This window comes from Phaethon aethereus (genome assembly GCF_964289735.1).
Source record: "Phaethon aethereus genome assembly, chromosome: 3".
Classification (NCBI taxonomy): domain Eukaryota; kingdom Metazoa; phylum Chordata; class Aves; order Phaethontiformes; family Phaethontidae; genus Phaethon; species Phaethon aethereus.
In genome coordinates, this window is record NC_138576.1 from 57758388 (window position 1) to 58046745 (window position 288358).

Sequence of the window (288358 nt, forward strand, 5' to 3'; positions counted from 1 at the left end):
CTTTTATTTCAGAATAAGGCAACAAAGTCTTTGCAGACTTAACCCTTCAGCAGAGAATTGCCAACACACAAATAGAACTTGATTGTAAAGAAAAAAAACCCTATTTAAGTCCCGATTTAGAAGTAAATTTAAATATGGGCCTACTACATTGTCTGAGACTTTTCAAAAACCAGTTTGCTGGCACATAAGTAGAACTTTTGTGAGGCTAATATATCTTTCCAAGCTCATTTTCACCCATTACATAGTGACTCAGTAAAAAATATAAGTATAGGTCTAATTTTAAATGTATGTTTACATTCAGTTAAACTAATGACTTTGATTACCTGGATGAATTGAGGCTAAATGAAGAGCTCCTATTTTCCTTAAAATCATATGTTTAACTTCTAGGACAAATTGAGTGCTTTATACCAACATCAATTTTGCAGCCAGGTGCCCATTTTCATGTTTGTTACATAACTTCTTTTGACTCAACCTCCTTTGGCTGCATTTGGCCTCTTGAACATTGTTTTTGTTTGTAAGGGGAAGGGAAAGTCAAGTGATTTATTGACTGAACCATAGTTTATAAAACCCTGATCCTCCTAATACAGTAGAACTGGGTGACAGAAAGTAGTTTCCTTGCTTAATAATCCAAGCCTTTTTCTTTTTCGTTCTTTTTTTCTCTCTCTCTGTCTCTTTTTCAGTGTGCTTTCTGTTAAAAAATCCCCTTATTTTTGTTTCTGCACCCCATAACTGCATCTCTGCCTGTCAGACCTCCTGCCACCCTCTGTGTTTATGCGTCTTGTAGGCTTCGGTTGTGTCGTGACAGCTTCTATCTGATCTCTGAATGTGCAGTATGTCCACAGTGAGTATGCCTGTGTCTTCCTCCACACAGCTCAGCGCTGTGCAGTGCCATGTGTAGCTGGCTTCATGGGCAGCAGCAGCCACTGCTTCCGCTCATTTTGAGAGATTTAATGGCCTCTCGCATTTCTCCCCAATAACCCCTAATCTTTCCAAGAACAGGGGTATATGATCCATCCCTAGGTTTAACAGTTACATATCTTCAACGTTACAATGTGAAAGCTTTGTACCCAAACTGTAAAATGATATAATCATGGTAAATATGGCTGGGAGGGTCCCTGAGAGGTCCTATGGTCCATCCTTCTCTTGCGGCAGATTCAGTTATACTGAGAGCCTTTCTCATAGATGCTTGCGTACTCTGTTCTTAAAAGCATCCCAGTCAAGTGGGTCTATCACCTTCCTAAGTGCTCCTCAATTCTATTGCCTAATTAACCTTGTAACTATAAGATTTTTTCCCCCTCATGTTTACCTTATATCTTTTTTTTTTAATTTAAACCCATTACTTATTTTGTGATCACAAAGAACTCTTTACTCCTTTCTCTTTTAAATATCTGAAAATTGTTATAATGTCTTTTTTAATCCTTGATTCGGTAAACTGAACTTCAGGTTTTCCAATTTTTCTTCAGAGGTTTATTTTCTTCACCTTTGATTTTTCTCCCCCCACCCCATTTTGTTTTACTGTTCTCCTTGGACACTTTCGGGTTACTTTCTTTCTTGAAGATTAGTACTCAAAAGGACACAATGTGTTGGCTGAGCTTTAGCCTTTCTGAGGTGTGTGAGAGGCTTGCATGAAAGAAGTTCCATTTTATAAATAAGTGGTCTGACAGGGTAGTGAAATGATAATATTTTCTCTGGGCAGTTCCTGAGCCTTTTGATTCTGTGGGCTCTTTTGGGTGGTATTTCTGTTTAGATGGCCATTCTCTATTTCACAATTATGTACCTGATTGTTACTATGTAAGAGTAACAGTTATAAGTTTTTACTCCAGTGACTTTTAGTGACTTAACATTTGAAAGTGTTTACAGTTCTCCATTCCTCATTATTTTTCTACCCAAGTATGTCAACTCAAAAGCCCAGGAAGAATTCATAATTGAGCAAGAAGCTTGAAAGAGTCTAAGTTTTATATGAGATGAGTCTATTAAATTACCAATGTAGAGTCATAATTTCCTTGGAATGACTTACACTGGATATTGGAAAAAAAGTTGGTTTGGGCAAGTATTCAACTAGATGCACATCAGAATCTTATTCAGCACAGTAAAGGCACGTGGCCATTAGTCAGGGATGGAATGAATCATGATTTACTGTATCAGGTGAGTTTCATAATCTCACAGAAACTCATCTTTCAGTGCTGTCCCTTGCCTAAATTCATAGGTCTTCACCTCTAAGGAAGCAGAGCCACCTCTCAATGTCCCTCCCTGGCTTCTTTTCCTCTGACATGGCAGTAAAGTCACATCTTCCAGCGAGGTGGAGCTGTAAGTACAGCTTTTCTGGTAGGTGTTTCACTTGGGAGTTTGGGTGTCATTGGCTATTTTGACACAAACCACCCTTCGCTACCTAGCAGATGTTATTGTGCTTTTCAGAAACTTGTTACTGCGCATGCCAGCATCACCAGCCTGCGATCAGAATCTGGCCTTTAATCTCTGTTTACTGGGCAGCTGCAGTGTCGTTTTGTTTTCTAGGACTAGTTCATGTCAGTTCTTTGTTCAACCCTACTGTTATGAAGTGGAAAATTCCGTCTTGGGGCTGTCAGTGGTACAGAATAATTAATAAAAGGCTTAGTTTCCATGCGATCAGTGGGAAAGTATCTTATTATTTTGGCTATGGATTTCATGTGTGGCTAGAAAACAGCTTTTATCCCATTTCCGTCTACTGGAGGATTTTCCCTGTGTATTTCAACTCCTGTTCTGGACACAAAGCTTCTAGTAGTTCCTATAGGGGTACCTGCAGTTTTCAGAGATCACTTTCAGTGATGACAGGTACATTTAAACATCTGTGGAGTCTTGGAATCTCAGCTGCTGTGTGTTTTGCTTCCAGAATTTGGCTTTTTTATTAGCAAAAAAAGCCAGACCTGGCAGAGATCAAAGTTCTTGAGTCAATTTACTAGAACAGGTTTAGAAACAAATGCAGTAAATCTTGAGTTTTCTACTTTGCTATGCAAGGTGATCATGTGTTTCAGCATAAAAATTGTCCTTGTTCTTGAAGGCTGAAGGAACTGGTTATAAAACAAAACCCAAAACAGCTTACTGTAACAACAAAAAAGCTTACTGTAACAACAAAAGAGCTTAGTGTAACAACATAAAGCAAACCAAACCAGGAAAACCTTGCTTCTTTCTGGGGGTTCAATGTAGATGCTGACACCTCAGTCCTGAAAGAGGGATCATAATGAATTGAACTTATCTATTGCAAATCAGATACTGCTGATCAGATTCTCTTTTCAATGCCTACACAGCATTACTCTGTATGTGTATCATGAGTGTGTAACTTATATCTCTGCATAGTACCTGTCTGATTGACAGGACTTTGTGTATTTATACTATGCTATATTTTAAGATCAACAATGCCAGAGTGGAAGATGTTTCCCCTGGAGCAGCATCGCTACTTCCACTGCTCACAACAAGTAACATCGAGCGCCTGGAGACAACTTTACATCTCTTCTAATAAATAAAAAGTTTGAATCTGAAGTTGGATAACATTTTGCCTTGAAGCCTTTTCATAGGTGGATTGTTCTTCCTGCTTAAAAGACAAGTCAGTAAAGATTTATTATAACTTCTCTCGAGAGATCTCCTACTTCTGTAACTTGCCTCCTTAAAGAGATAGTCACAGGAATAAAAGCTGTATTCTGCACAGGAGGTTTGGAAAACGATTGCCAATTTCTGAATTATTACTGTACACTGGATTTGAAAGTATATTTAGACACTAACCCCTTTATTGCCACATTATTTTTTATGCCAGAGGTCACCTCTAACGTTTTCAGTAAGCTAATGATTTTGTCTTAAGTAAAAGCTTTGGGGGGTTTTATAGTCACTTTCTAAATTCAATTGCTCATAGCAGTGCATTTATGTAAAACAGAGATTTAGTAGGAGATGATAACAAGGCATACGGAAGGAGAAGGCTATAAGAATTTTGTAGGTATATGATTAAATGGGGACTTGTTAGAGTGAACAGAACCACATTTCTGATACGTGAAGCCCAGGATGCCCTGTCAGGCAGAGCCTGGTAAAATGACAGAAAGACCTGGCTGCTCCCAGCTATGGAGCAATGAACAGATGCTGCCTTATTCAACCTTTTTATTTGAGCAAGATGCTTGAATATACTGACAGGTTTAATCTTTTCTGTCCTTAGTTTTCTGCAAGAAACACACAAGTTGTTACCTGCAAGGAGAAGAGCTGCATCCCCATCCTCTCTGTGTTGTAGAAAGAGCATGAAGACACTCCTCATGCATTGCATGAAGGATTGCACTCCATCTATGTGTCCTGACTTTTCTCAGCATGGTTTACAGTATATAAGAGTTTCTACAGCACAGTCTCAGTGCCAGGGTCAGTGCAGTGGCTGCCTCTGGGTCAAAGTCCAAGTGAAAGAAATCATCCTGTGTTCCTTCTCCTCTTTGGGCACCTTCTGCATTCAAACCTCCTTGTCATAGATAGCTCATCTTGGATCTTTTTTGTTCTTACTTCACCCTGTGTTCTTCCAGTCTTTAATAGCCTCTATCTGCATGATTGCATCTTTAGACTGAAGAATTCAATCTTATTTTTTTTAGGTGGGGACAACAGTGGTTTTATTGTCATGAATTACAACGACGTAACTGAACAGAAACCTGCTTTAAATTCAATTAATATTCTCCTCCCTTCTGTTTTCTATTGCTTAGTCTTTATTCTTAGACTTCTGGCTTCAACCCAGAATTATTCATGCTCCTCTCTTGTGACTACTCCTCTCTTGCCCTTTGCCATATCCAAGGTTCACAAGAAACCTCTGAGGAGCTGCATGCCATCCATAGGGACTCTAACTGGCATCTTCAGAGGAAAGGCTGCCGGTGGTTTACTTTTCCTTCTGTCTGTTCCCCAGGTTAGTATGGGCAGGAAAATGTCATGCTCTGCTGAGCAGCCAAGAGCCAGGTACAGGAGCTGGTAAGGCACCGTGGGGGATGTGGAGTCCCAGCAGTTTATTTTAAAAGAGCATTCAACAGGGACTTGTATCCGGGTGGCTAGGGCGTCAGTGTCTCCTTGTACACTGGGAAATGGGAAGGGCTACTGGCCATAATAATGAAGGTGAGAATTGGCGCTGAAGATGGTTGCCAGATTTTCTTAGCTATTAATGAAATTGATTAAGATACCCTTGCTTAACTGATAGTTCACATTTCTATAAATTATATTTATCCTAAAGGTTGTTGGCTTTCATGGTCTCTTTCTTTCTGTAGTTTGTCTGTGTATGTAATATATATATTTACAGACTGTGTTCATAGTTAACGGGCTTTTCTAGAGGACATAAGCATGACACATTCACAAGTAATTGCAAAATATTCATAGCCAGCCCTAAATGTGCTTAACACTGGCTCTGGTGAATAATTATGGTCACCTCCAACCCTGTTACTTGAAAGATACAAAGCGAGGAAAGAGCATCTTGAGCAAACCACACACCATGCCATGGCAGCATGACCCAGAGCTGACATGCTGAGCAAGGTGGGGAGGGGAAAAGGTTTTCTTAAGCCGAAGCTGTGTTGCAGCCTTATTGGGTATTCACTTATGTCTCCTTCTGACTTACCTCCTACTCACCCTGTGCTGCCAGCCATGAAGTTTGGCTTGCAGGCAGTGTTGGCACCATCTCTGGCCTGGAGATTGTACTGGTGTCTTGTATGAAGAGACTGACTCTAAGACACATGCACCCATAAAGAGGTCATCTGGGAGCAAGGAGTCTGTCTTGTTCCAAATTGCTCCTAAGAAGTGTGTAAGGCTCCCTAAGGAGTGGTACAGTTGCCAACATATGGGTTGCAAAGAAGAAAAGAACCTCATCTAGACTGACAGCTGTCCTCTAGGCACATACCTATGAAAGATACCTATGTGTGTTCTGCTTCCTAATATCTAAGTGATGGCATTATCTTTACTGTCTTTATCCTTCCGAAAGCCTTTTAGAATACTGGTGTCTTGCAGTCCCCAGGGGATGGGAGGGCTACAGCTCAGAGATGATTTATCAAATGCTGCAGAAGGTATGTCTATGCAGCAAAGTGCAATGCTCTGTAGAAAGAAACACACCCAGCTCTGATATGTCTTTGGCTTCCATCCCCACAGTAGGACTATTGAGCTTGAAAGTGACAGGTGTCCTCTGTGTGTAGGGTTCTTTCCAACGGTGCCAGCAGATGTTCCTAGTGGCCATGGCTCTGCAAAGCTTCCTAGCATGGATGTCCACAACCTCTTGAGTCCATTGAACTGAAAGTGTTTAAATTGGTGTTGAGGTGCACTGCCTGTTTTTGCATTTTCCAAACAAGTTCCTGCTACCTGGTGTGATTACTGTTTTGTTCTGTCCTTCCTGTACCAGTCTGCACTGTTTTCCTACCTCCCACTGTTGCAGTGGAAAAAACTAGCCTTCAAGACCTTTTGCTACATTTATATATTCATTTAGTTAAAAGAAACCTTTTACTATTGTATCTGTTGATGTTTGACTGTAGCACACCCAGCATTGGCAGAAATGCTATCCAGTTGAGTAAATAATGTTTTACCCTTTACAGCTGGCTGCTGTTTCCAAGCCTCTTTGTGCCTTGTGCAGAAACTGCTTTCTAGTCAGCTGTACTTGAGGTTTGCTTCTGACATTTCTTAAACAAGTAGGAATGAAACGGGCCAGCAGTAGATAATTTCTATATGCCCAGCAATGGATATGCTTACCATGTGAATAATGGAATATTACTCAGAGAGAAGGATATTGTTCATCGCAAACGTTCACTGAGAAATGTGTTGACTGATGGGCTGAGTGATGAATGTGCTGGAAGTATTGTATGTGGGCAGATCTTATGACAGTGGCTTCCATCAGGGAAAATATGGCGTGGTGTAGCATAACCTAAGTCTTGGAATCCAGCATTATGGATTGGTTCCAAAATAGCTGACTCATTCCTTGCGCCTCTGGCAGATTCATGCTGCTTGACTGTGTGTACCTATTGCTCATGAGGCAGTATTCAGTCTGTGGGCTGGTGAGTAAAAATTACAGCATTTCCAGAAACCTGAAACTGAGGAATTTTGCACATCTTATCAACAGCAACCATTTGCTAAAGCTACAAAACCAGTGCATTGCAGATGTTTCTCAGTCTCACCTGATAAACCTGGCAAACTGCAGAAATATTTGTGCCTGTGTACCAAAAGAGCAAACAGAGTCGGTCTTGCAAGCTTATAGGATATTCTGGAGTGTAAAATGAAGTTGGATCACTGCACAGTAATATCACTTTAATTACAAAAGTCATGTTACTTTAGAGCCTATAAAATCATTGCTAAGTTTTATAATATCTACTTTCACCTAACCCCAGGCAGTTGATATTAAGTGAGGGTTACAATAAAGGTTAAGGCTACTGGATTTCCCTCATCACTTTAACTTTAAAACAACACTCAGCTAAATTGGTAGAGCATTCTCCTGGGACATAAGTAACGCAGTATTCGACTGCTAGCAAGATAGCTTAAAAAAAAAAACCCCAGTCACTGAAGGGTTCATTCTCAGATCAGCAGAGGCATGCACAAAGCCTATTTGAGCTAATAGATTTGCAGACACAAACCTGATTCCTTACACTGAATAGTGTCTAAGCACGATCAGATTTCTTCATGCTGAATATCCGTGACTTTTCTCAAAGTCAGTAGAAGGTGTATTTTACATGCATGGTACATATTACACATATATATGCATACATTCAGGAAGAATCAGGTGCTGTGGCTGCCTCCCAGAGGTGCTGAATACCCATACCCTTTGTCTGCAATGGAAACTGAGGGTGCTGGGGTTTTAGCTAAATGGAGTTAATAAGCAATGAAAGGAGATATTTTTAGCTCTGTGAGCTTTGCTCATTAAATGCAGAGATGGGTACCACGAATTGAGGTATAAAATCTTAACCTTGCAGAAAGTGAATTGCCTTGGACTTTACACACATAATTTAATACAAGATGATAATTTGAAGAGAGAATATGTATATATCTGTCTCTATATACATATATAGATATAGAGAAAAAATTATATCCCTGTATATACAGTGAGAAATAATTCTCATTTAAATTGTTTTTTTTTCATGAGCAACTTATATAGCTATCATTTTTTTTTTCCTTTTTATTGCCTATTATTTGTACTGTAGATTCCAGATTCCATTAATAGGTAGCTTTCTTGCACTGGTAGGTTCTCAAATGTATAGTAAGAGACCATTTCTGTCTTCCAGAAGCTTACTGTGTGTGCATCCTGCTGAATTCTCCAGGATTTACTGCAGGGAAGTGAGTTGTGTTTGTTTTTAGAGAAACTAGTTTGATAAAAATCTAAGTCTCTGTTGAGGCAGCAACTGTTTTATGATATAATAAAGCACCAAATTCAGAGCAACAGAAATTAGTGCTTTCTTGTAGTACTTGTTAATTCTGTGCTGACTAATTGTGGTTCAAATCCTTTTTCCTCGTCAAAAGTAACCCAGGTATACTGTACTGAAGTATACAATACGTGCTAGATGAGCCAGTTGTCATTATATGGACTGGAATATGTAGCATTATCTTCCTGGCCTGCAACCAATGATGCATATAAGTAAATTTACATTCCTGAGTAGCTCTATTAATTTTACACATGAATGTGTATTTCCAGCAAATTCTATGGCATACTCTTGTGTATAGAATTATTCATACACACAGATTTCTACAAAGGTACTAATGTTTGTTACACCAGGGCTATGGATCACAGCTCTTCTAAAGAGTAAGTGCATCAATTCCTAGTAAAATTTTTAGGTCACATCTAGTCTAAATAATAAAGAATAATTCTTAATTTCATCTTTTGCTGATTCATATTTAGATCCATAAACTTGTTGCTACATGGTGTGTAGCGCTTTTTTCATTTTTCAGGGGAAGAAAATTGATTTTGGGGCTGAAAGGGCCTAAGAAAAAATTAGTAGAACTTAGAAAAGCAGTAGTCAAATATGCAATAGAAGCCAATAAAAATTTAATTGGCACAGAACAGCTATCAGAACTGTTTCTTCCAGCACAGCACAGATTGAGTATCAAACAGATACAAAAAAAGAATTTAAGAAGCAGTTTTTCAAGTTGAGAATAACAAAAGTACGAAATATCACACCAGGCACTAGGCTCAAGCAAAACCATTGGGATCATCCAAAGGAGTGATAGATACCTTCCTGTGTCACAAAGTGGCACAAAAAGAATAGGCCCCAGCAGATTGTGGACACCTTGTGTATTGCCTTGAAAGTCTCCATTTTGCAGCCATTGTGATTTATATCAGGATATGATGATTTCTTTAAGTAATTATATTTTTAGATGCAAGACATGGTGATCTTTTTTTCTTTTCAGAGAATAAATATGAAGGTTCATAATGGTCCAGCTCCTATAAAAATGACAATTTTCACAAGCAGTTAAAGCATCATCCAAAACCAGAGTCTGAGCATAAATATAAAGTGTCTCATATGGGGATCACTGAGCATATGTTTTTATGAGCAATTAAGTATTAGCTTGGGATTAAAAGTTTTCTGAAAACACCTTCAATCATTCAAAGCAGAAGGAGTCCTTACAATTATCTTGTCTCAACTTTAGAAAACAGTTCCTTCAAAGCATGCTATTTCTCCACAACTCCTGCAGCTGAAACTTTTGCAGTTGCTTTAATGTCTCCTATATGTGTTACTGGCTGAGACAAACCAAGGAATGATGAGCATCCTAACAAGTAAAAGGCCCTTTCAACTTAAGACTTGTGCAGGCCCTTTCAATGAGGTGGACTCTAAGACAGTGCTATCAGAATTTTTTAGTACCCAGGGATTTCTGTCTTCATTGAGGAGCGACTTGGGGTCAGTGGTAGGAATGGCTCTAAAATGCATCCTGCTTTTGGAAGAACCCTGAACAAAGGTGATTTGAGTGTTTGGTAGGAATAGCTTTAGCCCATATGCAGGCAACCTTAATCACAAAAGGTTTCTCTCCTGGTGTGGGTTCTGCACTCTGGCTTTTCTCACCTCTCCACTTTTCCTGCTTATCAGCTTTCCCTGTGTCTAGATATAGTGGGTGAGAGGCAGCCAGTCAGAAGCAGCAGCTTGGAAATTGCCTAATAGGAAAGCTATGTGTGTTTTGCTAAGGATTATTTCCTAACCATTTATTATTCTTGATGTAATTATTGATATTGTGTAATAGGGTAATACATTAGAATAGTATATATTACATATTTTAGTATACTAATATTATATTATATATTATAGTGTAATATTGTAAATATTGTTACTGTGTAATAACATTAAGCCAGTACTCATGCATTTCTGAACGTGGGCCATTTGACTCTCAAACTGGAAAGCAGACATCATTTAAGTACAGGAGCACTTCTGAGGAATTGTGTTCTCAGAAATGTTTTTCCTGGGATCACACATGATTTGTGAGTTATTCAGCTAATCAAAATAGTTTTTCTAAGACTGTAACTGTTTGTATCCAGCAATGCTAATTTGTTCTTCCCCAGTTGATTGGATCTGTAGTCCTACAGTGCTTGCGCTGACCCTCATTCATTCATTCTGCATTATAAGCCTGTTTCTGAAGGATGCTGAGTACCTGTGGTTTGACTGAAAGTTATTGCATCTCTCAGGAGTAAATTTAATTTGAGTGATACCCCCTATAATCCAGTGTGATATGATGAATTAGAAAATAAAACAATAACGGAGTATCTACAAGCTAGTCTTTCAATCTTACTTGAGGAAAAGAAATCTTAGCAGAGAAAGCCATAGAAATAAACTGGTTTTTAGTCTTTAATACAAAATTTCCTTGAATTTGGGGGCGGGGGGGGAAAGAAAAGAAAAGAATGAGGCACTGGTCATAAAGAGCCTTCTGTCAGCTGTTAACAACTGGGATTGGTGGTTTGGTACCAACATTATTTCAGGTAAATGAGAGGCAGAGTTGTAAACAAAGGAAAATGTTCGATCCCCCAAGTGAAACGTGGGCTGATGCCTAGTATTTATAGCTTAGTACACCCTCATTAATCCATTCCATTAATATTTTTTTTTCTTTAACACTGACTAAGAAAGAATACTAATGCAACATTTCTCTGTTGTTTCTAAGTGTTCTGTTATATTTGAGAGCTTACTTGCTAACATATATTTTTCCTTGCAAAGAGCTCATGCTGTTTTTACTTGGATCATGCCATCGAAAAGAATCACTGCATTTCTTAAACTATTAACAAATACTTTAAATGATGAAAACCTACTGAAGCCAGCAGGAAACACAATCCAGCAATTACACAGCAGCAGCAACCTAGATTTTTTTTCTGATTTGGAAATCACCTAGATTTTTTTCTGATGTGGAAGAGTGGTTATTGTAACTATGTCTTTAAAGAAATACTTAATAATTGCCTGTTTCTGACATACCTAAACAATTGTCCGTAGAGTTAATCACCTGATGCTAAAAAAAACCCTGTGTACACTAATCTATTTTATTCTCAACAGCAGATTCATATCAAAGCATTTTTAATGATATACTAGTATTGTTTTGGCCACAGAGTCTGTAGCAAGCAAGTCATATTAGCATGAAAAGAGAACTATTTAGAGCTTAGTGTAAAGATGCAGTGGAAAGACAACGGAGTCCACAATTTTTGGGGACCTATGACTCAACTCAGTCAAGTTGAAACACTGACAGAAATTCCTTTGTTCTCAAAATGATCCAGCCCATGTGCCTCTTTTTCCGTTTATGTCTGGACTGGTAAAAAAATTATTATTAGGACATTTTACTTATAAAGCTGTTGTATACATGATGTTTACTGCAAAATCTGAGTCTTCTAAGACAATGCGATTTAAAAGGTTCAAAGCTAGGTTTTCCACTGTTGCTTCAGGGTCATATTTTCAAGGTCAAAAGTCAACACTGCAGAATTTGTGTGGAAATAAGGCCTCAGTTTGGTACGCTGAGGTCTTTGGTATCCTGATCTAACTGGACTGAGGGCCAACAGTAATGAGATCTGTTAGGTAGGTTGTATCATGAACAATGATGTGTTCTGCCACCTACTGAAAGAGCTGAGTTTAATACTTCATTTACAGTTAGCACATATATAATGACTGTCTAAAATTTTGGATGAGGTGTTGCTGAAAATAACTTATTTTGTAGCCATTTCTCTTCTGAGAAATTGTAATGAACTGGTTTGGCCACATAACTGATATATTTAGACACTTTAACTTGCACATAGCTTTTTGTTCAGGTGATCTCAGCATTGATCTGTGTTTGGTTCAATGCTATAAAAGCTGCATTTCAGGACCTTCAAGCTTTTGCTTCCTTCTCAGAGCCCTGTTCCATCAGAAGACTGCATTTATTATGACTGGTCTCCTTTACTGGCCATCACCACACACTGGGGGAGTCGCACAGCTGATGAAGGTAGCCGACAGACAAGCACCAGTTAGAGCAGATCTGTCTGCTGGGTGGACGTATCCAGCACCACAGTTGTTCACCAGGGTATGCTTAACACTGAACTGAACCTTAATGAAACACTGCAGAGAGGTTTTCTTAGAATTTTTTGGGAACAGGGACAACTTTAAAAAACTTCGTCTTTTGAGGAGGGTCACAAAAATGACCAGAGGGATGGAACAGCTCTCCTATGAGGAAAAGCTGAGAGAGCTGGGGTTATTCAGCCTGGAGAAGAGAAGGCTCCAGGAAGACCTTCTTGCAGCCTTCCAGTACTTCAAGGGGGCCCATAAGAAAGATGGGGACAGACTTTTTAGCAGGGCCTGTTGTGATAGGACAAAGGGTAATGGTTTTAAACTCAAAGAGGGCAGATTTCGACTAGATATAAGGAAGAAATTCTTCACAATGAGGGTGATGAAACACTGGCACAGGTTGCCCAGAGAGGTGGTAGATGCCCCATCCCTGGAAACGTTCCAGGTCAGGTTGGACGGGGCTCTGAGCAACCGGATCTACTTGAAGATGTCCCTGCTCATTGCAGGGAGGGGTTGGACTAGATGACCTTTAAAGGTCCCTTCCAACCCAAAGTTTCCATGACTCTATGATTCTGTGATTATCAGGACTATGTGATGTTGCATCTAAAGGTGCATTACTTAAAAGCATGTTATGTAATTGCTGATGGTTAGTAAAAGGAGTTATCTTCTGCCTCACATAATAACAGCAACAACAACAATAATAATAACAATAGCTATTATGAGTATTATTAATATTAATTTGGGGAAGGTTGAGCCAGTAACCAGAAAAGAACAGCCCTCCCAAAACTCAGAAGGTTTCAGAAAATGTAGACGGTTGATTTTTGTGCTGTGGTATGGCTATATCAAAAATACATGATAAATTACAGGAGTTTGAAAGATAATCTTTGTTTCGGGTTTCTCAGTCAAGATACATAGATAGCTGTAACTGTTAATGTAAGTTTTGCTATGAGGTTTTTTCTTTTTTTAATTGCTAACAACCAGCAAAGTTGAAATAAGGCCGCAGAAAGCACTTTCTAATTTGGATTCACTTATATTAGCTTGCAAAACCTTCTATTTCTGTTAGCTATACCAGGAAAACAAATGAGACTCGAAGCCTAATCCAGATAAACAAAGATGAGAATGCCAAAGCTGATTTCAGGGAAGGGTCTGCTTCTTCTCTTCCCCAGTTCAGGACTTGGTCTGGAGTAATGGTTAAAATAAAATTCCCTGGCAATACCTATTACTTCTGCATCTGGTGAGGAGTTTTACTGATATTTTTAGGTTCATGGACCCCATCTGTATATTACACTGAAATACTTAAAATATTTCCCCTTAGGTTAGGACACATCGATGTTGAAGGTAAGGATGCTAAAATTCTGGCTGCAGTCTTTGCAGACCAATAAAGGAACACAGCCTTTCTAAAATGTAGTCTGTTATTTTCTTAGTAAATATTAATGGTCTACCTGTTATCATTGCTCATAAACCACATTCTGAGAAGGCTCTCAGTGCCATACAAAGTGAACGCTCTTCACAAGTGGGAAAACGCAAACAGAAAGCTGGGCTCAGTTCCTGAGAAGGTGAACATGACCTGCGGAGTTGGCGTGAAAAGGTCAGTTTTTGCCTGCCTACAGAAAAGATTGCTGAAGAGTTACTGGAGTCATTTAAAATGACTAGTAACAAAAATCCAGAAACATGGCTCTCAATTGTGTCTGTGAGCTACAAACTGTAATGCCACTCATTAGCTACCTTCTGTGATGATGAAGGGACTCAAATGAAAAGTACTGAGAAACAGCAGAACAAAGAGCGATTGCACAGAAATGCTCAGCATGATCAGGCTATCTGTTCCATAAGGAAAACTTAGAAGTTTAAAGAGCTTTAAAGTATGTATTTTTTAAAAAGATAATTTGGAAGACCAACAAGAGAGAAAAGTGGCAAACGTTAAAACCCCATGCTTTCTGTACAGACTGCATTCTTGGTGTCATCTGCATTATTGCTACGAGGCATGACAAAATTTTGAATGAAGCTTGTTCTCCTGGAAACTTTATGGTCTTCAAGTTCTGCCTAAATTCTGCTTGAAATTATTGGATGAGTTAGAGAGAACCCCAAAGAGACCTAATATAGGGAAATGTGGCTGGCTTTAAGGAGAGGAAGAAAAAAAGAGGATCATTAGAATTTATGCCAAGAAATTTACTATTACATTCCTTTTTTTTTTTTCTTTTCCCTTTTCCACAGTTTCCCTTATTTTGGTAAGCAGCCTTAGTTAGCTGTCTGTTTCACAGTTCAGTATGTGATATTTCCTTTTGCTTTGAATACAGATGTCCCTGAGAATTACCGTCCATGCTCTAATTGTCCATTTAGCAACTGCATATGGCCTTTTAATATGGAGGCTCTGATCACAGCTCTGAGAGGTAAATTTGTTGCTGGATCTTCTTTTAACAATATCTTTGCAGTCGTACCATTGTTCGAGTTAAATATTCAGTAGCAAGCTTCATTTGTCTATATTTTATTTTTCGTGTTTCTGAAAGCTTCATTTCCCTGTAAGAGTTTCAAAACTTTTATTCCCCTTACGCTTGCAGCCACACTATCTTTCGCAGGCTCAAGATGTTACATGTAATTGGTAGCAGGCAGCCTGAGTAAAATACGAGAGAGTGGCCTGAAATACGCCTCTGGGAGCGGAGAGAGCAATCGCCTCGTCGCTGCGTAGGAGGAGTTTGGGCTGTGACCGGGAAGGGCTCCAGGGCGGGCAGCAGCGCTGGAGAGTGCGGTTGGCACTGCTGTCTCCTTCGGTTCCTTCGGCCCCAGCTGCTCGGCTCTTTTTGCTGGCCCATCTCCTTTCGGTAGCGTAAGACTTCAACAAAAGCAGCGGCGCAAGCCAGGAGCCGGAATTGCCTGCTGGAGCCGCTGGCGCTCTGCGGTTCTGCAAGTGCCCCCGAGCGCGCGGCAGGTTACGGGGATTTGGCAAGGGACGTGCAGCTCGGGTGTTCAGTACTTTCCTTTTCCAAGGCCTCGTGCTCCTTCCAAGCGGGAGGGTGAGCAAGTGAGGAGACACGGAGGTGTCTGTAGCTGGCAGCTCTAGCAGGGACTTCGTGATGGCTGCTCATGCTGTGAGCAGGACAGGAGTCTGTATTGCGGTGCTGACTGACGTAATACACGGAGAGTGGTGGCGGGGAACAGGGCTACGAGAGATTAAGGTAACTGGGTTATGCTCGGTGTGCCAGAAAAGGAGGGAGGATAGAAGAAGACAAGGGTGATAAGACTGGAGAGTTCAAACGATGTAGTCCTGTAGGTAAGATTGGACGGAAGATTGTTGCCATGGTTGAAGCAGAAGAGGTTATATTTTTAGCAGTGTAAAATGAAATTTGAAAAACAGAGGTTAGATACATTTATGCAGAAAACTGGTACTTACGCAGAGCTGGGAGCTGGAGAGACATATTCAAACATTGTTAGAGGTGAAAACCTCGTGGGATACCAGGGTCTTGAGGTGCAAGATTTCATGACAGGCTGGATGCATTATACCCTGCACAGAAAAAGGAGATGGTGGGGGTAGCTTGGGGAAAGATTATTTTATCCATATTAAGCTTGGGTTATGATGTTAATTTAGGTTGAATGTCTGTGTTCAGTTCAGATGGCCTAAAGCTGAGCACCATTATTGCTAATTTCCCCTAGAACCTACACTTCCTTGCCAAAACACAAATCCAGATGTGCTGACACAGCAAGTTTCTGTGTGTTGGGCTGGAGCCACCCGATACAGTACGTTTGGTGCCTGCAAGGAGAGCCAATTTGTCACTGGCGGGTAACAGTTTTCAAATTTCCACAGGGTTTCACAGAAGACCATCTAGCAGAAACAGCTTGGAAACGGCACTCTCTGTTTCCCTTGCACCAGGGCTTTTGCACAGCAGCCTGACTCTCCCATGAAGGAAAGGGATTGAAGGCTGCCTGTTCCAGCAGGCTTTCTATTGCTACAGCTAATCATCTGAGCCAAGAGTGCCTCCATCACACACCAGACCAGCTTTGAGGGCAGAGCATGCTCTATCACCAGGAGACTTTACATATTGAATTTTGCGCAGGCTCAGACTGCCTGCTGGGCAGAAAAGCGTGTGATTTTCCCCATTGCCTTTTGGTGCTCTGCTGTGCTGCGTGCCCTGCTCGCTCGTTGTCCTGCCTGTTGAACAACAGGATGAGGCGGAAAGCCGAATGCTGGGCTGCGGGCAGTGACACGGGAGGTAGATCTGGCTGGCTCACGAAGTGCTGTGAACACTGCCAGGCACCTAAAAAATATATTAAAAGCGGACTCATACTGCAGCTGCATAGTTCGCTGCTGGATTTCAAAGCGCGTTGGTCCTTTCTGCCTACCTGAGGGAATGGCAGACATAAACCACGGGAAGGGAAGGTTAACAACAGCTCTAAGAGGCTGCAGTGCTTTCGGCAGGGTCGTGATCCCTTTCGCTGCGGCGCGGTGCCATTTGGCGTGACGTACAGCAGCAGCCCGACGGCGGCCCTTCAGAACGGGAAAGCCGCTCAGGGCTGTGGTGGAGCCCGGCCCTGCCAGAGCTGCCCCTCAGCCACACGAGGGTCAGGCTGGCGCCTGAACCGCACGACACGTTGCTGAGGGAGGGTGGGACGTCACCGTGCCCGCCGGTAACCCTGCCTGCGGGTGATGCAGGCAGCTGGAGAGATCTGCTGCGGGATGTGCCCCACAGAGCCTTCCTCACGCTCGACTGTTTCCCCTCAAACTCTGGCTTTGAGCGGCTTTTTAGGCTGGCAGGTGCGGCCATTGCTGACAAGCCTGAGCTCCCCCCACGGGGAAACACATGGAGGCTGGCAGTCACTAAAACGAGCAAATACTCGCGCTGTGCAGCCGATGAAAGGGCTCCCAGTAGCAGCAGGGCACGACAGGAGACCTGGGGCACTCATAATATGCACTTCACAGTGTGCTGCATGGAAAACAAAACCAAATCAGCAGTGACCACAAAGCCGACCAACAGCTGTCTTCTGCAGTGAGCTGCTTCTCACTTGGCTTCTGAAGATTATTTCATTTTGGTTAAGTTAGTAACTGAGAGCCTCTGACAACTGTACGGAAGAAGAGAAGAGCCTTGTTTTTGGGACATAAGTGGCATAAAAAAAACCCCTTGCACCAAGTTTTTCTTTTTCTCTGTTCTCCTGTTTTGTTTGCTGTGAGTATGACACAGTAGTGTTTTAAGTATCTCTTCACACAAAGAACTAGGTCTGACTGTTTCCATTGCCCATGCTGTTTACATATCATGACCCACAGTCATCTCCTGTTCTTTTAAGGAGAACTGCTTTGCCTGGTAGGATAATTCTGGATGTTAGATTGTGATGGGTTGTAGGAGCTGGCGGAGCACGACGGGGCTCCAACACCTCTCAGCGTAGTCAGGCTTTCTGTATCTGAAATACTGGTGGCACCTTTAGCACAGCACTGCCTTACAGCACCAGTCTGTAAGGTGTGAGAGCATCATCTCTCAGGGGTTACTTAGGCCACTCCGTGTATGGCAATTAAAAGGGCAAGCAGGGGAATGCTTGTAGACATTATCTGCTCAATTGCTGCAGTGCACATACCTCTTAATGGCCTCTGTAGACGAATGACTGGGATATATGTTGTGGGAGGTGATGCTGTGTTGTCCTGTTCGCCGTCAGCCGAGGACTGAATTCAGTAATTTGAAGGCGACAGCTCTCTCGCTCCAGCCCAGCCCTGGTGCCCACAGAGATCCAGAGTTGAATTCTGGGTTGGTCATGGTTTGGAAGTGTTGCGGCACCAGACTTTGGGCTTTCATCCTCATGCTTCTCACTAGTTTACTGTTCCCTTGCTTCCTGTCCTTGAATTCTAGTTAATCTCACCCTGCCTTTCACTTAACTAAAAAATAACTCTTTCTTTCACATGCTACTTTTCATATGGTATTTATCCCCAAAACCTAATTCCCAAGTCAATATGCTTCATGCAGACAGGGAAGCATTCTGTACCTAAATTGCTGCAATCATGGGCAAATAACACAGAGGTAAATGTCTCAAAAAGTATCAGTGTATATGTACTGTAGCTGCATGAGTGTTGACAGGCTAATAAACAGGAAAGGCTGTGGACTGAGCTTTATACATAAACGTGAAGGTGGTATTCATCATGCCCTGCTCTTAGGACGTACACGTGTATTCCCATTCTGCCTTTTACAGTACTGATAGTTCATCTTTAATAAATCGAAAGCAGCTTTTTCTTGCTTGCACGCTCTCTGAAGGAGAGGATATCAAGTCATACCCTAAACAGTTTTGACACACAGATAATGTCCAGTGAGAAGCGCTAATGGTAGTCTTTTATTTACAGATGTGTTGAAAAATAGACAAGGTAATGAGTTTATCTTCCCTCTTCCTCACAGGAGGAGAATAAGGTGAGGGGCACGTTTTCCTTTCGTCCTCTAGTTCCAAAGGAGGCTGGTTTCCTGTCATCCCTTGAAAAAACTCCTTTACACTTGTCTAGCCAGGACAGTTTCTAACATGCCTCTTTTGTTACGCCCGGGCACCCCGGTGACTCGGCTGACATTGGTGTGAGTGTTTCTCCTCCCAGCCCACCCCTGCACGCCCGCGGTACGGGCTGACGCCCGCCAGCTGCCCGGCGCGCTGCTGCTGGAGCACCTCCCGGGTCAGCGGCTCCTCGTCATGCAGCGGGGGCTCAGCGAGGGCTCTGGGCTCTTGGCACACTCCTGGTCTTGGTCTGAAATGAATTGCCACAACTTAAATCTTTGGAGGTGGTGCTAGGAGGAATAACAGAAGACCTGTGAGAGAGCAATGAGCAAACATGATGTAATAATTGTCTGCTGGCATTCTTCAAATGGAGAGGTTTGATTCATCTTTTACAACTTGGCTGCTTCACCTTGCAGCCATACAAGCTTCCACTTACAGCTTTTGAGACTTGCTGGTGTCTCAACAGCTCCACGGGTTTCTTTAGCCAGGAGAGATTCGGTACCATGTGTCGTGATTAAAGGCTCTTTGTACTGCTGTGGAGCCTTGTGTGTAAGACTGGCAAAACAGCATTGTCACATTTGTGAAAACTACTGATACTCGTGCAGGGTTTTGGAAAAGGAGCAAAAGAGGAGTTTTTTTTCTGAATTAGGTCAGTGGGTCTAATTTCTTTGAAGGAAACTTCATAATTGTAGTATTTCATAAATACTGTACCTTTTGTAAGGGTATACTTGTGTAAGGTGCCCTCATCTACAAGATTGTAACTTGTTTCAGACATCAAAATAATTCATATGTCTGTTTTACCTCCCCTTTTCGTATCTGAAACCAGTTCTATATAGCTCCTTTTTCTTGCTCATGGTGCTGGCTTCTGCAGGTCACACAACTAAAGTACTCTAAATTGTTCCAAAAATCTCTGGGTTTTTCTGTTCGGTGCCTCACTGAAAGCTTTACAAATGAAGACAGCTAAAGACATAAATAGTGTCTAAAGAGTGCATATCTGAGATTTGCATATGTTCAGAAATTTACCAGTCTTGTTTTCAAGAAAAGTGGGGATAAATCACCTTCCAGAAGGGCCTTTTTTTCTCTGTGGACCGTAGAGGAACTTTAGCTGTAGGTAGCATTCATCTGACCCAAGAAAGAAAAATCCTCTTTTAAAGGAGAGATCAAGCTGCTACTCAAACACAGAGTAATGGGAAAGTGAAATGTGCAGATTCGTGAAGCGCAGAGGTAGGGACTAAGAGCCACCACACCAAGCAGTACAGTAACAGTTCACAGGGATATGAAGCCAGTCAACTGGCAAGAGGATGATGTCTTTTTCATCACAGGTGATGTTTGAAAGTAGAAGTGATGGGTTATATCTCTTAATCAAGAGCATAATTGATGCTTTGTTCCCTACAGACCATGTCTATGCAGGCAGGTGCAGAGAGCTATCTGGTAGCTTTGCCCATTTTCTGGGCATCTGGGACTCTCTGCCCAACTGATATGTGTGCCAGCTCTGGTCCAGAAGCCATTTAAACTCATTTACACAACTCTGACAAGGTCAGAATGCAGCATGCAGCTGTCTGCACTTCATAGACTGACAGAGCAGTCTAAGTTGTAAGAGACTTCCGGCGATCATCTAGTCAAACCCCTGTGCAAAGCAGGGCCAGCTAAATCAGTTTGCCCATGTTTGTGTCCAGTCAAGTTCTGAATATCTTTAGGGATGGAGATTCCTTAATTTCTCTGAGCAGCAAGTTCCAGTGTTTGATCATCCTCAGTGGTGGTGAAGAATAGAAATATTCTGATACCTAGTTTTAATTTCCTTGTTCCAACCGTGTCTATTGCCTCTCATCCTATTGCTGTGCACCTTCCAGAGGAGTCTGAGTTTGTCTTGTCTACATTTTCCTATTAGGTAATTGTAGACAGCGATAAGATCCCTCCCTGAAGCCTTCTCCTCTAAATGCTGGACAAGCCCATCTCCCCCAGCCTCTCTTTGCTGTCCTGTGTCCCAGCTCCCTGAACCAGCTTGGTGGCCTTTGCTGGACTTGCCCTGGTTTACTGATGTCTGTCTTGTACTGGTGAACTGAAAACTAGACACAACAGTCCAAAAGTAGTCTCACATGTACTGAATAGAAGGGAAAGATGGCTTCCTTGGACCTGCTGGCTAACGGAACCCAGTATGTAGCAAGCTTTTGCTGCAAGGATACCCTGTTGACTTGTTTCAGTTGCGAATGTTCTCCCTGTAGATCTGCCCTCTATTCACCTAGTTAGAATAGAAGAAACATATGGAAAAGACCTACCAATGTACATGCTGAGTTGGAATTATACACAGTCCTAATGAACAAATCTCTGGTGAAACACAGCTACACTATATTAAAAAGTCTAAGCAGGGTTGCCATCAAACAATTTGCAGTTCTCAGGTCTTATTTAGAAGCACCTTTTCCATGGGAAGCTTTGGAAAGGAATTTCTCATTGACCCTTTCAACCCAAAGATTCTATGATTCCATGTCCATTCCAAATTCACCACAAATAAAGATGGAGCACTAGAATAGGCAGCCCAGAGAGGTTGCGGAGCCTCCTTCTCTGGAGGCCTTCAAAACCCGCCTGGACATGTTCCTGGGCAACCTGCCCTGAGTGGTCCTGCCTTGGCAAGGGGGTTGGACCAGATGATCTTCAGAGGTCCCTTCCAATCCTTACCATTCTGTGATTCTGTGGTAGGTGACTGTTTGAACAGCATCCCTTACTTATGAGTGCTAGAAACATAGTAGGAGGCATTAGTGTCTTTACCTCTAGCTGACACTGTTTATATTTGCAAACAGCAATGTAAATAGCATTCATCACACAAAAGGTCCATTGCTTAGAAGAGAGATGGTACTAAAAAGGCATAGGATAACTTTTATTCAGTTTGTCCTTTATAGTTTTTATACATGTTCTCTACCTGTAGAAGACCTCAGCCCCTAAGCAAGCTTTTTGGAAATGCCAGTACACAGTGCAAAGGGAAAATGTATTACTTTCATAGATAACTGCTTAGTAATGAAAGAGCTCTAATTTTGTTCAAAAAAATAGTATATGAAGTGGCAAAAGCTAAAGATTCCCAGGGCACTTTTAAATGATGCCCACAGAGAATGATGAGAAACATTAATTTATGATTTAAGTATTTAAACAATTTCTCTAGTGTCTTCAAGAAAATGAAGCTATTCTTATCCCTGTTCCAGTTGCACATATATAATGGAATATATATAATAGAACAACCTGTTCTATTAGGAGAGTGTTGTGCATTAAGATTTTGACTAGCCTGCTTGCAAGGCATTTCATAACAGTTCCAGGTTTGCAAGAGAGGCAATATCTTTCCATTATTAATAATAAAGTGGTAATGATAAGTTGGCTATAATAGCTATAGGTCTGGCCAAAACTTTTGATTTACTGAGGCATAATCACATTATATATGGTGGTAAAAATATCGAATTAGGGACTATTCTTATAGAAAAAATTCCTGCTCTGTATCAGAATTATTCTCATTTAGAAACCAAACTGGAATTGACAGTGACAATTTCTCTGTTTTATAATAGTTTTATATAGGGCTATCCATAAGTCCAGATTTCATTTAATATCATCTTCTATCTTTTCCTTTGTTAATTAAGGAATGAAATAATCAACTTCATAATAATTGTTGGGCAAATAATAGCTTCATTTTTTGTGAATACATCTGCTATCAGCAGGAATTATTATCCTGGTATGATAAAAAATGTAGAGTTGCAGAAATAGTTTTGTTCTTGTAGCAGGTTTAAAGTAAACACAAAGAATATACATAAACGTTATCCTGTATAAAATATATTGTTATTCTAAATGATTACTGAAAAATTAAGTGAAGTGAAACTGGTAATATAAGGAAGGTTAATTTGAAATATATTTGGGAGTCCAAATTGATTCTTGGAAGAGTATAATATATTTGTCACCTTTAATTAAACTAATCTGATGGTTCAATAAACTAAACAAAGCAGCAATTAAAGCACCAGAAATAGAAAGTTCGTAATGCTTATCCTCTTTCTGGATTATTTTACAGTTTAAGACACTTTGTGTCTATTGGTACCTATGATGTCATACAGATTATCTTGCAAGAAAAACACCAAAACATCATTCATCTGTGACAATGGACCTCTGACAAGCTACTGTATTCTGAATTTATAATAGGGATCCTTTGTCCACTCATAGTTAGAAATAAGAAGATATGCAGTTTCAAGGTGTTAAAACCTCTGCCATTTATGTTGGTGAGAACTCACTGCAACAAATCATCTGAAGTGTTTTTCTTATCCTTCAAATTTCACCCAAAGACAAACATAGAAGATGGTCCTTCTGTCAGTGTCAAGGGATAGGAATAAATAATTTAAGAAAAACAGTGATAGAATATCATGCCTAACTCCACCCCCCCAGTCTTTCTTTAGACTACCATAATTTATTTCAGTTTTTCAGATAAAGTTGTTTTCATAGGGACAACCTGATGTTTTTTAAGTTATTTTTTAACTTAGTCTTGCAGGTGAAAATACTCTCCACGTCTGTGGTCAGAGCCACAAACCAGAAAATATCAAAATACAGGGGCACTCTAGGGTATGAGAAAGATTCAAAGTAAGTGGATGAAGGTTGTTTTGAAACTGTCCAAGGACTGGGGGACTTTAGAGGAAATGAGAAGGCAGTTTTTATGTTACAGGAAGGTGGGATAATGGCATCAGTAATATGGAGAAGAGCCATTGTTTGAAGGTGGAATGCTTCAGTTAAAGATGGAACAGAAGAGAAGCATCTCTTTTTGTAACTCTTCCTCTTCTTCAGTTCTGTTACTGAGTTGTGCAAAAGATGGACAGATGGCAGTTGTACAGTTATGGTTTTTCCTGGTCTCATGGTGGATCTTTTGTTTTAGAGAATATGAGGGAAGACAGGACTTTAATAAGTAGGAAACATCAGGTCTTATGCTTACACAGAATAATCCAAAGGAATTAAAAAGAATGTGTAAGAAGGTATAATTTATAGGGCTTTGTGAAGGGCTTTGGAGGTTAATCATTGTATTTGATTCTGCCTGAGTCTGGCTCCATCCTTTCTGTAACACCCCTTATAGGCAGAGGAAGAACTCCAGTATATGTACCAGGCATGACTTCCTTTTACAAAAAGTATGCCTCTCTTGGATTTTCATGGCAGCTTCTTAAAGATCACAATTGTTGATCTGGAGCATTGTCTGAATAATACAGCACTCAGAGCTGTGGCCAAGGTGTTGACCAAACCCAGAAAAGTCTGGGCTAATCCTGTTGTTCAGGCAGGGATTTTGGCTTTTGCATTCGTTTGCTTTATGGTATTACATGGGCACAGCGTTGTTGTATCTTGTTCCTTTCAATGTGTGTTTGCACGTAACTTCTTGCCTGTGGGAATATATCTTATGTTTACTTAGCACTTCTAACCCCATGTTACACAAGCAATAGGCCTCAGGGTCTTAACACGTAAGGGATGTGTCAGCCTAATTCTTGAGACGTTTTTACCTCTCATACAGGGCTTTTAGCTCCACATACAGACTATGGGTGGTTGAAAAGGCATTAAGGTCTCCGCAAACATTTTAGATGCTTAAGTTTTATTGTTTTCTCTTGGAATTGAGCATGCAAAAAAATCAGTGAATTTGTTGCTCTAAGGTTCCCAAGGATCTTGGCCAAAATGATCCACCACAGCAAATTACCAGCAGAGGTGGAGTCCCCACTGCTCAATCTCACTAGGCTTGTGAATCCTAGCTATCCGCAGGCCCTCCAAAATACTCTCAGGTGTTCAGTTTAAGAAAACATGGACAACTTTCCTTCCCGGTCCCTTGAAAACCTTGCATGTATTTGATATGAGATGAGGAGATGCATAAGGACAGGTCCAGGGGCTGATGAGCAGTGTCCTTCCACAATCTCCCTTGGCCGCTGTTGTTCTAGGGTTTCTTGGACATATCAGCTACCACAATGAGGAGGTAAGACTGTCTAAACAAACCTATACTAAGCAAATCCCCTTTATAACATTTAGTAATAACTGAGTCTTCCTTTATGCCAATGAGAGTGATTATTTATCGTGTTTTAGTACTCATTATTCATGCATTTCTCTGACTAAAGGCAACATTTTCTTTAAGTAGACTGTGAATTTCCTGATAAAACCAGCTAGACTTAGTTCTTCATTATTCCTGCACCTCTTTGTAGCTGGTCCTATCTCTTTTGGCTCAGAAAGCATGATTAATTATTCTACTTGATCTTCACTTATCATGGGAGTACTATGTAAATTATTTCAAAAATGTCCTGGTTTAGATTTCATTATTTATCTTCAATATAACCTGGGTATTATGAAATATGAGAAGTGTGTGCCTTTCTAGCACACTTCTTAAATTTGAAAATGTAATGTGTATTTTTGTTACAAGTCTTGTGACCTGTTGTTTACCTCGTCTGTTAGCTATATACTTCTGCACCTTCTAAATTAATTATCCTGGCTCCTAACAAGCAGCTTACTATCGTTAGTGTCTGAAAATGTATTCCTTAGCAATTCAAAACATGCATATTCCTTAGCAATTTAAAACATGCATTTGGAATTCAACAGGCAGGAATAACAAAGATCCTTTCTATCTCGTACATAGTATGTATGTACTTGTTTGTTTTTCCAAGTACGGAGCAAAATTCTTCTCTTTGATGAAATCTGTGGGCCACATGTATTTGTTTAAGTCTTATTTGTGAGACACTTCAGTGACGTGAATAGAATTTTGGCTCACAGAAAGGAGCATAGGGCATAGTGGAGAGCTCTAGTATACCTTGGAGGGGCAAGGCTTTGCTGCTGAAAGCTCATGTCAAGCAGCCTCTGATGTTTTCCTAACTTTTCGTCTGTTAATGCGCACTAGCCTGTTCTGTTCCCTAGAGGGCTGTTTCAAGTCGGTCACATTGCACCCCTTTAATATAATGCCTTCTGTCATTGCTGTACTAATGGTATGGATTACTCTTTGCAGACAGTTGCATTTTCTTTTTTTTCCCCCCAATAAAGAACTTAAGCATAAAATATTAATTTATTTATTTATCAAGTTGAAGATACAGGAATTAAATCAGAGAATTTAAAAGATATTTGCATTGCCTTACCTTTCAACTTGAAGTATTACAAAATTATGCATTTCAGTGAAGATTGGTAGTAGCTGAATAGCAAGCCTACTAAAAATGTTTAGTTTTCTAAATTTTCTTACCGTTATTTTTTAAAGATGTTTGTTAAATTTCATTACAGAACATTTCTGAAAAATGCTTGTCTCAGTAGTATACACCTTTTGTTTTCTGTACTTGTTTTACTTTATTAAAGAATGTTTCTCAGCAAAATAAATATACTGCCTGTTGTTTGTTCCTTCATAGAAGAAGATCTGAATTCACAATGAATGCACATTTAGAACTGTTACTTTTACTACTTCCTTCATTATCTAATGCTGTAGAAGTTATGAGAGTAATTCTGTGTTTAGCACCTTTTCGTCTGTTTTCTTATGAAAGTTTATGCATTTTAAATTACATATGCACTGGATAAAATCAAGAAATATTCTGGAAGAGAGCCAGGAGACCTGGTCTGTCCTCTCCAACTCATAAATCCTCCATTGAATTTGTTCATTATCTGGTTCTGTGAATCTTGTATTCCTGACCACTCAACGATTATGTTTCAAAACCTCCCTCTTCAGTATCCTTCTCACCTGGGAAGTGTTGCTGTGTGATTAGATCTCCCATTTGTTTGACAGGTGGTTTAACCATTAGGCTACCACACAGAAGATAACAAAAACCTCTTCTTTTGACAGTATCTCTGTATGAAGACATCCAAGCGGCATGACTTAGGGATGCTCTAAATACACTTTCCATATCTAACCTATTCTGAACATAGGTCATAGGTTGGAGCTTACCTTTAGCTAATATAAGGCCTTCAGGTTCCCCAAGGTACAATAGGGTAGGCTATCATGGACACAGGCAATTTGAGAAAGATCAGAAATTTCTCCTGGATGACTAGATAGGTCCATGATCAAAGACCAAGAATATTCTCCTAGTCTCTTGAGACAGCCAAGTCTAAATAACTATGATCCTTCTCCTGCCATCCAAAACCTTTTTGCAGAATACAGGATCTCAGGTTTTCCCCTTAGCAGGATTTTGCTTTTTTGTAACTTTATATTTGTTTAAATAAGGTTTCCTGCCATGAGATAATTACGCTGTCACAGTACCCATTAGTCAGAAATTTAGTTTGTCTTCCCTGATGTGGCAGTTGTCTGAGCATTTGAAGAGGCAGGCAAGAGTCTGAGCATAGCATGATGAGAAGATCTGGAAGGAAGAAGCCTCATTGCTCATAAGATGGAAGAATTCAACACAAGTGTCAGAACACCTGGCACGCCAGTGTGGGCAAGGGAAAATGATGGCACCCAACAAACTTGTTTGTATCACTTCAAAAGCAGAATATAAACTGAAGTCTGATTTGAAGTTTGAGCAAGTGAAAAAAGAATGTTTAAATGGTAAATGGGAACTTTATGCCACAAATGTTTTACACTATAGGTCATATCTCTTGGTGCTGTAGTGAACAGTGTATGGGGAGGCCCCGCTTGTATTCAGAGATACAGGTCTGTCTGTCTCTTCTGTAGGTTGGAGTACATCTGAACTACGGTCTGAGAAAACTCCTCTCCTGTTTGTATCTTTCTTTTAGAGTAATGTTTTTCTTTATGTACCACATTAAAAAAAAAAAAGTAAGTTAGCTATATTTTCCTGCATTGCTCTAGAGAAAAAAAAAAAAAAAACCACAAACCAAAACATTTTGGATGGGCTCTTTACCCTGTGGACTTGAGAATCGACACCCCACAACCATTGGCTGCCTCTGAAACACCGTTTTGAGTCACTTTCTTTTTCTACAGTCACGTTTTGCAAAACCTTCTATGTGCAAAAGGGGCATGGATCAGGAAGCATCTTTAAAAGAAGTGATTGTGACTTCACAAAAGATTAGACATGAGGCAAGATTTCTTGACTTTCTTCAGGGGAGAAAAGTTGAATGAATAAACAGAAGAATGAAGGAAGGGAATGGCAGATTGATAAAGGTAAAGCAACTTGACCCAGTAATTTCTTAGGTCTGAAGAGGATAATAAGAGAAAACAATGTCAAGCAACCACTAAAATAACAGAAAAATAAATCTGGTGAGTGCTTCTATGCTTTGAAAAGTAAGAGCTGGTGACTTTCTTCTCTTTCTCTCTTGTTAAACACCTTGGCTAAGAAAACTTGTGGATCTTTTTTTCTCTTTACACTGTCATCTAATCTACGTGTTAATTTCTGGGAAATTCTAGGAAATCTTCTTTCAATGTGTTCATAACTGGGACAGATGATAGGCACAGGTGGCTGCAAATTCAGCTTTTCAGGCCGACTTTCCTGCTTGAGTGAAAGAGCCTGCAGATAATGTTCATGGTGGTCTTCTAACTTCCTCTCCGAGAGGAGGACAAATATTGCTGAGACATCAGCGGAAGTGAGAAGCTCTTTGGCAGTAGGGAGGAGCATGCAAGCACTCTAGCTGCTATGAAAATGATTCCCTGCTGGCATCCCGTTGCTGGAGCGTGTCTGAAGAAAGGCAATGAAGCTGGTGGGGGGTCTGGAGAACAAGTCTTATGAGGAGCAGCTGAGGGAACTGGGGTTGTTCAGTCTGCAGAAGAGGAGGCTGAGGGAAGACCTCTATAACTACCTGAAAGGGGGCTGTGGTGAGGTGGGTGTTGGTCTCTTCTCCCAAGTAACTGGGAGTGATACGACGAGAGGAAATGGCCTCAAGTTGCACCAGGGGAGGTTTAGACTGGATATTAGGAAAAAATTTCTTTACTGAGTGAGTGGTCAAACATTGGAACAGGCTGCCGAGGGAGGTGGTGGAGTCACCATCACTGGAAGTGTTCAAAAAACATGTGGATATGGGACTTCAGGACATGCTTTAGTGGGCATGGTGGTGTTTGGTTAATGGTTGGACTTGATCTTAAAGGTCTTTTCCAACCTTAATGATTCTGTGATCTGAGGGACAGGGTAGAAAATCCATGACTTCGTTATTGTGTTCGAACTTGTGGTGTTTCCTACACGTTCTCCATGCTGTAAGATTGTGCAGTTGCAATACTACACTAAAGTACAACACAGTAATTGCACAGGGGGAGCAGAACAAAGTCTGTTTCAGATGTTGGAATCCAAACGTATCTTTGGGGTAACATGGGTGCATGTTGCAAAAAATATGACCTTCAATCACTGTGATGTAAACAGGGATCTGGTGGAGGGAGAATCATATTGCTTTCTACAGACAGCCCAGGTTTATGTGACTTGGTGCAGCATCAAATCTATCCAGTAAAACTTCAAGGACCGAAGACATCTAAGTGTCTGACCTGGTATAAGCCTTAAAAATCAGCCCCCACTTTTTATTTAAAGGTGGCAGTCATCAGGGAAAAGCTGAGACATCAATATAATTAAGAAAACAACATGATTAGTGTGCAAACTTTTACTGTTTAATTCAAAGAAATGGAAGAATGAACAACCTAACAACAGCAGGAAAAAGAGAGAGTGGTCCACCCCAGAAAGCTGTCAGCTAATTTAGAAGGGAAATTAAGGAACTGAAACAAGAGACAGCCTCATCATTTGCTAAGCTTCTGAATTCAATCCCAGAAATAAAGCAAATCTTAATAAAAACAGATGAGGGGCCAGAATAACTGGAGCAGCAAATGGGAGAGAGAGAATGGAAAGGTGTATTGATTCTTTTTCATTGAAGTAAGAGAGACAATTGTGCATAAAAAGTTCTAACTTCTGAAGCTGATGAAGAATGAATAATATAAAGATTTATGAGTAATCAGAAGCAGAAAATTATTAAATGCTAGAATTTATACCTTTATTTTGAAATGAAGTACTAGAAGTAAATGAGAAGTTTGATTGCATGCCAGCACAAACCCAGAGGGCACTCATCTCAAGGAGACAGTCTTTTTCAGGTGTTGTGTGGGTGGCAAAACTTGTGAAATGAGTTTAGTCTCAATTAAAATGGTGAATTTCCTAGACGTTTCCTTTGATCTTCTACTTCATTTTATACACTAAAAAATGTTTAGTTATCTGTAAGTGAAAAATGGAACACGTTTCTTCACCATACTGCAGGGCTACCTGTGGAACGCAGCCTATGTGGAGGAAAGGGGAAAGAGGCCTGGACAGATTGTAATTTGTGCTATAATTGAATAAATGTTGTTTGTCTGGGAATGTACATTGTTAATATGCCTACAAGAATTGTTTTGGCACATTTTAAGATAGATGTAATAAAACTGAAATTTATGTTTGTGATGTACAGTATACTTTCACAAGCTTTCTAGAAAAAAAATCAATTGAAATAATACATTGATTCTTATGCATATCCCAGGGTCCTGCTGTTAGTCATTTATTGCTGAACAGAGGTCAGGTTCGGTTCTGAATATTCTTTTTCCTAATATGTATAAGGTTGGTACTTGTGTTTTTATAGCTCTAACCAGTAATATTGAAAGTATTACCAGCAGATGTAAAAACCCATATTGCTGTTCCTTAATTCAATTTACAGAAAATATTGTGATTTTGTAGTTCAACTGGCTATTCTTGGCTAGCTGTTTTATCTAAATGTTATTTCTTCTAACTGATTTTTTCTTGAGTTAAGCATTTTCAAGATGCCTCAAAATATTTAAAAAGTACTCCAGAGGTATATACCTTATAATTTGTGTTCTTTCGTTGTGTCCTAGTCTTTTTCTGTTTTCTTTTTGTTTTTAGATGTGAAGAGTGATTGTACAAACACAATAGCAAAGGAATCTTAGAAGCAAAAGGAGGAGGTTTCCTGGTATTCTCACTCACCTACAGTGCACATGTAGGAAAACACTAGGATACTGATGGGCACGCGATATTAGTGAAATCGCGTTAAAAAGAAACCAAAGGAACATATGCGCCTTCTCATCAAGGTCTCGGGAATCTCCTGGAGAAATGTTCAGGAATTAATGTATCCTTCTTAGGCAATGCATTCAAGGAATTTTTTCCCATGTGTTTAACACTCCTTTTAAATTGTTGTCTTGGGATTTTGTCCAGTCTTCTAATTTTTTCTCTCCCCTTTTAAAATGATCTTAAGGGACTCAGACACATTTAAAACATGCAGAATAGTTGTAATAAATATTGTGCCTAGTGAAGGTGAGATGTTTAGCTTCCTTTTCTTTGGAGACCCCAAGGCAGCAAAACACTATAAAACATCTATGGAAGTGACTTTGTTAGGGTTACAAAAGAAAACCACAAATTTTAATTGGCAGGAACAAGCAGGCTTTTCACTTGATTCTTGCTGCAGGCAGCAGGGATTTGGCTGTGGTATTCTTCTCCAGTGTTGCAAGCCTTTTACAATAAGGACATTTGTTTCTGTTTCCAGCTCTGTCTCTGTTGTGGTTTAACCCCAGCCAGCAACTAAGCCCCACACAGCTGCTCGCTCTCTCCCCCCAAGTAGGATGAGGGAGAGAATTGGAAAAGAGAGAAAACTTGTGGGTTGAGATAAAGACAATTTAACAGGTAAAGAAAAAGCCGTGCACACAAGCAAAACAAAACAAGGAATCCATTCACCACTCCCCATGGGCAGGTAGATGTTCAGCCATCTCCAGGAAAGCAGGGCTCCATCTACTTGGGAAGAAAAATGCCATCACTTCGAATGTCCTCCCCTTCCCTCTTCTTCCCCCAGCTTTATATGCTGACCATGACGTCATATGGTATGGAATATCCCTTTGGTCAGTTGGGGTCAGCTGTCCCGGCTGTGTCCACTCCCAACTTCTTGCCCACCCCCAGCCTACTCGCTGGTGGGGTGGTGTGAGCAACAGAAAAGGCCTTGACTCTGTGTAAGCACCGCTCAGCAGTAATGAAAACATCCCTGTGTTATCAGCACTTTTTTCAGCACAAATCCACACAGTCCCCTACTAGCTACTATGTAGAATATTAACTCTATCCCAGCCAAACCCAGCACAGTCTCTCTCAAACATTTTCTTCCCAGAGTGAAGGATGGTTTGAAATGAAGGTAGATTCCCCATCTCTTTGGGAAAAGGATTTTTTTTTGTTTTCTAACTTTTTCTGTCCAAACTCGTATTGTTTGTTTCCTGCATGTTTTCAGTTTCTATCAGATGTTAAGTGCTCCCCATTCAAGCTCAATAGCTAAAATAGCTGTCCTGGTTTCAGCCAGGATAAAGCTGGTTTTCTTCACAGAAGCTGGTGTGAGGCTGTGTTTTGGATTTGGGATGAGAAAATGTTGATAACGTGCTGATGTTTTGAGTTGTTGCTACGTAGTCAAGGACAGACCAGCTTCTCCTGCTGGCTTGCCAGCGAGCAGGCTGGGGGTGCACGGGGAGCTGGGAGGGGACATGGCCAGGACAGCTGACCCAGGCTGGCCAAAGGGGTATTCCCTACCATACGATGTCATGCCCAGCACATAAACTGGAGTTGGCCGGGGGGCGGGAATCGCTGCTCGGGGACGGGCTGTCGATCACTGGGTGGTGAGCAATCACTGTATTGGGCATCACTCGTTCTTGTACATTCCTCTGTCGGTATTATCATTGTTGTTTCCTTCTTTCTTTCTGTCCTATTAAACCGTGTTTATCTCAACTCATGAAGTTTTTTTTCTAATTCTCTCCCCCGTTCCACTGTGGGAGAGGGAGTGAGTGAGCGGCTGTGTGGTGCCTAGTTGCCGGCTGGGGCTAAACCACGACAGCTGTGATTTGTGCTACTCCACAAAGAGTAAAGTTCTCAAATGTATCTCCTCTTTTTATTGGTCTAGAAATGAAAATGTTTAACACCAGTAATAGAAAGAGCCCTTCATTGCTGTCCTAATTGGGGCAAAAAAACATTACTGTTAAAAAAAAGATTAATGTGAACACAACTTGGCAGGATCCAATGGAATGTAATTGGATCATCATGGCTAATTTGCCAGTTGCAGTAAGTAGGACCACAAGGTCAAACTTTTGGAAATGTCCATTGTTTTGTAAGTATAATCATCTCCCCCATTACTACTTCTCTCAAAATTTTTTGTAGCTCCTTTGTTACATGTAAGAACCAAAATTAGAAAGGTAAAGCAAAGGGAAAGGCATTTCTGCTGTTAGATCCATAAGAAATAACGTAGTTAATGCAGTGGAAATCCTTGGGGAGGGGGAAGTCAGTTATTGACACAGCAATGTTGATTTCTGGAAGTGATTGTGCACTGCTATTCCTCTACTGAATCTGGAATTGTGTTTATTTGTATATGCAGATTGGGGAATTTTCAGCCAATCATGCAAGCAAGCATCACTTTCTGGAGGTAACTGATTTGCACGAGAAATTTTGGCAATTAGACACACCAATTTTGAAAACCAGGCCCAGTGTGCATGGGCCTTTGTGCAGGACAGTCTTATGCTTCACTACTTCTAGGGCTTGATCAAATTAAGAAACACAACTTGTACAGCCAGAGTGGGCTCTGTAAATTATTAGTGTCTTCAGAAGTGACTGTCAGTGGCCACTTTCCTAGGTCTTTTTCTTGAATATCTCTTTGCTCCTCCCAAGAGTTTTGAATTCTTTCTGTTCACTGGAAGCATGAGGAGAAGCACAGAATTTCTTTCATGCCTCGATTATGCATTACACCATTGCTTCATAAGCAACTTAAGCCAGAATATTCTGGTCTTGTCATCAAAATAAGACATACTTCCTTTTCATGCATCATGTTATTTCAAGTTACCTACTGCTAGTCCAGCACTTTTCTCCTCCTCCAATCTATCTGGGCAGTGGGTAGAAGCATTTGTGCAACGATGCTGGCAAAAATACTACCCTAGAGACTATGTTTAGCTTACCTCAACAGTCAGGATGGATTTGACTACTTAAGTGACGGAGTTGATGTATGAACTGGGGAGAAGGAGAGAAAAAAGGACCTGGGAGCATGGAGGAGGACAGACTGCCCATTTTTTGCAGCAGAGCTGATTTGTGTCAGCTGAAACTTCTTCTGAAACTGGTGTGAGAAAGCTTTGGAAGCATTGGGAAACTGCTGAACAGCAGGTTCTGAACAGAAGCTATGGCTGGCTGAGTACTGAGTGGGTTGGTGGTAATTGCTTTATCCAATGTGGTTCAGTGACTTTAGCATACGAATGGTGTTTGCTTATCATTTGAGGAAATGTTTATCAGTGGTTATCAAATTATTAATTAAAAAGTCAACAGAACTTGTGACATGGTCAAAAGACTGAAAAAAAGCAGTACAGTGTGTACTGCTTTTAACAGATACTTGTCTGGATGCCATGAAGAACAAAGAACTGGAGTGAAACAGAGAAGTAATGCAGAGTAAGATGCTAACATAATAATGTAATAAAATCATAGATATGTTGTATTTGCTATCCTTTGATACTACATTAGGAAAAGGAAAGGTGGAATCTAGAAAATACTTCTCAAGCAAACTTTGATAGAAAGTGACTGCATCTCCTGTTCTACGTGACTAGAGACTCTGTTTTCATGTATGATGGAGTTGCATCTTCAGTCAGACTTAGCAATACTGTTTCTCAGCAGGTTTCTAGTTTTTTAAAATGTTTTATTATAAATGCTATATTTATTAAAGTGTATGTTTGATAAAATGCACAGCTGCAGCCAGGCAGGTGGTGAGAAAAAAAATGTATGAATCTTTCCAGTTTGGCTCTACTGGGAACAGCAGTAGTCACTGGAAAGTACACCTTGTTCTGGAGGTGTTCCAAAATAGTGGAAGTTTTGTCTCCGTGCCACAGGGGCAGGGATTACCTTTTCCAGTTGTTTCCAACTATATGTGCGTGTGTTTCTATGAAAATTGCTGCTTTATCTTCCTATTGTTACCCTGGCACAGAAAAACCTTGCTACCTCGGTTTCCTGTTGTCATCTTAATGTAGCTGCCTGTGATCTTTGCCGCTTTCTCCATATGAGAAAGTAACTGATGGGGTTTTTTTGAGTTATAGGAAGGCTAAAGTTGAGACGGCTGCCTTTATTTTTCCTTCTAACTCATGACAGGGTGCAAACCAAGCTCTGCTGGTATGCAAACCTAATGAATCAATCCACTGTGTTACTTTATTGAGCTTTGTTCCCTGTTTATTTAGCCTGTGGCTGATTGTTGAAATGTGCTCTATGCCACTTCTTTTAATGTTATTTACTGCTAAAGGAAAGTCTAAATTTTCCATTTTGTTTCTTTCCATGAGTTAAACATCATGTTTTTTCTGCTCACGATAATAATTCAGATTGTAGAGGGACATGTTTTGACAGGAACATCATACATAATTTTAAAATTAAGGGTTGCAGAACTCATGTCTTACATAGTATGACAGTTTTAGGCCTTGTTGTTCCTAAAAGGCTGGTAATGTGAACAAGAGATTCCCTTTAATTAGCTTTATTTACTGTTCCTTATAGTGAAACATGCAAAGGACCTTAGCCTGCGATTTTACAGGGCTGAGGGAGAGTATCACAGGCTGTTCCTTCTGAGATAGTGTTGGTATCGCAGGATGCTGTAGTATTACACCATTGCCATCCCTGGGAAATGTGACAGCAACTAAACTCGCCTGTTTTGTCAAAGTTCTGCCATTACTTCTAATATTTTTGATTGGTCCTTTTTTTACTTAGGTTAGTACAGCCATTTTCAAGGTGATAAAGTGGCAAGCAGCACTTGAAAACTTCATCTGTTTGCTTCATAATATCAGGTGAGGATATTAATTGTGTACACTGCTTGGTTTTCTGTTTATGTAATCTGGTAATCATGCATATTTTCCAGCATTAAACCTCTGTAAATATTAATAACAAACTTCATAATAATTCACAAATAGAAAGCTTCAGAAATGAAACCAAAGTGAAGAAAATAAATAAAGAAAATAAGAAAGTTATGAAAATGCTGATCAGGAAAATGTTTAAAGAACAAATAATTCAAAGACAGTCTAAGATCTGACATAACAAAGAGTTAAAGTGCATACATGGGGGGGAAAAAACCCTTCCCCAGGGGAAAACCAATAGGTGGCCTCCTTAGCAAACCTGTAACAAGACATTTCCAAGTTAAATGCCAAGAAATTTGGAACTGATCTAATACTAAATAGCATTAAAAAAACCCCCAAAACTCCCTCTTGAGAAGTGATCTTGGAATAAAATGAATCTTGTTTGTGAGCTGCCAGAAGAATTTATTCAAATACTTCAGTATTTCAGGCACTAAGTCTTGATCTTCAGATTCCTCAGTCAGAAATCAGCAGTGCCAGCTGCTACATATATTTTCTTCTGGGAAATAATTATGGCCTTTTTGGTCTGTAAAGGGCTTTTAAACTGGGAATGAAATTCCTGAAGGGATTGGAGAAATGTAGAAATTTAACAACCTGGACCTATTTGGCAAGCCCCTCCTTACTGATTAAGGTATAATCAGAGAGAGGCGTAGAAAGAAAATCATCATTAGTAATACAGAAGCCCAAGGGAAAAAGAGGAAGGGAATTGATTAAGCAAAACAAGGACCCTATTTTACCAAGGATGGATGTAAATACAGCAGAAAAAACCCTTAGACATTGTAAAAATTAAAATTGCTCTTGAGTTCCAAAGTCCCACTGTGTGTGACGAGAGGAGTTCTTATGCTGGCACTGTTGATGCTGTTGTGTGCAGGTATTGTTGCTCTTGCTTCTCTGATGTAAAGGTTTCTGCATCGTTGTACATCATATTAACAAAGAAAATTAAACTCATAAATAACTAAAGGTTCATAATGTAATCAGTTCTAATCTCCTAACAGAGAGACAAAGACTCTCCCAAGACCAGTATTTATTTGTTTCCTCTACTTTTTTCTACCATGATTGTCATGGTATGGGGTATTGAGTTTAAGTTTCCCAGACACCATGAAAGTGTCATATGGTCCTGCTTATTTGGCTTCCTTCTTTTCTCTTTTGTATTGTTAATTAAATATTCATTTAGTGCTTCCCTCTTGTCCCACTCTGACAGTGACCTTAGGGTCAAGCTTTTTTATTTCCTCCACATCTTTCCATTGTTATTTAATAAAAATCCAAGAAGGATTCAGGCTTATTCCAAAGCACAATGATTGCCTGTAATGGAAAGGAACAGATCTCTATTTTTTTAATAAGAAAAAGCTTACAAAGTGTCTCTTCAAGAGAGAGTTATGCTGGTGCTCTCTGAGCAGGGATACATGACATCCTCCTATTTGCAGTTAGGCTAATATATCTACTGGGTCTGAGGCTTCATATATAACACCTTAAAAACCAATTTCTGTTGGATAAACAAAAGTTCCTTTTTCATAAGACCATGGGCTGGCTTTACTGAGTCTATCTTAGTTTCCTGTCTCTGATGGTCACCAATGATACTGTCACTGAAATGTAGGGAAAAGTACAAGAGACACACAACCCTATAGTGATATTTTGTCCAAATACCTTCTAAGCAACCACTGATCTGTAATTTTTGTAGCTCCCAAGTCAGAAACGCTCCCTTATATTCAGTGCTCCTAAATAGATATTTTTTTCATCCAAGAATTTTTTTCCGTCCTCTTTTGAACCCAGGTAATCTTTCTTGTATCCATAACGCAGATGAACTGCATGTGTGAGGAACTATCTCCATCTGGTTTGAATCTCTCACTTACTATTGTCACTCATTGCCCTTTAATTCTTACATTAGAAAAGAAAATGAAAGACTGAATGTTTCTCCATTGCACTCATTGTTTATACACAGCCATCATATTTCTCCTGATTTGTGGCATCTCTTGGATGATCCTGGTTGCCCCTCTCTAGGCCTTTCCTTATCCTGTTACAGTCTTCTGTCACTTTTTGCGGTGGGAATCATTTGGGTTTTATCACTGCGCACAACTGTCCCTTTGAGAAGAGCGTGGTGGAAGGAGCGTCTGCAGCGAGAGGTGGCTGTCCCCGCCTGGGGACCTCGCTCAGGTAAGGACAGGAGCCATAGCAGCCATAGCTGGGGCTGGGGGTCTGATCTCTGAGGGAGGAGCAAGGGCTAGAGGGCACGTATAGACCTTCTGGACAGGGATTTCCTGGGGATCAGGCAGAGTGGGCAGAGTTACGTGCAACCTAGACAATCCTAAACTTTGTATGAAAGCAAGGACTTGCGTGCCGGGGAATGGTGGGCAAGCAAAGCATTGCATATAAACTGCTCTTATTTCTGTTTTGCCTCACATTCTTGTTTTTTTCTTTTTAATTTTTTAAAAAAGGTAATTATGCTAATTTGCACGCAAATTAAGTATGCCATTTTAGTCATCTTTGTTGAATTCACTGTAGAGGAAGGTGTCTCTTTCAAAGCTGTGACTGTGTTGAGATCCTGCCATCCTTTTCAAAACTAAAGGATCCTGTCCCATTTTCAAGAGCCTGGCTCCCTCCTGGAAGCACCTGGACAGCCCAGCTGTGACAGGAGGAGGCTCCACTGGCAGCAGGGCTACCTGGAGTTGTAAATGTTTACTGCTGAAAATTGCTGTGACTACATCTGTGTAAATCTGGCCCGTTGCCTTTGTCATGTGACTGTCATGACCTGCATCCTTTATGCTGAAGAACCATCTCAATCACAGCAATTTTGGTCAGGCACAGGACCACCCTCTCATTGCAATCTGTGACTACGAGCGCTGCTTTGACATTGTGATGTGCCATCCAGCTTCCTCTGCATTAAGAGAGACAGTTTTGCTGCAATATCTCATAGCTGTGAATTTATTGTTGTGACACTGATGAAAGTAGTTCAAACCTTAGTGGCAACACAAAAGTGAAAATCAGCAATGTTCAGATGAATACACTGCAAGCATAAATTAGGTATTCCGCAGGGCTCAGTAATGAGGTCAATTCTGTTTAATATCTTTATCAATGATCTGGACGAGGGGATCAAGTGCACCCTCAGTAAGTTTGCAGATGACACCATGTTGGGCGGGAATGGTGATCTGCTCGAGGGCAGGAAGGTTGCACAGAGGTATCTGGACAAGCTGGATCAATGGGCTGAGGGCTAACTGTATGAGGTTCAACAGGGCCAAGTGCCGGGTCCTGCACTTGGGTCACAGCAACCCCATGCAACGCTACAGGCTTGGGGAGGAGTGGCTGGAGAGCTGCCTGGTGGAAAGGGACCTGGGGGTGCTGGTTGACAGTCGGCTGAACATGAGCCGGCAGTGTGCCCAGGTGGCCAAGAAGGCCAACAGCGTCCTGGCCTGTATCAGAACCAGTGTGGCCAGCAGGAGCAGGGAAGTGATTGTGCCCCTGTACTCGGCACTGGTGAGGCCGCACCTCGAATCCTGTGTTCAGCTTTGGGCACCTCGCTACAGGAAGGGCATTTATCTACAGAAGATAAATGTGTACAAGAAAGAGTTTCTGTATCGTCTGCAAAGGGCAACAAAGCTGGTGAGGGGGCTGGAGCACAAGTCTTATGAGGAGTGGCTGAGGGAACTGGGATTGTTCAGTCTGGAGTGAGCGAGCAGCTGTGTGGTGCTTAATTGCTGGCTGGGGCTAAACCATGACACGAGGCTGAGGGGAGACCTTATCACTGTCTACAACCACCTGAAAGGAGGTTGTATCAAAGTGGGTGTTGATATCTTCTCCCAAGTAACAAGCGATAAGACAAGAGGAAATGGCCTCATGTTCTGCCAGGTAAGGTTTAAATTGGATATTTGGAAAAATTTCTTCACTGGAAGGGTTGTCAAACATTGGAACAGGCTGCCCAGGGAAGTGGTGGAGTCACTATCCCTCGAGGTATTTAAAGGACGTGTAGATGTGGTCAATTTAGGGACATGGTTTAGTGGTGGATTTGGCAGTTCTAGGTTAACTTTTGGACTTGATCTTAAAAGTCTTTTCCAACCTAAACAATTCTATGAGTCTATGATCTTTCTCTAAGTCACCTCCTCCCAAGCTTTGCCTGCAACAAAGAAGAGTTTGTTACTTCTATCATCCTTTTTGTGTCTTCCCACACTATTGACAGGTAACCACTTTCCCCCTCACTCTTTAGTTGGTGCCCTAGTGACTTTGCTCTTTCACCCCCCAGAAACTCCAGCAGAAAGACAGACATATATATCGTGTACGAGGAGTACTGCTGGGTACCATTTGTCTTAGTTATGTTGTCTTTCTTGACACACCCACTGCTATTTATAAGCATGTTCAAATTCCACAAAAATTATTCTTCTGCCCTCACAGTGCAGACAGATTACGGGTAGATATGCCTGCAGAGTACTGCATTGTTCCAGTGGATTTTGTGGTGATGCAATTTAGAAAAGTTTTAATTGGGCTTGTTTTTAATTTGTGACACACGTCGTATTCTTCCTGAAACAAATAATACTAATGCAGTCTCAAATTGCAAAAGTGACCTCCAATTGCACAAGAAACCCTTTCAGATATTATGAGGTGTTACAAGCAGAATTACCACTTTGTTATAGGTGTAAAGGTGCTAAAGTGTGTTTTCTGTAAAGCTGAGCTTAAAACTTATATGATCTTTCTCTAGAAATTTTTTTTTGAGAGAAATTTGGTATTATATGTAGCTTGGCTTGTGCCTGTTTATAAGCAGAACTATGGTTTGAAAGGTGCAATTAGCTGAAGTCTGCATAGTAATTTTTGTACAAACTTGCAGAATCTTTGTTATGTAATAAAGCTCTGAAATTAGATATATTTTAATTAGGTGATAATAGTGATAATACAGAGCTTTGTTTATTAAGTAGTCAGAAGGTTCTAATGAGCTGTGAATTTCGAAGAAGTCTTTGGCAGGAGATGAAAAACATGATAGCATAGTTCAGAATTCCTTTTAGTCTGGATGTAATCTCATGAGAGCTATGCAAAAGTTCAAAATAAAAGAAGGCCTGGAGATTCTGTAGATGTTTACATTTGACATTTCTATTTTGGGAATGTCTTAAAAAAATAAGTACTTGTGTTTTTTAAAACAGACTTTGAACTCAGTAAAAACATCCAGTTGGGGAGGCATGTAAAGGGCTAGGAACCAGGAAGGAACAAATGTGTTGCTTTTTTGCTAATCACTATGGAGACATCATGCTTGAGTACACTACATTTTCATCAGTTTATTTGGCCCCAAATCTTGAATACATAAGTGATCTAGAAAGGCTTCTATATCCCTTTTACTGTCTCACTATTGTTGCACGTCTCCTTCTCTCTTATCGCTGCATGTCTGCTTCTCTCTTATATGATGTTAAGTTTGTATCTCTGGAGTTTCTAGAGAGAAATAGTTGTACCTAAGGAGGGATAAATACCTATGAAGTATTTAAATTACCTGTTAAATTACCAGGACAACCCCTTCTTCCTCTAAAATATGCTCAATGACAAAATGAATGACTAGAATCCCCCAGGTCTTGTGTTCAGTGGCAAAGAGAGTAATAGGTAAAAGCAAATAATCCAAGAGGAAGACCTGTCTGTCCTGTGGCAGCCTGCCTGCACGTTTGTAGCTGCCTTCCTCTTCCTACTCTTCAGACTATTCGGTCCCTGTCCCTCCCTTCCTAGCTCAGGAATGTTTGCAACTCTGATTTCCTCACCTTGCTCCTCAGGTTTCCTGCAGGCTGTATGAAGATTTGCATTAGCCCATGATTGCTTTTCAAACATGTGGTCTTCTGCATAGATGCGAGCTATCTGAAATACAGTTTAAAGGCATGAAAATACAGTAGTTGCATATTTCCAGCCAGTCAGCAATGAGTTTTATGGCCTTTCCTAAGAAATGACAGACTTGCAATGGTAATTTGCTTTGTAATATTTTCTTGCCTGGGACACGGTTCAAGGGCAATGAGATGGCACTATTAGTAAGATTGAGAGAGAAACAACCTTATTTAGAAAAATTAGTACTTTTCCAAAATTAGCTATTACTCCTCAGAAAATAGATCCTGGAATCGCCAGGGGTAAGTCCATCAACTGTCAGCTTGGTGCTCAGCTGTGGAATGGCAGGGAATATGTAAGAAAGGAATGGAGATCACATAAAAGTCAATAATATGGAGCTGGATACATCCAGGATGCACCTATGGCTGTTGAGAATTGGTGTTCACTCTTTCACTGTAAAAGGATCGGGGGGAATCAAACAGCAGTCTGTTTGCAGCAAAGAAAACACCTACTGAAGCAGCTTAAAAGTCACTGAATAAATTAACGGAATAATAATAAAAAATCCATCATAAGTTATTAAACTCAAAGATGTGAACAGTGACTTATTAAGACCTTAAGCCATAGATTTCAGGAAGCTAAAAGTATTAATGTTTATTGCTCTCTTGTTTCTGACACGTGTTACTGTCCACTTCCAGATAGGATGCTGGATAAAGTTGACTTCGTTCTGAGCAATATAGTCATTCTTACTTTTTTTTTATGTGGAAGAGGAATATAAAAAATATCTGCCTGTCCTCTTGTTTCCCTGCCTCCAGGCATTCGTAGCCTGACAGTTGTCAGTTGTTTACACTACTTTATATCAGAAATAAAAATGCTGAAATAATTTGAAACAAGTCTAAGAGAAGGCAGTGTGAATAAAGAGATCCTTTCAGTTTATTTACTTTGGGGACAAGTTTTTCTCTCTAGCACGTATTTGCACCCTCTTTTTGCATATACAAAACTCGGGGTCTGTGTGTCCCCCGCTTTTTTTTTCCCTGATTGCATTAATACAAACAAGTGATCCCTAGGTAGCTCTCCAATGCAAGTGTGCACTTGCTAAACACAGGTTAACACTTTTGCAGCTACAAATCAGTGTTTTTTTCAAGTGTCCTGGAAGGAAAATAATGAGATTAATTACAACCACTATAGGCAGCAAATAATTCAGAAGCCATGTAGAAAAAGTGTCTGTTCTGAGCCAGTGTCTAGTAAACAACTAATAAATAATTTGGAGCTCTCTGAGAAGTGTAAGCATGATTGACTCACAGAAAAGATGGATAAGAATGAACCTCATGCCCTCCAAAGGCATCACAAGAACAATTACCCAAGCAATGGGAGGTCCAAACTGTCCATCTTTAACCTGGTCTTTTCTCTATGAATGAGGACATTTGTAGTGACCCTGTGTCCTCTCTACTTTTGGGTTTATATTTGCAATATGCATTTTTGAATAGTTTGCTATGAAACCTTTCTGTTTTGTGCAAAATTTAATGTCGGCTACTTTCCCTTCTTCCTAGATGACTTTAACACATCCCCAAATGTGCTTTCTGCATCCCTTAGATTAAAATATTTACTAAATACCAGTAAAACTGCAAAAAGATGGGGATTGAATAAATGCTCCTTTGAAGCTAGTCCCATCTGGCAAATAACAGAATAGACATGTCAGCAAGGCAAGTTTAACTTAGGTAAAAAAGAAAAAGTGTGCAGCTACCAAAACCAAACAAAACCAGAAACTTCAAGCCTGATTTAAATGAGGAATAATGAAACGAAGAAGAAAATTGCTCACAGAATATGGAAGCCAGGTTTCCGTGCTTGGTTAATTTTTCTGTTACAGCTCTGCGGTTATCTCTAATGTAGCCTGGGGGTGATTTGTTCCCTGGTCTACTACAAAGCCACAGGTCAAAGAGGTGTCAGCCTTCAACCTGGAAGCCAACAGTAGCGTGCAGTATGTGTGCTTGGAAGACTATTTGTAGGTAAGAGAGGAGGAACATAATTTTTCCTCATACATATGCCTGGGCATACTAATCCTTGCTGCTTATCAGAGCCACTTTTCTGGGGGCTGTCTTCTGCATACCTTTTCCCTTTCTTCTGACTGATGTGTCCATTTTGATGGCAACTTTAAAAATCCTGATGTTATTCCTGGAGAATAAGAAACCACTTCTGCTGTTTTCAAGCCAGATCTCTGTTTCCTGTGTCTCTGTGTTTCTAACTTGTGACAAGTTCTGGGAAGCTGATAACTTCAGAGCTTGATGTGTTTTGGTTGTTCCCCAAAGCCACTTTGGTGTAATTTCAAGGCTTTAGTCAAAGAGAGAGAAGAAATCATAACACCATATGAAAGTATCATGTTTATTAAACAATGGGGCTCCTACAACCAGCTTCTTGGTTGCTGTGTGATAAATCAAGTTTTCCTAATAAGGCATAAGTAACACTGTTTCAGGTACAATCTTTCTCTTATTGTCAAGATTAGGACAATTACAAAATCTATATGGAGCTCCAAATTAGAGATTTACTTTGCTTACAATTATTACATTCAAAATTCTAATCCAAGTTTAGTTGTAAATGTGTATACTTTTTTCTAAACAACACAGCAAAAAAAGCCTTTTTACAGAAATCATTAAGCCCTGGAAGGAAAGGTCTTACCTGTTTCTGTGCACCACACTAAAAATATATACTTTTACAACTTTCATAAAAATAAATTCTGTTACGTTTTATATGGGTGAGAGACTTCTCAGATATTGCTTGAAACCAATCATCCATAAGTGTGTATCTCACTTGCCACTTCCTTTTCAGCGACAGGACGTTTAGATTGCTCTTCTTCACCTTACAGCTTAAACACTAATAATTGTGAAGAGGGATATTGGTCACTGGGCATATTATATACATATCCATCCTTTTTTCTGTCCTTAAATATAACTTTTCTTATTGCTGTCTGTGTACCAACCTAGTTGAAATTCAGCTATAGCAATATCTGTGCTGCCAAATCTAGACTGTTAACCCACAGGGGACTTCATTAGTAGATATCTTTTTTTCAGTTCAAAGATTGCACTTGAGAGTTTTAAAACTCTCTAGTTTACTAATTAGCTTACCTCCAAGGACTGTGTTTAACAGTGTACAAACCTTTTTTATTGATGTGGGCATTTGCACACAACTCCATTCAACTTAGAGCATCAGCATCCCCTGTTGCATTCAAGGACAAATGCTTTTAAACTTTGAGTGTGATAGAAAGGCTTTCCTGGTTTATCAGCTCTACTTTTGCAGAATGCCTCTTTTCTACTTATGTACATGAGGATAAATAATCCAGTTTTAAAAAAATTAGTGTCATGTATTGAATGTGTTAAGAATGAGAGTTACTGTGGCAGTGCAAGGGATTTCCCACATGACTGCATTTTTTCAAAGTCCGTGTGTAAGTTAATTCTTATAATTGGAATACTCAAATCAACCCCTAACAGAATATTAATCACAAGCCTTGACAGAAGACCTCATTCACAAGACGTTATTCTGTGGATTGCACAGTTTCCAGACTGGGTAACTGTGCTGATCAGGTCTGCATAATCAATTCCGGTCTGCAGCAACCCTAACTGTAAGGAAATGCAAAAGATTTCTTTCATCCTATCAGGACTTATTATATGGTGGTCCCAGGCTGCCTTTCCATTACAGTGTTCCAGCTTCTCAATGTCTCCTGCGCAGGCTCTGGGTAGGTTCCTATATTCCTAGCTCTGTCACCTCACTCAATTTTCCTATTTAGCAATGGGACAGACTCCATTAGTCAAGCAGTGCTGGAGGACAATGTTTGTATTTTTGGTGGGATGCTCTGAACAAGCTGAGTTCCTCAAGAGTCACCAATCTTCCTGCAGGTTGGTATTATGCAGTCAGTAATGTTTGAATTTTTGAATCCTTTGCTTCAAGTTTTGAAGAAAAGAGAGAGTCCTGGAGAACTGTGGCCTTACATTGAAAATATAAGTTGTTGGTATATGGAATTACACACACAATAAACCAGTCTATACATGTTAATTGGAAGGCGGCTTACTGTATTGTCGTTCTACAAGGTTGTTCTAGCTTTTGATCCTGTGAACGTAGAACCAATCTTTAGCTCATGTCTATACGTCTCTGCTATCCACTTCCAGCTCACTTGACCTATAGAGTTTTCATCATTTTTTTCTCAAAAGCTATTCATAGCTCAAGAAGCACATCTGCATGTCCAACTTCTTAGTCCCTGTACTACATCCCAATATTCATCCTTGCACTGCCTGGGTAACATGTACTTAGGTGGAACTGTCAGATACAACCCAATGCAAATGCTATCTAAAAATAACATTTCTTCATGCATTGCTTTTTCTTTGTAGAGATGGGGGAGGGAGTAGGTCTTTTCTGCTTTTTAGATTGGGTAAGCACTAGTGATCTTACTTCAGTAAAATAGACTATTATGTCTTAGTTGCCCATCTGTTTTTCTCACAGATTGCATCTGGGAGAGCTGGTATCTTTAAATACTCTGAATTTTGGATTCAGAGCAGTGGCTAAAATATTTTTATTAATTTCCAGCATTAAGAGTAATTTTACTACAAATCTCCCATTCTCTGCTCCTCACTCCTGTATTTAATTCTTTATATGTACGCGAACCTTTAAGCTTGCCTTACTTCACAGGTGCTGTGCCATCTGGCTCTATGTCCTGAGTGTGAAATAGCAGTTTTCAATAGTGAACATAATGCACAAAGTTTTATGATATTCATTGTTTGATGTGCTTTGAAACCTGTGTGGATTTTCTGTAATATGTGTACCAAATGCTTAAGGGTTACACAATATTTTATATTTTTATAAATATAAATATATATATAAATAAAATGAGCATACATATTATACTCAGATTTCCTATAGGTGGTCCTCCCTCAAAAAACAGAATAAACTAAAAATCTAAGAGGGTCTGAAACTTGAAATTCAGAAGTAGTATTCACATTGCTTCTCAGTACTTTTCTCCCACCTGTTAGACTAATATTATGTCCCAGTGATTCAATAGGGGTGTGTATGAAAAACTAACACACACATGGGGAATTTGGCTTGTTACAATGAGCACAATGTTCTGAGTGCTTTGATTTGAATTTCCTTTGCTCCTGTTTTGCATCACATGTGAAGTTCTTTACTTGGAAAACCTTTTGCATTAGGAGAGAGACTTGTCCCCATGAAAGAAATATAAATCAAAGAGGTCATTTTTGAAAAATGCAAGGGTGTTTTCTTCTGCTACCAATGGTTTGGGATCTCCTGAGGTAGGATTGCAGATTAAGGCTGGATTTGACAAACCTTGACTCCAGAAATTAAACTGGAAACCTATGTATTTCTGAACACTTTTTCCCCTTTCCACATTGTTTCTTTATGAGTAGCTCCTTTCTGTTGTTATCTTCATGCTTTCTGTCACATTGCCCTTTGATCAAACAGATGGGACATTTTTCTCCTCTTGGACAGCAACTGAAAGTCTTCATTTCACTAAAGTCACTCATAAACATATATTTCTTCGTTCACATCAGACTAGTTTATCTACTAGAATTTATCACTGGAATACTGCAACCAGCCATCTTCCTCTCACATTTTTTCATCTCTTCGGTATAATTTTCATCTCTCCTAGAAGTCAGTGCCTGGGCAGGCACAGTACAAAGACCTAAATAGGAGGAAAAAAAGTATTCCAGCATCCGTCCCTGTTACACCTGTTGCATTAATTATTGAACGTCCAAAAGAGTAATTCACCTAATGGAATCTCTTTAGCATGTGAAAGTACCTTCTTTTGTCTTTTTTTCATAACATAGTAATGCAGGAAAGTGCATTAGGAATTTATTAATATCGGGCACTCAGTAGACAATCTGCCTTTGCAATTTTTTCTGTTGCTTGGAGAATTTTTTCTTTATTGTGGTCAGTTTTACTTATGTGTGCTCCTGTTTTCTTGTTCTAAATCATGGCTTTTGTTGTGGGGTATGTATTGAATCTTAGTCGATTGTATGACACCCCATTCAGACTTGGTGTCCTCCCCCTAGGTAGGCTCTAGAAGGTAAGGCCTAGTGGCTTGAGAATCACTACATTTGATGTTGGATCTATCCATGAAAAGTAAGGGTCTCTTTTGTGGGTGTTTTCCCTCTTCTTTTTCCAGGATATAAATGATATAAGAAAATTCATTTGTCATTGTTCTACAGATGCCTAAGATCCAAGGCCAAATTTAGTGAGCTGTGCCCTTCATGCATTTTATAGTGCTATAATTTCTTCTGCTCTTGAAGAGGAATGCTTTAAGAGCTAGAAAAAAGGTGCAAGGTAAAATGAACACTTTTTCACTGAAGTGTTCTACTTACACTTTAATCTGATATGATTTTCTAAACCTGAGCAGAAAACCAACATAAATCAGTAGGATTTATTTCAAGCCTGCTGTTAAGAAAAGACCATGTTGACCTCTAGTTTTGATCACAAGTACTATGGCATGGTCTCTTGTTGTCTTATTAAGAAAAACAGGGAACACAAGGAAAATTAGCTCAGGAAAAACACAGAGACGGAGAAGGTAATACCATGTTATGCACAGTTACTTTTTTATGCAATATTTTAAAAGTTTCCTTGAAGGTATTCTTTATTTGTACTATTCTATGAGCAGATTTTAAAACTAGTTTTCATTTATGATTGTAGAACAGACTTTGCAATTCACTTTCCACTGAACTTGTAGATAAAGCCTTGCTACTCAGGAGTGTATAGAAAGGAAATACAGGTGGTAGTGTGAATTACTTAAAGAATTTAAACAAATATTTGAGTGAAATGCTTTATGTTATTTGAGTAGTATTAATTGTATTAGACCTGGGTAAATCACCACTGCTTACTGAAGAATTATTTTCTTTGGATTTGTTCTTATTTGTGGATTTACTTTCATTAAGTGATTCAGCTGTCTCCTAATTTAATCTCTACTGAAATAGAACTGAAAGGCAGCACTTTAGAGGATTTCTGATTAGACATCTCAAACAACATTAACTACCACTTTAATCCATTTCTGGTTACTGAATTGTGCAAACTCATCATGTTTTTGTGAGTATATTAATTACTAGAAGGCATTCCCTAAAGTAGGTTGGATAAACAATCTTTAGAATGGGAATAATCTGAGAAGTGTTTTTAATCTGTAGCTCAGATTTCCTCCTGCATGCCTACCCTTGCTAGAACATGTCAGCATGGGGAATTAACAAACAGTTGTCATGAATTGCTATGTATTTGTAGGAAATTTTTAATGTGAATCAGAAAAGTACCGTCTGAAAATCTCTTTTAATTTGTGAAAATACTAGTGGAAAATATTAGCCATGGCAATTCTTTTATCTTGTAGAAAAGTATCCCTAGTCAGCTGTCCTATTTGAACTAAATAAAAGAGCAACAACTATAGTAAGGATTGACAAGTTTCTCCTACTCCTGTTAGAACCAATCTCTATTCATATAAAAACGTACAGTTTCTGTCCCAGACATGCAGTCCTGATGCAGGTATATGGTAGTCTGTTCTATAAATCCTTTCTGGTACGATCTTCCATGATGCCGCATTGCTACATATAGGAAAACAGATGGTGTCTTAACCTGTTTTCCCTACCTGCTTGCCAAATGTTCTCGTTGGAAACAGTAAGGCTTTTCTTCAATGGGATGTTATCACACAGATGTTGAAAACTAACTTTATGTTCAATATCCTGGAAGATGTGAATCTTCTTCGTAGTTGCCCTGGGCCACCAAAGTCAAACTCAGTGTGTGACCCTGTCAATTACTAATGTGCCTGAGGGGTATTTCTAGGGAGCAACTACTGCAAAATCTAAAAGAAGTCTAAATTTGTTATATGAAATATAAGTTCCTACATTCTGAATATTACTGTGCTGTGAGGATGCCATTCCATTGTCTAGAAGTTGCCTGTGCCTGTTACATGATCTTTGCTGTCATTTACACCTGTTTTCCAAGCAACGATGAAGGACGAAAGCAAATGTGAAATGATGTTTCTAGGTGTTTTTTATGTATTACACTCTATGCCTTAATCTTCACTGAATTACTCAGCTATGGTTCTGTATATTCTGTATATTCCTCTGAGCCACTTTGTACATTAAGTTTGCAAGATTAGCCATGAATGTTCTTCTTGAGCATTTCTTTTTGTGTTTCTGTTACTCAGACGACCCTGTTTCCTACAATCAATGAGAATGGTCAACTGATAGCTTCCTTTACTTTCCTGGCAAATATATTCAAACAGCTTTGATCAAGTATAAGGAGGCATCTGGTGCCAATGCTTGACTGCTGGTACAGATGAGAGGCACCCTGCAGCAGAAAAGGCATTTTCAGTATTGTGCAGGCTGCTCATCTAAACCCGTTACTGCTTGCCACGTGTACCCTAGAGCAACCATCTGACTGACTTGTGGGCAGATTCCATGCCATCTGAACAGATGAGCATGAGTGTAAGCTGACAAGGGAGCCCATATGTTCCTAAACTGTGAATGTTGAGGAGGGGATTCTTAGCCAAGAATGTGCAGATGACCGTCCAAGTCTTACGTGATTGTCATTAAGAAGAGACTGCCAAGCAGATCTTACTCCTCGGAGTTGACTTTTGCAACAGTGCATGCACAGCATTGTGGTGTGAATTTCTGGACAGCCTTTTATCCTGGGTGAACATCAGGTATCCTCAGACTTGACTCCTGCTTAGAGAGCCTTGTGGATTTTACACAACACTTTCAAATCTGGCCTTTGCTTGTGAACAGTCAGGAAAGTACAAACATCTGTTCTTCGCCCATATTTTTTTTCCCCAGAGGAGAGAGGATATGACAGTTAGGATACGAAGTTAGGCTGAGAGATATCTCAAGGTTTATTTTCTGTCATATGATCCTCAAGTGTTCATGACATATATAATTCATGACAGTATAATTCATTAAGTCAAAGTAGACATTTGAGTACTTGGAAACAGTTAATATTTGTAATAACTCTAATCTGATTATGGATGACAAATTTTACCATGCTTGACTGTAAAATCAGTAATCAAAGGAACAAGAAGTAGAAAAAAAAATCTTCACAAATTCTGTCATATCTGATAAAAAAAAATAGCTCCACTGGGAGGTAGGTAACTATAATCTGTAAAATGTAGTAGAGATGATAAGGAAAGAGTGACTAACAAGGAGTAAGTTTTTTGAGGAAGAATTTCTCAACTTTTATGAGAAATAATATGGCTTAGTTTAATAACAGATATTATTCTTCTTTTAAAGTTGCATGAACTGAAATAATTTATGCACATCTAAAAAGAATGTTTATTTAACTGCACATAATTTTGCCTGCTGCCATAGTAACTTATAACAATAAGCTAAAACTGCATGAAAACGGATTTCCATTTTGATAACTTCAGTATTTTCAGTCAAATTAACAATGGTGGTGCTCTTACAATTTAATGTTTTTATTGCTCAACTGCAAAGAGAAAAAATATGTAAAATGAGACCACTATAACAAGAGTTGTTACAGAATGTAGAACTAGTCTGTGAGAAAAATGTAAAAATATTGTACATGACAGCAAATCTTCTGCAAGTTTCCTGTCAACAGAAGATAAACTAGTATGTCTTTTTGTCAATACATTTGGGAAAAAACCCCACCTCACTTGTGAGGAATAAAACCTTCACTTTGGGAAAAAAAAGTGGTAAGTTGAGCTACAGTTGAGTGACTTGGCAATTAATCAGTAGTGGCAGAAATCTTTGATACATTTGCATACAAATATCATGTATGAGCACCGGTACAGGGCACTGCATTTCTTCGAAAAATCATGTTTTGATTTCGTGATTGGCCAAGTACCATCTGGTGTCTTGGCAATGCCAGTAGGGTCCCATGTAAATCAGCACATTCCCAAGTTCCTTGATTGGAGCTATAGTAAAGCTAATGGTAATCTCCCAGGCTGAATGTCTGCATTTGAAAAAGCATTTCTTTCCCTGACTTGTAGTTTGTCATTAATAGCGTGTACCGGGAGCTGAAACTGAAGTTCTGAAGGCTTCACCAAGATGCCTGTGCCTGCTCAGATCTAACACTGATGTGTGAGTAATTGTTAGCAGCATGAGCATTTCCAGGCTGCTGCCACTGAGAGGTTGACAACTGACAAGTTTCGCTCCCATGCCATAATAACCCACAATGAAATGCAAAGCAGACAGCAGAGATTGCAACTTAAAAAAAGACCAAAGAAACCTTAGCAAATCTTTACTCTGTGCTACTGGAACATCATTATTTTAGTTTAAGGAAGATGATTATGGGCAAGAGGGAGACTGCTGCTAAAATAAGCACAGGCATGCCTACAAAGTACAGCTTTGTTGATGCTTCGTTTGATGAATACTTTTGTATTGCAAGAGGGTTGGAGGATTTCACGTTGTTTCTTTTTACAACCTTAGTAGAAATACAGCACCTTATGCAGAGTTTGTTTTAATAACTTGATAAAAGTTAATGTAGTGGATAATAGACTTTAGACAGTTTTAAATCTGTCATTCTTCATTCACTTTCCCAGTAAGTTTTTGTGGATGAAAGGAGGGAAGAAACAAATGTTTTCTGAAGGGGATTAGCATCCTTCTTGCCAAATACAAGACTTGTTCCCATTTTACTGAACCAGGTGGTTCCAGATCCTATGTCCCAGAAAGGCACCTTGCCAGGTACTGCACTGCCACAGCATAGTAAATACATTTCAGCTTGCTTTGTTTTAATAGTAAAACAATAAATCTGTAACCTCTGTCTCCTTAGAGGATTCACCACATCTGTCTTCAGAGTTCCTTAGTGAGTGCCCATGTTCTCTACCCGCTCCCCGGTCTGCACTGCAACAAAATTCAACTGAACTGAATTTCTTTGGGAGGCCATTAACACATTTCCTAGATCACTCAGAATTACTGTAGTGTTATGCTTCTTCCCCTAAGAAGACTATCACTTCCATGATTGTCAGCCCAGGGAGAAAGAAATAGCTACCTAATTTTTTTATCCTTCTCTTCTTTTTATATTTGGAATATAGACAAACTTTCATGTTTTAGCTTGAAATTGCTGTGTTTTTTTAAAAAATCAACCAAAATTGGTTACAACAATTCATTTGCACTGCAAAGCCGTTGTTTTTCTGTCTTGCAAGAAATAGATTAATTCAAATCAGTTGAATTAATTTCACATCAGTTGATTCATTTCAAATCAGTCATTCAAAAAAAACCCTGCAACGTTTTAAGTTTCTCACTGAATTTGAATATCTTGCAGAATGGTTGTTGAGGAATACTCTTAGACTGTTGTTTTTCTGGAGACACATATGAAAATAAATGTCTTTTTTCTAATGGGGGCAAGGTGACCATGAGAGTCTAATGGGATGTTGACTTATCAAAAATACTATGGCTATTCACACTATACTAGGGTGCCTGAGTTGTTGCAGGGCTCAGTAACCCACTTAAAATGAAGACATTTGCATTTATAGTTCCAGACTAAATAATGTATCTTTTAAAACCTACTGTTCTTTCAGTTTTGTATGTTGTTGTTTTGTTGTTGGTTTTTTTTTCCTCACAGGGGAGAACACATGTTATTTGGAGGTCTTACCTGTTTGGTTTCTGCATTTTGCTACACCAGCGCCAGTGCTCTTGCTGAGGCATGCTAGTGGTGTGATTATTTGTGACCATAACTTTGGGAAGAAAGGGCTCCCTCTAACTCCTCGGATTCGTCCCAGGATTCTCAAACTGCTCTAGACTGCTTTATTTCATGGCATAGTTTTGCAATCTTTTTCTTCACCAGTGAGGACGGCTACTGGAGCTCCTGCTGCCCCTTAGTTCTCATTCCTACCTGTGTGCTGCTCCTCGTTTGTGCTAGTGCTGCTGTTTTGAGGACCATCAGCTAAACGACGTTACTAACCAGACCTGCCTCCCGTCACCAAAGACAAGAGTTATTTGGAGTGATATGGGTGGGGAACGGGATGGGTCCTGGTAAGCACCCAATTAATCTTATTGTGCAAGGAAAATGTAGGAAGGTGTGCCATCTCTCTTCTCTCCTTGTGCTCAGAGCAGCTAGATACAAGTCTTGGGCTGATTTCTAGAGCTTGTTTCAGAGGTAAGAATTGCTTAGGAGTTGCACTAATGCATCCGCAGCGTGGCTGGGCCATGAGTTGCCCAGGACGTTGAAATGAAGATGCTTATATAATCTCCTAGAGAGAACATCTCCCAAAAGACCAGCAGATTTAAACCACAGCTTCCCCCACTCCCATATGATCTGATTGAAAAGCTAAAAATGTAACTATATTTTAAACACATAAAATGCAAATTGGCTAGAGAAAGAAGTACAGAAGGAAACAAAACTTATTATAGCTCTCTGCCTGACCACTTTCTCTTTGCAGGTGACCCTTTGCTTCTATGCTTGGCCTCACCTATCTCAGCAACTTTGCATTGCAGCTCCACTACTCAGGGTCTACACGTAGGGCAGCCTGCCTAGCTGCTCCCAGCTCCTCCTTGCTGTCCAGTTTTGCACAAGCTGTGTTTTTTCCCCTGTGCCACCTCCCGTGCCTTTGGAACTTCTCTCAGTATCTGCCCCAGGGGAGGAACATCAGCCCTCTCCTTCTAATGGGCCTGTGTGATCTCTTCGCAGAGAAATACCCTGTTGTAACCGAGGACTAGCAAAGCTCAGCATGTGCATCTGTCTGCTGCACGTACAAAAAGGTGTGCTCCTCGGGGCAGCCATGGTAATGGCTGCTGCCTGATAATGCAAATTGTAGCTTTGTTTAGTTTTGATTCTGCCTTTCAAGCTTTAGTATAGATTGTTATTTCACTTCTTATAGCTTGATTTTCTTTTTCTTTAACTCACTCACTTCTGTTATCTTTCCATTTTCTTATATAGAACATAGTAACCACACAGATTTATTTTCACATGTTATGTAATACATAAAGGCCTTTGTTTGGGTATTTTTCCTGGTTTCAGAAGAATTCTTTATGTTCTCCTATGTAATACATAAGAGCAATTGAAGCAAAGCTCATTTGCAGCTTTAGAATGATTGCAATGTATTGAAGATGGCTCAGGGTGGACTATTTGTAAGGTCACTAATTCAAAGATCTAGTTAGTGTTTTTGGAATATCTCTAAGCTGCTATGGTAAGGTTTCCCTTGATTCATATCACAACAGTCAGTTTTTCATAACATCTTGCTGCCTAATTGTGCTAGGATCTTGAAAATTCAAAAATTTAGGGATAAATGTATCTACAATAACTTTCATTCTTTCTCCATAATCTCATACATTTTAGAACTGAGGCATGAATTCCCTTCTGAGACAAGCTGATGTTGTATCACAAAAAAGGTATTATTACTAAAAAAAGTTAAGGCTTCCAAAATTTAGTGTTGTTTTGAAAGGTGAAATCAATACAACTACCAGATTGGTAGGACTTGGTTATGAAGGAATGTGCTGAGTTATTACATCTTTGAAAGTAATCTTTCAGCTTGTATCAAAGATATAATTTACCTGTAAAGCTCGGTGTTATTTCATTCAAGCTCCAAAACGGAAAGTTTAAATAGGTGTAGCTGAGATGTGAGACTATTTGGATCATGATAATTACAGTGGGAATAGTGATATGGCTTGCAGAGTAATCTTTATTTTTCCAGGATGTGTTAGTTCCAACTATAGATTACAAAAGGAGAAATGACAATGTAGAAGAGGGTTCCTAAAAAGGATACAGAGGTCATAGACTATGAAGGAAATCAAAATGAGCTTGTCCTTCACGATACAGCAGAGAGGGACAAACATGCAAGTGTGTATAGCAAGAGCAGTGAGGTGACTTGACTACCATATGCAGTCCTGGTGAAGTATATGCTAAAATGCTGGGGAAAAACCTGAGTTTGAATATCAACTTGAATTGATTTAACTGAAATTCAGCCTTCTGAAAGCTGAGTGTACAGTCCAGCCAGGTGGCCTAGATTTCTGCTGTAGTCTGTGGAGTGAGTTACATCCAAACCATCATTATCTGATCCTGAGAGAGGTGTCTAAGAGGGAACCTGCAGACTTGACTAGGCTAGATGCCCAGCTTGTAGACAGCTAAAATGAGATGAGATAAATTAATATTTAAAGAAGCATGCTGAAAGATCGAGAATACAGAAGAAATCAACAGAAATAGTATAAGGGCCGAGCATAATGTCAGAATGAAAGACACAGAGCGCAATATGGTTTATTTTCTCCAAAAGATGATTTGCATGTAATGTGATCAATATGGATAAGTGTTTTCAAGGGAAGAAGTTACTGCATACTACAGAGCTCTTTAATCTAGCAGGCAGCTGCATAACAAGAACCAACAGCTGGAAGCCAAATCTAGACACATTCCATCTGAAAATAAAGTGAAAATCATTCAGAGTAAGGATGATTAAACTCTGAAATATGGTCTTGGGAAGTGTTGGATTGTCTGTTCTGCATGCTTTAAGTCAAGATTGGCACTAAAATGTTTAAACTATAACTGACATTTTACTTGTAGTATAAACTACTAGGTGTAAGATATCTGGTTTATAAAACCAGCAGGTCAGATTAGGCCTTACACACTTTCAATGTAATGAGTAATCGCACCTCTTTCTTTGTCATATCTCGGTTTGATATAACATGTAGCAGAACTCTTTACCGTGTTGTTCTTTGGCTATTGTGATTTGTTCTTGGTTTGGTTGTTCAAACAAGCTCTGATGCAGGATTTCATTAGTGTTCATGATCTCTCTTTTCATTCCTACAGAGATATAGATAGAAACTCATAAGAGTATGTTTCCTGTATCCTGCCAGCTAATACTGATATACTTGCTTCATAAAAAGCTTCCATTCTTGATTTTAGGAGTAATACAAAGAAACTTTTCAAAGCCAGAATGACTTTGTCCTAGGCTTGTGAGTTAGAAAATTCCACCAGTCTAAGAAAGTCAGTTAAGCAATATGAAGTTAAGCACAAGTGTAACATATGGCTTTGTTTTTTCTGTTTCAACCTGGATGCCAGCTCAGATCCTGTGAAGATCAAAAAGACTCTGCTGTATTTTGAACTTTGGTTTGTGTGCTCGTCAAATAAGTAAACATTATTCTTCTTGTTAGGGGTTCCCTGGGTGTCTGAGCTATTAAGCATTAAAAATATATAAAATATATTTTGTCATCAACCCTAACAATGACACTTGCGCTAACAATTTCTTTAAGAAGGCAGCATAGAGGCCTTTTATTACTGTCTCCTGCCTTCACAGCCTCACAAATGTCTTTCAGTATGTCAGTTACTATTGCTATCCTGACCTTCCAGTCGGTATAACCCCATTACAGAAGTCGTCCTAGTTAGATCTAAAATGTCAGTCCATAGGGCTTCTATTGTATTGTAGGTACAGATCTTTTGTTAACTTGTACTTCATATTAAGGCTTTAATAATGTAAATTATAAAGGCTTATAATGTATAATTACACTTACTTACCCAGTAGTTTTTCCCCATACTTCACATCCTAATGGAACAATGTTCCACGGATTGTTTTTCCTCTGTTTCCAATGTGACTACTGTCTCAGGCTAGGTATTCTGGCTCTACCGTTGTGTTTCTTACTTTATCTGTGCAGAAGCATGTGTAAATTTATTGTAGCTTTTTTTTTTTTTTAATGATCTAGCTATTCACCAACATTTCCTATTTAAGTTTTCCCAGTTTTTCTTTTATTATTTTCTTAACGATATAGAGCTCTTGTGACTCTATCTGAGAAGATGCAACACCACAAACTATGTGCTCTTCGATCATTCCCTGATTGACAAGGCCTTGTAATCTTTCACATTTCAGCTTAGCTAAAGCTCTTTCCTCATGGAAATCTTTAATTGCAGATGTTTCCTCAGGTCCTAAAGAATCCAACCTCTCTACAAAGTTTCCACGTATAGCTATTGTACCTCTGGCCCTGCAAGTGATATCAGTCTTGCAACTGGTCCTGCTATCAGGGGGTCCTAGTCTTCATTTTACTCTTCAGTGGTCTGAATTCTGCCCAGAGAGCATCTCTCCTTGCTTTTCCCTGTTACCCATATGGACTACTTTGTAATTCTGGTGGACTACTGCTAGCAGCTTTTGCATGTCTGTTCAGACTCCCAGGAGTATCAAACCACTGTTGCATCTGGTAAGTAAACAACTGCTTGGTCCACTCTGATATTGCTAAACCATGTTCACACTGCAATAAAAACCCCCTTTCGCACTTCTTCACACAGATAAGAATCTTTTTCTGTTCTTTCCCTTAGCTTTTCGTAAGAATGCCTGGATTTGTTTTTCAGCCAGAACCTTTACTTGATTGATTAATTGTACAGTTAAGTCCTTTTAATTTTTTTCACCCTCTTTGAATCATGGATTATGTTTTATCCTGATCAACCCTTCCTGTTTCTCTACTACCTGCTGAGTCTTATGGGATTTGCTTGCATGTTCTTCATCAAATTCTAGTGCCTCCATTTGCTTTAATGTGTAGGCTTGAGGCACTTATGTCTCTCCTCTCCTGACTTTATGTCTTCCTTTTCTAATTATATCGTATTAACTACTTTACCTTCCTGACTCTACCACTTCCTTCAGTGCATGTCTTTTTCTCTTGCCTGTTTTTTCCCCTTATTCTGCTCCCAGGCATTAATTCATCCATGGTGTTTCCATATCTATTCCGCTTTCTTCTTCTTATGTGTTGACAGACAGCATGGATTTCAGAGGTCTCTCTTAAAAGTTCTTCTCCCCAGTTTATTTACTTTAAATGACATGAAACTTGATCCTGGCATGTAAGTTAGCCAGGTATTGCGGTTGATGAGGAAATCCCTGTGTCAAGAGATTGTTTCCCATTAATTCCTCCTAGGGATTACAAATCTGAAGTCTTCCTCAGATGCAAATAACTTATTCCATGAATTCATCTGTTAATCCTCACTTTCTTGTTGATCCCATGCTTTGCCCCCCATTGGGGACAGAAATAGTTATCATATAGGTCATCTTGCCTTGAGCCTCATTTCTAGTGGGCAGAGCTCTTCTGGATTTTATTTCAACAGGAGTCTGGCAGGATCATTTGTTCCAATGTGAAGGGCAACTAGGGGAGTTTTTTCTGTGCTTTCCTCATCCCCGCTTCCTATCAGTATTCATTCTTGCCTCAGGCACACCTCTCATACCTTTTGCTCATGGCAGATATCATACATCTTCCTCGGCTGCAACAGTTCGAGTGACAGAATTGTCAATTCTTACAATGAAGCCTGTAGTCACTACCTTTTCCTAGTTCTGGTGTAAATCTCAGGCTTTCTTTCTGCTGTCAGTAGATCATTCTGTTCTCCTTCAGAGCCTAGCAACAAGGCATCCTTATCCCTCTTGGGTTATGGTCCCTCGTGGTCTCAGTCTTCCTCCTCTCTTTTCCTTGTCATTTCTGTGTTCCCTTATTGCTTGCCTGTTGCAGCATGTCTCAGTTTTTCTTTCTCAGGTGTGCAATGTGTATTTGACACCTAAAGGGATATAAAAAGTCTCACTTTGCACTCTCCTTACTATCAAATTTTAAATGTAGATGGGCAAAAATTGTCCAGACTCATGCACAAACATACTTTGTTCTTTGCATTTATCACTGACTGCTGGTGTTTTTGCCGAGGTCAATCTTTTCTCCTTGTTAAAACTTGGTGGTTCTCAGCGTGTGGAAGTGATCAAAACAAGGAGATGAGCTACAGCACTCACTTGGGAGACATGTCCCCCAGTCCCTTTCTGGTTACCACAAACACTACACCAAATGATCAAGTAGCTGCTCCTTCCTCATCAAGGAGTTAAGTTTTTGTACTGTTGCTGCCTGAATCATTTATGAAGAGAACAGCAATTCTTCTGAGGACGTAGCTGAATGAGTAGCAGTTAATCTGCAAGATTGATACCATTGCTGAGAGGGAGAATGGCACAGAATCACATCCAGAGAATGTACGTATTTTGTGAAATTTCTTCTCAAGACGTATCGTTTTGGAATCTGCAAACCTGCACCAGTGTGTGTAGACTGCAATTGCAAAGTCTCTCAATTTTGGTATTTTCTAGGAGTTTCTTTTCTACTATTATTTCTCCCCCACAAAATGGCAATAAAGAAGAAAGAATTAAGTTTGAAAGAGCAACCACTGAAAAGTCCAGGAATGCCAGAAGTAAAATTACGAGCCTGGCTCATCCTATTTGGGTGTTCACACTGTGCAGGAATCTTTACCTACATGCCTTTTTCTCCCCCACACCCTGAACGTTGTATTGTCAGTGCACAGGTGCAGTGCACACCCTTAAATGATATGTTCTGCTGTCACTGATCAATGAGTGACCATAAACCTTATTTACCAATCGTCAGCTGTTTCCAGAGAAGAGTCATGACCTCAGGTGAAGTTGTGCCAGGATAAGTGGGATTATCAGCCTAACTCTTCCCGCTGTTACAGTACACAGGCTTCACAGCCTGACAGAAGAGGAACAACTAGAAATGGGGTCACAGCCATAAGACAAAAATGAGGTGTTTATACTTTGCAATATTCAAATACAGTTTGAACTTCTGAATACACATACAGAGCCTGGCACAGTGGGGAGATTTCATCTCCCTGCCCTGCACTTAGTCAGCTTGAAGACAGGCCTGGGAAAGCTTGCTCTGCTGAGTGGGACCGTGTCATGGTCCCTGCTGGTCAGCCTTTGGAGGGTTGCTACAGACAGACATGGAAACAGGCAGAGCTGAACAGGCTGCAGCTCCTCTTCTATACCAGTAGAAGTAACTATAGCTGCAAGAATGCTAGGTCTGTCACTTGTGCCTAAGCACCTCTGTCTGGAACCAACAGCCATCATAACAGCAGGGATGGACTGCCTCTCAGCTTTCTACCTCAGCAACTGGTGGGAGTGGAGGGCACTGGAGATCTCATAAAGGTCTCCTGATTTCCATAATAAGCCTTTCAACCTTATCAGCTGAGCTGATGAATTCTGACAATGCTGACATAATCTTTGAGGGTGGAGTGTACACCACTGCCTTATACATCCTTGTTAAGTGTAGAATCTCTATTACCGATGTATTGTGCTTGGTCTCTGCAAGAAGACAATGGAGTATTAACAACAGCTGATGGTCTATACCTTTTATATATTTTTTTCCTGTTGTAAAGGAATTTTATTATAAAGAACATTACCTTGTCTAGCTATCCATCCATCTAGTCAACTTACTTCCTAGTCAGAACAGGGGGAAAAAATGGGAAATTGGCAGCCTAATGAACTATGATCATGCAAAAGGTGATGCTGTCCCCAGTGAGCCTAGACTGAAAGTTGTTTCTGTGTCCATAGGCTCAAGGAGGTCTAGTTTTTCTCCTACGGAAGGCTAGATGGGAAAAGCAGCCAGACTTGCAAGAAAGGCTTCAAAACTTTAAAAAGGAAGTCTTGAATATGCATTTTTGGGGGGTATGAATTGGGTTCAGCTATGTATAGTAGCACTTGAAAGACAGAATGTGAGTAGGTGGTGGAGAGACATCTTAGATTGCCTCATGGGGAGTTACCTGGCTAGCTAAGGAGGAATTGCGTTGGTCAAGTTTAACCCAAGAACTGCACTGTACTAGTTCTTAGCTTTTGCCATCTGTTTCCAACTTCGTAATCCAGATCTCAATCTTTTCCTTTGATAGAATATATCTGCAGTATTTTTCACTCTCAGGTGGCCCTGTTAGAGTCAAGTCCAAAAGAAGATGATCAATTCGTTGTACAAGCTTCTTCCAAGCAGACAAATCTAATCTAACTGATGAATGCAGATGGCCACATGGAATCATGTATAACGATTTACTGGAACATATTGAGAGGATTTAAAAGTTAGAGGATGCCTCTTGCCTTGTTATAAAGGATATTGTGGCTGACTCCTTGATTGCCTCAGATCTTTTCTTGCGGAGGGAAAGGATCTCAAGGCAGAAAAAAACATACAGCTCCCTGAATTATCATACAGACCCTGGGTCATTTGGACACTATTCAGTAAAGAGAGAGGAGGAAGAGTGGTTTTTTTCCACTCAAAAACTGTGAGAAGGGCCATCTAAGTAAAGGAAGACCTTAGCTTAAACTCCTTTGGGATAAGGAGAAGCACTAGCCACTATAGTATATATGTGAATGTATCTCAGGGTCTAGTTTAATTTGTTCTTTTAAATTATATCACCAGAATGAATGACTAAATAAAAGTCTGTTGTTCACAGGCGTGGAGTGCAGCTTGCTGAATAATCTCTAGCACTTCTTTTGCCAATAACCAGCATGGCAGATTAGCATAAAAAAGGCCAAGCCACAGATATGTGGTGAGTCCTCTAGGAACAACGACAAACACATGTACACCCACTGATGAGCAACCAACTTCTGACTCCTTAGAAAAAACACCAGTCAAATTTAAAGGTCAGAAATTCAAATACATTCACATATAAATATGCAAAAATATGCAAAACCTACAGGATAGACTATTTACAATGTAGTAACTCCTGTACAAATACATTTGGGTTTTTGGATTTCCTCAGATGAGCTGTAGTTGTAAATCTGTCTTTATGCTTCCTGGGGACAAACTTTTCACCATGCTTTTAAAAAAATAAAAAGATATTTGGGCCCCCTCATTTCTGTTGCTGTTGTTAACTGTGCCACATCTTACTGAAATTATGTTTTCTGCACTGTTTTTCCCAATTTCCTCTACAGGTTTTCACACCTCACCATTTTTGGGTTTCTTTCCAAAACAGTTGGCTCAGAAGATAAAAGAGGAAAGAGTCTTTTTTGTTTGCCTCTTAAGAAGAAAAAGCTTTTTTCTTCCCTCTGTTTCCTCGTTCTCTTTCTTCCCTCTTCTCCTCAACTTACCTCCACCTTAGAGCTATGCACTAAGCTATATTCAGCTGGATGACACTGTGGAAGTTAAATGAAGCTGTCTTTAGTGACTGCTTTCGAGAAGGACAAAATGTATGCAAAAATTGAACAGACCCTTCAGAGGCAGTTGAACCTAGGCAGCTAAATTTTCACTCATCAAAATTCACATGTAGCTTTGGACAAGTCAAAACAAGGAAACAACTCTCCCACACACCCACCAAGGCCTCCCTGTTCTTCAGCTGTTACGTGCTTCTCCCTGCTCTCATGACTAACACTAACAGAAGTGAGCAATGGTGTTGGAAATTGCATGGTTTAATATTTTTTTATACCAAGTGATGGCAATACCAGGGATAATATTGTTTTCAGGTAGGTGAGCTAAACTTTAGGCATGGAAATCTGGTAAATGGACCCCAGTTCTGGTAAAAAAAAAAAAAACTTGGGGAAAATAATTGAATATTTTTCAGTGATGATGAAAAAATTATGTTGAAGTCCTTGCCAATGCTGTCAGAATGGATGATGACAATTTACATCTGTGCCTGAAGTCACCTGAAAGTCACACTTTACTTGAGATAGCTGGAAGTGTAGGGACCCGTCTTTGCCTGTTAGTTATCAGAATCTGTTTGTATTTTCCTTGCTTCTTGGACTGGACTATTAGGAGCCTGCACCTAGACGATGAAAGTTGGAATGAACACAGTGGAAATCAAAGTTACTCGCCTGCAATTACAGGTCACTAACTTCTTGTTGGCGGAAGTATTTCCACTGCATTGGTCCTCAAGGGAGAATATATGATAGGTAATAGGGTTCATTCTAGATGTCTATTTTTAAAGGATGATCCTGCTGTGTTGCCCAGAGGCAGGTGTCTGGGAAACTTCACTTTGATGTGCTTGTGGACTGCAGCACAGATCATCACACCATCAGAAGAGTAAAACTAGTTGACATTCAAAAATCTGTTGCAGGAGATGTTGCATATTCTTCTGTGGGAGAAATCATCCTCTTTCTCTGATCTTCTTGAGGAATAATTTAATGCTACGTGTAGAGTAGGAAAGCAGAACTGAATTATTCTGGATATAGAGATTTGTTTTACTTGGATAATTGCCCAGGGTGGTCATTTTGTTGCTGCCTGTGGCCGACAAATGTGATTTTTGCCCTCCAGCTGCAAAGAAAAAATAGGCACAAGTGCCTATTGTGGACTTTCTGTGAGGTGGTGATATTTCAGGTAAGTGCAGATACACGTTGCTGTTTGCACAAGCAGGAGCCGTAGCATGAGACCTTAGGAGAGTGTAAAGGAATCTCTGCTACGGTGATGACGTTCCACTTCTCCTTGGCTTCTAATTTATTTAAATTGCCTTCCTTTCCTCCTCCTCTGAGGTATGCATTGCGGATATCCCACAGTAACTGCCCTTGGCCTTCCGAGTTCAAGAAGATTATTACTATTTTGAAGATATTTGCATTGGCTGTGGTTTGGGTAAGGTTGAGCTGGTAGATGAATGCTGTGAAGTTAGGTATGAAAAAATGTGTATGCATGAGAAAGCTAAAACATACTGAGTTCCCAAAATGAAATAGTGATGATTTTTGGGCAGATTTCTGGATTAATGTTATTTGGAAAGCAACATGTCTTTGCATTTTCTAATGCAAAATTTTGTTGCCTTTATGCCTTTATGCTGTGGAATTTTCTTTGCTTTTTCCAAAGTAAATTTCCACAAGATGATTTAACTTGTGGGTGTGGTGTAGATTTTTTTGGTGTTTTGTTTTGTTCTTTTTCTTTCTTTCTCTTTCTCTTTCTTTTTTTTCTTTTTTTTAATTGTGTTGTCACCATCTGATGTTTTACTGGCTGCTTGCAAAGATACCATAATTTTCCCAGTTTTGTCATCAGTTAGTCTTTTTTATGAATAACTATGGAAAAAATTTCCTATATTTCTGGAGAATGTTGAAGGAAAATTATAGAGATTGTGTTGATGGATCTTACTTACAGATGGTATACATTTATAAACCTCGGTGCACATACTGTAAGCTTTGTCAGATAGTGTTATAATAATTCTTTTTAAGTAATTTGTTGCATCACCAAATTCAACATTTTTTTGTCTGTTATCACTTCAACTTTGTATCTCAAGATTACCACACAGCTGGCAAAGCAGTTCCCCTTTTTTGTCCTTCTCACACAGAAGGTAAGCATCACGATCTACTCAGCTTTCAGACTGATTAATCTTAATAAATTGTCCAACTTCTGTTGATTTTTCTATGGTCTGGCTGATACTTTGAAACCTATTGTCCACCATTCTATTTCTTTTGGCAGCTCTTATCCACAGTTTTTGCCAGCTATCTCGAACCCTCCGGGAGGCCCTGTCTGCTGAAGCAATGACACTTTTCTGCCAGCATATTTTCAGATGAATGGGAAACAAATTCCATAGCTGTTGTTTTTGCTTACTATATAGTCAACTCTGTTGCTCTGTTGAAGAAGGCTAGTTCTGACATAGACTCAAAGGAAACAATAAGGAATATTACTGTTTATAGGAAAGGAAGGCGCTGCAAAATCACCATCTTACCTTAGTCACATCCGTGTGCTGGACCTGAATCATGCTGCCTCTTTTGGCCACTGTTTGTTACAGGTCTCTGCCATGAAAGAATCACACAGAAAATAAACTCACCTTTGTCGTACGGTTTTAGAATTTGCTGCATATACTTTCTTCTCAAAGACATGTCTCCAATAGCATGAACATGCGCAGTGTTAGAGTTAAACCAATTGTGACACCACTTTCATCCTGGGAGTCCCCCAGAGAATGCTAGTAATTGAACATTGATAGCCTGGCAACTTCTGGTATTGCTTTACAAGGCTGGGAAAAGAAGCCTACAAAGTGTGCATGTGTGATTATCAAGAGTTCTCTGTGAAATTTGGAATGCAATTTTGCAATTGAATGCAAAAAACTCCTGTTAGCCTTTTGTATGTTCTGCCACTAGAGTTATACAAAAGTATACAAAGATGGGTGTGGATTTGTTGATTTATTTATTGTGAACATAAACCTAGCTTATCTTTGTCACTTTATCTTTGCAGAATACCAGGGATGCCACATACAGCGAAAATTAATCACCCCACATGAGTGTTATTCAGCATGATAGACTGTGGTTTTAGTGCATCAACAGCCTAGTGAAACATCAAAGGAAAGATGTTAGGAACAATCTGGAGGAGAATAATTAAGTTTCTTGAATGGTTCAGTAAATTTTTCCTAAGAAGGGAATGCATAATAGGAAAAAAAAAAGTATGTTTGAAAATGAAAGTTATCCAATTGGCTGATTGGAGTTAACTTCTTGAAACTGAATATGAGATAATTGTGAGGATTGAACTAAGTTGTGAAGAGCCTGTGGAGAGAGAGTAAATACCTGATGTACAATGCAGTAGATGGCAGAGCTGAGAAAGTGATTCAGAGAGATGTGAGAATCAGGAGAAATGATCACCAAGCATGATTAATAACTAGGTATAGGATAAAAGCTACAGGAAATGTCAGCTGTATTTGAACTTTGCTGGGAGCTTGGAGATGGAAGTGTTGCCTCTCCGTAGTTAAATATGTTATGCAGAGAAAAGCTGCAACATTTAGTAATGATGTCGATGTCAGAACTGAAGAGGTTCACTTTGAAGATGATGCTCTATTTATACCAAACGTAAGATAGAGTAGGATGACAGTACCCGTGGCTGTTGAGTAATAATGTAGTGATGAAGGTTTGCAGAAAAATGTTGATAGAACTTTTATAGCCGTGTTAAGCTTGATATGAAACTGGTTATTAGATCAGACAGACAAGATTATATTTAGAATTACATAAGATATTTCTACAGAATTAAGGTAGATCTTTGAACAGTGTGCAGGAGGATGATAGTTACATTTGTGATTGTAGATAAGTCATATCTAAGGGAAAAGCGAAAATGGAAGAGAATCCTCAAAATCTGGAAAAGACAGAGATGAGGTCTTTCTAAAGGAAATAATATGAGGGACATAACACTATGAATAAATGACTTTTGGCGTCTCTGAGAGAATAAAAAAAGGAATATGACTTCTCATGTGTTCAAAAAGAAAAGTTTTCAGTTTTTCTGGTGAAATAGACTTACTTTTTACACTTTGTGTCTGTTCCTTGTGATCAAAAATAGTATTTTTTTTTTATACCTTTTTGACAGTTCAAAAAATGAAATATGTTTACAAATGGAACTGGTTCAATGTGAAAAACTGACTGTTTCATGCTGAAATTATTTTAATAAATGATGTTGACTCTTTCCAGAAAATATTAGCCAAAAAAAACTTGATACAAACTTACAAATATTTTTCCCTGCTCTAACTGAAGGCAAATCAAGGAAAACAGGGTCATATTAGGAGACCATATACTGTGTGAGGCTGTGGCACCAGGGAAGATGAAGCTATAGTACCGGTGCTGTAAATTTCTTCTCTTTACTAGTAGGTGCATATATGAAAACATTCACACAAACACCTGGTTATCAGCGAATATATTGCTCCTTTGATGCTGTGAGGATTAACCATATTGACTAGTTAGAGACAGGCAAGGGTTTTTCAAAGGGAAGTTAGTCTTTTGTTGCCAGAAAGAACTGTTTAATTAAGAATGATTTTTGTTTGAAAGCGCCTACCATGTTTGACAAAACCATTATATTCTGGTTGGAATTTCTACTTGAACCGTTAATGAACCGACCTCCAAATTATTGTCTGCTTCATGGTCCAAGCCGTGATCTGGAACATGTGTAGCCCAAATTAAAATTCTTTCTCACACTTAAAAAAAGGGGGGGAGAGGTATAGTGGTGGGATTGGAACCTCCTTTCCCAAAAGAGAACGTCTTCACTGCCAAGCTGTCTGCATTCTTTTGGGGTCTTAATGTCTAATTTCTGTTTTTAAAAAGGTCTTTATTTCTATGACAGTTGATTTTAATCCATTTTAACCTAAAAGCTGTTTCTGCCCAACTTGATATATAGTGTTAAACCTGCAAGCTGCAGAGCACAGGAAGCTAAGTACCTTAGGTATTAATAGGATAGGACGTATTATTTACACGGTTTTGTACACTAAGTATAATCTACTTCACAATTCTACTGTAAAAAACATGATGAGAAAGACACTGGAAGGAGGAGGTCTTCGAATACAAACTAATGACTGCATCTGAAAATTTATCAGCTTATATCAGCATACTGTATATTTTGGAAGAAAACCAGCTGTATGCAAATTCCTGGGTCGTTTCCATTTTCTTGTTCAAACTGGCTTGTGAACTTTGGTATTATTTGTGGTGTTCATGGAAGAATGTAAACGTTGCAGTACTACAAGGATCCAGTGGCATAGTGTCCAACCAGTAACTGCTATGGTGATTGTGCCAACATGCTTTCTACCCATCTGTTTCCACGTATTGTACAAAGAATGTGTTATTTCTACTTTATAGATGAAGGAACTGAACGGTAGAGAGGTTAAGGGATTCTGAAATCTCAGAGCGAGTCAGAGTCACAGGCTGAGGGCCTAGGTTTTGTTATTTCTTGTTTACCCCTTTATTCACTGGACCACAGTCTTTGCAAGTAACTGATGAGGTGGCTGGTTTGTTGGTTTAGACAGCTGGCTGGCATGCGTTATTTGAGTGAAACTGCATTTTCCATACTCAGATAGTTAATAATGTAACATGTCTTACTGGGTGGACATTTAAAGTTTCTATAACCAACAAAAATGAGAAGAAAGCCAAGAAAACAGCTAAATCCTTACACTGAGATAATGAAAATTCCAATTCTTAATAGCTCTCCCACAAATCCTTTTTTAATATAACTTTTATTGAAATATTTCAATAGGAGAGATTAAAAACTCACAGGGGAAATAATTAATGGAAACAAAAAAGTACACCCCCCCATAAGAAAGGAATAACGTTAGAAGAATTTATACCTAGCTCCTGTGTTCACCCCCTCTCTTGTGAAAGTGCATCCTATATACATTAATTTAACCTGTTGGAAACTGCTTTCGTTAACTTGTTTCAGCCTCGTTCTCTGGACAGCCAATGGTTTAAGAATCTTTAAAATGAGTTAATCCAACATGTTTGGCTAAGACATGAATGGTGAATCTCTGTTTAGTCATGCTAAAATTCCTTTGATTTACTGGCAGTGTCCCTGCTCATAAATTGAAAAGGGTACAGATCTGGGCATGAGACTTACCTGTAAAACTGCAAGATGGTCCCTTGCAGCTTTTCCCCCTGGCTGAGCACCACTAGTCAGACCAGCTCCAGGGCAGAGCTCTCACTCAGTGCTTTCAACACTCCTACAGGTTTGGAAACTGCAAATTTAATAATATTGACTTTGGCAGTCTGGGCTTTTGGTCCCTGGGGCCAGGGACTGAGCCCTGGCACTGCTTGGTTTGCTAGTATCTGTGTAGCCATATATTGCACTACCCTCAGGACAGCCAGAGCTCAACAAGGATGCAGATGAGATAGCTAGCCAGGAAAGAGCCTGGGGGAAATCATACAGAAAGCCACCATCTTTGAGGAATTTGAATTTTGATTGTTTAATGAATTATTGATAATGTCTAAACAAAAAAAAACCAGTCAGTTTTGAACACTAAACTTTCAGTAAGAAGCAGTGATTTCTCTGAAGATAGTCAATTGGTTAACCCAAGCTTTGAAGGAAGTGAAAGACAAAACCCTGTTGCCAAGGAAAAGTTTATGTGGTAACTCACAACTCTTGATGGGAAATATGTTATCAGTGTAATCTGTTTATGTATTGTCTTTCACAAGAAGTGCAGCAGGCCAAACACCTAGAGATGATTTTATTGATAATACATGTAGTGACATCAACAGAAGATTCGGAAAGGCAGAGTCTTCAGACTCAGCATCACAAAATGTTGCAAAACTGCTGCCTTCACAGTTTTCACAGTAAAACAGGAAATAAATGAATTTAAAACTACGTGACAAGCAGAAAATAAGTTTGAAAATAAAGGGATTATGTATGATGCAGAAAGATATAGAATGTTGCTTTAGAGGCAGGAGATGGAGGGGACCAGCTCTTCAGCCTAGTTGTGAGATGGTTTACAGACTGGAGAATGCTCTGAGGAAGTGGTCCCTAGAGAAGCTGGTCACATAATAATGAAAATTCATGGACATTTTTGAAAATCAGGCTTCTTTTCAATTTGTGTTCAGAATTTCTTAATAATAAAAATGAGCATACTTATATAAATTATATTAAAACTATGTGGTATGCAGTTAGGTACCAAAGGTCATATATTAGCATTCTTGGAGTATGAAAACTTGGGACATAAAGGTCCATTTACTTTTTTATTGTCTTTTTATCTTCATTTCCTTCAAGCCTGGAAGAATTAGTATTCCTGGAATTTACACTTAAAACACCTCCAAATGACATAATTACTAGCAAAGTCTTTTTCCTATTTTGGGCCAAATGGTGTGTCTCAACACCACTGATGTCAGCTTTCTGTACAAGCTGCTGATAACAAATAATTGATTAATAAGGAACAGAGACTTCAGAAGTGACTTCTAGGGACATTAAACCCTAGCCACCTCAATTACAGGCACTTTCAGTGTAGAAATTTGGTCCAAAGAGCTCCCCAGAATGTTTGCTCTGCACATCTCACTCTGCTAAACAACTCTCTCTTCTCAAATTGGAAACCTGGCATTCATAGCAAAATGCTCAGTGTTTGAGAGATGTCAAAGGGAGAAATGAAGGCCATAGTCAGCATTGTAGGATGCTTTGATATCAAGAGATTTGGAAGGTGAAATTTCCAGCTGTTCGCAGAAAGCAGGTCACACCCTTCAGTGCTAAGTTGGCTCTCCCTTTTCCAGAAGGAATGTCTTTTGCTCACCTTTCCAAAGAAAGATTAACTTTGTAGGTGACTAGGGTCTGGACCTTTTTAACTCCTTCCCTTAACCTTCACCCTCTAAAGACACCCTGCCCCAAAAGAGAAAACATATCAGTTTTTGAAAGTTAGTAATGAGACCTGAACTTTTTTGCAGAAATATCAGGCACCTTCCCTTAACCTTCACCCTCTAAAGACACCCTGCCCCAAAAGAGAAAACATATCAGTTTTTGAAAGTTAGTAATGAGACCTGAACTTTTTTGCAGAAATATCAGGCACTGTTATTCTGTGTTACACCAGTGTCCATCTTGCTGCATCACTGTAATATTGTTTTCACTATTCCCACTTATCCTTTTAGTCAAGGTGAAACTACAGAACTGATAGCTGACCTTCTTTAAAAGCAAAGCAAATGCCTAAACCAAGCCAGTGAAACATTTCAAACTGCTGCTGGAGCCTCTGAAGGAAAATGTGCTTCATGCCTTGAAATGAACATGCCTGAGCTCCGATCCTGACAGATCATTTTGTAATTTTTGTCCCCATCTGTGTATATTCACAAAATCAGTGGCTCTTGTTTTTCTTTTACAAATAATGGTAAAACAAATCTGAAAGCCATCCCTTTTCAGAGTAGGCTCACCCTTCTAAATCCTTCAGAAAGGATATATTTGGTGTATATTCTTGCTTTTTACTCACTTCAAAACTGAAGTTAAGGATATACCTTTCCCACTGAACTCTTGTTATCTCCAGATGTCTTATTTAAATCTGGCTTTCTAATTAGATATTTAAATAGCCCCTGGTTACCTAAGGATTATCAGCGATTCATTGATTTGGAACATGTTTTAACCAACCTCAGCAGTGCAGAATTTAAAAATAAAAACATGAATTCAAATGAAAGAGTGGATTATTGACCAGCTGCACATTCATCCTGCAAGGCTGAATCAAACAGGAATCACTTATCACTTCCGTTTGAAGAGTTTAGCCATGTTTTTAGATGACAGTACAAAAAATAACTCCAAGAGATAAAACTTTACAGTCCCTCAGAAATGCCACCCATTGGATTAGTCTGGGAATTAACCTGCAGCTTAATCTGGGCATACCTGAATGATAGTAATTGCCTAGATTTTGTAGTTTGCATCATGATTTCTTTTGAAGGCAAAGTTGTTACTGCTCTCATAGGAGTGAAAAAGTGTTGGAGGTTTACCTTAATTCTTGTATACCTTATGTGCAAATATCTACAAATATTCTCAGTTTCTATTCTGAAAAAAGGGGATGTAGAACAGAAGGGACTGTGTCATTTAATCTAATTTCATGCCATTACTGGACAAATCTATTGAGCTCCATCTTACGCTTAATTAAGGTCTCTGCTCTCACTGAAAGAGCCTTCCAAAGCCCTGTTCCTTTGATGTTTAGAAACCTGCTTCTCACCTCAGGTTGAAATTTATTCATGATCACTTTATAACCATTTGATTTTGCGTCAACATTGTCTCTAAGTTTGAATAGCCCTTTTCCCTCCATTCTATTTACCTTTGGATGTATTAATAGAGAGATTTAATATCTACTTTCAGCCTTCATTTCTCTAGGTGTATGGACTAGCCTTCTTTTAGTCTTTACTAAAATCAGCTCTCCTCTTCCTTGATCATCTTAGAAATCCTTCCCTGTATCTGTTCCAGATTGAGTTAATTTTTACTGCCATTGGAAGATGAAGGTTGTACACAGTATTGGGAATAAGGTTTTAGTGGGGCCTTATAAAGGAGGATGACACTTAAAAATATTTCTGTTACTGCTTTATCTACCTCTGTCTAGTTAATGTCCTCTTTTCAAATATGAATGTATTGGCTGATACTACTTTTCAAAAATGTGAGCCCAAATACAATATATGTGTGTGTCTCTGGTGGTTAGAGGGGCAGGAGGTATTTAAATAATCTTTTATTAAAAAAAGTCAGTGAGCTCCTCTTTAGTCATTTGGTTTCATGGGTGCAAGAATATATTTTACAACATGAATATATTCTGGATACATGGAAAAATCTGTAAGTGAAATTCAGATTCTGGCTTTTTGTCATTACAGAGCCTGTTGTAATAAGAAAAGCACCCACAATCCAGGCTGCTGAGTTCTGGACTATTAGTTTTAGTTTAATATATGGCAGGAAAAGAAAGAAAACAAAAACTCTTGAGTTTGCCAAATTGCAGTGGCATCTGTCTCAGTAGAAAGTAGTAATGCATAAATGAATGAATACTATCAGCATATGGTGACAGCTCCTGGATCTGTTTTGGCACAGGAGTTAAAGAAGATGAAGAAATATTCAAGCTAATGGAAAATTCTGGTTCAAACAAGCTCAGCAGGTAATCACTTTCAGGGTTTGTTCCATGACTTTCTGAGGTTTGTGGAAGCCATTTTCCTTGTATCTAGAGTGAGGACCATCAGGTGAGGCTCCTGGTTATTATTATCATCCTATTTCCTCTCCACTCTTATGAAAAATGTTTTCCTTGTATAGGAGAGAGTGGGCTGTGACCTACCTCTCTTGCAGGCTACACCCCCCCCCCCCCCCACCTTCCTCCCCACCCTGTGGGAAGCAGTTAAAATATATTTTGGAAAGGTTTAATTCATCTGCCCCTAAATCTGAGCACTCCTTGGTTAGAGCTAAGGCTTTCTCTGCAAAGAGGATTTCCCAGGCAGTTCAGCAGAACCCCTTTCCAGCAACGTTCAGGGCATGGAAATAAAGATTAAAAACCAGCTTTTCCCAACTGAATGAAATCCCTGCAAGGCTCTGGGTCAGGAGAGTATACATAAGTAGCTCATTTTTTACAACAGGGCCATTACGTATATGCCAGATATTGCCTTTCTCTTGGAGATCTTCTGGTTCTGTGTTGATAGCATCCCTCTGAGACCTATTTTTAGCCCATAGCCTGCCAGGCACTGATTTATAGTCTGACGCTGGAAAAAGTCCTGGCATCAATGATGCTGCCTGAAGTCTTGATGAACCTTGTTTAAACAAATGCTTTGATCCCTTTTCATGTTTCATCCCTTCAGACTTCCTTTTGGGTCTGCCTTTCCAGAGCAGGCCCTCCTTCCTCCGGGCAGCACGAGCAGTACGCAATCCTTGCCTGTGGCTGGTTTTTGTGCTGTCACCCCATTATGTGCTGTCTTCCAGCAGCAGGCACATGCAGGCGCATCTGACCTTCTGCTTCCTTCTTGCCTCACCTACCTCCTGGCTCCGAAGTGGAGCCGCCTCTTTGTCAATGGTTAGCTGGCTTAGCTGGCTTTTGTTTTCACGACAGATCTGGTGAACGCTGAACAGAGGCCAAAATTTTGTAAGTTTTCTTTCCTTTCTACCCTCAAAATGACTAGGCTGAAATCTATAAAGACCCTGTAACTGGGTGTCAAAGGTCCTCTTTGAATCTTTTTTGAGGTTCCAAAGGCAATTCTGAGATTAAGCAAAAATTAACCAACTCTTATGGCAGTTCACATTTAAAGAACCGCTGCCTACGTTCCCCTTAGTAATTCATCATTTCGAACAAGAGTTGGGGTATTTTTAGGCTCCTAGTGCCTCAGGGTAGGAGCTTATCTGGTGGGAGATTTTTCAAGATGGTCAGGTACTAATAATTTTTATAGGAAATCCTAGGTCTTAAGCTGGCCCAGCTGCCTTGCAGTGCTTCCTTGCTGAGGTGTTTTATTCCTTCTGTTAAGGGAATAATGCATTTCTGAGAAATGAAAAATCAAAAGTGCCCTAAGACAACATGGTGGGAGGAGAAAGGGAAACAAATTCATGCTACCAAACTTCAGAAATTGAAATGAGGTGCTGGAGTTAAGTTCATTATACCAGGCTTCCTGTACTGTCCATGCAGAGTAGAGGTGCTAACCTGTCTCCTCTGAATGTAGTGGTGTTGAAAATTAGACTCCCCAGTTCGGCACCTAAAATTAGGATGGCTCCTTTACATCCCTTCCCCTCTTACCAGGCAGATATAGTTTCCAGAGGCAGGGGCTTTGCCTTCGGAGCTTCGTCTGAGAGAGGGTGACCACAATGGGAAGCAAGTTTAAAGCTGTATGGATCACAGTTGGAGCAGAGGAGTTATTTTAGTGAAAACTGCAATATATGTTGTTTAGTAGGCCAGCCAACTTAAGGGTAAAGATTGTAAGTGTCACCATAGGTAGGAGGTACCTGTTTATACATGGACAAAAAAAGCAATAAATAAAAAGATACACAACTGTAAACTTGGTACACATTACAAAAGGAAAAATTATGTAGTTTTTCTTGTTCTATTGTTTTTCAGTTTGGTTTATGCATTCAGTTGTAGCACACACAAGATATGCTCTCTTAGAAGTTTCTCCAGGTCACTCATAATGCTTAGGGCTGAATCATGCTCGTGGTTTAAACACAGACCTTTGAATTAGGTGCCCAGATCCCTTTGATGCTTGAGATGTAGGTAGTGCATCCTTCTCCAAGGCTTCGATGCTTTTTATAGCCACTTATGCTTGTACAAAATAGGTGTAGCAGACAAGATCGTAATGATTGTTTGCACTCATTTTACTCTGATGCAGATGACTAATGTGAGGTGTGAGGCAGCAGGGAAAAATCAAAGCAGCAGCATGCTAACCGTAGGGTCAGAGGTCTGTTACAGAGGTGGTGAGGCATGAGCATCCTGAGAATCTCCTATAAATGGATCTCTAGCTTCTGAAAGACTTTCAAGGTTTATTCTTCCCTTGTGCACTGACTGGCAGGTTGCATTTCAGGTGAGGAAGCAGTCATGCACTTCAGGAACCATTCTGAAATATTTACCTTGCTGTTTTCAAGATTACTGTAACTCATAATAGTTTGCAAGACAGCTTGAAATTCATTGCTGAGCTGGAGGTAGCTAGATGCATTGCTTGAGGGCAGTAGAATTTAAGGTCTTATTAACAAAGCTGTTAATGTCACAGACCTGTATAATGCAGAGAAATAACTTATCCTAAAACTCTAACGAGACTTGTGTATTACCATTGTCACCTACAAAATATGCACTTTTCATTATGTATGAATGTGATAAAGATGTCATGGATAGCCACCTAAAACCATGAAAACTAAGAAAAAAATGGGATATTTTACAAAGCAGTAGTTAAGTGAGTCTACCATCTGACGTGTAACCAGGGTAGGGAGCTCCTCTAGAGAATTCACTGTTAGACCATACTTTTTTTAAAAATTTTATTGTTGTCCCTTTGTATTGTACCTTTTGAAAGACTAGCTTCTACTGCTGTTTGTCTAGATTTGTTCCGCAGTTCCCATGGTGTATAAAGCACCTGTCTGGCTTAATTTACTCAAAAAAAGAAGTGTAAAATACTTAGATTTATACTCTGGCATCTGTCACAAGAGAAGGAAAACAAATGTTATTTTTATTAGCAGGCAGCTCTCTCTTCCAGTGCAGCAGTTCATGCTTTCTGGTGTGGCTGCTGGGTGCTGTCAACCCTCCCAGCAGTGATTCAGGACATCTTAGTCACAGAGCAAGGGCAGGCTGGGGATGACTGCTGGCTGGTTCATCGGAGACGAAGGTTTATAATTGGCTATGGCCAAATCACTTTGAAATATCAGGAATGTAGGATGATGAAGGAAAGCTGAGCAGTGAACTGGCATTAATCAGAATTCAGAAGCAAAAATGGGAGATATATGTATGCTGTCCATAGTGTTTCAGTCAAAACCTTGCACCAGATGTGTAAGCCTGGGCAAAGTTTGACCTACTATGTTGTCAAAGCAGTATTTTCTTCTAGCTCATAAACAAACAAACAAAAAAATCTTTGATTTTAAAAATATTGTAACTTTGTTACTGTATAATGCATCTGGATGGTGAGGACAGTGTTAAACAAACAAACAAAAAAATCTCATTGCTACTTAGCTGTGCGCTAGAATGATTTGGAGATGAAGAACTGATCTTTCATTCAGCCTCAGTAAATCTCCAGTGAGAATTTGTCTAGTGGGTCTTATCTTCTCTTAGGGAGAGATTTTAGCAGCTTGGGAGAAAATGGAGAGAAATGCCTCCTATTTTAAATACTTGTTATGTGAATGAAAGAGATAGAAAGGCTTTTACAACTACCAAGACGTTATGCTGCACAGTATGAAAAGAACATAAATTCTGTGAAAAAAACCCTGGAGAAAATCAAGGTCCATGGGGCCCAATTTGTTTCCAAACTCAAGCAATGTTTAAGAAAACCAAAAGTTCTGGCAATAGGAAAAGTCTGAAGGAAATGTATAAGTTTGGTTACTTGTGCCTATATACTTACAGAGAATTGGAAAGCCTCTCCTTTCAGCTGAGTGATTTATAGGATTAAAGGTATAGTGAGATGACCATCAAATTATTAAAACTTCAGTATGTTAATCTCACCTATGTCCAGAAAAAAGGCTTCACATTCTTGAAGTTTAAGAATGAGGTTAAAAAAACACACCAAAATGCCAAAGGAACCTCTAGAAACAGCATCAGCCTTAATAGTGATTTCCTATTTCGCTTTGCTTGTGCAGCTGTATCAGAAAGTAATGTTTTCTAGTGTTGCTTCAATAGTAATTTGGGTTTTGTAATAAGTGCAATAGAGCTGTAGGTGGATGCTTTGCAACCTTTAACAGGTATTCGACAAGAGAGTTCCTTGGAAAGAAATGGATTGAAACACGTGTTAGAGCATTATTGAAATATCTGTTAGTACCATGATCTTAAGCCCGAGATGAATCCTATGATTTCCATTATCTTGCTTTCAAGAATTTAAAATACGATTGTGTCAAATATTTAACCAACCTTAGCTCCTTTAAAAATAAAACTAATACTTAGTGGAAGATCCGTAGGATATCTTATCTCTAGTGAATTATTTTAATCATATTTTTATCATCCTTGTTATCTATTTTTTTTTCCTTCTTTCTGCATTTATAAAGTAAAGTATAAAGGAGAGCAAAAAATGTTTTCAAAATACTGAATTTGTATTTTGAGGGTTTCTAGGTTTCAGCAATCAGGAATAGGAGAAAACAGCACCACAGCACAGAAAGAAAACCTGCGAGGTGTTTGTGTACAGATTTTATTTATATGCTCAGAGAAAGCTAATTAACGTGCTCACCATAAAAAAGAAGGCAAATAGGTTGGATGTTTTTTTAAAGACTGTCACGGGTCTTCTAAATGAACTAATATTTTAAGTTTTCTCCTTCTAACTTTTAGCTAGTTAGCCTCCTACCCATAAATCCCAACCTAAGAATGTTTTAAGGTGTCTTCCCTGATCAGACCAAAATGTCCACACTGGCTGAATCTGGAGCCAACAGCTGCAGGGGTGTAATGAGACAGAGAAATATACCTTTAATTATACAGGCCTAGGAGTATTTTACTGTCATCATTAACAAAGTTACGTAAATATTGCTTGAGAAATAGTCTATGTAAAATAAAGAATGAACTCCCACGCATCTTGCTTAAGTTTGTATATGACATTTCAAAAATGCATGCAGTATCATGGAAGTTCTTAATGACCTCTAGTGCTATCGCTATGACATTTTGACTATCTCACTGCTAATCCCTCTGCATTGTCTGCAGATAATGACCTGACTGTAATCTTGCAATCATTATTTCAGTTTTTCTTCTTATGATTTATCCTGTAGCACTAAGGAACTAAGCCTGTTTACTCTAACTATATTTTTATTATCCTTGTCTATGATGACTTTATGATTATGAGTTTCCCTGGCATCTGCTGGAAGTTCTTTGTTGCTCACATTCAACAGTTACAAGGTCCCACAACATGCAGGTGAATATATTGCTATGTAAACTGTATGCAAATTTATTTATTTTCCTCACTAGTATTTAACTTGACATTTCTCCTGTAGAGGTTGATTCAGTGAAACAGAGCTAGATCGAGTAGATGGTGGGGGGAAAAAATGTGTTAAAACTGGTTGGTATAATATTGATCCACAGTTGTCTGTATCAGAAAAGAATCCATTTCCTTCACTTATTTCCTACGAGTTAGTATGAAGATGTACTTGACTGATATCTCAACATTTAATACACAGTGTTGCTAAACTTACATTTTATACTTCAAAGTTCTGTAATTTCCTTGCCTTTATTATGAATGATTTATGGAGCATTCTGTTAAAGTAAACATTGATAGCATCAGGTAGTCCTTTCAGAACAAAAGAAAATGATATTATTTCTGTTAAAAGTAGATGGAAATAATAAGAAGACAATATTTGCACCAAATGAAAACTAAATTTTGTTCTTTATGCACAAAGTTTATTTATGTCGAGAATATATTGAAATATAAATACTGTACAGATAGAAATGATACTATGTTTGAAGTTATGGACTTTTTGCCTATATTTCTAGAAGGCAATATATCTTACGGATGCAGTTAGTATGCATCAGCTAGCATTTTTAATAACACTTTTATGGGGAATCTGGAAGGGTGTTACCATGAAATAACTATAACCTCAGAAAAGGATGTCATCTCAGAATTACAGAGATATTCATTACACTTCTCAATTACAAGTGGCCTCCTGGAATCTTCAAAGCAAATAAATTAATCAGTGTCAGTGAACGGAGTATTAAAATAGGAGAATGCCGAATTTCAGTTTTAAGTCTGCTTTTAGAAGATGAAAATGGCCACGGGTATGATTGTAGGCTCTGCTTGGAGCTTACATAATTTGTACATGATGCTCTTATGAGAATACAGATGGCAGACAGAAAAGGTTCTTCATATACATATAGAAGTTACAAAACTAAATACTGAAATAATTAGGTGAATACTTTTTGTGAATAGAGAGAAATATACTCTGGAAAATACACTCCTGAAAACCTGGTACCCCTGCCCCCCAATCCACTACCCAAGTGCAAGATCAGTACAGTACACTGAGAAGGTTTCTCTTTCTGAAACCGATGAATGCTGAACATGGCCTAGTTTTCAAAGGAAATAAAACATCTCTATTTTTATGTATATTTATATATATGGATGTACTTACACACACATGTCTCTGTGTGTCTGTACACAAGCATGTCTGTTATTTTCTTTAAAATTTTTAAACCCACTGGCTAATGTCATTCACTTTTGCCACAGGAGAGCCAAAGACATCTTTATCCCTGCAGCTTCTGTGACAGTAGGTGACCAGGGAGAAGCAAGACATTATAAACGTTCTGAGAGAGGGCAAGGCTCCTTAAAAGCACCTTAGATTTTTAAAGAAGGTTTTTGTAATGTAGCTAGTAGGAACAATAATTCAGTATGGTGTTTCTTTTTTTATCTTTTAGTGAAAGGAATGCCATCTTAAAACTTCTTAAAAATGGAGGTCTGTGTTCAACTTACTGCCTGCCAAGGTCATACAGATCACACATACATGTAAACGTAACACAAATACACTCATGTCCTCTTCATCAGTGACAGATCATTTGTATTCCTTCAGACTAACTCTGACCTTGGTTTACTAAATTCTAAATTAATTCTTGTCAGCTGATTAAATTATGTGTTTTGGGCATTCCTGATATGGGCATCAAGGTTTGAGTAAAATCATCAAGGTTTGCATATAATCTAGTACTTGTGGAAGAGCAGTTTTGATTCACTGTTTTTCCCTTAGTCTCTATGGTAATGTATGGTGACAACAGATTTTTTTACAGCTTATCCTTTAACAGTTCATTTCTTAGATTTCATATCCTTTTCTAGCATAGTTGTTGTAAGATACATAATTCTAATGTAAATATTGTCCAATTTTCCCATCTCATTTTCACTAACTTTCTGTTTATGTAACTTATTTCAGATACTTTTTCAGATATTCTCTATTGCCAACTGACCGGTAATGAAATTCAATATTCAGAGAGTTCAGAGCTCTCACTCCTGATCCAATTTTGGATGACTCCTGTGAGAAAGTGTGTGGCATGGGATCGTGTCAATGTGGTGGAATTTGGAAACCTCTGTGAGTCTGTGACAATTAAGTTATGGATGCTGCTGTCACAATTGTTTCTTTTTTTCAAATTCCGCTTAAACAGCAGGTAGTTGATAGCAAGAAATGCAGTTTGGAATAGCAATTTGAGGGTTTCTTGGCATAAAAACTAATAATAAAGTAAATAAAACAGTAGTAATAAAATAACTACTTATAAAATAAACTACTGCAAAGTGTAAACTACATAACAGTGTCCCCTGATCTGCAAAGTACTTAGAACAAAAAGCCCACCTTTGCCTTTTATTCAGAAGCCTTCTCCTTGTGAGACCCTTCCCTTTCACCTTCATCTCCCAGTTAATTACTTATTTTTGCTTCTGTGGTCCTCAGGTATATGAAGGACCTTTACAACTATGATTGCTTAACTTGCGTTTCTGCCAGAGTAGATCCACTCTGAAATGAGTATCTTCCCTTCAGAAATATTTGTGTGTAATACTTGAATATATAAGACATATGGTAATATTTCACTGAAAAAGATTCTAAGATACATTTTTACACCATATGGAAAGTGCTGAGAAATCTATTATTTAATTCAGGCTACTTTAGACATGTGAGTTGGGGATCACGCAAAGGGCTAAAATCAGGAACTAGACTTTCCCAGATCAAGCATCTAAATAGGTGCTTAAAATAGTTAAATTACCACTAATTAGTTAGTAATGCTGTGCAAAAATATCATCTGGGGACCATAAGCCGAAGAGGAGTTAATATCCTGCCATTGCCAGACTTGGACATGGTGAGCTAAAATATATATATATATATGTATATGAATATATCCTCAGAGTGAGCTATGTAATCCTTTTAACTCTGGTCTGCAACTGTAAGGAATTACATAGCATACAGCACGTATTCGGGTACTGAAAGATGTGTACCAGCTAGAGAGAAACTGATGGAGGGAGAGAGAGTGGTCAGAGGTCAAAGGAACATGATTTTGGAGGAAAGAGTGAAAGAGAGCACTGCTTGACTTGAAGAGAAGACTAAGGAGACTAAGGTCACAAACGAAGACCTATAAGAGCAAAAGAATAAATTCCTTTCTGTATTCCTGATGGATTGTAATAATAGTGAGCTTACGCTGTAACACTGGAAAATTCGTTTCCTTAATATAATTGAATTACATTGCCTTTGGGGCTGTGTGGTCTCTATTAGTGCACATCTCTTCTAATCAATCTATAAAACAAAAATAGGTCAGGATTGGCATAAGTAGTTTGGGCAGGGAACTAAACAGATGACTTCTTGAGTGCTAGTCCTAGCCTATGTATCTCTGAAAGCCACCCCTTTGTTTAAACAAAACTAAGAAATACTGAGTTATACCCAAAGACCATATGTGTGACGGAATGATTCTTCTTCGCTGTGTTCCTCGCTCTTTTACTTTTTACTTTTGCTTTAGAAAATTTGTTTATTTGGCTACTACTCTTGCAGTTTTCCAGCAAGGACTGGAAAATGGCACTTGGGTCAAGAGCAGAGGAAGTTGGAACAAAATGTCTTTCACAGGTTGTTTACCTGAAACTTTGAAGTTAGTGGTTCCTAGTTCTTCACAGTGAGCTGCTTTTGTGGTACCACATGTGTAGCAACACTTCTGTAATCTTAAAATAGGGAAAAGTCACTGGAACAAGCTACAGGATTAACGTGCTCATGGGGAAAGTAAAATAAAAGTCAAGAATATTAAAAAGGGTTTATTTCTGCAGCACTACAGAAGTATTTTGTGCATTTGAGATGTTAGCACAGACTAGGCACAACACAGAGGCAATCAGACACAGTCATAGATTATTTTCTAACCTGTCCTCTTTCTCACTAAGCACTTACAATGGACCAGGTTCTGCAGTTGTAGTGAATTTTGGATTACTTCTGAATATAGGCAGCTTTAAAAATATGTTGCTATGGCATAAAATACACTAATTCTTGACTTGCAAAAATGCTTTCCAGCAACTCTGATTACTTGTGCTACTCTTCTTGTCTATACAAATATTCAGGTGTTCCTGAATGCTTCTAAATTCTTGCGTCCATAAATTATTGTGTAAATTATTTTCAAAATGTTAGATTGTAAAAAAAAAATTAAATTGGTTTTGAATTAGCTTCATTTTTATTTTATTGGATATCCTAATTTACTGTGAGAGAAAGCGCTAAACTACCTTCCCCATATAATAAACTATCTTCGTCATTATAATAAATATTACTGTTTCCTTGTCCTAGAGTAGAGGCCTACCAGTGTTTTTGGTCTCTCTTCATCAGGTTGTGTCCAGGTGGGTAATTTTTACTATCCTTCCTTGAATCCCACCTAATTCTGCATTGCCCTGTTTAGAATAAGCTACATGTTAATCCAGATAAAATTACATTTCTGATTTATAGAAAAAGTATTGTAACATTTCCAAAGGTGGTTTTCCCTAGTCCTTATACAACATCTTGTTTCCCTGATTTGACTATAAGTGCACATTTACTAAAGAGCTTAGCTTTACGTAGTGACAGAAAAGTCCACTTTCTAGACTAATTCTGATAATTCAGAATCTTTACAGTTTGTGTGAGTGTGAACAAATTTAAAATGAATTGTCTTTCTGAATAGCCAAGTTAGACCTTGACTTCTTAAAAAAAAAAAAAAAGGTCCTAAATTCTACCATTATTGTTGTATAAATCTTGCAATACTCTAGTGGATACATTGTACAGCTATGCAAAATTCTATTATTTTGTTAGCTTCTTTTTTTTATTTTACAATTCAAGAATTTAACTGCACACGGAGTGGTATGAGCTCTGCATTTCTGAAAATAGCACCATTTTTCTTGGGAACACATTTCCGATAGCTTGGAAATACACTAGAAATTGAGCTTCCCTTCCAGCCAGCGCTCACTGACACTGATATTAGAAGAGTGTTTTGAAAATTCTACCAGCCAGAATTTTTTGTCCAGAAACATAAAGAGCCACGAGAATAACCAGATTTTTTGCTCCCCCTTGTGTAATGTAGGGCATTCTAACACACAAAAACCCCCAAACTTTTAACCATTTATAATTCTTCTGAAAAGCTGAGTTTGAAGGACAGATCTGGATCTTGCCTGGCTTGTCATTTAATCTGACTGAATCTGGTTCTCTGACTAGATAGGCATAATTCAGGCATGTAAAAAACAAGATGTAACTGCCTGTGAAATAATGTCCCTGAAAGTGACTGTAAGGGCCCTTATTTTTATTTTAAACCCACATGAACACATGGGGACATTAGTGCATCGTTAACAATGGCAAGAAAGTGAGGACAATCATCTGTTATTTCATGTTTCTCTAAATGTGCTCCTTTGGGAATCTTCCCAGGTTTCTGATTTTCCCTTGTTCCCATAGCAATTGTATTAACACCCTAGAAACAATGCACTAGGTTGCAAAGATGACCTTCCCAAACTTTATCATCTCTTTTTTTGAAAGGAGTTAGAAATAGCACATCAAGATCCTAATCTGCTGGATTTTCTTTTAAAAGGCTACCACCGTAGTAACTTCAAAGGACTGATTCAACATCATTATTATAGGAAATTAAAGAATGACTAATACAACCCTTTATTTTTTTTCCATTTTTCTTCTCCTTAATATCTTTTTTGACATTTGCCTTTTTTAATATTCACTGTGGAGGCCCAGTAATACCCACTAGTGGAAGCAAGAATGAAAAGCATATGCTTGCTGGGGAAACATCAACGTGTTTGCCCAACAGTGGGATGGGCAATTATGTGGGCTCAGGGTCATTTAAAAAAAAAAAAAAATCTATTTGTGGGTTTTTTTGGAGGACGGACTGTTTGTGTCTTAAAGCAGTATTAATAGCATCTTTTCTGGAAAGTGTCATAAAACATGAAACCTGTTATTAATTTATTTAAAGAATGTGAAAGCTGAAGAGGTGACACTGTGAACTTAATTTAAAGACAATTCCATGTCTGCCCTGGACATTTGTATCTGCTGTATGGTTGTGCCTTATCTGTGCTCCCTGCTGGGGGATGTGACCATGCAGCTGCAGGGACATGGCCTGGAGTGACTGGAGATGTCCCGCTGCAGCTGGGAGGGATGAGAGGAGGCAGGGGCACAGGTCTCAGCAGTGCATTAGTGGAGGGTGGGAATCCTCCAGGATTTCAGAGGGCACAGGTAACATGGTATAAATTATAAGAACAACTTCAACCCAGTTATAAGATATAATAAAATTCTCCTGAAACCTTCCAATTCATGTTGTCTCTGCGTAAGTGCTTTATATTGTCTTGAGCCCACGCAAGTTACCCTGTATTTGCAGGGTCTGCAGCTATTAGAAGTGGCAGTGGTTGCCATTTGTTACCAAATGGTCTGTAAAAATATGAAGGAGTTTTACTGAATAGAGGATAAGATGCAGAATTCAGATAGAAGCCTTGCAGGTGCTGTGGCGTTGCTTCCTTCCATGCCCTCTCCTACCTCTTCTCTTGAGTTAATTCAGGAATGATTCAGGGCTCCTTAAGTGCTAAGCTTTATTAAAAGAACAAGTGAGTAAAAAAAAAAAATAATAGGTGGAGGAGAAGAGAATGAGAAAATGGAAAAGTCCAGGGATGGGGAAGATTAAAACAGAACTAGAAGAAAGGAAATAGGGGCATAAAAGACAAATGTGGCTTTAGCTGTTGCAGAATAGATGATCCCTTTCCACTTCTAGAAGAAGGAAAAGAAGCAAAGTTGGTAAAAGACTTTTCCTTCAGCTGTATAACCTGCTTGTTTTTTAAAAACTATTTTTTTAAAGTGTATGAGTAAGTTTTAAAGAAAAAATGTTGAGGAAGCTGTGTATGTCTCATTATATTTCCTTTTTGATTCGTAAAATAAAGCAACTAACACCAAGAATGTAATAAAACTCTTATTTTAGCAGTTAGTTTTATATAAAATACATAATCACTTTGAATTATTACTTAAAGATTTTTCACAGTTTCAAAATTTAAGTTAATTGTTAATTATTTGTATTCTATAATTAGTTTCTTTCATGTGAGGTTCATGAATAACTGCAGTTGTACTATAAATTTAGATTAAAATAAAGCTAAATGGCTCTGAATAGTTAATTTGCTTGAATAACATATTTATTATTGAATAATTTATTCTTGAATTTGCTTTGAATTTAGCAGAAATTTCTATCTAGTGGTGCTTTCCTTTTTGCATAGTAGATTAGGGGTTTGAATCCTCCTCTCTGAGAATTTTCCAAGCGTCGTGTTACGTACTACACATGACTGAAGGGGTGAGTGCATTTATTTTATATTGGTGTTGTCTTGTTTCATTTCAGACATTCAAATATTCATTCAGCTAATGAGATATGCTATAGTTGAACCACTTTATAGGGAAATGAGGGGTCTTGTTTTGAATTCGCATTTGCAGTTGCTGCTCCGGACCACATCCTCAGCTCCGTCTTGTAGCGCGTTGATGGATGAGCAGCTCTTGGTAGTCTGTTGACGCTGTTCTGCTTCATAGTGTGCTTCATACTGATGGGGCAGGGACTGGGAACAAGAGTGTACTGCATTGCTGCAGCCGCTAGATTATAATCCCATTTGTTTCTATGGCTCAGTGAATATTTAAGTACATTGTACAAAGGTGGAACATACTCAGCAGGAGACATTGGGAACTGCCCCTCTCCTGCACTTGATGACATGGGTCAAAATCTTTTGGGGACGGGAAGAAGTACAAACTGTTGTCCATCACCAGCTCATGTAATTTTGTGTACAGTACCCATGTCCTCCCTGTTTCTGTTGCTTTCTTTTGCTATAGATGCCTCAAGCAGTACATAATCAAGTTTTGCTCCACATTTTGTCTGCCCGCTTCCTATTTAGGACGCTAAAGAAAAAAATGAAGCATTTGCTGTGCTGTACTCTTGACCAAGTACTTGCTACTGATGGTGTGGTTATTACAATTATTGTTATTATTGTTTGGGGAAAAAATATGAATTACCTAAAGCTCTGATGTACTGGTTTTCTACGAGTACATAAATATGGTCAGGAATGCTGTAATGAGGAAGCTAATTTGTAAGGAAGTGAGTTTTAAATTTAAGTGCAGTTGAAGCAAATGGAGGTCAGGTGAACTGGAGGCTGTGAATAAAATGAGATAAAAGGAGTGAGCTGGCTTATTTATTTATTTATGGTTATTTATTTATGCAAATTGCAGTTCTGCTATTTTGTACAGTACCTGGATCTGCTTATTATTTCCTGTGGCAGAGACTAAGGTTGTCTTTCTTTCCTTCTGTTCTCAATCCCATCTTCTCCCTCTCTTCTTTGTATTTTGCTTATAACGTTTTATATGCTCATAGTATGATAGGCTTTTGTATAATTCTGTTTACTTGTTCTGAAATAGGTTTTTGTGACCTTATTTGAAAAGCCAGTTCCTTTTGTAACTACAATAGCATAGCAATAATCTTCTTTAGGTGGAATTTAAGGTATTCAAATACTCTTGTAATTTTTTTAACCAGCCTTTATAACCAGATTATAAGAGAATTTCTGCTAATGGCTTTGTATTAGCTGTTGAACTTTTTTCAGCTGTACTTCTGTAATTGCAGCCTTTCTTTTATAACCTCATTCTTTTGTATCTTTGTCCTTGTGATAGTCTTACTCTTCTCTTGAATTTCTGAAATATTAATGACTGCTGTTTGTCTAAAGCAATTTGTTCAGGATGTCATGTTGTCACAGTTGTCACAAGGCTTTACTAGATTTTAAATTCATTCATGCCATTGGTATTATATATGATCTAAACAATAGACTTAGGTTCTGCTTCTGCTAGTTAGTAGGTGTGCCTGCACCATACTCATTTGAAGTTACCTCCAGTAGCCCGCACTCAAGAGAATAGTAATTGAGGCCTTTCACTTCATTTTAGCTGCTTTGAGTTTTGGCCAGGTTGGTAGGTAGTGGCTGAATATTCCCCTCTGACAGCAAGTCTGTCATCTCATTATATGCTGAAGTGTTTATCTAACACATTTTTTGTTAATGAAGGTGTTTCTAGAGAAATTCACCTGATACAGAAACCCAAAAAGAACAAGAATGTGTGAATGGTTCAAGAATGAATTTGAGGAGACTTAAAAAACTGTATTCAGCCTACCAATGAATTTTTATTCAGTGTCTATTGGTTTCCACTAAGTTTTGTCTTTGCAAATTAAGTTCTGTTACCAGATCTAGTTTCTTATATCTCTTTATATGGAACATGTCAATACATGCATTACTACAAGAGGTCTTAATCTCAATTCCACTGCATTCAAAAGTGGCTTGTTTGCTACATTGGGCAAGAGCTGCATCTGAGTTTCTTTTTAGTTTGCAAAATATAGATGCTAGCATGTAGTTTATGTAGTATATATGGGCAGTGTAACACAGCATGTAACACATGGTTCATATCTTTCTACTTGTCCTGGAAAACATCCAAAATGTTTTTGGGAATTGTAAAAATAATAGTCTTAAATTTTACACCTGATATGGGTTAAGTTTAGCATCATCAGCAGATCCACCATCTATTTCATCAAGGTCTGGTTGTTTTCATAAGTAGCTGCTTCTCACTTGATGTCACAGACTTCTGCTATTCTATGCTATTTTATTCTACACAGATTTTTCACTACCTTCATCATCTTAGAGGATGAGTACCTAGCATCTGTTATTTTTCATACTTTCTTCCACTATTTTTTCATGGGGTGAATAGCATGTGAGGTATAATGTATTCCTTGGGTAAGGTTTTATTAATATATACATATTTATTTATAGATACACACATGTATACATACAGAAATTGTATAGTTGATTTTTCCTCCTTTGTTCATGGTAGCGCTGACAGCTTATTCTTGAAACAACTGAGGGATCGCACCCTCAAAGCTCCCTACCATTAGGAGAAGGAAGACAGAAAAATTCTAAAAGGAGGATAAGATGGAGCTTTTTGCTGCCCATCAAAACTTTTGCTGTGTTCAAAATGTCTTCTTTACATATGACTGGGTTTTTCAGTTTTGAAAAATGAAATTCAAGCTGTTTTATCCCCTAAAGTATATTCAACAATGAAGACTATGCATGAATCAGAGCTTTGAGAATTTTAGCAATGCTGTTTGAAGGTCACCCCTGGCTCACTTATAGTGTTGCATCAGTCAGGATGGAGACAGTACTGACGTGACTGTTTGCACTGAATCACCAGATCTGTTGTCCCCCACTACTTCAAAGTCTTTAGGATACTGAAGTGATTGAGACCTTAAACCTTGCAGAGGATGCTGCAAAATCATTCTCCTGCTACCAAGGCTGGTGAGGGACCTTTGTGGGGTCACACACTTGGCTCATGCCTCTGTCCCTCTGCCTTTAGGACCATCTTCTCTTCAGTGTAAATAGGAGGAAAAAATGGCTATTGTACAACAGGCGGTTAATTTTTTGCATTCTGTTTGCAGTTCTTAAATAATATGAACTCTTTTCCCAGGAAAAACCTATATCAATAGATATATTTATATCTGCTGCTGTTGCCCAGAGAGGTGGTAGATGCTCCGTCCCTGGAAACATTCAAGGTCAGGTTGGACTGGGCTCTGAGCAACCTGATCTAGTTGGAGATGTCCCTGCTTGTTGCGGGGTGGGATGGACTGAGTGACATTTAAAGGTCCTTTCCAACCCAAACTCTTCTATGATTCTATGATGATTCTATGATTCTAAGATTCTGAGGCTTTTGAATTGACAGTTTTCAACAAGAAGGGCATTAAACAAATCTGATTCCCTTTGTTTGGGTCTTTCTACTCCCTGGGGCATGCACGACCATCAGGATGCTATTTACCACTCTCACTGTTATTGACCATGATAGATAAAGCAGGCGCAGCAGCAGGGTGGGGAAGATACAGATTTCAAAATGGGGAGAATGACAGGTTAGTAGGGATAGTAGGGCAGAAATCAAGCATGCAACAATATGTGCACAAAGTACTTGGAGCTGGTGCTGTATGACAGCAATCTCCTTTGGACAAGCAAATTGTTATCAAAGTCGTAGCAGTAGTAATCTTCACGCTTTCACATGCAGAATGGCTTTTTCCCATGACTGAGCTGCTGTTTTAGCGCATATAATGAGAAGAGGGCAACCAGCAAGGATCTGTCTATATAACAGATTTCAATTAGTTCCCAGCGTCAGGCTATCTGTAAGTCCATGAAGGCTATAATTAGTATTTATAAAAAAGATTAATTTTGTGTTTTTGTTTTCTTTGGGATGTTTTGGACTGACATTTTGGCTCCATTTCCTCCACTGCATTTTATGCAGATCTACACATTCTGAGACAATGACACAGATAGCCACTGTGAGACTCCGCAATGTGTACATTGGTGATATATGTTCCCATGGTAAATCATTAGTTGTTACAATAGGTTGCAATTTTCTGCAGTGGGAATTAAGAATTAAACCATGCCATTGCTCTTCTGAGAATCAGACTGGGTTATCAGTGCCAATTGCTGTATCAAACCAACTAGCCAAGTGTTAGCAAATTATCCTAGGAAGTTATTTATACTATCACTTTGTCAAGCCTGACAGAGAATTCATTTATTTAGCTATGAGTATGATAGCAACTTCTGTTTAATTTTCTTCCTGTGCTATGCAGACCTCTTACAATCTAAATTCTCTGGTGATGTTCTCTAAAATGTGCAAAGTAGCACAGAGTTTTGATTAGATTCCACTGGCCTAAGGACAAAAAGAACCTATTGCTTTTCCCTGTAGCATGTTTCTCTCTTTATTCATGCATGGCTTTTGCTATTCCAGCAACCTTTGGGACATTAAATGTATTGCCACCATCTTGGCATTTCTTATTTCAAAATAAGGTGTAGGTGTAGGATGTTTTTTATTTGTGGTTATTTACTGTGAATCTTTTTGTGGGGTGATTAAATATATATTCTTCTCTCTCAAATAAGCAGTCAAGTGAGTGTGGCATGCCTGCAAAGCCCATCAACAAACTGATAAAATTACTGTGGGTTTTGGTATAGCAACAATGGTATTGATTGGTAGGCAGTATATAATTTTGCAGATGTAATTGCCCCAGCATGCGTTTGCTAGGGTAGAACGTGGAGTAGCAGAGCAGGGAATGGGGACTTCCTCTGTAATATTGTTAGCACTCAGAGACCACATTCCTAGATGGATGTTATTTGATAGTGTGTTTAATGAGCCTCTAGTTAAGTATGAGCATCTGCCTAAAGTAATATTAAAAGCCATCTGTAAGGCTTTTATCATCAGTTTGCAGGACTTTCAGTTAAACCTATTCCTTGCTAGCAGATTCCTTGAGTAGTGGTCTCTGGTCGCCATGTCAGAATTACCCCTTCCACGTAAGTGTGTCCTATTTGTGTTGTGCAATTTGTTGATGGCATTTCTTTGTGGAATGCTGACAGCTTACATATGACACAACAATATATGTTTGTTTTAAAAGTGGTTCATTAACTCGGCTTTTCATCCTTCCTTCCTTGCCTATTTTAGAGAGGGTTTTAGCAGATGCGAGAGAGAGGTCAAGTTCTCCTTCACTACTGTCTCAGTAAGTTGTCATAGGATCTGAACGATACAACTGTTTTATTTGTTGAATGTTTTCTAGAATAATTTGAGTAAAATTGATGCAACAATTGCGTTATGTGCTATATATTAAAAAGCCTAAGAAAAATAACTGAGCTGTTTTGCACCAGGGACATTGTCTTTTGCTTAGCTTTTTAAAGTATTTTAGAGCCTCTTCCCCCCTACAGCTATCTGTTTGTAAATAGATGCTTGGACAGCTTAATTCATTATGATAAAAAACGGTATTTCATTTTGCTTGTTTAGCTATGGTGAACTAAAAAATAAACACTTAGTACCCGTTGATTAAGAGGAGAAATCTTAGTAAAAGATAATCTTTCTTTTGTTTGCTGCCAAATATTTGCTAGTTTCCATTGGGATGCTTGCTTACATTTCTCAACTGTGTTAACAAATGGGACATTGGGACTTTAAGACCCAGACCCTCAAAGATATTAAGTACCAGCTTGCCATTTGTTTTCACAGGAAAATGAGAATCTAAATAAGTGTGAGGATCTAGTACTCCATCACTGAATGCTGTACTAGAGAGGGATAAAATTAAGCAGGCGGGGATGGTGGAAGAAATGTTGACAAGAAAACTTGAAGGAAGTGGTACTGATTGATTCTCTCTAGATTAAATGAGACAATTTATAATGTAGTCTTTTGCTACCAGGTTAACTCACCGATTCCTTCTTTCTGGATCCTGCTCTCACTAAAAGGAAAAAGCTGAAAGGCAGTTCTGGTTGTTGACATTTGCATGGCTCCAAAGAAATTCTGCTATCTGAAAATTCCCTCTGTTGCATGTAGTAGGGGCTCTGTGCCTGCAATCGTATGAAACCCTATGCACATGAGCAGTTTAGTTTTGTGGAAAATTTTAGGTTTAGTTTAGCAGTTTTAGATCTGTGGATACTCTGACATTTTACTAGACATAGGTTTGATTGGTAAGGGAAGGAGAGGGTAGCAAAGGATAACACTTGGGGGTCTGCAAGAGGCTGTAAAATTCACCTTGGGATTCTCCTGGTCACCTGGCTTGGAGGTGCAGATTGCACCTGATTTGGTGCTATACTTTCAGGGAGTTGGGTACAAGCTGTAGATACAGGGAGCTGTTAGCAGAATGGCAATGAAGAATTTATGTGAAAAGCTAACCCATTCAGCTGATTACTGTTTTCCAAGACAGGCTTGCTGTGTCCCCAGGTCATTTGTTGAGCTGTAAGAAGAGAAGGAAAAATAAGTGTCTTCAAAAAGTATAGATAACTATAGATTAACATAATAAATTTCAATTTATAGATAACATAACTCGATTTCAATTTCCCATGGAAAGAAATTTAAGCATCCCTCTAGATGGGAATTTCAGCTCAAGTTTTTGCTTCATTTAGAAGAAACCTTAGACAACCTGATAGACCCATCCCTTGCCACTTGTTATGATTGCCAGTGCCCCAGTACAGCCAAAAGTGTATGTTGATGAGAACTCTTCATTACAGGAACCTACTGTGAAGGCAGATTTTCCCTGAACTCTGGAATGGGCACAAGCACAGTGTACCTTATTCTGAATGTAGGTGCCAATTTAAAAATAAGGGTTGGTGAAAAGTGACACTTCTGGTTCTATATTCAGTCCCAGGTCCTTCACTGACTAAATTCCAATGTTTTACTTACCTCCCTTCCTTTCAGATGTAGAAACTGGTGGCTGTCTTAGTGTGAAATGTAAGTTTCTTTGTGATATTTTTTCCGCAGCAGTTACTAACAGAGCCTCAGCAGCATGTCTCCATATCCCTTAGCATACTCCCACAAAGGATACAATGCCATCAGAGCAGCATCTTATTAAGACACTCTGGCTAAATACTATTTCTATTGAATTTATACTAACATTGCCTGCAAGACTGAGTTTTCCTGAGGAAGAACAACCCCATGCACCAGTATATGTGGGGGGCCACCCATCTGGCCCTACTTCAGCAGGGTGTTTGGACTGGATGACTTCCAGAGGTCTCGTCCAACCTCAACAATTCTCTGATTCTGTGATTCTGTGATTCATATCTTCAGAAGAGCTGACCTTTGTGTGCCATCTTACTTTCTGTTCAGACTGCAAGCGTAGTGCCAGAAGCCTCCCCGTTTCAGTTAATATAAAATGTGCATAATAGCTATTTTTGGTCATTAAAACATCTACTGCCTAGAGGTTGCAGCTGTTAAAATTGTACAGAAGTGTTAATTTTGCTTCAAGGTTTTGTCAGGAACAGCTGGTATTTTTATATGTTTTTGAATGGATTTATTACCAAGAAACACTTTGCCACTGAAATTTTTATTTTTTGAAAATGGCAAGCTAATTTGCCAAACTTCATAGAAAACGCACTAGGATAATATTTTATTTCCATTTTTTAAATTTATTTTTTTTATATGTTAGTATTTAAATAAATAAAAAGTTAACTGTATCAGCCAATGGCAAAACAAAGCTCCAGGATGTATGAATGTTCGGTTTAGTACTGGGAGCAGAAGAATATTCTGCCTCTGTTCAGGGGTGTGCCCTAAAATCCACCAGAGTTTTGGGGGCGTTCTGATAAATGAAATAAAGCAATGAAGTTTATTCGCTTGTTTATGTGAAAAAGTGGTTCTTTTTCAATCCAATCTTCCTATATGCTCTAGTGGGCAAATTCTCAAAACACTTTTCTCCTGGAGGTAAAGACATGACTCGGTGTGTTGAACAAGTAGTATTTTTCATTTTATGAAAAATTCAATGTGTGCCAGCATGCTTTTCTTCTTTCCTACTGATTTTGCCAGCAATCAGAATTCTTTTGTAAAATCCTACCATCAACTGGGATAATTTTGACATATTCTCTTTCCTTTCTAACATAAACACAATGCATTGCTCTCATTGGGATTTGTTCAGTTTTGCTTGTTAATTTTTATTGCAGTATTCTTTCACTCTTTCATAGATTAAGATGTTATATAAATGTATATCAAAATATTAGAAGAGTTGACCCAAGGCTTGTCAGCTTTGCAGGCAAAATAAAGTGACAGGAAAGCAATAAATGGATAGTTTTGAAATTTTTGCTAGGGAGGTAAGGGGTGGCTGGTGAAAAAAAACCTTCTCATTCCTTTTTTCTTTATGCCATGTCATCACTATCTTACAGTTCTTTGTTGCAAAGGATGGGTTCATACAGGGGCAGGTACCTCCTGTGACTCCCTCTTACAATTCTCTTAGTTCAACACTTAGACAGGACAACACCCACACAAAGATTACAGCAAAGTCTATTGCTTTCAGTACAAGGCAACCGCCTATTTGGCTTATGCCCAAAGCTGGTGGTGCTTGTCAGCAGTTGTTTCTCTAGGTGGCTGGTGATGGTGTTGTAGGAAGAGATGAGCAGAACACCTAGGGATTACTCCCTCGTCCCTAACCATAATAAAGTCATAAAGTTGCAAACAAATGGGCTACTTACAGCTAATGTTGTTAAATCAACTGAAAAGGCAGAGGATAGCATCAGTATTGCCAGTATTGGAAGTACCCAAGAGCTGTCAAAATCCTGACATTTTTGAAACCATGATTTTTGGTTTGGTTTTATTTTTAAAAAGTCTTTTTAAAGTTGGAGCCTATAAAGTTTACTTTATGAACCATTTCTGTGACTGTGTAAGCTAAAAAAAAAAAAAAAGATCCTTGAACTAGGTTTTTAAGTAAGGCACATAAAATATTAAGACACTATAGAGCTGAAGCAATCACTTAGAGTTAGATGGGGACATGGGCACCCTCTTTTCATAGTTAGGAAAGCAGCCTGGGATCTGTTGCCCTTTAAACTACAGTTTTACTGTCCGAGGGTATTGGGAAATATTGTTCTGGATTGAAGTGTGACTTTTCTGTTGTGACATGGTTACCCAGCGTCTCCTGTCAGTCATGGCTTAAGTGAAAATCTATGTTGTAACATGATTTTTCTGTGTACAAGCACGCTTGTTGACTCTTGTTTTTAAGTCCATAATGTGCATGAGACTTTTCATTCATCCATCCATTGTCAGTTTAGCCTACTGAAGCAGTCAGGCAGCTCTTCTCATTGAGATTTTAAAATCGGAAGGGCTTTAGCAAGCATTGCTTAACTGAAGCAATAAGATAAACATTAAATCCTTCCCTATGGTTGAACCATGAAGCTTTTGTAGGTGCAGCAGTGTTGCTTTTGCTTTTAAAGGAGAGTGATACAAGGCTTGTGCCTGCCCTCCCTCTAATGGGCACAAAACTTGAGACAAGGAGATAAAATATCCCCCTCGCCCTCAAAACCAAGCAGCTTGACCTTGCCCCCTCATTCCCCCTGGTTTAACTGTATTTCGTTTCTCCTGGCTGCAGAACAACTAATGACCCATGAAGAGTCCAAGTCCCCTTTGCCTGGTCCTCATGAAGCTCTGCTAATATAAACAGCGGACTTTGCTTGTCTCAGTTATAGAGGGAGAAGTACTCAAGCCTTCAGAAGGTTTCATCTTCAGATGAAAGGCAAGATAAACTAAGGACTGGAAATGCTGGAATGGATATTCACGAGATCTGGACTGTGTCAGCACTGGGAATAGGATGCAAATTCTGTTTTAGAAGAAGGGGAGGATGTCAGGGGGAGCAAGAGTAATAAAATAGCAATAAAGGGAAAGGGATACTCGCGTCTGAAATGGGCAAAGGAAGAGGTGGAAGATTTGTTGCAAGATGGAAGATTTAGTCTTTTCTTCTTTGCAGTGGAATAACATTTCTTGTTTTAACATGTTGCCTTCAACGCTGTTGAATACCAATTGCTCTGCAGGTTTGGAAGAAGTTGTTCTTCAGTGATCCCATGTCCACTGCTGGTGTCCTCACACCAGATTGCTGTAGACTGTATCTCTGCTTCCCAGGGGGTTTGACAGATCTAGGGCTTAAAAGAAAGTGTCATGGTTTAACCTCAGCTGGCAACTCAGCCCCACGCAGCCGCTTGCTCACTCCCCCATAGTGGGATGTGGGAGAGAATCAGAAGAGCAAAAGTGAGACAACTCATGGTTTGAGATAAAGACAGTTTAACAAGTGAAGCAAAAGCCGCACACACAAACAAAGCAGAACAAGGGATTCATTCACCACTCCCCATGGGCAGGCGGGTGTTCAGCCATCTCCAGGGAAGCAGGGCTCCATCACACGTAATGGTTTCTTGGGAATACAGACACCATAACTCTGAACGTCCTTCCCCCTCTTCCTCCTTCTTCGCCACAGCTTTATATACTGAGCATGACATCATATGGTATGGAATATCCCTTTGGCCAGTCTGGGTCAGCTGTCCTGGCTGTGTCCCCTCCCAGCTCCCCGTGCACCCCCAGCCTGCTCGCTGCAGGCCGGCACGAGAAGCTGGACTGTCCTTGACTGCTCAGCAACAACTGAAATCATCAGCACGTTATCAACAGTTTCTCATCCCAAATTCAAAATACAGTCTCATACTAGCTTCTATTAAGAAAATTAACTCTATCCCAGCTGTAACCAGGACAGAGTCACATGGCAAATAAGCTATATTGTAACATAATTTCTGATGTATGAATTGAGACTTACAGCATGAAAATTAAGATGAAATATAGGTAGGATCTGAGCTGTGCAAAATATGCTGAGGAACCTGACTTTGTCACAGGGAGTGAGAATTCATCATAGTTCACATAAAAGATAAGGAATGACAGCACCTGGGAAGACCTGAAAGATGAGGACTGAAAATCAGCCACGGGAAAATGAATAATAGCTGTAGAGGTAGATGACTTCACAATTATATTTTCTTAATGGGAAAATGGAAAATCTAATGGAAAAAATGAGGCAGAGAAGTGGGTGGCTTGACAAAGATGCCACCACAAGCTAGCTTCAGAAGTAAAATCATTTTCATATTGTGAAGATCAAGGAGATAAAACAGAGGTCTTATTTCAGTCTGGAGATGTTTAGTTAAGGTAAATGGTTCAAAATTATACTTGGAACATGAGAGTTTAGTCCAGTGCTTAGGATGTCTACTCTCATGAACGTTTGTCAGCACTCAGAACATGCCAATTGGAATAGTTGTCCTCTTTCTGTTACTTTGTTTGGCTGGAAAGCAGAAAAAGGATTGGGGCAGTGGAACAGTTTTTTTAACACGTATAAGCAAAATTCCACTTGCATGTTCATCCAAACCAAGTAGCTGTTTTGGTAAGTCAAAAATTTAAATATTTTCCTCAATTATAAGAGGAAGCACAGGCAAAGAGCTTTTGTACAGAATATTCATGACAATTTTATGCCAGCTTAATTCTTCTGCTTGAATGCAGTTATTTTGCTGTCCTTGAAATAATAGGAGATTTTGTCGATCCTTTTGGATAAGAGGCCAAGAAAGTGAAGTTCCTAGAACTGCAAGGGTAGAAACTTTTTTTTTTTCTTTTAATTCTGAGCAAGCTGATTTCAGCACCTGGGTCTTAGTTAAGCCAAAAAAACTCCCAACTCTGCAACCCAACAACAGTCCACTGACTATGTGAGATGAAAACCACTCTGTTTTCTGTAGCCGTTGGCTAGTTATCGTTTGACTAAAGATAACTAAGGATAAAGCTTATGAATATCAGTTGCTGCAAGGCTCATGGAAGAGTGTTTTTGGCAAACAGCCTGTAAAGGCTGCATTTCTGCGCAGTAGAAGACATGTTACTTCTGTTGACAAGTGAGATATCGATTGGGAGCCGAGTGGTATAATGGTGCTAGCGTGTGTGATATATGGTGATTTTTCTTATGGCTTTTTCTATATACGATTACATATCATATTTATTTTTCCTATGCAACATTAGTTCTCTCACTGTCCTGGTTTTGGAGAAAAGCTTGCAACCCTGTAGCCAGAGATCAGGTTAAGAATCGGAATTTTGGGAGTGTGGATGAGAGATGATGCGTCCCTAGTACAGGGTGAAAGTGCATCTCTTTCTGTTTTGTTTCTTCTAGACCTGGACAGAAGGCCAGGAGAATGATATTTTCTCTCCATGAAATAATTTCTTTAGAAAAGGCAGTATAGGAAAGAATGTTTTTTCTTCATTTTTCTGGTGATACCAAGGTTGTTACCAGTAATTTTGTAGTTAATTTAAGATGAAAGAATGTTTAAAATAAAATATGTTTTCACAATTTGTGTTGCATTTTATGGTTGATCTGGTTGGAATATATACATAAATATATTATTACTGTTGTTGTTATTATTGTTATTACTACTACAAGTTGGTTTTAGCCCAACCTTCAACTGACTGGCCCTGTGGTCAGACGGTCACTAGTGACTAATCAAAAGAAGGAGGTGGAAATATCCATCAGGAAATGAAAGGACAGGCAAAACATAACTTGGATTGGAAGAAGCTTTAGACCTGCAATTTAAGGCAGGGGAACAAATTCTGTATTTATTGTTTCCAAATATGTAAAAAAGAGAATAGGTATTTATTCAAGCTTTTTTCACTGGTTCGATAGTGCTTTCTTCTGCAAACATGATTCTGAACCGTGAAAGTCTGGTCCAGATTTCATAGTTCAGTGACAGACATAAAGAACAGAAAACATGCAAGGAGAGACAATTAAAATTGAATTAGTTAATCATGAGTTTCATATAAACTTGGTGAAAACACAGGGTTTTTTTCCCTTTTGCTTCTCCAGTTATAATAAGCTGCTTTTATGTTGAAGATGCCAATGTAAGAAAAATATATTGCTCAACAGTAAACTTTATCTGTTTACTAGATAATTGGCTGGAAAAAGATTGTATGCAAAAATTTGATTGATTATCAAGAGCTTATGTTCTATCTTTTAAATAAATACTTGCCAAGAATCTGTCAATCTCTGTTGAGAGATATACATGACTGAGCTTCTTCAGAGTTCTGTGATGCACAGCAGGAATTCCTTCTTGCTGTCATCTCTTAGATATTATGTGAAGGACTGGTCAAGTCCTTAACAAAATGCAAATGGACAGATTTAAAGAATAGAACATGATTTTATTTTAGTACTTTTCATTTCTCCATTGCATAAAAACACTTTTGAAAGCAAAGAGCTAAACTCTAGTTGTTGAGGCACTATGTGTCTTGAAATGAAACATCATTTTGCACTCAGCAATACACTGAAGGGAAACTTGAGTACAAGAATAGAATTAGGGACAGAGAATCAGTCAGGAATTTAAACAGCTTTCTTCACTCTGTCTTATCTGTAGGTGTTCTTGCAAAAATGGCCCAATTTCCAGATGTGATACAGACTTTATGGAGGTTATGAAATGTTTCAATGCATTTTCACTTTCTCATTTTTATAGCCTTTGAATTTTTGGGAGCTGGCCAACACCGGAAGTGCCAAGATAACTTGAGAGATGTTGCTGTTGAGAAGTTTCCAGCTGGAATCAGAAGTGTTGGGAATCTTGAAAGACGGGCAGTTCTTGTATTGTATCTTCTCCCATTTTACAGGCTTCAGAGGTCTGAATCTCATTTATTCCAACCTAAGCCAGAAGTAGTGCTACTGAATTCAGTAGGTGTGATACAAGGTCAAATCAGTGTGAGATCTAAATGCAGCCTTCAAAGGGTTGGATAAATTTTTGTAAAGATTATTTGAAATTCAGTGTGCTTATCTAAACTGAAAATAAATGCAAAACTTTCTGAAGTTTTCCGGTTAGCTAGAGAGTTCTGTTCCACAAGAGGGAAGAAAGCTGGCAGAAGTATAAATGTTATCCACAATAATTTTAAAAATAACTTGAGGAAATTATATTCTTTCTTTGATTTTTGAGTTGTCATTTCCACCTGGAGGAGTACAAAGTTGCTGAGACAAATTAATCTAATTTGTTCTTGGTTGTGTGAATAGATTTTACAGCAATTTTACGAAGGTGAATATGGACTCTGACCACTGTTAGGAAATACTCTGTGTGTTTTCTTCTTAGCAAAGCAACACAGAAATTACAACAGCTGCAGTGCATCTATGAGCTTGCAGGTGGTGTTACCCCCCTGTACAGGCACCGGACATTGAGTAGTGTAGGTGTTAAGGATGATGTATATCTCACTTATCTTAGTTGCCAGTCAAAGCTGGCTGGGAAAATTCTAATAGTCAGTGGAAAGAGTGGCACTTTCACGCGGTGATTCATCCCAGCCTATGTTCAGATGGGGCAGATCAGCTTTGGATATGTCTGTCTCTCCACCCAGATGACAGAGGGAACATTCACACTTTATTTATAAGCAACAAAACTCCTTCCCAGGAAACCAATCATCCAATAAGAAAACACGTCTTGTAAGGGAAGCTTTGGCCACAAAAAGAAAGGAAAGAAATAGAGATAATGGAGACTCTTAGGGTCTTAATAAAGCTACTGAATTTGCATTGGTGGGTCCTCACACCCGTGTGAGAATGTTAGTGTTACAATGTAGTAGATTTAAACATATGAATGTATGATGTGTCATTTTTTCATAGATAATTTTAGGAAAGAGACAAACATGATCTCAAAGACAATGTTTCACTGTTGGAGAGTAAAGGCGGTAAGGCGGGTATGAATGAGACTGAAAAGGATAAGAATTATGTTCTCTGTACCAAAATTCCAATTAGGTTACATTATGTTCTTTTATGGTTTAATGGTTTTACTGATGCAGAAAAATTCCAACAAATTAGTCTGGTTGTACTGCCATTAGTATAGTTTTTTTTATGGGTGATTTTTCTTAAATACCTAGAAAATTATATATTTGGTATAAACTAAAATTTAACTCTGCATATAGCAAAAAGTAGAAATTATTCAGCTTTCCAGAAATTATGTTTCTCATCCATGAAAATTCTCAGATTATTGTTTTTTTTGATTAATCAATGAATTGTTTAGACTGCCCTTGCACAATATTTATCTTCCAGCCTTTTTCCTCTGCCCTCACATTCAGAAAGCAGAACACACTCAGAACACAGCTACTAATAGCATATGTGACTTGGAAATATATCTTCTAAATAGTCTAAATCCAAGGATTTTTTTCTTTCTTGTAATGTCCCTGTTTTTCTATTTTTGAAGTATTTTTGGGTTATATCAAACATTGGGCCTGTTTTTTATTTGACCTGATAGAAGGATTTTCTGTTTTAAGAGGTAGGTTTTGTCAGAATCAATATATATATCTTGCAGGGGAGAGAAGTGAATGGCTTCTCCCAGCAGATAACAAATATAAAAAGACTGTCTAGACTTCCAGCATCTTGGATTTCTCACTTTTAGAAGCTTTCCCATCTCTCCCTAATGTTTTAAGTGGTGATTTTTTCATCATATTTGAATAAACTTGTAACCTATTGTTGCCTATTTTTAACTTGTAATTTCCCATCACAGTATATAAGGTACAATTATATACTTTGGTAATTATATTTTTGTTAATGTACATGGTAGTATGTGTTACACTGGGTTTTATTGAAGTTGCATGGAAAAAGTCAATCAAAGCTTTGTCAAAACAAGGCAGTTATATCACTACAAAATGCCATTTTGGTCTTTTTCTCTAAACAAAATACATCAATCTGATTTGCTAAAAGGTGAAGTAAACCGGAATTTTAGTTTTAATAGGACTGGAATTTCACATTTTAGTAAGATCTTCCTCCAAAGCATAATACTTCAGAACTGCTTAATCCTTCCTCTGTGACTTCCTGTCACCACATGTACTCAAATTCTTCGTGAGGATAGGAATCTTCATGCTTTCTTTTAAAGTTTCTTTTGAGAGTGAATAATGCATGAAGCAGAAAGGTATGTAGGAAAAGGGACAAGCACTGTGTGAAAGTTTGACAGTACAGGAACTGGGCTTGCTTTTGTGTTGCATGTTATGCAAAGAAGAGTCAGTATATTGACATACTTTTCAAAATATAAGAGGAAGTAGTTGTAATGTTTTTGGGTTTTGGCAGTACAATTTCTCCCTGCTGGAAGACACACAAGACCTAGCAAATAGTGCACAAGATTGGGCTCACAGTTGGCCAGTGCCCTGTTACTACTCCCTACTCTGTAAATTTGTCCTAAGAAAGGATATCTGATACTTTTAGGATGGGTATATACAAAAGAATCTGGAACTTAACAAACGAAGTAACAGGTCATTTGGGAAACTTCAAGCTGTGTTGCCTTTCAGTTTGATTTCTGATCTATATTGCCTCTAGGTATTAGACAGACCTTTCCTGCAGTATTCTTCCTTCATTGGGGTAACCTCTACACCAGTGTGGCAATTTGAATTGGTAAGGAGATACGCAGTGTTAGTAACAGAAGCATCAGCCTGGCTATAGAGAACAAGACATTGAAGGTGCTGTTTCTGGAAATGTTCTGTCACCAGCAGAATGGACACCAGTGAGTATCTCGGTTGCACAAGGACATTTCAGAAGAATATTTGCTGATATTGGTGAAGAATTACTCTTTTTGCATTAATAACATATAATCCTTTGCTGGGATCACCCTGCATGGCTCGACCTTAAGGAGAAGGAGCTGTGGCGTTGATCTGCACGGCTCGACCTTAAGGAGAAGGAGCTGTGGCATTGAGAAGCTGGTAAACAGCTGGATATCTGCACGGCTCAGCCTTGAGGAGAAGGAGCTGTGGTAAACAACTAAGAGGAAGCAAAGGAGTGCAGGAACACCTGCAAGCAGCGAATCCTGACTGTGTGAGAGGCGCGTGGACAGTGCGTGATATTTTGTATATAGCCAACTGCAATAATGTGTGTAACAAGCTGTAGCCAATCATGAGTGTGTGCGCGGTGACTAAACAAAGGTTATGATATACATTGGAGTCAGACAAGACAATAAACGGCTTTGGAATATAACTCTCATAGAGTTGTGAAGTCCATCCTTCTCCTGAAACTGGTGACCCCGACGTGATACGATCTCTGGGATCTCATCGTTGAACACTGGTCGAGCGCAGAGGACGCCGCGGGAGAAGTCCGGTTGGAAGAATTGCAGTCAGTGGGACTGACGCAAGGAAAAAGAAAAAGAAATACGTTGCAATGGAGAAGCACCCAGCGAGGTGAGGTGAGCAACCGGGGCAGCATGGGGCAGAACACATCGCATGAAGAAGGGGCGATAGTCAGACTCCTGCTGTACATGCTCTCTAAGAGAGGACTGAAATATGATGAATATACACTTAGAAGCCTTCTAACTTGGAGCCGAAAGAAAGGGTACCCCCCTGATCCATCTGTGGTGTTTAAGGCAGAGACGTGGGAGGAGATAGGAAAAATGTTATGGAAGCGTATTGAAAAAAACCGCCGCAGAGTTAGTGACGGCGTGGAAGTTGATATCAACCACATTAAAAGCCTTAAAGGCAGAGAGAAAATCTGCAGCTGATATGGAGGAGGCTGTTAAACCACCTTCAACCAATCCCTTTTTAACTGAGTCAAAGGGTCCAGGACCTTCAGTGACTCCGACTGCACCTCCTGAGGTGCCAGATGCACCGGGTGAACTGGCCACATTAGATAAATCAGAGAAACAGATCTACAATGATATATGTGAGGGCAAGACGGGACAAAGCTGCCCAGAACAATGTACTCAATGTCCCCTGTGTGCCCGTGTGAAAGATTGGTGGGGTGGGCTTCACCACCCCCGAAACCACCCAAACTTAACCGATCAAAAGCCGTAGTTTTGAAGCCCTCAGCCGAGCCCCTGCCACCTTTACGGCCCCCGTTGTCTGATAGCAGCGACGAAGAAGAAGAGCCTGTTGTAGAGACTATAGGGAGGCAAGAGCCAAGAATGAAAGACGACCCTAGGGAGTGGTGGAAAGACCTTTTTTTAGGAGCAATGAAAGACGAGGAAACGGAGTTACTGATGGCATTTCCCGTTAGTGTACAGCCTCACGGGCCCAATCGCTGGGATCCATTTCATTGGGACTTGATTAAGAAAGTGCGGAAGGCAGTGCAAAATTATGGCTTGCAATCACCTTTCATGCAAGCTCTATTAGATAACATATTCACGGGAATGGTTCTTAACACCATGGGATTGTCGGCAGATGATAGATATGTTGTTGACACCAACCCAAAGGTTATTGTGGGCAGACAGATGGTATAAACTCTGTATGCAAGAAGCCCTGAGAAACCTGGAGCGTCAAGACGGCGATCCACTTCAGAACATTACTGTGGAACAAATGACAGGCCAGGGACCGTTTGGATGTTAGATTGGAAACTCGTCTGCCTTTAGAAGCCTTGCAATTAGTTGGGCGACTAGCGTTGAATGCGTTGCAAACAGTCCCTGAGGAGGGAAAGAGGCAACCATCTTATACTCAAATTAGACAAGGGAGAGATGAACCATGTATGTCTTTTGTTGATCATCTGAGAGATGCTTTGAATAAGGTGTATACCAATGAAGACGCAAAATTATCAGTGTTGTTGAATTTAGCGGTAGAAAATGCCAATATAGATTGTAAAAGAATTTTGTTAGCTTTGCCAAAAGAAGCAACATTAGTACAAATGGTAGAAGCCTGCAACAGAGTAGGCTCTGCCACACATCAGGCAGAGACACTCACAAGTGCCTTTGCAGCAGCAACTAAGCCATTTATAAATGGAAAAGGGGAGAAAAAATGTTTTAATTGTGAAAAAACAGGCCATTTTAGAGCTCAGCGCAAGGCCACAAGGAAAGGACCTAGGCAGATTGAGACAGGTCATAAATCCTTCCAACAAGGACCCTTTCAGCAAGGAATAGGCCCAGCAGGAACACCATGTGGTCGATGTCAAAAATTTGGTCATCAAACCTCAGAATGTTGTTCAAAGTATCATTGGGATGATATGAAATTGGGAAACGGGCGACCGAGCGCGAAGGCACCCCGCACGATGACACAAATGGGGAAGCACCACCAGGCTGCTTGGCAAGCCTCAGCGCCCAAACCAGAGGGAGCCCCAGAATGGACGTGGAAACAACAGTAGAAGTTATCATATGGGACATGTCGGTTTATGATGTCCCGACTAATGCGAATGGACCATTAGGATATGGATTGAGTGCTTTGTTATTAGGACGATCTTCAGCAACAAAGCAGGGACTTTTTGTTCTCCCTGGAGTCATTGACGCTGATTATATGGGAACCATCAAAGTAATGTTGTGGACTCCATCTCGTCCTGTTGCGATTCCTGCAGGCACACGTATTGCACAATTGGTGCCTTTTACTGCTTCTGTACCTCAGGCAGCGCAATCAGTGAGGGGAAATAGAGGGTTTGGCTCAACAGGAAGACCACAAATCTTTCTAACATTAGATATCAGCAGAAGAAAACCAACTTTGAAAATGAAGTTTAGGCATCCTGACCCCACCATGCGACAGCGACAATGGACCATCGATATGTTAGTGGATACAGGAGCTGATGTGACCATAATCAGTCAGTGAGAGTGGCCACCAGGCTGGCTAGCTCAGTCTCCAGCTCACGGACTTGTAGGGGTTGGTGGGTTTTCTGCAACACAACAGAGCATAACAACTCTAACCTGTGAAAATCCAGACGGGCTAGTGTGTTCAGTGCGACCCTATGTAGCCGTATTACCATTAAGTCTGCCTGGGTGGGATGTACTGAGTCAAATGAATGTATCACTCTCCAGCGATCCGCAGGGTTTTCGGTAGTGGCCATTGAAACGTGACCTGTGCTCAAACTGCAATGGAAAACCGATGATCCAGTGTGGGTAAATCAATGGCTGCTGACCGCAGAAAAGCTCGCCCACCTGGAAGATTTGGCAAAAGAACAGCTAGAAAAAGGCCATATTGTGCCAATCACTAGTCCTTAGAACACACCTGTTTTTGTGATTCCAAAGAAAAGTGGAAAATGGAGACTATTACATGACTTGCGAGAAGTCAATAAGGTTATAGTGGACATGGGAGCCTTGCAACCAGGGCTACCATCTCCCTGTATGATACCGAAGTATTGGAAGTTTTTGATTATAGATCTCAAAGATTGCTTTTTTACAATCCCTCTGCATGAAGACAATGCCAAACATTTTGCATTCTCAGTCCCAAGTACAAACAAGGCGCAACCCATGCAAAGATATCATTGGACAGTATTGCCACAAGGCATGACAAATTTGCCCACGATGTGTCAAATTTATGTAAATTGGGCTTTACAGCCAATCAGAAAAAGGTGGCCTCAATATCTCATCTATCATTATATGAATGACATATTGTTGGCCGGTGATCAATTAAATCCGGAAGAAATGATCGGGGAGCTCGTTGAGCTTTTAAGACAAAGTGGGCTGCAAGTGGCGCTGGAAAAGATACAAACTGAAGCACCTTGGAAGTACTTGGGGTGAATGATCACTGAAACGTCAGTGATCCCCTAGAAGGTTGAATTCAGAATTCAGATTAAAACATTAAATGATATACAAAAATTGGTAGGAGACGTTAATTGGATTCGACCTATTTGTGGGATCACAAACCAAGATATGGAGCCTTTGGTTCAGCTCTTGCGAGGGGATAGCAGGTTAAACTCTCCTCGGTAATTGACCAAGGAAGCCTGGGAAGCAGTAGCAAACATTTCTGAAAAGGTGACTCAAGCATTTAGTTCTCAGGTAGACCCCTCGATAGGGATCCCTTTGGCAGTAATCAATCACGAGCGACATCCCTATGCACTTATAATACAGTGGATAACAAAGCTATAATCAAAAGCGGACCCATTGAGAATTTTAGAGTGGGTCTTTTTGCCTCAGCAGCAGAGAAAAACCATCACCACGAAAGCAGAGTGTTTTGCAAATTTGATTATGAAAAGGCGCAACAGAATTATTGATACATCAGCAAAGGACCCAAAAACGATTTTAATACCATTACAACAAGAATATTTGACTTGGGCTTTGCAGCACTCTGTTCCCTTGCAAACTGCATTAGCAGGATTTGAAGGTGACATTCAGATTCATTATCCATCACACAAAATGTTTACCTTTTTAAAAAAAAAACATGAAGTAGAAGAAAAATCAAAGTGTAGTCAATATCCAGTTCAAGGTGCTACAGTATTTACGGATGGTGGTGGGAAGACAGGCAAGGCAGCAATAGTATGGCGAGAGCACAGAGAATGGAAAGAATGGGTACTTGTCGTGCCAGGATCAGTTCAAAAGGTAGAACTACAGGCAGTAATTGAAGCCTTTAAATTATGGTCTGAAGAACCTGTGAATATAATTACTGATTCTTTATATGTCGTTGTAGTACTCCAAAGATTGGAAGGTTCAATCCTCAGACAAGTACAGCAGGAACAGCTATATCAACAATTTAGAACGCTTTGGTTTTTATTGCAGAAAAGATGACAACCTTATTACGTTATGCATATACGCAGCCATACCAACCTTCCAGGGGAATTGGTGGAAGGAAATGCAAGAGCTGATCAGCTGACTGCCGCAGTATGGGCTGGACCTGCTCCGGACCGTTTAGGTCAAGCACAAGCCTCTCACGCCTTTTTCCATCAGTCTGCCAAAGTTTTAGCGAGACAATTTAATCTAAGTGCAGGTGACGCTAGAGCTATTATACAGACTTGTGCTGATTGTCAACAAATAGGCCCAGGAATCCCGATTACAGTAAATCCCCGGGGACTGCATTCGCTACAACTATGGCAGATGGATGTGACACATGTCGCTGACTTTGGAAGATTTAAATATGTTCATGTTTCAATTGATTGATATTCTGCAGTAATTTGGGCCACTGCACAAACAGGAGAAACTAGTAGGCATGTACAAAAGCATTTGTGAGCTGCATGCGCAGCACATGGTATACCCCTACAAATTAAAACTGGTAATGGTCATTGTTATGTAGCCCAGTCAACCCAACGATTTTTTGCTCAATGGGGAGTGATACATGTTACTGGAATACCGCATTCCCCAACCGGACAAGCTATTGTTGAACGAATGAATCATTCCCTGAAGTGTTTATTGCAAAAACAAAAAGGGGGAGAGGCTACCACACCACCCCACGAACGTTTGAATAAAGCCTTATATGTGTTAAATTCTTTGCGTCTAGCAGAAGGAGAAACACTACCTCCCATAATAAAACATGTAAAAGGAATGACAGGAAGTCTGTTTGAGTTAACACAAAATGTGCAAGTAAAAGTTAAAAATTTGGAAAAGAATATGTGGGAAGGACCTTTTCAACTGCTAACCTGGGGACGAGGTTATGCTTGTGTCATTACAGATTCTGGAACTCGTTGGGTACCCGCAAAATGGGTAAAACCATGGGTGAAACAGTCACCATCGTCGTCATTGGACACATCTTGACACTATCAGGTGTCATCACAATCTGGATGACACCTCAGCCAAAAGAAAATATATGGGTAAATCACACTGAATTTAGCGGTATCATGAGAGGAACATGGAAAGATTTTAAGGCAAAGTGCTCTACAACTACAAATCCTTTGGTAAGATATAATATTGGTTTTCATAGCTTTGTGCAGGCGCTTTTTCCATCGCTAGGAGTAGTTTCCATCGCTAGGAGTAGTACAGCTAGAATTGTTTGCCTTGTAACATTCTTCTATTGGCTTAAGCATAGTTGATATGTGACTGCTGGATTATGGTAAGATGCCGTGTGAACAAAGCCTATGAACCAATAGACGGGGTGGCTGTGGCACGTGCAGCACGTCTGGCCAGCAGGCGCATGCACCATAGGCTCCCTGTGTTAAAAGGTGACAACCGAGGTGATTTCCGACACTCGCTGGCCACGTGCGTCGAAACTAGTTCCTCGGCAAATGTGTAATACCGGGATTTCCTGAAGAGCAGTGGGCCGGTGTACGGCAAGGCCACCGTTGCCTCCGTGGGGACGTCCACGTAAAGCTGGCACCTACCGACTGCTGGGCTGAGTTCGCGGCACAGGACAATACAAGAATGTACAGATGGTCCATCTTCCTCACAGTCCTCGGGTTGCAAATGATCCATCAGGTTTTGTTTATAGATAAACAAAAAGGGGGAGATGTTGGGATCACCCTGCACGGCTCGACCTTAAGGAGAAGGAGCTGTGGCATTGAGAAGCTGGTAAACAGCTGGATATCTGCACGGCTCAGCCTTGAGGAGGTAAACAACTAAGAAGAAGCAAAGGAGCACAGGAACACCTGCAAGCAGCGAATCCTGACTGTGTGAGAGGTGCATGGACAGCGCGTGATATTTTGTATATAGCCAATTGCAATAATGTGTGTAACAAGCTGTAACCAATCATGAGTGTGTGCGCGGTGACTAAACACAGATTATGATATATATTGGAGTCAGACAAGACAATAAACAGCTTTGGAATATAACTCTCATAGAGTTGTGAAATCCATCTTTCTCCCGCAATCCTTGGCACCAAAGGGGTCTGAACACGATGGTCTATATCTTAAACTATTTATCTAAATAGCTACCCCACTTGTCCATCTCCACCAACAAACTTTCATGGTCCATAGAAGATTACAAGAGAGTAACACTAATGAAAACATAAGAGACACATTAAGAAATTAAAAAAAAATAAATTGTAAAAGCTATTCTTATGTTACATTGTTATATTATTTACTTTCTACTTATTTATTTCCAAATTGAACAGTATAGAGCATATGATTATTGATGTACAAATAAGAAACTTTACTTTTATCCAATCAAAAAGGAAAGAAAAAAAGCCAAGTTTTGCTTCAATTCATACATTACTCCTTTTATAAGGCTTTTTTTTGATGATAAGCAACCTTTCACAGCCAACATTATCCTCTTTCTCAATTGCCAAATTCAAGAATCTGATGCAGATGTTGATGTCAGTTCAAGTGGACGGACTTGTTGTGGGTAGTTCTAGATTGCCTGGGCACTACTCAGAAAGCGGGTTAGGACACTGATTTGTTCAAGTGATGTTGCACTGATATAAATATTCCATTGTTGCCAACTGCATCTCCCTTTGATGGTTTAAATATTTCTATCTTTCAGTCTAAAATACTGATCTAATCTTGTCTATGTGAGCACTGAGGCTGAGCTATCTATCACAAATTGACACATTTCCTTTTATCATTCTTATTTATCATGGTCTTTTATCTATTTTTAATTCAGATGACGTTATCTCTATCCAAGTCCATATGATTCAACTTTTCAAGAGATTGAAATAGATCAAATGCTCACTAGCTTCAAAACACATTGTTTCTTGTATGATTTCTCCAGTAACTTCTTTTGCACATCCTAAGGCAATCATGTGCATCTGCAAAAACTATTCTTTGAGCCTATGCTCTTTATTTTTTTAACCTATCTGAATTTAATGATTCTTTTCAATGAAGTGTTACTACATGATTTCAGGATGGATAAAATTTCCACTTATGCCCTTTTGGAGGTAAGAATTGTAAATTAGTGCCTGAGTGCAGTAGCCAAATAGCTGTATGACTGTGTAGTACTCGTTGCCTGCTCACTGAACCCGTTTCAGTTTGTCAGTGCTCCACATCACTTTAACAAGTTCAGATATACCATATTGCCATTTAGGAATTCCTAAGTCAGTGATTATATTTCTAAATACAGTTTCAGTGTTCTGCATGTGATCCTGTGTTCTACTTCTTCCAAGGTCTTTCTGAATACCTCATCTGAATACTGGATTTGATGCTAGGAGAGTGTAAAAAAAGAAAATATTCAGAGTTTACAAGATTTTCATGCTTTTAACTTTATGTCACTATTATTTTTTTCTATTGTTTGCAAGTGGATCATGAGGGTGTTGTAAATTCTTCGTATTGAATTACAATATTCACATTTACATGCTTTTTCCCTGATGGATGCTTAGAAGTCCTTAATGCAGGTAAAGGTGTCCTTTGTCCAGGGTCTTTTTGTTTTGTACTTTGCAGGGTTATTCTATTTCTGAATGTGCAATGAAGCAGCAATGATCTTCCAGCATTCTTGTTTCTCTTTTGTAAGCACAAGGACTGATAGAAACCTTCTACGCTAAACCTCTGATGTGTCAAAAGGCTGTGTCTTAAAATGCCTTTCATAGGGAATTATATTGACAAGCTGCATCTATGCAGTCTATCTGCATATCTGCAATCTATTCTATGACCAGGTGACCCGCCTAGTGGATGAGGGAAAGGCTGTGGACGTTGTCTACCTGGACTTTAGTAAAGCCTTTGACACATCTCCCACAGCATTCTCCTGGAGAAACTGGCAGCTCGTGGCTTAGACAGGTTTACTCTTCGCTGGGTAAAGAACTGGCTAGATGGTCAAGCCCAGAGAGTTGTGGTGAATGGCGTTAAATCCAGCTGGCAACCGGTCACAAGCGGTGTTCCCCAGGGCTCGGTTCTGGGGCCAATCTTGTTCAATATCTTTACTGATGATCTAGATGAGGGGATCGAGTGCTCCCTCAGTAAGTTTGCAGATGACACCAAGTTGGGTGGGAGTGTTGATCTGCTGGAGGGTAGGAGGGCTCTGCAGAGGGATCTGGACAGGCTGGATCGATGGGCTGAGGTCAACTGTATGAGGTTTAATAAGGCCAAGTGCCGGGTCCTGCACTTCAGCTACAACAACGCCATGCAACGCTACAGGCTTGGGGAGGAGTGGCTGGAGAGCAGCCTGATGGAAAAGGACCTGGGGGTGCTGGTTGACAGCTGGCTGAACATGAGCCAGCAGTGTGCCCAGGTGGCCAAGAAAGCCAACAGCATCCTGGCCTCTATCAGAAATAGGGTGGCCAGCAGGAGTAGGGAAGTGATTGTGCCCCTGTACTCGGCACTGGTGAGGCCACAGCTTGAATCCTGTGTTCCGTGTTGGGCCCCTCACTACAAGAAGGATGCTGAGGTGCTGGAGCATGTCCAGAGAAGGGCAATGAAGCTGATGAGGGGTCTGGAGCACAAGTCTTATGAGGAGCGGCTGAGGGAACTGGGGTTGTTTAGTCTGGAGAAGAGGAGGCTGAGGGGAGACCTTATCGCTCTCTACAACTACCTGAAAGGGGATTGTGGTGACGAGGGTGTTGGCCTCTTCTCCCAAGTAACTAGTGATAGGTTAAGACGAAATGACCTCAAGTTGCACCAGGGGAGGTTTAGATTGGAGGTTTAGACTGCCCAGGGAGGTGGTGGAGTCGCCATCTCTGGAAGTGTTCAAAAAACGTGTGGATGTGGCACTTCAGGACATGGTTTAGGGGACATGGTGGCACTGGATTAATGGTTGGACTTGATGATCTTGAAGGTCCTTTCCAACCTTAATGATTCTGTGATTCTGTGATCTTAAACCTCGCTGCTGTAATTCTTTCTGCATGCCACAGATGCAACTTTCTAACTGAGTAAAATTAATTCACTCTAATAACTGCTGCTGTACCACTGCTTCTGTTTCTGTCATCACTAGTGGTGACCCTAGGTGGCAGTGGCAAAAATTGCTATAATGACTTCAGTGTATAAGACAAACTTTAACATATGAGAACACTTTCAGGAAGAATGTGTATATTCTTGAGTATTGTGCAGCAATGATCCTATTGCTCTAGCTTTGCAGAAATATGTAAAGAAGAGTGTAGACTTAAAAAGTTTGCTTACTTTAATTATATCGTAGCTATGTTGATACACAGATGTTAACCCACTCACCTGAATGAGGAGTGATCTGGTTTACTGAGTAAAAAGGAAAATAAGCCATAATGATTTAGGTTTTTTGCTCAGGTTGCTTTTCAGTAATAATGAAGTAGAATATTGAAATGTAATAATAATGCAAGCATAGTAATATGATAGTAAGCATTGATATAAGGATGAGAAAAGATATATGTGTAGCTAAGAAAAAATATATCTCAATGTTAATTAATATGGCTAAGAGATGACAATAACAAGTAGATAAAATACAGATGGGAAGGATGTTTCTTTAAAACTGTCTCCCAGGTAATGTCTGTTGTTGCAAGCGGGACTAATTTGAACAGACCAGGCTGCTAGTACAAGAAAAAAGCTCTTAATTTAAGTAAACAAGGAGAAGTTACCATGCAGAGCCTGAGTTATAGTGATATTCAGATCTCACTGTGCGTGCAGACCAATTTCCATTGATCCCTCTGAGCTGTGTGGTGAAGCAGAGTTTCTCCATACACATCCCATAACTCTGGGAGCCATTATATGAGTAAATACTAACTCAACACTCAAGCTGGGATGAGCTCCTCTTTTGCTTGCTCCCTTGCTTCCATAAATGGCTATCTGCTTTTCATTAGCTCTCCACACATAATCTCATTTTTTGAGGTCTCCAGGTTTTTAATAACTATAGGTGGGAAGACACATTTGAATCGCTGCACATGAAAATACACTTGCTATGAGCAATTTTACTTTATATAAATGGCATCAAACCATTTGCCTTAGAGGAGGAGACCACCTGGAGGTTGAAATGTCAAAGGTAAGTTCTAGTGCTACTCCATGGACTCATGCCATCCTGCTTCTGCCAGGCTGACTAATGGTAAACAAGAAAACAATGACTTCTACCAATAAAGTAAACTTCCTCTTGATTTCTGTAAGCCCAGAGCTTTCTATAATTTAGTAATAGTAATACAAGTTAATTGAATTTAACTTAATCAAAACTGAAGGATGATAAGCATATGATGGATGAGAAGCCTCTAAAAAGACTGTTCCAGATTTCACTACCTGACAGGCTAGAAACTAGAATTTTTCTGATCTCTTAATAACAGTTTACATACTATTACATGTTTTTTACACTCTACATTAAAGCATTCTTTTTCCTCTATTGCTTACCTTAGACTTACAGATAACAAATTCCTCCTGGTCTTAACTTTACTTGGCTGAAAACAAGCCAATTTCGTCTAACCTCACTTCATATAATGGGCTGATCACTGCTCAGAGCATACCAGTACTTATTATCTGCATTTGTTCTAGTCGGAGCTCCTTGTCTCTAAATATGTGTGGCGAAAGCTGTACTTTAAATTAGGCATCATGTCGTGACGCACACATGACATTAATATTTACCTAGTTCAAGTAGAAACAGCCTGAACTAAGACACCTTTTAATCATATTTTTCACAACTGCTTCTCTATGCTGGTCATTGGTCTTGCTGTGATTAGCTAAGGTACCTATGTTTCTCTCCTTCTCCTTCAGTTCTAGCTGATATACTTACAACTTCTCATAGAAATTCCTGTTATTTCTTCAGTTCAGGACCTTGTAATTTTTTTTACCGCTACATTTCTGTTTCTTCATGTTTCAATGTCATCTGGTTCTTCCCAGGTGTTATTCCAGTTCTCTCTTGAACGGATTATCCTACTGGCTTTGTGATGTTGGCCAGTTTCTTAACTTGGTCACAGTTCTTGTGTTAAAGAAATTAATGAAAACAATTAAATAAAACGAATTCTAAAATATGGATCAAAACTAGTCAGTAACCAAATTTCTAGAAGGCTGCTTTTTCAAGGCAATGTCATGTAATGTCTCCTCAATACCTTTCCATTCTTTTGACTCTCTTCCCACTGGCTATTCTGTCTGTAGTCCTACCTTCTGCATCACTGTCACTTCAGAAAATGGGCAAAGCAATCTGCTCTGTAGCACAGTGGCTGAACTTCTTTCTCGTTGATCTTTCTGAAAAATACCTCTGACAGGATATTAAGAGTTATATTTCAGATTTGTAACTTCAGCCTCCATTTCAATAAAATAGAATGTTTTCCAAGAGAACCTAGCTTTAGTTATTTCTTAACTTGATGGGCTACTTTTAGAACAGCAACCAGATCTTTCATTTTTATTTAATGCAGAAAAATTCAATTAGTTAGTAACACTTAATGTCTTTCCAGTTTCATCCCATGACTAAATTCTGTCCTGAACTTGTCTTAGCTAATTCTGATGTTTTCACGCTGAACAATTTTGTTCTTTTTTGCTTAATGTTTTGTTAAATCATATATCTCAGCAGGCAGTTCCTGGGTTGAAGTGGTTTTATTCTACCATCTTCTGGGTAATACAGACACTGTCAGTCAGAATGAAATCAGCATAATTCTCTGTGTTGCCATGCAAATTCTGTATCTACTCAACTGGCTTTTCTCTTTTCTTATCATTAAAGACCAAACAAAATGTATTAAATGCATGATTTGTTACAGGCCCCTCAATAGGCCAGTTCAACCATCAGGTATACATTTGGAAGGTGATTCTGCTCTTACCTGAACATAGATTATAGTTTAGCTTGAAGATGAAAGATTGATGCAACATATCAGCTAGACATTATGCTTATATTTTATCATGTTGTGGAGAGGATTTTAGTTTTTTTAGAGAAGATTATTTCCTGATAATGACAAGACATTTACACACATTTTGAGGTATTTCTATGCCTTGCAAGTTAGCACTATATTGAATTGGTTCTTTAAGAGTAATGATATATTTCTTAATATCAACAATAATGATTTTTGGTAAGATTAACATCTTAGTAGTTTCTATACACCTCGGCATTTTCTCTTATTTTTTTCAATTTCTTTCAAGGAAACAGCACTTTTAATTTTCTTGTTTGAAGCCATATGGTATCTGGTATGTGGGTAGCTGCATAAGGTAGGAAGATCAGAAGAAGCCTCTGTTACCTATGCTACACCTCTGTAGCACAATCAGTTAAAACTCAGCTTCCTAAAGAAAGTTTTCATTGTCTATATCTGTGTTGTCCTATCCCTTCTCCCTTTCGGTGTTGAATGCTGAGTGAGAGAGATGGCAGAGCCCTTCTCTGCCTTCAGCCTCAGCTGGCAATGGAACTGGCTGGCTGCAGAGGCAGAAATTGAAAAGGAGCTTAGTGCATCCTGGGTTCAATATGATTTGCGACAAATATACTCTGTTGTTATTAGATCTTGATGTTACTGGGCTGAGGTTTTTTTGAGTGCTAGCTCAAAACAAATAAATAGATACAAACAGCCTCATTTTTTCATTATTTTATACCTGGATCATTGCTAGTAGTTTCAGTTATTTGATTTTTTGAGTTCCTGAAAAACATATTACTTAATAGCATTTATATTTAATTAAATTTGCTTTGAAAACCGTTATCACTGACTCATTTCCCAGTAAATATATCTGAGTTTTGGATGTTGACAATGAGTAACAAAATCACACTAAGCTTTATGATGTGAGCAAAAAGTACAGAAGACATGAGTAGGAGTCTGCTTCCTGCTTCCTGTTAATAGAAATCAGAGGATGCTTCCATAATTTAGAAGTGAAACATTAGTTTATTTTAAAACATCATGAATCATACATGGCAGAAACAGTACTATCTGCAAAGTCAGACTTTGATACATTTGGTATGTTTGAATGATAAACAATAAAAATGTATTATTTGGGGACAGTCAATCCCATCATTCCTGAATCATAAAACCTCATGGGTTATTTCAAACGTGCAGGACAGGGAATTGTTATTTCGTATGAAATTGTTATTAATACTCAGAAAAATGAATAATTCAGAGCTGTTAATTTATACAGGTTATTTTCTTCTTTCCCTCTGCCTTTTCCTGCGGGATAATTGTCTGTAGATGAAAAAAGGCAAAATATTTTTTATATGTGCATATGTTCTGCTAGGTGTTTATTAGAAGAGTGAAGGTCAAGGAAGTTGGTTTTGCAGACAGAGGGTAAGGATAGTGGGGCTTGCATTGGTTCTTAGGTCTTCTGAGAACATTTTCAACACTTTTGGACCAGATCCAAGTGATCTTTTGTCCAACAAAGAGCCTTTATTCACTTGGTACAGGGAGCATTTTGCTTGTTAACCATGGTGTTTTTTTAAGGAAATTCGGGGGAGGGGGGGTTGTTTTTTTTTTTAAGGGATGCCCGCCCTGAAGGGTGACCCAAGATCTTGATCACGACGGGAAATCGTGCAGGGAGACTAAAAGGCAAAGCTGAGCGAGACTTATGGTCCTTACGGTAAGTTACAAAATTTTTTGAAGGATTTCAGCCTTGGCTGTAGTTTCTGGAGTTCTGCTTCGTGTCTACTTCCAAGACTATGTTGTTGTAGCCCTTCTAAATATATCCAAGGGACAGAGTTAGGTTATTTAAGGGAAAATATACTGGAGTGTCCTAACCAAAATTAATTACTTCTTCATGGGTATTACTGTATGATAAATAGTACCCATCAGTGAGGAATCAAAAATTCTTAAGTAACTTATGTTAAGAATGGGCTAGTCGTGATTACTCTTTATCAAATAGATGAGAATATGCCTTTTTGCAAACTGTATGCTTTCCTCTACCTCACAGTGTAATCTTAATTTTGATCTGATTGATTTTCAAACAGCTGTTTTTCATCCATGAGCTCACCTTCATCAAACAGTAGATTAATTTAGTGAGGGCAATATAGCTGTATGATGTGAAGGGTAAACAGAACTATATATCATTAACAAACATATTCATATTTGAGTCTGTAGTGTCTCATCAGTTCTCTAAACAGTCAAAGATGAATGATCTTTGTGAATCTCAGTGTGTGAGGTGTCTAAAATTTGAATTTTTTACTTTCTCTCTGTTCTTGATTTGGAAGAATTAAGTGTGAATTCTCACTTCAAGAGAACAGGTCCTTACCCAAGCAACCACAGACAAAATAGAAATATACAGTAACTCAGTTTATGAAAGCTAGTGGAGCAGAACGTTGTACAAAATACGAAGTACCTCCTTAGGCAGCATAGTTCTGCCTCATGATGGAAACACTGAATGATGCAGAGAGATCCCAGCAATATAAGAATGGGCATTAACTTTCTATCTGTGGTATAGTCAATAGCACGGCTAATGTGTTTTTACTTCTGGATGCTGTGTGTACAGTATCAAAAATATTGATAATGTCTATGTGAGCTATAAAAGCACTTTTCTGAAATTACTGAGGGATAGAAAGGGTAGTAGGTAGCCAAGCCAGTTGAATTTCAACAGGGATTCATCAGAGCTGATATACTTCCTGTTGAAAAAGGAAATAAAGATTTCTTCAGTAAGTGAGAAAAGTTCATGAAAAGAACTAAATGACTAATATTTTTTGCAACTGTCTTATATGTTATCTTTATTATATCTTTGTTAAAAGTAATAATTACTTGGTTTGAAACTCCTGAGTGATTTGTCAGAATTGGTCTGATAATCATCATTAAATATTTCTTCTCAGTGGTTGTAGAACTGAGCAACACTAGGACTTTGAATCCCTTGGGAAGAGTAGTAGTTTAAGAAGATGTAGCAGATAAGTAAATGAGGGAATTTTACATAGCTTTAATCCTTTCCCTTTCTTTGCCACAGTTGATTTGCCTGAGGCATCATTGTAAGAAAAATTAAGCTACTGCAAGATGTATTGGCTGTCTGCATGGTTTAATTTTTTTTTAGCATGCTTACTTGAAATATTGAAAGAGGGAAATGAGAAATGTTTTAATGTTTTTCCATTCCTTAGAGCTTTGAGTTTTCAGTGTTGGATGCAACCAGAAAGGGAATAACCAGCTATTGCTATGGGTAGGGTCCTCAGTGGGGAGAGGGTCCAAAACTTGCATGGAAGTTTTCCTACAACACTGAGAATCATGTCTCTGAGGTTACAATCAACACAAAAGCCTATCTTGCTGCTGGGAAAATTTCTCAACAAAGGAGACATGTTTCTAAAAAAAATTTTATTTTTGACAAATTCTGGTGAAGACCCAATTTGTTGAAAAATTCTTACTCAAGCTGCTGTCTACAGTCTACAGACTGCAGAGATGTGCTGTAGAAAATGCAGGTTGAGGCTTGTCTGTTTTATTTCGTTGCCTCTGGGACTGATTTTTTGCAAGGAGCTTGGGGAATATGCGGTCCATTACTTTAAGAATACATCACTAAGATATAATAAGCCAAGCACACTTACTTGATTAGCTGTCCTGTAGTCTCCTAACATTAACAAAATGAAGCTGAATGCTTGCGTATGGCCTGGACTGGGATATGTGTGATCAGGTTCTTGTCAAAATGAAGCTGAATGCTTGCGTATGGCCTGGACTGGGATATGTGTGATCAGGTTCTTGTCTGGACACAAATGAACAGGACCAGAGTCTGGTAAACTATCTTGGAGTTTTCTGACTGGAAGAATAGAATTTATTATAGTCATGAGTGACAGGACTCAAAGCCATCCTAGGCTGAGACGAGTATTTTCCAAAGTCCACATGCAATGTGTGAATCTGATTATCATCCTGCATTTCACTTTTAAAATGGGTAATATGAAGGTGACAAAGATAAATTTATAGGTTTCTACCTTACCTTTCCATCAGTCTCCCTAAGTATCATAGGATGGACAATCATAAACTAAGTACCCCTGGCACACGAAGAATTTGTGGATATAATAGTAGGGATCATCAGCTTGTGAATAGCTGTCAATGAATAATTTTTTTTGGTGAGACTGGTTTTTTAACCCCCAATGTAATTCATAAACAGTCAGGCACTAAGTAAACAATTTATTTAATTCTTTCGGATATTTGTACATTAGAGAAGCCTATGAAGAAGAAAATGACCATGACTTGAGTGCTGTGTCATGAATTTTTTTTTAAAAAGGTACTTACAAAGAATGCTTATTTCCACCATGTTTGCAACATTTCATATGTGATAAGAGATAAGAAAGTTGTAGAAACTCTCAGAGATATATTTAGCAGTATATCTAGGAACAGTTTGGATAGGAGAGGGAAATAGTTCATCAGCACAATGTGGAAAATTATTATGAACAAAACCAGACAGATCTAGACTTTGCTTAACGTTAATGGAAAGAAAAAAAACCTCAAAGTAAAGGTAATATAGTAAAATTGTCAACAAGGAAGAAAAATATATATTGAAATTCAGGCCTAGTAATCATAAACAACAACCAAAAAGAGAATAAAAGCAAGTTATTCTAAACCAGAAAGCCTCTGCTTGGTTTTTTTTTGCAGCTACAGTGTTACCAATAAAACATAAATACAGATTTTTCTTTCTTCTTCCCTTCCCACAAAAGTACAAGCAAATGGAGGTGTAGGATATTTTCAATGTGTTTTAGAGAGACGTCCACTTGATATGATAAGTCAACTTTGATAAAAGAGGCTTTGGAGGAAAGAACTCAACTCAGATGTCCACAAACAAGCCTACAAATTAAAACCTAAGGATAATATAAAATAACTGCAGAAATCATTGATGGACTATGAAGTGCTGCAGACAGAATCTCCCCCCAAACCATGGGAAACTTAACTCAAAATTACCCTTGGCATGTGCCTGACTAAGTCATCTGGAAAGGTTCTGATCTCAGATTCAAGGCACTAAGGAGGCCACTAAGTGTGGCTTGTGCACAGAAAGTGTCCCTGTTTTAGAGCACACCCATTTGAAAGACCTTTCTTCATCATTCTGTTTGTACTTACATCTGCAGCATAAAGCAGATTATTATCTGGGACATTTCACAATTAAAAAGTATCCTTTTCAAAAAAAAGTAAGATCTCCTGATCCCCTTTTGAAAAATGGGTAGACTTCACAATGCCTTTGACCCCAAACCCAGACAAGCTTAATTTCGTCATGTTTATTCTTTCATTGTTCAATTTCTGTGGTATATAACAAAGATGAAAAAAGAAATGAATGGCAGCCATCACTCATCTTAAGCCTGCTAGATTATTTGAAAATCTTTGGTTGATTGAGTAAAGTATTTCTGTGTCAGACAACAGAAATATGTCTATGCCCTTGTAAAATTACATGGGTCACTTAGAAGTGTTATTAATAAACCAAAGATGTCAAGAATGGATTATTTCTGCTGGTCTTACCAGAGTTATATTAATATGAGCGACACTTGCTTCCTGTATGTACTGAGATGTGAAATGCAATAAGAAACTTTCTAATCAGAACTACTAAACAAGTAGGTCTTAAAATAAATATCAAAAACAGATGTTATGAAAATCAGTGTGAAAACTTGTCCTAAAAGAGATGCTCTGAGACCTTTTGATGCGTTTCCTGACTTGGACAGCGTCATTTGTATCCATACAATACCGTTGTCCTGAGTGTGTAAGACAAGCATGTTTCACTTTAGCAATCTAACAGCATCAACATCCACTTGGTAGTCTCTAGCAGCAGTGCACTTCATGTACTTTTGCTGGGTTTGAGCCATCAAAGTCCAGCAAGCTCAGCTGATGGAGGTTCAGCAGTAAAAGACAAATGGGAAGCTAGAAGAAGACAGCTCATTTCTGTGGGGACTCTCTGTGGTGTGCCAGTGGCTAAGGGATTGTGTAAAGCTTTGGACATCAGTTTCCAGGAATTGGTCTCCCCTTGGTTTGTAGAGCATATACCTATTTATATTTACTATATAAATAACTCGGTCCTGAGAGAAACTGTGTGCTGGAGATTTTATTTTCTTTCTACAGGCACAGTCTTGGCAACTCAAATGCACAAAAAATGCAAGTGGGCACAGGGGCTTCAAAGCAGCTTTCAAGCTGAAATGTAAAGTTTGGCAGGATAGTCTCAGTCCTACTGCTCTTCCATGGTGTCCCTATTGTTTCCTTCTCTCTCGCTGAGCCAAGGGGGCAGTTTGTTGGTTCATGCTGATGGAAACCAGCATAAGTCAGGGCTACATCAGCATGGCGACAGGCGGCTACATGTGCTGCTCCGGGGTGGGAGCTGTTTTGGCATCACTATGCTGAGTGATGTGCAATGGCAGTTCAACATGACGGGCCTACATCTAGGAGAAAAGTAAAGCTCTGAGCATGGATCTCATGACACACTACCGGTATTTCAGCACTCTGGCATCCCTGACAGGGAGCTGACTAACTGAACGACCGAAAAGGGCATTAATTGCGTTATTCCCAAAATGTCTTTTAAAAAAAAAAAAGTGAGAGAGGGAGAAAAGAGAAATTTACATAGCACAAACATAGTTTCTGTTATTGTGAACCTATTTTCCATATGTTTTTAATTGTTCATCTTTTAAAGAAAGTGAGGTAGACAAGATAATTAGGTGATTCATGAATCTTTCTTCTGATTTTACTTCTACTTATGTGTTCCCCCTCTTTCAACCTAGACTTTAATCTGTTCTTTAACTTAAATTTGAAACTTCTTACCAAGCTAGCTTTCTACCAGATCCCTAAGAAAATAAAATATTGCATTCTAGGTAGTTAGATTTTGCTTTGGATAGTAGAGTGAGTATTGTATATTCTGAGTTACAGGCAAGAATATTTTAAATCATTGAATAATCTTAAGCTTTACAGAAAGTTTTAAACTTTGTAATAAATACATTAATAAATTGATAGCTAAACAAATACATTCCATTTATCAACATAACCATTTCAACTGAAGACTATAGGCCATCATGTCTAAAATTACCCTTTCATGGCCTGACTTAATCAGAATTCTCTTTGTTAAATGTAATTTAAGCTATATATACATAAGTTGTTTTACTTTTGCATGGCCAAGAACAGGACTAAAATATCCAAGTCAATGTACACAGTACAATGCTCTGTATTCTTTTTGTGATCTGCAAGCAGATCAAAGATATTAATTTGCACTGTAAGACTTTCTGATATTTATGACTCAGTGCAACTCAGGGGTAAGCTGTCTTTGGGGATATTAACTGTTCTGTTTCCATTTATTGTAAGGAGGGTGATAATCAAATCCATGCACACTGAGTTGGTGCTGCGGTCCCCATTTGGCTGATACATTGAAATGCCCTAGGGTAGATGAGACATCTGCATAGGATTGGCAGGTATGATCTGGGTTCTGTGCCCATCTGAGAGTGAAGCTGGAGGCCAGGTCAGGCCAGGTGACCTGGCAGTAGGTGACACCTACTTTAGGCACCTACAAGGTAGGATTCTGTTAGAGTGTCCAAGCCATGAGCAGCCAGTTTCTCAGGTGAATGCTGTGGGAAATGGTGTCAAAGGCTTTATTAAAGTCCAGGTAGACAACATCCACAGCCTTTCCCTCATCCACTAGCCTGGTCACCTGGGGGATAGGTGACCATGTCATAGAAGGAGATCAGACTGGTCAAGCAAGACCTGGCTCTCATGAACCCATGCTGGCTGGTCCTGATCCCTTGGTTGTCCTGCAGATGCCCTGTGAGTTCCCTCAAGATGAACCACTCCATAATCTTCCCCAGTACCGAGGACAGGCTGAGAGGCCTGTAGTTCCTGGGAACCTCCTTCTGGCCTTTCCTGTAGATGGGCGTCACATTGGCAAGCCTCCAGTCTTCTGGGATCTCCCCTGTTAACCAGGACTGCTGATAAATGATGGAGAGTGGTTTGGCAAGATCCTCTGCCAGCTCCCTCAGTACTCTTGGGTGGATCCCATCAGGCCCCATAGTCTTGTGGGTGTCCAGCTGGCATAGCAGGTGGTTAACCTCTTTTTCCTGGATTATGGGGGGGTTTATTACACTTTCTGTCCCTGTCTTCCAGTTCAGGGGGCTGAATACCCTGAGGATAACTGGTCTGACTACTAAAGACTTAGGCAAAGAAGGCATTAAGCACCTCAGCTTTGTCCTCATCCTTGGTGACAATGTTCCCCCCCACATTCAATAAGGGATGGAGATTCTCCTTGGCTCTCTTTTTGTTGTTAATCTATTTGTAAAAACACTTTTGTTATCTCCTCTCTTACAACAGTGAAATGATTGTTCTTACTGTAGAATATTCCTTTCTTATATCAAGATGAAATGTCTCCCTGTGCAACTTGTAGCCATTGACCTTTGCCTTCTCCATGTGTCTCCTTGTGAAAAGAGAGCCTCCATCCTCTTTGTAGCTGCCCCTTAAATACCGGAAAACTGTGATGAGATCATCACCGAGCCTCTTCCAGAGTGAAAAGTCTTAACTCCTTCGTAAGGCAGGTTCTCCAGCCCTTTGATTATCTTTGTAGCCCTCCTTTGGACCCTCTTCAGTCTGTCCATGTCCTTTTTGAATCGTGGGAACCAAAACTGGACACAGTACTCAAGCTATGGCCTGACAAGCTCTGAGTAGAGTGGAATGATCGTATCTCTATCTTGTGGATGCAGCCCAGGATCTGATCTGCCTTTGTTCTTGCAGCAATATATTGCTGACTGATGTTCAGCTCGTCATCCACCAGGACCCCCAGGTCCATTTCAGCAAGGCTGCTCCCCAGCTACACAGCCTATACTGGGCTCTTCAGTTATTCTGTCCCAGGTCCAGGGCCTTGCACTTGTCTTTATTAAGCTACATACAATTCTTCCTTGCCCACTAAAAGTTCTTTACCTTACCCTGGTGTGAAACAGGGAAAGTTTTAGAACCTCAGAAAGTTGTGTGGGAAGGGAAATGATTGTCTTTCCTGCCTTTCTTCCTACGTGCTTTCACCTTTATGACTGTGCAAGTCGCATTTTCCCGTTTCCTGAAGCATGAGCAGTGCTGAACATATTGCACTTGGACAATCATAAGTTAAAATGGGAAAACAAGCTAAAAATGTCAACAAACTAACCCTCTCCCCAACTCTCTACACATGCCCTAAGTTTCTTCCTAATCATTTGGTTCCTTCTAGAGAGAATATGTCACTTTCTTGTCTACATGTGATTATAGAATATCCTCTCCCCTAGCATTTCAGTTGTGTTCTCATTGTAGTTAAAATTGCATATGTGAAAGGGTTCATTAAGAAAAATCTTTCTGTCTGTCTGTCTCTCTTTTGCTGTTATTCAAAATGAGTAAGAAAACACAAGGAAGATGGGCTTGCTCAGCCTGTTTGTGTAATCTACACATTGTGCTCCTTAGCTTTTTGTCAGAAACCACAACTTGGTGAACTGTAATATAAGGTTGCCATTTTCCTCCTCTTCATGATAAGTATTGTTTGTAGAGAAGGCAAAAAGTGTGGATTTTTTTCTAACAGTTTCTCTGAGGGTTTTATTATATTGCACTTTGGTGGGGCAATAGTGCTCCATATGAAGTGGTGTGACAGGAATAACTCGGGTTTTCCAGCACACTTAAGCAAAGAGAGTGCAGAAATTCATTGTGATTATGTAAAACTCCTCTATGCTGATGGTGAACATGGTGCGAGTAATGCACTCTTGTAAGTATGATCTTTTCTTTGCACTGACCTTGGGTCAGAGAGCATTTTTTACAGTTAGGGAAACAAAATTTATCTGAAAACTTTCCTAAAAAATAAAGGATTCCCACAGTATGTTACTGCCAGAGGCCTTCTTTAGTAACAGCAGATTGAAACAAAGTGTGTGAATCTGAAGAGCTTTAATTTTTTTTTCGGTATACAACCATCAAACCTAGCATAGACTTGAACACCAGAGAAATCTTTCTTTTCTTCCTGCCTGGGGCCTTGATGTTGCACTCTCTTCCCACAGCAGACACCAGGGTGGAGTATAACAAAGGACAGAAAAGGTCATGTTTCAGTGTTATCTGAGAGAACTCAATTAAATCAAATTTGTTATCAGTGCACATTTATTAATATTGTTTTCATCTTTCACTGCAGGAGTCAAGCTGAAGTATAGATACCAGACACATATTTAGACAGGTACTGATTTAATGCATCTTGCTGTGTTAACTTTTTTGATATGCAAGCTGATGTTATTTATAAAACAAGATATTTAAAAGTAAGACATAAAGTAAGACATATAAATTGATGAAATATTTATTCTTCAAATTTGTTGGTGAAGCTGCTTTACCTATATGCATAACCTTGACCTCCCCTTTTCCATTTAATGTTGATGGGGAAAAGGGTAAAAGTTATGATAGTGTATGGATCATGGAATTTCTTTTTAAAACTTGAAAAACTGAAATCAAGGCATTAGGTGTTTGACTAGAGAGAAAACAATTGACAAATTTCTCTCTACAACTATCTGAAAGGGGGTTGTGGTGAGGTGGCTGTTGGTTTCTTCTCCCAAGTAACTAGTGACAGGTTGAGACGAAATGGCCTCAAGTTGTGCCAGGGGAGGTTTAGACTGGATATTAGGAAAAAATTTATTTACTGAGAGAGTGCTCAGGCATTGGAACAGGCTGCCCAGAGGTGGTGGAGTCACCATCACTGGAAGTGTTCAAAGATGTGTAGACATGGCACTTCGGGACATGGTTTAGTGGGCATGGTGTTTGGGTTGATGGTTGGACTAGATGATCTTAAGGGTCTTTTCCAATCTTAATGATTTTGTGATTCTGTGACAAAGCACTCTTATTAATGCAGGAGCGTGATGGTGAAAGGAAATCAGCAGGAAAAAATAGGGGATAATTTCAAATTCTTGTCATATGCTGTTTAAACCCAAATTATCTTAAGGCAAAATTGTTCCTGTGATTTCATCAAGAAATATTCAGATGAAAATGAAACTAAGTAAAAATTAGATGATCTATCTTTGCATGTATGTGTGTGTGTGTGTGTGAGAGAGATCTTTCATTTAATTTAGATTCTTTGCGTTAGAATAGCCCTCCAAAGTACTTCATAAGATCAGTTAAACATTCCAGCATCACTATGAGGAATCAGTAAGTTTCATTTTGCACTGTGTCTCCCAGGATCTGCAGAAAGCAGTAGCAAGCCATGGGTATGACTTCTTGTGCAGAGATCTTCATTCCCAGACCTGTTTTCAAATCTAGACTTTTCCTTTGCTATATTTTTGAATGTTAATAAAATCTTTCTTTAATGTGTTGTTGGTCAAGCATTGGAACAGGCTGCCCAAGGAGGTGGTGGAGTCACCATCTCTGGAAATATTAAAAAAATGTGTGGATGTGGCACTTCAGGACATGGTTTAGGGGACATGGTGGTGTTGGTGACAGTTGGACTTGATGATATTGAATGTCCTTTCCAACCTTAGTGATTCTGTGATTCTGTGATTCTGTTTGGGAGAGGATGGTTAAAATGGAAATTTCAATGTCTTTTTAAAAATGTATTTATGCCAACACAAAATACATACCACAAAAATACACCAAAGCTGGATTCAGGGAATATGCCATCAAATGCAAGCTTGCTTATGAAAGAACTTTTGTGTAGTGGGATCTCGTTAGGATAAAAATGATAGATTAAAATGTTTCTCCGTTTATGACAGTTAAAAAAATCAAGAATTTTATGTAGCTTGTGTCCTGTCTATTGGTCATCCTCTGACACAACTCTGGCACAGCAAAGATGGAGAGATGGCATTAAATGAAGAGCTGAAAGGAACTATAAAACAAAGAGAAAAAGCTTCTTTTAATTTATTCATGTGTTTTGGTTTTTTTTTTAATGTCATTTATTTTCACTGTCTACTTTGTAAGTTCCTGTTGGTCTTCAAAGTTGGTGGTGTTCAGTAAAATAGAAATGAGGAATTCTTTTTTGTTTTTATTTAATCTTTAGATTAGTAACGATAATTGAAATTGTTGGTTGTGTCAATGACTCACAAGCAGTAGCAACTGAAAACCCCTGCTGAGTATCAAAGAAGGTGTCCATTGCTGCCTCCTATGTCTGTCAGGTTTTTTTTTCAATAGATCATGTATTGCCATTTGGTGATTCTTATAAGATGCTATAAAAAACTTATTATTTTACCTTTAAAATAAAATAACTTTGCTGTGGTCCTGAGCTCAAATAGGGCTAGTAAAGTCACTTTAACACACTTTACATTACAGGAGAACTGTTTGAGTAGTGCATATTCTATAGCAGAAAAATAAAATTGGCTGTTTGCGATGAGGAAGGGGACAAAGTTTCTAAAGCCTGTAGATTAATTTTAAAATATGTAAAAAATTGGAAATCTGAAATGCTATCATTTTCCTGATATGCATAACATGACATTTGATTACCGTCATTAATTTATGCTGTTCAAAACCATCTAACGTTTTGTCTGTTTCTGCTGTTGTCTGTCTGCCGAGGTCCTGACACAGTGGACTGCAAAAACAGAATTATTTTATTATCTGCTGAAAATGTATTTTTGCCCTGCAACCTTAATTCCTTTTTGTATCTTTTTCTCTCTTTTTTTTAACTCAGTACTTATACCCGGTGTTGTTTGAATAAGTATTTTTATTATGAACATGAAATTTCAGATACTACTAACAATCCAGCTATGAAATTAAGCAAATCTATAATTTTTTTTTGCATTGCTCTATTGCTCTTGAAAAGTCGTGACAAAATTTTAATTACTTTTATGGTTTTTGTTAAAAATTTTAGTTTTAAATTATTCTTCAAAATATTTGGTGAAACTGCTTATATTTCTAATTTTTATCTGACAATTCTTGACAAGGAAATTAAGTTAATTCTACTGAAATCTTCACATTTGTAGTTTATTTTATACGTTTGTTGTTTCTTTAATGTGTATGGCTATGTGATTACGTCATCAACTTAAATACGTTCTCCAATATGACCTCTAGTAAATACAGATGGTTGTTACTCTTGTACTCTTGTTACTCTCACTCTTAACAGACATTCTTGAGTGTCTTAAGAAGACACCTTTGTTATCTGATAAAATATTCTAAATATCTCTACTTTTAAAAACAGTTGGTCAGTCTTCAAGCAGCAGTTTCAAAAACAATTTTTCTTTTTATTGTTCAAAATGTCTGACCTGCTGAAACTAATGGTATATAAATTTTAACCAACTTGCAAATTAAAGGGTTTATGACATCAAGGGAGGGAAACAAAGTCAGGCAAAATCAAGGAAAACCTACCTAACTTTCACAGAATCACTAAGGATGGAAAGGACCTTCAAGATCATCAAGTCCAACCATTAATCCAGCACCACCATGTCCCCTAAACCATGTCCTGAAGCATGGTTTCAAAGGCATGGGGAACAGGTTTGACTCTGGATTGCAGGTTGTGTTTCTGCAAGTGCCTTTAGGGCTATATCTATGTAAGCTGGTAAAGCAGAACAGTAGGGTTGAAACTGAAGAGCAAAACTGTTGGTATTGCAGACATGACATCCAACCTATATGTATGTCAGAGGTTTTACTTCACACAAGCTCTAGTCTGCTCCCACGGATCTATTAGCAGTTACGGCTTGTTAGGAGGGTCCCAGACCTATATCTTCTGCTTTCATCCAAAAGGGGAACAGTTTGTGCAGTGCAAGACCAATTCCAATACGAATGGAAGCATGGTAGAAGATGAAGTTTGCTTCAAAAACGTCAACACAGTCTGAGATAAGAATACCCTCTAATACGAATAAAGATGCAGCCTGCATTGCATCCCTTGAAGTGAAACCCAGGAACATGGTAATCACTGCGGTAGTGGTCCTCGCCATGTGCTCTTGCTGCAATGGAAGAGCTTGCAGTGCAGTTCTGTTGCCTGGAAATAAAGGATTTTGCCACAGATTTCTCATCCCATTTGTCAATATCCTGGCCCACATCAAAAGTGCATACAGAAGAATTCTGTATGTTTTTCAGTTTCTGTTTTCGCAACCATAACAACAAAAACCTACTCAGGAACAAATGCATGTCCCAACCCCTACCCATTGCCTCTCTGTTCCTCTACTCCTTATTTCATTGCTTCCTATCCTCTCACTGTCTGTCTGTCTTCCTCAATACATACCTACTCTTTATCTGACCACTTACTCTATTGTTTGTCCATTTTTCCTTAGTCCCCTACAACTGAATTCTTGTTGAGAATTTTATTATTCCTTGCTGCTCTTCCTGTAGTCCTACTCCTTATTACAGCTTTCTAAAATATCACGTAATGTTCTCACTTAGTTGTGTTTGCATTTTACCAGACAGAAGATAAATTTAACTAGTGGTAGTTACCAGAAACAGATTCTTTTGCTTTTGAAGATGGAAAGTGTATTGAGCTTTTTCTAAATCCTCTGGAACTTCGAAAATAATTACTAGTTATTTGGTAAAGCCCTCAACTAAAAGACTGTTTCAGTCAAAGCAGTGACAGAAACACTTGTTTTGAATTCTTGGGCATATGCATTTTCTGGCCTGCTAGGTTGTACTTCCTGAAATTTTTGCCCTGGCTAAGGTGCTTAGATAAGTTATATTTAGCTGACTTTAAAAAGCATCTTCTGATACATTTCATTTTATATTGTTTGCATTGTGGGAGCTTTTAATACATATCACATTCCTATAAATTAGTGACTGCTGGAGTTTAGATTAATGAACTCTCATTAGTTATTTCCTTTGCATTTTGTTTCCTGTATAACTTTGGAGATGATTGCTAAAATAAATTACTTGTACAGGCAGTGGTTTTAAGTGCTTTTATGTTTCTTTCCTGCTGTGGTGACAAGTGCCTCATTCAATTGTTTCAAAATGAATGTCTTAAGTGGCTTTTCTCCTTTTTGAGTGTCCTCCTCAGTTACAAACTTCACTGAAGCTAAAACTTTGATTTGTAGGATCATTTCTGTTCATTAGGATTTACTGCAGGATTTTTTTTTTCTCTGAAAAAGTTATTTCCCAGTAAGTAATTGCTTTAGTTACATGGTCCTGGAACAAATGACAAACGCAACTTCTAACAGCCTTATTGAATTAAATGTGCCAGGTCTAGAAAATGACATCAAAAATCTTTTTATCACTTATTTTTGGGATAAAATGTGGACTAGTCTGTATTATGAGGAGAGTTATCTCCCCTGTAATAGGAAGAATGACTTTGCTCTCTCAAACCCAGGGCTATATTGGAAAAGAATTATCGGCATTCTACTTTAAAAAGTCCTGCTATTTCAGACTGTATTGCAGATCACAAGAAAAAATAAAGCAGAACAAAGAAGCTTGTAATGAGAATTTTTTCGTCTCTGGACTCATCATGTTTATACAACATGTTGCCAAATGCAAAATATTGCATTTTCAAGCATGTATATTTTAAATATTTATGGATAGTGAATAATTCCTTTTAGTAAGAAATAAAAATGACTCCTGATCCTTTAGCACTCCACAGTTATAAAACCATGATTCAAATTCATCAGGCATTCCAGCTGTTAAACGAAAAGCTCTGCAATGGCTTTTTACAACTTATCGAAATATTTCTAATGGAGACGATCAATTCTGTCAGGTTTATGAGATTCGATTGGTGGCAGATGAAAAATCAGAAAGCAAATTTCTTTTTCTGTAATCATGAGTCCAATCACTGGTGCACATAAGCAGAATTTTGCTGGTCAGTGTTTTCTAAACAAATGCGGTCATGAGAATGCTTAAATAGTTAAGTTGCCTTTGATAAAGTGATAATACCTTGTGCTTTTCATGTAGTTTTCAGATTCTCCTTTGTTATTTTAATACAACAGATGCATATTGTGCCATGAATTCGCTTCTTTTTCTGACTCGTCATTTAATCTTTTACTTATATTGAAGTGATGATTTGGGTGACTTTCTGTTTTGAAAAGGAATTCAAGAGAAAGAGATCTTGATAGTGCTGTAGAATAATTAAGAAAATGCTGGATAATGATGAATAAGGCTACAACTGACTTTCATTTCTTTAAAAACAAACAAAACTTTACCTGACTTTTGGTATTTTGTGTATGGGTAGTTAGATGTGATGACAATAACAATATGATGATCAGCAGCAATGTAGTAACACAAAAAAAGGCCACTGAATTTTTTACGTTGGTTTTAATTTCTCTAGGATGATGCTAAGACCTATCACTTAAATGCCTTTTGTTTTGTTTTGGGTTGTTTTGTTGTTGTTTATATTGATTAGACTGGGCTTGCCAAATTTAGTTTTGGTTAAACACTGCTGTATTGACTTCAAAATAATTTTACTGTTCCATCATAGTGTTGTTTTGGAACCCATTTCTGCACGCTGTTCCATCTGAGCTGTGCTGTGAGGGACTCCATTGATTTTACATAGGCATAGCAGGCTAACCAACAGATCAGATCTCCTTTTAATTTGTATTAAAAATTATATTTCAGGTACTTGTCTGCTACTTTAGGGACAATAAAAAAGGTAGATAATAGTTATACAGAAAACAGGAAAATGTAGGGATTTTATGACCTAGAAAAACTCCCTAGTGACACATTGCAACTTACTGTTTTTCTACAACTTTTGCCTTTTTCATCATGGTTATTTCATATCTTTTCTTAATACCCTGATAAAACATCGCCCTATTAAGATTTCAAATGCAAACATTCAATAATTAGCTCTAGTATCAATGGAAATGAAAAATTAAGGCAGCATAAATTACTTTAAGCTCAGCTGGCCTATTTTTTTAAGCTTGCATCAGTATTAAAGCTTCTCATTACAACTGAAATTATTTTAATGTGACATATTGAATTATAATTAATATAATTAGGAATAATAAAATATTATTCAAAGACAGTTTATTCAATAGAACTTGTTCCCATAGAAACAAGGAGAAAAAGATTCAATTTATTCAGGTTTTATGGCAAATAAATATTCTTCTGCTGTGCATATTAATGCTCCCACATCTATGTTTCACAAGAATATCATAAAAAATAAATAGGCAACTGAATATAGGATATTTCTTTTACTCTTTACATGGGGTTTTAGTTGCATTCATTGTAAAAAACAAAACAAAACAAACCCAGAGTGAATCTGTTTGTGCACCAAGAAGAGCCACAGATGTTTTCTTGGTATTGATCTTCAGCAATAATGATTTTTAAGCATTGAAGAAGTGCATATGGGGATTTTGTGTGAAGGCCAAGAAAAAAACACAACCAAAAACCAACAAAACAAGACATAGAAGAAATAAGAGGCTAAAGAGCTGCATCAAGACTGCCAGCAGTCAGCACAGCTTTCATCTTATGCAAGTACTGTAGGATTGTGTTTGCAAAACCTCATGATTTATTTAGAATTTTAATTAAAGAAAATAAGTTATTGGAACGGCATCTAGCAGTACCTAGCATCTGCCGACCATGGCTAATGATTTCTACATCCTCATCTGCAAACACTCCATTAAAGAAGCTAACCATGACGTGTGACACAACTGAAGCAAATGAGTGAGGGAAAACAAACCTTGCCTGCAGCTATCACTAATATAAGAGACAGAATAAGGGTAAAAAAAAAAAGACACTATGTGTAAAGTGTGGTAGCTTCAGGGCTCAATCTCAAGTCCTCGGGAAGAAAGATCGTTACATACTCATGAGCATGTGAAGCATTTTGGCCTCTGGATGCACTCTTGATGGCTTTTTCAGAATTTACATTTTTTCTGTTTTCCAAAGAAAAGAAAAAAAGACACTTACAATGTTTGAAAGCGTAAGGCCCTTGAATTTTTCTTTAATCATACTTGTCATTTGGTCTCTCTATTTGTAGCTCTTTAAAAACTCTTTGCATTTGGTTGGGATTTCACTGTGTAAGGTACAGCTTCAAATGTAGCAACTACTGTGTACAGAGGAAGATTATGGTCAGAAGTGGTTGTTGATGGGGAATACAAAGGGACAATGTGGCTATAACTTCCCTGGTCTATGGCTGCAGCTTTTCTCTGTACATAAGTACTCTATGCTCATTTTCTTGATTTCAAATAAGTTAAATATTGCAGCAAACTGGATCCAATCAAGATTCTCTTCAAAGTACCCATTTTGCGATTTAAACTACCAACCAGCAAATTCTAACATTTTCCTTGGGGAAAAAAAGAAAAACAGAAGTAACTGCTACAGTGTTGGCTAAACTATTTCAATTTTGTTCTGCTCCTCTGACATAGTTCTTGGAGATGGGAAAGAACTATTAAGTGTTGCAGCCCTTTCCCTGCCAGTGCAGGGTGCTTTACTGCACTGTAACACAATAATACCACCACCATACCTACCTAGTGCATTTATCTCTGGACATCTGCTAGAGAAGTCCTGAATCTTAGGTTTGACTCCTCTCCAGACCAACCTGTGCACAGGGACAAGCACCACATGTGAACGTACAGGCACACCAAAATGATGGTGTCTGCAACAAGAGCTGAGCTCCTTCTGATAGTCAAGCATGTGGAAAACAAAGAGAAAACCCCCAAAGGTCAGACATTGTGTACTTCAGAGTTTAAGAAGTCTTGAAAAGAGTTGACTAGAATAACAGGGAGCTTCATTTGACACAGAACATTTTAATGGGTAGGTTCTTGTGATAGCTGAATCTCTGTAAAGCTTGACATCTGTTTTGTGCGGTATATCACAAGTTAAAAATATCACCTGCTGCTACCTAAAGTCATTCTGTAGCTTGGTGTATTTAATGAACGTATTAAACTTGTGGGTTATAAGAGACTATGTAAAGAGTACTGATACAAAGAAAAGAAACATGCTGAGTTTTCCATCCCCTGTACCTTTCCAGCAGTGGGAAAGTTTCTGATCGCTTAAAATGACACTATAGAAAAAGAACTTGCTTTCTTTTGGAAAACGTACAGTCTCCTTAGGGAATTCTTTTCCTGGCAAATTTGGTTTTTATTCCAATCCCAAGAACAGTGTAGCAATGTTTTTTTTTTTTATTGTTCTGGAAGAAAATATACCTGTATAATAAGTGTTCTTGCAGTTAATAAAATCCCTTCACACCAGGCATCTTTGTTAGTTAGCATGCACTGGGTTTCACTCTATTGTCCGGCTGGCAGGCTTCAGCTGCTTTTTGTAATACTGCAAGCACATATCAGCCCTTTTACAGCTGAAGTGAAAATCCTTAAGCTTTCTTTTGACTGCCAACCATTCTCTATGCATTAAACTTCACCTAAATACTATAATTAAGTGTATTTTTTCATGTCCCACGTCTTCTCAGTATGTTACCTTTAAATCACATGGGTATCATGGAATTGATTTGCTGAGAACTAGTGGGATTTCAGAAACGTCCTCTAAGGAGATGCTTCATAAAATGCTGCATACAGAAGCATTCAGAAAATTTAGCTGAATTTGTATGAGAATTTCAAATACTTAAAATATTCTGTATTGATTTACAGAAAAGCCACTGAACTTATGCTGCTTCGTGCAACGCTACTGACAACTTTCAAACAGACAATGGAAAAAGTAATTTGGACTCATCTCAGAAAAAAACTGTATCTGCTCTTATTGCCCATCTTGCAAATTGTTAATGCTTCACTTGGGACGCTGACCTCAAACACATTCAGACTAAGTAGTTTTATGAGGCACTGAAGTGGAATAAGCAGTCAGAGGTTCATCTATAAGCTCAAGCCAAAAATCCCTGATTTATGTGTTTTAAATCAGTCATTTTACTCCATAATTAGAAGATGAAGATATTGGGTATGCGCTTGAAGTATCTGCAGTTAACACAAAATTGAATGGGGGTTTCAGATAGCCCTAGTTATCCCCAGCTACAGTTGCAGCAGCTCTGAAGAGAGCAACTGTCAAAACATGTATTTCAATATTTGACTTTAGACAGCTAAATGCAATTTTTGTGGTTCATTGGTTTATTCTTTCTCTGTATGAACCATATCTTCATCAGAAGTTCCGTTGCATTCAAATCGTGCTTTCTCACTTGGCTGGAGTCTGCACAGCCTGATCAGTCTCAGCTCCAGCGTTTCGGGAGGCCAGAGTTGCTCATGTCAGCCTTGTGAAAACAGTGCAGACACAGAAAACGTGCCCGATTCTTTTCTATTTGTTGCATTACCTTTGCTTGATTTGTTTTCCAGGCATGGATTGATGGGCTAGAAACAATTCATTTTTCATATCCTTAGATAAATTGGAGGGGGCAAAGAATCTGTGTCTCTTGCAAGAACATATTTGAAATTGAATTATTGTGAGACAATAGAAATCTGTCTTTAGAGCAATTTTTCAAACTATTGCATCAGTTTTTAAACTTAAAAGTACTGTTGCCTTTTTAGTTCTAATTAGATAGATGTCTAATCTCATATTTATGGATTTCAGTATTTATATAGTTCAAGCTGTACATTGAAAGTCCAAGCCAAATTCTTTAACGTGTCTGTTGCTTTATAAGGGAAGATATAATCTATTGTCCTTGAAAAATGAGTTCACTGCCAGGGTACTTCACAAACTGTCTTCCTAAAGAGGTGCCTCTTGCTGTTCTGTGAAGGACTAGTAGTCTTTATAGTCAGGCCCTTGTCAACTCTTGATGAGTTATCTCAGAGGATTATAGATTATGCTAAATGTTTCCCTAATGCTAATTTCATATATACCACTTGAATAATTGCTAGCCAGGTGATATACAATTGCAAACCACAAAGGAGGATGGTTGTAGGAACTATAAATTAAAAGTAGGCTAAAATGAGCCTGCCTATGGGAAAAACTATCACAGTGGTTTTTGTGGAATTTTATTTTGATTTTATAAAAATGAAATCTAAAACCTCAGAAAATCAAGTTTGCACTTGGCCTTTTTATGGGTACATAGTGTCTTGCTGTTATCTAGAGACTGGAAAGATCAAAATGCCCTTGTCTTTCCCCTGGCATGTGATGAAACTGCTGAGTCTTTGCAGAACAGTAGGGTAAATTCAATAGGTTCAATTTTAGTGTCGGTTTATGGGACCAAACCTGGCAAAGCTGTGTGTCTGTTAGCATACAACATCATTCCAGGAAAATTAATACACTGCATAGCTGTACCAGTAGTTCTGGCCCAAGTGACTTTTCTTTTGCCCTGTATCCTTTTGGAAAGTCAGTTCTATATCCCGTCAACATTCTGTTGTTCACAGGTGAATTATTTGGCTTGTGGATGAAATGTACTCAGTGTCCCAACAAGTAGGACCTTTTATTAGATGTAGTGCAGTGTTGTTATCTCTTCTCCTACCGTATCTCTCCCCCAACCATATAACTTTATGTAGTTGATTGGAAGATGAATTCTTTATTTCAAGCCTGAATATAGAACAGTATATTTACCAAACGCACTGATGGTTTAAGTTTATGCTTTTATTTGGTTTATGGCACTCCATACATGCCCTCTGCTCCCTCGCTTTTTTGCCTGATATAAAGCACACCTAGAAAATCCATTTTGCTTTTTGATCAGGGAGGAGGATCTGTTGCCTAGGATTTTTGCATTTCTCCTGGTGATTTTCATTGTTTGACAGATACAGGAGCAGTGGGCAGCACCAAAGATATCTTCAAGAAATGATGAAACTGTGCTCTGGTGGGTTTCTTCTCAACTTCTAAAATTTCTTCTGCTGTTGTGAATATCACAGGTGAATGTGATGTCTGAGCTTTGTGAGAGGGAAGTATTGTTGGCGTTGAGGCTGCCTGCAGTGTTTTGTTCACAATGACCTGGTGGGTTACCTCGTTTGTCTTCTCTTTTGCTCTGCTGCTGTTTATTTCAGGGGGACCAGGGTTGCACTGTGGAAGGTTGATTGGCAATTAATAGCCATTCTTGCTACTTAGAACCATCCTTCTATCCGCACCTCTAAAGTGGTAGTGTGTTATAAACTTTATAAAGCACAACATGTGAAATTATCAGACTAGTAAGAAAGAATGTCTTGGACTTACTGGGTTTGTATTTTTACTGACTTTTTACTGTTTAACTTTCTGGAATTGTGTAGCAAAGGCTTGAATTGTCTGTTTGACAACAGACACTGAACAGATTTCATGAAATGAGCTAGTCAAGGTTTAATATTTGGAATTTATCTTGTGGTGAGCAAATTATGTATTACAGCTACCTGTTCTATTACTAATCGATGTATTTGGTTTTGTTGTTTTAACACAAAGTGGCACTATGTCCCAGAGACTTCAGACAGGTTTATATCAACCCTGAAGCAAAGCTAAGCTGGGAGCTTGTCGTGGTTTAGCCCCAGCCAGCAACTACGCACCACGCAGCCGCTCACTCACTCCCCCTCCTCCAGTGGGAAGGGGGAGAGAATTAGAAAAAAAACCTCGTGAGTTGAGATAAAAACAGTTTAATAGGACAGAAAGAGAGAAAGAAACAGCAGTGATAACAACAATAATAATACTGACAAAGGAATGTACAAGAACAAGTGATGCCCAATACAGCAATGGCTCACCACCCGCTGATCGACAGCCCGTCCCTGAGCAGCGATTCCTGCTCCCTGGCCAACTCCAGTTTATGTACTGGGCATGACGTCGTATGGTAGGGAATATCCCTTTGGCCAGCCTGGATCAGCTGTCCCAGTTGTGTCCCTTCCCAGCTCCCTGTGCACCCCCAGCCTGCTCGCTGCAGGCCGGCACGAGAAGCTGGACTGTCCTTGACTGCTTAGCGACAACTCAAAACATCAGCACGTTATCAACAGTTTCTCATCCCAAATCCAAAACACAGCCTCACACCAGCTTCTGTGAAGAAAACCAGCTCTATCCTGGCTGAAACCAGGACAGAGCTTTATAGCTAGATGGTTCTTTATATTGTTTCCTGTATTTATCAGAGATCCCACACTTGGATACCTGGTGTAGAACCACTTTGGGGTTGCTTTTACATTTATTTCATAGTATACAAACATGCATGGTAAATCATCCTTGGTTTTCCAAGACTTGTGTTACCCAATGATACCAAACACTGTCATGCACAGCAATTATATATCTGTAATCTGAGGGAACGTTTCTGCATTTTATAAGCTGAAAGATATTTTGTTCAGATTCCTTTCTTGAAAATTTCTGCTTCTATCTGCCATTGTCTTTCAAAGTCCATCTATTGTAAGAAACTCCCAGTTGGATCCATATTTTCCACAAATAATTTGATTGAAAGTTTCAAGTGCTAGGATACAAAGGGTTTTTTTGTAGCTAAGCATGTTGCAACTTGTACTCTGTTTCTGCCATGACCACATTCTGCATGTAGACACACTGAAAAATCTCTTTTTCTTTTGAAAAAATTGTTAGCTGTTCTTCTTCATTTATATAGACATATTTGGTTTAGGGCCTATTATATTAAACAGTGTTTTCTTTTGTGTAAATCTTACTGCAAATTATCGTTGATAGAGGCATTCAAGCTACAGAACCCCAGAGGAAAAAAAAGCGAGCAAAATGCTGGGAAGACAACTTCTATTACAAGTCACCTCCTGATTTGTCCGCTATCCTGAACTTTAGGTCACACTTCAAAGCTTGTATCTTTCTGCAGGCTTTTTTTCAGGAAGATGTACAAAGCATTGTAACGGACTTAGAGTAGAGTTGGGTATTTCTAGGTTTTGGTTGGTGGCTAAGTTTGCATCATCTTATACTGGTGGGACCAAACCTCTAAAACATTCTCCACCGATGCCTAGGACATTCAGTTTCTGTAGCAAGTTTGGTAACAAGATGGCTTGATTCCACTGTTGACCATTAGGGAGTGGAAATTTGCAAAGGGCTAGTAATTAATATGCATCGATCAAGGATGTAGTGGTAAATAAAAACATGGAAAAACTTACATTTCTGGTGTCCCAGGCTTGGCAGCAGTATAAAGAAATCTTTATCAATCTGCTTTCCTTGCAGCCCTCCAATTGACTACACTGCTGGTGTTGACTCCCTCTAACCTCTTTGATCCCTTTTCAATGTAGGTTCTCACCTGCACTTTTCTGTAAATGGAAACACGGGACAAGTGTCCAGGGACTAAGGAGGTACAAGAAGGAAATAGAAATCTGAAGAAGAGTTCTGGAATGTTCTCTTTTTTTTTTTTTTTTTTTTTTTAATCTCCCCTGAGTCATGGACTAAAATTTCCAGAAGACAGAAAAAGGGGACAGGTCAGATCTTAAACCCCAGTGTGTCTTGTGTGCTGGAAAAGGGCAAGGTAGTAACCCATTAGGCATGGGTAGGTGCAGAGTCTGTGCTCAGATGAATAGGCACGTACATAGAAGCTCAAACCATGTATCTCCTTCTCCTGTCATGTTGATCTGTGAATATATTATCTAGCCCCTTGATTCAGTGACACTGAGTTGAATAAAATGACAGTGCCAGTGTGCAGGGCACATTTTTTCCAATTTGCAGCTAATAATTTTGGTAATGTATGTGTTAAATAATCTCTGTAAATGCCTGAAAATACAGCTTAATGAATACCACTCATAGGCTTAAACATAAATGATTACAAAGATTCCATATTACTACAGGCAATTAACTTATACTTATTTAAGATTTACTTTTTCATGGCCAGCAGGGATACATCCCTCCTGGGTTGTGACCAGATGTTTAAACATGAAGACTGTAATTTTAGCTTTTATAGCAAGTATATGCCTCAGTGGTAATGGATTTGACTCTTTCCAGCAAGCATCTCAAATCCTGCAATTTGGTGGTCAGCTTAAGGAAAAAGAAATGCTCTGCAAATGAGTAAAAACCGGTCTGAGTGTCATATCAGTGGATCCTCTGGAGCCAGCTGCATAACTAATGGAATCGGCTGCTGGCCTTTTGGCCTGTGGGGAGCACATTCTCTCTTAATAAAATAACTGCAATCCCACAGTCTGACGTAGTTTGGGAAGAAGTGAATTTTGGACTCACTGAAGCACAAGCCTTTCAAGCAGCATGTTTAGTTAGGAGTGAATGAGTCCAGCATTAGAGCTGGTAATGGAGAGGCAAGATGCCTAGAATCTATTTGCAGCTCTGTCACTGATTCCCAGCAGGAGCACAGATGCGTTCAAGTGCTTGAAACTCATTCTTCTTTTTTCGATATCCATCTCCAGCAAACTCTGTTTAATAAACATTCATTTCTGCAATGTCCCTGCCCCTAGTTTTATGTGCTTGTGAATCTAAAGCATTTAAAGATACAGTTCCCAGGGCTGCCTCTTCTTTCTTTGCCAAAACTTAATACCATTTAACAAACAACATACGATCTCAAATACTTACAACAAATCTGTTATGCAGACAGAGCAACTTTTTTTTTTTTATCCATGTGGGATTCTGCATCATTGCTTGGACTTTTTCAAATATCAGTCTTACTCATTACTTCTTCAGTGACTAGATTGGAGTGAGACCATACTTGTGTCACAGCTTTTGAGCCTCAAATGTTATATCAAGATCATAAGTTTCACATATTTTCATGGAATAGGAAGGTCATGCATGCTCAACGTTTCAGAATCACTGTGAGCTGTGCCTAGAAAAGCAGGGCCTTGAAAATAGGACTTTAAAGTCCTAAGTAAATGCCTCAGCAAGATACAACCCCCTCTTTAAAGGTGGAGACTTTCCTTGTCATTTCCATCCTGTTAGTTTCCACAAAAATTCCTATTTTGACTTATAACTATGATTTTGGAGGTGAAGAGATAGTCTTGCAGTTCACCTTCAGTATTTCCTAGGGCTTGCTTAGTTTAATTAACACTTGCCAAAGCAAGGATGTGTCTTCAATTGGAAGGGTAAATTCAGTACCCTTTGTGCCTCCCTTCTGCAAGCTAAGATCTGTTCCTCCTGAGGCATGTCTGTTTGAGGAACAACCTGATGAGACAATGGGCCAATCTGCAATATGGTCACTGCAGCTGACAAACACTGGGTTCCTCTGCACACCTGTATTGCCACATGTTGAAGACAACTAAAAAAAAAAACCAACTGTTCCCAGTCCTGTTTCTTCATTTCCTGGGCGAGATGTAATATATAGCAAAGAACATACAATCCCAAATATTTACAGCTATAAGCTGTCAGAGTCTAAAACTATTGTTTTTAAATAGCTATTTCCGCCTCTTCATAGTAATACAAATCCCTTACGTCTCTGAATGTGTCTAATATTGGGGTGCATTATTCTAGTTCTTAGCTATTTACATGATAAATCACATTTTATTGAATTCATGTTTCATCAGGGTCATCCTGTAATTTAAAAGAGCAGCTGACCGAACTGCTTGAAAGACTGAGGATGGAGCATTTATGCTTCCTGCAAGAAAGAAAGAAAGAAAGAAGTGATTTGGGGAGTCAGCGGTTCTAGGAAAGCCATTTGGTTCCTGGCAGCACAAGGTCTGTGTTATTGCTGTGGTCTGCTTGGACCAGGCTACCTTGTTGAACAGATACTGTGCTCTGGCAGCTCAGACTCTCATATGCGGGCATAGACATGGAAATGTCATTTTTAAAATGATAGAAGTATATCAGCTGAAACCCATTTTCCTTTAACCCTTTAAAGCACATTTTTGCATGTTTTCAAGCAGCAAGCAGGCGTTTCACAATCTCCTAACTCGATGGTATACCTGGAAACATGGCATCTTATCCAACCTGTAATTATTCTTCCTCCATCTCATGCCAATCTCTCCTCCAGCAGCCTGAGTTTCATGCCTGGGAATGGACAGGCTTGTTGGGCTGCGCTTTTGTGCTTGCTTTTGTTTTGAGGGGAGGATGTATTGAGTGGTGGTAATGGAGAGATGTCTCGTTTTCACTCAGATTTAAGATGGCTCTGAAGTTGATTCCACTATCCTGAAAAGACAGTGCGTTAGCATCTACCGAACTCCTCACAACTTTCAGTCAGTCACCCAGGGCCAAGAAGGGCTGGTGGTGTTTCTTGCACCTCCGGCTCCCTGACGACAAAGAGGCAAAACATTGAGTACCCAGACATTCCACCAAACCTCCACGCTTGGCTATCTGGGGAAACCTTGGCAAGGTCAGGGTTGGCGGGGCTGCCTTTGCCTTTGCCGGGGACAGGCTGCCAGTCCTGCAACCCCTCGCAAAGCGGGTGCCGGGGTACCCGCCGCCTCCTGCAGGGACCGACGCCGGGCGGCTCCGGCCTTGCGGTTGGCTCATGCAGCGAACGAGTGGGCACAGGCTCGGGTGAGGCCCACGGTTGCCTTCTGGAGTATGTGGCAAGTGAAACCCTGAATGTGGGAGGCCCCTTGGCACCCGCCAGGCAGTTCGGCTGGCGGGGAGCTGCAGCAGCTGCGTGGACGGGGGTGAGCAGGCCTGCAGTGAGACCCCAGGGAGGCTGCTTTCCTGTGCTGGGTGGACCTGGGATGAGTGGTGCAAAATGTTGTGATATCAGCAGCAAGTCCTATGTTCGCTCTCTCTCTCTCTGCCTCTCTTTTGAAGCAAATCAATGTCAGATTAACTGCTATAAAAGAAATAGCTATGTTAGAAATAAAAGGTGGGGCAGCTAGATAAATCATATTGTATCCTTGAAGGGGTAATAACTTATGTTTATAGTACTTTTTCATAAAAGCAGAAAGCTCTTATAAGTGAACAAAAATGGCAAGATACTTCAAAAGCCTGAAGTAACCTCAGGTAAAGTGAGCATTAGCGACAGCAAGTCCGTGCACAGCAGGGTGTGTTACCACACTAAGCTTCTCAGAGTTGTGAGCAAAACTAAATCAGCCACCTCCTGGTCGGTATCTAGTTAGCTAGTCACAGAGGGCCACACGTAGCCACAGAGGGCCACACGTAGCCACAGAGGGTCACGCTTGCTCCTCCTGCAAGGCTGAGAGCGGCGGCAGTTGTTATTTGGGTGGGAATCCTTTCTCCTGGTCTCTGCCGCAGCAGCGCAGCCCCTGCAGGGGCACAGTCCCGGCTGCCAGCCCTGGGGCTCTGCGTGGGCCCGGCTGGAAACGGGCCTCGGCTTCTCTCTGCAAGAGCCCTTCTCCTGTCCTGCTCCTGGATACTCTGACGTGACCCCGATGTAGCCTGTCTATGCAGTTGGCAGGGAAAGCCGTTATTAGGGTAGTTAATTTACCTTAGAAAGTTGGCTTTTGGGTGCCCAGTCCTGTTCTGAAGTTTTTCTGATTGCGTAGGTCAAAGGCTGAGTGTTCCGCACGTATTGATCCATTGATCTACGTGGGGCGTGAGGAAGGGTCTTCCCCTTCCCCATCTTCCGAATCGTCTTCCTCTCTCACCAAGGAAAACAAACATGCCTAAAGACAAGCAGCCTACAAAGACTTTCTCAGCAGCTGCCAGAAGAAAGTTTAATTCAAATAAACATTTAAGCCGAATGAGACCTGGGATAATTCAGAGTGGTAGAACAAAGCAAACCCAACCACAGATCAGGTCATTCTGTCCTCCACTTTTTATCTTGCTGGCTGAGGAAATGCACTTCAGGTTGGTTTTCATCTCCTTGGGATTGCTGTTCCCTTCTTACGGACAGTTGGGGATTTGGGCTATGAAAGAAAAGTTAGCAGCTTTGTGCTCTGTGCATGGAAATGTCTACTTCTGACCTAGGAGTAAAGCAATAATGGCAGTGAAAAAACTGTTCCTCGGCTCAGTAGTGAGGACATACTCTTTGCAGTGATGCTGGATGCAATTGCTAGGGCAAATTAAAGTAGCTGAGAGGGAAAAAGCCAGTCAATGTCACTTTTCTTTCTCCTGTATTGCATTAACTATCCTACAGGTCACAAATGTGACTGTTTACTAGAGACATTCCTCAGCATGCACAGACATAACCACTCAAGATAACATGTAAAACAAGGGACTTGATCTCTCAAAATATTTTCTGTAGTTAGCATCTTTTCTTGCAGAGAGTAAGCTCTGCTCTTCACAGCACCTTACTGACCTCAGATATACTTGATCAAGCATTATTCAATTAACTTTCTTAGTTTTAGTTTACTTTTTTTTTTTACCACTAGAGCAACTAGTAACCAGAACATAAAAACATTAGATACATTTGAAAGCAATTTTGAAGCTGTTATACTCATTTCAGCTGAGGACTGATATTTGACTTGTGAATTAAATCTTTGAATACCTTTGAATACGTGACTACCTCTATTTTAAAGAACTACAGATAGGAGACAAATGTTTTTTATGGGGCTGTGACAAGTTTTGCTACGGAGGGTTACTTTCTGCTGAGCAAAAACTCAGGCAAAACAATTGAATGTGGTGGATTCAGCTTGGTAAAAAGAAATATTTTATTTATGTGACACAGAGTTAAGAAGCTACTGAAGTTAAAAATGAAATCTGTCTCTTTGGTGCATAACAAAGGGTTGTGAGCCTTAGCAGTAAGTGCTATCCCATTTGAAAACATCCTATTTTAGGATTTACTTTTTTTTTAACCTACAGGGTGTTTGGAAGAGACCTGTCCTTGGCAGACAATCCTGTACACCTACTTAAAATAGAAGCATCTCAAACTTCTTTTGGAATTTCTGACTATTAGGATGTTGAAATAGGTGGACTCAGGTCACAACCCATCTTACTTTTACTCCTTTGGTAGAAAAATAAGGAAATAGAAACTGACTTAATGAGCTTATCCAAAAGAAGGAGTCTCACTGAAAGAAAGAGTGAGGTGGAAAAAGGCTGGGGTGAGAACAAATAAGCAGGCAAAATCTGAAGAAGCCCATCACAAAAGCTAAAGCTGAGGTATCCAGGCAGAGCAGGTGCTGATACAGAAGATATTAGCTAGGACCGATCCCAGTTGCTTACATGCTAGGATGGGCCTCAGTTGCACAGAGATGATAGAGATGCTAACCACGTCTGAAAACCTTTAAGTATGTGTTTTTTCAGATCCTGAATTGAGTTCTATGATCAACCATGATGACAATAGAACCAAACCAAAATCCACTTGTAAACCTTCTTAAACTCAAAGGAATTCATCTTTGCATTTAAGCGTGGTGGGTTGGTGCCATTATAAATTTTGAAGTGGTCGGCTGCTTATTCACACCATCATAATCATCAAACCATTGGCAGTGCTGGGACTTTCTTGAAGATAAAAGATATTCTTCTTTATAAAGAAGAATGCCTAAGGTTGATGAGCTACTTTTGAAATTATGAGTTAGTTTCACCTGGCATGCCAAATCCTCAGCTGCTGAGTAAAATAAAATAGCTGTGAGTTTATGTGGCAGTTTCTTTTCATGAAGTCATTGGCAACTAAACATGGCATATTTTGATCAGCTTATGCTATCTCTGATGTACATAGTTTGGTTATCCCTTATCATTGCCAGCAACAATATTCACAGTTGAAATTGAAAAAAACAGTCATATACAATATTAATTATATATGTATAATATAATATATGACTGTTTTTTACAGTCAATCCAAATTTTGTCTCAGTGACTGTTTGTACCAATAGACTGGGTAGGTACATATGACTTGTAAAGGAATACTTTCTTTGCATGTTTCTAGATTTCCTTCACTTTAGATGCAGTCTGATAGTTTTTATTTGATATTTTAAAACATAGGAGGAGTAATCAATTTCCCCGTGATTTTCCTGAAAATGTTTCTATTGGTTTCCTACATGATTTTGAATATCCTAATAATCTTTCTGTGCGTCACTAGGTATCCACTTAGATCAATTTTTTTTTTTTTTAATTTAGAAAAGGTGGTAATAAGTTTGGCGACATTTAGGAACCATTTCCTTCTCATGTCTGTTTTGATTTCCGATTGGGATGAAAGCATACTTTGCTCTTTATAGGAGAGCAAAATGTAGTGTCATTACGATGTTTTATTCGGCATATCTTTCATTCCCTTTAATCCACTGAAACGTCTCATTGCTTGTTTAAACACTCAGGACTGATGTCTTCATTGAACTATCCCATTCATCAACAGCTCGATTCACGCCTACCACTGCCTGGTGTTGAGAATCTGTTGCCAAAATCTGTCAGACAAAACGAAATTCTTTTTGCCTCAGTGATAGATGGTTCTCCTGAACAAAGGTCTTTCTGCCTATAAAATACTGTCTCTTTTTTGTCACGGACTTGTATTAGGTAGCCACAGTGCCATTAATACAGTGTTGTTCCACCAGGCTAGGCCAGCATGTAAGAATACAGCTTTGTTCCACTGCTTTGCAAGGCCGGGTCAGCAGCTAAAAGCCCAGTCCAGACACTGTTAGGATGCTGTATCATGATGTTCAGCTCTACTTAAATGGACTATACTATCTGAGGTCCCATGTTATGCTAATACAGTTATTGGATTCTCAGAGCTGAGCTGGTTTGTCTCTGGCTACCATGCTGCATAGCCTGCCCCATACCTCTGGGTGCAGCAGAACATGAACACACCTCCAGCCTGTTCTTCTCTACCTCGGACTGCTGAGGAAATGAACGCTGGGCAAAGTTTTTTGCCTGTCTAATTTTGCCATGTCCCATTTAATAACCTTTGAATTCTTTTGACAATTTTCAAGTACATAAGACACATGAAGAATGTTCTCAAAGACATTAGGATCCTTGGCATTTTCTGGAGGAGAAAACAAATTCATTGCTGCCACTGAAAGAATATCAGTGAGAACTTAAATCTTAATGGACATCCTAAAATTTGCATAGATGGAAAGGAAGATGGTTAAGTTTTCATGTGAAGTCACTTTATATCAGGAAGGATTGTTTTGTTCTACAGACATATTTTTAAAGCAAGGAATCCTTCACCTTCTCCAGAATCCCTTTAGGATTTTGACTTTTTAGGGAGAAAGTGCATTTTTCCCTCTTAAGGCATATACAAAACATTGCAGGGCAATACCACGCTAAAGCAGAATTGTCAAGTCCTTTACTCTTGTAATGCATTCAACTAGTTCAGTAGAGCTTATTGCAGCCAGATTTTCTTGGAAAATGGGTTAACATTATGCAGTATTGTATACTGAAGCCATTAGATCCATGCAAATTCAGTAATCGTGTTATGTGTAGCAACCTGTTTGCCTGGGTAGCCAGAAGAAATAAATGTATAAATTAAACCTTTATCCACATCCAAACATTGTTTCTAAATGATGCTGAACAGCGTGAAATCTACCAACCAGCCTAAATAACAAACCATGAAACAAATGAAGCTTTGCTGGAACCCTCTTAGATACGTTCTACTGTATTTGTCCTGTTATGCTTCTATATTTCCTTAGTGCTTACTTATTTTTCCTTTGTCCCTACTGTTTTAAAATTCTGCCTTGATAAACTAATTGCTTCCAGCCACCCAAAAGAAGAATGAAGCCATTTTCTTTACAAGTATTTTTTCCTGGAACCACTTGCTTGATGTTTTATGTTTTCCTATGGTCCCACTGAAAGAAGACTGAACTATATCTCAGTATTGGACTTGACTATAGTAGATCAGGTTAGCTAAAATTCCCACCCTGATGGTGACTTCTTCAGCTCTGTTTGTGATGCAGTGGCTGAAGAGTTGATGTGAAGCCGTTATACTTGTCTATAAAGCAGAAAGCTTGAAACCTGCTCTGCAAAAGATTTTTGAAGATAGAATACTAAAAACTAATATCTATCCTCACGTTTAGTCCTACAGATGCCAATGGTGGGGATGAAACAGTAGTGTCTTTAGAGATAAAACATTATTGCATTAGCTTCACTGATAGTGTGGAGCAGGAGACTGGGTGAGCTGAAATAGATTGCTTAGCTCCAGAAGTTTTGAGCCTTGTTCTGAACTGGGTGCTCCAGTGAAACAAGTAGGAAGTACACTTCATAGAATCTGGTGGACCTCTGGCACCCTTGTGTTCAGGCGTGGCCACAATCAAAGCTTTTTTTTGCCATCTAGAAAAGAGTTGTCAAGCAATATTTTAAATCACTGTAGGATTCCTGCCCCAAACATTTGGTATCTGTGGGAGTTAATTCTGTTCAATTTTATTTTGATAAAATTTTGAGGGGAGTATTCAAAATAATATATTTTGAATTAATTACACAGTCATTCTTGAGGCTAACAATACAGGTCATCTTTTTAATCATACATTTTGTTATAGCATATGAAAGTTAAAAGATGCAAGAATTACAGTCAGCTAGAAGGCTGCTTAACTTCACATGCACTTTTTAATAGGACCTGATTATCCACTAAACCTCCTAAGGAAAGAAAGGATTCTCCATATCTGTAAGACATATAGAGGAACATGAAATAATTGATAAAAGGTCTTTTGGCTGCCTATTTTGAGCTCCCTCAAATGTTCCCTCCTGTTTGTGTTGTTGCAATGCACCAAATCTAAACTTCAGGTTCTTCAGGCACGGACCATTCCCTCACATATCTGCATTATTGAAAGGGAAGTGTAGTTTAATATTAATTATTAGTAGATTAAGTACAAATAGAAGAACTATAAAGTTCTAGTTTGTACACATCGGGGGTACTGTACATGATGTAGGACTGACACTAGAAAGAACATAGGAGAAACAACGTAAAGTCAAGAAAAGAGAAAGAGATAAGCAGGTAAGACATGGGAAGACTGAAGAAACAAAATTTATATATTCTTTAAAAGAGAGATCTCAAGGGACATAAGGATCATAAAGTACGTTCAAAGTAGCACCCCAAAACGAAGTCACTACCTACAGTTCATTAAACATAAACCAACAGAATTAAGGAAGGAATTTCCAAGAAAATAATAATGAATAAAATCTTATTGCTGCATAGATTCCTAAAGGAATTAATCAAAATCGGAGTTGTCCAGAATCAGTGAAATGCTGGGGGAAAGACTAATTCATGTAATTGATATTTAAATGTTATTTATTTGCAACCCAATAAAAGCTAAACTTCACTAGAACAATTATTTTATATTAAATACTAATTGATTACTAACACATGGCAATTGAAAACTAATTACCATGGTGTTGGTATGTAGTCTTTTATTTCCCAATCTTGGCAGAGAGATTTTTAATAGTTTGTTATTTACTAATATAGATAAATGCCTTATTGAATAAAAATGAAATTGATATTCAAGGACTCTCACTTAATCTTTGGCTTTCATTATTTCCAATAGGGTTCTTTCAGACCCCTACCTGTTTTTTTCCCCCCCTTCCTCCCATCTTTATGCCTGAGGATAGTAATAACGATGAAGTGTGAATAGAAAGTCATGAGAATAATTTCATTCTTTGTCAGGTAGTAAAACCTTTTCTCCTTCCTAAACTGCACAGAATGTGCCTGTGATTAGATAACAAATTCAATAAAACAAAGCATATTGATTGCCAAAGGGAGGATTTTATTTTTTTCCAAACTAGTGGTGCTAAGCACCGTAGGAGGCTGTTCAAAGTAAAGCTACTTCTTCAGACAGCTGTCATCTGCAAGAGTGATCTGGATATTGGGGATAACATAGTTATGGAGAAAACAGGATTTTATTATTGCAGATAATGCCTGCAGAGCAATTCTTGTGGGATGCAACTGTTCTAGATATTACTGTAAGTTAAGTATTTCTTACAACACATGGATATTTGATCAACGTCACTGTTTTACAGCATTTTGCATCTCAGGATCTCAAAGCACTGTATCAGTAGCAAAATATTTAAACTAAGCAGCTTATTTGTGAATGCCATCCGATACAAAAATTAGATAGAAAATGGCTGTCATGCTTTGTAAAATTTCTTTCAAAACTCATTTGTGCTTATTTGCAGTAGAGTGTTAGAATTCTGCATCGAAGTAAAATTTTGAAAAAATTTAATAAACATTAAAACACAGAGTTCAAAAATGTGAATGTTTTTCCAACAAGGTAGAAATAATTAATCTATATCTGCATATTGTTATAATAAGGTTTATATTGCAAAAGTTATAGCATTTTCACTATATCTAAACAAAATACTCCAGTGTTATCCACATTATTGAAACAAGCAAGCAGAATTTATTTGTTTTGACACTTCTCCCCGAAAAGATAATCGGACACATTCTTGTGAAATGTTTTCATTCCCAAGTAACTTCAATTTTTCTGACAGGACACTGTCTGTTCCACCAACAGTATTTTACCTAGCTTAGAGCTGCTTTCTATTTTAACTGAGGCCCAAAGGACATATATATTTTCTACATCACACAGGAGTTGGTGACTTGTCTTGCATTAAACACTGGAGCTCCTGGCTTTGCAAGACTTGTTCTCATCATGAAAGAGGGAATTGGGGTATGTTCGTCTCCGGCAGCTGCATTAGCCTAGCACATGCTGTGAATACAAGAAGTGTCTCAGCATTCAACATGGTTCAGAAGGTGAAGTGCCTGGACATACCCTTTTAAAAATGAGGACTAGTTTTGAGGTGCCATAAACATGTTTCTGATTTCTCTGTTCAGGTAATGGCTTGGAATCTAGAAATTTGGGAAGCAGCATGCTGTTCCATAACAGATTATCCTGTCCAAGCATTTTTGTTTGGAATTTGAATAAATGCATTTACCGATGCTCTTGCTCCTTTAGGAAATATTGCTTTATCATTGCTACTTTTTCTTGTCAGAGAAAAGGAAACTAACCTATGACAACATGATGTCTGGCATATGCCCCCTCCTTATGAATGAAACAACAGGTCTGGTTAAATGATTTTTACAGGCATTTAGGAGCTTTCCATGGAGATTCCAGTTCTCAAATGTAACATACCCCAGTGTGAGAATCCAAAGATCGATCCTTCTATAAAGATCTTCTAGCCAGTGGTTTTGTTGTAATTAGGGTTGATGCTGATATTGATTTAAAATAGTTACTAAAATAATGGCTGTTCAGTTGTCTATATTCAACCACCTTGATATGCCCATCCGGTTTTCAGTATAAACACTAAAAAATCACAGTCAAATAATTCTCACAATCTATTGTCACAATCTCATAATCTTGTGCATGTTGCATGGTGATTCTCAAGTTCTCGTGGTCATGTGAAAGCTTCTGTATTTTTGTAGGCTGAAGTACTACTTGCTACAACAGGGAAACAAGGTTTCACAAATGTATTAGAAATTAGTCAATGACCAGCATGAGCATGGTCATGTACTCATTTGCACAACAACTAGGAGCTGGTAAACACTATTCTTATCTGGCATTAAAGGAGTAAGAAAGAAATATGACTTGATATAACAGGGAAGGCAGGTTGACAGAATACTTTGCCAGCACTTTGCCATATAACAGTTAGGTGAAGGAGATGTCCCTGCCTCTTTTTAACCTCAGAACTGTCCATGTGCACATAATTGTTTTGTGTCAAGGTTAATAAGAGAAAATTACATTTAAGCTTTGCATTCAGACAGTAAATCTGTTAGAATTCAAGAAGTTTCAGGTTGCCTGAGTCTATCAATGAAACGTGAGGGAGAATGTTTTTTCAGAGTCACTAATCAAATTAGTCTTTCTACTTTGTCATAAACTGAGGAACCTCAAACTTAAACCCACCTTCTGACTAAAGCTCTGCTTATCCAAATGAGGAACTGAAACAATATAATTTATCTTGTTTCTAACCCTGAATAACTCTGCTGGAAATGTGAAATGGAAACTGTTTGATGAGAGAGAAAATTAGTCTATGAAAATGTGCAAAGTATATTTGAATAATTTGAATTGACTGAATAAACAAATAAAATTAAATTGTATAAAATGCCCAAAAAGCCTATAATCCCATAGTTGATATTTTACAAGCAGAAGTCTAATCTAACCGAACATGGTATTCACTGCAGTGTATATGTTCCATGTGGCCAGATAGTTTGATTATAAGTACGAAATAGGATAAATAGTTTTCATTCAGGCTAGACAGAACTGTTCAAAAAATATAAAAACTTGGTCTGCATATCTATATTGACATGGTCCCCCACAACATCCTTCTCTCTATATTGGAGAAAGATGGATCTGATGGGTGGACTGTTGACTGGATGAGGAATTGGTTGGATGGCTGCACCCAGAGGGTAGTGGTCAATGGCTCAATGTCCAGATGGAGATCGGTAATGAGTGGTGTCCCTCAGGAGTCCGTATTGGACTCTTTAATATCTTCAATGACACAGACAGTGGGATTGAGTGCACCCTCAGCAAGTTTGCAGACACCACCAGGTTGAGTGGTGCAGCTGACACATCTGAGGGACGGGATGACATCCAGAGGGACCTGGATGCCATCCAGAGGGACCTGGACAAGTTCAAGGAACCGGCCCGTGTGAAAGTCATGAGGTTCCACAAGGCCACATGTAGGGTCCTGAAGATGGCCCAGGGCAACCCCCAGTATCAGTACAGGCTGGGGGATGAAGGGATCGAGAGCAGGCCTGCTGAGAAGGACTTGGGGGTACTTGTGGGTGAAAAGCTGGACATGAGCCAGCAATGTGCGCTTGCAGCCCAGAAAGCCAATCATATCCTGAGCTGCATAAGAAGTGTGACCAGCAGGTTAAGGGAGGTGATTCTGCCCCTCTACTCTGCTCTGGTGAGACTCCCTCTGGAGTCCTGCGTCCAGCTCTGGAGCCCTCAGCACAGGCCCCAGAGGAGGGCCACAAAAATGATCAGAGGGATGGAACAGCTCTCCTGTGAGGACAGGCTGAGAGAGTTGGGGTCGTTCAGCCTGGAGAAGAGGAGGCTCTGGGGACACCTTATTGCAGCCTTCCAGTACTTCAGGGGGCTTATAAGAAAGATGGGGACAGACTTTTTAGCAGGGCCTGTTGCAATAGGACAAGGGGTAATGGTTTTAAACTGAAAGAGGGTAGATTTAGACTAGATCTAAGGAAGAAATTTTTCACAATGAGGGTGGTGAAACACTGTCACAGGTTGCCCACAGAGTTGGTAGATACCCCATCCCGGGAAACATTCCAGGTCAGGTTGGATGAGACTCTGAGCAACCTGATTTAGTTGCAGATGTCCCTGCTCACTGCAGGGGGGATGGACTAGATGACCTTTAAAGGTCCCTCCAACCCAAACTATTCCATGATTCTATGAGTCTATGTTTCTATGATTCTATGATATGACAGAAAATTTAAGAAAATCCCATGTGTGTTGTTGTAGTGGCTAGATGCACTCAAGCTGTGACCTTGTGATGTACTGAAGTAGGTATAAATTACGTTGCTTTTGAAAGAGATGATTTTGTACTCCCATTTATGATTCCCATCCTCATGCTGTCTCCTTGTGCCTCCACCAGCATTAGTGTCACCAGGTGGTAAGTTGCTGAGGCAACTGAGTCAAGGTAAAAACAATGTAGAAAAAGAAAAGGTAGTTTTCAGCTGACTTGGGTCCATAGTTCCATTCACCATATGATCTATAAAGGCTTGGTTTCTGTGTAAAACAGATGATTGGAAAAGAGGAATAAATTTTATAATTATGAAGAAAAAGAAATTGTATTTTTCCTTTCTTTCCTCATTGTGCTCATAAAATTTTGTCCCTAAATTCATCACAGGTACCTCTGTGGGTTTGCTCAGTTCATGCAGGAGCACCAGGAGAGTTAGTTACTTATTTTTGGATTAGGGGTTGACAGATATTTAAGTCCAGATTACAGGTCTTGGTTGCCTTCCTTGCAGTTATCAGTGATCCTTCTGGGGGACGAACTAATGTTTTACATGCTTATCTTCAGAAATACACTACTGAACCCTATGGTGTTGAAGGACACCATGTGTAAGAGCTGTGGGGTTTGCCCCACTTGCAGCTTCCTCTGCAAAGTCCAGCTCAGCTTTCAGAGAACAGGTCAGGATTGTGAAAACAAACATTTGTAAGGAAGGAAAGGGCATTGTTTAACCTCCTATGCTAGTCCTCATAGAAACCTTTTTTTAATTAAAAAACATTCATGATCATTCCTGGCTGGGAGGGGATTTGATGCAAAAATGAGGGAGTGTAACAGCTCCTCTGTTGAGCTCCCAGTCACCACGAACATCGTGCTAGTGTTTGAGGCAACACTGAGGCATTTCTTAGGAAGAAACTCATAACTTGTTAAAGTTGTGGGATGTCACTACACATGATACCTGGCTAGTACCTAGATGTCACATTGTCACCGTAGTCTCCCTGGGGACTTTTGACACTAAGCAAAGTGATAAAAATTGCAAAATACAATCACCAACCTCAGAACAATTTTTTTACTAGCATTTTACTTTCTGTATTTTCAGTTTTTGTAGTGTCAGGGTTATTCTTTCCACCTGACACTTCCTTCAGCAGATGTAGCAGCTATATAGGTCATCTTCTCATGGATCTGTCAACAGCGACAAGCAGTGTGCATCTGCTGAAAGTTTGTCTGCTGGCTCTCCCGATAAAGTGTCATGAGTGTGCTTACCTGTTTCTTGGAGTTGTTCTACCTCAGTGCAAAACTGAATTTTGTTACTTGCAGTGTCCAGTATATCAACAAATATTTGTCTCAAATTGACAACAGCAGTGAGATATTTTCTCCCTTAAAACAAAAGCTTTGGATTGTATCAGCAGTTGGTTATTAGTGGCAGAGAGTCTTTTTCTTCTGCATCTTGCCAGTGTTCTCTCAGTCCATTGTTATTTAGCTTTTGTCATTTTAGAGTGGTATGACTACATTCTACTCATAAAGAAAGTTTAATTGCCACTTTGTGTTTCAGCACTCTTGAGTTACCAGTGATTAAGAATGCCAGCATTCTTGCATTTTTAGTCCATGATAGTCGCACAGGCTAAGACTCTGAGTTATTTTAGGGATTAAGAATTTAAATAATATTTTCTTAGTTTTAGTGTGGCTATTATGATTATGGTTATGGCTTTGATCAACATTTGCCTTTGTTAAAAAGTTCTGTTTTCCTGGTAGGGTGATTTTGAAGCATGCTCTTGGGGACACTCTGTGGAGACAAATGAATGAACCTATGAGAGCAGGCTTTTATTTCATTCATGTCCTAACTTGTGTTTCACTTATCCCTAAGTTATTGAAACATCTCTATTATTGAGGTTCTTTAAAAAGGTGGAGAAAAAAGGCCTATGACATTGAAAAGTCCAAGTGTTGTCACAAATATGAAAAAGCGGTTGCTCTTTCTCTGCTGTGCTCTGTTTAACCAGTAAAAACAACCTTAGATGCTTCTTCTAGAGAGAAACATCCCCATGTGCTTCCCCATGCAAGTGGAAGATAGAAACACATTGCAAATTTTCATCCGCTGTGTAAAAACAGCTGGTACTGTATCACTGTTACAAGGCAATGTGAAAGGAAAGTAAGTCTGGGGTGTGTATCACAGCAATAACTTTGCACATTAGGTGTGATTGCTGAAATCTGTTCTCTGTCTTTGGAAGGAGACAGTTTAAACACTGTCCTGCAACTTCAGCAAACAAGGCTCTTAGTATACATCCTCAACTGTTTTTAACCAAATTCTTACTTCGGAGAGGCAGGCATGGTCTTATGAAGGTGACACAGAAGAAAGCAAAGAGGCCAGCAAAATTTCCTAAGAAAGTTAGTTAATACCTGTTGAGGTACCTTTGTGAAGATCGCCAGACCTCTCTGTATGACACACAATTTAGGTTGCAGATGAGCTGTTTTGTCCATGGATATTCCAATTCAGGGGTTCTGAAGTGAAAGGAGATTTTTTTTCTTTTACTTATTGGCATCAGCATGGCTTGATATGGAGAGACTTTAATTCATGTGGAGGTTTCAATTTTAATTATTTTGTTAAAAAGGCTAGAAACAAATGATTTTTTATTTTAAGCAAGTAAAAACTAGATGAACTAAAATATTAGATGGTAAATACAAAGGAGAAGTTGATACACTTTTGATGTTGGTCCCAGCATCTGTGTTTGTGGGGAGATGAAGGCAAGCTCCTTCTATTATGTGGCTGTTATAATTCACAGTTGTTTGTTGGTGGATAGTGCTAAAAAGACAGTGACTTTATATAAGAGAATTGCACAGAAAAATATTTGTACTGAAATTCACTCTGTCTGGAAAATTCAGTCCTACAGCAGATGTAAAAGACCCCAGTCTGCACAGTCTTACTGCTTAGCCTTCTGTCCTTAGTAGCCACAAAGTCCCTGCCCAAGCCAAAGTGTGTAGGAATATTGTCAACCTGCCTTCCATTGTACCCTTCTGAACCTGGAGCAAGTTTGATAGTGCAGTATACAGAAACACAGAATTAAAATCAACAGGAGTATATCGGTTCCACAGAAGAGTAGCAAGAGACTGTTGAAAATCCTGTGGCAACAGTGTAGCCATATTAAAGTATATGCAGCCATCTCTCAGCATCTTCATTCTCTGAAGTTTAAGAATTTCATCTATGAATTCATATGCAAAATTAAGAGCAAGTGATAGAAATCACCCCTCCAATCATAACGGAATATTTTAGCATGAATAAAGAGGACCCTTACAATCAGTGTCTCATTGTATTCGGGGAGCTTTATGAGATAGCACACTTAGTAAAAAAATAATCCTTCAAAAGCATGAGGAATCCCAGGTACTTCCTTGATAGATAAGGAGGAAGTCATTTGTGGTTCATTTATATGCCCTTCCTGTTACAACAGCAACATTAAGACCTACAGAACACTGCAAAATCTATGAAGTTAAGATTTATCTAAAGTTGTTTATGAAATTGTAGTTGCATAATTCAGATGTTGGTATATTTGGGTTTTATTACAACCTTTTTATTACAAGATGAACCTAAAATGAGATTCTCAGGTGCATCATAAAATGAAATATTGTTAGTCTGCAGCTCTTTTCAGTAATTTATAATACTGGGGTTTGCTTTCACTTGGTTGTACTTACATTCCAAAATTTGGCTTTTCATACTCAACTTGCCTGTTAAATTCTACTTACAAACATAGAATCATATAAAAATAGATTGCAAGGGATGTTTGGATGTCATCTAGTCCAACCTCCTGCTTAAAGCATGGCTAATTTAAAAGTTTAGATAAGGTTGTTCAGGGCTTTGTCCATCTAAATTTTGAAAATCTCCAGGGACAGAGACCTATTCCAGGGTTTAACCATGCTCTTTGAGGAGAAAGTTTTCCTCAAAGCAAGACTGAGTCTATCTTGCTGCAAGTTGTGCCCTTTTGCTGTGCACCTTTGAGATGAGTCTGGCTACATCTTTATAGTTTCCCTCTACATTGTAAAAAATAGCAATTAGACCTTCCCTTAGTTTTCTCTTCTCCAGGGTAACCAAATTTAGCTGTCAGCCTCCTCTCACACACTGTTCCCTGAGCAGTTTAGTGTCCTTAGCAGGGTTCTCTCCTAGTCAGGAGTCATAGGTCTTGGAGGTGCATGAAAATGCTGGTCTTGAAGCCTGACTAGTAAAAAACATCTCTTTTGATGGCAAAGTCAGCTTCTTTTAGTTGACTTATTTTGCTGCTTTTGTCCTCTGGCAGCATCTGTTCTCTTATTTGATGCTACATATGATGCTATGTATGAGGCGCCTTCCTTCACTCTATTATTGCATGAGGAGTTGAACACAGGAAAACTAAGAGCTGTAATGCACAGCACACTGGAGAGAAACAGAGGAAAATTACATTTTTGCACTGATAGACATTGCTTTGTTTTGATTCCTTTAAACACTTGTGAACAGCTTTGTTCTTTCTTTCTTTTGAGTACATAAAGATTGCATCCTTGTTATGTAAATCTTGGACTTGTTCTCATATTCTTGAATAATCCCATTTCATTTGCATGCCCTTGCTTCTTATGTAGCTTGTTTGGACATCCATGGGAGACAGACCTACAGTGCTCAAAGGATGTTTGGGTACTTCTGCCTAAGTATATGAAACAGATACTTTGACTTTTTCTCTACAAAGAGAATCTCTCATGGAATTTTCATTACATGGGATTTGCATTTTACTTATTTATACCTAGAAAGCCTTTCTAGAAATATTCGGATCCTTTCTTTTCGTTCCCTTCTCCTCTCCAAATACCTTCTTCTGTTTCTATTGTGCTGTTTCCCCCCAAATCAGTATGACTAACCTTTAATTGCCTTTCTGGCTAGGCAGAGCATGTACTGTATTCCAGTAGCAAGCAAAGGCCAGTGCCAGTGCCAATGTACTGTAGTGTTCACCTGTCACATTACTGAACCTAATATGTAAGCAATATCATTCACTGAGATGGGATGGTGACACCTTTCCTCTTGGGCACAAGTCAGTCCTCTGCAGTCCTGAGACTGGAGGTGTGTCCTTCCTGTGGCACAACATTTTCCTACCCTTTAAGAGGAAGCTGCCAGGACTAAGTTCCTGCTGGGTTCTGTAAAATTAATCCAGCCCAGAGTTCCTTTCCTCAGTAAAAGAAGGTCACTGTGAACAGGTTAAGAGTCTGTTAGTTGTCCTCTTGAATCTCAAAGAAACTGGCGTTGCAGGCTGAGAACTACAGTCCCATGGCATTTTAAATGGGACCTGTCCTTCAGTGAGATATATGAAACACAGCCCAAAAGGCAGAAATGACAACAGTTTAAACTGTGTCCTGGTTTTGACAACACTTGCCTGGATCTAGCTGAGGCATCTTTACTTGAGAAATCTGATTGATTTCTCACATGAGCAATAGTGGAATATAATTATTTTTCACATTTATATTAATTTTTTCCAAGATGATGCAAAAGGAAAGACTTTCACCTCTTGTTGCAAGTAACAGTGAAGATACCTGCTTAATCGGGTCTTCTACTTAACCAACAATTTCCCAAGCAATAAGCTCTTCCTTTAATCTTTATTTTAGGGTACAGGGAATTATTTTAATGTCATTTACCTGGACTTTAGTAAAGCCTTTGACACCGTTTCCCACAACATTCTGATGGGTAGAATACGGTCTGGATGGCTGGGCCCAAAGATTTGTGGTGAATGGAGTTAAACCCAGTTGGTGGCCGGTCACAGGACTCAGTATTGGGGCTCAGAACCATTGATCTTCATCGGTGATCTGGATGAGGGGATTCAGTGCACCTTCAGTAAGTTTGCAGACGACACCAAGTTGGGTGGCAGTGTTGATCTGCTGGAGGGTAGAAAGGCTCTACAGAGGGATCTGGACAGGCTGGATTGATGGGCCAAGGCCAGCTGTGTGAGGTTCAACAAGGCTAAGTGTCGGGTCTTGCACTTGGGTCATAACAACCCCATGCAATGCTACAGGCTTGGGGAGGAGTGGCTGGAGAGCTGCCGGTCAGAAAAGGACCTCGGGGTGCTGGTTGATAGTCAGCTGAACATGAGCCGGCAGTGTGCCCAGGTGGCCAAGAAGGCCAACAGCATCCTGGCCTGTATCAGAACTAGTGTGGCCAGCAGGAGTAGGGAAGTGATTGTGCCCCTGTACTCGGCACTGGTGAGGCCGCACCTTGAATCCTGTGTTCAGTTTTGAGCCTCTCACTACAAGGAGGATACTGAGGTTCTGGAGCGTGTCCAGAGAAGGGCAACGAAGCTGGTGAGGGGCCTGGAGCACAAGTCTTATGAGGAGTGGCCGAGGGAATTGGGGTAGTTTAGCCTGGAGGCTGAGGGGAGACCTTATCGCTCTCTACAACTACCTGAAAGGAGGTGGTAGTGAGGTGGGTGTCTGTCTCTTCTCCTAGGTAACTAGTGACAGAACTAGAGGAAATGGCCTTAAGTTGCACCAGGGGAGGTTTAGACAGGCTATTAGGAAAAATTTCTTTACGGAGAGAGTGGTCAAACATTGGAACAGGCTGCCCAGGGAAGTGGTTGAGTCACCATCTCTGGAGGTACTTAAAAGATGTGTAGGTGTGGTGCTTAGGGCCATGGTTTAGTGGTGGACTTGGCAGTGTTGGATTTGCAGTTGGACTTGATCTTAAAGGTGTTTTTCAACCAAAATGATTCTATGATTCTAAATTATGGTGCTGATATTTCAGGTCTCTTTTATGGTGTTCTGAGAATTCCTTCACCATTAGGAAGAAGATGGCCTCAGATTCTTCCTTATCTATTTTAAACTTTGGCCTTCCAGAGACTGCTTTTTCCTGAAGGAGAACAACGGCTTGATGTGCTTTCATCCCTGTAATAGATGCATTTCTTACTGGTGCTGTTATATATTTTTTCATTTCCCATTTATTATTTTTGTTTTCAGGTATTCAGTTCACACACTCCCTAACAGGGATAAAGTTAGAATTGTAAACCTTCAGGTCTATCAATTAACTTTCTGTTTTCTGATTTTGTTTCTCTCTGTGTAATGCTTGTAAAACTGTCCATACATTACTTTCTGTATTCTGTGTTTTGAGCTGAGTACTGTAGAACAATGCAGGACCTATCTATCCATAGAGGGATTACTCTTCTCAGTTGCAACACTAGCAATGGAGTCTTTGAAGAAATCTCTTTGGCTAAACATGTTGTCGTTTTACCCATGTTGCACACACTTTGCAGATGTTTGCATGATGATGTAAAGTAACACTGTTCTTTCATTTGCTTCTAAATGTCACTCAGGTTGCTCCTCTTGTAGTATTTTGGTTTCTGTAAGGTGTGCATATAGTTTGTCCATAGTGCACACTCCGTATGCTCTAGATGGAACCACATAATTTCTTCTGGGTGCAATGTGCTTTTAACTGTGTCCTGGGTTAACTCTGGGTTGTTTTTTTGACCCACTTACAGATACAATTTATCTCTTGCTATGGACTTAATTGCCACAAACAATACTGTGATTTACTGTTATGGGGATTAATTTTTTTTTCTTAAAAAAAAAAAAAAGTACTTTCATATTTATATTTATGTGGAACTCCAGGCTCAACAGATGTCTGTATTTTACTGATGTAGACTGGTGAAAGTTCAAATTACCGTAGAATGAGATAATGATGTAAAAAAAAAAAAAAAGTAAATAAAACAGACCTCAGTGCCACCCTCCTACTAAACCATGACATGCTGAGCAACACTGCTTTTCTTGCAGATATTCTCTGATAGTTCAGCTAGATGTTTTGACAAGGTCTAGACAAATTCCTTTCGTCTATGTATTGCCAAACACTCAATTCCCCATTTGCAGTCAGCGCTGGCTGGAGCAGGTCAGGCAGACCAGGATACTGGTAGCACTGGCTTTCCAGGGAGTTTCTGTTGAATAGTTGACACAAAGAAGAAAAATTATCCTGTGAAATCTACCTGTTCTGATTGTGATTCCAATATCCCACACAACTGATACAGTTCTTAAAAATCTTGTTTGGTTTTAGAGAGTGAGGATAGGACCTAGAATAGCATAGGATGTTCAAATTGCAAAACTCCCAGAGATTTCCAGGTATGTATTTTTAGGAGGAAGGGAGAGTTTTCTGTCCATTCATTGATGTCATTAATAATGTTAGTCAAACATTTCTCACTTGTACAAAGCTGTCATTACATGAATCTGACAGTATAAAGGGTGCAGTATACCCTCCTCCAGTTATTAAGTTGTTTCACCACTTTACCTGAATGGTGTAAAATATTCTTAGTGTGAAAGAGTCTGACCCATGGAGAGCAGCATGCATGAAAGTGTAAAATATTGGCAATCACAGCTGGCATGTGGATATGGAAAGATAATTCTGTCCTGCAAGATGTGCAATACACACCAGGCAAAGGTTCAATAAGCACTACTGAACTACAGCACACAATTTCTTAGCAAACAAATACTATTCAAACCCCTCTGTGAGTTTGATAAATGTTTTATTTTTATGGCAAGGTGTGAGAGATGCAGGAGCTGACACATCAACATGAAAATAAAACATTTGTCAGACATCTCCAGAGATTCTGGGTAGTACTCTTCAACGGAGGAGCAGACTGGGAACAGGTAAGCCAAGTTTGCAGCGTTATTAGCACCGTAATCCAAACTGGACTGGTGATGCTGCCATTTATGTAATTCCAAATGGTTTTATATTTGTGTATGAGAGCCTTAATTTTATTTAATTAGCTTTCACATGTTTGAAACCTGTATTTGTTTTTTCACCTGACACTCTGCTATACTATTACAAATTAGATTAGTGGTACGGGGGGTAGCTTATTCTTCTTCCCACATGCATTTTATCCTTGCAAGATATTTCTAGAAAGAACATTTTCTGAAGGGGCTTAGCAAGTGCCTGACAGAGCAGCATTCAGTGGAACAGAATGGTGTGTCTACAGGCTGCATTCAATTTTTGACCATGCAGGATACAGCAGAAAATAGAAAATACACAAATACAATTACTGTTATGTTAAATTTTTCTTCTTAACCTTTCTTGTGCAGGGTTATTAACAGTAGTTGTGTTTTGCAAAGTTGCCCAGTCCTGTTTCAAATAACATTTCTTAAAATCTGTGAAGGATGTCTGACTACACACATGCATGTACAGACAATGTAAGTTCTTTGTCACTCTCCACTTTAATGAATAGATGAATATGTCAGGCTAGAAAAGATGTGTGTAACATTAACCTTAGACATTTGGAATACATTGCATTTCTTAATGCAAAGGCCAGAGTACTTGTATTTTACACAACACGACACAAGCTTTTATGAACAGATCCATCTGGGACAGAGTAGTCCAAAAGAACTTCCTGTAAACCCTGAATTTGCCTCTCTACCAGGGCATACAAGAAGATTTAAATTTATACACTTACTATGCCTCTTAAATTAAAGATCTATTTTCTGTGAGTGCTATTCCTCTTTCGCTGGGCAAGAAATGTAAAATTGAGTTGCTGCTATAGGCACTGCAATGCGGGCAGAACCACAGAGGTCCTCTAGCTAATTTCTGTGAGGAAGTGTATTAGGGGCAATCTCTGTTTTCGGCCGATTACATCAAACTGGTACATATGCTAAAGGTTTGTCTTGTGTTAGTCTTGTGTCAGTCAGATGCTGATCTGGGGGAAACAGACCCTACACCTACATCAATTCCTATATAGCATAGATACACAGAAGGTCTGGCCCAAGGTGCAGGAAGGCTGCTCCATCCAGACGGGAAAACGGGGCGTTGGTGAGAGCGGTGAAGCCCACTTTCGGCCCGTCTCTCCATGTTTGTAGGGAAGGGGTAGAGTGGGTGGGAGGGCAGCGCTGTCCTGCCAGCCCTTGCGCCCAGTTTGCAAGAGAAAGCGCCCGCTGTGCGCGGGGAGGTGGCTCTGCCCTTGCTGCTGGGTGCTGCAGCACTGAGGAAACGGGATACCGCCTGCTGAAAGTCAGTGCGGACGGCAGCGGGTGAGTGTGCACTCCACAGCAGCAGGGAAAAACAGAAGGGAAGGCATTAGGGATGGAAACTATTACAAAACTGGTAATTTGATGAATTAACTCTTGGGATCCTTCGAGATTTCCTGATTGTGATTTGCTTAGTTTTAATTGAAGATATCCATATATGGGGTTAGATTTAGGTAATATGAATTTGTATCAGGTTTTGGTGTTCCTGTGTCTAGGGTGGAGGGGGTAACTAAAACAAAAATCCTACGTATATTTCATTTACATAAAATCCTACAAGGTGTCTCAGGCCAGTTCCTGTTCTAAATAGGTTATTCTTTCTATGCTGCATTTTATCTGCAAATGTAAACTGATGAAAGCTCTTATGTCTTTGGCATAGCATCACAACACTGTCCTCAGACAAGGTATCATTTCAGTCGTAGTTCCAGGGACATATACTGACATATATTGTTTACCTAACTTCAGTCTGCTTGAGATGTTTTTGGTAGAAAGATGAGAAAAACATGGTTATTACTGTTGTGAAAAAAACATCTTTTGGGCCAGCTGCACAGTTGTGAATTGCATATTCTTGTACCTATGCGCAGATCAAGAGACTGACCAAATGAATGTGATCTAGTTCGTTGTAAGGGATGCCTTTGCAAGGATGCTTAAAAAAAAAAAGATGACAAGTATTCACAAATGCTTGCTACTTTGTTATACTCTCTCTGTCTTTGAAATGGCCGTGGTGCTACGAAACTGCTGTCTGAGAAGGTATGTTTCTCATTCTTGGCTGTGCTAACAATCAAGATCTTAGCACCAGTCTGAGATTCTGTGATTATGATTAACCACCCCCCATTTGTGTCTTTCTGTTATTTGCATTACAATACTGTCTGTGATTATTTAATCATATGCTATATTATCCACATAAATCCTTCCGTCATGAAAGTATACTACAGACCTTTTTTAGAGATGAACTAAAGGTTTATGGTTAAAAAGCTTGATGTCTCTAGCTCCTACTCAATTTGTTGCAGACACTAAAAAGGAGGTAATGAGTAAAGCACTGACTATAGCTTTGGCAATACTGTTTTTTTCCCACTATTACTTCAGAAGGTAAACAGAAAAGTTTTGGATAAGTCAATTATTATTATTATTCCAGTCTGGTAAGAAGCAAAACAAACCAAAAAAGGTATTTCATATCAGCATAGCAAATATATTTAAGGGTTTTTTTTCTCCATATAGGAGAATTTCAAAAGCAATGAAAGGTCAAAGTGCTTATATTTGAAAGCCTCTTTTCTTTCATCTGATGCTGTATACACTATTATTCTGTGAAGTTGTATCCTGTTTAATCTCCTCTTATGCTCTTCTGTCTTAATCTCTTCTTACTCTCTTCACTCTAGAACTGCATTTTCTTACAAATTTTCTGTTCACTGAAGAACTACCCCAGAAGGGAGCAGTGAAAAGAGAAAGGACATTTTTTATGGATAAACAGTAGACTGCCAAGGATTATGTTCCTGTTGATTCCACATTATTTCTCAGTAATGGTAGGCCTTTTACCCACAGTTTTCATAGATGGTTGTTAATACTAAGCTCTTCATTTTCTGTTACCCAGCTCTCCACACCTGCTATCTGACTTCCAGAAGTGCTGACCAGCTGCCTCTGTTGAGAGTGGGAACTCTCCCTTACATGTACAAAGTAATCTAAAATTCTAATTACTTCATTAAGTCAGTCTCAAATCTTCACAAACCGCGTATCCTGAGTTAATGACATTTTTGAGACATCCAGTTTTAAACTCTGAATCTCAGTCTCATGTACAAAACAAAAGGAGCATATGTATCCCATTCTATGGGAAGAGAAGTATATATTTTACAGGAATAGATGACCTTTAAGGGTCCCTTCCAACCCAAGCCATTCTATGATTCTATGACTACAGTGAAAATGAACATTGATAAAGAACTGACATCCAGATTTTCAAAAATATGCATCTAAACAGTGAGACAACAAAATGTTTCCCTGCTTCAGGTCTGGTTTGAAGTCTAGACCAACTCTACTGCTTCCATGAACATTTAATGAGAAGGAAAACCAGGAACCTGGCCTGGAAGAAAATATCATGTGCCCTGGCCAGATGTTCAGTTTGGTTAATCAGAAGGCCAGTACAGTGAACCACAGGACACAGTCTAGGCTTAGCCAGAAGGAAATAAGCAATTGACTCCCATGATGAGCTTTGCAACCTTGTACTGAACTCCTAGAAGCAGGTATGAGTGCAAGTGTTAGGTTCCTGAAAGTTTGTGCACTGGAAAAGTTTATAATTGTGCAAAAGAGTGAGAACTCCTCTAAGCACATCTGGGAGGACTTTTGAGAACTTAAACCAGCATAATGATCTCCAGGGTTGGGGACCCAAAGGGCCTGAGATATGTGAGGTGTGTCCCCCCTCCTGCTCCACTAGGATGGAGGAGCCTCCATTGCTGAATGTCCAGGGCTTATGGAGCTGGTTGGTGGCATCAAGATTGCTCATAAAACCTCACTGTGTTGGTCAGGGTGTTTGCTGACCATTTGTGTGACTTGAATGCCTACATACTACATCAGTGGAGGCATTTATTTCAACAACTATAGGTGAAAAAGGGCTGAAATCAGTATCAGACATAGCAGTGTAGCCTTGTTTTTTTTCCTGTGTGTGAGAATGGGCACTTCTAGTGTGAGGTTTAGGTTGCCCCTTTTTGACACTTACCTTAGGTATAGTATCTTGACTCAAAGAAGGGCAAATGCATGACACTATCTGACCTTGTTTTAAGATTCAGAACTAAGATTACATGTTAATACCATTAGAGAAAAGCCCAGAAAGAAATCTCTACTTTTCTGTATTCGCATGGTGGACAGTAAGTAGTGAATGGAACTATAAGATAAATGAGTGAGGAGAAAGAAGGAAACTAGAATGGTACTTACATAATGAGAGCCCTCCTTCTTTTCTCTTTCTTTTCTTTACGTAATTAATCCTAGTGGTAACAAGATAAAGTGGATTGGATGTGTGCAATTATTAATATCTGTATTTTTCTCTTTGAGATGTTCAGTTATGTGTCATTTGTTCTTTGTCCTCTCTTGTCAAGGAAAATATTGATTTGAATAAATGTGTAGAGATATAACACAAGTTATATCAAGTGGATATCAAGTCAAAATATGGACATCAAGTCAAAATATAAAGTATTAACACAGGGAGTTATTGTTAAATTCAACACAGATAGAAATTGAACGCAACAGGGAATTGGCACAGAAAGTTTTCATTAAGACTATACATTATCATAGCTCCTTCCAAAACCAGCACAGACAAACAAAATTATTATTACTTGAAAAAGAAATTACCTTGATCTTTCCTTTCATTGCTAAATCCATGTTAATGAATTGATTCTATAAACATCACAAATGTTGTGCTACTAGTTCTGAAAATTGGTGTTTGTGTGATATGCTGATATATGGACATACATATGTATATGAAACTGAAAGGAATGCAACTACATCACTTTTTAGCTAACTTGTACAGTGCCTTATAGCTAGAATTTTGAATCTCGGATATAAATAGTGGTTGTCTCTGGAGGTCTTGTTGCATGTGAGAGAGAACAATCAAAAGGGTAGAGAGGAAAGCAAGAATAAATATTAAATGTAGGGGAGTTCCTCTTTACAATGTAATATCTTGTTTTTTCATGTGTTCTCCGCTCTCCTCAGACTTTTTTAACCATTAAGCATGAGATACAATTGATATATAACATGGCTGTAGACAGGACTGGGGAACATGCATAGTGCTGGAGACCATGGTGCTTGGATGCTCTGAAGGTGCGTTTTTCATTTCTGCATTCTGAGAGCAGTGACAGCTGCCAGCTGCCTAATGAGTCAATGCTCATATCTCTTGTGCTTTCCTCCTCTCCTAGTGTCACCCACTCTGGCTTATCGCTGTTCCAATGTGAGAACTATTTGAGCCCAGTACGATGAAGTCAGGGAGCAGGAAAAGCAGCCCTCTAATTCAAGCTGATGTAAATATCTTTTCATCCTACTGTTTTAATTTCTTGGTTTTTTCACTCCAAATCCTCAGAGAGGAGCATACCTAAGAGCTATTAGAGAGACACTTTTTGTTTTAAAGTTCACATGCACAAATTTTACAATCTATTTATAGCTTCATAGATAAACCCAGGTACTCCCACTTGCTGGGCAGGGAGTGTCCTCATGAGGATATTACATGAAAGGTCACTAGCACCATTCTTCTTCTGCTTTTTTTTTAATGTAAGTAACAATGACTGCTATATGTTGTGTTGCACTCAATGGTATCGTTGCCTGCTAATCTTGCTTTGAGCCTACTGACTGAATCAATGCTCGGGGCAGAGATACCTACATGCTCAGTGATGGTGTAAGTGCCTGTGGTATGTGTAACAGCAAGTTATCTTGTGAAAACTTAAGCAGTTATGGTCTCTTGATCACCTAAGCAAGTTTTCTGGATTGTTGTCACAAACTCAGATCCTTAAATTCCTTCTGAATTACACTGCTGATGTCAAAGTACTATTTTGGATCTCACTGCATGATCAGAATGGATTGCCAAGAACATATCAAGTTAGAGTTGCACGTTAGGGACAGAAGAATCTTACCACTGCCTTGCATATATTTTCCATGAAACTGGCATAAAGTACATTCCATAGCTTATAACTTTTGCTTGAGTAAAATATTTAGTTTTTAATGAAGATATCAGGTGATATCGTCTGCAATATTAGTAAATTGTTCTAAAGGTTAACATCCTTGTTGCCAATGATTATTTATTTTTAGTCTCTATTTTTCTGGATTTCACTTTCATTAGTTCTTATTTTGAATTTTTTTCTAAGTATAAGCATTTTATTTGCAAAAAATATATGATAGTACATGTAAACTGTTACCAGGTTGGATCTTAACCTCATAAACAAACAGAAGAGGTTTCATTTTACTTCTCATGGTATAACCTCAAATGATTCCTCTTGTTCTTTAAATTCTCCCAACACATTACTAGGACTGGACAGACCACTAGTACTATACTGGAAAAGAATGAATTGATGTTTAGAAACGGTATTGAGTTACATATATTTTCTGGTGTGTGTTACCATCTTGCAAACTATTCTTTGGAAGAACTTAGGTGAAAATAAGAAATCTAAAGAAACCAAATTTGAACTTCTCACAGATGGTAGTTTACAAACTGAGCCTCAACTTTACAGGATTTGTTATCAGTCTTGCTAATTTGACTTCATATTTAGGAAAGGAAATAAAGAAACTTTGAAATTAAGTTTGCTACTCTGTGTCATATAGATAAAAGTGACAAAATAATTTTCTGTAAAAAAACAGTGCTACCAGAATTTGAATGCTTCATCCCATGATGGAATGGTTCAAAGTGTACTGCATTTATAACCTAGAGGAGTGAATCTTTGTGTTCAGAGAGTTATTGATTTATATTGATGTGCTCAGTGATAGTGGTCTGAAGTTTACTTTGTTCATAATCCAGTATAAGCATCTTGCAAAAGTGTCCTGTTGTCGTTGTTACAGGACTATTCTGAGGTACGTGATCTGCAAAATATTCAAAACTTGCTGTCTTGTGTTACTGCGGTTAAATACTTAAAATTTACCTGTTTCCATACACTCCCCTCCATGGGAGAAAAAGCCCTTAAATTTCTGGGTGAGGGAATGAGCACTCCCTTAGGAAAAAAAAATTTAAAAATTACCAAATGATGTGGCAAAAAATACGAGAAGTTCAGAAATGTCAGCTGTTTGGAAGGAAGGAAAGTGGACTGTAGTTCAAAAGTCTCACTCTTAGGATCATATGATAAATTACATTTAGGCATATTGCAGCCCAAGGGATACTGCTGACCCTGATTAAATGCCAAACCTTAATCCACTCAAATCAGTGTGACCTTGATCAAGAAGAGTTTAATGTAGATTGCTGAGGTGGGGGAGAGGGGCAGGTAATAGAAAAAAAGGTCTTACAGGATAATTCAATGGGTAAAGAATCAAAAAACAGTACTTGCCAGTGCTGCATTCTGTAATATGCTCACGCTCTCCTGGACTTTGAATCCTTGCTGCAGAAAAAATATGAAACACGGTAAAGCTCTGCATTTAGCCATCTCATTTTCATGCAATGCAAGTTTGATGCAAGTAAAACAAATGGATCTTAGCAGTCATAGACTATGATGGTAGTTTCTGTGCTGAAAGCTCTCCTTGCTTCAGAGCAGAAAAGTGTCTTGGAAAAAGGAAAAAGGGACAAAGTGCCTTAACTGAACAGTAGATACTAGAATAGTCAGCCACAAGAGCTGAATATCTTGATGTTCTGCTTCCTGTAAATTCAGGCATCTGTCATTCTTTTTATATCAAGGTTAATTCACACACAGACTTTCTGAGAAATAATTATCTTTCCATTTACTCAGACAAGTCTGTTCCATGGCTTTTAACTCACAGCTATCATTTGCAATCTGATGTGTGTTTTCCTCACTATTTCAGACCGTTTTTGTGTTGACCTTTAAGGCAACATAATAATTAAGCACACCGGTGTTGTTCCATAACTTTGAATTCACTACATTAACAAGCTCATGGTATGAAAAGGCCAGTAACCCATCCATTAGGTCCGATCATGCCCTTTTGGAATCAATAACAAAAATCACAGTAATCTCAACTGGTTGTGCTCAGACACTGGAAATTACTTTCATTTGCAGAATCACAGAGTAGCAGAGGATGAAAGTGACCTCTGGGGATCATCTAGCCCACAGCCACTGCTCAGAACACAGGATACCCAGAACTATGTTCAGTTGGGTTTTGACTGTCTCCAAGGATGGAGACTCCACTGCATCCCTGGGTGAACCGTTCCAGTGTTCAATGCTCTCACGATAAAAAAAGCTTTTTCTTATTTTTCCATTTCGATTTGTGCCCATTACCTACTGTGTTTCATTGGCCACCACTGAGGAGACTCTGATTCAGTCTTCTTTACTCCCCACCATCTTTTATTTATGCACATGGATAAGATACCCCTAAACTTTCTCCTCTCCATGCTAAACAGTTGCAGCTCTCAGCCTCTCCTCATATGAGAGATCTTCCAGTCTCTTCATCATCCCTGTGGCCCTTTGCCGGGCTCACTCCAGTATGTCCACATCTCTTGCACCAGGGAGCCCAGAAATGGATGCAGCATCCACATGTGTCCTCACCAGTGTTGAACAGAGGAGAAGGAGGGTCGTTGCCCGGAGGGTACACTGCTGGCTCATGGTTGTCTTGTTAACCACCAAGACCCCACAACCTTTCCTGCCATAATCAACAATGGATTTTGGCAACAGTTCTTAAAGAATCATTTAGAAGTGGGAAAAAAAAGATGTTGCAAGTATGCTGGTTACCAACAGATTTTTCTCCAGTTGAAAATATAAAAGTCTGGAACTAGCAAATTAATAAAATATTTAAGTTGAATGTTCAGCTTAGACTGTTACTTCAATGTGAATACAAATTGTCTGGTATTTGTTTTAGAACTTATGCCTACCTATTCTGTTTCATGCATCTATTTCTGTCCTGTAATTTAGTTTGATAGAATTTTTCTTAGGAGAAATTGCACAATTGAAAGCATGCTTTTATAATGTAAAAGACAAGATAAGTAATTGGTTTAAAATTATGTAGATGTAAACCATTGCCTGTCAAACTAAGACAATATAGATTGCTGCTTGTCAAGCGAAGGAGGGGAATGCCTTTGTGGCTCCTCTACCTGATTAAGTTTCATAACATAATCAGGAAAGGTTTTCAACTTGAAATAAAAGATACTTTTTGAACTTAATTATGTATCAGTACTAAATGACATCAATTAATTGCTAACAACCTGTAATGTAATTTTAACAGAAACACTAAAACCCTGCAATTTGCTAAAAAGGTAATGTGGTTCCTTAACTGAATTTTAATTGTTTTACACACACCTCTCTGATATACAGCTAATGCTTGTATTGTATATGGCTTGATGTATTTCTCCTAAAATTAATTTATTTTGAATTTCTCTAAATATACGTATTTTTTCTTGTAAATATTTCAAAGGTTTCTTTGGTATCCCTGGTAGATAGCTGTAGCTGCTGCCCCTGGCTTTTGCCTTAGTAGCACATACAAAACAGAAAGTGATGGGTTCAGTTCAGTGAGTGCTCAAAATCCATCACTTATGATATTGCACTGGGAACCCTTTTGACCAGATCGGTATAGTGTGATACCAGAAAACCTCAAAGCAGGTATAAGATTCTTGTTGGCAAGGTATATGTGTGGTTGATTGTTTTTTTGGCGAAGCTTTATATCACTGAAATATTTTCTACTGGTTCTACTAGAGCACAGCCCTGTGTTGAGGAGGCATAATATGCTACTGAATAATAGTAGTAAGAATAGTAAAAAGAAGGAAGGTCAACTGTGAAAAGTATCAAACTAATATACGCCAGACCTATCTACTATAATTTTGAATGCTGGCTTTGAACTCGTCATAACTGAGGCCCTAGGAAGCAAACAAGGACCAAGATGTTCTCAAAGCTTGCTTACGATGTGGGCTGAGAACTTTCCAAATAGTGAGAAGTGAGGAAGAAATCCTCACAAGCCTTCCTCTGTTAATGTAAGTCCAATTATGATTCTTTGAATAAGAGGAGAGAGAACCATTTCAATGGAGCTAATGCAAAATGTTGTTTTGATTTCAGGATGGAAGACCCATTTTATTCTAGATATTCTGAAAATGATGAATGGTTTTACTTAAAAAATAAAGAAACCAGGCTTTTCTGACTCATTTATTAGTCAGTCTTTGCATGTTTCTATTTTATCCTCTTCAGGCTCTGACTGAATTCTGAAACCTAGTGGGAACAGATTTCTGGTTGTATTGTAGTGGATACCTTATTTCCTTTATTTGGTACAGTCAATGAAACCTTTCTAATATTTCAAACTACTCAGAATTTCCAAGGACATATCTAAGCAGAGAGAGTGTTTGGGTGGTATGGATTTGATCAAATCCAATCATTTCCTGGAAGGAAATACTTTCCTTCAGGGTTCTATTGATGAGGATGTAATGAGATGTTTCTAAAACCTTTACACTTATTTTTCTTTGGGAGTACTTGTGTCACTGTACTATTTATAAGAGGCAAAAATTTTTTTTTTTTAAAGATGTCTTACCAGGTATCTTAATTGAATTCAGGTTTCAGATGCAGATTCAAGAATTCCAAGAAACTGCAAAATAGTTTTTTCATTTTTTCATCTGTACTAGCCAAATTCCAAGGATTCCATCTGAGGCTTCTACTGACTAAGGAATGAGAATTTTTTATAGTGTATTTAATCCAAAGCCAGTTTTAAGCAGTTTTAAGCTGCTCAAGATCTAAACAGAAAAGAATGTCTTTGAATATCAGTTCTTTACTGTAGATCCCCTACAGTAGCTAAATTTTAAAACCCACTCGAAGCTTTGCAACTCTGTATGATTATTTTTAAGGTTATGTATTTTCTTTTGTAAAATCTCCACCACAATGTACTTTAAACATTTAGCCCTTGAATTTTCCATTTTAGTAGCTGCTGTTTTATTTTACATAATTGCTGCTGCATAGAATATTGTATAACCTCTCTTCATTAGTAATCCATCAAGATTTTCCTATCACAAAAGCAGGCTCTGCATAAACTCAGCATACAATGAGATGTAAAACTGAAACCATACCTTCTCCTTGTGGAATCAGTACTTTCAAATGTTCGGGAGCAAAACTGTGTCACGGAAGACATAGAATATATCTGGGCTGGAGAACCATTCTGGGGAAGGAGAGAAGAAAGATGGATGGCCGGAGTGTTTTTCCTGTTTGATAGAACCCCTCACGAAGCTTAGTGGGTTGGGTACCAAAATCATGTCTAGACTCTGTATTTAATCCAGGGGGGATGCTGTTTATAAAGCCTCCTCATTACAAAATGAAATGGAAGAAAATTATTATTAAATATAAATAGTGTTTTCTTATTTTTTTTACATTCTGATGAAGTCTAATTCGTAAGAGAATATTTTAATTGTATGGTAAATATGTCTCATTTGTTGCCCAGGTTTTCATTGGATTGCTGAATAAAGACCTCCAAGAATAGTGTTAATTTTTTGAAGTACGCAGACATCTCTAAAGAATGCACATAGTTATTAACTTTTACATTTCAAAGTGTTTTTAAGGCAGCAAGAAGAAGTAGAGGAGGTAATGTGAATACTTCAGTTCTTCAGAGCATGAAATCTTTGGAGAGCAACGAAACACTCAAAATACAAAGGCCAAATCTTAGGTAGATTCAGCGTGTCAGGGAAATGACTACCCGAAAACATGATGGTGGGAGAGAAGAAAGAAAATGTTTCTGCTCTTGTGTCTCATATAATGAAAATGAGAGAAGTTAGAACACAAGGAAATGTGCGTGCATCTGTCTTGAATAATTTCCTAGATGCATGTTTTTAGTGGGTCCCTGGAGGGGAGTTTCTAAATCAGTGACACTGAAGGCAACTTTAAAAGTAATATTGGAACTGATGATAAATATAATCTTCTAATTGGGTCCAAAAAATCCTGCTCAGTTAACATACGCTAACTTCTTTGGAAACAGTTTAGGAGGAAAACTTAATTCTGCAATAGTTTTCTAGAAAATAATTAAGCTAAAGGATACTAATTCAACAATTATGAAGACCAACTCGAGTGCTTATGGGTAAGGATGAGGGGGAAGGTCAATGAGGCAGATATCCTGCTGGGAGTCTGTTACAGACCACCCAACCAGGACGAAGAGGCAGATGAGACATTCTATAAGCGACTGGCAGAAGTCTCACATTCGCTGGCCCTTGTTCTTGTGGGGGACTTCAATCTACCAGACAGCTGCTGGAAGTATAACACGGCAGAAAGGAAACAGCCTGGGAGGTTGCTGGAGTGTGTGGAGGATAACTTCCTGACACAGCTGGTGAGTGAGCCCACCAGGGGAGGTGCCTTGCTTGACCTGCTGTTTACAAACAGAGAAGGATTGGTGGGAGATGTGGTGGTCGGAGGCCGTCTTGGGCTTAGCGACCACGACATGATAGAATTCTCAGTTGTGAGCGAAGTAAGGAGAGGGGTCAGCAAAACTGCTACCATGGACTTCCGGAGGGCAGACTTTGGCCTGTTCAGGTCACTGGTTGAGAGAGTCCCTTGGGAGACAGTCCTGAAGGACAAAGGGGTCCAGGAAGGCTGGACAGCCTTCAAGAAGGAAATCTTAAAGGCGCAGGAGCAGGCGGTCCCCATGTGCCATAAGACGAGCTGGTGGGGAAGACGGCTGGCCTGGCTGAACAGGGAGATTTTGCTGGGACTCAGGGAAAAGAGGAGAGTTTATCACCTCTGGAAGAAGGGGCAGGCAACTCACGAAGAGTACAAGGATCTCGTTAGGTCAAGCAGGGACAAAATTAGAAAGGCAAAAGCCCAGCTAGAGCTCAGTCTGGCCACGGTCGTAAAGGATAGTAAAAAAATGCTTCTACAAATGTATTAACAACAAAAAAAGAGGCAAGGAGAATCTGCATCCCTTCCTGGATATGGCGGGGAACATTGTCTCCAAGGACGAGGACAAGGCTGAGGTACTTAATGCATTCTTTGCCTCAGTCTTTAATAGCCAGACCAGGTATCCTCAGGGTATTCAGCCCCCTGAGCTGGAAGACAGGGACGGAAAGTGTAATAAACCCCCCCATAATCCAGCAGGAAACAGTTAAGGACCTGTTAAGGCACCTGGACACTCACCAGGCCTACGGGGCCCGATGAGATCCACCTGAGAGTACTGAGAGCTGGCAGAGGAGCTTGCCAAGCCAGTATCCATCATTTATCAGCAGACCTGGTTAACAGGAGAGGTCCCAGAAGACTGGAGGCTTGCCAATGTGACGCCCATCTACAAGAAAGGCTGGAAGGAGGATCCCGGGAACTACAGGCCTGTCAGCCTGAGCTCTGTGCTGGGGAAGATCATGGAACAGTTTGTCTTGAGGGTGCTCACAGGGAATGTGCAGGACAACCAAGGGATCAGGCCCAGCCAGCATGGGTTCATGAAAGGCAGGTCCTGCTTGACCAACCGGATCTCCTTCTATGACCAGGTGACCTGCCTAGTGGATGAGGGAAAAGCTGTGGGTGTTGTCTACCTGGATTTCAGTAAAGCCTTTGACACATCTCCCACAGCATTCTCCTGGAGAAACTGGCAGCTCGTGGCTTAGACAAGTTTACTCTTCGCTGGGTGAGGAACTGGCTGGATGGCCAAGCCCAGAGAGTTGTGGTGAACGGCGTTAAATCTACCTGGTCACAAGCGGTGTTCCCCAGGGTTCGGTTCTGGGGTTGGTCTTGTTCAATATCTTTATCAATGATCTGGATGAGGGGATCGAGTGCTCCCTCAGTAAGTTTGCAGATGACACCAAGTTGAGTGGGAGTGTTGATCTGCTGGAGGGTAGGAGGGCTCTGCAGAGGGATCTGGACAGGCTGGATGGGCAGAGGTCAAATGTATGAAGTTTAATAAGGTCAAGTGTTGGGTCCTGCACTTGGGTCACAACACACAGCGTTACAGTCTTGGGGAGGAGTGGCTGGAGAGCTGCCCGGCGGAAAGGGACCTGGGGGTGCTGGTTGACAGCCGGCTGAATATGAGCCGGCAGTGTGCCCAGGTGGCCAAGAAGGCCAACAGCGTCCTGGCCTGTATCAGAACTAGTGTGGCCAGCAGGAGTAGTGAAGTGATTGTGCCCCTGTACTCGGCACTGGTGAGGCCGCACCTTGAATCCTGTGTTCAGTTTTGGGCCCCTCACTACAAGAAGGATGTTGAGGTTCTGGAGCGTGTCCAGAGAAGGGCAACGAAGCTGGTGAGGGGCCTGGAGCACAAGTCTTATGAGGAGCGGCTGAGGGAACTGGGGTTGTTTAGTCTGGAGAAAAGGAGGCTGAGGGGAGACCTTATCGCTCTCTACAACTACCTGAAAGGGGTTGTGACGACGAGGGTGTTGGTCTCTTCTCCCAAGTAATTAGTGATAGGACAAGAGGAAATGGCCTCAAGTTACACCGGGGGAGGTTTAGACTTGATATTAGGAAAAATTTCTTCACCGAGAGGGTGGTCAAGCTTTGGAACAGGCTGCCCAGGGAGGTGGTGGGTTCACCATCCCTGGAAGTATTCAAAAAACGTGTGGATGTGGCACTTCAGGACATGGTTTAGTGGGCATGGTGGTGTTGGGTTAATGGTTGGACTTGATGATCTTTAAGGTCCTTTCCAACCTTAATGATTCTGTGATTCTGTAATTCCAAGCAAGTGGCCCACAGATGAGCACCCTGTTTTGGATGAGAGAGATGTATTGTTTAGAGTGATGTAGAAGAAAAAATAGCTCTCTAGTTTTAAAGAAAAGTAATTAACACTCTTATGTTATTTTGCTTTCAGATTCGATCCCTTAAATATCGTTATGGCAATGGCTTCCATTTTCAGTGTTTTTGAAATTAAGAGGATTTAATTGAAATTTAAAGTGGGATTAGAGAAAATATTAGAGTTAGGTCTATGTAGACAATTCATCATGTGAAAACATAATTTGGGATGAGACTTGAATGAAAAATATATTTTTTTCAACTTCATTCTTTTTATCAAGGCAAAGGAATAATTTTGTGTCAACAAAATGGTCTGCTGACACCAAAATATAAGATTTCATTTTCAGGGACAAATAAGAAAACGTAGGGAAAAAAATGGCTAAATACACACACAAAACTTTCAGAGTGGTGGTCCTGCCATTCCCTTCTGTAACTAACAGCCAGATTACTGAATGAGGCTGTGGGACACGCACTGCAATTTCTTCCTTCACCTGGGGTTTGACCCTGATTACTCTTCCCAGGAAAGTGCATTAATAACCATACTACAAACTGTCTTTGTTCAGAGGTAAGGGAGTCTCAGCCCTGTCTGCAGAATCTTTTATACTTCATTCGAGCAAATTACTTTTGTGTGAAAGCTAGAAGCAGGCTGAGCAGCTCCTGAGTTTCCCAAACATCAGATGTGTCATACAGCACTCTCTGTATGGGTGGAGGTGCCTGACATGCACAGCACAGCAAAACAAACAGCACTTCAACCCCCAGGGACCTTGACAAACTTGAAGACGGAGCCAATGGAAACCTCACGAAGTTAAGTGAGAAGTTCAAGGTCCCACACCTCAGAGGAGTAACCCCCATCCATCAGTACTGGCTGGGGACTGGCTGGCTGAGGAGAAGGATTGCTGGAAAAAGACATGGCAATTATGGTGCCTGCCAGGCTGAATACAAGCCAATAGTGCACGCTCATTGCAAATGAGACAAACTGCATACTGGGCCGTGTGATGACCACTATGCTTGGCACTAGTGAGGCTGCACCTGGAATACGGTCTAATTTTGGACAACCCAATTTAAGAAGGAGACTGAGAAACTGAAGGGCAATGAAGGGCTGCTCAGGTCACCAAGGGTTTAGAGCACACAAACCGGCAGAAGAGGTCAGAGCAGCTGAGCTTGTTTAGTTTGGTGAAGTGCAGGCTATAAGTTACCAAATGTGGGGAGTTACAAAGATTGCAGAGCCAAACTCTCTTCCACGATGGCCGGTGACATAACAAGGGGCAACCGTCACAAGTTTGGGGAAAAACGGAGGTGCTGGCACAGATTACCTGGAGAATTTTTAACACTCTGTGCTTGGAGGTTTTTAAGGTTCAGCTAGGTGAAGCCCCAACAGGCATTAATCCTCCTGCTCTGCATGAGTGGTGGGACAGGGTGACCAGTGCAGCCACTGGTTTTATCAGCTTCTGACTATTTATGTTTTCAATATGAAAAATGGTATGATTTCAACATGGGGGACTGAGCATAGACCTGCTTCTGAAGCCTCTGACTAGGCCATGCATCTGAATGAGAGGAACGAGAAGCAAAAGTTTTGCTGAAACCCGCCCCAGGGCTGTACAGACCGTGGGTATAAACCAGGAGTGTCCTTCTTCCTCTGAGCGTGTTTGAACTACTGAACTGTTGGAGAATGAAGGGGAATATCACCAATTGCTCCTCTGATACTTGTACCAAACCAACCCTGAACATTTCCCTTTTGTTTGAAAGCCCTTGGTGAAACTGAAGTAAAATTTGTAAGTAGTTTGACAAAACAGAAGCTACATTTTTGCTGAATTTTCCATTTTTGAAAATTCTTTGTCCAGCTTTAATGAAAGCCTGCACAGGGTTAATTCAGTAACAGTTGGCAGAAAAGCCTCATTTGCATTTCACAAAAATATTGAATATCACAACATTGCATATTGTCACAAATCAGGATACACAACATTTCAAATCATGGACAAGTTCTTTTTTGAAATTTCAGTAAACATGGTTTTGAGAATTTTGCCATTTTTCGGGATATGGTAGATACTTTGCCAATCAAAATTTTACAAGACTAGGTTTGACAGACAGCTGGGTAACTCAAAGAAAATGTTCAGTTGGAAAGAAATAGTACAGTTAAATCAGTTTTACGTTATTTGGATTAATTTTGATTTTTTTCACAGAAATTTATATAACCCCTCACAGAGCTTGCTTGTACTGGACACAGACAAGATTTTTTCCAGATTAACAAGCTGCAGTTTTGCTTCCTTATGGTCTTTAATTTCCCCCCAGATTCCTCTACATTCATGAAGTGTCAAGTTAGCTAATTTTATTTAACAATTTGAATAGACTATTTCCCCTTGACATAATCCACACACTTCAATTCATAAAGAGGAAAATAATAGCAACTACAGCACCTGAAAGGTGATCACTTACAGGCGGTGTTGTATGACCTTTCTGAAGAAGAATGTAATAAGTCTATTATACTGAAACAATGAAGTGTGTGGGCCTAAAGCTCAAGACAAATAAATGCTGCCTTTGTCACAGTCATCTAGGGTGCTTGGAAACAATTAGAGAGCAAGTAATAGATCCAGATAGAGAGAAGGTAGCAGCTAGTAAGGCAGCACAAATTTACGAATTCATTTTTGAAATGAAAGAATTCTTACAATGATTCACTGCCTCAACAGAAATAGTTAGGATTTTTTTTGACAAACTCTTTGCAGGAGATGGAGACTTTTGAAATGGAGGCTTTTCATACAGAATTTAGCTAAAGGTTAGGACGAAAGACAAAGTGTTGATGAAAACAAACAAAGATAGTCTGGTAGAGAGTTGTCACAGGTGAGACAGAGTAAACCACAGTCTGTGGCGGATCTGCATGCTGGGGTTTATTTAAGGACCAACAAGATGAGAGCTTTTACCCTACCTGACTGTTTCACACACTCACTCTCTGCCCACAGTGCTGTGTTCCTTAGGTCCTGACTTCCCTTCCCTGCAAGGATGTCATTGCTGTTCTCTGACAGTCGTGCAGAAAGTCAGGTCAGTTCCCACTTATCTGCTGCTCTTTGGTACCAGCCTTTGTCATCACTGGCATTTATCTCCACACAAATCTTTGATCTCCAGGATCTTTCCTGCAGCCAGGATCTTTACCTTCTTCTTTTCAGGACTTTTTCTCTTTTCTGAGACCACTTCTGAGGCCCCATCCCTAGAAACATTCCAGGTCAGGTTGGACGGGGCTCTGGGCAACCTGATTTAGTTGAAGATGTCCCTGCTCATTGCACGGGGGGTGGACAAGATGACCTTTAAAGGTCCCTTCCAACCCAAACTATTCTATGATTCTATGAATTTTGACACCAGCTATTCTTTCTTGGTCCCCCCCAGTCTACATAGCTTATGTGCAGAAGCACAATACAATGATTAGCCTTCTAATTGGTGGTTCTGCCTCATGTTTCCTTATTAGCTGGAGGATTCACTTTGTTCAGTCTGAGTATCACCAAAATTTACAACCAGCCCACACCAGCTGCAGCTACGAAGTAGCAGACTTCTGCTTGAGAGTTGAAGAATCCAAAAGTTCAGTTTCAGACTCTCACTCCAGCAAAAATACACCAAATTAGCTGCTGCCTGTTAGCATTCAAAATTCAAGCTGTTTTTCAACCTACAAGTGAATGTTTGGAAAGCCCATTTCCTATGCCTTAAAACACCTTGAATATGGCTATTCCCTATCCCTGGTGGAGCCTGTAATCTCTGGGCATTACCTGGATGACCGGAAAGCTGAAAATATTGTTGAGCTTCTCAGGCTTGTTAGATACAAAATGAGAACAAATGCACAAAACTTTGAATCCCACTGCAAAATAGAATTTTGATTTTTTTTCCTTTAGTCTATGCAGAGATCTCTTAAAGATGATCTGCTTTTCAGAAAGAAATCCTGAAAAATGAAAGCACTTGATATTGCAGCAAAATATTCAAAGTAAGCATCCATCAGCTTGAATGGCCTGTATGTAAGGTATGCCAGTGTTTCCTTCTCTACTGTCAGTAGGTATACTCAGATGGAACTGCAGAGAGCAGTAAGTGTGGATTGATGGTGAGCCAAAGCAAGGTGCATAAAGTTTGAGGACATTGAAGGGATACTGCAACTTGCTATGCTCTGATTGAGATGGACTGCCTGGACACGTTATGGGCATGAGAAGAAATTGCACAATGGTCCTGTGGATTAGATTGCTGTCAGCTTTTGACTGACAACAAGCCACTCATGACTGAAAAATAGCAAGAATAGATTCCAGTGAGAAGTCAGATTATTATTATTATGCCATTTGTAGGCAATGCATGATCATGGAAGGGCCTTGGCTCAGTAATTGCTTCTACCTTGTCTAGACACTTTCTGAATACTATTATTATTTCAGATTAGCTTTACAGAAATGTCCAGAAACCATGACTGGAAAGTCATAAATAGGTAGTCTCTGTCCCAGAGAGCTTGCAATACAAAAGGAAACAGAGGCAACTGTTGAGTGTTACAACAGTGTGGAGAAGAAATGTGGGAGATAATGAAGATGAGCTCATCCCGTGATATTAGAGAGCTGTGCCTCTCTTGGTTTCAGCTGCACATATGTATTTCTGAAATAACTCTACTGGAGTCTTTGCAACTACTGAGTAAAGTGAAACTGATGTGAGGTCAGAATCAGAATCCTGTTATTTCAGCTGTGATGCATAGATCAGTGAGCCAGTCCTCTTAACTGTGCAGAGGGCATGCATTTGTAATGTCACGGAGAATTTTTCAAATTCTGAGAGATATTTCCAAGTCTCAGTGAAGTACTTCTTAGCCTCCTGGGTCACTGACCATTTAAGACTTCCCAGGCACTCACTGTTGATGTACCATGCTGAGATTTATCTTTTTTATGTATTTAAAGCTTTTTTATTAATGGAAAAAAAGTAAGTTAATTTTTGCACAGTATTTTTATTCATCTGGTAGGAAGAACAGATAAATGTAACCTTGTTACCGTGTTAGCTAGACTAAGTTGGAAAGTATGATCTTCAACTGATGTGCTCATACACAGGATTGAACTGTTTTCACATCTCACTGCTTTAGCAGATGAGACAGAAAATTAATTTAGAAATAAAATCAAATACAAATACAGAAATCTTTTCTGTATTAAAAATAAGTAAAAAAAGTAATGACATTGCCAGTAAATAAAGGCTTGATAGCCTAGGCTGTAACCCAAATCAATCTTCCTGGCCCAGGTAGCATAAGACAAGGCAAAGGTAATTTAATAATCGTCTTAGACCATATTGCTGAATCCTTTTAAGGCTATAACTTGAATATGGCTAGTAGCAGGTCTGTTTCTTATCTGTCATGAAGAAAAGTCTATAAGTAATATAATTGCTCTGATTTACCTATAGTTGGGGTTTTTTTGTATTAGGATATATGACATGAAGTCATACATCTAGGTGAGCAGGGGCACCATGTTTGGAAAACCATTTAAAAACTGTTATAAACAAAACTGGGTTTTAATTCAAGTGAAAGAACCACTGTGCACAGCCTAAGATTCTGCCAAGGCACTTTTTTTGTCTTTTTGTTTTAAAAAACATATTTTGGCCTGGATCATAGATTTCTAAACAGTAGTATATGTGCCACAGGGGGCTTCTAAGCCCCCTCCAAATGATCAGACACACAGACAGAAGCTGCCTCCATCAGCAGTGTTACCTGCTGCTGCCACTGCTCATGTTCAAGGACCTGTCAGGCTGTATCTCTGCTAGATCACTTTTTGCCATGGATTCCTGTGTCAGATGATAGGAGTCAATCTTGGTTTTAAAGGGTATTAGAAACTGCCTTAAAGTAAAGTGTAGTTGAACTATAGTCAAATGCATTTTTCTTCTTGCATTTACCTTCTCCAAGGAGTAGTTGATGAAAGAGAGTGGGACCTTACTTCTCCTTTCAGACCATCAGCCTCCGCTCTTCTCCTGAATGTCTTTCTCCCGTTGGAAATTCAAAAGGTCTCTTCTCTGCTTCCCTCTTCTAACCTCTGTGCATTAGAAAAGGTCCCTGCCCCCTCTCTCTTCAATGGCACCAGCTCCTGAACTTGGAAAAAAACATTTCTTGTGCAGGCAGATGTCATACTTTCAACTCCATACTGAGAAGGTAATTAAACTGGAAAACAAGTAATTTCAAATTAAATTATTTATATGAAAGCCTTTAATTAGCCATACAAGTTTATCAGCAGAGGAAGCATTGGAAGACCTCATGAAAAATCCACAAAAAGCAGAAAACATATGAATTAACAGTGCTGATTAAGCTTTGAAATAAAATATCACCTTTTGAAAATAAAATCAAGCATTTCTCACCTGATCACTCTGATCTGGGGCATCCAAAATACCCCAAAGCATGATAGACCTTCTGTCACATTGACATAAAAAGAGAATGGTTCTCTTCAACATAGGAGCCTGAAGCAGGACACTGACTTCCTAAAAGTAAAGTCTAACATATCAGGCAGGCACTTGGATCTTTCCAGAACTGATTTCCTAACTCATAGAACGATAGAATAGTTTGGGTTGGAAGGGACCTTTTAAGCTCATCTAGCCCAATGCTCTGCAATGAGCAGGGACATCTTCAACTAGATCTGGTTGCTCAGAGCCCCATCCAACCTCACCTTGAATGTTTCCAGGGATGGGGCATCTATCACCTCTCTGGGAAACCTGTGCCAGTGTTTCATCACCCTCGTGATAAAAATTTCTTCCTTATACCTAGTCCAGATCTACCCACTTTTAGTATAAAACCATTATTCCTTGTCCTATCGCTACAGGCCCTGCTGAAAAGTCTGTCCCCATCTTTCTTATAAGCCCCCTTTGAGTACTGGAAGGCCGCAATAATGTCTCCCTGGAGCCTTCTCCAGACTGAACAACCCCAACTCTCTCGGCCTGTCCTCACAGAAGAGATGTCCCATCATCTGTTCATTTTTGGGGCTCTCCTCTGGACCCACCCCAACAGGTCCATGTCTTTCCTGTGCTGAGGGCTCCAGAGCTGGACGCAGGACTCCAGGTGGGGTCTCACCAGAGTGGAGTAGAAGGGCAGAATCACCTCCCTTGACCTGCTGGCCATGCTTCTTTCTGTGCAGCCCAGGATATGGTGGCACTGGGCTGCAAGCACACATTGGTGGCTCATGTCCAGCTTTTCATCCACTAGTACCTCCAAGTCCTTCTCAGCAGGTCTGAAGGGGACTCAAGCGGGGGTTGCCTTGACCATGTGCAGGACCTTGTACTTGGCCTTGTTAAACGTCATAAGGTTCACACAGGCCCATTCCTTGAGCTTGTCTGTCAGACATGCCAACCTCACCACTCAGCTTGGTGTCATCTGCAAACTTGCTGAGGTTGCACTTGATTCCACTATGTCATTCATGAAGATATTAAAGAGTACTGGTTCCAATATGGACTCCTGAGGGACAATACTCGTCACCAATCTCTATCTGGACATGGAGCCATTGGCCACTACCCTCTGGATGTGACCATCCAACCAATTCCTCATCCACCCAACAGTCCACCCATCAAATCCATCTCTCTCCAATATAGAGAGAAGGATGTTGTGGAGGACTGTGTCTAAGGCCTGACAGAAGTCCAGAGACATGATATCGGTAGATCTTCCCCTGTCCACTGGTGTGGTCACTCCATCATAGAAAGCCACTAGGTGGGTCAGGCAGGACTTGCCCTTGGTGAAGCCATGCTGGCTGTCTCAAATCACTTCCCTGTCCTCCATGTGCCTTAGCAGAGTTTCTAGGAGGATCTGTTTCATGATCTTCACAGACACAGAGGTGAGGCTGAAGGGTCAGTAGTTCCCAGGGTTCTCCTTGCTACCTTTTTAAAAAATGAGCGCAATGTTTCCCTTCTTCCAGTCTCAGGGACTTCACCTGACTGCCAGGACTTTTCAAATATGACAGAGTGTGGCTTGGCAACTACATCAGCCAATTCCCTCAGGACTCCTGGACTCATTCCATCAGGTTCCATAGACTTGCATATGTTCAGATTCCTCAGGTCATCTTGAACCTGATCTTCTCTTACAGTGGGAGGGACTTTGCTCCTCCAGTCCCTGTCTTGCAGACCATCCACTCAAGAGGTGTAAGAGAGATTGCCAGTGAAGACTGAGGTAAAGCAAGTTGTTGAGTACCTTGGCCTTCTCCTCAGCCTTTGTTACCAGTCTGTCAGTTTTGCTCATCAAGGGGGATATGGTTTCTTTGACCTTCAGGTCTTAGTGGTGTCTTTTTTATATATTTTGCTTACTGTAAATCCATGAGGGATTTACAAAAACCTTAGGGCTTTTACAGAACCTTGACCTTCTCCTCATCCATTGTTACCAGTCTGCCAGTCTTGCTCTTCATGGGGGCTACACTTCATTTGACCTATTTTTCTGGATCCAGCCCATTGCACTTCTTGGAGCTGGTGTGACTAAATGAAGCTTGTACATAGCTGATCTCAGAAACTGGAAGAGAGGCAGGTTGTGTTCCTCTCTTGACCCAAGAGCTCCTTCTAAAAATAAGCCTAAAGAAAATGGAAAATGCAAAGCTGAAAACAGCTGGAAGTGAGAAGATGAAGCTATCAAAATAAATGCATCTGGATGCAGTCTTTGACTCATGACTTGTTGATTGTTGGAAGCCAGCGGGATACACCAAGGGAAATACCACTCTGTGCCTTTCCTGCTTTTTAAACGCTTTCCCTAAATGTTTTCTATTTGTCAATGACACAGACAATTTGGGTTGGCTGAGTCGAATGGCTACATTTATCATGTTTAAAAACAACAGCAAAAAAACAGGTCTTCTTTGCGGCCAGCTGGCATGATGTGACCTATGTCTATACCATTAACTCTCTTACCCACCTAAAGAGGATGACCTTATTCAAACAGCTTGCTGGAAATGATTCCTGGCCATACAAAACCCTGATGCATGCTGAGGCTTTGTTTGAGAGGTTTCTAGTTGACACAGGGACCTTGCTAACAGTTTAATTGTTAGCGTGACAATCCTCAGGCAGGAGCCCGCACGCTGTTTATTGTGCTACTATAGAGGTAGCCAATGTGCCACTACAAATTAAAAAAACAAAAAAGCTCCTTTCATTTGCTTTTGGCTTTTATTTGTACAATTCTGTTGGTATGGACCAAGTCATTTAGCAACATGGAGAGAAGAGTGAGAGAGAATTTCTCATGGTTCTTGAAGAAAAAAACCCTGCACCACACCTCAGAGAAAGGTGGTCTTCACAGTATCTGTGATTATCAATTTTCCAGTTGTCCACACTTTTTTGGCCTTGGACAACCCTTGGAAATAACCCAAAAGCATTCTTACCAGAGCATTAGAGGGGAGATACCCCAAGAGCCTTCAGCCTTTGCAGCTCAGTCTGTGATGTTTACTGCAGGAGTGGACTGTCTCTACCTGAGAACAATTCTGTTTTGAGCAGTCAGAATAGACAAAAACATGGCACAGAGCAAAGTGGGATGGTCAGCCTCTCCATATTGTATCAAATGTACATTGTACATGTACATACATATTGTACATTACAGTACCCTCTTGCACAACGGTTTATATGTTGACATGTACAGGGCAATTGGCCTGACCTCATTTTGAGCTTCTAATATCATATTTTCCGTCTGCTCTTTTTCTGCTAGAGGTATCGCCCTTTTCATATCCATCTCCTTGTAGTACTTTTGAATAAAATACTTCTATTACATCCAGTTTTGCAATAGAAGTTGGTTAAATCCCCAAAGACAAAGTACCAGCAATCCCTGGTGACTCAAAGTTAGTAGGAAGTATTGTGTGTTTTGCTCTGAAGTTAAAAAAAGAAGTTATTGTACAGAAGGATTAACATGATCAGGTGTCTTGTAGCTTTTCCGAGAGATGGAAATTAAATGGGACTTTCCATACATTAAATGGGACATTCTGAGAAATGTAATTTCTTTTGCTAACTGATCTATTTCAGTAAAGATCAAGGAATGATTCAAAAGTCATTCACACCAGGTGTAGCCTTAAAAGTAATTCAGATAGGTTAATGAAAACATCAGTATACTCAATCCCGTTGACCTTTAAAATGGCTATAGACATTCATTTTGAGTACTTGTAAAGGTGAAGTCTAAATAAACATATAAATTGGTGCCACACATGTATTCCATCATACAGGAGTTGTGATTCTTACATAAACCTTGGCTGATTAGATTTTCATGTTTTCAGCTCATTGAGTGATTAATTATTTAGTCTTCAGTTTTTGCAAATGCCTCATTATCCAGTGAAAATGTAGGGAATCTGGACTGAATCATTCTTTAGAGGAGGAAAGGTATTAGTTTAATCTTCCCTTGCATGATCATACAATTAAATGAGGCAAACGTGAACCATAACTAAATTGTCAATCAGAAGAAATCTCTGAAGATACTTTACTGTCTATTGAACCTTTGTCTGAGAATGGATGGTTCTCAGAACGGAAATCTGTTGATTTAAACTACAGAATAGCAAATAAGAGGTTTTTCATCTTAGGCTGAAAATCTATTTTTCTTTTTAATTTAATATACAGGAAGCCTGAAAAGCAGTGGTTTCTTGGTATTTTGGTGCCTGTTGCTTGCATTTTGCATATTAAAATAAAAATTACAAACTATTAATTACACCTTTCATTTACATATGTTCAATAATGAATATGTAAAAGCTCCTTGTGTTTTCTTATGTCTCCGTACAACATCATCTCCTGTTATATAAATTGCATTCATCACTTGTGTCATTCATTATTGGACTGACCTTAAGCTATATAATGCATTTGAAATTTATTTTTTAAATCTTAATGTTAGATTTTTCCACTTTTCTCTGATTGCTGCGTAAATTTTCACTTCCTATATTTCACTTAATTTTCATTAATGCAACTCAGAAAAACTTCTTTTCTCCAAGAAGAATAAAAAACACTTTTACATGCCACATAGATGCACACACTGTTAGACGTTGGGTTGTCTGGTGGCAAAAGGGAAATATGTTGTATTTAAGCAAAGAGGTGTCAAGTTCTAGAAGTGAAAGTGCCTTAAAGATTAGCACAACAGTGTGTAAGAAACACCCTGACCCCCAGCATTTTGGAGTGCAGCTCTGTGAGTTCCCTGGATGCCAGTAATTTCACACTTCTTTGGACTTGCAGAGTACAGCATTCCCTATGTTAAAGAGTACTAAAGGGAAATTCTGTCAAAGCTTGTATATTCATCACTTGCCTGTTCTGAGGTGAGAGTATGTGTGCTTGGGTGCATGAATCCGAGTTTTGGGTAATCTTCAGAGGGTATTTAAAGAATGGATAGACTGTCTTTGATAAATACATAGTTCATGGCACCATACAATAATTTAAAAAATTGATCTATTGTATCTTTGCCTGGTGAAACAAAATAATTTTTCTACAGCTTTTTGTTTCTATAGTTTTTGAGTGCTGTGCCTATTTATTCACATTTCACTGTGCCCAGAAATTGGATTTTCTATTTTCTGGTTGGTGTTTTGTTTTTTTTCCCCTCACAGCTAGTTTAAATTTAGTGTAATTTTTCCTCACAGCTAATTTAACTGTTGTGATATTCTGTATAACGGTTAATTTTTGGAATGCTGATCTGGGTAGTCACTGATGTGTACATCCAAACAGCTGAAGAGTGTTATCTCATCTCTCTGTCTGTACTGTGTAATTCATAGTAATGTGTTTTTCAGGAATTTGGAGAATTTTTAAGACCTACATCAGCATTTCAAGCTTCTTTCTCCTGAGTTACCTGTAAATGTAAGTATCCCTGCCTGGGATACATATGAGAGAGTTTTATGTTTTTTTTTAAAATAAATGTATACTGCTCTGGACTTTGCAACCTAGAATTTCTAGGTGAAAGTCATCCCACCTACCACAGCTATCTGGAACTTAGGTGTCTAAACTAATAATCTTGGTTCTCTCCATAGTCAATAAAAAGTAATAGAATTAAAAAACAGTTCAACCCAACTATTTCAGATACATTTTAGGGTGGAATAAATTTCCCTTTGGAAGTGCACTATGTTCCATGTAAATACGGAGTTTATTTGCCGCCTTTTTGACTAACCATTATTACCTTTTTTTTTGGTAAGTGGCACAGCCTGCATATTACCATTGCTTTTTTGCACTGCACTGTTTTGTATCACATATTGTTCTTCAGTGTATCATGCATTTCTTACAATTTTTAATTTGATAGAAAACTAGGAAAGAAATAGTGTCTGAAAGTTTCAATTTTGACAATAATTACACTGTTAAATCAAACGAGTTTTTTAGTATCTTGTTTATTAATGGAGATGTTAAATTCCAGTCATTTGTTTCAAATTATTTGAAGTGATCACCCTGAAATTCTTTACTGAATGCAGAGTAAGTATATAATAGTTGACACAATTATTCTAGATAAGTTTTTTGATAGCATTAGTTGTTCAGTAAAATTCTCCTGAACATTTATTCTTCCATACCATGTAGAATTTCTTTTAAAATTTCAAGAAAGGTTCAGGCAAGTAAAAAGCATACAAAAGTATGGCACCTATATACGTGTGCTTCCTCTCTTCCTTCTGCCGTAGTGATAGCACCACTTTTTCTTTTTATGTGTGCAATTAACATATAATTATGGTACTATAGGAAATAACTCCGGTGTCAGAAGAACAGTACTAAGGATTTTTAGAAGTAAAAAATATTATCCCCGGGTTGTAACTGAACAGCAGAAACTGTACACATCTGATGCAAATGGACTCGAGAAGCCATCTCAGTCTCCACACATCTCAGAAAGACGGATTATTTCAGAGCACTGTGCCCAGTGGTGTATTGAAGGAGACATTGGCCGCAGGGAAAAGCCTTTGTGGGATAATGCAATAAAAATGTAGGTGCCTTGGGGGTAAAGCCATCCACTCCTACTAGAACTATAAAGTTTTTTACTAAGAGCTTTCCGAGCCTTTTCGCTGCTACGCTACACACAAGGAGGGAGAGCACATGCTGGCAGCGGGCTCAGCGCCGTGGGGTTCGTTGCCTCTGGATCATAGCCCTCCGGGGGGATTTACTTGGCTCCCCGCAAAGCTGCAGAGAGGGACGTGCAGCGGCATGGACTGAGCATGAAAAATGGCACATAAGGCAGAATTAGATGGTCCCAACACCCTGACTGTCCTGCAATTTTGTTCACAAGTTGAGTGGTAAGAATTAACTGTTTAACCAAACACTTTGATCCTTTTTTTCTGAGATGAAGCAGGACAATGCATTGTGAAGTTTCTCAACAGCTGAAAAGCATCATAGCTGCCATGCATGTGTGTGCATCAGCAATGACACTAAGAGCAAGCCTCAAATTTTGTAATTTTTCAATACTTGATTTTTCAACCTTAACATTTCTAAATACCTTTAGATGTCTGTGGACATTTCCTTTATATCTTTAGACCAAGTAACTAAAGCTTATATATACCCAACAGAAGAAAAAGGTGAATGTGTATAGTGAGTTCTGCGTGTTTGTTCTCTTTTGTTCTGATCTTGTAGAATAAGTAGGCAGGCTTCTGTTTTCTTCTCTGCAAGCTGATGAAATAATGTGATATTTTAGTCTAACTTTTTAAATGGCAATACTTTACACTTACTGAATTTCTAAATGTAATCTTTCTTGTATTTTCTTTTTTTTTGTCCTGGTGCTTCTGGAAAGCTTTATTGATATATCCAGGAGAGGTTACTTAAGCATTATTTTGTGTTGAGATACAACATGTTTTCTATAAATAATTCAGTATTACCTGGATCCTGTAACAGGAGCGTATTAATCCTTGAAATTTTCTATGGATGGATATATATTTTTTGATTCAAGGTAACATCTAAATTTCACACCTTTGGAAAGAGAAAATCAGAGAGAATGGTATCTGATAGAAATTTGACATAGTCTTGGAGAATCAAGTTCATCAAACTAGGTATCAGACAAACCTAACAAAAGAAATGTGACTGGGGAGTGGAGGATGTTAAGAATAAGGATGTTTTCTGTCTGAAGTAGGAAACAGAATATCAATAGAGTGGGATATAATTTTTTTAGTTTAGGGAAGGAAGAAGAGAAGGAATTAAACCTCAAAACCTGTTCAAAGTGAACTGAGAGGAGGAAAGGTGTCCTATTTATTTGAATATTACTGGAAAACAGAAGAGTTGTACTTTGAAGCTGGGGTATGAGAGGACAGTCACTTGATTGAGTTGCTTATTTAGGACCAAGCAGAACTGCAGTCATTGCCGTGCTCTGTTTTGTACTGTCTGTGATGTTGGACTTGTGCCTATTTCCTGTGCCTATTCTAAACAGAATAATAGCACTTGCTAAACTCTTCAGAGTAAAACTTGTGGGCTGTTCATCTTCCAGGATAATTAGGATTTGTTGCATGTTGGAGATAATGCTTATTCCAATATGTTAACTGTTTTCTGTTTGGACATGTCCCAAGCAAAGGAAAATGTTTCATCAGCCTGGCTTGTTCTGAAAGGCAATGCTTGTATTTTCCTGAACTATGTTTGCAATTCTGTGATAATAATAAAAAGTACAATTACATTCATTCTAACATAACAATGATATAGATGCTCCCGAAAGAACATAGAAAGAAAAGGATTTTATTTTTTTGGGGGTGTGTGTGTCTGATAGTATAAAAATGTTGGATAGATTTCTGATGGATGACTAAAGCAAGCAGATTTTGGAACTGTATTTAAAACTGGGTCAGTAAATCCTAGCAAAGACCGTGTAACGATTCTGAAGAAATTATTAAACAAATAAAATGGACTAGTAATAATGGTGCTAATTTCCAATGGCCAGAAACAGTGCACCTGAGAAATGGTTCCATAATGTAAGTATTGGAGCACTGTATGTTTGCTGCATGAAGTTACCTGAGGATGTTGTCTTAGATAACAACCCTTAATTTCTGATCTTTAGTTACTCAGAATAAATTCATATCCCACTCTAGTTGAAGTCAAAGTTGAAAGAACAACATAGCTGTAAATAAACCCCTCTCTTAATAGCTCTTAATAGGACACCCAAATGTGCTTCAAAGATACTTGGCAACAACAAGACTTGACAGTTGTGTTCTGAAACACTGTACTGCAAATTCCATGTTGTACTAAAAGCTCCAGTACTCTGATTTCTAAAATGTCTGTTACAACTTAGATTTGATTTGCTAGATCAAATTACTATCTTCAGAAAAAGCACTGGATAGGAAAAAATGCAGAGAAAAGAATAACAGCAATAATAATAAAGCCTCCCAGGGCTTTATGTTTAGATCAGAGGGTTTGGATATAAAATTACAAATGAAGGAAAAAAGTATTAAGAATATGCTGGGAGGAAATATTAAGTGAATTAATGAAAGGACCTTTTGACTGATTAACTGTTACTCAGAAGAAACAACTTTCAGATGCTACGTGAAGGTAGTGATATTAATAAAAAAAAGAAAATGATCACAGTTCTTATCAACCTAAAGGCAATGTAAAAGTAACGGTGCACTTGATGCTGTGGTGATGTTGTACACTGTTTATCTTGGCTTGCAGCAAGAAGCCAGGCACAGAGGGATTCTATGCAAAAAATCTGTAGTCAAACGGAAAAAGGAGAACAGTAGCTTTGGGGTTAATACAGTGTTCCTTTTACTAAACATTGTTCAATGTTTGAAGAACACAAATATTTCAGTGACTCTCTCCCAATGCCATGTGGCAGATGGTGAATCTAGAGGTGTAAATGAGGAAAAGCACATGCCACTCTCCTCTTCTGATACACACATCTGGCCACAACATTGTAGTATAAACTCTCCCAAAGTCTAAAATCGTCTGTCAGTAAATTAAAGAAAAAAATAAGAAATTAGGCAAGGGAACTGGAATAGAAATGCCTGACTGAGAATGGCATTTAGATGTGCGTGTGTTGTTCTTTCATTGAAAAGGCATTGTTTTCCTTCCTGCTTCAGGGAAGACAGAGTGGAGACTGTCATTTTGAGATTCAGATGCAAAGTCCTACAGGCTGAGTGAAATCTGTCTCAGTATTTTCATTCTATTCTTTTGCTGTCTCTTTCCTGAATAAAAGCACCTCTTTTAGACCTGTGCAACATTAGTTGTTCTAATTGTCAATAAAATTTTATCTTATTTCGGAGAGGATTTAATTTCAGCAAAGATTGTATTTATCAGCAAAGATGTGGAATGGCAGAAGACCCTAATTCCACACACAGAGGCACTAAATACTCTATTATGACAAAAAATTGTCAGACACCCTGAGTTCTTGCTGGAGTATATTTTGAATATGTGGGCTGGTGGATGAAATTTGGCTTTCCTATTCTTAATTAAATTATTGCATATTTTAAAGCTGAGGCAAATTTCTTTAATACGTTTTGAGCTATTTCCTCTCTGCTGTCTCGATGGTCCTGAAGCTTACCTAAAATTGTCATAAAGTTAAGGATCTCTGCTTTGTTCTGAACACACAGATGACACCAACCAGTATAGCTTAGAGAAAAACTTCAACAAATAATTTATTTCTTTACTAACATAGGATTTTTTTACTGTAATTTCCAGATCACTATTTCAAGTCTTGCCAGACTGTCAGATTTTTTTTTAAAATAAATCTGTAGCAAGCTCTCACTGCACCAATACTTTAAATGTACAAAATTAAAGGGCCTTTGTTCTCTCAGTCATTCTCTGCTGGACCTATGTTTTATCCATATTTTTGAAATGTACAGAGGTTGGTAATTGGGAGCACTACTAATCCGGTGCATTCGTGAGATATGGGGACAGAAAGAACCAGGTCCAGTTCCCTCATTAACAGTACTTGCTTCTCTAACTGCTTGTGAGCCACAGTGGAAATCAACCTTTGAAAAAGGTCCCTATCACTCACTGTATCCACAACACTTCTGCATTCAGGTGTAATGGAATCAGTCTTGTGCAGTCTTCTGAGGTCATAGTTTTCTCTTCCTTTGTCCCTTTGCAGCACATAAGTGGCTCAAAAGACTTGCGCCATTTTCAAAACGGCAACACCATTGCATTTTTTCAAATGGGTTTCAGATCATGTCATATGTCACCCTAACAGAGGTAGTTACAATTCCTGGCCTGTGTGTACGTACTCTCCAGATGACTCACAAATGCAGATGAGTTTGCAGCTCTTGCATACATCACATTTACTGTAAATGTACAGGCCATTGGTGCAGCACCTGTTCTGGATGTCCAACACACCCAGGAAACAGCAAACCTATTTTGCCCTCGTTACATCTGCCCTGTGTCTGCTGCATCCAAACCACTAGCATGGCCATGAGGAGATGTGTCATGCATATATCATACTGGGTGCTTCATCCATTGTTATGCTTGGGCACGACTAATTACAGTGCAGAGTTTTCAGATTCCACCTGGAAAAAATTTCTCATCAGGAAAAAAAGACAAGCCCAGAAAAACCAACATTTCTGGCAGCCTCAGCTGTATCAGGAATTGCCATTTTCTATGTTGAAAATTGGGACAGCATGCACTGTGCACAGTTTCCAGTGTGGGTCAGTGCTTAATGGGCATGAATAAACCCTACTGATGTCTGTGTGTGAATCCAAGGAAGCTTGAATTATTTAGCATGTGCCAGTGTAATTAGTGCCATAAACATGAGTTAAACAGTATCACACCGTGAGGGACAATCCCCAGCCACCAGGTGATGTCATTGTAAATTAGTAGTATTGACTTACAAGCTCACTAATGGGCATGTGGTTGGCTAGTTAGAGAAGATTCATTAATTACCCATAGAGAACTGAGTACAGCTCTCTGGGATGTAAAATTGTGCAGTGGCATCTTGCTGGGGAATATTTTCCATATCTCTGCTATGTGATAAGAATTAGTTGACCCAATTTAGAAACTCTGTCCTGTGGTTTTTGGTATTCCTTGTACTTGACATTATGAACACTACAAATACTGTGAAACTAGAACTTCCATGGCTGTTAATAGCTTGATATTGTGATGTCTACATCACAGCAACACTTTCCATATCTAAAAACAATGCCCCATATTCATAATATTACATAACATGTGTCCCAAGACCAAAACACTCATCTGTGTCAGGAGAAGTAATCTTTATCTCAAAGTGATCATTATTTCACAATCAGCTAGGGCAACCCTAACAATACAGTAGGCTGCCTGCCCCTAACCCATTGCTATTGTTTGATTGTCTGCACTCTCATGCTCCATTAAAGCCAGATGGAACTGATCCAGACGGTTTTTGGTAAGCCTCTCCTGAAAGGTCTCTAGAAGTTGAGACAGTCATGGAGGCTTGACTCTTAAATAGTGGTCCTGAGGGGCAAGACAGAGTTGAATAACCAGGGTCAAATAGCATAAAGTTGTTCTGAAAGGGAAGAGGGGGCTCTGCAGAAGGTGTTGGTGAGAATAATTCCTGACTGATATTTGAATTCTCAGGCTTTCTTGACTTCTGTTTTTTCTAATGGATTTGTGGTTGCTGGTGGATATTTTACATGTTTTAATTTTGGCATATCTGGATCTTAATGAGACATAGCATAGAGAGCAACCTCAGCACGCTCCGAGGTATCCTATTCATTCCCATACCTTTGTGTATGACCAGTTTACTTAAGCGGTCCCTAATTGCGTTGTCACCCACCATGAACTTCTCTCACTCTCAAGCTCTGCGACTAAGCACAAAGACACGGGAGACCTGAGAGCAGATTTTGACAGTAAAGGCCAAGGCAAGGAATGTTTTGAGCCTTTGCCATGTCCTTTGTCACTAGATTGCCCTCCCCAATTAGCAGTGGGCCAACGTTTTCCCTGATCTTCTTTTTTGCTGCTCACGTGGTTGTCGAAGCCTTTGCCACCCAGCACATTCCACACCACACTCACATTTCAGACAATATTTGTCCTTGTTGATTCCATCCCCACACGTCTGGGCAGCCCCTGCCTGCTCCTCCTATGTGTGTCTCCTTTGGTGGAGTGTGCTCAGCCACGTGCTCCTATTCAGCCACACTGGTCTTCTGCCAGCTCCTTGTTGTCCCTCATGTGGGATGGGCAGTCCTTGCACCTGTACAGGTCTTCTGGACACCTTTGTTCTTTGGGACAGTTTTCCATGGGATCCTGATGATCAGGTTCCTGAACAGACTGAGTTTGTTCCCCTGAAGTTGAGGTCTATTATTCTCTTACTTTCCTTCCTCGCTTCCTTCAGGATCTTAATTAGCAGATCAGATCTGCCAGTATCATAGACGGTCTGGGAAATGCTGTTGTCTAACATTACATCCTCACACAGTTCTACCTTACTTGTGAACAGAAGATCTGGATAAGCATGTCCTCAGCCTGTCCAGCATCTGTGTCAAAAAACTGTCCCCAGTGTACTCTGGAAATTGGATTGCTTGTACCCTGACATGTTGCCCTCCTACATGGTTAAAGTCTCCCTTGAGAGTCAGGGCCTGAGATTTTAAGGCTTCTCCCGATTGGTTTGAGAAGGCTTTGCCTACCTCCTCTTCTTAATGGGGCAGTCTGTAAAGATGTCCACTGCTGTGTTGCCCTGCAGCTCCTGTTGCCGCCAGAGCATCCCTCCCCTCTGCTGCTGGGGCAGCTCCTGGCACTCACTGCAGCTGGGGTCCTGGGAAGTTCTGTCCTCCCATAGGAGCTCCATCTGGGCCAAGGTCTCACAAAGGCAGCTGCTCCTGGTGCCATGTCCTGGTGAGGAGGATAGCCTGAGGTCCATCCAGGAAGTGAAAATCAGTAATGCAAGGTCAGGATCAGGAGGAAACAGGGCCAGACACCGGCATAGCTAACACCACAGCTGCGGCAAGGGCGTGAGGCAAAGGCAGCTCCTGCGACAAGGTGCAGAGGCTCCAGACAAGGCTTCTCACAGCTCTTTCTACCAGCTTAGATGTTTTCACAGCAGTCTGATCTGAGGCTACACAGCTATGCTCCCCGCCTAGTGGATGAGGGAAAGGCTGTGGACGTTGTCTACCTGGACTTTAGTAAAGCCTTTGACAGCGTCTCCCACAGCATTCTCCTGGAGAAACTGGCGGCTCGTGGCTTAGATGGGTTTACTCTTCGCTGGGTGAGGAACTGGCTGGATGGCCGAGCCCAGAGAGTTGTGGTGAACGGCGTTAAATCTGGCTGGCGGCCGGTCACAAGCGGTGTTCCCCAGGGCTCAGTTCTGGGGCCGGTCTTGTTCAATATCTTTATTGACGATCTGGATGAGGGAATTGAGTGCTCCCTCAGTAAGTTTGCAGATGACACCAAGTTGGGCGAGAGTGTTGATCTGCTGGAGGGTAGGAGGGCTCTGCAGAGGGATCTGGACAGGCTGGATCGATGGGCAGAGGCCAACTGTATGAGGTTTAATAAGGCCAAGTGCAGGGTCCTGCACTTTGGCCACAACAACCCCATGCTCCGCTACAGGCTTGGGGAGGAGTGGCTGGAGAGCAGCCCGGTGGAAAGGGACCTGGGGGTGCTGGTTGACAGCCGGCTGAATATGAGCCGGCAGTGTGCCCAGGTGGCCAAGAAGGCCAACAGCATCCTGGCCTGTATCAGAACTAGTGTGGCCAGCAGGAGTAGGGAAGTGATTGTGCCTCTGTACTCAACACTGGTGAGGCCGCACCTTGAATCCTGTGTTCAGTTTTGGGCCCCTCACTACAAGAAGGATGTTGAGGTGCTGGAGCATGTCCAGAGAAGGGCAACGAAGCTGGTGAGGGGTCTGGAGCACAAGTCTTATGAGGAGCGGCTGAGGGAACTGGGGTTGTTTAGTCTGGAGAAGAGGAGGCTGAGAGGAGACCTTATCGCCCTCTACAACTACCTGAAAGGGGGTTGTGGCGATGAGGGTGTTGGTCTCTTCTCCCAAGTAACTAGTGATAGGACGAGAGGAAATGGCCTCAAGTTGTGCCAGGGGAGGTTTAGATTGGATATTAGGAAAAATTTCTTCACTGAGAAGGTGGTCAGGCATTGGAACAGGCTGCCCAGGGAGGTGGTGGAGTCGCCATCTCTGGAAGTGTTCAAAAAACGTGTGGATGTGGCGCTTCAGGACATGGTTTAGGGAACATAGTGGTTCTGGATTAATGGTTGGACTTGATGATCTTTAAGGTCCTTTCCAACCTAGTGATTCTGTGATTCTGTGATACATCACAGCTGACCTTGGAAGCAGTCAGCCAAAGCCCTGTTGGAGGCAGTGAGGAGGACGTTGTAGAGCTTGTTGGTGCATGTTGTGCTGGGACAGAGACAGGGAATTTCCATGAGGTCTCCTGCTTAGCAAGGAACTTCTTGCAGAAAATCCGGTTTCTTTTCATGGTTCATTGACCTTAGGAACAACAGGCCTGCAGCACACTCCTTACCCCTGCTCTGTGCTCCAGACAGGATGCATTTTTAAACTTTGAATAGCTGAAATTCAATGTCTAATGTTATGGTTCTTAACTTAAGTCTTGTAGCCAACACTTTGTCCAGGAGATCCTCTAACATTGCTTATAGACACAGGAAATTGATCCTCTTGTGGTCAAGGTTAACAGGAGAAAAACATGTTGTTGCCGGTGGTGTTTTATGATTATCCATATCTGTGGGCCAATGGTAATGTTATTTAACATCTATACTAAACCAGCTTATTTTCATAGAGTTAAAGTCAGTACAGATTATCTGCAGAGTTATAATTTTAAAAAAATCTATTGTAATTCCAGATTTTTGTCATACAGATTTTAAGTGTTTTGCTCCTTTGTATTTAGGAAAAAAAAGTCTTAATAAGACAAAATAAATCAATAAGAAAGCACTCCACTAGGTGTCTTTTTCAGGCTTTCACCTTATTTTTGATGGTGAAAAAAACAAATTGGAGAAAGCATCTTTACATTATATCAGTGTGATAAATTGCCAGAAAAGGAATACACTGGCCAGGGTTCTGTAATTTATTGTGCAAGACAATGCATATAGTCCTCTTCAAAGAAAATATATGGATTATGTAAAGTTATGTGGTCATCTGCAGATGCAGAGTCAAGAAACAAACGTTGCTGATGGTGCAGCTTTATTTTGATCACTTGTGCTCTTTAGCCCTTTGTTGATGGCAAGATGACTTCTCAAGCTTCTGATTCCCAGAGCTCTGATTGCAGGAGGAAATGACCATCTAGCCCCTGTAAAGCTAAGTCATCACATTAGGTTAGATGAGGATGAGTATTCTCTCTGTTTAAAACAAAAAAAGTTCATGTCTCTGATGACAGGGGAGGTATACATGCTCCCATCAATGAGTACTTGCATTATTATAACATACTAAAAGAAGACTGGATTTTTTGTTGGTTTGTTTTGTTGTGGTGGCTTTTTTTTTCTGTTTTGTTTCCCACCACCCCTGACTGCTGAGTTTCTGTGTTGTTTGACTTTCACATAGGTTGAGTTTCACTGATGTGGGGGACCAATCAGATAATCACCAGGCAGTAGTAGCCTGGCATGAAATTCAAATAGAAGACATTCAGTGTCAATGTCCCGATGTTGACTCAAACAGGGGAAAGTGGTCAATAGGTTTCAAAAGAAGGAAGGAGTGATAGGGCCTGATGACAGTTTTCTACTGTGCAAACCAGCCAAGTGGCAGCTTTTAATGGAGATCTAATTATGTTAACCTAAAAAGGTGGTGAGAAGAGTGCTTCATTCTTAATGAAGTTGAGTCTTGGGAGTGAAGTTGCTGAGATTTAAGAAAAATCTCTGGATTAAAATAGATGTGAGGACAAATTGTGGTCACTGCATCAGTCCACAGGTTATTTTTACAATTGTCAGTGCCACAGTATTACAATAGTCCTCTAACGTCATTAGTGTGGCGCAGGTATAGTGCAGTTTAGATTGGTTTAGATTGGATATTAGGAAAAATTTCTTCACTGAGAGGGTGGTCAGGCATTGGAACAGGCTGCCCAGGGAGGTGGTGGAGTCGCCATCCCTGGAAGTGTTCAAAAAACGTGTGGATGTGGCGCTTCAGGACATGGTTTAGGGGACATGGTGGCGCTGGATTAATGGTTGGACTTGATGATCTTAAAGGTCCTTTCCAACCTAGTGATTTTGTGATTCTGTGATTCTGTGATTCTGTTCCTACCCCCAGAGAAACCCATTCTCTATAACAGAAAGGAAACTAAATGGCAGAGAGCAAGCAATGTAAGCAGGTGCTAGTGTCAGCAGTGATATCTCACTGATTCACCGCAGATCTAAGTCAAATGTGTGCAGAGAAACCCCACAGAAGGAGCCTGTAGGGTTGTCCAGTTCTTGGCAGATCCTGTCACCGGTCACTGTTTCCTCCTGCTCCTCTGACTTGGGCAGCCTCCCTGCCGCACCCAACACAGCTGTACCTGCAAGGAGAATCTCACAACCAACCTTCTTCCCCTCAAGTTATACACAGTGGCAAGTGTTGGAACATCATTTAAACATAACTCTGCCAAACTACTTTGCAGGTAATACTCTAAAATGGCAAAAACAGAGCAAATCCTTTCAAAGAATGCCCGAATTTTATTAAAAAATATCAAAGTCTTTATTTCCTTTTTCCTCCTGCAAAGAACATGAATGTTTTGATGATCATACTTGAATAAATCCTGAAAGATGCTCACTACACATACCACTTCATGTACTTAGCCAATAACAGTAAAATATTATAACTCATTCATCACCCATTACACAGTGAATTGCTTGTTACAGCAAACCGTTATAGACTCCACAACATATGTCTGAAAGCACGACACACAGGGCAGATCAGGGACCTGAATCCCATTTATCTCGAGGTCTTTCTAGACTGCACTGCCAATGAAAAACAGTCTTACAGCAGGTGCCAATGAAAGGTACAAGACCTTTGTAACGGTCAAGTTGCATAAAAGATCTTTGTGTAAATGAGAACTGGGGCTGAGATCATCATCAGTGAGTCTTAAAAGACCAAGTGCAGATGATGCCAGACAGTGGAGATGCTATGAGCACTGTGTACATGGCTTCAGTGAGGTGGCGTCATCTTTAGACTACAAGTGTAACTCACATTTGACAATTTTATGCCTTTTTCCACAACTCCTGCCTCTCTGTGCAGGGCTTTCTGCCACCTGCCAATGAGTCTGTTGCTGTGGTTTAGACACCCCAGGTTTAAACTGCCAACAAGTTAGACAAAATATAGCCACCTCATCAGCCTCACAAAGATCGTCGCACCCGCAGTCCCAGTTATACTCTGGACTTAGTCCTTTCACCATGAGCATGATCTAGTAAGACATCTCAATGAATCATCAGCCCCACAACAAGCTGCTATCCATGCATATTGTTTATGGCAATAAACAGAATTCAGCAGAGGAATCCGTTTCTACTCCTCGCACTGACTGTGTACTTAGTCAGCATCTATTATGAAGGCTGGCTGTGCTTTTGGGAATAGGCCTGGTGAGGTTGATTGCTGTTGTATCCCTGGGTGACTTCAGATAAATCATACAGCTCCATCTGTGCCTCAGTGAAACAGCACGGTGCATAGCTTACTTTTCTTGTATGAGCCTGAATACCTGCGATCATCTGGGCCACAAGTAATGATATTTAAAGTCCCCTGAAGCAATAACTGAATGTTGCAGGAACAAAATGCTCTCAGCAGAATAACACTCAGCATGTCTATACCATCAGTTAAGTACATGTTCTCAAGACAGATTTCCTCACAACCGCACATTATAAATCCTCCAACCTCCATTTATTACTCATCCAAGCCCAAACTTGGAGTTTGCTACACACTGAGAACCCAGGCAAGATTGGCCCCTAATTATAGGTGCAAGCTTCCACTGAAATATCTGGGGTAAATTGAGGTGGGTAACAGGTCAGCTTTTCCAAGTTTTCGAGCATGGATGCTTTGGTTCAAGGCTCCAGCCTGCAGAGTAGACTGAACATACTTATGTGCATCTCCATTAAGTGGAGACAGTGGTCAGAGCGTCCAGCAGCCTGAGCCTAACTCCTGGAAACTTGCTGCTGTAGAGAGGAAAATGGAAGATGAATGATGCAATTGGGGAAAAAAAAAATTCACAACATTATCAATGTTATATAATTCAGTCTTGGGAAGAGGTGCAGTTGTGCACAGCTTTGAGGCTGCACTATGCGCCTCACTCCAAAGTTTAGGGATTCTGGGACATGTTTTAAATGTTCGAGTACCTGTGACTGCTTTTGCATGTGCAATCTGCCACTGTTTAAAAGGAACAAGCCTCAAAAAATAAGTTCCTAGGCTGTGGCCTAACATTTTTGAAGTACCAGCAGCAAGACTGGTCAGGGATGACTGTCACCACCCTGCGCATTCTCACTTCTGCTGTGAGCTAGACAGGGAAAGTGATCTGGCTTGAGGAGAAAGGGGAAAAAAGAAAGAAAGAAAAAAATCCATGTGATTACTTCCAGCTGGATCAGTTCCTTGGTTTGGTTCACAGCAAAGCCTCTCAGACAGCAGTGCCAGTACAACTGAGGAGGTAATGTGCTGTGACAGGAGTCGCTGGTGCTGAAGGCTTTATTTTATGAAATCAGTCTCACGTCTGTCTACAGTTTGAGCAAGGACGGACTCTAAAAACAGCTGGTCTGTTAAATGACCAGTGAATGGATTCACACTTCAGAGCTAACAGGGTCTCAAAAGGAGGGACTGGGGAGGAAGGATTTATTTGTGTGACTAGTAACACTGGTTTGATTAGCTGTTATTAGGTTGATTATCTGTGAAGTTTTGGCCAATTAGTGATCAAGTTTACATTTGTAACTGATTCCTATCAACACCCTGTCCTGTTTCCAGCTCCACTTAGCAGTAGTAAAGTGTAATTTTACCATCTATTTAGTATGTTTAGTTGCAGTTGCATAAGATGTTCTTATGATTTAACTTTGTAATGATACTAAAGGTTTATAATTGCACCCCCTTTTGACTTACGGGGTAGCTTTTGAGTTAGAATGGTGTTTTGAACATTTCTAAATTGAATGATGGCAAATCAGGCATTTAAAAGTGAAGAAAAAATAATATAGAACACACTCAAACAAAACAACCCAAAAGATATATGAAGATGTCCCTGCTCACTGCAGGGCGGTTGGACTAGATGACCTTTAAAGGTCCCTTGCAACCCAAATATTCTATGATTCTATGATATATCTTTATGGTAAGCACTTACTTGCAGGCCTCATATGGATTTCTAGGCCAGACTCTCAGGTGCCTTGTACCATCTATGTGCATGTACAGCAGGGCAAAGGCCTTACAAGCACTTGGACTGTATTTTGCTTACCTTGCAGGGCAATAGTCAATAATCTGTTGAATCAGAGAGCTGAGGCTTCAGGCAGAAATTTAGAAACTGTGGAAGTACCCTTCATGGTCTGCATGATCCTGTACTTGGAAAACATTCAGGAACAGAGAATGTCAACTTTTGGTCTGCCCAGGAAAATTTTTGTTCACCTTGCACATCCTCATTTTATACCTTAGAAATAAATTTTGCTATGGAGTACTTGGAGAATGAGAACTGTCATGTAGGCATTATCTCACGTCTTCTGATTCAGACCTTTGCTACAGGTTGAGGCAATGAGGTATGCATAATACAGCAGCACGACATGATCAGTTGCAGTTTATTGTGTTGCTAGTGTCTCCTTTGGGCATACCATATGGTGAAGCTGCCCTACAGCTTCCTAACTGATCCCTCTCTCTTTTTTTTAAAACCTCTCCCTGAAAATGCCTACCTGAACAGGAAATCTTTACTAAACAGGAGACCGGAAGGTCAATAAGAGAAAACGGGTGTGTGTGTGGGGAGGTGGATGGGTGGGCAGGGCACGGGATGACTTTTGCATCAAGGGTCATTCTTGTAAAGTGTGTGTGTAGTTTTGGTTTTTTTAATTTGCAAAATTCCCAAGTTTAGTTTTTCAAGTCAAAAATCAAGCTAAAAGCTGCTGAGGATACATAGCAGGAGGCAGAAGAGAAGGGAAAGTAAAAAGAGCACCATGGAGATTAAGTATAATAGGAACTTGGCTGTACGTTTTGAGCCCAAGGCCTGAATTGTTTATTTTGGTACAAATTCTTGAATTCAGCTTAATTAAGTTTGCACAGGTAGAAAACAATTGTATAGATCTTTTTTACTTCTGTGGTCCTTTGTAGAACATCTCAAAATACTTTCTGATGGTTTGGCTATTCAGTTTCATCATATTCCCGCAAGAATTACCTGGTCTTATTCAGGTAAGATCTGGTTCTCTTTCAGTTACTGAGTTAGGAAACTCCACAATTAAGCTTCTGTAAATTACTAAAACAGGTAAAGTATATACCTTGTAGTCTTCCCTTTAGCTATTCCTTCCAAGAGTTTCCTAATTTACTTTAATTATTCTCTGGTATGTAATGCTTAGAGTGTGTCTCAGTTTTTTACTCCAGAAGGCTTCCTGCCTTTTTCTTAAAGTCAAATGGATCCTGATTCACTAACACTGATGCAGTCCAAGCATTTTTGTAATGAATTTTTGTATTCTCACAATTATAACATTTACACATAATGCTGTTTTCTTTTTTCTGGGTCATGTTCCCACTACTCCTGGTAACAGTTCAGGTAGGACTGGTATTTCCATCCAAGTCCATCTGTGGCCTCTTGTTTTCAACCATGCTGTACACTTGGCTCTGAGCAAAAATCCTGTGCCAACGTGTGGATAATCAGACAGTGTGAGCCGGGTTTGGGCATGAGCCGTACAGAAACGGCTCTAAGTCCTGAAGTCCTTAAAGAGTATTGGTCTTAATGAGGAAAGATCTAAGTCTCATTGTCTCTTTCTGGCTGAAACTTCTCTCTTCAGCAGAATGAGCTACCTATCGCATAAAAACTTTTTTTATTATGTGTGGGGATCTTAACTCTCACCTCATCCGATATTATTTGCATATTACAGGCCTGATTCTTCATTCTTTTGTAGCCTTTTTTTGCCATATAAATGTACTATTAAGTTAGCAGATCTCCCCAGTTGGGTGTACTCATGTCATGAGGGTCTGATTTATGCCGGGTGCAGAGAGACTCTGGAAGTCTTAGAATTATGACTGGCAGAGAGGAGTTATAGATGCACCTTCTTTTTATCCTCTCCCTTCTGTGGTGAAAGCTATTCTGCCTGGATGGGGAATCAGTGTTATTCATTGCTATGGATGCTATTCAGAGGAGGAAGAGGCCCTAAGTACTGTATTTTTTATGGCTTTTATGTTTCTTTGTCTACTTGATTTAGGCCTCAGATTTACTGATACAGCACCAACTGACCTTTTCTTTGTATCTGTTGTTTCAGGCTTCTCTTTCTGTACGCAACATAATCAGGTCTTAAATTTCCTGATGTGTTTCTTTTCACAGTAGGATAACATGTACTGACATTGTGTCACTCTGATATTGATTCACACCAACAGTGCCACAAATGTTGTCATCATTCTGCAATATCATCTTTTAGACTTTCCCCATCTTTTTAAAGAGATTCTTTTTTTCTCTTCAGAGCAAATTAAAACTCTTTGGAATGTTTCTGACAACATTTTCCTTCCCTATATGTTCCGTATTAGGTTATTCGGATCACAAAGGTCTGGTAAGAATACACAGAACCAAGAAACCCACATAGAAATGTTCTGGAGACGTCAAGAGACTTTCCCTTGCTTCTGCCTCCATTTTATCACAAGCTTTCTCGATTCATCTATACATTAGCCAGAGTGTTCCCAGAGAGAGGTTTCAGGTTTTTTTATAAAATTTAGGATGTGCAGCTGACTAAAGTGTAGTACTGATAACACAGAGACCCAGAAGGTCCAGACGTGCCTTGATTTATTAATTTTTTTCATTGCATTGGTTTTATCCCATGCTATGACATTAACATGAAACATTAACCATGAGTAATTTGTGTAGCTAGTTGCAAATATATAAATGTGTTTCACAATCACATCTGCCCTGCTTTTCAGCAAAGCCATTTTACTCCTAGGAGTGTGGAATAATGCCAAGGAATGCAGAATCATAACATTTTCAACTTCTGTTGTGGATGTAAACACCTAAGAAAAGGTAGTATGGCCTTTAATTCACACACAAAAAAACCACCAAACAAAACAAGAAAAAAGTTATCTCTGGGTGAATGCCATTAATCTGGACTAGTATTCTTCAACTGATGAGTGACAGCTCCTTAGAGAGGTTATGAGGAGCTACCAGAGGTACTATGAAGCACTGAAAGTTTTATTGCAAGTCTAAAGCAAAGAATATTTCATTCTCTTTTCATCTGCACATTATTAGCTTTCACAGGCAAGTGTTCTCTGTAAACTTCTTGATTCAGTGATATAAAATTCTTCACTTTGTCTCTAATATAAGTTCACCTTTACTTTTACAAAAAATGTGAAACTACTGGGAAGAAGAATATGGGATCAAGAGGTTTAGTCTCCTTATACGCTAGAGGGAATTTGGTTACTATGTATGCTTTTTCACAAGACTCTAAGGGACAGACAGGGTCATGATTGTTCCCAAGTCATTACCTAGGGAAATTTGAACCATGTCAATATCTATAGGACTCACAAGTAGACTCTATGGATGGTGGTTCCTAAGTGTCCTTCCTACTGTCCTGGAGCATCCTCTTTTGGGCTAGTGACACATTTCTTCAAGTATTATAGCTCCAACAAGGAGGAGTAAGAATCACCTCCTCCAAGTTACTCTGTGTACTAACGGAGTCAACTAAGAGGTGGATGCTCAGACCCACTCTTTGCCTAGTTTATATCATGGGCTTAAATAAATTCTCTACCCAAAATACTTGATGATGAGATCTGGACTCACATCTCCAGAAAGAAATGAACCTAGATTTCTAGACAGAGAAGCTAGTGTGTTAACTCTACCACGTCATCTGTTCTGTGAGCCTATTCCTTCCTTCCAAACTTTTGATGTGATCTGAATTTTCAAATAACTTGAAAACGGTTGAAATTGTCGTCTTCTCAATGAGTTTGATATTTATTGACAAGAATTAATAAAACCAAAATGAAAGCATCTTTACTGTTCTGTAGTTGTTAAGTATAAAAGGGACAAACATTAAGCCACTTGCTTTCTAAAATGGTTTTAGAAGATGTAACATTTTGAGTGTTAAGTCTGGCAGATAATCTGAAATCCAGTCCAAATTGTTGCAATGATCTTGTCAACTGGCCGAAATGCTTTGGCATGTTCAAAGAACCTCATTAGTTTCAAAGAATTGAATGTATAACAGTGTGGTAGAAAGAAAGACAACGTACTTACTCTTGCTTCTTTTGAACGAAGGAACCGGAGGTTGTAAATAAGTTGTTACTTTCCCCTAATTCAGAAATCAAAGACTTCTGTAGAACAGATGGGAAAGAAAAATCCCAGTGCAATTAACAAACAGGTTATTTAAATACAGCTGATTTTTCTGGAATTAAATAGCTCAAAACCTTCTCAAATGCAAGGAAGAAATTTTTCACAATGAGGGTGGTGAAAGAGTGGAATAGGTTGCCCAGAGAGGTGGTAGATGCTCCATCCCTGGAATCATTCAGGGTCACGTTGGACGGGGATCTGAGCAATCTGATCTAAAGATGTCCCCGCTCGTTGCAGGCGTGTTGGACTAGATGGCCTTTAAAGGTCCCTTCCAACCCAAACTATTCTATAATTCTATGAATGTCACATTGTGTTAGACTGGAGGCTCTGAGAAGTGAATACCAAGATCCTGATTGTGGGAGGTAACTACTACAGAAGTGATTTTCTGACTTGTCATGTCTGTTTTGTAGCTAAATTAATGTGTGTGTTGAAATGGGAATGAGTTAGAGCAGACAAGGGTAATCCCTAAAACGGGAAAATTCAGTTGTGTGTTTGCTGGTAGTTCTTTGTAAATTTTCAGCAGTTAGTGTGATGTCACATCCCACCACACAGAGCAACGCACTAGATTATCTGAACTACTGAGGAAGGCTAGCTGCAGTGGCAGTTGCTTAGGTTAACTATAACTTTTCCAGATCTCACTATCTCATCCAAAATATGGAGGGTGACAGAAACATTTAGAGGAGGTATCCTACCTCAACCAAAACACTTCAGTTGAATTTTTGAAGGAAATGGTAAGATAGGAAGTATAAGCTTAATTACTGAAAATGTTCGTAGTAAAGACAAACAAGAAAAAATACTTTACATGAAAGATGTAAAGTTTGATTGATTGTTCATTTCTAGGTTCTGAGACACCCAAGCAGTTGTTTAAAGAAGAGGCAGAAACCATCTAGTCCCACATTTCATCACTTACCCTTTAGTTATTTAGACTGTTAAAGAACTCGTTGATATATATCTTCTGCCATTTCCAACAATTCTTTAAAAAAAAAGAAAAATTGTGATTTTTATAAGTGAAATATGAGATTTTGACTTACTTTTGACTCCTTAATTTAGGTGCTGGATACTGGATAAAGCGATCAAGCTGAAAACCATCTTGTTCCTTATATTCTCCAGCCAGAAATAGATTCCATTTATTATAAGCATATTACAAAGATGCATTGTTGTTATTATTATTCTTACAAGCTGTTGCTCAGTGAAATGCCAGACTGAGAGTTTAGCAACCCAAGATGTCATCATGCTTAGGAGAGCCAAGGACAGATATTCAGATACACATGGCTTCTACATTGACACATGAACGTGGGGTCACTGACAACCACATTCCTACAAAGTGTTGGGACTTTATAGCAGGCAGAAGCAGTCCAATTTCTGCAAGCAGGGAAATGAGAACAAGCTGTCAATACAGTCTTCAAATGTTTACAGTGTTAGATAACTTTAATGTCTGAAGCATCACACTTTCTTCTAGGTTTTAGAGATGCATATTTATATCTGCAACTAGGAATTACATCTTGTTCTTACTGTAAACCGCCGCCCCGCCCCCCCCGCCAAGCTGAGCTGCCATAGAAAAAAAGTGAAACAAAAATTACAAGCAACATACTGGTGATTGAATGGGATTATCACCTAAATCTTAGCTGCTTAGACAAGATACAATGGTGCTCTACAGATGGAAGGTTTGTGGAAAAAAGGGTATTTTCAAAAGTAAATTTCAGTATGTCTGGAGCAGTTTATCAAAGTGAGTATTGTGACAAAAATGAGATAGGAATGTTTAAAAGGGGTCAAAATACTATTAGCTACTAAAGAAAAAAAGATAAATGTTAAATCAAAACTAAATTCTGCTGATTTATTGCTGACTGCAGCTCTGTTTCTCCTGTGTAACGGAGTATGAAGAAGCTGCAACTGCTGGTTACTCCTGTTTACACTAGCCAGGGAACAGCTAACAACCTCTAATTGCAGGCATTGGCTTAGCTCCTGTGTGATGGGGGAAAAATGAACTAAGTAGTTCCCAATAATTACATCTGCTTCTCCATTCCTTACTCGCTAGGAGAGGAGTTGCTGCCATCAATCAAAGGTAGTAGCTTTTCCCATCTTTGGGGACAGGAGTAGTACAAAGGCAATGAAACCCAGGAAAGGTCAGGCTTGCAGGGAGCTTGAGAAAAGCTGACTTGCAATCAACAGGCTCCTTCAGCGGGCAAGTCAGATCACTTGTGTTTCAGAGCCTGCTCTCAATTGCCCTTTGGAGAGCATGTTTTCCCTCTGCAGGGACCACTCTGGGAGATTTGCTTTCCTGGGTTATAGAAAACCTTTTAAAATATCCCCACATCACACCACCAATGGACTAACTGTTGTAATTAATCCCTGATTAATGTTTTGTTTTATTTTTTAAGTGTCTTGATGAAAGACCAGATTTCTTCTGAAAACAGGAGTTTGATTCTTTCCCAGGCAGAGGCAGCTTTGAAAGCACAACACTGATACCAATGGCTCAGTAGGCTGAAAAGCAGCAAGTCTCTGGGCTCTGTTTCTTCAGCAAGCTGCCTTGTACAGTGGGTGATGAGCTGATGCAGAGATTATTGAACTACTACAAGGATTTCTTTCACACTAATGATAGAGTAAGCAGCCTTGGCTAGTGACTTGTTAGTCAAATACTCCACGCTCTGTTACTCATCCCCTGTGTGCTGTGTTGCATCTTACATGTGGAGGGCTGTAATAGTATTTTGTGCTTGTTTCATAAATGAGTGGCAATTACAGTGTGCTAGATCAATAGTGATACTGTTATCTGTGTTGGAAAACATATAAACTCAGAGGTTCAATGGTAGTTGGGCTTGCAAAGGTGCAGAGAACGGGCAGTAGGATCTTCAAAATTCCTTCCACAGGTTAGATACGATAGTTAAAAGTACAAGAGAAACAGCTAGGTATGCTAGGAAATAGCATTTTTTTCTGGTTTTTTGCATTAATAGGCACCAGTTCTTCAGGAAATCTTGCTGTAATGCTCAGAAGTAGTGTCACAGTCAAAATATTAAGGATAACAATTTCTGTTAGTTCTTTTCTTCTTGCTGTTGTTGTAAGAATTCTTGCTGTTGGTATAAGAATTCCTGCTGTTGGTGGGGTGGTGGGAGTTTTGACAGAGAAGGAAAACATGTTTATTTAACCAGGGATCTGAAATCTAGAAAGGGAAGAACTTTTCTACATGAGCAAACAGTGCCTAAATGTGCAAATTCTTAATTGCAGAACTCTGATTCTAAAAAGCTAAGTACATTGTTTAAATAGCAAGGTGTCTTCTTGAAAAGTTAAACCAACACAGGTGAGAAATTCACCTTTTATTGAGGTTTAAAGGTTGTCTGTGTTCCAAAAGAGAATGTTTACTAACAGTAGCAAACTCTGAATATCAAATATTTTTGAGTAAAAAGTGTATTTTTCAAATACATAATTTACTCATTGTAAAAAACTACTCTTGCTTTTATATATCTTTGAAGAATTAAGGAAGTGTGTTTTTTTTCTGTAAAGCCATGATTTAAGAAGGTCTTTGGAAAAAACCTAACTTGAAGCTGATGAAGAACTGTATCATCTTCAGGGGATTGCAGCCTGCCTCAATATGATGTAAATGGTTATGGAGCTTCTAAAATTGAGGGCATGGAGCATGGGGATATAAGAAATGAAGATGGCTGTGCCAGAGAGATTGAGGTGGTTGATAACATTTATGTAAGGAGCAGTTGACGACTTGGTGTTGGTGTTTTGTCAGTTGCTTTAAACCTTACAGCTGCTTTCGATGCTGTTGCTTATGGATGACTGTAAGTGACTTAGTGGTATCTCTGATCAGAGTAAAATCAAATTCTTTTTTTTTTCGGTGCCGCCTTTCTCCATCTTAGATTTCAGCAGATAAGTGCAAGTAATTTTTTTCTTCCCCAACTTCTTTCTAGTGTGGATACTGCCAGACACTGGTTTGGATTTCACTTCTGTTCAACCAGAAAAGGGGCTATTTGGGAGTTAGTGTGCAATCTAACTCAGGGGACAAAAAAACTTAGGCAAGTCTGAGCTAGACACTTTCGTTCTCCTCATGATCAAGAGAGAGAAGCAAGCATGGAAAGCAGAATAAGTTTAAACTAGGTCAAACAACTTGCCTTCTGGATCTGCTTCTTACTCTTTTTTGATTCTGTGTGGAGGTAAGGGAGACCAGATGGGACTTCAGGTGGCTAAAAGTTAAAATGAATGAATCCCACCCCTAGAAAGGGTGGGATCTGGTTATTTTTAGCCTATTGATAAAAAGCACATGTATGTTTTGTATCTTCCACCCACAATGGATGACACAACACCTTAGTTTGCAAAGAAAAGCACAGCAGACATATGAATTAGTTTGCTAAGGCTCAACTCAGATTAACTGAGGTTGTGATGACAGGTTGGGAAAGTAGCCAGAGCAGACAGAGGAAGTAATCTTAGCTCCTCTGTAGGAAGAAATGTATCTGCCATTATTTAACAGTACCCACAGCTAAGATGTGATTATAAACTCCCAGCTGCTATTTGACAATTATGTCGCAGCAGCAACCCAGATAGCCTTGAATTACTGGTGTTTGGCTTAGGAGCTGTGACCTTTCTTTGTGGATACAGACACTGGCAATGGTATACAAGTCCTAGTCTCTTCAACATTAAATTATTGCTAAATATTTAACATTTAGAGAGGGAGGCTAATGGGGATTCTGGCAGTTTGTTTATGGGGAGAGCAACTTGATGGGAACATGGTTCCTCTCAGGTCTGTACAGGCTTCCTGCAGATCTCAGAGTGAATGCAAACAATAGTTGAGGAACAGCCTGGAACTTGTTCTTTGGCATTATTGCTGCAGTTGGTATTTCTTGACCATTGACTGAGACAGTATCAGGAGTCAGGAATTTGATGCCTCTGGTCTGACAATGCCAAAACTTGGTGATGTCCTCACCTTGGCGAAAAAGTCTTTCCGATACTCATGAGTATCAAAAGGTGATAAATGAGAGAGGGAATTTTGGGAGCAAGTCAACTTCCTGTGTAATTGAGTTTGGCACTATCTAGACTTAATTATTTTTAATTCATAAAAATATATTTTTATATTTTCGTTCATATTCATTAGGGTGATAATGTCCATGAATGAATGTATCTGTTGTTCTAAATATATGTACATTTTATTTTAAATGAGACTTTAAATCTGAATTTAAACCTAGATAATGGTTATTCTAAGTCTAAATGAAGTACCTAAGCTGTGCTCCCCATTGCGGATAGGAACCATTCTCAAAAGAAAAGTGTAAACTTGCATCTACCCTTAGCTGTTGCTATCAGATTCCTGGCAAATGATTCTTCATATATGTAGAAGATACAAACTTCTGCTGGCACAATTTCTCAGATACCCTGCTGAATGTTGTTATGCAGATCTCACAGAAGTCAAGAGAGTTTGCCTGGATGGCGATCAGTGAGTACTCCCTGGCAGGTAGTAGCTGCATGCACGATCTGTGCATTTACAGGTAGGATGAAACTGGGACGCTTGCCATAGGAAACCTCTGGGTTGAGAGCCGGGAATTCTGCCAGCAAAACACTGATGCATAATGGTGACTGTTGGCATTGAACAGTTGCTTCAGAAGAAGGGTAGCAGTTTGCATGTGAAGACAATGGAAAACAGCAAAATACAGTCTTACTACTTTGTCATTCTCTTTCGCTCCCAGGAAAGTTCCCATTTACAGTTCAGATGCAGCAGGTTACCAGTTCCCTCCTCCCTCTGCCATCCTATCCTGTTTCATAATAGCTTTAAGACTAAAAGAGGTTTGAAAAACTGTAAGAAAGGTAAGGATGGAAAGGGATGCTGCATAGTATTTGGAACATTGTGCTTTACCTCATTACTGGAAGTACAATGGAGCTCAGGAACAGTATGGGGCTACGTTATCTCTGCGAATGCCAGTACTGGACTGTGGGGGCTTTGTAGTTAGATTATTTTCAAAAGATATTTCTTTAGGTCCACAGATACTAAGAACCCTCAAATTTAAGCAGCTGGTATTGTGAAAAGTTTGGCAACATCATCTGAATTGTACATGAAGCATTGCCTCTGGTTAACAGCGGTAAAATGTTAATTTAGTCTTTGGTAGAATATATTAGCATGATAACTCACAAAACAGTTTTGGTATGCTAATTCTGAAATAAAAAATGTGTTCTGATTAATGCCTGAATCAATATGAAAACTAGTGGATGCCTCAGATGACAAAGCTGGTCAGAGCTGCCAAAATTGTGTGGCAAATATATTAACAGCCAAAGAGGCTATTTTTTTTCTTCCTGTCAGAAACAGTGTGAAATTTAATTATAAGTGGAACCCATCTAAACACATAAGCCTGCAGGATTAAACCTGTGTGTTTTGTCCTTACATTAATTCACATACTATTCACTATTGGGTTTTGCTGGCATAGATTTCATAGCTAGTATTTCTAATGAGTTGTCACAAGTGTTTGGCTCCTCTGAAAAGATATTAAGGATTTTCTTAAGAACTTTGCTATCCATAACTTCAGGAAATACTGCTTTATGTTGTTGTTTGATAAATTAAATTACCATTTATTAAATTACCAATATAAACATTATTACCCCTTTACAGTCTGGATGATTCACTGGACTTGCAAGATGTAAAAATATGTTGTCTGGAGTGTACAGAAGACCCCCATATGACAATGTGTCACGCATCCCATTCTGGCATGTTCCTTGTTTTATTTAGAGTACTTTTTTTCTTCTTGTTTCCCTATATTAAGTACCAGAATCACTCCTGATGGTTTACAGAATGCACACGGAAAATCAATCTCTATCTTGAAAAACTTGGTGTCCATTACGAGCAATTAGAGGAGTAACAGTGAGACACAGTAAAAAGACTGTTTGAGGTACAAATGAAAGCACTATAGGAAGATGAAATTTCTTAATATTAGAGATTAATGTGAGGGGTTTTTTTCTGATATTTCAGACTGCTCAAGATTAAACCTAGGGTGTACAATATATTATACTAGCTTGTAGACAGATATGCACAGACATGGAGAACTTAAGGCCTGGTGCAGAGAAAATTCTGCTTTAAGGCAGCACTTGAGAACACGCTTGTTTCAGCAACGTCTGTGGGTCTTGGCTAAGCGATTATGGTTGTGCATGTGCTCTTCTAAATGGCCTCTTGGGGTATTGCTTTAGGTAGCATAATGATGATTGTGACAATCCAAAAGTCCTAACACTCCGTTCAAGCTTTCAAAAAAATTCTATCATGCTCCATCCTTACCATGTTACAATAATTTCTTCTAATTTATTTGGAAGAATGCTTGATAAATCTTATTAATGATGTGCTAACACGTTTGCATGCAATTAATTCTATGTTGTATAATTACAGTATAGCATATAAGCATAACAGTATAAAGTACTGTAATACAATTACACAGCAGCTTATTCAAGCCCCAAGTCAGTAGAAAGTCTTGCATTGATTTCTGTGATGAAGTGGGAAGTAAATGAGAATATTTCTGTATTCTCATGATGCAGTGCTCTCAGGAGTGAGGATGGTTTCAATTAATCTGCCGGGTCAGAGCAGCAATCAAAACATGTGTGTGTCCCCTCCCACGGTCTAAAAAAAGGGGGTCTCTAGCTGAATGGGAGTTTAGGAAATTCATAAAAATTAAGCTGATCAGTGCTGTGCAGGTTGGAATAACCTCTTGTACTTAGATTAGGCACTCCATGGGGGGATTGATTCAGACATCCTTAGCTGGAAGTTGGGGCTAAGAGTGTCCATACAGTGGTCTTGTGAGTGATCAAATACTGATATTAAGTAGTAGGATTGTTCCATCATGAAACCTCAATCTTCTTTAATTTTGTAGTTATTACCAAAACTAAAGTGTTTCAGAGAGGCATGAGGGTTTGACACCCTTTTTTTTTTCCCCCCCTTTTTTTTTTTTTTTTGTCCCTGAAGGAGTTACACAATTTCACTCAGCTAAGAAAATCTTGCTTACACATACTGTAACTCACCTTTCTCAGAAGCAGTAGAAGCAAGAATTCTATGGTAGGACGGTTCGAAGCTGTCACCCCTACTTGTGAAGGAATTTCTGGGACTCCTGATGTTATTGCAAGCGGAAGGAATATCAATAGCATTTGAAATGGTGAGCTCTGGTTTCCAAGCAAATGTTCTTGCTTTGCCTCTTGCGGGGGGGAAGAAAGCAGATTTGTCTCTCTTGTAAAAGGAATGGAAGGTATCCGTGTCTTCTTTCTCTTTTCCCCACAGGTAGGAGACAGAGGATGAAGACTCCTACCCTTTGGAAAAAGCACTCCTTTGTTTACTACTGCTACCTGGTGCCAGAGAAGGGAGAGGCAGCCAGGTCTCATATGGGGTATGATTTTTCTCTCCTCTTCTCTCCTCTTTATCTTACCCTGTCTTCATCTTCCCTAGTGATTGTATGGATGGGGAAGATGAAGGGCATGAGGAGGAAAAGAAGAAATGGAGAAGCAAGTGACAAAATACGCAGAAAAGTGACCAGAAGTTGGATTCCAGGAAGACAAAAAGAAACCATGGAGAGAGAAGGGAGAAACAACTAGAGAATCAGAGAATGGAGCTGGAAATGATGCACCAGTCTAAAGGGAGGGAGTTAAGGAAATTAAGGGAAAATAAGACAGCGAAAGTAAAAAAAGTACAAGGAGCAAAGGAAAAGAATTGTTGTATCAAAATTTATCTCTTTCCTAGACCTGGGGGAGGGACAAATAGTATTGTGTAGTAATATGGGGGAAAGATGAAATAGGAAGAGAAGATCGAAATAAAAGAAGGGAGAGCTTAAGTAAAAACTGCAAAAATGTTCCTTTTGTAGAACAAAATTACCAAGGGAGGCAAATAATTATATCTTTCAGTACCTTTAGTCATACAATAAAACCCACTTCATTTTTCTTTTAAAGATATGACACTTTCTTTTTTTAATTCAAAAGTATATCAAAGTGATAATCTAATATGGTAATTCTTCTTGGCATGAATTTAGTGCCCAGAAAAACACAAACAAACAAAAGAATTGCTAATGCTCCTATTTTTTTTTTTCTTTTCATCTTCCTTTATTTTTTTCTTTAATTTGCAGTAATGACATGAACAATTGTTATTCGGAAAGGCCTCATGGCCCAGTTGGCTCAGCCTTGACATGGGGAAACTCCCTTTAGGTGTAGGATGTAGTTTCAATTTATTTCTTTATTTAGTGTCTCTCCTGGATTGTCAATGTGGATTCCATTAGCAAAAGCTGTAGTGGCATCAAAGCTGCCTTTCCTCTTCACCCCTGCTCTCATTTTACATTTCACTTCTCGTGGCGTATGAAATTCAGCCATTAGTAAATACCCGTTGAGTAAGGTTTCTTTCTGTATCCTACCCACAGACAAGTACTTGGTGCATTTTACAAACCGTAAGTGACCAGAGACATCCCTGTTTAATTCTGAGTTTGGATCACCTCTGCAAGGACCATGCTGCCCTCTGAATACCAAGGCATCCTGTGGGAGCAGAGGTGGGGATGGGGGGGGTCAGGGTGGCTCCTGCGCTCTGGGGATCTGGGCCCAGGAGAGTGTGACCCATGGGGGCGGCTCAGGATGAGGCAGGGTCGGGGCCTCCCTTTACACTCTGGAGCAGCAACTTCTGTGTAGGATGGCAGGTGAAGATGGCAGCTGTCTCCCCTCCCTCTTCCCACCATCCTGACTAACCGTCAGAGCATGGTGAGCACCGAGCTCTCCTGAAGGCAGGCAAGCTGGGATCCGAGGCAAACCCTCACTAAATGGCTGCCGTACCACAGCGTCTGGCCATGGTGGGCAGAGCTGGGGAGTGTAACAGCATCCATCAACAGCCCCTGGCATGGAAAGTGATGAACCAGGGCCAGGGGCCATCCAGGGACTCCTGTCAGAAGCTAATGCAGATGGGGCCAAAGAGACCAGAGGCAAGACTGCCATGTACGAAGGAGGTGCCTGTCCAGGAGACAGGCTGCCCACAGTGGAGGCCTATGCGCATAAAGGAGACAGGTACTATTGTGGCATCGCTGGGACAGGGACTGACGGCCCCAGGGGGCTGAAATGGGCTCCTGGGCCATGGGCAGGGTGGGGGAAGCACAAGGGGGCCAGGCAGGGACATCCAGGTTTGGGACGTGTACCCAGGTTTGGGACCTGACTGATGATTCAACTGAATTTTACTGAACTCTAAACAGACCTTTTTCAGCATGCTGACATTAAGACAAGTGGTGATGATGTCCTCTTTATTTCAGTTTTTTCAGTTTCTCTCACACCCAATTTGATTTCCTTTCTGCGTCATGCTGTTGCTAGAATTCCATCTAGATTCTTAGATGCAGAAGATCACATGTAGAAGATAGAAAAACATCTATTCCTTTTGTTCACATTGTTGTTTGCTAAAATTGTGGTTCATGCAAATCATATTTTCATTTGTGTGTTGGTTTTATTTACTTTTTTCCCTTTCAAATTGATTTATTGTGTCGTTCCCCCCCCCCCCCGGCCAAGAATGCATTAATTAACTGAATTAGGTTAATTTAGGTCATTTGTGCTAAATGGCTTCAATAAAATTCAAGGAAATCTATAGTTTCATTTGGACACTTTGTAAAAATTTTAACTAATTTAACAGCCTCTCATTACTGCTGCTATTGTTGTTAGAGTTGCTTCTTGAAGCTGCAACTTACTCCAAATGGCAAAACCAGAAGTACCACCTATAAACAGCTGTTACATGATCTTACATGCTTCCTAAAATTATTTGCTCACTTCGTTACTTATCCAAGAGCTAAATAGTCCCATGAAACAATGCATCCATAATAAAATATACTAAATTAATGAGTTATTGCACATAGTATACAAACTTGCCAGTGTGACTGGGTTATCAGCTGTATTTGTTTTGTTCTTAAAATATAAATTCCCAGTGACCAGTATCAACTATTTTCTTAATGTAGACACATCTAAGAAATTTAAGCCTTAAGACTGAAGCAGGATTCCTTCATTCATCCATTAAAAAATTCTGAACTGATGAATGGGTCTATGTGAAACTGGTGATGCATACACTGGAAGATTTAACTATCCCTATAATCTAGATTGTATTTCTCCTGGCAGCTGAACTCATTAGTTTTTCCCAGAGTTAACTGTGCGTTGATAGTAAGGAATCGCTGTTCTCTTAGTTCTCAAACTTCTACAAACCTTTGTGATTGTCTTTCACTTTTAAAGAATCTACTAGCTTCATACAGTCTGTGCTACTGTTTAGTTTCAGGTATCTCCTATGGCATGAAGAATAAGTAAAAAAGATCACCTTCCAAATGTTACAATATGCTGATGTTCAAATAACTGGTGGAATATCTCACTCTAGGAGGTTCCTGCTCCTCTGCACAAGTGTTCAGCCTCTTTGGTCCTACTGGTCAAGTAAAGAGGAGCCAGTGCCTGTCATCCTACCTTTTCAGGCATAGTTATGGCACTCAGAAACTGGATGCTGGTTCTGGCAACAGCTCTTTTATCAGGGATTTTGAAGAATGACCATCTCTTTGCATTCCCTTAATCACATATGAAAAAGTACTTATTTATTTGTTTGGGTTTTTTTTTTTAATTTTTTATTTCTGAGGCCTTTCTTACAGGGTGATCCTCCTTTCACCATTCTCTTTGGACTTTTGTAGACTTGAGTTCCTCTTCTAGCAGTCAGGCCAAAGAATGTGTCTTTCGGAGACATATTTTGTAAGGCTTCTTTTTTGCTAAAATCTGCAAATAGGTACAAAGTTTGCACCTCTCTTTTAACTGGAAATCTGTGATAAGATGCCTCATGTTTTATAATATGTGTTCTGTATTCATACAGTATGGATTCCTCTTCAGCTCAGAACTTTGCCTCCCCTATTCCCTCCAGATGATAGACTCTGTAACAAATTGCTGACTTCTAGGAAAGATGAAGGGAAAAGAAAGCTTGAAAAGAAGGGAAGAGGAAGGCAAAGCCTTTATAAACATGTGTCTTGCAGAGCTGAATGGATGGATAAAGAGCATTAGAAAGGTATGGTGCATGGTATGTATAATATTGGTGTCTATTTCTGTGGATACTCATCCTAGACTTACTTCTGTCTTGGGAAAAACAAGTAATAAACTGTCATGTGCCTAGTCCTGTTGGGAGTGGGAAACTATGAATGGCTACTGGTGATATGTTGAGACCTGTGGAAAATTTATTACAAGCTAATGCGCATATCTGTTGCTTACAAGGACAATTTTTGAGTGGGAAGAGTCCTACAGGTGAACTAATGGAGCCGCTTAACTTAGTAGCAGAAAGGTACAGGGTTTTGGACTCGTGTGGGACAAAAAAAACCCCAAACAACAAACCACCAACCTTCCTGACCATTTGCTGGAGATGGCCTGTCTCTCTTTTTCCATGTGATATCATGTAACCCTACTGGTCTCTTCAAATCCCTTAGAAATATAAAATTGAAGCAATCTTCAGTCTTTAAAGTTGCCTAGTTAACATCTTAAAAAAACAACACCACAGTAAATGGATTACCTCCAAAGATGCCTTCTACCTTTATTTATCTGCTTGCTTTGAAACTGTTGTATCTCCCTAAGACTGCAAAACCAACGATGCAAAAAGGCTTGACTGGGCTCCTACTGAGATGCATCAATGTGAGATGGAAGAAGGCAGTGACATGAGCCTACCCCCAGACTAGAAATAATTATATCAACTCTTTGCAGCATAAGATAGGGCATAAATACTGAAGTGGCTAAACTTGTTGTGCTCCTGGACATTTGTAAATAATGGCTTGTTTTCATTGCTGCTCTGTCCTTAATGGACAGTGGCAGTGCAAAACTTTTTTTTTTTTTCCCCCCGCTCTGTGCCCTCTCCATAAAAACTCATAGGAAAGAGGAATTACATAACAAGATTCCTAGTGGGATGAGTTGCCTTCACTGAGTGAACAAAAGTTATTTGAGACATGTTGCAAAATCTCTCTTTTCTTCCTAAAACCAGCTGAGAGATCAAAGGAGGAATGTTTCCAGCTGCAGATGTATTTTATAGTAAGCAGACACTGCTATTCCTTCATCTGTTCTGTTAAGAAGTGAAAGGGGGGGAAGGCAAGGAAAAGCATGGTGGCTTCCAGCGTGTGTGAAAGTAAATGAGGGACAATGGCAGACTAAAGTAAAATACAATGGTTTTAAGTCCACTCTTGTGGAGTGTCCAATTAAAAACTTTGATGCCAGTATCACTGGGGCATAGGCAATCAGCATAGGAATCAAAATTAACTAAAGTGAGCAGGTAACAAAAATCTTTTGCAGCAATTACCTTAGATTGATGTCACAGTCCACTGGCTTACAGCCTGGGTTGTATCCTGATCTCCCAGTATTAGGGCCACAGTGTTTCACCTCATTGTACCAGTCCCTATAGCTAACACTTCCGCATGAAAAGAAAATGAAATTATGTCTCTGATGGCAAGAAAGAGTTAAATGACTAATACTGTGGCCAACATACTGTTCTCCATTTCTAGTTGCCTAAACTTCATTTCAAGCATCTGCTGCCTAGCATTCATTTAATTCCAAACACTATTATGGTGATAGCTGTTTGTCAAAGCACAAAGAGGTATTATAAAACAGTTTAAAAAACAAAATAAGGAAAATTATTAATAAACAGATCATACAGAAAACTGGAACATGAGGACATTCCTCGGAGAGGGGGAGGTTAGGGAACTAGTAGTTCTAATTTTCTCTAGAGCTGTAAATTAGTTGTGCATATATATATTTATTAAGCAAGATTTTTTCCACTTTATTTTTGATACTTTAGTCCTCTGCTCAGTTATTGTTTTGAAGATAAATATTCATTGATGGTGTGGAATGACACCATAAAAATGTGCATTCTGCTTCTCAAAAATGCTATTTTTTGCCCAGCTACTCAAATATGAACAAAATAATTGTCTGATCGGCACTTTGGGTCCTCTTTCTCTGAAACAGTGGCTTATTTGAGATTAATTATAGATTAAAAAAAAAATTACCCTACAGTTCTGACTGTTGACAAGCAACTTTTCTAAAGTGTGAAGTATGTGGATGAATTAATGGAATGATGTTATCTGAATTCCCAATACATTCTTTCAGTCCAGCATCACCATTTCTTTTTATTATTTTCCCCAGAAAATGGAGGTCCCGTAGTAGAGAGAAGTACTGCCTTTTGTATTACTAAGGGATGGGACAAGGAAAATGTGTTTTGATGAATCCGTGTAGAAATGTTCTTAATATTTTTCCCTTGAATGCACCTTTCCTGTGTTGTTGACAGAGAAGAGAGGGGTTGTAGCCCTTCCTGTTTTCTTTAAAAAAAACCTGAAGCATTTAAGCAAATATCTCTGACTTTACTCAGCACGTTTTATTTTGCGTAGCTTCTCTGGTGAATTATTCTTACTTCAGAGACCATCGGAAACAAAGGAATCATGCAGTTACCAGTCTCTAGGGGATACAGATCTGCTGTTCTGTTTCTTAAAGATTGCTTTGCTGAGCTGGAGTGGAGCAAGGATGGTCTTTTCACAGGCCATGAAGAAACAGCTCATGCTACTGGATTTGAGGATCCCAGCTGATGTTTACTATTGGGTAACACAGCTTTTGACATTAGGAATTTTGTGGTGAAAAGCACATTTTTAATAACTTACTTTAACATTTTAGGACACAGGAGGCAGAAGGCCACAGTCAGCTAAAAGTCCCATTTCTTCTGCCCAGGACTAGCACTTAATTTTATTTTGTGTGCAATGTGTCTGGGGTTTTGTTGATGATGTTTGTTTTGCTTCTTTGTTTTCTTTTTAGAGACAGTTGAAGCACAGACTGTAGATAAGTGTAGATTTTGCTTTCATGAAAACTTCCTAGGGGGGAAAAATGTGTTAAGATATACAAAGAACAATTTTAATTTGAGATCAACTCTCAGTCAGGTGCAAAGGTAACTCTTTTTTACTTTTCTGGTAAAACTGCTGATGCACATCATGCAATACAATTGAAGCAGTATTGAAAAATAAATACAACTAGGATATACTGAATTATACTATGGTCTCAGCCTTGTTCCAACTTCATCCAAAATCATTTTAGGACCAGAGGTCACCTACTATAAATTTTTGAATGGGGAAATGCTTGATTTTCGTACCGAAGAAATACAAAGTGGAAACAGCCTTTGAAGAGATCATTTAGTCCATGTGTATACTTCAAGGCAGAATTGCACGTACTTACATGGCTTTGGCAGATGTTGATGAAATTGTTTGCAAATCTCTGGTGTGAAGCCTCTTTGAAAAACCTGTTCTGATGTTTAAACATTTTTATACTTGGACAGTTTCTCCTTATGTCTACCCTATGTTTTGGGTTAGACCCACAACTTGTTTCCTGACACCATCCATGTAAGCAATGGTACATCTCTGTCCTATTTACAACAACCTTTTGTATATTATCTCTTTTGAGTCTTCTCCTTTTTTTTTTTCTTTTTTTTTTCTTTAGAGGTGGTGTCTGGGTATTTTTTAAACTTTTCCACATAATCACATTTTCTAAGACCCTTACTCTTGCAAATTACACTTTTCTGCAATTTTTCTGGATATGATATTTCATTAGCAGCTTTAGCAGTATTGAGTGAAAAGGTGTATTTCCTTTCCTTTTGTTGTGTACACAAAACTCTAAGAAATGTCATTTTAAGAAGCATTTATCTTATTTTCAGCAACACATATTTTTGTGATATGGGCATTCCACTACAAGTGTCAGAACGTTTTGTGCAGTGCAGGTTTCAAGATAGCTATTGCCTAACATAAATTGTAAAATAAGATTTATTCCTTCTTAAATGGATTTTTTTCTCTTATAATTATGGAATTTTATTGTATTTATCATTTCTTCAATTTATCAGATTAATTGGAATTCTATCCCTCTCAAACTCTTTGCTTTCTAGTTTGGTGTCACATCCAATTTTAAGGTATGTGCTTTTCTGTTCCATTGTCTATATCACTGTCATAAATAATAATGGAATAATAAATACAGTTACATGAGACCACTGTGTTAGCTAAGATGCTCTCTCTACTTTAAAACTAAACTCAATAACTGTTCTTCAAGTATTTTTTTTCCAAACTGCTTATAGGATTGCTACAGCAAACTAGATCAAAAGCATTACTAAAGTCAAGATAGACTGCATCTACTTTTTCCCTCTCTCTTCTAGGAAATTTGTTCTATTAAGAGGAAACAACATTGTTTTGATTAAAACTTGTTTTAATTAATAAATATTAGGTGTTCATTATTGCTTGATTATTCTTGTATTCTTGAAGTTCTTAGAAATTTATTAATAGTGTAGTACCTAATATTTTTCCAGGTGTCCTTATTACATGTTCTGTTGGACCTCCTTTAATCTTTCTTCTGCCTGTACCTTCCCTTCCACCCGATGGATACTAGTTGTTTTAAGTGATTCTCAATGGGGAATGATAACTTTAAAAACCTAATTTGTCTTAATATCATTAGCTTGTGTTTTCCCTAATATGGCCTGTTTTCTTCATGCTTTGTTATTAATATTAACTGTGTTAAGTGGCTGATCTCAATTAACCTCTTTATACAGAATAAAGCAACTAAACTGAAGCAAGAACACTTCAGCTTTCTCTGTCACTTGCAATAGCTCACCTTCTCCCTTTAAATAACAAGCCCTTCTTCCTCCCATCATGTTATTACATCCAATGCATTTCAGAGCATTTCCTGATTGTCTTTTACGTTGTCTTCTAGCTGTATATCATTTTATGCCACAGGCTTCTGTGTTTGTCCCATCATGTGCTATTCTTCTAAGTTGGTTTTTAGCAATATGTCCTTGTTTCCATCGTGTACAATTCCTCCCCCACCACTCCCCGTCTCCTGATCACTGAAGAGCTCCTGCTGGAATTGGTGTCTTACTACATCCATCAGCTCTTCTCTGTAATGGAGTAGGTTGTCATCAGACTTTGCAGCCTCATTATCATCAGCTACTCTCCTGCACTATGGAAAAGGTAAAAAATCTATTATTAAAACAAATGTGAGGAAAGATTGCATGAACTATAAGTCAGTAATTCCCCAAGCAATATCAAAAAATTATTTAAAATTATCATTGATAGTTGTATATAAAAACATCTAGTAGAATAGGATATGCTAGACACATAACAGTATAGCTTCCACAAAATAAGGCAGTACCTTTACCATCAATAAACAGTGGTTCATATTAATGTGTATGAATGGAAGTAGCCCTGTTCATGGCTCAAGCCTTGCAATGTGCATACTTAATGTAACAAAAAGATCTAAGAACTCCATAAAAGATGAAAGAGATGATGCTTATTTGCACATTAAAAACAGTCTCTGAACATCATCTTTCACAAAGATTGAGACACAGGTCATTGACCCAGGTGGTCTTGTGGAGCAATTTAATTTGCATTTTCCTATGAGAATCTTTGAAATCTCAACTGGTTGTATCTGAACAAGCAGATCCCTCAACCTTCACTGGCCAGAAAAGCCTTTTTTTAAAGTTCATACAGAAGTATTGCAACCCAAGAGCAAATGGGTGTTGGAAAAAGAAGAAATTAAGATTTCTCAATACAAATTCAATGCTGAAATATGGTGGAAAAGTTTATATTTGTGTGATTAAAATAAAGCAAGTAAATAGCCAAAATAAGAAGTGCCTTAGGTCTTGATGAGAAGAAACCCATACTGTAAGTAAACAAAAACCAAAGCTTGGTTACCATTTAAAGGAAGGTAAAGCAGATTCTACTTCCAGATCAGAAAAGAGATACTAAATCATATGTATTTTAATTTAGAAATGCTAATATTGTCATACTTGATCAGAAAAAATATTCCCATCATTGCCTGACACTTGAAGGTGTTAAGAGAAAGTGTGTGGAAAAATAAGGTGCCTGATGTTTGTTCAGTGTAAAGTAAAGAATCACATGAATTTGGCCTATTTTATTCTGTTTATATGTCTTGTCGTGCAGCCTTTTCAACAAAAGTTTTTTGAGGCATTAGGAAAGTATAGACTGCTGACAAACTGTTAAATGTGACATTTATATTTTGTGTTCATTTGTGCAGAGCTTGGCTGTGTTGTGAAGTATGTTAGAATGACAAACCTTACCTTATGACAACATCACCCTGTGTGCATCATTTCTCAGTTTTGAGTTCAGTAAGTAACTCGTGCCATTTGAATAAAAACGACTTCCCATAATAGTACAGCACAATGTCCTGTGTGGGAGCAGCATTGTTGATACCAACAGTTATGCAGTAAAAATACCAAAATATGGATATCTGTGTAAGATGGACCATTTCCTTCCAAAGGAGGACACAATCATTGAACTGGCTAAAGGACTTAAGACATAAGTAAGCATTAGTGTTTTTTGATTGGTTGCTTTGGTTTCTTGGCTTATCAGTTGCCAATCAAGATTCAGAAGAGAGCAATGAATTACAGAAAATCCACTGTTATTTTTTAAATACCCTTAAAAAAAAATAATCTCAGACTGTGTACTGGTCTAAAAATATCTTACCCTACCTCAGCCCATGGTGCAACCATAGCTCCTGAATAAACATAGGAATTAACGACCTTTATTCAAATGCTGAACAAGCTAAGAAAAAGATGAATAAGCAAGACTTTTACATAAAGAAAAGAGTTGCAGTTCAATCACAATGCAGAGGGCTGGTGAAAAATTTGGGGTTGTCCTCTGGTACTGTTGTTCCTGAGCAGAACTGGTTGACATATCATACAGGACCACCAGAGGTTTTATTTTCTATACTGGAAAATTCTGACGGTTTTGCTGATTACTCAGTTTGAACTCCTGTGAACTCTCAGCTGTTTCAGAGTCCCAGGGGCACAACTCGAGTCTCTGTAGCTGGCCAATGAATGCCTTTGTCACCTGGCAATTCTCACTTCGTATTGCAGCAATCCACTTCCCCCAGTTGTCTCATTTCCCTGGCTCAGTGGCTAGCCATGCAATAATTGCTGATGTTCTGCCAAAGCAGAAGCAGCAAGACTTTGGTCTCTTTTTAGAACTGATAGAAGAATTACACCAACTTTTCAACATCTGTGCTTGTAGTAGCTGTTTCCAGCAGAGAGACTGGTAAACATGGAAGAACAGAGCATAGATGTTGCAAGAGGGACTAGCAGAAATTAAAAGCTGTAAAAAAGGAAATTTGCAGGAAGGGAAGATTCTGCTTGAGATGTGAAAACTTGACTGGTAGCTGTCACCCCACAATGCACTGCAGACATAGTTCACAAAGAATCAGCTGTTCAACACTGATGTAGTGCAGGTTGGTACGGTATAGTGTATCTTCTGTGACAGAACTCCTCATGGTATGCCCATAGTACACCAACCAAGAGTCTTTGTAACTTTATCATGTTTCTCATACTTCAGCTACTGACAGAATCTCTGATAATAGGCATGTTTTTTTCATTTACTACCTCTTTCCTGAATCGATTGATGAACATTTTCAGTTAGGAGGAAAAGAAAGCCAGAAAATACCCTTTTTTCTTTTCTTTTTTTTTTAATAATCAGTGTTAACAACAGTCATTCTCCCAGAAACCCTACAAAGGAAAACATCTGCTCAAATGCTTAAAGAAATGCAACCAGGACATGAATGTGACCGAAGAGGAGCTCCACTCCTCTAGTCCAAGTAGTTCTTGGACTCTTACTCCATCCAGCCAGCCTTTTACACAAAGTATTGTTAGGATACGTGATAAGAAACTGGTCTCCACATGCACAAAGGAGCATAGAGGAGCAATGGCAGGTAGGGGAATCAGAGACAGAGTCCCTGACATCAGAGACATGGAATCAGAGACATGAGTCCCTTACCTGGCTCCCCAGGGCATCCCAGGAGGGTGTCAGCCCTGTGGGCTAGGAGTGATACCTAGCACTGTGGGTCCCTGCGACAGGCTGTCCTGGGATCGCCTACAGACTGAAGGGTCACTGCCAAGGGGTATGGGCTCATTATGGGATAGCAAGGAAGAGCATTTGCACAAGATTTGTTATGGAACATTTATGGGAAGAACCAAAGTTTAGGAAAAGGAGTGGTCAGGGTGGTTTGGGCAGGAACAAGCATGGGAAAACAGAGGGATGAAGTGGGTAAGAGGAACCAGTTGTCTAAACAGGTGGCTGGCCAGTGCCCTTGTCTGATCCCCCAAGCTGTCTTGGCTTCCTATTAATTCCTTTCCTAACTCTTTTCCTGCGTGAGGGGCTCTCTACCTGAGTGCATGCGTGTGTATTGGAGTCTGAGTGCAGGCACTGCGAGGGGGCCAGAGGTCCAAGGAGCCAGTACACCTGCGACAGTGAGGATGTGCGTGTCAGCATGTGACCACCAGCGAATGCTGGGCTGCTCAGTAGGGTAGGTGGCTTGGGAGCCAGGTGTACGTGTGTGTCTGGGAGTGAGACAACTGGAGGAGGTGGGTACTTGGGGGACCAGGAAGTACAGGTCAACTGCTAGCGAGGCTGTGGAGTCTGGAGGTCAGCTGAGACCCATTTGAGTGTGTCTGTGCAAGAGACACATGGGGAGAGCGAGGATCCAGGGCAGCTACTGGATGGACTGCGTGTCTATGGGCAATCACTGCAGGGTCTACAGTGTGCGTTGGTCTGAGTATCAGCAGCTGGGGTGAGGCTGAGGTCTTGGGGGCTCACATGGCCCGGTGCCAGAAACTGGGGATACTGGGATCAGGGGTAGCTACTGGGTAGACTGAGTGTCTAAGTCAGCTACTGGGGGGATCTGCGTCACATATATGTTTTTAATGAGAGAGAATGGAGAATGTAAAAAAAGTGTGAGAGATTTTCTAAGTACTTCAGGTTACAGGTAAGTGGTTGATGGATAAACCAAAAAACTGTAAGCAAGAAAAATCTATTTGCGCAGAAAGAAAAAATAAAATGTTTAAATGCTTTGATAACATAGGAAAAAAACCCTTCAAATTTACATTTTAGGTCATCCAGAGGCAAAAATTTGTTATTAATATCATAGGTTATATAACAACTTTTTTCTTAAAGGCTAGTTTTGAAATGAAACTACTATGTTTAAAAGGAAATGTCACAAAGAATCGTTTTATTTTCTTAGAAAAAATCTTAAATGAAAGGGCTTGAATTATGTGTTCTTTAAATTTTGAACTAATAATAAAAAAAATGTTCTATTTTTCTTCAGGAAACCCAAATGTTTGAATTCCTTATTTTTGGAAGCAGTATTTTTCCCATTGAAATTGTTTGGTTTTTTTCTGCGATGTTGCAGTTATCTAAAAATTTACTTCTACTCCTGGATGCATTCAAAATTGACAAGTCCCAAAGGTAATATTTTAAAACCCTGGGATTATGTTTTCACATAGAAGAAAATAGGACTTACTGAGCTCCCAAATCCCCAAAATACTTTTTACTGTGCAGGGGAAATGGACACAAGGTGGAAAAGAGAGAAGCGGGAAGAGGTTGTGCTCCACTGCAACAGTTCAATAAGTCAAAGAAAAGATTTAATTTTTGTTTTTATTTCATATAAATTCATAATTTCTTGCCAGCCTTCAGTAGCTAAAAACACTAGAGACTAATGTCTTGGTTGGCTTCACAACCAAAGACCAAAGAAAGACAGCCTAACATTTTCTGAGCAGTAGGACTAGTTACTGTTACAATCAATTTTATTGCACTGTGGTAAATTTATCATATTTCTCATTGTTCACACAGTGATTTGTTGGTCCCTGTCTGAAGCAAAGGCTGGTGCTTGATGATGTGGGAGGCGTGCTATGCTCTTACTTTTCTCTCTGTTTTTTTCCTCTTTTCATGAATCCTGTCGTCTTTGGGAAACCAACTCACACCATGCCCTGAGGCTTGACTTATGCTGGAATCTGTGCCTAAGAAAATGTCCTGGAGGGGGGTTATTTTTTGTTCTTAGAGCCTTAGAAAATGTTCAGCTTCGCTCTGCAGTGCTACAAAAGACAGCTCCTCTTTGAGGAGGAAAGTAGTATCTGGTTGGGCATTTACAAGTCTGGATGGGGTTTCTCCATTCTTGCTTCCTGGAGCTGCTTCACCTTTTAGTAATACTGGGAAGATGGGGCGGAAAAGTCGTGATACTCTCATAACTTGGTGGTATGACATTTGCCACAAGAAAAACCTTATTCTATGTAAGGAAATTGTGCCATGTGTGTTAAGGTTTCCTCAAATGGCAGGACTTAAACCAATGAAATCTGCTGGGATGCGCTGTTATTCCAGTGTGATAGGAGGTTTTTGGTTTACTTGAAGATGATTTGGTTCAAAAGCACACCTTTTGAATCATGCCTTTCACTTATAAGTAGTCCACGCCTTAGACAGCTGGAATAGTTCAGTTTCCCAAGGAGTCCGATATATGGCACGAAGGAGCCTGTCTGTCAGCTATTTATTCAGGTAGGATCCAGTTGTACTCACATTAGTCACTTTGAGAATCTGAGTATAAATATATTTTGTTTGTATAAAATGCCAGCGGGGAAAATGCTACTGGTGTCCTCCTAAGACTCTAATAGATACCATCCTTACCATCCTTTGTTCGGTATTTTCTTACTCAGAACAAGTTGAGGAATTGCTGTTGAACACCACATGAACAGAACAAGTCAGCAGGGCACTGAAATTTCGATACTAGTTGGTTGAGGTGAGGGGCAAAGATCACACTTCACCAACAGGAGCAGGAGAACTCCTTCAGCAGCACAATTGCCAGTGTCCCATCATGGTGGAGGCAGGGCACACCAGGGAGGCAGGTGTTACCAGGTGGAAAAAAATGGTTATGGTTTCAAGAATTGCATCAGAATAACTGGACCAGGCTTTTACCTGGCTCTGCAGAAAGATCTTCCTCAGTCCTGTTACCATTTGCTGTGTTGAATACCATGAAAATCTGTAAGCTCAATTACTCAGATTAAAAATTCAGATCTTCTGCTTAATGTTTCTGGTGGCATGATGATATATATGTATTTTTATTTTAACAGCTCTACTCAAAAATCTGTTATTTTGGGGTTTGGAGGGTTCTGCATGGCTTAGTAAAGTAGGGGGCCCACACATGATAAAAAGAGAAGCAGTGGAGTGGGTGATGCTTGACTGTTCTTTGTGAACACTGGGTGAAGAAAATGAAACTTTTGAAATAACTAAAGAAATACTCCAAGTAAAATAAAAACTTAGAAATCTTCTCTGGCTGTATCCAGATGCTGTAAAAACTGTGTCAGAAGGAGGAAGTACCTGCACAGCAGTTTCCTTCTCTTGAGGTCGGGGACAGAAGTTTTCCACTGCCCGTGTAATTCCCAACTCATACCAAGCACTCTGTGACTTTGTATATTATTCTGAAAAATTAATAAAAGCAGGGACACACTGCATTTTTAAATTATGTCATTCCCACTAAGGTGACTGTCAGCTACACTGAAATAATACACTTACAGAGCAAAAGGCAGCTTTGCCCTAGACCAGAGAAAAGACTAGACAAAGAGTGACTTCAGAATGTCTCATATAAAGGGAGTGCAAACCAGTTTAGATAGTGTTTAATTTATTCACAAAGCAAAACCTTTTCTGTCTTTGGAAAGGACTGCACTAGCTACTCATCTTGGTAAGCTCCAAAACAAAAAAAAAGAAAAATAAAATAATGTCAGAGCTCATTTAGTATAGACACTGTTTAGGCATTAGATCAACACAGTATAAAGATGTTGGACTCTTCTTGCTGGCTCCTTCTCTGATCAGCTGTTTAGTAAGGTGGAAGCCTACACATCAAAACAAACACCAAGATCTATAGTGTTTAAACACATTGACTGTGGGTTTCATAGCAAAATAATCTGTCCTAAGCTCAACTCTGTTTGTAAACAAACTTTGGCAGGACATCTATTGCACCTGAATTTTTTGTCTTCATCCAGCACACCTGGTACCATTGCATTTTTTTTCAGCCAGCTTACAAAAACTAGAACCAGCCTCACGACCCAGAAGAAACTTGAACAGTCCGCACTCATACTATTAGGAGCTGAGGACAAGCTACAGCTTTCCTAGAATCAGACCTCTTTTTATACTAACCCGTAACAAAAGGCACAGTTTAAAGCTATTTCTGGAATTGGACTCCTGGGTATTTCTCTCCTGTATTTCCTCAGTGTGTAAAGTGAGCCAGAGTTAAGAGAATGTGATGCCACTTCTGCTGCAGCTCTGGAGAGCACTGCTGGGGTAATGTCACTACAACAATATGAGGTAGCCACAGTGTCGGCCTGGGCAGGCAATCGAAAGAAAATTGTGTTCCACAACAGCAGTCAGTGACAGACCATCCCTTCCTCCTCCTCCTCTTGCCTACTTCTTTTGGGAACAAACTGTTCAGAAATTACTAGGACTATTGTAAGTGTAAGTGTTGCAGTTTCAACAGCAACCTACTGCATCATTATTTATTGTTTTGATCTAGTGAAAAACAAGCCTATCCAAAAGTCCAAGAAAGCACATGAAATAAAACACAAGTCAAAATCAGCACCATAATATAAAAGCTTTCTGAAAGTACTGAAAATGAGGTCTTGCCCACCATCCAACACAACCCACTCATCCTGCTTTCCCAGAAAGAGCCTGGTAGAAAAAGGTATCCTTTGTAGCATGACCTAGAGGTCAACTAATTCAAGCTTTGTGGAAGGATGGGAAAAGCAAGTTCTGGAGTTCAGGACCTTTTGTCAGAACACTGTGTCTCAGCCCCTCTCAATTATATCAGGGCTCTGTTAATACCTCAAGCAATCTCCGCTGCCATGTTATTCACCTGAAAGGAAAAAAAAAAAACCACATCTGTGATGAAAGGGAACCTTCCAGCAAGCCTGGATTAGGTGCTTTTGGGTACAAGCAAAATACACTCTTTTTCTGATGGTTAATATTGGTTTAAAAACCTGCTATTTTTTGCTATAAAATGCTTATTAATTAAATATTATGAACACAAATCCTTACTTTGTGCTTGGAAAATGGTTGGATATCCCAAAATACAGATTTTTTTTATTCTTTATATTATGGTAACACCTAGAGGCCAGAGCTCTACTGTGCAAGGCACTGGACAAATGTGTACACAAGGGGCTGGCTCTTGCTTTGAGGAATATATTGTAAATGCAAGATGTAAGCAGAAAATGGGTAATGCAGCAAAGTACAGTACAAGAACAAGCAAGACATTGGTGGTCAATACAAAAAAAAGTGACTGCAGTGACCTATCTGCTGAACTATAATTGGGTTTTGTGAAGCACTGTGTCAGAGAAGACTTCCCAGGATTGATTTGGAAGAAGCCATTGGACCATAGAGAGACTCTGTGAGAAATACATTGAGCATATGCTGCATCATAGGCACAAGGTAGCCTCCCTCACTAGCTTCGCTTTCCAAGTATTTTGGTAGGATTGTCATTATGTGTTCAGCAGGGACTAATAGCTTATAAGGACAAAATTTGCATGAAGATGATAGTCACCCATAGAATCAGTCAACATGGGATTTACATATATCTTGGAGACTGAGGACGTTGAGTTTTCAGGTTTTCCTTTCAAATGTTACTTAACATATCTGAAGAAAAATTATTGATAGTGTTGAATAGTCCTAGAACTGCACTGCCCTCTTCCTCTGTCTCTGTTTATTGAGTTGATGACAGAAAAAGTCAAGAACTATTATGGTTTCAAAAGAAACAGTAAATCCATGGAGAACATTACTACTAGTGCCTGTTTAAGTTTCACAGCAAGTGTCCTATTCTCAGCTGGAGGATGTTATCAAATCTGACAGTGACTTAAGACACAGGGTCAGGTTTGGGGGCTGAGTGTTAGCATTGGCTTTGGTTCAAGTACTGAGCCTATTGTAGAGGGATTTTATTAGTGTCAGCGAATAACTTTTTCTATTTTTGCAAAATATCTGTGAGAGCCTCCTTGGAAATGGGTGACATTTGGCTGGTGACCTAGCTGTGAAAACGTTGCAAGTTTTGTGATATTTATCACATGCCAAAATTTTGCTCTGGCAGCAAGTCTTCTGTGGAGCATTATTCTTGTTATCAATGGCACTGGACAGATTTCTAACGCCTTCCCTGATTGTTTTCTGAAACTATCTGGTTGGCTGGGAAATAGTCAGTGATACACAAAACTCACGTGCGCCAGCTGTTGACCCATCTGTGGTGCCTGGCACATGTTATTCTCTTTCCATGGACAGGCATGAGATGGAAACTGCAGCCCACAGCTTGGCAGGACAGTCAGAGCCATATCATGAACAGCTCTGTGGTGACACTGGCTTGGCACATATCTCCTGTTAAGTCCGACCCCGCTTTGCTTGTTACAATGAAGTGGTAAAAGAGAAGAAGTGTTAAGAACTCAATTTTACAATGTAAAGACAAAGTCACACACATAAAATATGTGGCAGAGAGCTTTGCACTGTGTGTTCAGCTCCTCTGTCATCCAGTAATGCTGTCTAATTTCTCTTGTCTCTTATCTCCTCTGAATTACATTTTCCTATTTCCGTACTTTCACATTTCTGCTACACACGGTTGGTGGAATCTTCCTCCTAAATACTCACAAATTGTTTTCAACATTTAAGTCACTATGAAACATGCAATCCCAAATCTTGAGAGATCAGCTGATTCCTGGTAGCCATTAACAGAGGTATCTTTTTAGCCTCAGTACTTCAGACTCAGCCTATCTCTAGCAGCAAGTTTTTGTGATTACTTACTTTTAAACATTTCTTTGATGTGTAAAGCAGGAAGGAACGGCCAAATGAAGAGACAAGACTTAATGCAATTAACGTTAATTTGACAAGCAAAAGACTATCAATAACACAAGTTACATTTTTATCACAGATAATTGAAGCTTACTGACTGAACAAGTGTTTCTGGAATCAAACCTGGTGAGGGCTGGAGAAGACCAATACAAGAGTACATCCTGAAATTCAGGGAGCAAGGGAGTGGTGCACACTGAAGGCAGCTGGAGATATAATAATCTTCAATAACATCTTGCTGCTAGTGGAAAGTCAAAATTTTCTTCTGCCATCGGCTTTCCTGTGAATATAAAAACAATGCCAGCAGACATTTGACAACAAAGGCTCTGTAGCTGATTGTTTTTCCCACTTCCCTGCTATTTCATAGCTTTAATTTCCCTTCCAGCATTACCAGGCAGAGGCAGCAATTTAGTGAGGGGCACAGCAGAACTACTCCACAGCCCCTTGGTGAAAGTGCCAGCCTCCTTCACGCCGATGCTTCTCCGTACTCACTCCAGGTGTGAGTTCAGGCGGATTAACATCCAGGTTAGATCCAAGGCTGAATACTGTTCTTCAGGTAGATTTATGCATGTGAGTAGGTGCCTTTCCATAGTGTATTGCATGGTGCAAAGCCTCTATGTTTAGACTGGCAAAATTGCATCACAGATACGGTAGACCTAATAGTACTGCCTTTTGATTTCTTGTCTCAGGCCCTCTTCAGTCTCATGCACTGGAAAACAGATTTCATTGTCTAAATCTCACTTTCTCTCAAGCATCAGTTCATATGTCATGCTTTGTGTTCATTTAGGACACAGAGGCAGTTCCTTCAAAAGCTGTAAATGGCTTTTACTAGCAGGGACTGGGATTAAAATTTTTCCTTTCAAGACAATGGGTCTGATTCCTTCTTCCTCCTGCTTGACAAAATTGACACAGCATATTACTGTGATGGCACTGGGGGAGCCGTGAGGAATCAGGCTCAGGAAATGTCGTCTCATGGTGCTTTTTGTTCTCCCAGACTTGAGAAGCAAGGGACCAGGGAGAGAAGAGAGTGACCTGTCTCTTTTGTAAGTAGGGCAGGACAGTGTATCACCAAGCTATTACTGAAGTGACTAAGAGAGGCAATTTAACCAAATGTGAGCGAAAAAGCCATATATAATTTTTCAATTATTGCTTCACGACCCACTGTCTGAGTACATAAAATGTGCAAAAATTATTTGGATCTAGCAGCTTTTGTGTTCCTTCAGTGGTGGAACATTCAGCACATATTTCTGCAGTGATTTGTACAGAAGCTCACCTGCCTAATGCTGGTGGCTTCTTAATATTGCTGTGAGTACTGTTCAGATCTTGAATGCAATGGGAATGATGTATTATTTGCACTGGCTGATAACTTACATACCAAAATATGCTTTTATAGCATCCAAGTGAAACCATTTTCAGTGGCTACACAAACCGAAATGGTAAATTATCCTAAATGGATATAACCCTTTTTTTCATTAAGTATCTGTGTCATAATTCTCATTCTTTACTATTTCTCTTGTAACCTACAAAGCTCTTCTCAGCAAAAGGTAACATGTCTGGAGTCACCAGTCTGTAACCATTTAATTAAGTGGTAATTCATGTAGTTTTGCCAATAGTCTGTGAAATTCTGGTTTGCTTTCTATTTAGCAAATGTCTGATAGAAACCATTTCCTGGTATGCGGAGATCTAAGCCAGTACTCCTCCCAATCACAGTCATTCAATATTTAAAACTTATTTTTCTGTTGTTGAGTCAAAACTGGTTTTTTTGGACTTGTTCAGAAATGCGGAACATTGTGCAAATTTGACAGTCCCAGAAAAAGCACTTGGGTTATTCATTGGCAAAAATGCAATCGTTTTCATCCCCATGGTGAAATATAAACCACGGCGGTCAGGACACTGATGAAACACATGGACTCCTCATTCCCCATGGAGAGAGGACACAGAGACACAGCAAGATCCTCTGAGGTTTAGCTGCTCGGTGAGACTTCAGATTGTGGCTTAATATTTGTCATGACACAACAAGTAAATAAATACATTGGCACAAAGCCTAAAGCCTGTCGGCACTACCCCTGCTGCAACCTCCTGTTCAAAATACAGAGCTCTATTTATCATCTTTCACATAAAGCCTGTTCAGAGGAAATCACCTAGGATATGTTTAATTTCCTTCTTTGGCTTCTCAGTGATGTCACCTAGATAAACTCTGTATCCAGAGACCCTCACTGACAGCATTAGGCCAAAGTAGCTGTGCGGGCTGTTACTTGTCAAAGTCATTTAATTTATAATGATGTGATTCATAGTTGGTCTGCACAAAGTCAGCTTAAGCAAAATGCTTCTATTCATGTTATTTCTCCTAAATGCTAAAGTGTGGAATTGTTACAGCAGCTGTTTAATGAAACATTTCACTATCACAAGGATTTTCACACTAGATAGGAGCCCTGGGACTGACTTCTTTTTATCCTTTCAGCGTTGTGCATGTTCCTAAGCATTCTTGTTAAAAAGAATGTAAAGAGGTAAAGCAGTACTAAAAATATGCTGGGAGTAGGAAAGTAATTTGTATTATCTTCCCTCCAGCAATAATTATTGAGTTCAGGTATTACAGTGGTGGAATTGGGTGCATTTTGGGTGAGGGGCAGAACATGGGAAAGAAGGGCAAAGGTGACAACAAGGAAATTGTGGATGCTATATTGAAACCAAAGAACAGAAAGAGAAGTAAGAGTGGTATCCAAGGAAAGGTAGTCATAAGAGTTAGAAAATCAAGTGGGACCTATGGATGGAGAAAAACAAAGAATGAATACACAATTGCTTTTTTGGGAATTACTTAAAGTCATGTCCTGCAAGATCAATACATATCGTTGGAAATCTATGGTCCTTGGAGGTCCCTACCCCTGACCGCTTGGATCTGGCTACTTTGAGAGGGAGCTTTCAGGACATAGAAATTTTACAGGGCCTCAGCATGCTGTAGATGATGAAAAGAACAGGGCCACGGGGTGCACATCAGCAGCCACCTGCTGCGCAAGTCTCGACAGAATATCTCTTTGGGGTGTGAAGCATGTATTGAGGGATCTGATATGGAAGAAGAAAACAGATAGTACTTGAATAGGAAGGTGTTCTTGGACTGTCCTTCTGGCCTTCAAATCTTTGAGTCTGTGAATAGCTCTCTTGGGAAAAAAAAAAGTGCTCTGGAACCCCATTTCTACCCTTTTTGGAAAGCATTTTATTTTTTGAAGGATGGAATATGGGTTTTTCTTCTTTCCTTCAAAATGTTAACCTTTCAAAATCAACAGGAGACACAGTATAACCCAGAATTTCAATCCTATTTGACCTCCGATGGCTATTTATAATTGCTACTCAAATAGGAAATCTGCCTCTGACCTTTGATACCAGAATACACTTGAAATTCATGCCTCACTGTGCTCTGTCAGGTCCTTTTCATTCATGTTTTTATAGTGGGTTAATAAATATGAGTTTGGGAGGAAAAGCTCTGGTAGTGAAATCCAGCCTGTGATTTTGCTGTGAGGCATGCTTGCAAAAAACTTATGGACAACAATTTTTCACTTAGAACAGTTCTGAATATGACATCACTGTTTATGACTGACATTAGCAAGCAATTTTAACGTCAGTGAAGCATGTGACAGGATCACTAAAATTTAAGTAACCCAGAGATGCACATTTTAATTAGTGCTCTTTGTTGAATCATATTTTGCCTGAATCTGTGGTATATCTGTTTATTTTAATATTTTCCAGGCTACACTTTTGTTACTACAATACATTGCATTTCGGTCTATATAAGTCAAAAGAAACCAATGGCCTGTATATTCCAAACTGTACAATGCTCATCTTTGTGCTGTGAAATTAATTCAGCAAACTCAGGCTACATGTTTTTGCTCTACAGCTCCAAAATATTATACAAATGAAACAGAAAGTGTTTATACAGATTATGCTCAGCAAACGCTGAGGAGTAATGGGATGCGTCGAATCCTTTCAATCCTCACAGCCCAGGCTGGGGTTGAAGCAAAGTCAGCAACTACTCCTTAGAGTCTTAGACAGTCAAAAGTGGGTAGGAACAGTAATTTCTGCCAAGGCATAACCAAAGCAGTACTTGCTGACAATGTATCTCAACCTTTTATCTTCTGTATACCATAGATAAAAATCTGCTGTACAACTATAATATGATAACTGAAATTATTAAGGCTGAAATAAATTCAGAAAATAATGGAAATTGCAATAGGGTAATAAAGTAACTGTTAATTTGCAGCACAATGTTATGCTCCTAGACTTTTCAGATACAGAGGAGAAGGTAATTTAGTGATGAAAGTTGTGTGTGAATGGGCAAGGGTTTGAGAAGAGAATATTCTCTCTCTTACCTGGAAGCTGTCAGTGTAATTGCTGCAGGAGTTTACCCATCATGACAAAAACACAACCTGAAGGTACTAACACCACCTTTAGAACTTTAGGCACATAAGAACAAAAATAGCCATGGTTCTGGTCTGGACATAAAACTGCAGGAATAGGGATGGTTTTATTTTCACTTTCTGTGGCTTTTTCATGCCAGATTCAAATGAAAGTCAGTTTCATCTTTCAGGACCAAAACATGTTTTAAAAAATAGGCAGACTGTCCTTCCTATAAACTCTGATGTGCTTCAGTGGAGCATAGCACCAAATAGCTCTAACTTCACTGTTTTGCAAAGGACTTAATTTTTAAACATATTTACATATTTCCCCTGTCACAACTTGGAGTTAAAACAGCTGTAATGCAAACATCAACTGAAATTAGTCCATTTTAGAGTATTATCTAAGAGTCCACATATATGGTTTGGTGTAAGGATGATGATGACTGAATTGTTCCCACAACTTTAACATGCAAAGAACTCTGAGCACAAAAGTTAGAGAGCAACTTGTCAATTGGAAATAGTTTCTGCTTGAATGGGTTCAGTATAATGTGTCAAAACCAATATTTTTCACTCTGAAGTATTTAAGATTTGCATTTTACTTACTTAGCTTTGGAAAGGGAAACCTCAAAATAAAACTTTTTTTTTCCTATATGTTTTCTTATTTGGAACCAAATAACAGAGTTGTATCTGCATCGAATTCAGTAGGCTTTGGATCTAGGGTGATAGCAGCTGGCTGGGACTGGTTTGTGGCTTGTACTAAATGTTGCTTGGGTCTTGCGATCAGATGAGGGTGCAGGCACAGGAGCTGATGCAGGTGGCAGAGTGGGGCACTTGGGGAACAGCAGTGTCACCAAGAACTGACCCTGAAGCTGGAACTCTTACCCCTAGAGATGGGTGTACAGGTGATATCTAAGGCAGAAATTATCTGGTAGTTTGAGAAAGATCATATCTGTTTGTTTTATCTTGAGAGCAAACCCACAGTGCTGTTGGTTGTATCAGCCCAGACTCTTTCATATACCCTCTAATTTGCTTTCTGTGCCTCATGTGTGGGATGGTCTGATTGAAGTGCCCTCAGTCTCCCCTTGATCTTATTCCACTGTGTATAAAGTGCAGACACCCTCACGCAAAACTGGCTGAAATTAATATCAATGACTCTATAAACTGGTAGCTAGGACATCTGTGAAAGAGGCACCGTCTCAGATTTACTCATGGCTAATTGTGAGCAGGGAGTGTAAAAAGGTCCTAAGCCCCTGGGAGAGGCCCACGGTAATGTATTCCTGGGGTCATATGGGCAGGTTTTCCCTGATCTTTCTTATTGGAGCTATTTGATTTTGAATAAAATATTTAAAATATTAATCAGGTCAGAGAGTCCCTGGGAATGGTGCTTCATCCTGGCAAGTAGAGTACTTGCTAGGGAGGTGGAATATCTATGTGCAATGAATCTTTAATAATTTTATGAGAGGTTGAAGAACCACAGTAAGAGAGTTTGAGAAGCCATCATCACTGCCCTAGAGCGCTAGCAGCCAGGTCTCCGGGACAGCTTTTCCCAGGCAGGTAGCAACTATGCTGACCCTTGTCCAGGCTGCTGTGCATGATCTGCTGGTTAATTAGGTAAAACAAGCTGACAAATTTCTTCTCTTGTTATCCTGGGAGAATCAGCTGAAAGCATTGTACATCTGGTGAATTAAAATCAACCATTTCAGCTGGCTTTCCTAGTATTTATTAAACTCTTTCGTTAACAAAAAAACCATAGTGAAGAATGAAAGAAGATGGACAGATGATTCTGAGCCACCTCGTGGGTTGATAAACCTATATTCAGAATATTTTTCACCCAATCCATTACTTTACTGAAAAAATAAAACATGCATCTGTGATAACACTGACAAAGCCATTTGTCTTATATTTTGGTGATCTTTTTGAGATCTTGACAAAAAATCCTTGATCTTGAAGGGCAAGGATATGTGGCTAAAAGTGAACAAGAGTTTATTAAGGTTTTTTGAGAGCTATAAGGCCATTTGATTACCTTTTATGACTCCTTATCCTTGATACTGTCTAGCTGAAAACCATTATACCACATATCATTTTTCATTCCTTTCTTGTGTCTTGTTTTATCCATCTTCTTGCAAGATTAACTATCCTATTCTTGTTTGGTTTTTTCCAACCTTTTACTGTATTGAGCATATAATTTCTTCTCTCTCCTTAATTCTTCAGCTTCCTTAAAAGAGATCCTGTGACCTGCATCCTGCATTGTAGGAAAACCACTGGTTTTGAACAACTTCCTATAATTTCAATCTTGATTTTTAGCCTTTTCTTTGTGTATTCTACCACATCACCTTTTGTGACAAACATTGTATATTGCACCAAGATTTTTACTGAGATGCCTGCAAGGGTACTTCTTAACTGGAATCAGGCAGGTAATTTAGGTTCCTCTATTGTTTCTGAATAGGGTTGCGTGATATACCATGAATACGTTTGTGTAGTTCTGTACAAAGAAAAATGTTTACAAAAAAAAGCAGCTGAGGGTGTAGAAAGGCCATTGTATAAGGCCCCAATCATGCTTGAAAATCTTTTTTTGGCTAATTTACAACTAACAAGCCTGTGACGACGGATGAGAAAATAACATAAAAAGGAGGGAAAGGTAGGTTAAATGTCAGTGCACTTGCCTGTGTATAAGTACCAAAACATTTGCATAGGTTTGTTTTTGTATTATGTCTACGCCTTAGCACTTCATATTCGCCAAGTCGCTTGTCTGAAGAGACTGCGAACTAGCAAGGTAGAAACAACCATTTATAAAGCATTTATACTAAAAACATGGTTCAAGGAGACCTCAGTCCTGACATGAGTTTCAAGAGGCTATAAGCATGCAAGTAAGAGCAATGTGGTGGCCAAGGAGGGGCAGGATTTCTGTAATGTAGCCCATGGAGCAATACTGAGATGAAACTGGAGGAAGGCAGTTTGAGCCTGACTGCTGATGCACTTTCTAACGGTGACATCCATCAGAGTGATACAGTCTCCGGAGGGAAGCAGTAGAAACTCCAGCAGTGAATCCTTTGAAAAGTAGTCTGCTAAAACACTTGAGAATGTAGTAAATTGAAGAGGTCTGTGTTGGTGGAGGACAGCTGAAAAAAAGGAACGTGTTATTTCCAGCTCTCAGTTCTGTGAGTCTGGGACAGCTACAACACACTTGTCTTTCACTTATACAATACGCCTAACCAAACTGGCTAATTCTGTAACACTTGAGAGGGAGAGATATGTTGTATTAAATGCTTCCACCTATGAACTGCATATATGCCATCAAATTTATGGCAACTCTTCTGTTCCCAGCAGAGGAATTTCTTCTTACAACCTTTTCCATCAAAACAAATAATTCAGTTAGATCCAGATGCCAAAACAAAATGTGAAAAACTATTGTTCTTCAAAATGTCCAAAGCCAACTGTACAAGGTAATATACTTCAGTGTTTTTAAACTGTGTGTTTCCAAAATTAAGTTTGGAATACGCTATATAGTGGAAATTAATTTTAACTTTGTTTTCCATAACATGTGAGCCACAAAGAGACAAAAAAAACCTCTCAAAGTATTTTTCACATACTGTGTTAAGTTCTGGAATATGCTGTTCCTTTGTATCAGAGCAGTATCTTAATTTTATTTAATTTTTTTTCCAAATAAAATGGAAGGTATTATAGGAGATGGTTTAAGAATTTTGTAAATAGTTAACGAACTTAATTATTGTAGAAAGAAATTCTCAAACGCTTGCAGCAACTTCCCTTTGAGGTGAGTAGAAATAGAACATATTGTCTGGAGTCAGATGGATATAGAGTTTGTGTTGTCACCAGTGAAGCATTATCAAAACACTCCACCACAAGTATGATCCATTCTGACACCAACGTAAGTATAAATCTTGCCTTCTGTACTGCGAAAAGATGGTGGCAGGTTTTAACACTGTGTGTGTACCTGTAGCACAAACCATGAAGGTAAATAACAAGACTCCTCAGCTTTGTTTAAAGAACCTGAAGCATTGCAAGTATTGATTCAGTTATTTCTTTCATTTTTCCTACCTATACAGCTAGTATACACCCGAGTTTAAAAGGTGTAACTTCTGTTGACGACGAACCCCACGTCTCTCCAACCGTGCACACAGGTTGAATAAATCCTTGTTCATTGAAACAGTTAGGACTTTTTTCCAAGAGCACCCCGGGGATGCTGCGCTGCTGCCCCTGCAATGAGTATTCATTATAAGGGATAGCAGCCCCCAAAAACCTCCTTGGTGTTAGACAAACTACAGACACACACATTGCTCTAGTCTGCTCTTTAAGAGCTTGCAGCCTACTTAAAAGTTGATGTGCGGGTACAATGAAAAGTGGGACATGATCAAAAAGCAGCAATGGGAAACTACAACAGCACTGTGGCTTATCTCATGTGTGCAGAACTGGATAGGTCCAATGCACTTTAACTTTTTAAGTAGGTTTAATGAGACTCCAAACCTGCTGCCTCTCTACTTTAGCTCTTCCTGTCCTTATATGCTCCTCCTAAGCTTGCCTTTACCTTTAACTGTCATTCCCTTTTCCTTAAATAGCTTCTTTTTACATTTTTCCCATGAGACAAATCTCCTGGCCGCTCTCCAGCGCACAGGATGCAACAAAGGCGGCAGATGTTTCATGGCAGTGCTGCAGAGAGGACAGACGTTTCTTGCTGAGGGTCAGGTATTCCCCCATGGAGGCTGCACAAGTGATGCCAGAGGCTTGACCACTGCTCGCTAGTCCACAAGAGCTCGAGTCTCACCTCAGAGCCAGCAACACTCCAGTGCTGAAGCAGAGGGAAGAGAGGAAAAGCTCTGTTGTTCCTGAGGTCCATTGGTGAGATCTGAACCAGATGTTGACATTGTCCTATGCTAGAGAGTTGGCCTTATAGCAGCACGTCTTGATCAGTAAAGAGCCACAGCAGCTGGGCTACATAGACAGATCTGACCTGCTTTTAGTCACATTTTCTAGTTGTACCCTTGAGCTGTCACCTACGTTCTGCAGAGACCTTACAGTTTGTTGGACTGGAATGACTGCAACATGGTGTCTTTGTGTGCAACCAACACACAAGTGCATAGAAATACAGTTTATGCCTTCTGCTCATTTTCTGAGAGTATGTATTCCACAAAATAAGGGCAAGACTGGTGTGTCACATTGTTTAATTAAAAAAAAAAAAAAGATGATCAGCACTTAGAGGGCCTTGTGGTATATGTTTTTGAAAAGCTCTCCACTGAAAACAACTCCTAAGGAATCAGGCATGCTATAGGGCAGTCAGCTAGTAAGGTCTCTGATATTATTTATTCTTGGAAGAAACAAATGAGGAAGGAAAACTTATGGAGTGAAATAAAAAGAGCTTTGGAGAAAAAATGTTTTACAAAACATAGTGGGTCTGTTGGTGGTGCAGTTTTGTAGAATCTAAAAATTGAGTATGTTGGATAAGTGTGCATACATTCTTCGTTCAGAGAGAACCAAGATTCCTGTAACAAATCTTCATATTTCCACACTAGCAAGGAAGGGAACCCTGGATCATTTTGAAATATTTCTGCAGAAAAGCACATTAGACCTAATGACTGCACACTGGGTGATGGAAGGCACTTCACTTATCTGGGAAAAAAATGTTTTTTAATGACTTCATTTATTCATTTTTAAAAAACAGTAAAGTTGCCATGTTATAATCTCCCAGAGATACTCCCGGGTGAGCTGTTGAAAGGTAATTTCAGCACACCTAGGACTTCATACTGTAATATAACCTGTTGTGCCTTACAGCTTAATCACACTGTGGCATTTAGAAATCATTCATTGTGGCTGGCAAAAATGTCCTGCAATAACACCATTACCACAACTTGCATTTTTACAGCAATTTTTACTTCTTAGGCAAACATACTGAAGTACTCTACAAAACATTTTAAGTACATAACACATACTGAATCACTGAGCATTGTGAGTCCCTTATGAACTAGCAGTGTCCCTTATATAATAATAATATATCACTTTTTCATAAGAAGTTATCACTGTTATAAAACATGCATATGTTTTTAACTTACATAAAGCTTCCTTTTCCAAGAGATCATACTGAGTCATGGACTCAGATACCAAAGTTTAAAATACAAGACAATGGCTTATATTCACTTGGAGATTAGCAATCTGATATCAAACAATCAAATGTTTTAAAGAAAATCTTAACACAAGCTGCAGTAAAAAGTGCTTCTACTAGAATACTAATCTTAACTGGGGTTTGCTAAACTCAGGAGCATACAACACAAGCAATTCAGCATGTAATATTCTCAGCGTTCAAGGAACAGGCTGTCATCCACATTTGGGAAAAATTCAGCTATTGATATGTCATAATGCAATATTAAAATGAGTGGAGGGGTATGTCGCATCACAGATGAAAAGCACATTTAATTTGTTAAGATTTTGGGTCGTGCCCATAAATCTTTCAATGTTCTGGGCGCTGCAACTGAAGAGAGGGTCTCCTGCTGTCCATGCACCTCTGCTGCAATTACATTAGGCTTATTCACTGTGAGATGGCCCCATCTAAACCGGCTGCATTCTTCCTTGATTCCTGGAGCTCATTTTCCCACCTGGCCAAGAGAGCCCGAGGGCACGCTGACCCATAGCAGGGTTATTCCAGGGCTTTGAGGCACAGCGAACTGTTCTCAGGAAAAAACAAAGGGATGGATACTTAATCTGTCCGACTGAGTGATTTTTCCTTGTTGTTTGCTGATTGTATGTATTTGATATAAGGTTTCTCATTACTGTCTGTAGAATAGGTATGATGCGTTTTTTGTAAATGCAAAGAAATCCATTATGGAATTGGAACATTTTACATTCATAGATAATAAATAGACTATGTGAGTGAGATGGAAATCAACCTGTTTCATATATTGCACTCAACACCAAGATATGATTTTATATATATTGCATACTCATGATGTACTTGAAAAAATTTGCAGAGTGTTATTTTTCTTTGCTAAGTGAACTGAATGTATTTCTACCTTTGCTAACAGAGAACATGGTCACAAGAAGAAAAATAATGACATCTAGCACAGCTATATACTTAAAATAGTCGTCAGAATACTTTATGAAATACTGAAAATTAAGAAAAAACATGCTTATTCTGTTCTGGTTAATCTTACAAATAACAAAACCTAACGATACACTTTACATTTTGGATAGAAGGAATGAAGTTCTACTGAACTAGAACTCTGTTGCCAAGTGACTTTTAATGCTGGCCTAAGACCCACTGTGGCATGAGCCCTATTACCAGAAACCCCAAACTTGAACAATGTTGCTGGATATCCAGTATTTGGGGCCTAAGAATAGAGAGATCTAACCTAAAATTGAGAATTCAAAGCCAGATTCACATTTTTAGTCCTTAGGAATAGCGCGAAAATTGAGATGCTCAATTCTATTTCAAAGGAGTAATCGTTTTAGTAGAGGTATGAAAATATAAAATAAGCAGTTGTTTCTAAACACTTTGTTTCTTTGGGTTTTTATTTGCAAATTGGCAAGCCATATTCAGGAGCAACGCAGGATGACAGCTTTCTCACAAAACAACCTACATATAGGCAACACACCCTGTGTATGAAAAAGCTGAAAACTCATTCTTCATGTGCCTTGCTTTAAAACTCACAGAATTGGTGTCTGCAAGTCTCAGAGGTCACACAACATGTAGCATGACTCAAAGCTGGCACCTTCCTTACTGCTATTTTGCCTTGATAGGCTCTGAATTAGAGTCAATTCTTCAATAAATTTTGCTTAGGGTATGTTTTAAAGTTATAGGAAATATGAAGTATCCTTCAAAACGGAAACTTTCCAAGTATAATCTGATCACGATAAGAGAAAACCAGTGATGTGACAACCAAACGGAATTATGTTATGGTAAACATGGAGGTTCTAGAAAGGACGGTGAGACAGATAGATGAATATTACTGATCAGCTCACCCAAGGCAGAGGTGTCTGCGTTGGAATTTTATATGCGATTGCATATACCTGGAGTGGTCTGAAGTCAAACTGATTTTAAAATAAATTCTGTTGGTTATTCACCTACAGCAAAATAAAATATGACCTTGGGCTGATGACATCCTTACAATTCCCAGATACTGTTCTTCTATTCTTGTGCCATTGTTTCTCTTTCAAGAATTTTTCTTCATGGGAAGAAAACAAGGAAAAATTTGTAAGCAGCACAGGAATGAAGGGAAGACTGGTCACCCTCCTGTGGCTCAGGCAGAAGACATGGGCTTTCAGTAGTAAAGTGTGGCCTAAATTTGGGGTTAGTCTATCTTGAATGCCCAGATGGAGCCTCTGTACTTTAAAGCCTGGAGGTGGTCCAGGAAGAGAATGTTAGTTTAACACTTCAGACTGATTTTAATTTCATATCTCACCTAATTATTATTGAAATTGGACATTTACTGCACATTACTCTCTGTATGAAAAGCAACATCCTTCATCATTATGGATAGTAACATTAAATTTTTTAGAATTTTTAATATTTTAATGATAACAGCTATTATGCATTTGGAGCATAAACTCCTCTTAGGCCTGAAAACATGTCTAGAAGCTTCAATTCTGACCATGAGATGTGCAGACAGCACGGAAGCCTATGTGTGTCCACAAAAATACTTGGGTCTAATCTCTGCCGTGGCCTCATCACACCTACAAGCACAAAGCTCAGCTACGGAGGGATCCTGACCCAGTTGTGCTCAATGCTGCCTTGCCAGGGATTAGGCGACACTTTAGCAGCGTGGATGCAGCCGCTTCGCCCAGCTGAAAGAAAAACACCGTTACAGGGAGGGGAAAGGTCCAGCAACATTTTAGGGAGATGGCATATACAAGGGCTGTATGGTGGCCTAGGGTTTGGGATGAACATGTACCTAAAAGTCGTCTCACTACATACCAATTTTTCAGGCTCTTAAAATTTTGGAAATAACAAATGTTTGTTAATAAAGAGCTAACTGCTTTAATGATTTTTAAATATTTTAGCAGTTAACAAAAGCAGGTTTAATGCCACAATGAGGAAGAGGAAAGAGTGGAATAACTCTTTCATCATAATTTCATTAATGCTATACTTCAAAAGAGCAAAAGGGAAAACTTAGATAATACAAAGCTGGACTTTCAAATGAATTAAGACATAGAAGTGGGTTACGTTTCACAATATAGTAACTTTGGTTAATTCCTACCAAGCTGGTTTGGCTGAAAGTTTTGTGAGTAGTTTTGCAGCAATGAAACCAGCTGATTTTTGTAGGAGGGAAGCCCTAGGAGAGAGTCAGAATTTGCAGCATTGCTGCAGTGTATTCTCTAAAAGCCTTCTGGGCACTGCTCAGCACAAACAGAGCAACAAGGCTGGATCCAAAAGAGGTGCATTTGCCTGAAGGACCATTTAAATACCCGTGAGCCAGAAACTCCTTGCATGCCCAACAGATATTTAAATACTGAAGGTGTCTCAGGGTTTTTTGGGTTTGTTTTAATGGGAGGTTGCCACTATGTATATAAGAAAAAAATTAGCCTTTTGTATTCCTTCACAGTTGTGCTCACAAGACACCAAGCAAAGCATTCTTCTGCCTTTCCCTCCAAAGTGATCCAAACCGAAAGGTAAGCACTGAGAGCAAGTACCACACCGGGATCCATACCAGATGCAACAGTCGCAGCTATTTACCTGAAGGCTGGGTGAGAAAGGAGATTAGCCAGGCCTGCTTGCGTTCTGATTCCCTGCACATCTCACATTTCAGAAGGAAGCAGAAGTAGTAGGGTTACAGGCATTCTGCACACAGGGAGCGCCTGGAAAAGCTATTTCACTTTCCATCAACTGCCTGAGATTCATTGCATCAGAGAGAGAACTGTGACCTCCTAGTCTATGCAGGACTCTGATGACTCGCCCAAACATGAAACTTATAATGAGGCCTGAGCCATTTTTTTGGGGGGGTCATAGTCACAGTGGAAATTCACATAATAGCAATGAAGTCTAAAGGGATGTCTACACCGTAAACATTTACTCATGTAAACCCACAGGATTATTCATGCGATTAAGCATCTGTCAGAACTAAGCCTTAAATATGTCACTTATCCAACCTGATCGTGGGTGTGAGTATATAGCGATGCAAAAATATAAACACATAAATAAGCCATCCTCCATGTAGCTGTCAGTGACTGATAGAATCACCTGCTTATCGAAAATAGATTCTTAATTAAAACATGAGATTCTTCTTAATGTTTTTTCTGAATGGTTGGAAACTAATTAGAGCTCTAATTAAGCAATTTCACCTGACATACTTATCTGAATATTAACTCATCAGTAGTGCAGTGAGGGATTTTACATACTCAGGGAAATCAGCTCAGATTCCTTCGAATCCCTTGAGTTTTGTGCCTACCAGTTTTATGTGGCGTCCCCAGGCTTTTGACTGGGGATTGTGTAGACTTTGTTCTGCTTTAATTTTCAAGTGTGCATTAGTGTAAGATCTCAATGGATTTTCTTTTTTAATGGGTGGTTTGGTTTTTGGGGTTGGGTTTTTTTTTGTTGCCATTTCATACGTGAGGAAGGCATGAATCATTAGCAATCGCAAGGGACAGGATTTGATGAGTCAGATGGCTCTGCCCAGGTCGTCATTCCCAATTCATGCTTGGCTTGGTGCTGCCCCTGCCCATGAGCTTCTATGAACCTGGTCCTTCAGCTGCTTTGTGTGTTTTCTACAGTAGCTGCACAGTAACAGCCTTGCACAATTCTGCTTTCTAGCCATATTTGTTTCTTAGGATGTTGCTCAGGACAAACATTCAGCATTACTCTGGCAGGTAAAGTTACACCCAGCTGGCTGTGCAGTAGTGAGATAAACCACAGACCTGCACCACAGTGTCCTTTTAACATTAAAATGTACACATAAAAAATACTGTGCCTCCTGCTATAGAAAGAAAAATGAATACCTGGGCACTTGGGAATCTTTCTATTTAAATGCAGATTACAGCTTTTCCCCACAGCCATTTGGAACCATCAATCCTTTTAGGAGATTTCTCTTCCCAGGGTCGAGGGAGATTAACAGGGTTGCCTTTCCACATGCTTTTCTGTTCTGTGCAAACCTTTGGCTTTTAGAAACTGGTGGATCTGCCCCAAGTTTATTAAAAGGAAAAGAAGAAGAGAACCTTAAGTCTGTTATCTCTAGCATTAGAAAAAATTCTTTTTTTCTATTTCTATTTTCATATTTCCAGAGTGTACCTCTGCACGGAACAAGATTTTGAACCTATATAAACTTAGTCTGGGAAACAACTCCAGCTTTTCTAGTAATTTACAGTTATCATAAGATCAGTAGTTACTGACTAGTCTACAGCTAAAGAGACTTTTAAGCAAATTCCCCATTTCCTGTTCCCAGGCTTACTGCTACCTGCAGGCTGCTTGAAGCCAAGCCATTCTAACAGATTAATTTGGGTTAAGTAGAGTTGTGTCTGTTTCCAGTTATGCTCAAAGGAGTAACGAGGCCAGCGTTTAAGTTTCCTGCCTGATGATAAGATACCTGTTAGGAGCCAACTTAAATGGGAGCAGGTCTTTCTGACAGTCTTGAACTCAAGCAGTAGGATCTGAAGCAAAACACTTTAACTGTTTTGCTGCCATGCCCTTGTGTTAATTAATCAAGTTATGATCCATCTGACAGTCAATTTAGTTTAGGGTTTCCTGTAACCTGATAGATTCATTTAAGGCCCAGTAATTTAACACCAAAGTAACTCCTGCTGGACTCTGTCTTTCTTTGAAGTGATCCAGTTCAACTAGAAGTAAAGAATGAAAGAAGAATTTGTGATGAAGCTTCAGGATAACAAGTTTGTGACAGAATCCTGTTCTGTTGTTGGATAGAAATCTCTCTTCTCAGGAATTTAATTTTTTGGGGAGGTCAGGGCTCTGCACTTTATGCATTAAAATGAACATATACAGGATGTCCAAGGCCAAAAGTTGGTCTAGCGCAGGAGCCTTGGAAGGTCACTCAAATCCATGTGCTCTTCTTTCTTTCCCAAGGATCTTCACTTTTTTCAGATAAAGCTGGTGATTTTTATGTTACTTATGGAGGAAGCAGCTCAACTCGAGGTACTCTGAGGAGGCAAGCGGAGCAATGGGATAACTCAACAGAGGTAGTGAACACTACCCTGAAGGCCTTTTAAACCAATGTGCTTTGTTTTTCCTTAGGGTATGCATGCTGCACAGTTGAGCATAAAAGATGTAAGAAGTCTAGACTGCAATTTCACCAGCAGTAAATGCAACTGGGAGTGTATGTAGTATGAGGCAGAATACTAAAATACTAGTGGCTGTTAATGATTTTTTTTGCTTTTTTTTCCCCACCATATCAAATTAAATAATATATTTAGTTGAGTCAGAAGAGTGAAACACTCAAAATGAAAAGTGAAACCTCACTGAGAGCAGATTAGAAAGCAGGAACATGTCTTGAAATATTTTATTTAAAAAGCCCAGGAAGCTCAAAAAAGCTTTGCATCCTTTACTTCAGTTTCTGCTAGGAGAGGAGATTACCACTGAAGGAGTTCTTGCTCTTGTAGCACCATGAGGGCTGGCATGGACCTTAGCTCTGGCCAGCTTGGACCACAGTAATTATCTAATCAGACCTTTTGCATAAAACAAGTTGAAATGAATTTCCATTTCTGAGATTTCTTGCACAAGCTCTCCTTTTCCACCTGGAAATGTTATCTGGTTTTGAACAGGCTTCCTGATGGTCTGGTTTTCCTAACAGATCAGAAACCTTCACTGTAGCTACTGCACACCTGCAGCTCTGGGGTGTTACCCTAGTGTGTCCAAAAAGATGAACAGCAGCTTGTTCAGAAGCTAAAAAATTGTGCTTGATCTTTCAGAGGGGAAGCAGTTGTGACTTAAAGACTCCATCTGACGGTCAATGTGCTACTGAAAGCATCTTCTGGTCTGTGGTATTTACTCTCTGCCACTATTTTAGACTTTTGGATGGTTACATCAACGGTAGGATTAAAACACCCATAACATGTTGTTACTGAATCTTGTCCCTTACTTTTTTCCCCACTGTAAAGAATCAAAAGGTGCAGCCGAGTAGCAGTAATATTATGGTATTTTTCCCAGCTGTCTAATGGTCTGAAGAGTTATTGTTACTATTTCTAGTTCACAGCTGTTGAAATGTAACCCTTAGCAACATAAAGAAGAAAATAAAGATGGTATCCCTGAAAGAAAAACCTAAGAAATGAGGGGAACACTTGATAACTAACAAGCACCAAATTCTTCCCTTTTGTGAGAAGGAGGTTTCTCATTTCCTGCTTCTTGTGTCCTCTTACAATAGTACTTTGTGCTTATGCTGTGCTTTTGATCTTCAAAGCACTGTATAAACTTTAACTAATTAATCCTCCAAACACCCCATGAATTAGGTGAGGGAGAAATATTTCCATACACTTTCTGCTAGCGCTGTAGGGAAAATATTAGAAAGGACTTTAAAAGGAGCCCTTTGCTCATTTATATGTATTAATCTTTGTGCTATATATGTCCAAACAACAGTGTTTCCTTTACAGGCACACAGCAAATCAGTAACATACCAGTATTTATCTGATCTGTTTTTCTTTTTGTTAGCTGGCTGAGAATTAAGTCTGTATTTCCCTCCTGCAACTTGAATTGCTCTCTGACTCCATCTCAGGCTTTTATGCCTCACTCATCCCTGAGGTAAAAGTTAGCACATGAAGGTAATATGATTAATCCTATTTTGGACAAGGTCTTGTAGCTTCTACTTGTATGATTTAATTCCTCCCATCCCATCCTTAGCTTTCTTGTGATATCTGTGTTTGTGCTACTCTTGCTATTCTTTTTTCTGCCTAAAAACACAGGTCCTGTTATAAAACTAGATCCTAGGCATTGTGATACTTGGAATTGCACTACTTAACTTTTGAGGCTCTGGTACTAAGTTCATATGTTCTGACATTATAATGTCTTGGGACCTACCTGTCTATCTGTGACTTCTATCTGCGCACAACCTTAGTAGACGAATTTGAGCACACTTGGCCTTTTGTCTTCCGCTCGCTGGTGAAAGTGCAGTTGTACGCTCCTCCTCAGGATGTGTCTAGATGGGATAACAACCTTACAAGGCTGCAAGCAAGGTTTTGGGCAATTGTTACTGCCTGCAGCCCCAGTACTTGACAGAAATTCTTATTTCAACATTTATTCAAAGCCATCGCTGCTTCCAGGACCCCATATTATGCTAACTCTTGTTGCTACGTTTGACTTCTTACATTTCCGCATAAGCTGAATTCTTCTTTCCTGAATTTCTTTGTTAAAGACCTCCTCATTCCCTGTGTTTTGTTAGATGAGTGTCAGAAGGTGGCAACTGGTATTTCACTATATCTGCCATGCACCCTATCCCTGAAAAATGATATGTATAATTGGGGTCTTACCCTGTAACCTTTTTTACTCCTTAATTTACCAATCCATCAGATCAGGGTTTCTGAGCCTAATGAAAATTAGGAAATTTACTTTCCATGAAATAACTAAATAAATGCTACTGAAGACTAAATCTGTAGATTGCTACTGTTACATCAGATATACTGCACCTAACAGTAAAACATGTTTGACGAGCACAGACAGTCACTCTGTCTTTCAGAAGAAAGTATTTCACAGAAAACTGAGCCATAGTCTTGCAAGAAAACAGTTTTCTACATACTCTGTGTGTGTACGTGTATACTTACTTTGGGTTAGCTTTTCCTGTACCACCAACACACACTCTCTGGTTTCTCCTGGTCTCTGTTTTAGCATATATAATGTGTCTTGATAGTTTTCCAGTACTGCTATACAGTAGAGGCCACAGTAAAATCTCTTTCTGGGTTTTGGGGGGATTTTTTGTTGTTTTGTGGGTTTTTGGGTTTTTTTTTTTTTTACATTCTTAAACGATCTTTATGTATCTGTTAAACATACTGTCCTCTGTTGTCTTTAAATAGAGTTCCTTTTGGAATTGAGAGATTCTCCCTGGCTTGACAGTATAGAATAATAGAATCACAGAATTTTTGCACTGGAAGAGACCTTTAAAGGCCATCCAGTCCAACCCCCCTGCAGTGAGCAGGGACATCTGCAACGAGATCAGGTTGCTCAGGGCCCCGTGCAACCTGACCTGGGATGTTTCCAGGGACGCAGCATCTACCACCTCTCTGGGCAACCTGTGCCAGGGTTTCACCACCCTTGTTTTGAAGAACGTGTTCCTTATATCTAGTCTAAATCTACCCTCTTTTATTTCAAAGCCATTACTCCTTGTCCTATCACAACAGGCCCTGCTAAAAAGTCTGTCCCCATCTTTCTTATAAGCCCCCTTGAAGTACTGAAAGGCTGCAAGAAGGTCTCCCTGGAGCCTTCTCTTCTCCAGGCTGAACCACCTCAACTCTCTCAGCTTGTCCTCACAGCAGAGGTGTTCCATCCCTCTGATCATTTTTGTGACCCTCCTCTGGACCTGCTCAAACAGGTCCATGTCTTGCTTGTGGTGAGGGCTCCAGAGCTGGACACAGGACTCCAGGTGGGGTCTCACCAGAGTGGAGTAGAGGGGCAGAATCATCTCCATTGACTGCTGGTCACACTTCTTTGGATGCAGCCCAGGAGATGGTTGGCCTTCTGTTCTGCGGGCGCACATTGGTGGCTCATGTCCAGCTTTTTACCCACCAGTACCCCCAAGTCCTTCTCAGCAGGGCTGCTCTCGATCCCTCATCCCCCAGCCTGTATTGATACTGGGGGGTGCCTCCACCCAGGGGCAGTACCCTGAACTTGGCCTTGTTGAACCTCATGAGGTTCACACTGACCCATTCCTTGAACAAATAGTATTCATAGTATACATAGTAGTGGCTATGAGCATGAGCTTCCAACCACCCTATGCTAACAGATTGTTTCCTCTGTCCTAAAATGCCGTTCCTTCTACAGTTTATCTGACAGGTTTATTTTATCAGACTTAATTGTGTTTTTATCATATGCTCTAGAGAATGTTCTTGCAGCTCTTAATGTTCTCCCAAGCTTGTTTTCAACTTGTAAGCCATATATTTTTAACTGAAAGCATAGGATTGTGCTCTTAGGACAATTTACCAGTTTCCTTTGTTAGTGCTGGCAAGCTGTTTTCGTTGTGTTTCAGATAGCCACAGTCACTCAAAGGAACAGACATGACAGTTTTCATATTAATCCACTGTTAGGTTGATTTGGTTCCTTCTGTCACAAGCCAGTGGTCTTTTTTTAATCTTAATGCTGAAAGCAGATTGTGCAACACTCTGCTTGGAGGATATCTGTTGTTTATGTGAAAGGGTTTTCATTTTTCTGGCCCAGTTCCTCAGGACTGGGACCTCTTTGAAGTCACCTTGTTTAGTTTCCCAAAATCTTGCCTTCTTCATAGTTACCTTAAATCACCATCTACAGGGAATGTTCAAGGCACAGGCATAATTTCAAAGTAGGAAAAATACCTTTTATAATGATATAGTTATAAATTTTGTCAAATATAAAAGCAAGTACTTTCTCCACTGTCCAGAGCATAATTTCAGAATTGCTAAAAACCCTACAGCAACACAGTAACTTCTATACCAGCACCCAGCTTGAGAGAAGTGCTGTTTCACTTGCTTTCATGGAGGCTGTCAGCTCAACTTTTGTGGGAGCACTGTCTATAGCTCCGTGAGCAACTCTTACATGCTGACAGGGTTGTCATCATTCTCTTTGCCTGTGCACTAGCAGCACTCGGAAACTGTGAGAAATACTGCGGCTCCTTTTATTCTGTTGTATGTTTCCTATTTTCTAGGCATCTCCGAAGCCAGTGCTCTGTCACAGAAGGTACCACATGGCATATTATTTTGTTCATCTTGAACACGGAGTTCCGTGGCCTTTCTGCCATAGGTTCTTGGGCTTTTCTACATACTTTTAGAGATTCGGTTATGCTTAGAAGGTCAGAGTCAGCGCAGAAATGTGTAACTCGCATTGTGCAGCAATAGGCAGAGGATAAAAGTTTGATCTCTACATAGTCTTATTCTGAGTTATTTTATTCTAAATCCAATTGGGAACTGGGTTTTTAGAAGTTGTAAGGTAGAATTTTCAGCCTCAGGTCATTCTTAAAGTCTTCTGTTTCTTCACCTTCCCTGAGTCCTCTGTTTTTTTCACCCTCCCTTAGTCTTCTCTGATAAAAATCAGATACGTGTGAAATACATTTATAGAATGGGGAGCAGTACTACCTAAGTTTCTGTCCAAGCTATTAGGCAAATCAGATACTGTGGAACCAGCAAACCATGAAAAATACCTGATGTCTTCCACTTGCTGCTCCTCATTACAGGCAGAGGAGAATGTCATTTGAGTTTTCTTCCTTTTTTTTTGACATTTCTAAAGAGGTTTATCTACTCTGATGGAGCCTTTAGCAGCTCCATCCTCTTATTCAGACTATTTGAGTACATTTTCTCTTACTCTTTATCCATATGGGTAATCTCTCTGATCTGTTGTTTGTCTCAGATTTTTTAATTTATTGTTTCAGTTTCCACTGCCTTTTAATTATGAAACAAAAGCTGCTTAAAAGTGTAACTTCATTTCAGCATCACAGCAGTCAAGAGACCAAATAGATTCCACAGACTCCCAAAGTACAGCAGCTTAAAACCACCTTAGTTTCTTGGCAAGGGACTGGTAAGTTGTCAGAAAAGTGGAGTGGCAGCTGGTTGAAAGAGGGGATAAAAGGCAACAAGTCTAAATGCAGAGGGAAATAAGGTCTGTTTTGTCTCTTCTGTCATCCATAAATCCAAACCTTCACTTTAAGGACATGGCAGCTTTTTCTTATCTTCTGTTCCTTTTCGGTCAGTCCTTTCACAAACAAAACCTTTTTATGCAAACTCTTTAAAAAAACCCACAAACCCAGCTGTATATTATATATAATTCATGAAAAAAATACACAGGGGTTTACAAGAAACACATTGTGCCAAAGAATTAACCACTCCAAAGTTAAAAAAAGAGAAAAATGGATATAATAAACAAATGTCAAGTGGCTCAAAGATATGTGATTTGTCATTAATGCAATGGAATTTTTCAAATATAAACAAGGAAGCCATTAAACTTTAAGTGAGAAAAATATTCAGAGGGATATTAGTCATATTTGAAGAACAAGTTTTATTCTTTAAGAAAAGGATTAAATAATAAAAATTCTGTGAAAACTGTCCACCTGGAAATGTGTGCCTTTCTCTGCTGTTTGTGGAAGTGCTGTGGCAGGTTTGTCAGTCACTCAAGCAGTAGTGCTGCAAAAGCGGCACAGCACTTCTGTGTCAAGCGAGTCTGTCCGAGTGCTGCTATAACACACCAGCCTCCATTTCTCCTTCAGTACAAACAGCAATCTTCAACTTTTCAATCATATCAAACTTTGTGGGGCAGAGAAAATTTCAGGGCTATTGTATGCAAAGCATAGACTTCTCCAGTTTCTCTTATTTTATCGTCCAACAAACACACAAAAACCCTGCCGAGAAGAAAAAACTTCTTTAAAAAGTAATCTTTTCTAAGAATGTAAGAAATTGTAGCAACAAGACAAAAGCATCAGTTCCAGCTGATGGTTGAAAAGCTTTTAAAGACAATTAAAGAAATAATTGTATGGGCTGAAGAGCTCTGGGATGCGGAAGTAGCTGGTATGAAGGACTGTGGCTTTTAATGGACTTTTCTGGTAAGCTGTCAAGAAATGTTTCCCCTATGAATTTTCAATCATTTCACTGACTCTTTCCCTCTTGCTTGCTGTTTATTCTGTTATGATGGTTACTAAAAATTGTTCCTGTTTCATCTAGATCAGTAATTCCCAAACTGCTTCACCAAACCCCAGTAGCTACAAGGCTGTAATAAACAAGATCCATTTTCAACAAAACAACGTGGGTTTTCTAGACTTCTTCCCATGTGGTATTTTGACCACAACTGCAAATGTTCCTGTGTTTAAAATGGAACAAACTTGTATAAAAGAGTTTATATTTTACAAAGAGATAGCGTTAGTTCTGTTAGGCAGTAACAACAATGCCAACATCAAGAAGGGAGAGAGAGAAATCATTTACACTGCTGGCTGCTGTATTGACTGTTTGCAGATGTGAAACTGGTAAAATTGTTTCCCACAGGCTGCATCTGGACTGAGCATCATGCAGTGCAACCCGGCTCCTGGTCCCTCGGGGCCAGGGCACACCAGGGCTCCTCCTCGTCCCAGCTCTTCCTGCAGGGATGAAGGCCTGGTGAAAGATAGTGGTTGTGCTAGCCCGGCCGTGGGGAAAAACTCGGATCCATAATCTATGTGCTCGGCTTCCGAAGAGAGAGTGTGCTGTGGGGGCAAGTCATGAATCTCAGAGTAACCTGAAAACTCCCTCCGTGGTGTGATTTAGAGTGGGGTGTGACAGGGGTTGGGTCTGGTAGTTTTGGACGAGGGAAGGACTGAGTCAAAAACAAGAAGCTGAACAGGAAGAATATAGTCTTGAAAAAAATGAATGTCTTACTTTTGTCTTTCCCAGCGGCATCTCTTCAAAACAGCATTAGCAGAGTTTGGCCAGCTGTGTTATACAGTTTCTTTACTAAAACTGGATTCTCTTTCTTATCTTGCATGTTGTTTTGCTATACAGCATATGGTTTTAGGCTGTGGCAAATTTCACGTTAACCATAATGAAACAATAATCAGCCTCAGAGAGGCAGAAGGAAGGAAAGATGTCTGGAACTCTCTCCTCCCCAGAACGGTATTCAGAAGTGAACAGGTTATATAATTCTCCATTTTGTTTACAGAGCTTAAGGTATACGCAGTGACTATTTTGGGGAGGAAATTTGGGGGACAATTTTTGTTCGTCGGTGCTTCCTGTGCCACTGGGCAGAGTGGGTTCATAAATGTCAGCAGTCCACAGAGGTTCCCCCCGGGGCTCTGCAGGGGTTTCTTCAGCCCTCTGCCTATTTCCCCAAGCTTAAATCTCTGTCCTCTGGTGCTGCTCAATCACTCTATTTTCTCTCTTCTGAGTTCTTCTTCCTACTCCCATTTTCTTTGCCTGCATTGTCTCAACCTTCATTCTTCAGATACGTCATACCAGTCCCACTGGCCCATCCATGCCCAATGCTCCTTTCTCAACTCTTCCGATGCCCACCTCCCCTTCCCTTAGGTCCCAGTCCTACTCTCCCTCTGAGTTTCCGTCAGTCTCGGATCACTTCCATGGTCCCTGCTTGGCTCTTTAGCAGTCTCACTTCCACTCCGGCCATTTCCCTTCCCTTTGCATCCCAGCATGTCTCACACAGTTATCCCTGTTATTTCTCCATTTCCTATTAATCTGTTCCAAATTGCTTAAGCTCTAGCAACAAGCTTATCCACGTTTTTCAACCATTTGTCCAAGACAACCAAAAAACTCTCTGTCTTTTACTAGCTCCTAGTCCCAGTCTCTTTCAACTCATTTTCTGCTTCCTCAGTGAGGTCCTGTTTGCCCTTGATCTGTCTCAGCTTTGGTTCACCATTGCCTCCTAACATTTCAGCCAAAACAGTTTGCAGAAATTGCAAAGGACCTAAGAATATGAAGCAATGGGAAATTTGAATAGGGTATGGTATTAACTTACATATAATATAGATTGCAATCTCATTAGAGTAACACCCATGTCTTTGTTTTGCTGCATACCCATTAAGTGCCAGCGAAGCCATTAGAACAATTTATTTTTATTTTATTATCTACCAATATTATAAGTAACTGCCTATTATAACTTAGATCTCTCTGGCTTTGGAGAAAATTGAAGCAGCATCAAGAAATAAAAAAATGGTAATAGAAACAATAAGCCAGATGCTAAGATGGTGTAAATCAGTGTGACTGTACTGAAGACTATGCAACAATTCCAATCTGTACTAGCTGAAGAGCTGCTATCTTTTGAATATAAATTTGCTAGTGAGAGGAATGTTAATAGAAATATTGTTAAACTGAGGCTAAAAATCTGTCTCATAATAATGGAAACTTGATCAATCTCTTTTCTCTCTTAAGCTTAATTTCTATGCACAAATAGAAGGGTTATTTTTATTATCTAAGTAAACTTTTTAATTAAAAAATCATCAAAGATTTGTAACAGAAACATGCAATGTAAAGAGCTCAGTTCACCTACACTGATTAGAAACTGAGATTGTATCCCCCTAATAAAAACTATAGATTTATTAATGACATTAAATCTTAGGGGTTGTTGTCTTTTTCTTTTGATTTTAATTATTCCTTTTTTGTTTGGTTGATTGTTTTTTTTTCAGTATAGCCTGAATTGATGTACTGAGTGAAAGTGATTTCTTCCCCTACTTGAGAGTCTTTAGCTTCTTGCCCTGTTTGGATATTCTGATTTCATTTTTCCTTCTCTCTCCCAGGACTCTTCATTTCTATTTATTTTTATACTCCTCAGGATTATTGAATAGTGGTAGGTAATTAACCTGTTTCCTTTTATGGAAACTAGTTTATTTAAACTAGTTCCAAAAGAACTAATTTAGTTATTTATTTATTTTTATTTAAGCCTCATCTGTGTAAAACTATTTTATGGTGTATATTACTACTTTTTCATTTCCAACTCCTGGTAGCAACTTTCTGAAGTATAACACAGGGAGATACATTTCATTTTGGGATTAATTTAACTGGTTGATGTATGCAAGGGTCTGTGCTTTTGCAAAATTGATATAGATAGCCCACATAGTTTGGCACAGCATAGGGCAGCCAGCTCTGTAGTTTTCATGTTTAATGACTTCTATATATCTGCCTTACACAAACCAGCGCGGACCAAGGAGTATTATCTAGGAACCTCTGCACTAACATCAAGTTTGGCTCAGATCTACACAGGTGTTTGGTAGAGCTGGTAAGGATGGATCTGACAAAATATTTCCTTTTGATTAAATGAAAGTTTTCACAGAGATGTTTTAATTCAGGTTTTCCACAGGAAAAATTTTCTCTCCTCATTCATTGATCACAGATACAAATATGGAAAAAAAAAAAAGTTACAGTCTTGCTGGTTTTTTCATCTTTACAGCTTTTATAGACAAATTTAAATTTCCTCAGGTATCAATATCTTCCAAACCTTCACAGTGAAACTTTGATGAAAAAAAACACAGCAGATCAACTACCACTATTCAGTATTCTCCACAATAACATACAAACCCCAAACATTTTATCTGTGACACTGAGCCTGAGTCACAAAGATAACTGGTTTTATATAACTACTGATTGCAATGGCAAACTGCATCCTCAATTAAAGATATGAGGTTTTTCTGTTCTTATCCTTTCCTTAGTGATTTCAGCAAGCCTTTCTGCAGCCATCTGAACCCACTCAGCTGCTTTGGTGGGTACTGGAAGAGGCGCTGTACTTAAGATATAATGAGCTATATTGTAAGTAGACACAAAATGTCCATAACTGAAGCGATTTGTTCTATTCTAGCTGTTCTATATTTCCCAGCTTGAATGTGCCTAAATTATTTATTTGTTTGTTTGTTTATTTCAGTTCTAGAGGACCACAAAAAATTCCAATTCCCTTATGCAACAGTGAGACACTACAGAAAAAATGCATATACAGACAAGAGAGTCCCAATCCTACAGTTAGACAAAAGGGGTGAGGAGGTAGGCAATATATAAATGAATGAAGTATTGAAACATTGCGCATGTGCTGGCAGCTCTAACTTTTGTTTTTTCAGTCTTGTTTTAAAATCTATGATAATTTTTTTATAACTATTTGGTGTTTTTTCACACGAGTTTTTGCAAAAAAAAAGGATTTGCCTTTGCCTATTCCTAAATGTAGAGAAAGAGAAGCCTGGAAAATTTACATCAAATGCTGAAAAGTTTGAGGAAGCTATGGTATGAGAAAATAAAGATAGTACTGAAATGCAGACAAATATGAGACTACAGTGGTATTGCACAGCTGCTACCCACCAAATGTCTAATACAGGATGAGCTCCAAATATGGAGCACTTCTAGTTGCCTCTTGTTTCACAGAATAATGCAACAATACTGGTGCCAGCTTTAATTCCTGCTCTGTAAGTGGCTTAAATATTTTTTCACCTCTGCTGTTTTCCTTGATGGCCTCTACTGTTCCTACAATATGGAAGAGAAAGTCACCAGAGGGTAAATCTAACATTTAACTATATGTCTTTGGAATATTTTCCACATACTGTGAGAGAGGCTGAATCCATGTTTGCAGAAGTAATGGCATCCCAAGAGAGGAGGAGCTCTGTTTTAACTGTTGCCTTGAAAGCAGTCCTTGTTTCACGATTTACCGTTGGTATTAAGTAAATGTTTGCACAAATTAGGGCTGATTTAAGTGCAACAAAGTAAAAAAAAAAAAATTTAAATGTAAACACCAGACTTTCTAGTGCATCAGATGACTGATGAAAAATTATGCTATATACCAAATTAACCTTAAGGCATTCAGTATTCTTATTTGACAGCACTGTATGGTTTTCCTTTAGATACTTTTCTTGCTAATCTTTTACTTGTTTTCTACTTCTACTTGTTTCCTCTGCCTGACAGAAGAGTCTTAAAAACTTTATTCATTCACTGAATGTAGTGTTCTTACACAGTCACAGAAAGGATTTATATCTTTTTTTATAGCACACTGGTGAGTAGGTTTGCTGGCCAGGCGGTGTTATAAGATGGAGCTGTTCTACAGATGGTCGTATCGCAACCGTTCAGCGTTGTTGTGGTGTAACCCGGCTAAAACAACCACACAGCTGTTCACTCACCCCCCTTGCCCCCAGTGAGATCAGGGAGAGAATCAGAAGAAAAAAAAAGGTAGAACTTGTGGGCTGAGATAAAGACAGTTTAATAGGACAGGGGAAAAAAAAAAAGAATAACAATAATGATAAAAGAATGTACAAAACAAGTGATGCACAGCACCATTGCTCACCACTCGCTGACCGATGCCCAGTTAGTCCCCGAGCTGTGGCCCCTCCCAGGTCAACTCCCCCAGTTTATATACTGGCCACGACGTCGTATGGTATGGAATATCCCTTTGGCCAGTTGGGGTCAGCTGTCCTGGCTGTGCCCCCTCCCAGCTCCCCGTGCACCCCCACCTTCCCGCTGGCAGGCCAGAGCTTGGGAAGCTGGACAGTCCTTGACTGCTCAGCAACACCTGAAAACGTTAGTGTGCTATCAACATTATTTCCATCCCAAATCCAAACCACAGCGCTACATCAGCTGTCAGGAAGAAAATTAACTCTATCCTAGCCAAAACCAGGACAAGCATGCATGTCTTTGTCATGTTTCAACATGACACTATAGTGTCATGGTTTAGCCCCCGCAGCAACCTCGGTTCGAATCCGAGTCACAGCAGCACAGGAGAAAAACCAGCAATACCCCAGCCATCTGCCAGCCCAGGTGCAAGGTCATTGCTGTTATCAGAATCTTCCCAGGCACAGCAGAGTCAGACGATCAGCGGTACAGCAGCAGCGAAAGCAAAATGCAGCCACTAACGAGCACTGGACTCTAATATATGCAAGGAAGGCAAACCCATGGCAAGCACAGGGGCCTGGCAATTAATGGCTAAGCAGCAATAACAGCTATAGATTCTATCATCTAGCACATTCCAATCAAACTTGTCATTATCTCAAACCCTTCGAGCCCCACGTTGGGCGCCAAAAAGGACTGTCGTGGTTTAGCCTCAGCCAGCAACTAAGCACCACGCAGCCGCTCGCTCACTCCCCCATGGTGGGACGGGGGAGAGAATCGGAAGAGTAAAAGTGAGGAAACTCATGGTTTGAGATAAAGACAGTTTAATAAGTAAAGCAAAAGCCGTGCACGCAAGCAAAGCAAAACAAGGAATTTGTTCACCACTCCCCATGGGCAGGCAGGTGTTCAGCCATCTCCAGGGAAGCAGGGCTCCGTCACGCGTAATGGTTTCTTGGGAAGACAGACGCCATAACTCCGAACGTCCCTCCACCCCTTCCTTCTTTTTTGTCCCAGTTTTATATACTGAGCATGACGTTATATGGTATGGAATATCCCTTTGGCCAGTCTGGGTCAGCTGTCCCAGCTGTGTCCCCTCCCAGCTTCCCGTGCACCCCCAGCCTGCTCGCTGCAGGCCAGCACGAGAAGCTGGACTGTCCTTGAGTACTTAGCAACAACTCAAAACATCAGCACCTTATCAACATTTTCTCATCCCAAATCCAAAACATAGCCTCACGCTAGCTTCTATGAAGAAAATTAACTCTACCCTGGCTGAAACCAGGACATATAGGCACTTCATTCTTTTTGCATTTTCTCTCCATTGTCTTTCCTCACATTTTGGAGTCTTTAGAAACCGGTCTATACTGAATTGCAACAGCAGGCAGGCTAGCCTAGAGGGGTTCCCAACCCCAAAGAGCCCAAATAACTTTCAGTTTGATTTGCCATAATTAGAGTTTCAGAGGTTGGAGAAAGCTGTTTTTAACAGACATATAAAGGACAGAGAATCAGTCTATTATCACTGGCTGCTCCTCTGGAAAATGGAAAGTATGTGAAGACTTGGCACCTTCGTGAACATTTGAGCCAGTCATTAGAATCACTGGGGAAATGAGGACTTGCCATGTACTTTGCATCTGTGCAAAAGTATCCCAAGTTGCTTGATGTTTCTATTCCTCTTCATCTATTTTTTCACTTCATCTCTCTATCTATCCTGCTAAGACAGTGCCAGAGAATGAATGATCCCTGACCATGAGGTTAAGTGGCATATCTCCACACTGGTTAAAGGATAACTGCTACCAGAGCAGAGTTGCCATGTGTCCGAAGCGTAACACTTGGACCTGGACCCTTCCAAGTCTGTCTCCAGTCTGGGTTCTGGTATTGTTTCTTGTGTCCTGGTGCTTGTCCTTCCTTAGAAGAAGGCCTTCTTTTCTTCTTTTGACTCTCCTGCACCACCAGTTGTGTTTATAAGCTCATAAGTGCTTCCCAGAATTAGGTTTCTCTGTCCAGTGAGGAGCTTCATCATGTCCACCACAGTCAGCCAGCCCTTCCCTTGCCCTCCTACACGCTGTGGTCTTCAAAATTGTCTCTGTCTATCTTGTCTTGTCACTAAATGACATTCAATGTGAGTAAAACACTCTTTGGTACAAGGTCAGATTTTTATCAGTTCCTCCACTGCCAGCTTGTTTGGCCAGATGGTTTTGTGGTCTACGACACTCTCTGAATATCAATGCCTCTCCCTCATTCTGTAGAAGCATGCTTATAACTTATGTGCTTAAAAAAATTTAGGTATATCTATCTGCATACAATGAAGGATATGGTGTTCAGCTTTGTTCCATGATCCCCTTTTTTCAGCAGTGTAGACATATTCCTCATGTCTGATATTAACATTTACTTAAGTTTACATCATGCCTCACACAATAGTATCTGATTGCTAGAGGCCTCTCCATACTCTTAAAATAAGAATTATTATTAAATCATTATCATCCTTAGTAACGGAGATTATAATTATAATAATAAATACTCCTCTCCTTGAAGACTTTTCCTTGTGATAATCTGAAAAACTGTTGTCCTACTCTCGGGGCTCTCTGATTCCCCTTAGCTTCAGCGAACAAATTGTCATTATCATTCTATACTGTATTCATGAATCTTTCTGTTCTTTGTACAAATCATTCCTGTTTCAAATGTGGACTTCAGACTCAAAAAATCCAATAAAAAAAGTCAGAACCCAGAGAGGACAGAGAAAAATTTTTTTCTTCGGCATGGCATGATAGTGTACGGATGTCGTTTCAAAATCTACTTTAAATATGCCATGACTGTATGCAATGAAAATAATAATGGGAGAGCAGATGAGACATTTTAAGCTGATTATGAAGGTGTAGAAAATATTTTCAAATTGAGGTTCTTATTCTCTCTTGCCACTAAATAAAAATACAGGAATATCTTGTTGTCTAGCATAAAAAGTTTTCTATGTCTGAGTCCTGACTACTTGAAGTAAAATGCCTGTTTGGTCCTAGTTCTGCGTACACGCGACAGAGATCAGTAACATTTCCAAACAAGTCAATTCGTTCCTGGAATCTGCAGTATGAAACCATAGTCTTCCCTGCTCCCCCCACCCAAAAAAAAAAAAATTATGAACATAGAGTGGTGACTCTGATATAGTATTTAAGACCTGCAAGGCTTAGCTTGAAGGGCTTGGCAAGAAACTAGACTTGTAAGCTCCTTGGACCAAATAGCAGTAGTTTAAGAAACACATATGCTTCACAGCTATAGTCAGGGGATCTTATAAGTTCTGGACTGAAAACTTTCCTGTTAAACTCACTGCTATTGAAGGGTTGCAGTTTTCATATTGACTACTACAGGTTTCTCAATTCATCTTAAAATGAGTCCTATTCTCTACTGAGGCAATAGCTGGTTCATAGAAATTTTAAAAGTTCTATAGACAAAGTTTCTGGATGACTCAAACTGCATAAGAAAAATGACCTGTTAACAATTAGGTCTGCTTCTTTTCTCCCTGAATCTCCCAGAAGACCTCTCTGGATCACTGCCACTTCTATGCACTTGTAATCCTACTGCTGCATTTTTAAAACATATTAAAAAGTGTATTTTTTTGTATAGATAAATAAATAATGGCTACATATGATTTTACTTATTTAAAAATCAAATGCTCTTTGGGTCTTATTATTACCTCTGTGTAGTACTAAATGTCAAGTCAATGGGACTGTTTTCACGTCTGCAAGATCACTCCCAGATCTGGTATTAAAGTGGTAGTGTTTGCAATAAAAATTCTATTAATATTTTAGTGATAGTAATAAACTAGTCATTATAGCAACATTTTAGTTTTTACCTGCATGCGTTGGGGGGCAGTAGGTGATTTTAGGACAAATTGTTATTGAAGAGATTATATGTGAACAACACTCAGTTAAGGGTTAAAGTGCATGCGATTGCTAGTTAAAGTTGTGGAAGAGCACATGAAGTTTTTGGTATCTATATAGAATAGACCTGAGAGGCAACCTCGGGTAAATCCTGGTAATGAAGGATTTGTGATATTAGTCAATGAGCTTCCAGCAGCTGTCCCAGGCTCCCTTTGCATAGTGCCAGAATTGCCTTGGGCAAGGGATGATCACTCCTTCAGCAGTCCTCCTCAGGTACAAATGATGTGCTCTATTTGTGTGGTAAGGTTTTGGTAACGGTGGGGGCTGCAGGGCTGGCTTCTAAGAGAAGTTGCTAGAAGCTTCTCCTGTGTCTCATAGAGCCAACGCCAGCCAGCTCCAAGATGGACCCACCGCTGGCCAAGGCTGAGCCCATCAGCGATGGTGGCAGCGCCTCTGGGAGAGCAGAGTTAAGAAGGGGAAAAAAACATGGCAGGCAGCGTTTGCAGCCAGAGGGGAGTGAGAACATGTGAGAGGAACAGCCCTGCAGACCCCCAGGTCAGCGAAGCAGGAGGGGCAGGAGGGGCTCCAGGCACCGGAGCAGAGGTTCCCCGGCAGCCCCTGGGGAAGACCACGGTGAGGCCGGCTGTGCCCCTGCAGCCATGGAGCTCCACGCTGGAGCAGATCTCCACCTGCAGCCCAGGCAGGACCCCATGCCGGAGCAGGGGGATGCCCAAAGGAGGCTGTGACCCCGTGGGAAGCCCACGCTGGAGCAGGGTCCTAGCAGGACCTGTGGCCCCGTGGGGAGAGGAGCCCAGGCTGGAGCAGGGTTGCTGGCAGGACTTGTGACCCCACGGGGGACCCAGGCTGGAGCAGTCTGTTCCTGAAGGACGGCACCCGTGGGGGGACCCAGGCTGGAGCAGTTTGTGAAGAACTGCAGCCCGTGGGAAGGACTCATGTTGGAGAAGTTCATGGAGGACTGTCTCCCATGGGAGGGACCCCACGCTGGAGCAGGGGCAGAGTGTGAGGAGCCTCCCCCTGAGGAGGAAGGAGTGGCAGAGACAGCGTGTGATGAACTGACCACAACCCCCATTGCCCGTCCCCCTGTGCCACTTGAGGTGGGGAGGTGGTAGAGAAATCAGGAGCGAAACTGAGCCTGGGAAGAAGAGAGGGGTGTGGGGAATTAAGATTTGATTTTATTTCTTGTTATCCTACTCTGATTTGGATTGTCAATAAATTAAACTAACTTCCCCAAGTTGCATCTGTTTTGCCAGTGACATCAATTGGTGAGTGATCTCTCCCTGTCCTTATCTCGAGCCACAAGCTTCTCATTATACATTCTCTCCCCTGTCCAGCTGAGGAGGGAAGTGCTAGAGCGGCTTTGGTGGGCACCTAGTTTAGCCAAGGTCAACCCGCCACAGGTGCTGAGGACCACTGGGAAGAATTCCCAGAAGTAACTGGGAGATTGGTGACATCATCTCCTGCAGAAGTGTCCCCAGTCAGGGCTGGACTTTAACTCTGTTTCCTGTGGTAGAGTCTAGTGCTCCTTGGGTGTCTACCTCACATTAATCAGGCTTGGCATGGTAGTGGTGGCATCCCGTCCCGTCACGTGTCCAGCACAGGTGGCAGAATGCTGCTGTGAGGTTACTGCAGGAGCAAGGGGCTAGGGGGGCTATAGAGTTGCTGCTAGTTGTTCTTGTGTCGAAATGGCCAGAGGCTGATGGCAGCGTCTTCATATCAGCTAGCACAGGCCGTACACAAGTGCCTCACCTGTAGCTATTGTGCTGGGTTATGAGGGTGACTGAAGCAGTTAAGAAGAGACTGAACGTTGGTTGTCAGATAACATCAGCATTGTATCACAAGGCAAATTTTTTTCAAGAACGGAAGACCTCTAATTCACAAAAACTGGCCTTTGCGCAAAGCGCCTTGAGAGAAGGGCTAACGTTCATGGAGTTGTGGTGTTGCCTAGGCATGCATTTACAGGGTGTGCATTTGCCAATGGTTATAGCCAGCAGACGTCACAGGTTGCAAATCTGCTTTTTCCCTGGGCAAAAAAAGTACACAAACATGATATAGCTGTTTTACAAGTACCTCAGTAAAAACTTTATAAACATATTCTTGAATCTAAATTTTGTTGTGTAGGCAGGAAGATGGGAAGTACAGGGTAGACGGGAGGTATAGGGTAAATATTTGAAGTCCAGTAAACTCTTATATCCGTGCATCACTTACTACCAATAACCATTCAGAACATATTGCAGTAAGCTCCTGTATGTCGCTTTAGAAAGACCAAGAAAAAGGTACAGTAAAAGTCATATGTAAGTAAATCAATTCCCTGTCTCACCATGGAAGGTAACAAAAGTGTTGTTCCATCTTTGCAGAAGGTAAAACTGTGTTCCTTGCCCAGTGTGGTAGGAAAGACAGACATAAGCAAAGATTTCTGTATATAATACATATGGAGGATATGAAATACTGTTTTTGGCATGTTTTCCTCAGTATGTTTAAGGTTAACTACATGGCATTTTCAGTGGGAGAGGTGGTATTAACAATCAAGCTCATATTGAAAAAATTGTTGGTTCAGTAACATAAAAGCAAGAAAAGCTTTAGCTTACAGAATACAAGGAGAAATATAGAAATAAAAAATAAAATTGGTAATCTTCTAAAATCTATGTTCCAAAATGTCCTGACACAGAGATATTTATTGTTATGTTTGAGATTATGGGCTCAGTCCTGCAATTTGCTGTAGAACTTGTTCTTGTCCTTAAGTTTAAAGCTGTGAATAGTTTTATTATTCACAAAACTAAAATACTTTTTCACACCATGCAAGAATGCTAGCATTTCACCTAATGCTTTGAATAAGTTCCTCTGATCCAGCAAGAAACTACCATTAGTTGGTGACAACCAGTTTTAAGGCACCCATCTCCACGTTCCAAGAAGGACTGAATGTCTATTTGTTTTGTTTTATTACAAGATCGTTTCCATTAAGAAGCTTCTTTTTCTTGTTCCCATGACTGGTGACATAATACCAATTTAATTATGAGAAAGTATGCAGTACAGTGTATCCTTTTTTCTCCCCTGGTATGTGAATTACAGCCGACTTCATAGGTGCTCTCCTTTGAAGCTTTATGATTCATATATGGTGCTGTAACCATGACTCCCAACATCAAGTTCGAAAGCAGTAATTTAGAATTAGTGACTCTCTACACCAGGCAGACCTGCAAGTGTCCACATCCCAATTAGCAGGGGCTGATCTTTGACTTGCTCATTTATTAAAGCTGTAGGACTGTAACAGGAAACCAGTGAAGAAAACGTAGGGTGACTTGGTATATTTGTTTTAACTACCAAACTGTAATCCTTTCTCTCATCATTATTCCCATCAGACAAGGTGTTAATTTTCAGAGACCAGCTTGAATTCCCGCTTGCTGACTGGATATAAATTGCTCGAGGGATTGCTTTTGATTTGCATTCTCCTATTAATGCTACCATTAGCCTTGATAGCTTTCTTGAGAAGGTTACAGAAAGTAATAAGTATATTCATCTGGGACCTTGTGCTTTCTTGTTTGGCTTATTTTGAACAGATCTTTCACTGTTGAGAAGAATTAACTGAAATACTGCCTCAGCCTTTACGTGGAAGGCAATGTTTGCTCCCCTGCTGGAAAAGCTCAATGTCCTCCTGTCATCTTTGCCCTGTCACTGATTATCTCTTAGCATTTATAATTTGTCCCCCTTCTGGTTTAGATTTGAAAAAAACAGTGCTTGAAAAAGATACAATGAAAGTGTTGTATTATGTCAATTCATTGTTTTTATCTCTGTCTTTGGTTTGGCTAAGACAAAATTTGGGAATGTGCAAAAATGATGTGAAAGTGATGGCTACCAGCAAATTAAAATAGATCTCTCAATAGCGTGGGTAGAGAAACTGTTTAAACAACTACAGAGTAGGAACAAGAAGCAGTAAATGACGGTGAACAGAGAAAGTTTTTTCTGCGTCCTATAGCAATGTTGGCATGGGGAGGATGAAAGCATGCATTGAAAAAGGAATGAAGAAAGAGGATAGGCAGGAGAAAGGTGAGAAAACAGTTCAGGTGCTGAGTTTTTTCTGTCTAAGGGAACTGCCCGCAGAGGCTGAGGAAACCTTACCAGGAGGGACACACTCACCTGGACAGAAGAGAGCAGAGGGAGGTAGGCTGCATTGTTTGAGTCTACCCAACGCTTTCCACGAGCCCGTGTTGCCATGTTAGAAGGAGCAGAGTACATGAGTAGAGTGTGCATAAAGTAGAGTTGCACACAGACAAAATGGAAAAGAGAAAGAGGAGAAGACCCACACAAAATAAATATAAAAAAGGTATGTTTGCCATGGTCCAGAAAGGCTGCATTTAATTCCTACTTTAAGACAGGTGCTTGTAAGTCATTTCATTTGTCTGTGTTTTGAGTCTTCTGTAAAATGGTCCTGCTTCATCTGTCACCTGTCTTGTTCTCGAATGGAAATAATAACGGTCTGAGAAAGGACTTTCACTGGTGCGTAATGGGTTTTCTCCGTGGAGGATTCCCAGGCTGTGGCCTTAGTCCACCCCAGAGTGGGGCCTGTCCTTTACTATAGCCCCTATGCTGTCTCTAAATATATACGCACAGTACATCATAGCCTATCGCAAAGTAGTCTGTTGGCTCTGAAAGGAATGGTAATAATAGAGACAAGGCTGCCAATTATAATAATAGTCAATGATTTACAGATAGATCTCTAGGTTATATATAATTGATTCTGAAAGTGAATGAGCACTATATATACCCAGTAAACACATGGTTTTAATGCAGTTGTTGGAATGAGATATTTGCAGCAGGGAAAACACAAGCATTTTAGGAGTTACATTAATGGTTTCTTCCCCAGCTTACAACACAGAGGACATATTTAGCTGGGCAAGGCTGCAGTTTCTGCCTTTGCTCTGCTGATTTGAGGAACGAGCATATTGGACTTAATTTTCCAACCTTGTCAGCCCAACTCTCACAAGCATTACATTCAATTAGGAAGAAAACCAAAACCAATTTAAAACAAATGACAACAGGAAGAACCCACAATGAATAAAGTTTCTTGCTCACCACTGTAATGACTATCCCACTTCCTCAACTGCTGGGATTATCTTGTGAGAATAATGGTAACTACTGCTTTTCTCAGCTTATCTCAAGTCTCCATGTGAGTCTCAATTTTCTAAATATGTATGTTTTAAAACAGCTTTCCTTGTAAATGCAAATGATATAGGAATGACCTCTTAATGGTTTATTTTTATGTCCAGTATTAACTTAAGTGTGACTCATTTACTCAGCCTTCTGCTGCATATGGCAGAGGAATCAAATAGTTATTATTATTATAATATTGCCCCATGCAAGTGCCAGGTTAGTCAGTGTGTCTCACTTCGTGTTGACTCCCCCAGCTTATGCAAGGTTTTTTATGCCTGCTGTGTGCTAACTGGATTTTTAGTTGCCCCTCATTTCACAAATGCATCTCAGCATAAATATTATAATTTAGATTTGTTTTTATAACAGCTATGCTCAGATGTCTAAAAGTGACCTCAGCATATACTTCTTGAAAACTTGGAAATGAACTCTTTGCGGGAGGACGTTTGGGACAGATATGTCCTATTAGCAAGTTTGGTCCCTTTTGAATTTAGCTTAAAATAAATAACAAGCCTTTTCTTTTTAATGTTAAATTATGTAGCATCTGTCACTGGATTTGCACCTTTATCTTCTGCTGTGTAGTCAAAGTACTCTATTTATTATTTCCTGCCACAACTGATCCCATATCCTCTCCATCTATGTGTTATCAGTGCCTCACATCTTCTAGTAGGTGCTGAAATTTGTTCTGTAAATGTTAACAGAAACAGCAGAAGAAATTTGAACATTCACTAGCAAATGTCCTCGGAAAACCAGCAGTTGAAAGAATCCAACAAAAAGCTGCTGCCAGAAACTATTTGATCATAAACCTCTCAAGCAGAAAATTGGCAATCACTGCAGAAACAATTCCTCAGGAAAGTATTCAACTTTCAAATAACCCTGAAACACAACTCAGTATCATTTGATTTCCAGTGAGGGAGTCTAGCAGTCCATCCCTGCACCGGAACCCCATGCAAGGTAAAGACCTGCCTGCTGTTCCCACAGTCCCTGGAAATTACATCTTTTAGGAAGAAAGAATGTAAAAAGTCCTTTTTATTATAGAGATGATGATTCTCTACATGTGTTGACTCACACAGAAGTGAGGAAAATCCAGAAATTCTTGGCTGATTTCTGTAAAAGCCCTAAGGTTTTTGTAAATCCCTCATGGATTTACAGTAAGCAAAATATATAAAAAAGACACCACTAAGACCTGAAGGTCAAAGAAACCATATCCCCCTTGATGAGCAAAACTGACAGACTGGTAACAAAGGCTGAGGAGAAGGCCAAGGTACTCAACAACTTGCTTTACCTCAGTCTTCACTGGCAATCTCTCTTACACCTTGAGTGGATGGTCTGCAAGACAGGGACTGGAGGAGCAAAGTCCCTCCCACTGTAAGAGAAGATCAGGTTCGTGACCACCTGAGGAACCTGAACATGCACAAGTCTATGGGACCTGACGAGATGCATCCCAGAGTCCTGAGGGAATTGGCTGATGTAGTTGCCAAGCCCCTCTCCATGATATTTGAAAAGTCCTGGCAGTCAGGTGAAGTCCCTGGACACTGGAAAAGTGGAAACATTGCACCCATTTTTAAAAAGTGTAATAGGGAAGACCCTGGGAACTACCAACCTGTCAGCCTCACCACTGTCTGGGAAGGTCATGGAACAGATCCTGCTAGAAGCAATGCTAAGGCACATGGAGAACAGGGAAATGATTTGAGACAGCCAGCATGGCTCCACCAAGGGCAAGTCCTGCCTGACCAACCTAGTAGACTTCTATGATGGAGTGACTGCCTCAGTGGCCAAGGGAAGAGCTATGGCTGTCATCTATCAGGACTTCTCTAAGGCCTTAGACACGGTCCCCCACAACATCCTTCTCTCTACATTGGAGAGATACGGATTTGATAGGTGGACTGTTGGGTGGATGAGGAATTGGTTGGATGGTCGCACCCAGAAGCAGTGGTCAATAGCTCAATGTCCAGACGGATATCGGTGACGAGCAGTGTCCTTCGGAGGTCTGTATTGGCACCAGTACTCTTTAGTATCTTCATCAATGCCATAGACATAGTGGAATCAAGTGCAGCCTCAGCAAGTTTGCAGATGACACCAAGCTGAGTGGTGAGGTTGACATGCCTGAGGGAAGGGATACCATCCAGAGGGACCTGGACAAGCTCAAGGAATGGGCCCGTGTGAACCTCCTGAGGTTCAACAAGGCCAAGTGCAGGGTCCTGCACATGGGTCAAGGTAGCCCTCGGTATCAATACAGGCTGGGGGATGAAGGAATGGAGAGCAGCCCTGCCGAGAAGGACTTGGGGGTACTGGTGGATGAAAAGCCAGACATGACCCAGCAATGTGTGCTTGCAGCCCAGAAGGCCAAATGTATCCTGGGCTGCATCCAAAGAAGTGTGGCCAGCGGGTTGAAGGACGTAATTCTGCCTCTCTGCTCTGGTGAGACCCCACCTGGAGTCTTGTGTCCAGCTCTGGAACTCTCAGAACAGGAAAGACATGGACCTGTTGGAGCAGGTCCAGAGGAGGGCCACAAAAAAGATCAGAGGGCTGGAACACCTCTGCTGTGAGGACAGGCTGAGAGAGTTGGGGTTGTTCAGCCTAGAGAAGAGAAGGCTCCAGGGAGACCTTCTTGCAGCCTTCCAGTACTTCAAGGGGGCTTATAAGAAAGATGGGGACAAACTTTTCAGCAGGGCCTGTTGCAATAGGACAAGGGGTGATGGTTTTGAACTAAAAGATGATAGATTTCTACTAGATATAAGGAAGAAATTTTTCACAGTGAGGGTGGTGAAACCCCGGCACAGGTTGCCCAGAGAGGTGATAGATGCCCCATCCCTGGAAACATTGAAGGTCAGGTTGGACGGGGCTCTGAGCAACCTCATCTAGTTGAAGATGTCCTTGCTCATTGCAGGGGGGTTGGACTAGATGTCCTTTAAAGTTCCCTTTCAACACAAAGATTCTGTGATTTTATGATTTTATGATAATTTCACAATCTTCCTTGCATGCTTCCCAGGAGTGTGTGTGAGATGGTAAATGCCAGAAGCATCTCTATGTGTGTGTGCACCGTATTTGAAGTACAAAATAGATTTACTGTTAGCTGGCACACACATGCAGCAGAAGATGAAAGGGGAAAATGGCTGGTTTGGGACCAGCCTCTTACAATTGCACAGAGTGAAGCAGAACGCTTTGCAGAAGCCTACAGATTTTTAATTATTGTTTCACTCATTCAGATGCAGTATACAAGGAAACAGAAATACAGGTGATTTCTTGCACTCTGGTATGTCTTCATCCACAAATACGAAAGTGTTTAATGCAATATGAAGCAATAAAAACTACTTTCCACACAAATCCAAAAGTTTCAATGAGAAGGTCTGCGAACAAAAAGACTGAACTTCTGAGCATACCATTAACACGGGAAACACCTCCTGTTGCTCAATTGAGAAAGAAATGTACTGACCTGAAAATGCAAAGTTTTTGGTTTGTGAACATAAACAAAGTATGTAGGGAGGTGGTATACTTATCCAATAGGCTGAGGTTTTATAAAGGGAAAACATTGATCATAAACCAGCATTAAATAGACTTAAATGTAAGATTATGGTACAAATACAAAGCAGTGTATAATTCTTACAAAGTTCAGTGTATTCAGTTTTTGCTCTACCACCTCATCTCCTTCAACATTTATTTCTCTCTGCTCCCTTCATTAATATCTGTTTTTCAAAAGGTGGCTTTGGGTGATAAATTAAGTTCCATAATTGTAGACTGATTACTAATTTTATATATGCCTAAGTCATATGAATGACTTGCTATGAGAAAATGTTTTGAAAAGGTTTAGTTTACACTCCAGAATGATCAAGATTATTAGAGGCATGAATAAAAAATTTCATTTTTAGTCTACCACATTGGTTTTCATGGTATTGGCTCCTGATTTTGATCACCAAGGGAAACTGGAAGGGACTGAACCTTACTGAGCCACGTTGAGTAAGCTCAACTCCCAAATATGCAAACTTTTATCTTCTGTAGAAGAAATGAGTCAATCTGTGAATTGCCTCAAGTCCTGTCCTCTGTGCAAATGGCCATCAGCAAAACTGATTTTTCAGGATATGTGTTGATATGTGCCTGTGCACTAGATGTCAGGGATTAAGCCCTCAAGGGTATGTGTGTGTATATATTTCTATGGAAGAGGAATGAGGTGACAACTGCTGGTGACAAGACTAAGGTAGTCTTTCACATGTATACTTTTCTGCCTCAGGTAATAACAGTAACAGAAATGAAAAAAATTACGTAGGAGTGGGACAAAGTGTTTTAATTTCACAGCGCATAATATACAGCCAGGGGTAGTAATAAGGGAAATACCAAAGCGATTAAATTTCTTTTGAATGTCTTAAAACCAGACCATAATAGAAAAGATTTAATAATTAGTATTTCACCTCCAATGCACATCATGTGAAGGATTCCAGTAAACTTTCTAGCTTCCAGCCTCCTTAAGCATAGAAATGAGTTGCTGTATATAAGTAGGTTTATATTTGGGTAGTATTGAAATGATACACTGATTATAGTACACAGTTTATAGACTGAAAAAGCAGTAGAAGCTTTCAAATCTTTTAGTAATTTTTGAAATTAAGGGGAAAGTAAATAGTATTTGTGCCTACTGGAATATAAGAAGGTGGGAGTTTATGATATATTCTTGCCTAACCCAAGCTCTGAACTATTCATAAATCACTTGCCAGCAGAAATGTATTTTTATTTCACTCTTGGTGGGAAAACATTCTGCTACAGAATTTATAATACCTTTTGTATTGATCATATAAGGTACAATCTTAATCTTACAAGTATTTAATAAAAACAGTGTATGACTAAGGAAACTGAGGCAGGAAGGTTGACTAACTTATTTTGAGGAACTTATTTTATTTCTTCTCTCATTTAACTGTCAGTTTAATTTAATAGTAATAAATATTCTAAAGCCCAGTCAAGCATATTTCCAACTTCTCTTTCCTCAAATACACTTATGATTTTTATGAGTTAACTAGTGGCCACTGTGGTATTATATTAATTTTTTAGAATTATTGTTACTGGTACTGTGTTACTTTCACAATAAGTATTGTAAGTCAGGGGGAGGCACTCTGACAGATCTTGGAGACAAGCTTTCCCTGATTCTTCCTGTATCATGATCTTTTAAACCCATAAATGTCAAGTAAACATTTATTTAAAAGAAAATGAAATTACAGCAGATTATGATGAAAATGGAGGTTATTACTTAACCACTGACACATTAATTATAGTGAAACAGTCCAACATTTTCTTTCATATAGCTGCAGGATGTAAATGCCTGAGACACATATCTAAGACAGTTCAGATGAATTATGTTTAGGCAGTGTTTATATTTTTCCCCCATTGATTATAACAGGAGCTGAAGGTGATTAGTTTAGATTCAGAGACTTAATTTCTTGACATCTTGGGCTATGAAAGATGAATCCTGGCATCTGCTGGTGTTACCAGTGGTGACATTTTGTTCTATTCCTTTTAACTACCCCGCATAAAATCATTTTGCTGCAGACCTCCTTTTCTTCCATATTTTTATTAGATGGGTTGGCAGTGTGTGAATATTCATTTCCACTACAGCCAAGGAACTTTGCAGTCCTGAGAACAGCAATTGTTAGCTGCGACTCCAAAGAGAGCTTCCAAAAATCATCAGCTATTATTTTGTTCAAAGCCTTATAAATGAGCTATTTTCTAGTTTCTCAACATTTAATAGAGGAATATTTTTAAGAATTAGGTCACTCCCTTCTGCATTAGTGCAGTGCTCGTGCTGGCACTGGATCATTTGGCAGCACCTCTTTGATGCTCAGCCACGTTCGCTGTTCACTGTTAATAAAGGTGGTTTCACAGGTTTCAGGTGAGGTGAACCTGAGCTTAAATGTCCAAGAATCAATGAGAGCATTTTCTTAAACTGGTGATGTATTCAGTGCAATGGCTGTCACTCTAATTTTCTTTGCTGAAGTATTTACCTTCTATAGTTGCCCTGGCCTGGGGACAGCTATTGCCTAGATGTGATCTTTCAATCTTGACAACTAACTTTTCTTTCACTGGAAAGCTAAACACTACTTACTAAATACAGCTGCTGATTTCTTTTGTATTATTTCTTTAAATTCTTCTGAGGTCCCTGAAATAGTGTATTGTATAGTCTAGTTCTGGCCTCAAATTTGATTTCTGATTGAGTGTGTTCACTGACGTGGCACGCACTCAGAAAGCAGATAGTGTTGATGTTCATACCTGTTCTCTGATTTTGACTGTGGCTCAAGATTTGGTTTAGGGTGACAAATAGGAAGATCAAGTACTATATTTGCCTAATCGTTATTTGGGGGAATTCAAGAATCCTTCAAGTATCCTTTGAAACATCTTTCACCATATCTAAATTATGTTCTATGAACAACTTCACTACCATTGATGATGGAAGATAGAGAATAATAAAGTTATCCTGATTAAACTAAAGGTCACTCAGGGTTTCTGGCCAAAACTCTAAATGAATTTAACCTTTTTCATATTGATTTTTATATCCACTCACATCATAACATACTTGTATCATATAAGCCTACAAACAAAACTGCCACAGGAGGTAATGATGAACGTTGTTGAAAGAGGAGCTGGTAGTCTGTGCTGTGCATCTGAGAGCCTGCAACTCAGGGGGAAGTAGCATAAACTGACATTTATGTCCTTTGTGTCCTTCCAGTGGTGGCATGTCTCATGGCTGCCCTGTTTCTGTTAGAAACATTTAATTACAGCAGTTACAACATCTGGAATATCTGAAACGGTGCCTATTGCAGCTTCATCTTGACATATCCATCTTTTAAAACTCTTTAATGCTTTTTGAACATTACTCTCTTAGAAGAAAGAGACCTGTCCAGAGCAAGGGTGTAGGAATTTGAACGAAGATACTGTTGCTATACAATTCTCAAAGATGCATGCTCAATGCTTTTTAATTGTTTTGTGCTCTTTATAGAGTATGAACGCAGCCTGTTTGTGGTCTAGTGCTCCTCACAGTATACGTGCAATGTATAGCACATTTATATTACATATTCTGCATTCTTTCCATGTTCAGTCATTAAAAAAAACATTTTCTTGGTACTTTTTAGTTCAGTCTTAGGAGGACCAGTCATTAAATGGATTTCACTTGAAGCCTCTGTCAAAGGAAAATGAAGAAATCAAGGGTTCTGTTTGCAGAGTTGGTTAACACAGCTAAGGGGAAATTAAAATGATGTTTATTTTTTTGCCCAGGTTCTTGCTTTTCCACATTTTTCTGTCTGTCCATATGAAATACACTGATACATTTGAGTACTGTTGCGGTTTAACCCCATCCAGCAATTAAACACCACGCAGCCGCTCACTCCCTCCCCCACAGTGGGACAGGGGAGAGAATCGGAAAAGTAAAAGTGAGACAACTCATGGGTTGAGATAAAGACAGTTTAACAGGTAAAGCCAAAGCCGTGCACACAGGCAAAGCAAAGTAAGGAATTAATTCACCACTCCCCCCGTGCAGGCAGGTGTTCAGCCATCTCCAGGGAAGCAGGGCTCCATCACGCTTAATGGTTTCTTGGGAAGACAGATGCCATCACTCTGAACGTCCCCCCACCCCTTCCTTCTTCTTCCCCCCAGCTTTATATACTGAGCATGACATCATATGATATGGAATATCCCTTAGGCCAGTTTGGGTCAGCTGTCCTGGCTGTGTCTTCTCCTAACACTGCCCATGCACCGCCAGCCATCTTGCTGGCAGGCCAGCACAAGAAGAGGGACAGTCCTTGACTGCTCAACAACAATCCAAAACATCAGCACGTTATCAACATTTTTTCAGCTCAAATCCAAAACATAGTCTCACACCAGCTTCTGTGAAGAAAATTAACTCTATCCCAGCTGAAAGCAGGACAGTACTGTGAACATTTTCTGCTTGTCTTTGCTCTGTTCTGAAAACAAAAGAACCTATATCTACCATGTTCTGATTGCATCAAAATCAGGGGCTGCTCTAGGTAGTTTTGGGGTATTGCATATGCACAGTAATGATGTGCTGATGTTTTGGATTGTTGTTGAGCAGTGAATATGAATATGAATATGAATATATGAATATGAATAGTTACTCAAATCTCTCATTTTAGTTACCTCTCAGAAAGGATCTTTTGTGGTTTTTTCCCTCAATATTTGTTTTGCGATAAACCTAGGTGAAAGTGAACTGGCTTGTGTTTGAGAGAAATATTGTGTGCAACGGTGTTTTGTACTGGTGGTATCTGCTGTGAGGGGAGTTGTAGGAAAAAAAGCATATAACCTGTTCAGGCAGGCAAACCATTGAGATCTGTCCTGAAATTTTCTTTAGCAAAGCAGAATATGCTGGAAAGTGTGAACAGAAGTAATTTAAAAGTGATAGTTTACAGAAAGCTGCTGTTTAATTTGTGGAGATTTTGAAGGGAGTGAGAATGAATGGCCTCATGAGACCTGATATGGTAAGCCACCTGATAGCTGGCTGACTCCAAGGAGTCCAAAAAATACTCAGAAAGATATAGGAAATGAAAAGCATCCAAAAGCCTTCTGCCAATGAACTTGGGAGGAGTGAAGAGGTGACCTTTAAAGGTTCCTTCAAACCCAAACTATTCTATGATTTTATTATTAATACCAAAATATTATTTTTAATGTTAAAATGTTTAGGATTGCAGTAACGTCTTTTTCTTCTGGGGTGTAGGATGACTACTTTGTACAGTAGGAATGGCGGAAGCATTTGGAAGAGGGTGGTGAGACCCTGTGGGCACGCTACAGCTGGCTAGAAGCCAGTCTGTCCAGTTTAGTGCAACTGGCTGCATTCCCTGCTTTCAGGAACTGTGTATCTCCTGTGTCTGGCTTAGCAAAGACCTTTCTTCCTTCACCTGTATAGTCATGGGCCTGAAGGTCCCATTCCTCACCCCAGCCCTGCATTGCCCTCTGATCTGCCCGCAACTCCACCTCACGCTCCTTGCCTCTGCCTCCACAAGTGGGTGGCATTCGCTGACAAACCCTCTCAGGGAAAGCAGCTGATGACAGCTACCTGCTTGCGCTGCAAAGTCACCCTGGTCAGGTCTGGACTGAGCACCATCACAGAAATCAAGTGTGGCCCTGGAAACATTGCTGGACTTTCTGATGTGACTCTTCTGGCTGCCAAGACTAAACTTCTCTCTTCATGTAGTGTCAGGGGATTTGCTGCTCTCCCAAGTGAAAGATGTCAATTAGGCAGTCAGGGGTAGCCAGAGGGACCATTGAAATGGAGGACTGCATAGTGCTCTGTGCTCTACAACACGCAGTGTGGTCCTTACAAGTATGGCAAGGTAACAAATGTCCCTTACTCCTGGTTTCAGCATGTTTTGCTGTCTCTACTCCCAGATTAAATTCAATTCCCTGATTCTGATGTTGAACTCTAGAGATGGAAGAACAAGAACTCTCCAGAGCTGCATGGCATCATCAGTGACATTCACCTGGGGGACTAGACCCGAAGGGAAATCAACAACTTTTTGCCAGGTATCACTAGGATTCCACTTTTCCTGATGGCGAATCCAGTGCAAACCCCACCTCTTTGCAGATGTCCTCCCACAGCAACAAGCAGTACTTCAATCGCTTCAAAATTTAATTTTTTTTAAAATCTGTGTTATAAAGTTACTATTTCTGAGACAGTCATAACAGGCAGATCTCTTAAAACAATCTCCTGTTCCACCTCACGCTGACAATAAACTCTGAAATAAACAAAACCAGAATTAAGTTAATGCCCCATTTTTCCTTGCTGTTCCTGCAGCATTGTTTTTCTCAGTGCTCTTCATTCTTTGGAGTTGGAGTACCCAGATAGTCACAGTCAGAGTGGCTGAGGGCAAAAGGGTTGTTTCTTTTCAGCCCATACTCTAGAGAGATGAGTTTTTGGATTTGTGAGCATAAGGGAAGGTGAGCTACATAATTTTCTCTGAGCTTTCATCCTCTTGTAGGAAATTATGAGCATGTATGGGTGCTTACAAAACTCTTACTCCCTGAAAATTTTCTAAAGCAATAGAATATAATTAAGTAATTTACATATACTGAGCCACTCATCAACAAGGAGAAAGAAAAGTCCGTGATATTCATGAATATTTTGGTGAACTGGACTTTTTCAACAAGCATTCACTAGATTAAAGTGGTTTCATTTGACACTTGAATAACAAATTTAATTTTGCTTTTGGATTAGGGTTGTTCATCTCACTCAAAACTTCTTAACAATGAACTACTACTTTCTTTTTTTAATTTATTCAGAGAATGTTCAAAGTTGAAAACTCAGGTCATTAAAGGTCTCTGACACACTATCTGGATTTTTGGGTCAATTAAGGATTTCAACTATCTTTGTGTAACAGCAAGTCACTATGTTCAGCTCATTGATAGGTAGAGTTTTCACTATTTCTTCTGCTGCTATGATCAAAGAGTATATGATAATTAATTTATTATTCTTTGAGGCTCAATGCAGAATGCCTCCACTGTACTGAGGCTTGTAATAGTGGCCTGCCTATATCTTCCGTAGCTTTGCCCACAGAAGCCTGAATGGCTGTGCTCCAGGGTGTTGGAAGGCACAACACAAACTTCCTCCAGTCACTCTGACACCTTGAACACAGAAACCAACACAGTTTAATAGGAAGAATCTCACTTTCTCACAGCAACCATCTTTTACATTACATCTTTTCATCCTGTAAGAAAGCATGTGTCCCTACAGTACGTACATAGTTACCCACCAAAACCGCCAACGAGATACAACGTATCCCGCGATACAACGTATCCCGCGATACGCTCGCAGGGGTTTGCGCAGCCCCCGCTCTCTGTGCACCTCACAGACCCCTGCGCTTTCTGCTTCTGCCCCTGGTGCTGGCGGCTCTGTGGCCGATGCACCGGCAAGCCCAGCCGCATCCTCCTCCTCCTCCTCAGAGAGTTCCTGGCGGTGCTCAATGAGCGATTGCTATGAACGTACTTTAAAAAGCCCTTTTTATAGCCCGACACAACACTGGCCAATTTCAACTCTAGCTGAGCTTTGCCCTTTTCTGTTCTCTCCTCACACGTAGGAACTACAGCTCTGTGATCTTCCTGCGAAGCCGGACCTTGGTCCCAGGGATCATAACATTTCTTTTTCCACCTGAGTTGAAGAAGGAGGTCCCTGTTCAGCCAAGCTGGTCTTCTGCCCCTCTTGTTTGACTTAAGACTCCACGAGATTGCCTGCTCCCGTGCTTGCAGAAGGTGGTTCTGAAAAACTAACCTGCTCTATGAGCCCTAAGCCCTCCAAAGCAGATTTGGAGGGGACACTGCAGACTAGCTCTCTGAGTAGCTTCAAGTTTGCTCTCCTGAAAAGCAAGGTAGCAACTCCTCTGAGCTGTATCTCATTACACTCAAAAGTTTAAACTCCCCTGTTTTGTGATCACTGTGGCCAAGCCTCTTCCTATCCCATCTCCTACGAGTACTTCTCCATACACAAACAGGAGGGAGGAAGAGATCTGTTGGGTAGATAAGCAGCCACGGGGAACCACGGTGAGCAGTGGAGTGAGCTGCTGCATGGGCTACGTGCTTTCCGAGTGCGAAGCCAGCCCCTGGCTCAGTGAGTGCCTGGGAAAGGGAGTCTGCAGCCGTGAATGACAGAGCCGGCCAGCAGGACAGCCGGCAGCCTTCACTCGGCCATTGCCTACCTTGTGACTGGCTGTACCTGTGATGGTGTTAATGCTCTTTGTACACAGGTCTGTTGCGTTGTGCTGTGTTGCGACGCAGACTTGCAGAGGCGTGCCCTGTCTGCCCATGGGAACTCAAGGCACATTTCCTCCAAGCGCAGCAGCCAGGCTTTGGGCAGCCTCGCCTCCTGCTGCTTTTGACATTGCCAACCAGGGTCACGTTTCTATCCTTGGGTTTTCATGTAGGAACCAATTAGTGAACAAGTCCTGTTTTAATGGAGTGGCATTGCAAACAATACTACGCTGGTAGAAAGCCTTCAGGAGAAGACTGGTGTCCTGTGGACCTCGCAGTAAGGCAGCCAGCAGCTCTGTTTCTGCGATAGCTACAAACACCCAGGACTGAAACAACCGCAGCTTTTTAATACAGTTACAGAGGTTTACACTTTTCTTTGCAGACACAAAGCATGCTTTTGTCTTGAACTTTTCATTAGTCTGAAGACAAGATCATTGGTACTATAGGATACCATGCTGTTTATTAAATGGAAATAAATTAACATCTATACCGAAAGGATGTTTTCCTCATCAGAAACAATGCCGAAACGATGAGCAACTCTGAAAAGAAAGGGACATAAGGCTCTCGTGCACAAACCCCAAAGCTTCAAAGGAGAAAGGTGAAAGAGCGGTACATCCTTATGTCACAGGACAACCTGTGATTAACCCGAGTTATGGACACTGCCGCATCATAGGTCATTGGGGCCAGTTCAGATCCACTGCCTTCTAGATCAGCCGCCTTGATGAGCTGGGTGTTTCAACTGTTATGAAGCTGCAGAATCAACCAGAATAGACACTGAAATGACTGTACTGGCTACAGAATGGCTAGAATAAATATGGAGGTGTGTCCTGTTTTTTTCCGGTCCTGGAGGGTGGGTGGGATTCGGGGCACCATGTAAGCTGGCTTTTTTAACTCCTCCTTCCCATCAGTCCCTAGGCACGTGTTGTGGCTGAAAGCAAAGCATCACCACTCCGGTTCTGACTGACAGAAAGGGGGGTGTTCGCGTCGGTCCAGAGCGCGCTGATGGGTCGGAGAAGTAAGAGCGGAGTTTTTGATGTCGCTAACCTGGAGTTAATTCAGCTAATGGAAACTGCAAGCCAGTCCTGTTTGATGAAGAATACTAAGAAAGGGTATTGTGCTGTGTGCTGCATACAAGGACTTGCACCGAGCAAAGGGCAGCAATGGGTGCTCCCTTCTTGTATGCAGCAAGGTGGTGCAGCATGTCTCTGCCAAGAATGAGTAGCGGCAAAGAAAACCTGGAGGGTTTTATAGTCTGGAACATGCTGTCCAGCATGTCCCTCGTGTCCCTCTCAGATGATATACACCTCCACGCCCAGCACGCCCCATGGAATCTGCAGTTGACATGCCAGCTCCCCACGGGGGCAGCTGTGCCGGCTGGTGGGCTTTTGCTGACGGAGCCGAGGAGTGAGCCAGCAAGGCCTCCCGCCAGGGCTGGGCTGGGTCTGAGGGCGGTGCGGGGCCGCTCCGGCGTCGCGGTGCCCGAGTGAAATGTGCCGGCCGGAGCAGAAGGGCGCGGTGCCTCCCTCCTCGCCTCCGCCGAGGTGGTGCTGGGGCTGCATCGCGCCCCTCAAAGCCCAGGCAGCAGAGCTCATGCGGGCAATCCAGGCAGCGGAAATAAATCGGCACCTGCAAGAAGAGAGTCAAAAGTGCTGGTGAAACCATGAAGGCGGGAACAGGCGTGATTTTGTGCCCCGTTCTTTGGGCAGTGTGCTGTCCAAGGGGCATTTCCTGGCACAGGAGAGGGCACCCTCCCTGGCAGTGACTACGGCACGGCTTTGTCCCCTTCTCCACACGTGTGACACCCTCAGAGCTCTGCAAGTTGACAGAGATGTGCAGCACTGCTTTGCTAGGCAGCAGGGCTGGGCAGGGCAGCTGTGCTGTGGTCCTTTCCCAAACCAAAACCCGAGCAGCAGCATGCCTCACTGTCCCTTGCGAGAAAGCCAGGCTTGAAGGCAAAACACGCTGCTTTGGTATTGTTTGGTTGGTTTTTTCTTCCCTCGATTGTCTCAGGTGCTACGTGAGCTTTTTACGCAGTGCCAGTACCTCAGGGTCTACAGCCACTTGGCACAGCTCCTTGCTGCGCCTTTGGGATTCAGGCACCAGCAGCCAGTGCTGGGCTTGCTAGCTGACACCAACAGAAAAGTGGGACTTTGCCTCTTTCTGCAGGGAGTGGGTCAAAGAGCTCACAAAATTGTTGTGAGTCTTGTGACTTTGCTGGGGTGTTGCTCAGCCTTGCACAAACAGAGCTGCCACAAGTGCAGAACGAGAACTGCCAACGCTGGAGTGATATGTTCCTCCTGACAGACACGCTCTCCCACGGAGTTTTTCATGTAGCTAACCCGGGCATAATTCAGCTAATGGAAACTGCAAGCCACTCATGTTTGGTCAAGAAGACTAAGAAAGGGTATTGTGCTGTGTGCTGCATACAAGCACTTGCACTGACCAAAGGGCAGCTGCGGGCTGGGCTTCCTGCCTGGTGCCATCTCTGCGCACCTCAGAAATGTTGCCCATACTCGGAGCAGTGTTCAGAGCTTTGAAAGATGGGCAGCAGAGTCTGCTACACACCTGGGCTCCTTGTTCTTCTTGCCTGCCTGGATGTTTTCAGTTCCCCATCCTGGAGAGCTCTGCTCCCAACTTTCTCCTCTTCCTCTCTTGTTGCCCGTTGCTCCCCCCTTCACAGGCCGCTCTTCGCTTTCTGCTTTCTTCTGAAGAGCCCGGCAGCCTTTCCATTCAATGTATTGTTAGACAGGTGAAGGCACGATAAACTAGAACCAGCTCTGCTCTTATGCAAACCTAGCTCGTTTTACCTTCTCTCCGCAGAGGAGCTCTTCAGGTGTTCCCTTTCCGCAGGGACTGGAGGCGCCTGCAATGGAAATGTGGAAGTTAAGGGGTGGCCAGGACCTTCCTGCCCAGTCGCTCCCTTAGCTCGGAAAGGCACAGCCCTTGGATGGGTTTGCGCAGCCCACGCTCTCTGTGCACCTCACAGACCTCTGCGCTTTCTGCTTCCGCCCCTGGCGCTGGCGGCTCCGTGGCCGATATAGCGGCAAGCCCAGCCACATCCTCCTCCTCCTCCTCAAAGAGCTGCGGGGGACAGAGGAGGACAGTTGCTTGGCTGGGGACAGGCCCCGGGGCCGGTGAGCCTTCCTCAGGGGCAGGAGCGAGCGTGGGCGGCTCTGCTTTCACTAGGGCAGGACGCAGGGGTGGCTGGAGGTGGGGCAGGTGGGGCGGAGCCGGCTTGGTCCCCGAGCCCCAGCCGGGGTCCCTCTGCTGGGGACAGCGCCTCTGCGCAGGAGCCAGCGCGACAGGCACCCCCCGGCCAGGCTGGCTTACCTGGAGGGGCCGGGGCAGCGTGCCGTCCTGGCTGCAGAGAGCTGCCAGGGGCCGGCCGAAGAGACCCGCCCTGCCGGCACAGCCCGACTGCCCGCGCGCCTCCGCAGCGGCCAAGGTCCCTCGCCGCGCAAAGGGCCAGGGCAGCCCCCACGTCCTGCTGCGGGTCCCGCCTGCCGCCAGGGAAAACAGAGCAGAGAGCCATGGAGGGCAAGCGCCAGGTGAATGCTGCCCGAGCCTCCGTGCGTTGTGCCCCCGCCAAGAGCGAGGGAGAGGCGTGGCTGGGGAACGAGGCGCCCCGGGGGCTCAGCTCTCTGCGGCCGTGCCCTGCGGGAAGGGCAGCAGCAGCCCCCGAGCAGTGCGGGTGCTGCCTGCCAGCGCAGGAGAGAGGGGCCGTCCTGCCCCCGTCTCCTCCAAACTCACCGGCCGAGTGGCCGCGTCCGCCTTGGCTGCCGGAGGGGACGGGAGGTGGCCGCTGCTCGGCACCAGCCTGCAAGAAATGCGCTGCGCTCAGCGAGCAGCCCCGCAGCACGAAGGGCCCCTGGCGAGCTGCATCGGCCGCGGGCCATGAGTGAGATGTGGGGACGGCCGAGATGGCAGCCCGGGGGCTCCTCACCTCTGCCAGGCCCTCGACCAGCCTCTCCAGGCTGCTGGCGTTGAGTGTTTTTGCCTGGGCAAGGGGAGAAGAGCAGCAGGTGAGAAGCGATGGGGCTGGTGCGGGGTTGGAGCAGCCCCTGGGGCAGAGCGGGGCCAGGAGGGACACTCACGGCATTGCGGCCGCGCAGCTCCTTCAGCAGCAGCTTGATGGAGGGCAGCTGGGTGACGCGGGGTCCCTCCACTCCTTCTGCTGGCCTGTGCACGGGGCAGGGGCAGAGAAAGAGCTGTGTGAGACCCAAGCTGCCTCTTCCCTCACCTGCCAGCCCGGGGAGCCCTTCCAAGCTGCCCCCAAGCAGCTGGGCACCGCGTGGCCGTCGAGCGGAGAGCAGCGGCAGGGGGGAGGACGGGGCTGGGCGAAGCAGCTCCGCCAGCTCTGCCCACTCCAGAGCCGCCCGCAGCCGTGGGGGCAGCTCTCCCCAGCTCAGGAACGGCGTTTCCACATCGTACGGCTACGGCTAGAGCATCCCCCCGTGCTGTGAGCACGGGCCCCCCAAGCTGCGCTGCCAGGCAGGGCTTACCCACGGAGCGCGCTGAGCCAGAGCTCCTTCAGTGAGCGGGAGCTGCAGGAAAGAGAGGAGAAAGGGCCTGAGCGCCCGCTGCTCCCCAGCCCGCGGGCAGAGGCGGGCGCGGCACAGCCCTGCCCCGTGGGGACGGCCGCAGAGGCAGGAGGAAGCCGCGTGGGGCCACACAGAAGCGCTGCCCGGCCCTGCCAGGGGACGTGGCACCGAGACCCACCAGAAGGTGACGACGCAGCAGCCGTAGGGCCAGGCGAGGACGAGGGACGTGGTGGCCTTGTCTTCCTCCTCCTGGGCGGCATCCCCGGCCGCCCCCTTGCCGCCGCTCAGCACCCACAGCCGGCCCAGGGCCAGGCAGAGCTGCGGGCGCGGGGCGCTGCCACGTCTGCAGAGAGGAGCGGCAGGGAGTGACCTGGAGGTGGCCGAGCCCGGCGCCTGCCCTCTGGCCTCAGCAGCAGGTTGCCGGGGCCTGGGGCTGCTCCTTGGGCGTCCCTGCCCCCGTGCCGGGGCCAGGCCTTGGGAGGAAAGGCAGCCGGGGTCTGCGCCTCTTACTTGGCCTTGGCGATGATCAAGGCATCGCTGAAGAGGAGGAGGTGCCTCTTCCCCGTCACGCGGCCCTGGGTCACCCGCACGCGCTGCTGGAGCAGCGGCTCGGCTGATGCCGGGCCGGGCGCGCACTGCTGCTCGGGGCCAGGGGAGACCCTGCAGAGCAGGCGGCAAAGGGCGTGAGGAAGGCGGCTGCTGCGGGGCCCGGCTGCGCCGGCGTGTCCCCGAGCCGCGGGGGGAGCCCACCTGGAGCCGTAGCAGCAGTTCAGCTGGCCCATCGTGCCGGGGCCAGGGGACTCCTCGTGCCGGACACGCTGCTGGGGCTCCGGAGAGCTCCCAGCCGGCCGGAGCGAGGCTGCTGAGGGGGTCTCGGTGCCGGGCAGTGCCGCCGGGTGAGAGCCGGTCTCTCCCTGGAGCTGCCAGGTGCTGGCAGAGCCGTGCCTGCAGGCACTGTGGCCGTTGCCGGGCCAGCGCCGCGACATCACAGCGGCCATTCCGAGCCCTGGGGGGCGGGGCTGGGGGAGGGGCCCTGGGGGGCTCTCCCCAGTCTGCCCCCGTCGCTCTCGGCCTGGGGAGCCCGGGCCTGGGCGCAGCACTGTGGGCATGGCCTCAGCAGCGCTGAGCAGAGGGCAAGGCTCCCCTCCCTCCAGCTGCTGGCAAGGCTTTGCCCAGCGCAGCCCAGGGCACCGCCGCCCGCCGCCATTGGCCAAGGGCACGGTGCTGGCTGCTGCTCAGCTTGGTGTCCAGCAGGACCCACGGGCCTTTGCTGCCACGCCGCTTTCCAGCAGCTTTGCCGAGCTGCTCTTGCTCACACGTACGTGCGCATGTGTGCCGGGATGCTTCGTGCGCGTACCGGTGCCGCCCACAGCCCGTCCCACCCTCTTCCCGCAGGTCCCCCCGTGCCACTGTTGTGAGGTTGAGGCGGGCACGTTGCCTGCAGCCAAAGCAGCGGTCCCAGCGGAAAGGCGCTCCCTTGTGCTGGGACTGGGAGGAAGAGGATGCACCTGGCCACAGAGCCCAGGGGCAGAGCTTCCTTAACTCCAACTTGTTAAAGGCAACCTTCTTCTTCTTCTTCTTCTTCTTCACATCATGTCCCGCTAGAAGGTGGCCTTGGCACTCTCCCGGAACACTGGAGAGGAGTTGGGCTTAGCCGAGTGCAATAGAAGCAGCAGCTGCCTAGCTGCCTTCTCGAGTGAGCAGCTGTCTGCAGAAGCCCAGCATCTCAAGGGCGGCGATGGGGGAAGTGGCATGAAGCAGAGCAGAGCAGCCTGGTGCAGCCCAGGGGCTTGCAGGCACGCCCTGCCCACTTCCCGCCCTTCCTGCCATGCCTTGGACGGTTGGCAGAGAGAGGAAAGCCATCCTTGCGCCTGCTGGAGCCAGGCCTGTTGTCTCTTTGGCTCCAAGTCTATAAAGCAGACTAAGGAGAAACTATATAACCAAAACACAAGCTCTTGTTTAATTTTTGGCGGAAGGGAAGGAAGAGAGGGGCGGAAGGAAGGAAGGAAGGAAGGAAGGAAGGAATGGAGTGCAATACTTTCCTTAGACCTCCTCTTTCTCTTAGCATACTTCAAAAGGCTTTTTTTGTTGTCTGACAGAACACTGGCCAGTTTCAGCTCTAGCTGAGCTTTGGCCTTCCATCATTTCTCCCTACATATGTGAAGCACGGCTCCGTAGTCTTCCTGCGAAGGCTGGCCTTGCTTCTAGGGATCATTCATACAATTTCTTTTTCTGCCTGAGTTCCAAAAGGAGTTCCCTCTTCAGCCAAGTGGGTGTTCTACCCCACTTGCTTGACTTTCAACACAAAGGCATGGCCTGCTCCTGGGCTTTTAAAAGGTGGCTCTTTAGAAGAGACCAGCTCTCACGGGCCCCGCCGTCCTCCAAAGCAGATGCCCACCTTACACACGGTGCAGCTCCTCCCCCTCGCCTGCCCTGCCTGTCCCTCCTGAAGAGCCTGTTCAGCCCGCCTGAACAGTGATGCTTTCTTGCCATTCGGCACCCGTGACAGTAAAGCTTGTGTACATAAGTTCCGGATTCGCAAGAGAACAGGGTCACCTGAAGCGTGATATCAAATTGGTTTTGGCATCTAAGGAAGCGACTGCTTCAGAAATTATGTTTTTCTTCAGCCTGTTGACACGTGAAAGTTGACAGCAGCCCAGTTTTTGGGAATCCTCTTTCCAAGA